At 33.9% G+C, this 288,358-nt stretch overlaps 13 protein-coding genes and 2 long non-coding RNA genes across 15 annotated transcripts; 5 read left to right on the top strand and 10 right to left on the bottom strand.

The window, feature by feature from the left end:
- Window positions 1-61: 61 nt before the first annotated feature.
- LOC139974006 (fibrinogen-like protein A) lies at window positions 62-10,082 on the bottom strand. The gene is made up of 7 exons (XM_071980918.1): window positions 9,969-10,082; window positions 4,776-4,821; window positions 4,163-4,335; window positions 2,922-3,189; window positions 2,446-2,603; window positions 1,712-1,976; window positions 62-422 (listed from the first exon to the last, which is right to left on the bottom strand). The coding sequence occupies exons 1-7, from the start codon at window positions 10,044-10,046 to the stop codon at window positions 187-189; spliced, it is 1,224 nt and encodes a 407-aa protein (XP_071837019.1). The 5' UTR covers window positions 10,047-10,082; the 3' UTR covers window positions 62-186.
- Window positions 10,083-16,573: 6,491 nt separating this feature from the next.
- Window positions 16,574-26,246, bottom strand: LOC139974005 (uncharacterized). Its single transcript, XM_071980917.1, has 8 exons — window positions 26,090-26,246; window positions 21,913-21,961; window positions 20,849-21,021; window positions 20,149-20,413; window positions 19,693-19,904; window positions 18,933-19,241; window positions 18,376-18,640; window positions 16,574-16,935 (listed from the first exon to the last, which is right to left on the bottom strand). Exons 1-8 carry the CDS (start codon window positions 26,168-26,170, stop codon window positions 16,688-16,690), a joined length of 1,602 nt encoding a protein of 533 aa, XP_071837018.1. The 5' UTR covers window positions 26,171-26,246; the 3' UTR covers window positions 16,574-16,687.
- Window positions 26,247-33,470: 7,224 nt separating this feature from the next.
- Window positions 33,471-44,830, bottom strand: LOC139973947 (techylectin-5B-like). Its single transcript, XM_071980839.1, has 7 exons — window positions 44,738-44,830; window positions 38,395-38,440; window positions 37,773-37,945; window positions 36,279-36,546; window positions 35,804-35,961; window positions 35,069-35,333; window positions 33,471-33,715 (listed from the first exon to the last, which is right to left on the bottom strand). Exons 1-7 carry the CDS (start codon window positions 44,813-44,815, stop codon window positions 33,471-33,473), a joined length of 1,233 nt encoding a protein of 410 aa, XP_071836940.1. The 5' UTR covers window positions 44,816-44,830.
- A 7,909-nt stretch (window positions 44,831-52,739) lies between these two features.
- LOC139974004 (uncharacterized) lies at window positions 52,740-274,926 on the bottom strand. The gene is made up of 8 exons (XM_071980916.1): window positions 274,771-274,926; window positions 270,400-270,448; window positions 57,154-57,326; window positions 56,631-56,898; window positions 56,101-56,312; window positions 55,484-55,795; window positions 54,796-55,060; window positions 52,740-53,300 (listed from the first exon to the last, which is right to left on the bottom strand). Exons 1-8 carry the CDS (start codon window positions 274,849-274,851, stop codon window positions 53,038-53,040), a joined length of 1,623 nt encoding a protein of 540 aa, XP_071837017.1. The 5' UTR covers window positions 274,852-274,926; the 3' UTR covers window positions 52,740-53,037.
- LOC139974008 (fibrinogen-like protein A) lies at window positions 67,424-70,122 on the bottom strand. Its single transcript, XM_071980920.1, has 3 exons — window positions 69,913-70,122; window positions 69,208-69,472; window positions 67,424-67,785 (listed from the first exon to the last, which is right to left on the bottom strand). Exons 1-3 carry the CDS (start codon window positions 70,102-70,104, stop codon window positions 67,559-67,561), a joined length of 684 nt encoding a protein of 227 aa, XP_071837021.1. The 5' UTR covers window positions 70,105-70,122; the 3' UTR covers window positions 67,424-67,558.
- LOC139974002 (uncharacterized) lies at window positions 107,291-120,273 on the top strand. Its single transcript, XM_071980914.1, has 8 exons — window positions 107,291-107,421; window positions 114,601-114,631; window positions 115,507-115,679; window positions 116,071-116,335; window positions 116,693-116,901; window positions 117,287-117,586; window positions 117,838-118,099; window positions 119,342-120,273. Exons 1-8 carry the CDS (start codon window positions 107,350-107,352, stop codon window positions 119,797-119,799), a joined length of 1,770 nt encoding a protein of 589 aa, XP_071837015.1. The 5' UTR covers window positions 107,291-107,349; the 3' UTR covers window positions 119,800-120,273.
- Window positions 132,876-136,025, top strand: LOC139973791 (fibrinogen C domain-containing protein 1-like). The gene is made up of 4 exons (XM_071980657.1): window positions 132,876-132,914; window positions 133,268-133,579; window positions 134,196-134,458; window positions 135,394-136,025. Exons 1-3 carry the CDS (start codon window positions 132,876-132,878, stop codon window positions 134,346-134,348), a joined length of 504 nt encoding a protein of 167 aa, XP_071836758.1. The 3' UTR covers window positions 134,349-134,458; window positions 135,394-136,025.
- On the top strand, window positions 159,343-172,020 carry LOC139974000 (uncharacterized). Its single transcript, XM_071980912.1, has 8 exons — window positions 159,343-159,498; window positions 166,186-166,216; window positions 167,101-167,273; window positions 167,671-167,935; window positions 168,303-168,511; window positions 168,896-169,195; window positions 169,448-169,715; window positions 171,046-172,020. Exons 1-8 carry the CDS (start codon window positions 159,427-159,429, stop codon window positions 171,546-171,548), a joined length of 1,821 nt encoding a protein of 606 aa, XP_071837013.1. The 5' UTR covers window positions 159,343-159,426; the 3' UTR covers window positions 171,549-172,020.
- On the top strand, window positions 179,359-194,008 carry LOC139973790 (uncharacterized). Its single transcript, XM_071980656.1, has 8 exons — window positions 179,359-179,492; window positions 188,918-188,948; window positions 189,843-190,015; window positions 190,411-190,675; window positions 191,044-191,252; window positions 191,637-191,936; window positions 192,186-192,453; window positions 193,791-194,008. The coding sequence occupies exons 1-8, from the start codon at window positions 179,421-179,423 to the stop codon at window positions 194,006-194,008; spliced, it is 1,536 nt and encodes a 511-aa protein (XP_071836757.1). The 5' UTR covers window positions 179,359-179,420.
- Window positions 202,054-204,097, bottom strand: LOC139973844 (uncharacterized). Its single transcript, XR_011795338.1, has 3 exons — window positions 203,948-204,097; window positions 203,232-203,353; window positions 202,054-202,409 (listed from the first exon to the last, which is right to left on the bottom strand). It is a non-coding gene; the product is annotated as an uncharacterized lncRNA (long non-coding RNA).
- Window positions 204,144-206,142, bottom strand: LOC139973788 (zonadhesin-like). The gene is made up of 4 exons (XM_071980655.1): window positions 205,976-206,142; window positions 205,278-205,541; window positions 204,822-205,033; window positions 204,144-204,335 (listed from the first exon to the last, which is right to left on the bottom strand). The coding sequence occupies exons 2-4, from the start codon at window positions 205,387-205,389 to the stop codon at window positions 204,144-204,146; spliced, it is 516 nt and encodes a 171-aa protein (XP_071836756.1). The 5' UTR covers window positions 205,390-205,541; window positions 205,976-206,142.
- On the bottom strand, window positions 216,120-226,590 carry LOC139974007 (techylectin-5B-like). The gene is made up of 7 exons (XM_071980919.1): window positions 226,480-226,590; window positions 221,309-221,354; window positions 220,694-220,866; window positions 219,105-219,372; window positions 218,634-218,791; window positions 217,902-218,166; window positions 216,120-216,548 (listed from the first exon to the last, which is right to left on the bottom strand). Exons 1-7 carry the CDS (start codon window positions 226,555-226,557, stop codon window positions 216,316-216,318), a joined length of 1,221 nt encoding a protein of 406 aa, XP_071837020.1. The 5' UTR covers window positions 226,558-226,590; the 3' UTR covers window positions 216,120-216,315.
- Window positions 247,052-258,904, top strand: LOC139974001 (uncharacterized). The gene is made up of 8 exons (XM_071980913.1): window positions 247,052-247,138; window positions 253,147-253,177; window positions 254,070-254,242; window positions 254,638-254,902; window positions 255,270-255,478; window positions 255,863-256,162; window positions 256,412-256,679; window positions 257,983-258,904. Exons 1-8 carry the CDS (start codon window positions 247,067-247,069, stop codon window positions 258,447-258,449), a joined length of 1,785 nt encoding a protein of 594 aa, XP_071837014.1. The 5' UTR covers window positions 247,052-247,066; the 3' UTR covers window positions 258,450-258,904.
- LOC139973719 (uncharacterized) lies at window positions 264,639-267,704 on the bottom strand. The gene is made up of 3 exons (XR_011795302.1): window positions 267,564-267,704; window positions 266,848-266,969; window positions 264,639-266,025 (listed from the first exon to the last, which is right to left on the bottom strand). It is a non-coding gene; the product is annotated as an uncharacterized lncRNA (long non-coding RNA).
- Window positions 274,927-283,019: 8,093 nt separating the features above from the next.
- On the bottom strand, window positions 283,020-287,256 carry LOC139973946 (uncharacterized). Its single transcript, XM_071980838.1, has 6 exons — window positions 287,047-287,256; window positions 286,536-286,803; window positions 286,007-286,218; window positions 285,389-285,700; window positions 284,726-284,990; window positions 283,020-283,282 (listed from the first exon to the last, which is right to left on the bottom strand). Exons 1-6 carry the CDS (start codon window positions 287,254-287,256, stop codon window positions 283,020-283,022), a joined length of 1,530 nt encoding a protein of 509 aa, XP_071836939.1.
- Between the last annotated feature and the right edge of the window lie 1,102 nt (window positions 287,257-288,358).

Raw genomic sequence — 288,358 nt, 5'->3', positions numbered from 1 at the left:
GGTATAGATACGGTAACTTGGAAAGAATGCGAGTAGTGCGATTAAAACATGAAAACATGGATTCAAGTATTCCTTTTTATTTTCAAAAAAGAACATTAATTTGTTCTTAAAATGAATATCTTAGGTATTTGTTGATCAATGATGGTCAACGATGTAACAGTTTTCTTCTTTAATCTGATTCAGTCTCTAGATAGGGCGGATCTTCATCTCTGTAAATTTGATATAATAATAACTACCGGGGAGGTTTCTCCAATAAAAATAATACGCCCCGTAGACACCGTTCAGGTTAGAATCATGACAGTCATCGTACCACCATGCACCATTATAATAATAATAACTTGCACAGTTATAAGAACTATGAGCGTCATTGTCTCGGTCCTTTGTTGTAAACTGCTGGTTCCGGTGACGACTTAGAGCATCGCCTGGAAGAAAGAATCAAATAAAAAAACACACCTTCAATACAAATCATATAAATAACTGTTGTATATCTGATACATCCTAAACCTTCCGTTATACTCAGACTGGTTGATTAACATTCTTTACGTCAATTATACTATTTCAATGTATAAGTTTAGTTGAGGGAAAACGAGGTAATGCGATGCTTTATGTGGTTAATGGCTATCATTGGGTCGTGGTCTTATTGATAATGCATATACGATATTAATTGTTTTTAAATATTTTATTGTAGTCAGATGTACACACATGACCATAATTCTCTCTTTAATTATATATCATCCTAGATCATTATATTCCAGTGTTTATCTCTAAGAGGCATCTCATCATCGAGGATCACCACAAATGCGGCAATCTTCATTTGTTTAGCCCTTCTTAATAACTATGGACATATTCACTATTTGCGTTGTTGCACTATTAAATAAACACAATTGATTTGGTGTCTACATTTCGTTTGTGGTTTGGTATTCATCACCAATGTATTAGAGGTGTAATTATATGTATGAAATAAATTAACGGAATTGTTGCACGTAAGACAAATACTCAGTTGTTAGCGTTCTGGAAAGTGTCACTACTGCATGTGGCATGATTTACTAATAGTGTCGCGCAATGGATTACCTGCTCCAACTACCAGAATACGTCTCAGAGAAATTAACAAATGTAAGGATATGTAGATCAGTCTTAAATGTTCTGAGGATGTCAGTCAGTTATTTACTAATTTTAAAGACAAACGGAGATAACTTGAATACTATGAATTGTAAGTTTAAATTTGTCTATTGTTTAGCTTTCTGCAATTTCATCTTTGGACTGACTTATACTGTTTCCTAATACGTGATACAGACAGCATTCTCTTCCTGCCTTTATTTATCAGTACATCACTGATTCTAAATGATGTTTCAACGATGCTTATCATTAGTTTCCATTAAAGTGCACTTTTGAAGGTATTGGACAATGTTGACAGGAATGTGAAACTGGTAACTATAACAGACAACTGTATGTAGTTTCCTATTTTGATGCAATTTCCATTCTCAGGCTACTAATTACAAATATAATCGATTTTTCATCTGCTTGGCCTCCTTACATTGTTATCTACTTCTTTATTCTTAAGGTGATATCATTATGTACTCAACTTAACTGAAGTTAAAATATATTTCTTGAAAGTGGTATTATCGATGAAACGATAACCTGGTGGTGTCTCATTATCTAGTTATGCTAAAATACCATATTTAGTATTGAAGGAGATGTGTAGGCTACAAACCTGATGTTCCACTGTAGGTCCCAAGACCGGATAACCGATAGTTGTCGCTTAAGTCGTTTGTCCTAAAAAAGTCAAACTTGGCGTAGTATGGAGCTCCGTATCTGTTCACTAAGTCGATTCTGATTTCATATCTCTTTTGGTTGGTCAAGTAATAAAGTTTATCATTTCCGAGCCAAAAATTAATGCTTAAATTTCCAAATCCTTGCTTGTAGCTGTCCCATCCAATGTAGAAGTCTTGACTACCATCGACCCGTCGTTGGAACACCTTAAATATTTGAAAATGATAAAAGTAGTTAATAACACAAACGTGAATAATATTAGTGGCTTCCCAAGTGTGAAATCTGAAATTTTCATCTTATTTTAAAATGAACTACCTTTAAACGTAATTCGAAACGTAAGACCTTCAACATGTCGGTTATGAGTTAAAAGGTAGAATAAACCAAACTTCCTCAATCATGGAGGTAAAGAATACAAATGATGAGGTTCGCAATATGCATAAATGTCAATAGACTGTGGTACAATGTAAAATGTTCTTGTATATAAAAACGAATATCATTAAAAACAATGACAAAGAAAATAACGAAAAATTCCGACATTGTACATAGATCGGTGAAAAGAATAGTTACGATTAAAGTAAGTCTTACATTAGAGAAAAATGTATTCCAGTGCAAGATCTAATGAACTATATAGTTCATAATGTAATCTCCGTGCTTATCGTAGGCTATAACACTTACCGTCCATCCTCCTCCGTCAGTCATGTTACAGTAGACCTCAAATGCTGGCCCGGTCCATCCGGTTGGTTTGATGCTGTATATACCGTTGTTTCTAGAACCATCATCATAAATTTCCTGACAATCTTTTGCTGGTGTCAATGGAGTGAATGTTATGGCATCTGTAAGATAAAATTAATTTGAATTATTATTACATTAATGTTACTAGGAATGTATGTTACCTAATGAAGTGAATGAAGTGTTTGATAAATAAAGTTCAGATATATTCTTTTATCAAAGCGATGGTTGACCATAGATGGATGTACCAAATGGGCCAGAGAGGTTTGTCAGTGAATCTCCCCTGATGACCCTGCATATCTGTCATCTAATGAAATGTTTGACGACGTCACGAAACAAGTAATCTTCACATATATTAAAGCCTTTTAAGAAATATGGGTATAATATTGCGTTTATATCTAATTTTTTCCGTGATAACTCACCAGTATTCTCTCCAGAATAGTTTCCGAGGTTGACCAGCTTGAAGTGACTAAAGGCGTCACTTATACGGAAATGATCGTAAGAAACCCGAATTAAGTAACCGCTTGATGTGGTTATCTCAATCACCAGTTGGTATTTCTTCTGGTTGGTCAAGAAAGACAACTTCTCGTTGCCGAGCCAGAAATCATGAGAGAGAAACCCGAAGCCAGACTTGTAGCTGTCCCAGTCGCGCCTGAAATCGATGGACCCGTCGGTGCGCCTTTGTATTACCTATGGACAGAGTCGTTACCGAAATGATTTGAGAGTTACTGATCTTTCATTCAATGCGTAATATTTGGCATCCAGCACAGCCGTCTCTGTTTTTAGGTAATTAAAAAATAAATGAATAGCACAATGTAACTTAAACATATATAACATTGTTACCGATATTAGTAACCATAGGCGTAGGAGCCTAATTTGATTGGGGGGGGGGGGGGGGTGTAACGACTTGCCCGAAATATATAACCAAAATTTTTGTTCGCTCCGCGCGCGTTCAACATGTTAATGTGCTATCATATAGGCATTCATCGGTTTTACATCACATGCCGATAACCGATGAAAGCCTATTTGACATGCACATTAAGATGTTGAACGCGCGCGGAGAGCGCGAAAAATTTTGGTTATATATTCCGTGTTATTACCCTTCCATATTGGTTAGAATTATTGGGAAAGTCGTTACAATAATAACGATAATAATAATATCAGTTTAACCATTGAAAAACACATTGCAAATTATTCTTTTTTCAGTAGATGCCCGAAAAATTCTCAGCATATTGCCCGAATTTTCACCCCCCAAAAAATGAAAAACACATTGCAAATTATTCTTCTTTCAGTAGGTGCCCGAAAAATTCTCAGCATATTGCCCGAATTTTCACCCCCCAAAAAATGAAAAACACATTGCAAATTATTCTTTTTTCAGTAGGTGCCCGAAAAATTCTCAGCATATAGCCCGAATTTTCACCAAAAATATTGAAAAACACACTGCAATTTTTTCTTCTTTCAGTTGGTGCCCGAAAAATTCTCAGCATATTGCCCGAAGTTTCACAAAAAAAATTGGTTGTGGGGCTGCAGCCACCCCAGCCCCCCCCCCCCCCCGCCTCCAACGCCTATGTTAGTAACATCGTTAATACTCTTCCAGCTGCTGTGAACATGATTGTTTCAGTCTGACAATTGTTAATACTAGAGCAAGAAACCAAAGACATACCGTCCATCCACCGGAACTGTCAGTGTTATCACAGTAAACCTCAAATGGTTCCGGATAACCATCTGGTTTGATCTCGAAGACACCGGAAGAGTTATGGGATGAACATTGCTCCTGAACTTCTCTGCAATCTCTCGGATAAGTCGATTGTTGATAGAAGAAAAATGATGATGAACCTAAAAAGCAAAGAAATAAATAAAAAATTGTCCACATTATTTTTTTTACTTTGCATTTTTGATATTGGTTTACATATATTGCATACAACACGTTCTTAATTTCAACTATCCGAAAGGTCTCACACTTGTAGTTTTGCAGAAAAAAGTTACTCTAACAGCACAACCTAACACTGCCTACTTTACACAATACATACAAATCTAACATGAGTTATATCGACTGTTTTGTTTAACTGTTAAGATAGATTTCTATTTGAATGCTCCAAAACACCTTACCTCCTCTTCCATTCTCGTCCACTAATACTTCAGACGAACCACACCCACCCCAAAAAAAAAAAATCATGCCCTAATGCATGTGTTGTTTACATGATAAATATAATGTAACAAGGGTTTACTATATTTAAATTACATATTTGGAATCAAGAGGGGTAAGCATCACTCACCTAATATCTTTCCATTAGTAGATCCATCACTTGTCTGTTGGGCACTCTAACCGAAGAAAAAAGATATATATATATATGTAAATGAATAACAGGAAAGTGACTTTGTTGTTTTAAACAATGGAATAGAGCAAAGAGCTTTTGGATAGAACATGATTCGAATCAGTGACCTCTGGATATCAAGCTCTGAAAAAAGATTTCAAACTTTTTTGAAAACAGGTTTTCATTATATTACGGAGTAAATGTGAAATGTGTGTCCCATTTACGTTGAGAAGTATTACTGGAAATACTTACTGGGCCTACTTGAATACATCAACTAAAAAAACAAGTAGTGATTGCCGGTTGGATAGATTTGGGGATAGCGAAGATGTCAGTTACTCTATGGGTGCAACAATATTGCTATTGAAATTGAAATTATTGAAATTGGTTCATTTGAAATTAGAAAGAAAAATGTATTCCAATTGAAATGAGAAGACAGAGAGGGGGACCGATGATGAACACAAATCACTCGACTCGCTTTTATCTTTACTCGAGTTGTCCATTTCAAACATTAAGCTAACAAGTTCACACATTCCTCTCTCAAACAACGGGAGTGGGAGGATGAAAACATGTATCGCCAAGGCATGGAGTGTTTGAATCTATTAGAAGTGTTAATACAGATATTTGTAATGTACCGTTAAAAGAGACATGGTATAGGTTAACACTAAACAGAATTCAGATAAACAGCCTAGCTCCACTATAAATAATCAGTACTCATAAATCCTTCGAGGGCTCATTAGACAACGCTCGAATGATAATGAATTAAGATGCAAATTAAATGTGTAGACTAGACTAGCAGATGAAAATGATTGTACTCTGTTGTGTTTACGTTTTTACAACAATAACTCTTCCTTCTACAATTCTAACTTGCATTCCCCAATCTTAAACCTTCCTGGTTGACAAAAAAATAATTGATATAGGCATTGTCGTTCTTTCTAAACAGAGATCAATCTCAATCTTTGCATTTGAAATTTTACACTGAAGAGAAAGAAATTGACGAGACAGTTAAAGCGAAAATGCACTTATTTCGTTTACATGCTGTAAGAGCTTTATATCTACCAGGAAACAATATAATTATAACCTTACTGAATTAAATCCTGATAATTTCCTATACGGTTTTTATGTTGACATTGAAAACTTAATATATTACTATTTTTGAGGTGTTAGGGAGTGGGAAGATTTAAAATGTTCGTACCAGCTGTGTAAAACATAACGAAATCAATGAAGTGACAAATATTGCACAATGCACATGTAATTTCAGGTTATGTTGTAAACACATATCAACACCCCCTTTTTTTTAAAGTGACAACCGAACCAGAAATAGCAAATTCAAGTATAGATTTGTTAGCTAATGATACAGAATAAATAAATTACGACATATATTTTTTAGAAAAACTTATAAGTGGCATTCCCTTTAAATGAATTGTTACTATTGTATTTTTCATTAAAACAAAAACAGACACAGACATTGCTCCGGAATATCAGTTTATTTTGAGAAGGAAATACTTTTATTTTTACAATCGAAAATGGTGTATTAAACTTCAGAGGAAAATATAGATAAAAAGATAGTTAATGAAAAATGCAAAATCTTCTGCTGGCTGACAACAAGTTATGGCATTAAAACTTCCTCCCTTTTTTGTTATCTTACGGTTGTTTTTTTTTTCTTTCTAAGTAACACTTTATTTGTGTTGTTATAAATAATAATTAATGACGTAAAAGTTATGTATCTACGAGTATGGGATTGATGTAACTGTTAGTTGTGATCAAATTTAAGTAAAATGAGGTGCCTTTTTAAAGCTATTATGACATACTCGGTTAAGAAATGTATACCAATAACTAATTGTATCGCTCAGCTAACATAACAATAATACACAGAGGTAGCCCTTAGGTACAAACGTATCGTCAAAATATTAAGTATCAATGTTCAGCAATAAACTGTCAGTGTTAAAATACAAACATACAGTCGCTGTGATCTTAATTATTAAGAGTCTGACATAAAGAAAAAGAAGATCAAATCAACAAATGTTGAATTTTCGAATATTCAAAAAATTATCAGCCTATTTAGTTGGATGTAAGGTCTTTCCAATGTATCCTGTATCCCGGAATCTTTTACTCTAAGTAAGTAGTCGAGAAAAGTTATCGGAACTTATATTGTTCGAAACGGCAATAAATTGAGACTTAACATTTTTTATAAGATATTTGCTGGAATGGGTTACGATCTGTTGAACCAAGAATATATATTGATCGCGAATCATACTACTTTGTAGGAGTTATGAGCAATAAAAGTATTAGACGAATAGCGATTTTCAAATTTCATTGGAATTAAGCAAAATATGTGTTTTCTTTATGTTTACAGTACAAATTAATGTTTTACATTTACTTACTATCTTCTGATTTTAGTTTGTAAATCCACATACTTTTGTAGATAGTCGAACGTAAGAACAAACAGTTACAACTATAAGAAAACATCAACATGGTTGCCAATAACGTTGCAGAATACTTTATCTTACATGTATTTAGTTGAACGTATTTCTCTTAGTAATTAATTTGACAGTACACATTACGTCCGTTTCTTAATTTATTTTTGACCTGAAACGAAGGTCGTAATATGCAGCTTACTTACGATTGACATAGCTTCGCACTGGTGAAGCAAGTCTCACAGGAACTTTACCAGTACTAAAAAAACTCATATTGACGATACTGTTCTATGTTTGAAAAATTATTGTGCCCAAAAATGTTTTAAAAAAAAAATGTTTTAGTCATAACCGAACCTTTAACTTTAAGTGACAAAGAAGGGGTCCTTTTAACAAAACATTGATTTCGATTTTTTCAATTTGTCTTGTTTGAGTTATTATAGAATTGTCTACTTTCTTGAAGCTACACACAAAATATGATTTAATAGATCACATTATGACAATTTACGTATGCTGGTATATTCTTTTATTTGAAATTCAGAACATGCTCTATTTACTTTCTGAATTCTCTCATCCTTGTATAATCTTAAACGAGTTGTATAACGTTTGTAAGACTACAATACATTAAATGAAGAAGCAGTTGACAAGAATGATATGCCAATGGTTCTCAAAGTTTAGAAGGTGAAATCATATTGATTCATTCTTTCGCCAAATCGATGTGCAATATGACTTATTTGCCTTTTTTCTAAATCTTTGACGGATATAAAAATGTATCTATGGGTTAACTACAAAGGCTCTACAGATTCTACAAATATTAAGAAATATTTATTAAGTTGCTTTAAGTTTTATTATAGACTTTGCGAAAAGGTCTTTGTATATTTAAATGATATATATTTCATGTATATTTGCCTTTTCTCATTTAAATTTGGCAAATTGGACAAAACTGTAAGTCCAGACATTTTTACGTCTTGCATTAACTTTAATTTTCTTTATCCTCAGTAAATCATGTAGAATTTTGCGCTAAATTGGTTACTCAATTAAAATTTAACTTTGTTATTTGTCCATTGCTTCATTGAACTTGATAGATTTCTGTTAAATAAAGAAGATCCACATCGGAATACAAAATAGGTGGCATTATAGTAAATCATAAGTTTTAATGTGAATTGAATTAGACGGATGAAAACTGTAATTAATATCAAGTAAAAACATTCTTTTCTCGTTAATTATTATAAAGTTAAGAAACTGAAGCGAGATATTCAAAGTGTGGGTATGTAAATCTTAGCTATAACGTTTCTATTAATATTTAAAACTACCGTATTTGAATTACACTATCGGTAAAACTTGCATTTATGACAGTCTGCATTATGTCTGATTTCATTAATGATAAAATCCTATTGCAAATTTTAGCACGTCTTTTTTAAACACAGGATAGTTCTGAAATTGTACCTATGAGAGATTTACTATTAACAGGTTAATGTTCACTTTTAAAGTGAAAGGTAGGAATACAGGTTTATGAATTACTAACACAACAAGAGCTCAATATTTTATACAACTTTTATATCGTTTTTATTAAAAGAACTTTGAATGTTTAACTAGATGTTTGTGTCTTAAAAGGTTCCAGAACGTTACTAAGTTACTAGTAATATTACAATTATTTATCGAATTTGCACAAAAAAAAATTCATCCTTATTATCCGATCTTTTATCTAACACCTTTACTTTACATACAACAGTCTTCTTTACCACATTGCAGAAATTCTAAAGGTTAACGCTTTTAATGTCTGATATAAATGTAAAACATAAACAAACTTGAAAGCATTAGATTATTATTTCTTGATTTGTTAAAATATAGTCAAAAGGAGACTTTCTGTTCAAGATTTGATTGCTTGTCTTTTGCTTCAATTTCGAGACTCTTTTGTGGTTCGTGGGGAGTTTAAAATAATTTAAGTACTTAATTTAATCTGAAAAAGGTTTAACTGAATCAACTTCAACGTTAACTCCAATTACTGAAATATACTTTGCGTTTATTATTATTTTGTTGAATTATTTGTCACACACTTTTGAAGCGATACAGACCATCATTTTTATTTCGATACAGACAAATACAGGATTCCAAAAGATGAACATTGTATTGAATTTGAGGAATTATTATGTCTCCATTTCCAATATCATATACAATCTTTTGAACTATCAAAACTTTACTTTAAAATATAGTCAAAACGAGAATTGCTATTCAAGATTTGAACGTTTTTACTTTGTTTTAATTTGGGACTCTTTTTGTAGGTGGCTTAAAATTAATTTTAAGTATTTCATTACTCTGAAAAAAGTATATCTTAATCTACTCGAACGTTTACTCTACACACTTCAATATCCTTTGCGTTTATTTTTTGAATTATTTGTTACGGACTTTTGAAGCGTTACAGACAATGATGTTTATTTCAATACAGATCACTACAATATACCAAATATTAACATTGTACTGAATTTGAGGAGTTATCATATCTCCATTTCCAATATCGGATCTCATCTTTTGAACAATCAAAACTTTAGTTTCAAATTCTGTTATCGCGCAAGTACATTAAAATATATATACTACGACAGATGACTGAAGAAGGTTTATAATGAAATGCGTTTAAAATTCTTTTCTGTATTTTCTGTGTGCTACATTAGAAGGCACCAAAAATGAATTGACTTTGACTTTTATGCTGGATTAAATTGAAAAATATAAAAGTACTAGAACTTACCGATTCACGAAAAACGAGGCAGCTAGTTGTCCAAAGGAAAAATAAAAGTTGGAAGATTGAATCAAACTTGCTGATCATTTTGACGAAAGAGTGGAATCTTTTCTGGTGGCTCGCCCTTCTCTGAATTCAAGTTGATAATGTCTATCACCTCTTTCGACGACAGAACCTACCTTACATTGAGTACTTTAGTAGGTACGGTAGAAAATACAGAACATAGTTAACCTCATTTAAAAAAATGCACTTTAGTAAAATGGTAGTTTCTACTAAATGTTGTCTCTTACGCGCATCGGTAGACAGAAGAACAAGGAAGTCAAACCCCTGTGGACAAGGAAATCGAGATTACTGAAATCGTGCAGTACAAACTATGAGTCGGCCATCTTGATATGATTCTTCCCCTCGTGATCTCTTTCGGAAAATACAACTGGGATTTTCGGTCAAGTCCATAACGTTAAGAAAAATAGCCGTGGTTTTAATGAATATTACTTAAATTAAATTTAATTAAATATTTCTGTATTCAAAAGAAAACTAGATTGTAGTAAAAGGGTTGAAAGAAGACTATATATAGGAAGCCAATCTAGGACTTATCGAGGTTCTTATTTTCCGTCAAACCATGCACTTCTCTTTAACGCCCTGACGAAACGATGAAAGAACTAAGATATGCGCTGACAGTAAACTGAAGGCAGTAAATCACCGTAGCTATGTATTACAAGTAGGGCTATACTGATGGAGAAGTATAACGAGCCATTATCAGACATAAATGAATGAGAAAGGGACGCAAACGATTAACAGTAAAATCCACTTGAAAACATCTACATCAAAGTCTGTAGTGTTTCGTGTGGGAATTGTTACTTTATTAATTGTATATAAATACACTGGTCTGAAGACTTACAGAGAATAGGGAAAAATAAGTTCGTATCATTATTCAAAGAATTATTTACCTTTTCATGTTCCAAAGAAATAAGCGGGAATGCAAATTGTATCTAAAGATAGAAAAATTATAGAACTGGATTTTCGGATAAAGATGTGTGGAGATGTAAGAATTTGCCGATGTTTGAGCTATTTGTCAAAGTGAACGGATGTGCGAGGTATATTTGACAAACGTAGTACCTATTCCAAAATGAAGTAGGCTCGAAGTTTAATAACAATAATTCTTATAATTTTTTAATATAATTTTATGTAGTACTCAATACTTCTACAGTGGTCGCGAAACAAACCAATGTAATTCAATGTCCCTCAAAATATTAGCCTAGTCAATTCTTCAAAAGCGACTCACTAATCAAATGGAAACCACCTGACTTTAATGGATTCAAACGACTTATTGATAAACACTTTGCTTATATATTTATTTCTTGGAAGATGATATTGTATTCTTCATCTCATTCTTTGATTCTTTCACGCTAACAAAAGGAATACCCTTTTAGAAAGGGTGACTAAAATGCGTTAACTCTGCAATGATCTTGACAATTTATGTCTAACAGAGGCACGGACTACATGATCAAACCTACTTAAATCAGTATTACAGACATTTAAATCGTTTTAATGGAAAAAATAGATATCTTCAAATTGGATATTGAAGATGATCTTGGAGAATCTGCACTAATTACCTACAGATCTTTTTTACAGTTTTTTAAACGACATGTGATCTCATTTTTTTTTCTAAAAGCACTGTTTGCAGTTGAATTTAATGTTAGTACCACGTTGCTTAACACATTGCCACGTTAGAGTAAAATTTCAAATAATGAACTATTAATTGAAGTATTCCAATATTATGTATGTGATATTAACGTTCGTGAGCGAAGAAACATTTGGATTTGAGACAAATTTATTTTGATAGTTAATCATCACTGATAAGAAATATATAAAATCGTGTGTTTGCCTGAAGCAAATCCTTGAATGAAATCAAGGTCCTATTTGTTTATCTATTTGACTTGCTGTCTTTATATATCCTTTGTCAATAACCCAAACACGAAATATTCCTGAAAATATTAAGACCCTATGATGTTGTGTTAACTGCACCCTCATTTGCATGTTCGTTCATAATTGTCGTTATAATAGTCAAAGTATTTGCACATAGTCTTACCTGTATAATTGATTGTGTTGGTATGTGTTGCTCATTCGAGCGGGGAGGGAAGTTCCACGTCCCCACTCTCTGCTGATAACGTGTCAAAAATGTTCATTTACAAAACAAATATTAGAGTTGTATTCTTGATATTAAGGATTAATTATTATTTCATTGGCTTCAGTTTTATTTCTTTGCATTAAGCCCGTTTGGATTACAATACAAACTCTCGCGAACAGATATACGAGACCAACAAGTGTAGATTAGCCATGGTTAAAGTTGGTCAATCGTTTGTTATTCGCTCACGAATTTTTCGACTGAAATAAACTGAACGTCGTATTACATATTAATAAAGTACCACGCATTGGGAGGCATGTGACGTGCTCACCGATACTACTAACGTATTACTCATCGAAACAGTGGATGGTATTTCAGTGTAATAAGCAAATGTTATCCAATAATACGGCGCAGTTCGCCAAACTGTGTCTAAGTCTGTAATGAGTTAACGTCTTATTCAGAATGCAAAGTATGTCGCCCCCCATTATTCTGCTTATATGCTTATGATATTTCTTTTGCTAGCATTGTTCTGCTTTCCTAGTTCAGGCCAACTACCCAAGGAAGTTGCTGCTTTCCGTGTAAAGGGTTTGGCTCTTGAATGAACTTACTTCCCGCCGCCACGCATTCGTAAGAAAATAGTTTCTGTAAACATAATGTTAATGTTCTCATTCATGCAGGACTCACTCATCGACTGAAGCCGGCCGCGGGCAGGAGACCCGTGAAACGACTAATATTGACGTTAAACGTGAAGACATTAAACCAAATAGACACCATGTACTTCTTCTTGTACCATCGCTAATTTATCTAGAATATCCAGAAACGCTTCCTTTTTTAACTTCTCGTGGTGCCCACCAAACATAGTATTAACGGGTGACCGAATGCACAAAATCAAATTTGATGTTTAAGATGCTAAACAACAGTGTCCTCAACTTGAATTTCTATATCTGCTTTACATTTTGAAAAATATTTCTTTAAGTAACTCAGACCCATGAAGTAAAAGCGTCGGGACTAAAAAGTCTTACACTAGGGCTGCCCAACCTTTTGCAGAGGAGGGCCACATGGAATGATTATGATGAAGGAGGGGGCCGCATGAGCCCTACGCTCGATTTTTCGATGTTTTTGCCCGAAGCTCAAGGCAACAAAATGTGAGCACTGCACGCGGAGCGCACTGATTTATTTTCCTTCCTGATAAAACATATGAATAAAGTCCAGCCGCCCCCCCCCCCCCTTCGCTGAGAGTGTCACACAAGCTGACCTGTATGCAGTTTTTTTGGACCCAGAAGGTTCGAATGATTAATTATATAGCTTCAAATTGTTATCAATAAATCTGCTCACTAAAATTTCGCACCGTAGAGCATCTCTGGCGGGCCGGACGCAACCCTGCGGCGGGCCGGACTGTGGCCCGCGGGCCGTAGGTTGGACAACCCTGTCTTACACAGACCGTTAGTCCATTGTCCCATATGAAACACAAATCCCAAATGGGAAAACACTACATGTATGGGCTAGATAATATTTCTACAATGCATTACAAATTTATCACCGACTAATAGCGTTGCATATTACCCAAGACTGCTCTGTGCTTCATATGAAGTCATAAGACTTTGTTTTACTTGAGTTATAAATATTTACCGACAATGGATTAACATACACATTGGGGAATGTCCTAGAGAGTCGGGGTGATCTTCAAGTTATAATTAAAGGAGCTTCCACGGATTTAACATATTTTAAGGCTGAATATGAGAAAACCAGAATAGCTAAAGAGACAAAATCAACAAGAAGAGCCCATCGGTCCGGCCAGAGTGCCGGTCAGGGATCGCACCCACGACCTTCCAAATACCATGTTTCACTGCTTTAAATGTGCCTTAATTTATGAGCCGGACCAGTGTTAAAGTCTCAATACGTGTTTGCTGATGAATTTCGGAAAAACAAACTCCCGAAGCAGATTCAATGTTTCTTATTCTAAATGCACTCTGACCTGGTGGGTTTAATTGAAAAAAAAACTGTCGCAATCGAAGAAAAAGAAATGCATTTTCTGTTGCCCTTATGGCGCAAACGACTTACCGTAAATCACTGCGACCGCCCATTCCAACATGTTCATTACACAAACGTAACCTATGTTCTCGTACCGTCTACTTTTTTGGCCCAATTCCACGGAGGAAACGTCTAAAAATACCTCTTTATTCATTACAATGGAAAGAAATAACACAATTTTGCAAGCTACATCGGTAAGACCAAAAGATTCATACTGTTTAAGGGAAGAAACCTAACACAGGCTCGCCACGAAATTGAAAGTATTCCTATAGAGGTGTTGCAGTGACGTCATATTTTGGGACATAGCCTGAATCATGCTCAGTGACTGGAGGGAAAGAGAGCCTCTCTATATCGTTACGTTCAATAGGCTAATTTTATTTTATTTTGCTCGTTTTTCTTCATTTGCAAAAAGATTCAAATTATATATATTTTGGGGGTTTGTTTAAGTTTTGTAGAATAACATATGGCAAGGTTTACTCAATATATTCACCAGTCATTTAGAAATCATCGTTTGAATTTAGGGCTACATAGTAAGTCAGTGTGAGAAGAAGCTATTTTTCACTCCAGCAAAATTGATCACGTGGTGTGAAAACCAGTGAATGACGTCATGTACAAGACCTCTATAAGCCTAAGCCGCCAAACGGTCGTGAACAAAACAGAGGGATTTGATTGGCTCATGATCTGCTGGGCGGGGCTTGCACATTTTGATTGAAGTTTGTAGAATCTACGGACTCGTTAATCAATCTGGCGAATTTTATTCAGCTCAAAATATTTAACGACAGATAACCCAATAAAAATAATGAATATTTATATGAAAAGTGCATAGAAAGGTGCTATTTTCACTGAACTTTAAGGCAGTGGGAAAGGTCGAAGTTAAAATTTGGCATACACACATTGAGACTTTAGTGCATGTAAGGACGGAAGCTTAGAAAGCTCCTTTCCTTGGAGAGTAAAACACGGGGTAAAACTGCGGTAAAACGGTATATGCCATTTTGCACAATTTTCAATATCGGTTGGTGAGGTGAGAAACTCTAGTCTTCAAAATGTTTATTCTCGGTATTCTCATTAAAAACGTCAACAATTGAAATAAAACTCTCAATAATAAACTATGTCGGTGCAAACGGTAAAATGTGGGAATTTTTTACTTTTAGTACCACCTCGACATACGCATTCAAATTGGGGAAATCTTGTTTCGCACATGTAATATTTAGTTTTCTTTACAAATTTGCAGAAGAAAAAAGGATGGCGGTTTGAGTTGTTGCCTAGAAATTGTTCAAAATGGAAAGATACTGAAGTTGTAGTATTTCACACTTTATATTTCACGTAATCTTTTGTTGTTGAATATAATATATATGGGGGTTTATTTCGGCTTCTCCGGAGTCGCTTTGAGCTGGTTTAGATCTTAACTGGAAAGTCGATCGCAATTTATCCCAAATGTCACGCAATAGGTATATTACTCATGATCTCTACCATGTGGTACCTCACGGATCAATTCTCGGTCCTGTTCTCTTTCTCTATATACCTCTTCGCCATGAAACACTATTAGTTCTTATGATATTACCTATATGGTGTATGCTGATGACACACAACTTAATGTTGTCTTTGATCTAAACATCTCAAGTTAGCTGTACCTAAGATAGATTCATGCATTCAGGAAGTCAGGCTATAGATGTCCAATAACTATCTTAAGTTAAGAGATGAAAAAAGTAGGTGATGTTTTGGGATCAAACAAGGTTCCTTTAAGAATTGGTGACAATATCGTAAACTCTGTTCCGGTAGTCCGCTATCTCGGTGTATATATGGACACTCACCTTGCTATGGATCAGCAAGTGAACCACACATGTAAGTCGACAATGTTTCATATTAGGCAGGTGGGGCAACTTAGGAAATATTTCGATAGGCCTGCTATTGAAAAACTTATTCATGCTGTCATCTCGAGTAGGCTTGATTATGGCAATTCTCTTTTATTTGGTGCAGCTACATCCCAACTATCGAGATTGCAAAGGATCCAAAACACGGCTGCTCGAATCGTCGATAGGGCGAACAGGTTTACCCCCATCACTCCTTTACTGTAAATCAATTGCGCCCCACCCCTACCCCCACTCCACCCTCATCGTCACCTTCCAAAGAAGTGAAGCAATAAGAACGTTAAATAACTCGGGAAGGACGCCAAAGTAATTTATAAAAAACAAGAATCAACTATTTCTCTATGACTTTTTATACTGATATACGTCAAGTTACATTACATGTAACGCTGATAGTCTTTGCTAAAATGGTGAGAACCACGATGATGATAATCTAAATATCAACGGTCTTGTTAATGTATATCGAAATGAAGCAAACGTGAAATAACCGGAATATATTGATATGAATGTATGAACTTCATGAAAAACATGAAAGCATGACAGTCATGCTCAAGTTGCTGGAATGCAGAACATTCCAAAGATATCTTTGATCGAATAGATTAAGATCCTTTTTTTTCAAACAAAAAAGTTCCATCTTTCAGAGTCGCATAAGGGAATCCTTTTGTCCAGAGTTAAGGGTAATTATGTTGATCGCAATTCATCTTTCTTTAGACTGGACGAATTTTCATCTCTACAAATTGGAGGTAAATATTGCTTCCGGGGAGGTAATACCAATAAAAGTAACTATGCCCGTAGCGACCGTTCAGATTAGAATAATAACAGTCTTTGAACCACCATGCACCAAGATAATAAGTCGCACAGTTACCACTATAAGCATCATTGTCTCGGTCCTTTGTTGAGAACTGTTGGTTCCTGTGATACGTTAGAGAAATACCATCGGGAGTGCTCTGATCATCTGTAAAGAGAAAAAAAAAACACAAAATCTAAAGAAGTGGTACAATTACCTTAACACAATAAGAGAGCAGTAAATTGGCAGCATTATTTAAATTTCGTTTTAAAGATAACGTTAGGAAGGTGAGTACCTCCGATAATTAAAAGTTTCTCGTGTTGTTGCTTTTGATGTTGATGCTTATATTATTATACGTATGTAATTATAAAAAGTAGTTACATGGATTATGTAAAAAAAATGTAGTGACTAGCTTTTATAATTTTCTGATTTTGGGTAGAAGGTGAGTAGGGGTGGTATTTTATGAAAATTCATTTTTTTCTTTATGACAAAGGTGATATACTTTTATTTTATTTTTATTTGATATCCTTCATACTAAACATCATGTCAGTCATTTGCTGAAACGTTGCTCTCCACCATATTTCATTTATTTACACCGAATAGTTACAATTTGTTTACTTATATCTGGCCAGTAACAATATTACTGGCGAGTAATAATATTACTGTTTTCATTTGTTTTCATCTGTTGTTGGTTCATCGAAAGGAATGTTGGTATCATAGAAAAAAATTCACCTATTTTCCTCCCTTGATAACGACTAAGGTGTTTTTATAAGTTGAGTTCGGCACTGTTAAGCCAACATTTAGTGCCTTGTTTCTAACAAGGGTTATTTTAATCACTTATTACCGTCTTAACAGGTTGACACAATCCTGAAGATTAACTTAGTAGAGCACAGCTCCTTGGGTGAACTAATAACTGACATTGAAACTACACGAAAGAGATCAAGAGTTTTAATATAACTTCCAAGGATTTTAGGAACAGGGCAGATAAACATGATTTTGAGCTCTTGAAGAAACTAGAGTGAATAACATAGTCGTTAACAGATTGTATATTTTATGAAATATAACGCAAGGTTTGCTAATTTCATCAATGGGCTCGGAGAATCGCAACATTATGATACCTAAACTTGCCTTAAAATAATCTGAACAATATTCAGTTTATGTAGTTTATATTTGGTGACCACAGTTAGCTACAAGTAGAGATACAAAAGTGCGAGAAGTATTACATAACTTATAGATATTGCTTAATTGTACAGGCCTATACCGATACTAATTCATATAACTTGGGCTTAGGGTAGAGGTAACTACCTCAGTCTGTGTAGGATTCTCCCAGGGTACTATAGATTATTGTGAATGTATTTTCATGTCCCATCCTTATTTTTGATATTTTATAAGCTGTTAATTGCAGTCTGGCTTATTTGAGTTCCTCTCTGTCACCATTTTATGAGTAGCCCCACAGGTCAATTGATATAAAACCCGTGTGGGTCACTGTAAAAGAATTCTTTATTGATAATGTGCGTGTGTAATGTGTTACATTTGTTTGGTTTTTAATAAAATATTGCAACACGAACCAGACTCGAAAATAACGAAATGAAATCGAGGTTGACAAACCTGCGGTTCCACTGTAGGTTCCAACACCGGATAATCGATAGTTGTCGCTTTCGTCATTTATCCTGAAAAAGTCAAATTTTGCGTAGTACGGAGCCCCTTCTTTATTCACAAGATCAATCCTGATTTCATATCTCTTTTGATTGGTCAAGTAATACAGCTTATCATTTCCTAGCCAAAACTCGTGATCAATGTGTCCAAAGCCTTGCTTGTAGCTGTTCCATTCTAGGTAGAAATCCTCAGTTCCATCAACACGGCGTTGGAAGACCTGTAAGAAGATTTCAAAACATTAAGCGCACAACAATTGACCTATGACAGAAGTTCAAATAACTAGAGCTCCATGTGCAATTGTCATGGTACAAGTTAACATTAGTCGCTTTTTCAGTAATTTATATGTATTTTGCGAACTGTAATTAACTAAGGAGGTATCACACGTTACAACAACCGTTACTTTGAATGTACTTTGTAGCTACCGAAGTGACTTGAACAGCGGATAATAACATCATATCATTTACACCACTGGGATATTGTCGCATTCAATAACGATTTATTTCTCTTACCGTCCATCCTCCTCCGTCAGTCATGTTACAGTAGACCTCAAATGCCTCTCCGGTCCAGCCGGTTGGTTCGATTCTGTAAATACCGTCGTCACTGGTTCCATCCTCATAAATTTCCTGACAATCTTTAGGAGGTCTCTCGCATACTTCACCATCACCTCTGTAACCTCCAGTACAATAACATCGTCTTATGTCGTTCCTAACGTCACAAACCGCATTAGGACTACAAGCGTAAGTTTCATCCCAGCTGATTTGTCCGTTGGTACAAACACCCTTTCTTGTACATCTAGGATTCACATTGAACTCGCCTTCCTGAAGACCAAAATATGTACTCAAAGAGTTATCAATGCCTGTCATTAAGCACAAACTATGCAATACCTAGTTTTACCACTGCCCCTCCCTATCATTTATTTATGTGTACGATTTGATTGGAACACATCGTGACATAATTAATATCACCTTAGTGTGTAGGATGTTGCATTTTTCTCACTGATCAATAGACAGATAGATCCTAACATTAGATATTACGAATAAAAACTAATAAAGAGTTAAACATAAAATAACATTCTAACATGCAAACACAACACTGAATTCGAAGAAAGTAGACAACAATTCAATTTTTATATATTTAAAACGCCACGCCACTGATATATGAATGTCACCCAATGAGTAAAACTCGCTGGAATTATTGAAGTGTAACGATATGACCCTGCAAATGTAGAAAAACCATTGGCGTTCGGAATAATACTCTCAGATGACTTACTGGAATGATTGTTTGCCCTTCTGATTCGTAACATCCACATTGTTCACGAGGTACACAGTCTGATCCCAACAAAAAGTATCCATCGCGACAAACACAGGCTTCAACTTCCGTACAGACGTCATCCTGACATATCCCTGGAGCTTCACAAGTTCGTTGACAAGCGGTACTGCAGTTTGTATAGGCCATGTTTGTTGGACACAATGTGACAACATCTGTGTGAATACAGTGAATTGATTGAAAACACTTAGATAAGTTTTATGGAGATGTTGATGAGCAATGGTCGTGCAAGCTTGAACATTAAATACGGAGAATATTTTTCCAAGAACTTGCAAAAGCTGTCTCAGGTACATAGTCTACATACATTCTTAACTGGAATACAATTGTCATTTTAAACATTCTGTCTAACTAGTTACATCTTAAGTTATCTTCAACCTTTAACAGTAACATAATACTCACCGGTCTCCCCAGAATACTGTCCGAGGTTTACTAACTTGAAGTAGCTGAAGGCGTCACTGATTCGAAAATGATCGTAAGAAACACGAATTAGGGAACCATTTGATGTTGTCATGTCAATAACCAGTTGATACTTCTTCTGATTAGTCAAGAAAGAGAGCTTCTCATTACCGAGCCAAAATTCCCGAGATAAAAACCCGAAGCCAGTCTTGTAGCTATCCCAGTCACGACCAAAGTCGATGGACCCGTCAATACGTCGTTGAATAACCTGATGAATAATTAGACGGATTGATTGGAAACTGTTTACAATCACATTGAAAGTAAGCTTTTGATATAATAAAGGTTTACAAGTAACTGTAGATAAGTTTGACCAAACAGGAAACTGTAACATTGAACATTTCTTGACTATTTATTTCTAAGTTTTAAAACATGAAGAACCAAGAGGATGATTTAACATAGGAATTTTCGAAGGACTATTATGAAACAAAACATAATAGGTCTAGTCATGTACGGTTACAATTTCTGTTTATGATTCCAGAGTACTACTCGAGAGTTATTAATTGGCAATACACACCCACACCAATAGATACATATTTATGAAGTATGAGGTCACTGTTTCTCCGGACATTGTACATTAACCATACATGTTGACATATTGAGTGTAACGTGGAACGGAAGCAGTGCTAATCGAAGATACACCTACCGTCCATCCACCAGATATATCTGTACTATCACAGTAAACCTCAAAAGGTTCTAAATAGCCATCTGGTTTGATCATGAAGACACCGGTAGAGTTATGAGATGAACATTGCTCCTGGACTTCTCTGCAATCTCTCGGATAAGTCGATTGTTGATAGAAGAAAAATGATGATTGACCTATGATGTGATGGAATCAAAAATATATTTGTCCTCATTATTTGTTGATTTTGCGTTTTCAATGGTTTACATATGTAATAACAACACGGTCTGAATTTCCGCTATTCGAAAGACTTCACACCCGTAGTATCGCTAAAAATCTCTGAAAAATGCGGATCATTACGTATTTTACACTTCAACAGACATATCTGACATGAGTTATGGCGTCAAACTTGCAATCTCTCGGGTAACTCGATTGTTGATAGAAGAAAAATGCTGAAGAGCCTTGCTTAAGACGGAATAAATACCATATTTTACTGTTATCATACACTTAATAAAAATAATAATACTACCACATATCGAACTAATGTGATCAATGTCTTCAATATTAGTTGACTTACTTCCAAGAGGCAATTAAAACACAAATATGGTGACTTTGAAAAAAAGGTATCTATCTACACTACTGGCATGGGAAACATGAGCTCTGCATGGCTGAAATAATTCCAAATAAGTAGTTTGTGAACCTTTTTTAATAAACAATGGAGTGAGAGAAAAAGGAAGTTTGTGAAACTTTGACGTTCAAAGGCTGTATTTTGTAACTATTTGTCATTCTCTCAAAGACATGTACCAATCACATATGGTTAAAGAACATTAGTGAGAGATAACTCCTAATACAAACATTTCGTTTTCCTAGCTATGTTTTAAATGCTTTAACATTATGCCAAAAATGGTGTCAGTGTAATCCTTTGTTTCATTCGAAAAGGTAATACCTAAGTTTTGCTTCTTGTGGAAATATTACTCATGGTTTCCTCACTAATTCTACAATAAGCATGGGAAATGAATGAATGAAACAAAATGTACATGTTATTATAATCTGATTCAATGGTAAGGAGTTAAGGCATAAACACTCACTTGGCCCATCGTCACTGTTAGCGGCATCACTTGTCCCAGCTTCTGCAGTCTACCAAACAAACAGACAATACAATAATCCAAACAAGCGATATTTCTAACGACATCACTCCTCAGGAATTGGACGCTATGTAACTTTAAGAGCAAAGAAACCCTTGTAATAATGAAAATAGTTCAGTTTTATCAAATTTAAATGAATGATTCTTCAACATAAAACAGATAGGAACTCGGACAAATGGCATGTTATCGCCCCGGTTGTCAAATTGAGTTTACTTTGAATAGGGATAGAATGAAGTGAAATGATTGTTAATTTATAATTTTAAATTAAATATAGCTCAGATTACAATTCCTTAAATACTCAATATTTACTCAAATTAAGACAACTATATATATGCGGCGAATACTGTTATATGCTCATTTCTAGATATATTACAATGGTGTGCTGTGTGTTATTTTCGGTATCATTGTCTAACAATTGATTAACAAGACTACACCAAACATATATCAAACCGTGTATCCACTTTGCATCCGACGATTTAACTTCCCTGTAAAAACAAATATCCTCTACACTGTCATAATAATTTAACGGATCTAAATAAGCACACATGCCAAAACCAGACCCTTCCTGTTTGGCAAAGTTGATGAAGCTGAAGCTGCAATTCTTCATTGTAGTTTCATACAAACTATTTACTATAACACACTCGGTTTCATGAAGCAACCTGTCAAATTATTAGTTCGGCCGTGTTAGTAAAACAAATATTATCAATATCCAAACGTTCATATAATAGCTAAAGTTCTTGGCTATACGTGTGTACTTGTTTTATGTATAAAGACAGTCAACATAAATTGGTACACTTTTTGTTTAAGTTAGATATATGGATATCAAAATGATATCTATGACTCAAGAAAAAAAATGTTACAACGATTAAATGGATCGAGTATGCTAGGTATATTGTTTAAGCAGCTAAATATTTTAATTGTAGTTGAATTCAATCATTTCTAACCGGTGACTTACCGTTTCTTTCAGTTAATTTTTAGAGATTTACAGTTTGACAACATCAGTTCGAAGAGACAGGCATAGACATTGCCGGATACAAAATATCTGCCAAGAAATGTATAGCTCATCGAGATAGAACAATCTAAGTTCTAAACTTGATGCAACATTTTGTTTGAACCATATTCGGAACAATAGATTCAGTAGCAAGATATTTTGCCTAAATTTTGATCTGGACATTATGAAACGAAGGATCTTGGCAATTTACAGTCCCATAAATCATTCTCCTTTTGCTTTCAGTTAATCCTAAAATAAGTCATATATATTTTGGTGCTAGTTAGCACCATCAACAAATTTAGTGAAAAAGTGATTATTCTAATAATTTAACATTAACTGACATAGTTTGCTTTAACTCACCAGAATGTAACTACTATAAATATTGTATATTTTTGATCGTCAACTATCATTATGTAGAATGGTGTTGATTTCGGTTCGATCTACAATGGTACACAGTATATTTAAACACGTTAATCGTTCACTTTATGATTGAAGACTCCTCCGATTCTTTATTTATTACTGAGTTGTCTGGTAACACATTTTAATGAATTTATATAATATTCGCTGCATCCTTCTGTTTCTCCTAAAGGACAGTCTATCTTTTAAATAGTGTTTAAAAAGTTAGTTACAACAATCAGCACAAAATACAAAGGTAAAGTTGTAAAAGAAAGTAACCATTTCACATTTCTCTAGGTGAAATTGCACATTAAGACTTATTAAATTAAAAGTTACTATTAATTGTAAATTTATTCAGCAGCTTATTTGACACAAGAAGACAAAATTATTGTGTTATTTAAAAGAGAATGACAGACTGACCCCAGTACTAACTATTAAATATAGATACAGTTATGTTATTTAGGAAAATATTTGGTATGTAAACACAATCTACGAAACGTTTCACTACAAAAGTGAAGATCTTTTCTTTTGAAAATCAAGCAATATATGTATAGCAATTTTTGGTGATGTATTTTCCATACGTCGTCCCTAATTTTATTTTAAAGTCCCGGTTTACCAATTGTAATGTAATTTTCGTTTATCACTATGATGTACTATAATATTACTATGATGCACAGATGATTTATCAAAAAAACTTTACCTGGACATTTTATGGCCAATCAATGAAACAATCCTTGAGAAGTAAATGGTTTATTTGGATATCAAATTTGCAGGTACTTTTTCCATAAATTCAAGGTTTGAAAATAAAAATTGTTTAGTCGACCGATACCATGCGAAATGACAAAATCATTTATGTAAGGGGAAAAAAGGTTTATTTTAAGGTATTCTAAATTGATGACGCTGTTTATGAAGCAGATGTCACAGCTCTCTACTGACTAACAAGAAATTTACAACAAATATGTTTTAGATAGCGTGTAAGCGGTAAAAGTGGATAGATTGACATGGATCTGGGCAGAACGATGAAAAGCTTTAACAAATAACTATTTCCGAAAAGTTCGATTCAACTTTATTAAATAATACTTTGAAGACAATATGAATATTTGCAATTGATTTTACCCTACCGCGTGTGGAGTAACATTAAACATATTTTTTTTTCCACCGTGCAATTAACTATGGAACAAAACAATGGTTCTTTCAAAACTTTTGTTTGAAAAATTCATATATCTTTAGTCAGTCTCCACATTTATATTATTTGCTCATATGTACCAAAACTTTACCTAACATTTTTTTCTTCAAAAATAAGTTGTTTCAATCTTTTGAAAAAAAAAAATTAAATCACATTGAAACTTCAAAAGCCCGGTTGTAATCTAAGCGATCGTTAAAACTGGGAGTAAACAACTCAATTGTGAATTTTTAATTTCATTCGCATTAAAATAAAATAAAATAATAATTTAAAGTTATGAATAAGTGAAAGTTATGAAAACAAAATCGCTTTCCGTTTACTTTGACAATGGAAATAAATTGAGTTCAGATTAGTTGTGCATTAAATATAGATACTAAACCTGGAGAAGGAATACAACCTCTGGATTTAAAAGTTCCAAATCTGTACATTTCAATGTGTATTGATATGCTTTGTACTAGGGAAATACTGAGTTGTGAGTTTTATGGTTATGAATATGTCAGATATTTGTACACCATATAATAATTTTTTCACTTACGAAGCATCTATTTAAAAAAAAACAGATCTATTTTAATTCAGTGTGAATAATTATTAAAACCCTTTGAGAATATTATACCTAAATAGTTATTTTTTAAACTTCTTCTAAATTTATTGCTATTTTTTTTAATTCAGTGTAAATTATTGTTAAACCCTTTTGATAATATCATACTTGAATAGTTAGTATTTAAACTGTCTCTAAATTTATTGCTAATTTCAGTATTACATTTAATTTGTAATTTCATTCGTATTAAAATAAAATTAAAATTAAATTTTTTGAATAAGTGAAAGTTTTGAAAACGCTCAGTTCAAGTTTTTGTTGTTATTTTTGTAACTCAATTTTGTGATTCAACCGAAAAACAAAATCGCTTTTTGTTTACTTTGACAATGGAAATAAATTGAGTTCAGATTAGTTGTGCATTTAAATATGGAAACTAAATCTGGAGAAGGAATACAACCTCTGGATTTAAAAGTTCACAATCTTTACAAATAAAATTATTTTCTGTGCTCAGTCAAGTTGAACGTTGCACTAAATTAAAAAATTTCATATATATTCCAACTGTTACAGCATACGCCAGTTGTTAGCAATATTTAAATAAACTTAATTAGATTTTATTTAATTTCATTAGCTGTCAATGTGTATTGATATGCTTTGTACTAAGGGAATAATGATTAGTGAGTTTTTGTGGTTATGAAGATGTCAGATATTTGCACACCATATGATAATTTCTTTTCTTACGAAGCATCTATTTAAAAAAAGTTTTATTTTAATTCAGTGTGAATTATTGTTAAACCCATTTGATAATATTATACTTGAATAGTCATTTTTTTTTAACTTTCTCTATATTTATTGCTTATTTCAGTATAATAAGAAGTGACAACTAGCAACTAAAAAGTATTAACAGTCTGTCAGTAGATTAAAATAAACTGCACTCTCTTGATGAGAATAAGTATCTAAAATTTTCAATGAAACATGATGGAAACGTCAAAGAATATATCAAATTTTATACACTTACCGTTCTACTTGAATCGAGAAAGCCGGCTGTCCAAAGGAAAAATGAAACTCGAAGTAACGAATAAAATTGATAACAGTACATCTTGAGGATGGCGTCTCGTCTTCTACAGAGACCTGCTGTTGTCTGAATTACAAGTTGACAATGACTTTCACCTACTAACGGGTAACTACAGATACTGCCTCGGGGAATTTACAATGTACAGTAAAACATTGTTTCCATCTTCGGTACTACTAATCATTCACTAAATTGATTGGTTAATTTCATTACGTGATAAATACTTATATCATACGGAAGACTTCCATTAAAACTGCTACTTAACAGCGTCCGTAGATAACAGAACAAGGAAGTCTCAAAGCGTGGACACGGATTTGGACGTGATACTAACAAATTGAAAGATAAAATCATAAAAAAAATCATATTCACGCTAATGAATTGTCCTTGTATTGAATACTAAGGTGTCTTTATTAAACTATTTAGGAACCAATCATGTTATCGACGAATCTATGTATTCTCTATGAATCGAAATGATCTTTAATTGACGTCAATAGGACAAATTCTAATCTGCTCCGGTTGTGGTGTCCTTTCTATTGGATACAGTCTACCATGTCTTAAATACTTGGGTGCAAAAGAGGGTTGACTCTGTTTACCTTGTCTTGGCTGAAGTTTTTAAATCATGGGATACGTAAGAATAACAGATTTCACTTGAAGCGTAAATTTAATGAGGAACAGCGCCCATATAACTCTGTGGCTATATAATGAGCCAGCAGATAATGAAAGCCAACAGCATTCACTAATCTCCTTTCCAGTATATTATTTTTCACATTTTGAAGTATGCTTCATTATTTCGTATAAGTAATATAACACTACCTGTAAATTATATTGTGCGTTCAGTTTGGTTAGCAATGCCACTCATGCTAGTTTTAAGTGTTCTTGAAATAACTATATATTTCATAGGATTTTTGAAGCATTCTAAATATGGTGCTAAAACTGGGTCCTAAGCTGCTAGTAATGTTGTTGATATAAATAAATATGTTAATCAACATACCTCAAGTTTTAGTTTACTAGTTATGTACATATGTTCACAAAATGCTTAATTTGTGTTAAGTTTACTAACGTCAAGTACAGGGTCGTAGGGGGGGGGGGGGCAGATTTGCCCTTGAGAGTTCCACTTCCTAATTAAAATGTTCTTACAGCAACTTACAGGGCTCGCAATGTACCATTTTCGGCAATCTGGAGAAGGCATTTTTCTTAAAAAACTTTTTTTTTTTTTAAAAACTTGCTGAGCTACGCTCCAACCGATGCTGGCGCTACGTTTCGATAGTGTCATAATGGTCCAGTTCGGGAGGTGGCCCACCCACTAACAATTTCGTAAAAGGCCCTTGTATATATCCACATCAAAAGCAGCAATATGTAACATTTAGACGAGACATAATTGTTCTTGATATCACTCAAGTACCCCTATAGATTCTACCCTGTTTTGGGTCCAAAAGTATCTTTATTTTGTATTTCCGATAAAGTGAATGTGCCTAGATACTCAATGGTGATTTTTTTTTTACTGTGCTTTTGATACCTTATGTGTTCATATTGTAGACATTTGTGAAACAAGATTATTTTATTTGTGTGCAAAATTTGAAAAAGGTTTCCGTTTGGGTTCAGGATTCGATTTTATCAATCATGATACAGGCCCTAAGTTTCACACGGATATTAAATAGATAAGTCTTTCCTAAGATATGTCTAATTACTTGCCAGGTCTGACTTTTAATAAAAATGCAGTAACCAAACAAATTGGAAGACTTCGGCTCCCAGTTTTATCCGTGTACAATCGTTTATGTACCGCCTCAACACTTTTCAATTGGCACTGACGCCCCTGTCTTTATTCGTTACAAAACATTACCACATGCACGGATTGGTTGACTGTAAACCAAAAATGGAAATTACTGCTTCCCATATCATGTTACATGGGATCTCGTAGCGAGAAAAACAAGACTAATCAAAGAAAATAGTCGGTCCTTATTTCAATTATGGTAATTTAGGACGAACGCAAAGGTGAATTCAAGTGTGATATGTTATTTAAGGACGAATTTTAGTGAGAACATGTCGACTTTGGTTGTCTAAATTTCGACAAGAAACTGATTTATATTTGATCGCAGAAATTAATTCAGCTTAAAATTCCTTGCGTTATAAGACAAACAATAAGTTCGCGGTCTTGTATTCAATTTCGCTTTAACCTTTTCAGAATTAAATTGGAGGCTGTGGTCAGCTGATTCACACAGAGATTACATTAACTACTGTAAATCTTAACGTTTTGTACCACAGTAAGTACTGGATTGTGCTGATAATCGGTAATATGTGCTAGTAGATTTACAGTAATAACTGAGGATATGTGTAATCCTAACAAATGCCAACAACTGGATTTGTTTATATTACACATTTCCTCAGTTCTTACTGTAATCATAATAGCACATGCTACCGATTTAAAGCACGATCCAGTTTTTACCTAGTCACAAAACTTTAAGATTTACAGTAGTAACTGTGTTATGTGTGTATCGTCTGCTGTGGTTCAAGAGTTTAGACAAGCAGTTAAGGAAAACTGTAAGTTCAGGACGTAAGTGAGGTGTGACAATCGTGTTAAACCAATAAACCGACATTCTTCCTATACGACTCAAACGTACCTCAAAGGTTCGGAGCTATGATACACACAATTAGTGACCAATAAATTCCTGAGATATTTCATTGTCTTGCTGATTCCCCGTGTGCTATGATATATTGTCTTCTTCTTCTTTATCATTTTAAACGTATGAAACTAAAAAGAAAAGACAGATTACATTGATTTCAAACAACATATGAAGCAGAGAAAAAAGAAAATACTTCTTATATTGAATATTAAAATAAAGCAAAACGCTCTGTGCTGTCAAAATCTTGTTAAGCTAGTACGATTTGCAACCGTGTTTCATAGTAACCCACTGCAAACAGCGCACCTATGATGGCTAAATGATGTTTTATTACGTGTTTATCAATGTTATTCAATAAAAAGTTGTGCCCTCAGTATTGGTTTATGTTAATTTTAAAATTATAATAGCGTTTAATTTATGAAGCGCAATGCTGCCACGAAACAAACATCTTTATGTTATTTCGAGAAAGTGTTTTACGTAATTTCGCAATGTTTTTCATCATTTCAAATATGTTGTGGCAGCAACATGCTTCTCTAATTTACGTTAACTGCCTGCATATGTTTTCATGTGATTTTACTCGTGAGTTATAACAGCGTTTGTTACTGAAGCGCTCCAGCCAATTCAGAACTGGTCAGTTGTAAGAACTAATAGATATGTCTTCAGTAGGAGTTAATAGTATATTACTATCGCTTACATTGACTGCTGTTATTTATGCAATTTTTGCTTTGATGCGGTTCTGCCCTTTAGATTTAAGCGTTATGGAGGTGACCACAAATAAAGAACCAACCCTTGTTATTGTTTATCACGTGTTATATTTTACTTGCTTTAAGAAGTAAAATAATTGTCGCTTGAAGAAAGGAGAAAGAATGTATTCTGGAATGTCATATTGGTGGTCAATATGCGTCTGAAGTTTTCACGTAAAGTAATCATATAAGTAATGAAATATGTAATATCCAATAAGATTCATTAGTATCCAACAAACATACAAATCTTCATAAATACATAAAATAAAATGTAATGAGAAGGAAATGTCATACTTTGTGGCTACTTCTACAACCTTTGCGGTGGTGCTATCCCTTGCTCAGGTTTAACTTGACGATTCTTCATTTCAGTATATTTGATTTTATAATTCGATCCTGGGATATCATAACAATAGATGCTAGAATCACTTTCTAAACTGACGGTGGTGGTTAGAATAGTAACCAATTCGTACCACCTTGAAAACAAAAAGCACAGTTATTATTATAAACATCGTAACACGTGGTATATGGATACATATATGTTATTCGGTGCAATGTACTTACGGTTGTGTGTATACCAGCTGACGAAGGAATTCATAGGGAGAGATACGGGCAGAACTTCGCAGAAGTATGGCTTACTTTCTTACGAGAATAAAACTGAATAATTATTTTGGTTTGTAGAATTTCTACTTTACTTATTCATATTCACCATTTTTGGTTTTGATCTTCAGTTTGGTGATATCTGCATATCCTGAACTGGTATCAGTATCCATACAATAATAATTACTACTAAGAATTGAGCTAACAGGTAATTTACCGTAATTTTACTTGCCTCATTATTTAGTACAATTTCAGAAGCGTGTCGCATATAGTTATGAAATAATTATTGCAGTTGTTTATAGTTTTTGTTATATTTGTCAACAAACTACATTGGTAAGAAATGATCATCTTTTTACATGGTAACAAAACGGCAATTGTTTACTGTCGGATGTATCAAATGCATGCCGGGAAGTTTATTTCTCTTAGCTTTATATAATTTTATAAGTATAAATTCAATTAACCGTTTGATACGATTACAGTTAAATACAATATGGCGTTACTGTGCATTGGGTATATACATGCAATAGCGCAAATCCATACTGTTGAGCATTCATCGGTGGTTTGGATGATTTTTACTACCAATTTATCCGCGGTACAATAGGTCCAGAGAATCACAATGTGTTATCTTTACTAATGTGTCTGTAATTTATTAATGTAAAAGTTGTACGTTCGGATTTTTTTTAAATTCTTGTTTGTCGGTGTTAAGGAAGTAACCTTTTGTTATATTTTCCTGCGAATTATAATGATGCAGTTTCCACTACCCATGTATTTCCTTTCAATGCTATTATGAACCATTGTTTACTGTTAATATATGAAAACAAAGTTCAAAACCAGTTCATTATTTTATTTTATTTTTTATTTAAATCAAATCATTATAGTATCCCAACCTTTCCTTTAGGTATATCAAGTAACAAAGAAGAGATATTGTTTATTAAGTTTCAATCCATGAATTTGGTTAATAACTTTAGAAATAACAGTCCTCTTTCTTGCTTGGATCCACATATGACCGGATTACTGTTATTCACCAAAATAACTGTTAGTCTAGCTTGTTATTATTTTGTCTTTCTATTTTATTTTGCTGACATTTTAAGTTATAAATGCTAAAGAAATAATACTGCTACAAATTTTATATATCAAACAGCTTGCTACATAAATCTCTCGATATCTCGATAAGCTAAGTGTGAGATATGCATATCATATATATTTGCTAGATGTTGAAATCCGATAGTGTAGCCTAGCCTTAAGTTTATTAAGGAAAGAAAATATTTTTGCAACGCAGAAGCAGCTAAATCATTTATATTTATTATAATACCCACCTATTGCTCTACTGTAAGTCCCAGGTCCAGACAGTCGGTAGTTTGGCACTCTCATCATTGCTGAGAATTCTTTTTATTATCATTAACACGTGCCTTTGATTCGTTAAGTTCACTTGTTTCAGTCTCGTGTGTGTGTTTCTCTCCTTTACACTTCAGTTTAATCCTTCTATTTAAACAATGATAAATCTCAATAACCGAAAAAACACACAACCAAACTGGTTCTAATTCGATAAAACTCGGCGTTCGAAAAGAACAAGCCGATGACGTCATCTTAAAGATTCAATTGAATTTGTCACACTTATGGGCAGTCACGCGAGAGAAGTTGTGGTCGGTTGCAGTCGGGTTAAGACATTCACCTACACAATATTTTACAGTAAATTAGAAATCAGTGATGAAACTATTTTGTATCGGGAATCAAGTGAAGGATCGAGAGTAGCATGGCAATTTTAAAGACAATTGATAGATACCCTTAATATTTAATGAAATGGAAAGCAAGAAGGAATTTGTCAAATATTTGAAAGGACACTTTGAATTGTTTTCTTTCAACGTTAGAGACGGTGTCGGCCTATTTGGGGTTGATGTGGGAGGGGGTTTTACTTGGGGATGGGTGAGTGAGGGACGAGCAAACAATTTAGGGAGAGGAAAACATTTTGGAAGTGCAAAAGCGCACGTTTATAAAGTTCGAAGAACCGGAAATAGTTGGAGTTGGAGATATATCTTGTTCTCTCTTAGCGAATTAAAGAACAAACGCACATATCAATAAGATGAATTTTAATTTCTGTGGGAGGTATCTAAGCCCGGAAGCTGCAGTGCTCTTAGACATCTCTCTTGTAGCTGTTTAACGTAAGCACAGAAAAACCTTTTAGACGTTCCAAATGAATTGAGCCTATGGGTATCCAGGGAGCGAAGCCCAGGAATTTATAGCGTTTTGTTAGCCTACTACTACCCAAAAATAATATTTTTTGGACGTCAAAGAGAATGTGTCGATTTCTTTTAGAGGGGCGAGCGGGAGGTGGAGGGGGGGACTGGGGTAACATGTTGATTTGAGGGGAGTCCCTCCTCCCTTGGCGCCACCACTGAAGAGAGAAAACACGTACATAAATAACGGGAAATAGATTCATAAAACGGCGTTCGTAAACCGTCCCTTCTAGAGTTATACGTTTCCTGTTGATTCCCAGAAGCTGTTTGCTGGTGCAAATTATTTAACACCACAGAGTTTATCTGCTTGACCGACCACCATGTAGGTAGCGTGGGGGTTTTCCCGAAGGAAGACAAAATTAAACCTTATAGACGTCAAGTGGTGCATTCCGAGTTATATTTAGACTTTAAATTATACCTATAATTAGGTCTAGTCACTACGACCACTCATTCTGAAAGTTTGTCTGAGTTTGAAAGTGGTGCGGGAGGGGTGTGGTAAATACTAACAACATACTGGGTCCGAGCCTGAAGGGGAGCATTACTACGAAGGTGTGTTCTGTTTCCATTAAGGAAGTCTTGTTTAATATCAGGGTGGATTTCTCATTTTGTATAAATTGTTTTACAATTTAAGAAGAATAGCCTATTCGACAACCAATGGGAGGCGTGCTCCATGATTTCCATTTTTATCCTAACTGTAAAAACAATTAGCTTATCCTGTCAATATAATATAATATAATATAAAGTTCCTTATCTTTTTTGGACTTCCCTGTGTTTTTTTTTTTTAAATATGTGGAGTAGGGGTTGGGTGGGGGGGGGGGGGGACACTTGCCCCTATGGGCACACTACTGTGTAGTAGCATTTTTCGTTTTCATTTAATCTATTTCATTTGCAATATTGCACAAATCGTGTCAAACTCCTTTTTATTTCATTATATTCAATAGTAAGTTTAACGGGAAAATAGATTAGATAAATTAGATAACTTGGAAAAAAATGCGAGTAGTGCTATTACAAATTGGACAAGTAGTCCTTTTTTATTTTCAAATAAAAACATTCAATTCTTCTTAAAATGAATCTCTTGAGTATTTTGTTGTTGATCAGCGACGTAATAGTTTTTTTCTTACATCTGCTTCAATCTCTAGATAGGGCGGATCTTCATCTCTGTAAATTTGACATGATAATTACTTCCGGGGAGGTTATCCCACATGAAATAATATGCGGCATAGATACCATTCAGGTTAGAATGAAGGCAATTATTGTACCACCATGCACCATGATAGTAATTATAATAATAACTAATTGCACAGTTATAATTACTATAAGCATCGTTGTCTCGGTCCTTTGTTGTAAACTGCTGGTTCCGGTGATAACTAAGGCCATCTCCTGGTAGAATGAATCAAATACAAAGACACACCGTCAATATCAATCATCAATATAACTGTTGTACGTCTGATACATGCTAAACCTTGTTTAATTCATTTGTTGTAATTGCATCGCACTAACATATACTCAGATTGGTTGCTTAATTATTTTAACTTCAAATCCAATATGCAGACTTATAAATATAATGTTAGGGTAAACAAGATCTTGCAGTGCTTTTTCTTTCGTTAATAGCTATTATCGGGTCGTAGTGTTATTGACAATATAATAAACCGTATTAGTTGTTGATAACTATTTTATAGTAGTCAGATGTACACACATGACCATAATTCTCTCTTTTATTGCACACCATACTAGATCATTACATTCCAGTGATTATCACTAAGAGACATTATTATGTAGCCGTCAAATATATATCTAGCTGATCACAAATGCGAAAATCGTCATTTTGTTTAAACCTACTAAATAAACTATTTACAGAACGCTCATATATTTTTTCCAGAGTAAGATTTGCTTGTTGTGTTATTGCACTATTAAGTAATCACAATAGTATCGGTGTCTACATTCGTTCGTGGTTTGTTATTGTAAACCAATGTATGAGAGGTGTAATTGCATGTATGCATTGTGATCTTATCTACTTATTTCATTCACTTGGGTTAAAAAAAAAAGTTTCGTGCAATAGAAGTAACCGTTCAAAGCTCCCTCTCCCACTCGCAGAATTCGTCACAGGGAAATTAACAAATGTAAGGATATGTAGATCATTTCATGTCAGTCAGTTATTTACTACTTTTATAGACGAAGGAAGACAACTAATACTCGTCTGTAGATTGATAACTTGAATACTATGAATTTTAATTTTAAATGTGTGTATTGTTCCCTCTTTGGACTGACTTTTTCCTTTTTCTAATAGGTGATACAGACATAATTTTCTTCCTGCCTGTATTTATCAGTTAGTCGTTGATTCTTACTAATGGTTCAACGATGCTTATAATTAGTTCCAGCCGGTGCAATTTTGAAGGGATTTAACAATGTTGACAGGATTGTGGAAATGGTAAACTATAACAGACAACTGTAGGTAGTTTCCTATTTTGATACAATTTCCATTCTCATGCTATTAATTACAAATATAATATATCTTTCATTTGCTTAGCCTACTTACCTTGTTATCTATTTCTTCATCCTTAAGGTTTTGTCAATATGTACTATACTTAACTGAAGTAATATATATTTCTAGAGAGGGGTAGTATCGAACAAAAGATAACTTGTTGGTGTTAACAGTTTGCCATATGTTGTCTCACTATCTAGTAAGGCTAAAATATCATATTTAGTATTAAAGGGTATGTGTAGGCTACAAACCTGCTGTTCCACTGTAGGTCCCAAGACCGGATAACCGATAGTTATCGCTTTCGTCGTTTGTCCTAAAAAAGTCAAACTTGGCGTAGTATGGAGCTCCGTATCTGTTCACTAAGTCGATTCTGATTTCATATCTCTTTTGGTTGGTCAAGTAATAAAGTTGATCATTTCCGAGCCAAAAATTAATATTTAAATTTCCAAATCCTTGCTTGTAGCTGTTCCATCCAAGGTAGAAGTCCTGACTACCATCGACACGTCGCTGGAACACCTTAAAGATTTGAAAATGATAAAAGTAGTTAATAACACAAACGTGAATAATATTTGTGGCCTCCCGGGTGTGAAATTTGAAATGTCATATTCTCAAAATGAACTACCCTCTTAAGGTTATTTGATACGTAAAAACTATTCATCTGGCAAATTAATGAGTTCAAAGGTAGAACAAACCAAACTTCCTCAATCATGGAGGTAAGGAATAAAAAATATGATATTCGCAACAAGCATAAATGTCAATAGACTGTGGTACAATGTAAAATGTTCTTGTATATAAAACGAATATCATTAAGAACAATGACAAAGAAAATGACGAAAATCCAATAAAAGACATAGATCGGTGAAAAGAATGGTTACGATTAAGGTAAGTCTTACATTAGAGAAAAATGTATTCCAGTGCAAGATCTACTAATGAACTATATAGTTCATAATGTAATCTCCGTGCTTATCGTAGGCTATAGCACTTACCGTCCATCCTCCTCCGTCAGTCATGTTACAGTAGACCTCAAATGCTGGCCCGGTCCATCCGGTTGGTTTGATGCTGTATATACCGTTGTTTCTAGAACCATCATCATAAATTTCCTGACAATCTTTTGCTGGTGTCAATGAAGTGAATGTTATGGCATCTGTAAGATAAAATTAATTTGAATTATTATTACATTAATGTTACTCGGAATATATGTTACCTAATGAAGTGAATGAAGTGTTTGATAAATAAAGTTCAGATGTATTCTTTTATCAAAGCGATGGTTGACCATAGATGGAGGTACCAAATGGGCCAGAGAGGCTTGTCAGTGAATCTCCCCTGATGACCCTGCATATCTGTCATCTAATGAAATGTTTGACGACGTCACGAAACAAGTAATCTTCACATATATTAAAGCCTTTTAAGAAATGTGGGTATAATATTGCGTTTATATCTATTTTTTCCGTGATAACTCACCAGTATTCTCTCCAGAATAGTTTCCGAGGTTGACCAGCTTGAAGTGACTAAAGGCGTCACTTATACGGAAATGATCGTAAGAAACCCGAATTAAGTAACCGCTTGATGTGGTTATCTCAATCAACAGTTGGTATTTCTTCTGGTTGGTCAAGAAAGACAACTTCTCGTTGCCGAGCCAGAAATCATGAGAGAGAAACCCGAAGCCAGACTTGTAGCTGTCCCAGTCGCGCCTGAAATCGATGGACCCGTCGAAACGCCTTTGTATTACCTATGGAGAGAGTCGTTACCGAAATGATTTGAGAGTTACTGATCTTTCATTCAATGCGTAATATTTGGCATCCAGCACAGCCGTCTCTGTCTTTAGGTAATTAAAAAATAAATGAATAGCACAATGTAACTTAAACATATATAACATTGTTACCGATATTAGTAACCATAGGCGTAGGAGCCTAATTTGATGGGGGGGGGGGGGGGCTGTAACGACTTGCCCGAAAAATAGAACCTAAATTTTTTGTTCGCTCCGCGCGCGTTCAACATGTTAATGTGCTATCATATAGGCATTCATCGGTTTTACATCACATGCCGATAACCGATGAAAGCCTATTTGACATGCACATTAAGATGTTGAACGCGCGCGGAGAGCGCGAACAATTTTGGTTATATATTCCGTGTTATTACCCTTCCATATTGGTTAGAATTATTGGGGAAGTCGTTTCAATAATAACGATAATAATAATATCAGTTTAACCATTGAAAAACACATTGCAAATTATTCTTTTTTCAGTAGATGCCCGAAAAATTCTCAGCATATTGCCCGAATTTTCACCCCCCAAAAAATGAAAAACACATTGCAAATTATTCTTTTTTCAGTAGATGCCCGAAAAATTCTCAGCATATTGCCCGAATTTTCACCCCCCAAAAAATGAAAAACACATTGCAAATTATTCTTTTTCAGTAGGTGCCCGAAAAATTCTCAGCATATTGCCCGAATTTTCACCCCCCAAAAAATGAAAAACACATTGCAAATTATTCTTTTTCAGTAGGTGCCCGAAAAATTCTCAGCATATTGCCCGAATTTTCACCCCCAAAAAAATGAAAAACACACTGCAATTTTTCTTCTTTCAGTTGGTGCCCGAAAAATTCTCAGCATATTGCCCGAATTTTTTAACCCCCAAAAAATGAAAAACACATTGCAAATTATTCTTTTTTCAGTAGGTGCCCGAAAAATTCTCAGCATATAGCCCGAATTTTCACCAAAAATATTGAAAAACACACTGCAATGTTTTCTTCTTTCAGTTGGTGCCCGAAAAATTCTCAGCATATTGCCCGAAGTTTCACAAAAAAATTGGTTGTGGGGCTGCAGCCACCCCAGCCCCCCCCCCCCCGCCTCCAACGCCTATGTTAGTAACATCGTTAATACTCTTCCAGCTGCTGTGAACATGATTGTTTCAGTCTGACAATTGTTGATAGAAGATCAAGAAACCAAAGACATACCGTCCATCCACCGGAACTGTCAGTGTTATCACAGTAAACCTCAAATGGATCCGGATAACCATCTGGTTTGATCATGAAGACACCGGAAGAGTTATAGGATGAACATTGCTCCTGAACTTCTCTGCAATCTCTCGGATAAGTCGATTGTTGATAGAAGAAAAATGATGATGAACCTAAAAAGCAAAGAAATAAATAAAAAATTGTCTACATTATTTTTTTACTTTGCATTTTTGATATTGGTTTACATATATTGCATACAACACGTTCTTAATTTCAACTATCCGAAAGGTCTCACACTTGTAGTTTTGCAGAAAAAAGTTACTCTAACAGCACAACCTAACACTGCGTACTTTACACAATACATACAAATCTAACATGAGTTATATCGACTGTTTTGTTTAACTGTTAAATTAAGATAGATTTATATTTAAATGCTCCAAAACACCTTACCTCCTCTTCCATTCTCGTCCACTAATACTTCAGGCGAACCACCCCCCCCCCCAAAAAAAGAAAAAAAATCACGCCCTAATGCATGTGTTGTTTACATGATAAATATAATGTAACAAGGGTTTACTATATTTAAATTACATATTTGGAATCAAGAGGGGTAAGCATCACTCACCTAATATCTTTCCATTAGTAGATCCATCACTTGTCTGTTGGGCACTCTAACCGAAGAAAAAAGATATATATATATGTAAATGAATAACAGGAAAGTGACTTTGTTGTTTTAAACAATGGAATAGAGCAAAGAAGCTTTTGGATAGAACATGATTCGAATCAGTGACCTCTGGATATCAAGCTCTGAAAAAAAGATTTCAAACTTTTTTGAAAACAGGTTTTCATTATATTACGGAGTAAATGTGAAATATGTGTCCCATTTACGTTGAGAAGTATTACTGGAAATACTTACTGGGCCTACTTGAATACATCAACTAAAAAAACAAGTAGTGATTGCCGATTGGATAGATTTGGGGATAGCGAAGATGTCAGTTACTCTATGGGTGCAACAATATTGCTATTGAAATTGAAATTATTGAAATTGGTTCATTTAAAATTAGAAAGAAAAATGTATTCCAATTGAAATGAGAGGGCAGAGAGGGGGACCGATGATGAACACAAATTACTCGACTCGCTTTTATCTTTACTTGAGTTGTCCATTTCAAACATTAAGCTAACAAGCTCACACATTCCTCTCTCAAACAACGGGAGTGGGAGGATGAAAACATGTATCGCCAAGGCATGGAGTGTTTGAATCTATTAGAAGTGTTAATACAGATATTTGTAATGTACCGTTAAAAGAGACATGGTATAGGTTAACACTAAACAGAATTCAGATAAACAGCCTAGTTCCACTATAAATAATCAGTACTCATAAATCCTTCGAGGGCTCATTAGACAACGCTCGAATGATAATGAATTAAGATGCAAATTAAATGTGTAGACTAGACTAGCAGATGAAAATGATTGTACTCTGTTGTGTTTACGTTTTTACAACAGTAACTCTTCCTTCTACAATTCTAACTTGCATTCCCCAATCTTAAACCTTCCTGGTTGACAAAAAAATAATTGATATAGGCATTTTCGTTCTTTCTAAACAGAGATCAATCTCAATCTTTGCATTTGAAATTTTACACTGAAGAGAAAGAAATTGATGAGACAGTTAAAGCGAAAATGCACTTATTTCGTTTACATGCTGTAAGAGCTTTATATCTACCAGGAAACAATATAATTATACCTTACTGAATTAAATCCTGAAAATTTCTTATAAGGTTTTTATGTTGCCTTTGAAAACTAAACTATATTATTATTTTTTGGCTGGGGAGGTGTAAGGGAGTGGGACGATTTAACATTTTCGTACCAGCTTTGTTAAACATAACGAAATCACTAAAGTGAGAAAGATTGAACAATGCGCATCTAGTTTCAGGTAATGTTGTAAAGACATATCAACCCTTTTTTTTTAAGTGACAACGGAACCAGAAATAGCAAATTAAAGTATAAATTTGTTAGCTAATGATACAGGATAAATAAATTACGACATATTTTTTAGAAAATCCTATACGTGGCATTCCCTTTAAATGAATTGTTACTATTGTATTTTTCATTAAAAAAAAACAGACATTGCTCCGGAATTTCAGTTTATTTTAAGAAGGAAATTCCTTTTTTTTTACAAACGAAAACGGTGTATTAAAATTCAGAGGAAAATTTTAATGACTAGATAGTTTATGAAAAATGCAAAATCTTCTGCTGGCTGACAACAAGTTGTGGCATTAAAACTTCCTCCATTTTTGTTATCTTACGGTTTTTGTTTTCTTTCTAAGTAACACTTTATTTTGTGTTGTTATAAACAATAAAAAAGACGTAAAATTTATGTATCTACGAGTATGGGATTGGTGTAACTGTTAGTTGTATTCAAATTTAGGTAAAGTCAGGTGCCTTTTTAAAGTTACTATGACATACTCGGTTAAGAAATGTATACCAATAACTAATATTATCGCCAAGCTAACGTAACAATAATACACAGAGGTAGCCTCTAGGTACAAACGTATCGTCAATATATTAAGTATCAATGTTCAGCAATATACTGTCAGTGTTAAATTACAAACATCTCGTCGATGTGATCTTAATTATCAAGAGTCTGACATCAAGAAAAAGAAGATCAAATCAACAAATGTTGAATTTTCGAATATTTAAAAAAATATCAGCCTATTTAGTTCGATGTAAGGTCTTTCCAAATGTATCCTCCAAATGGATCTTTTAATCTAAGTGAGTAGTCGAGAAAAGCTCTCGGAACTAATATTGTTCAAAACCGCAATGAATAAGGTCTTAACATTTGTATAAGACATTTGCTGGAATGGGTTACGATCTGTTGAATCAAGAATAATATTGATCGCGAATCATATTACTTTGTATGATGTATGATCAATACTCATAAAAGTATCAGACAAATAATGATTTTCAAATTTCATTGGAATTAACAGAATTAACAAAATATGTGTTTTCTTTGTTTTTATAGTACAATTCAATGTTTCACATTTACTTAGGATCTCGTGAATTTTGTTTGTAAATAAAAAACATTTTTTTTTATGGTAGGAAATTGTGTGGAATACGCGAACATAACCACAAATCACATACCTTTGTAGATAAATGAAAGTAAGAACAAATATTTATAAGTATAGGCCTACATCAACATTGTTGCATATTACGTTGCGGAATGCTTTATCTTACAAGTATATAGTTGAACGCTTTACTCTTAGTAATTAATTTGACCGTACACTTTTCATCCGTTTCTTAATTTTGTTTTGTCCTGAAACGAAGGTCGCAATTCGCAGCTTACCTACGATTGACATAGCTTTGCACTGGTGAAGCGAGTATCACAGGAACTTAAAAGTTGAAAATATAATGACGTTATAACGTTATGAGGCGATACCGAGCATTACCAAGAATAAGTAGGAATTGATTATTTCCCTAAAAAAAAACTCATATTGACGAGACTGTTTTATGTCTGACAAATTATTGGTGGCCAAAAATGTTTTAATACAAAAAAAAATTAGTCACCGATCCTTTAACTTTAAGTGACAAAGAAAGGGTCCTTTTTACAAAACATTGATTTCGATTTTTACAATTTGTTCTGTTTGAGTTTTTATAGAATATTCTACTTTCTTGAAGCTACACACAAAATATGATTTAATTGATCATATTACGACGAGATACATTTTACGTATGCTGGTCTATTCTTTTATTTTAAATTGAAGAACATGTTTTATTTACTTTTTGCCCTTGTCATCCTTAGCTTTTCTAAGCCTGATTAAGACATTTAATGAAGGAGCAGTTGATAAGAATGAATGTCAATGGCTTTTGAAGTTAAGAAGGTGAAATTTAATCGACGCATTTAAATAGGATCTCGTGAATTTTGTTTGTAAATAAAAAACATTTTTTTTCATGGTGGGAAATTGTGGAACAATACGCGAACATAACCACAAATCACATACTTTTGTAGATAAATGAAAGTAAGAACAAATATGAATAAGTATAGGCCTACATCAACATTGTTGCATATTACTTTGGGGGATACTTTATCTTACAAGTATATAGTTGAACGCTTTACTTTTAGTAATTAATTTGACAGTTCACTTTTCGTCCGTCTCGTTACCAAGACTAAGTTTCGTTTGGTTTCGTCTCATTACCAAGACTAAGAAGGAATTGATTATTTCCTTAAAAAAAACTCTTATTGACGAGACTGTTTTATGATGACATATTATTGGTGGCCAAAAATGTTTTAATAAAAAAAATTTAGTCACCGATCCTTTAACTTTAAGTGACAAAGAAAGGGTCCTTTTTACAAAATATTCATTTCGATTTTTACAATTTGTTTTGTTTGAGTTTTTATAGAAGATTCTACTTTCCTGAAGCTATAACACAAATATGATTTGATATGATATGATTTAATTGATCATATTACGACGAGATACATTTTACGTATGCTGGTCTATTATTTTATTTTAAATTCAGAACATGTTTTATTTACTTTTTGCCTTTGTTATCCTTAGCTTTTCTAAGCCTGATTAAGACATTCAATGAAGGAGCAGTTGATAAGAATGAATGTCAATGGCTTTTGAAGTTAAGAAGGTGAAATTTAACCGACTCATTTAAATAGGATCTCGTGAATTTTGTTTGTAAATAAAAAACTTTTTTTTTTCATGGTGGGAAATTGTGGAACAATACGCGAACATAACCACAAATTACATACTTTTGTAGATAAATGAAAGTAAGAACAAATATGAATAAGTATAGGCCTACATCAACATTGTTGCATATTACGTTGCGGAATACTTTATCTTACAAGTATATAGTTGAACGCTTTACTTTTAGTAATTAATTTGACAGTACACTTTTCGTCCGTCTCGTTACCAAGACTAAGTTTCGTTTGGTTTCGTCTCATTACCAAGACTAAGTAGGAATTGATTATTTCCTCAAAAAAAAAAATCATATTGACGAGACTGTTTTATGTTTGACATATTATTGGTGGCCAAAGATGTTTTAATAAAAAAAAATTAGTCACCGATCCTTTACCTTTAAGTGACAAAGAAAGGGTCCTTTTTACAAAACATTGATTTCGGTTTTTACAATTTGTTTTGTTTGAGTTTTTATAGAATATTCTACTTTCTTGAAGCTATAACACAAAATATGATTTAATTGATCATATTACGACGAGATACATTTTACGTATGCTGGTCTATTCTTTTATTTTAAATTCAGAACATGTTTTATTTCCTTTTTGCCTTTGTCATCCTTAGCTTTTCTAAGCCTGATTAAGACATTCAATGAAGGAGCAGTTGATAAGAATGAATGCCAATGGCTTTTGAAGTTTAGAAGGTCAAATTTAATTGACTCATTCTCTCGCCAAATCGAAGTGCAATATGACTGATTTGCTATTTTTCGCAATTTTTAAAGGATATAAAAATGTATATATGGGTAAACTACATATACTCGACAGAATCTGCAAATCTTAAGAATTATTAATAAAGTTGCTTGAAGTTTTATCATACACTTTGCGAAAAGAACTTTGTATATTCATATGATACATATATCATGTATATTTTCCTTCACTCATTTAAACTTGGCGAATTGGACACAACTGCCAGTCCAAAAATTGTTACGTCTGGCATTAACTTTAATTTTCTTTATCCTCGGTAAATCAGATAAAGTTTACGCTAAATTGGTTACTCAAATAAAATTTAACTTTGTTATATTTTCCATTGCTTAATTGATAGATTACTGTTCACTAAAGAAAATCTTATAATTTAACTTCGGAATACAAAATTGGTAGCATTATAGTAAATAATAAGTTTCAATGTGAATTGTAGTCGACGGATGAAAACTTGAAGTCTTAATATTTTAATTAAAAACATTTTTTTTCTCGTTAATTATAATAAAGTTAAGAAACTGAAGCGAGATATTCAAAATATGGGCATGTAAATCGTAGCTATAACGTTTCTATTAATATAATTAAAAATATCGTAATTTGATATAATATTTTAGGTTAAACTTGCATTTATGACAGTCTGCATTATGTCTGATATCATTTAAAGTTCCGAAGTTGTACCTGTGAGGGAGCGTTACCATTTACAGGTTAAGTTATTTATGAATTAATAAAACAACAAGAGCATCTTATTGTATACAACTTTTATACTTATAATATTAAAAGAACTTTGAATGTTTCACTCCAAGTTTATGTCTTAAATGTTTCTAGAGCGTTAATAAGTTACTATTAATATTAAAATAAATTTTCTTATTTGAAAAACAACCCATCCTTATTATTCGATCTTTCATCTAACACCTTTATTTTACATAAAGAATAGTGGCTTCTTCAATACATTGCAGAACGTCTAAAAGTTTACGCTTTTAATTTCTGGGATAAATGTAAAACATAGGAACTTGAAAGCATGAGATTTAATCTAATTTAAATCTAATTTCAAATATCTTTGCAAACAATATAATAAATAATGATTTTTGAATATCTTTTTTTTTTTGAAATCTTGATTTGTTAAAATATAGTCGAAAAGGAGTGCTGTTAAAGATTTAATAGATTTTCTTTGGGTTCAAGTTCAAAAACCTTTTGTGGGGAGTTAAAAATAACTTGAAAGTACTTAATTTAATTTGAATAAGGTATACCCGATCTGAGTTAACTCTAATCACTGACATATATTTTGCATTTATTATTACTTTGCTGAATTTTTTCCACGCACTTTTGATACAGACCATCATTTTTGTTTCTATACAGAGATGAAAATTGTAATCTGTAATTTGAGGAATTATGATGTCTCCATTTCCAATATCTTATACCATCTTTTGAACAATCATAACTTTACTGAAAATTTCTGTTACCGAGCAAGTACATTGGAATACCTATACTACGGCATATGACCGAAGATTTAAAAATATATAAAAGTACTAGAACTTACCGATTCACGACAAACGAGGCAGCTAGTTGTCCAAAGAAAAAATAAAACTTGAAACATTGAATAAAACTTGCTGATCATTTTGACGAAAGAGTGAAATATTTTCTGGTGACTCGCCCTTCTCTGAATTCAAGTTGATAATGACTTTCACCTCTGTCGATGACATAACGTACCTTGCATCGAGTAATTTAGAATGTACGGTAGAAAATACAGAACATTGTTAACTTATTTGGAAAATGCATTGTAGTAAAATGATAGTTTATAGCTCTTACTTTACGCTAAAGTTTGCCTCTTACCCGCGTCGGTAGACAGAAGAACAAGGAAGTCAAACCTTTTTGGACACGGATATTGAGACTACTTAAATAGTGCAGTACAAACTATGAGTCAGCCATCTTGATATGATTCTTTCCCTCGTGATCTCTTTCGGAAAACACAACTGTGATTTTCGGTTAAGTCCATAACGTAAAGCTATATAGCCGTGGTTGAAATGAATATGATTTAAATTACTTTAATTAAATATTTCTGTATTCAGATTAAACCTTAACTGTAGAGAAAAGGTTGAGGTTTTTGGGAAGCCAATCTAGGACTTCTAGGGGTTCTAATTCCCGTCAAACCCTGCACTTTTTTTTTAATGCCCTGACGAAAAGATGAAAGAACTACGATATGCGCTGACAGTAAAGTAAAGGCAGTAAATCACCTAACTGTATATTGCTAGCAGGGCTATTCTGATGAAAAAGTAAGACTAGCAATCATCATACAAAAATTAATATGAAAGGGACTCAAACGATTAACAATTACATCCAACTATAAACACCTACATCAAAGTCTGCAGTGTTTTGTGGACATCGGTACTTTATGAATTGAATATCAATACATGGGTGTGAAGACTTCAATAGGTCTGACAAGCTTAGTTGGAATTAATGTTAAATAATTCTCTTTGCCAGAGTTATTATTTATATTAAAAAGGTAAGTTTTGGTCCTGGAAAATTAACTTGGTATCGTTATTCAAGAAGCTATACATGTTCATGATTTAAACAAATAAGCAGGAGAACAAAAGATTTTACCTGCATATTGCGCTGTGACCACATACAATCACCTTTCATAGGTTATAGGCAATAGGCTTTCCTGTAGGGAAAATGGCTGGTTAGGCGAAATGACCAGGCTGGTTTGGCGAAATGACCAGGCTGGTTGGGCGAAATGACCATGCTGGTTGGGCGAAATGGCAGTTGGGCGAAATGGTTGTTGGGCGAAGTGACCAGAAAGCCTTAGCACACTAGTGTTTAATTTCAATAAATGAACTTTCATTCGAAGTATTGTAATATTATGTATGTTATATGAACGTTAATGAGTGAATAAATATTGGGAATTGAGAACAAATTATTTTAATAGTTAATCATTAACCTTCAAGTCATATATACGATGGTGTGTTCGCCGGCAGTAAATCCTTGAAATCAAGAGCTCGTTGTCTATATGTTTGTACAGCTGTTTGTTTATATTCTGTGTTACAAATCCAAACTAAAAATATCATCTAAAACAGATAAAAGACAGTCTTACCGATTAAACAAGTTGGTGTTTTTTCTGGTGGTCATTCGAGTGGAAGGTACCTTACACGTCCCAACTCTCTGCTGATAAAGTGTCAACATTTTTCGATTTACGAAACAAACATTTCGTTATACATTTAATATTAAGGATTCATTATTATTTCATTGGATTCAGTTTCCTTTATTTGCATAAAGTTTGCTTGTATTACAATACAAATTCTTGCGTAAACATCTACAAGACCAATACGTGTAGGTAAGCCATGGTTAAAATTGGACAATCGTTTGTTATTCGTCTACGAAATTTCGACTTGAATAAACTGAACCTTGTATAACGTAGTAATGAAGTACCACGCATTGGGAGGCATGTGACGTGCTCACTGATTCTATACTAACGTATTACTAATCGAAGCACTGGATGGCATTTCAGTGTTCTCAACAAATGTTATACAATAAATACGGGGCAGCTGTGTTTAAATATGTAGTGAGTTAACTTCTAATAACGACTGCTAAGTATGTCGCCCCTATTATTCTGCTTCTGCTATATGTTTATGAAATGTCTTGCTAACATTGCTCTGCTTTCCTTGTTCAGGGTAACTACTCATTGAAGTCGCTGCATTCCGCTTACAGGATTTGGCTCTTTGGATGAATTGACTTCCCGTCGCCACGCATCAGTAAGAAGTAAGCATTAGTAATAAAATTGATAAAAACAACAGAATAGCTAAATAAATAAAACCAACACCAAACTAGAACCCACCTTTCTTTTGACGGTCAGGGATCGTACCCAAGGCCTCCCAAATCATATGTTTCATTGCTTTAAATGTCAGTGAATTATAAGCCGGACCAGTGTTAATGCTTTTAAGGGCTGAAGCTTAGAAACGTTTTTTCCTTGGAGAGTAAAACATGGAGTAAAGCTGCGGTGAAACGGTATTATGCACATTATGCAAATATCGGTTGGTGAGAAACTCTAGTCTTGAAAATGTTTATTCTCGGTATTCTCATTCAAAAAGTCAATTATTTAAAATAAAAGCTCTCAAATATAAACTCTGTCGGTGCAAAACGGTAAAATGTGGGAAGCTATTATATTTATTAACATCTCGACATACGCATCAAACTTATGGGAATCTTGTTTTACACATGTCATACATCAGGTTTCTTTACAAATGTGCAGAAGTTGAAAGCTTGGCGGTTTGATTTGTTTCCTAGTTATCGTTCAAAATGTAAAGATACTGAAGTTTTAATATTTCACACACTATATTTCAAGGGATCTATTCTTGTTGAAAATTAAAGAATGCTTACTTTTTGTAAAACTTATATTAGTAATTTTTCCTTCAAATCTTGAAACTTTTGTATATATTTGACCTTCTGTGACGTAATCTTGTGGTATTTATTTTTTTGTCTTAGTTGATTAATGAATATTTTATTTCCTCTTTTCTTGTTTTTTTTTATTTGATTTAGCAGGAGCAGGGTTTTTCAACTTTTATTGTCACTGCCAACGGTGTGTTACATGATAGCTTCCGACAAAGTACAAAGCCCCCCTCCCCCTGCGTCACCTTCCATAAAAGTGAAGCAATAAGAATGTTAACTAATTTATGAAGGACGACACAGTAATTTTGAACAAACAGGAAGCAACATTTATTTATTTTTCTCTGACTTTTCATATTGATTTACGTCAAGTTACATTACGGGCAATGTAGCAAAGTCTTGCTAAAATGGTAAGGATAACTATCATGATAATCTTAATATCAATAGTTTTGTAAATGTATCTTGAAATGAAGCAATCGTGAAATAACCAGAATATATTCAAATAAATGAATTGTATAAACCCCATGAAAAACATGAAAGCATGACAGTTATGCTAAAGTTACAGGAATGAAAAACATTCCAAAGAATTTTTTGATCTAATAGATTAAGTTCCTTTTCTCAAACAAAAAGTTTGGTCTTTCAGAGTCTCATAAGGGAATCAATTTGTCTAGAGTTAAGGGTAAATATGTTGATCGCAATTTATCTTTTATTACTGAACGAATTTCATCTCTACAAATTGAAGGTAACTATCACTCTCGGAAGGTAATACCAATAAAAGCGACCGTTCAGTTTAGAATAATAGCAGCTATTGTACTACCAGGCACCAAGATAATAAAGCGCACAGTCACCACTATAAGCATCATTGTCTCGGTCCGTTGTTAAGAACTGATCGTTCCTATGATACGTTTGAGCATAACCATTGGGAGTGCTCTGTTGCTCTGTAAAGAAAAATATCACAAAAATCTAAAAAGGTAGTACAATTACCTTAACACAACTAAAGAACATTAAATTGGCAGCATTATTTAAAATTCGTGTTAAAGATAGCATTAGCGAGTTTAGTCCATACACATAATTAAACGTTTCTCGTGTTGTTACTTTTTATGTTGCTACCTATATTATTATACTTAAGTAATCATATTATTTTCATATATATTTATTTTCATTATGAGAAAGGTCATTCATTTTTATTTTTTGCTATTTTATCCTTCATACTAAACATTATGGCAGTCACTTGATGAAACGTTTCTCTCCACCATATTGCATGTATTATAATCAAATTGGACAATTTTGCTTGCTATATCCGGCTTAAAATATAAATGTGCACTGATAATATTATTGTTTTCTTTTTTTACCTGTTTTGTTCATCGAAAGAAATGTCGGTATCTTTAAACCTTTTTTTTCACTTTTTTTTATTGAAGTTTTCATATATTAAGATAGTTCATCAATTGAATACGACTGAGGTGTTTTACAGAAGTTCGGTACTGTTAAGTCAACTTTTGGTGTCATGTTTCTTACAAAGGGTAAAACTGATGTTATTACCAATTTTGCAGGTTGACACAATTCTGAAGATCATCTTATTAAATACCAAAGAAAATATTTATTAACCACACACTCTTCCCAACCCAAATGAACAAATATTACTTAGCTCGCTCTTTCACTTTAAGTCGGATGCACCAAAGAAGTGGAACACAGCTCCTTGGGTGAACTAATAACTGACATTGAAACTACATGCATGGGGTAAAATTATTTAATTTAACTTCCAAGAATTCTAGGAACAGGGCAGATAAACATTATTTTGAGCTCTTGAAGGAACCACAGTGAATTGTATAGTCGTTAATACAACACATTGATATACACACTTCTTACATACACCTAATATAAGAGCAGAATGATATATATTCTTACATCTAATATATTTTTGGAACAAGTATACACATGTTGTCTGTTGATATCAATTTTAAGCGTTCATGAATCTGTCTCAGTGAACAATTTGGTTATAAGTTCCAGTTAAATTTTACACATATAATATATTACTTGAATTGAGGAAGCCGACTATCCAAAGCAAACATGAAACTCAAAGTAACGAATACAATTTAAAACAGTACATCTTGATGATGGCGTATTGTCTTCTACAGAGACCGGCTCTTGTATGTATTACAAGTTGACAATGGCTTTCACCTACTAACGGGTAGCTAAAAATTCTGCCTGTAAATTATAACGTACAGTAAAATATTGTTTCCATCTTTGGTACTACAAATTATTCACTAAATGCATTGGTTCATTTCATAACGTGATAAATACTGTATACATAATACGGAAGACTTTTCATGAGAACTGCAACTTAACAACGTCCGTAGATAACAGAACAAGGAAGTTTGAAACCTTGAACACGGATATGGAGGTGAAAAAGGGAAGCCCTTGTCTTTGCTGAGGGTCGTCAATCATGAGGGGAGGGGCGGGGAAGGTGGCACGTACGAATTACGGATGTCCTTTGTAGCGTAATTTAAACAAGGAAACGTGCCAATATAAGGCTCAGGCGTTATGCTAAAACCATCAAATAATGAAAGCCTGCAGAAATCGCTGTTCTCCTTTCTGCAGTGTATAATTTTTACATTTTATAGTATGTTGTAATATCTCGTACAGCAATATAACACGATACGTACAGTATGTTATGTGTTAAGTTTGGTTAGCAATGCCACTCATGAAAGTTTTAAGTGTTTTTGAGATAATTATATATTTAACGGACTTTTGAGGCATACATAAATGGTGCTTAGCATGGGTGCTAAGCTGCTAGCCATGTTGTTATGATAATTAATCACGTTACTCATTATACCTCAAGTTTTAGTTTACTAGTTATGTACATATGTTCACAAAATATTTGATTTATGGTTAAGTTAAATGATGCCAAGTTCATGTTCGTAGCCTGTTGGGCGAGGGGGGGGGGGTGGTCAGCTCTCCTAGTGTCAGCTCATTTCCTAGATGTTTCGTTGTTAGCATCTTTATCCGTTGTCCGATGATTCAATTAAAAAATACTGTGCCCCCACTCAGTTAATTTTCCCCCTCCCAATCTTTGGTTCCTCCTTTGGTACGTGAAACAAATAATGATAATACAAACTACGCAATTAGAGCCTAAGAAGTAAAGTCCTATATTTACTCTACGAAGGGATTTTTATTTAAGTGTCATGGAAAGAACATGAGATCTCAAAAATAATAATGTTTAGATGCAACTTACAAGGCCTGGAAAGTGCCATTTACCGCAAAAAGTGTCTTGCTCCGCTTAGATAGTGTCATGATGATCCCTTTTGGAAGATTGACTATCCTTTAATTATGTCTTTTATAAACCTCGTATATACGCACATCCAAGTCAACACCATCTAACACTTGTAAGAAACATACTGTTTCACTCCAATGCCTCCTACATATTCTACTCTGACTACGGCTCTGAAGTATCTTTAATTAATAGGTTCTATGTTTTCGATAAATTGAATGTGCACAGATACGTTATGGTGCTTTTAGATTTACTAATGATCCATACGTGTGCATGTTGTAGACATCTGTAAAACAAGATGATGCTATCTGTGTGTATAGTTTGAGAATGCTTCCGTTTTTGGTTTAAGATTCGATTTTATCAATCATTGTAAAGGTTCCAAGTTACGCCCGGTTATTAAATTGATGTCTTTTTTAATTTAAGTTTAAACAATTGCCAGGTGTGACTTTTGTTAAAATATATGTGTGACCGAAATATTAATTTAGTTACCAAACAGAAGCAAACTTGAAGATTTCTGATGTGTGTCGGCCCTTGGGCTCCCCTTGCCCCCACCCGATAAAGAATTTGCGCCGAGGCGCTCCCTTCGCACTAATTTCTTCAGTGTTATCCTTGTCCAGTCATTTATGTTGAAATTAGCATCCCTGTCTTTACTCGTTACGAAACATATAAGACATGAACGGATTGCTGATTTGAAAACGAAAAATAAAAGTATTAAAATATTATGTCACCTCTTCAATTATGTTTATGGTTAACTTAAAACAGACGCAACGGCGACTGATAATGATCAATATGTCAATGCGGGGCGAATTTCAGCGATAAATTCACTATAAGTTGTCTAATTTTCGACAAGAACTGATTTACATTGACAGCAAAAAAATAATTCAGTTTAATATTTCTGGCTGCAAAAGACAATCAGTAAGTTCACTGTCTTGTATTAAATTTCTCCTTTAGCTTTCCAGACTTTAACTTGATGATATGCAGGCTGTGGTTGCGAGAGTGTAGGCAAGCAGTTACGGAAAACTGTAAGTTCAGAACGTTAGTGACTTATGACAATCGTGTTTAACAAATAAACCGAAATTCTGCCTATACTACTTCCTTATTTTTAAACGTAGCTGTGACTTTTGTCAGAACTGTGATACACACAATAAATTAGCAACAAATTCCTTGGATATTCCATTGCCCTACTGTTTATATGTGTCATATGATACATTTCCTTTTTCTTTATCTTTTTACAATGTATACAAACAAAAGAAAAGACAAGATTACATTGAATCCATATAACGAATGAAGAAGAGCATAAGGAAAATAGATCTTACATTAAATATAAAGCAGCAGAATAATCTGTGCTATTGTAATCTTGTTTCGGTAAACGGTTTATATTAATCGTGCTTAATAGTAAACCTATGAGGATTCAATTATTCTCTGTTGCATGTTTTTCAATAGTATCTTATATGTGGTTGTGCCTTCAGTAAGGGTTCAGTTTCATTTCTTTTCATTTACAAGCGCTTAATACTAAAGAGTAATGCTGCCAAAAAAAGCCCATCTTTTTGTAATATCGAAAGTCTTTTCGTAATTTGGATTAAATTTCGTGACTTCGAATGTATTTCGTAAATTCCGTCAACTTGTTTTCATCGTTTTTCAAAAATATTGTGGCAATATCCGCTTCCTTAGTTATATACCAGTTTGTTAAAATATTTGCATCTGTTATTATATCGCTTCAACCTCTCCAAAACTGGTCAGTTGTGAGGGCTAATAGATGTGTCTTCTCTAGGAGTTTATAGAATCTTAGTATCGCTTTTATTGACTGTTTTACTTTAACATTCTTTGATGCGGTTCGGCTCTTTATAATATACCGTCATGCATGTGAAAAAAAAACAAAAAAAAACAAAGACTGTTTATAATTTATCACGTTTATTAATTGACATTTACATTTTACTTGTTTGAGGTAATTATCGCATAAGAGAAACGAGAAAAAGAACATTCTAGAATGTCATCTTGATACTTAAAATGTGTTTTGCAACTTAGCACGTAATGTAATCCAATATAATATTTATTTCAAATCGTAAATCGTTAAATGTAACATTTATTTCAAATCGTAAATCGTTAAATGTAACGATCGGAAATTTCAGTTATTCTTCGTTTTATGAGTTGTTACTTGTAAAACCTTAGCAGTAGTGATGTCCTTTATCAGGTTAAGCTGGACGAATCTTCATTTCAGTATATTTGATGTTATAATTCGGTCCTGGGATATAATAACAATAGATGCTAGAATCACTATTTAAACTGGCGTGGTAGTCACCGTTGAGGTTAGAATAATAGCAATCATCGTACCACCATGCGCCGTGATAACTAACCGCACAGTTATTACTATAAGCATCGTTGTCCCTCTCTTTGGTACTGAACTCGTGATTCAGGTGATAACGCAAGAATTTACCATCAGGACTGCTTCTCTCATCTGTGGAATAGAATGAAGCACAGCATGTCATGCTAGCGTATATACATATACATCAGATGTATTAACAATTGAAGAAGGGTTGAACATAATAAGAGAGAAAGAGGGGGGGGGGGAGAGATAAGGCTTATTTCCTCACAAGAATATATCTGATTAAATATTTTGGTTTGTAGACTTTTTAAGTTATTTATTCATATGCACCATTTCTATTTCTGATCTTCAGTTAGGTGACATTAGCCTTGTTAAAATTCATCAAATTGTTATGACTACTAAGGACTAAGGTCTAGACACATTCTATTCATTTATCATTATTGATATTTATTATGTTATTATTTCCATGTGTTTTATAATTGTATCACTATGACATAATTTCTGAAATTTATTATTGTGGAAGCATTGTTGTGAACATACATCATTGGTAATTATTGATCAGAATTATCAATGGTAACAGAAAGCCAGTTGTTCAATTGTTCTAGACATCAAATGCATGTCGAGGAGCTCCTTTAACTGTATAGCCTTATATCAATAGACCGCAATAAACAACATCATGCGATTAATGTGAAATGCAGTACGGCGATACTGTCCAGTAGGGTAAAAATATGCAAAAGCCCATAGCCCTCCCATTGAATATTTATTGGTGTCTGAGATAGATACGTTTTGTCTTCGACTTTTCTTATAATTTTTCCTCGGGACGATTTAATGTCACACATGTTTTATTAAATGTCTGTAATTTTGTAATGTAAAAAGTGGCATGTACGTATTTCTTTAAATTCACGTTTGTCGGCTTAAGACAGTCACCGCTAGAAATATTTCCTTCGAAATATCTTCATTCAGTTTTCAATTACCATGCAATTACTTCCAACGCTGTTTGAACCATTGTTTACTGTTCGTATATGGAAACAGTTCCAATCTGCTTCATTATCTTTCTGCAAATTCTGCAAATCAAATCATTATAGTAACCAAACCTCTTCTCGAAGTACATCATATAAAGAAAAGTAGATATTGTCAGCTGTGTTCACTTTATGATTGTGGTAAATAATTAAATATATATAGTCCCCTTTCTTGCTGCGATTCAGATATGATCGTGTTCCTGTTTATCACGAAAAATATTTTAAGCCTAGCTTATTATTACTATTTTATGAGCAAAATAACCCGTTTCCGGGGTTATTTCTTTGATACTATATGTTTGATTAAAATTGTGTATATGTTGCAAATCTAATGTGTTTTATTTTGCATAAATTGATATATGCTGAAGAAAATAATACCGATTGGTAGTATGAATATATATATATATATATATATATATATATATATATATATATATATATATATATATATGTATGAATCTCTCGATTAGCTCAGTGCATAATTTGAATATAACAGATTTGTTAGGTGTTGAAATCCGATAGTGCAACCAATCCTCAAAAATATTTAAGGAAAGAAGATCTATTTGAAACACATACGCAACTAGAGCATACACATTTAGAATGGTACCCACCTACGGTTCCACTGTAAGTCCCAAGTCCCGACAGTCGGTAGTTGTCACTCTCATCATTGATGCGGAAGAAATCGAACTTGCCGTAGTACGAATTATACTCTCTAGTCACTAAATCAATTCGGATTCTATATCTCTTTTGTGTTGTCAAGTAATACAATTTATCGTTTCCCAGCCAAAATTCAGTTGAAAGATTGCCAAAACCAACTTTGTAGCTGCTCCAGTTGCGGTAAAAGTCAATACTACCATCTTGGCGACGCTGTAACACCTTCAATGAGGAAATAATGAAAAGGGAAACACAAATAATGTCAAACGAGCACTGTGAACAATACGAAATTGTTTTATCAATATCAAGAGCTTTTCATTATAAATTTGATTTAAAATATTTTCGTGAAGTATGAAAATCTCCTCCCAATGAAATAAAAAAAGAAGAAGATATTTATCAGTATGAGTTACTCGATGTTTGATTAGATAGATCTTTACCGGCTATTTTTTATGCTTCTCGACCAGGTCGACAATATCACTTTGAACCCCCATTTAGGAGATATTAGGGCTTCCTTACGTCGTCCTTTGAAAATTATGTTACGATACATACCAGTGAAAGATCAATCTTTTAGACTTATCCGATCGTCAAACTTGACAATTAACATATATTAATTATATTATGAACGCGTGTCAGACTGCTACTTACCGTCCACCCTCCTCCATCAGTCATGTTACAGTAGACCTCAAATGCTGACCTGGTCCATCCGGTTGGTTTGATTCTGTATATACCGCTTTTGCTGGCACTATCATCATCATAAATTTCCTGACAATCTTTAGGTGGTCTAGTGCATATTACACCGTCCCCTCTGTAGCCATTTGCACAATAGCATTGTCTTATGTCATTTCGTACGCCACACTCCGCTTTAGGGCTGCATGCGTAACCTTCATCCCAGATGATCAGTCCGTTAGTACAAACACCCTTTCTTGTACATCCAGAATTCACGAAAAATTCACCTTCCTATAAGAAAAGTCGCATTTTATATTTTCATACTTGGTTGATATCGTCATATGCTGCCCTCTCCTTAGAAAATCATTATTAAACCTACCACATTTCAAGATATATCAAATCGTACTTCTCTTTTAGCCAAGATATGAAATTGGAAACCTTCGTTACCGTATGACTGCAATGCGGCAGTAACGGCTTAATTAAGTTTTTATTATTGCACCTGATCGACCGAAATAGAGGAAAGTAGTAATGATCGGTTCCTACATAAAAGTAAAGGATCGATTTGCTTTTCTGAAATGGATTACTCCTCTACTTACTGGTACGATCGTCTGTCCTTCCGATATGTAACATCCACATTGTTCACGAGGTACACAGTCAGCTTCCTTCATGAAGAATCCATCTGGACAAAAACAGATTTCACCATCAGCACAGACCTCATCCTGACATATCCCTGGAGCTTCACAAGTTCGTTGACACGCGGTACTGCAGTTATCAATGTCCATATTGCTGGGACAGAATGTTATAGCATCTGTAAGATACAATTACTTGGAATTATTGTAACATTAATGTTACTGGGAATGTATTTAACAATATGAAGTGAATTAAGTGTTTGATAAGTAAAGTTCAGATGTATTATTTTATCGAAACGATGGTTGACCATAGATGGATGTACCAAATGGGCCCAGAGAGGTTTGTCAGTGATATTCCCCAGATGACCCTGCATATCTGTCATATTATGTAATGTTTGACGACGTCACGAAACAATACATCTTCACATATATCTAAGCATTGTAAGACATGTGGGTATGATATTGCATTGTTATCTAATTTATTAGTGATAACTCACCAGTATTTTCTCCGGAATAATTGCCGAGGTTGCCCAGCTTGAAGTGACTGAAGGCGTCACTTATACGGAAATGATCGTAAGAAACCCTGATCAGGTAACCGCTTGATGTGGTTATCTTAATCACCAGTTGGTATTTCTTCTGGTTGGTCAAAAAAGACAACTTCTCGTTGCCGAGCCAGAATTCATGAGAGAGAAACCCAAAGCCAGACTTGTAGCTGTCCCAGTCGCGCCTGAAATCGATGGACCCGTCGGTGCGCCTTTGTATTACCTATGGACAGAGTCGTTACCGAAATGGTTTGTTAGTCACTTTCATTCGATGCATTAAATTTTAAGCATCCAGCACATCCGTCTTGATCATTACTCAATAAAAACCGAAGTTTTTTATTACCACCATCTTGTAACTTACAAACATATAACATGTTCACCGAAAACAAAAACATCGTTACTACTCTTCCAGCGGCTGTAAACATTTTTTTTTCAGTCTTGAAATTGTTTATACAAGAGCAAGAAACCAAAGACATACCGTCCATCCACCGGAACTGTCAGTGTTATCACAGTAAACCTCAAATGGTTCCGGGTAACCATCTGGTTTGATCATGAAGACACCGGAAGAGTTATTGGATGAACATTGCTCCTGGACTTCTGTGCAATCTCTCGGATAAGTCGATTGTTGATAGAAGAAAAATGATGATTGACCTATGATGTGATGATATAAAAATATAGTTGTCCTCATTATTTGTTAACTTTGCGTTTTCTTCATTGAGTTACATATATAGCATACAACACGTTCTTAATTTACACTATTCGAAAGAACTCACATCCGTTGCTTCTCCAAAAATATGTGACTTTAAGAAACAATGCGGATCAATACGTACTTAACACTTCAATACACATATCTGACATAATTTCTGGCGACTATTTTGAACTTGAATGCCCGTAAACACCTTAAATTACCTTCTATTCTCGTCTGCTAATACTTCAGACAAAGCTCCGCAAATCACGCCCCAATTCCTGTGTATATACTCCCGGTAAAGTTAACATGATAAATGTAATGTTACAAGGGTTAAAATTTTATTTAAATTACATGTTTGGAATCAAAAGGGGTAAGCATCACTCACCTAATATCTTTCCATTAGAAGATCCATCAATTGTCTGTTGGGCACTCTAACCAAAGAAAAATTCATATATGTAAAGTAATAAGAGGAAAGTGTCTTTGTTGTTTTAAACAACGGAATAGAGCAAAGAAGTTTATGGATAAAAACATGATTCGAGTCAGTGACCTCTGGATATCAAGCCTGAAAAAGATTTCAAACCTTTTTGAGAAAAGTTCTTATTATATTTCCGAGTCAATGTGAAATATGTGTCCCATTTACGTTGAGAAGTATTAATGGAAATACTTGCTGAGCGTACTTGAATACATCGACTAACAAAACAAGTAGTGATTGCTGGTTGGATAGATTTAGGGGTCACAACAATGTCGGTTACTATATGGGTGCTACAATCTTTTTATTGAAAATTGAAATTATTGAAATTGGTTCCTTTTAAAATAGAAAGAAAATGTATTCCAATTGAAATAAGTGGAACGAGAGGGGGGGGGGGGTGATGGACACATACACTCGCCTCGCTTTTATCTATTTTCAAGTTGTCCATTTCAAAATATTTTCGCTAACAAGTTCACACATTCCTCTCTCAAACAATGGGAGGCGGATAGTGAAAACATGTATCGCCAAGGCCTGTAGTGTTTGAATCTATTTAGAGGTGTTAATATAGATATTAGTAAAATACCGTTTTAAGACACAGTTAACACTAAACAGGGTTCAGATAAACAGCCTAACTCTACCATAAATAATCATTACTCATAAAACCTCCGAGGGATCATTATACAACGCTCGAATCATAATGAATCAATATGCAAATTACATGTGTAAACTAGAAGATCAAAATGATTTTACTCAGTTGTGTTTACGTTTTTACAACGATAAATCTTCCTTCTACAATGCTAACTTGCATTCCCCAATATTAAACCTTCCTGCTTGACAATACAATTATTGATCTAGGCATTGTCGTTCTTTCCAAACAGAGATTAATCTCAATATTGTTTTCATTCGAAATTTTATATTAAAGAGAAACAAATTGACTAGGCCTTTAAATCGAAAATGCATTTATTTCGTTTATACACGGTATTAGTTTTATATCTACGATGAAACAAGATCATTATAGTAACTTTAGTTAGATCTTGATATTTTCTTATAAGGTTTTTGGTTAACTTTCGAAAACTTAACTAAACTATTTGTTGGGGAGGGGGTGGAGGTTTTGGGAGAAAGAGGATTTAACATTTTCGTACCAGCTTTGTAAACATGACGAAATCAATACAGTGAGAAAGATCGAACAATGCACATGTAGTTTCAGGTAATGTTGTAAAAACATATCAACACTTTTATTGAAAAAGTGACAAGGGAACCAGAAAGAGCAAATTCAAGTATAGATTTTTTAGCTAATGATTACAGAATAAATAAATTACGACATTTTTAAAAAAAAATTGATGTACGTGGCATTCTCTTTAAATGAATTGTTCTTATTGTATTTTTCAACAACAAAAAACACAAACATTGCTCCGGAATTTCGGTCTATTTTGAGAAGGAAATACTTTTTCACAATAGAAAATGGCGTATGAAAATTCAGAGGAAAATATAGGTAAGATATTTTTATGAAAATTGTAAAATCAACAAGAATTGGCATTAGAATTTCCTCGATTTTTGTTATCTAACGGTTGTTCGATATTTTTTCTAAGCATCACTTTATTTGTGTTGTTATTTAAATAATAATTAATAACGTAAAAGTTATTTATCTACGAGTATGGGATTGGTGTATCTGTTAGTTGTGATCCATTTTAAGTAAAGTCTGGTCCATTTATAAAGTTACTATGACATATTCGCTTAAGAAACGTATACGAATAACTAATAATATCGCCGAGCTAACTTAAAAAGAATAAACAGAGGTATCTATATGTAGAAACGTATCGTCAATATATTAAGTATCAATGTTCAGCTATAGACTTTCAGTGTTAAATGACAAACATCTCGTCGCTGTGATCTAAGTTATTAAAGAGCCTGACATAAAAAAAGAGGATCAAATCAACGAATGTTGAATTTTCGAATATTTAAGAAAGTCTCAGCCTATTTAGTTGGATGTCAGGTCTTTCCAAATGTATTCTGTATCCCGGAATCTTTTACTTTAAGTAAGTAGTCGAGAAGAAACTATCGGAACTTATATTGTTCGAAACCGCAATTAATTAGGACTTAACATTTTTATAAGAGATTTGCTGGAATGGGTTACGATCTGTTGGACCAAGAATATATATTGATCGCGAATCATAATTCTTTGTATGAGCTATAATAAATACTCATACAAGTATTAGACAAATAATGATTTGTAAAATTCATTGAAATTAAGCAAAATATGTGTTTTCTTTATATTTATAGTACAAATCAATCTTTTACATTTACTTAGGATCTCCTGATTTTGTTTGTAAATAAAAAAAATCTTATCAGAGTGGGAAATTATGGAACAATACGCAAAAATAACCACAACTCACATACTTTTGTAGATAAATGAAAGGAAGAACAAATATTAATAAGTATAGGCCTACATCAACATGTTTCCATATGACGTTGGGAATACTTTATCTTACAAGTATATAGTTGAACGTATTACTCTTAGTAATTAATTTGACAGTACACTTTTCGTCCGTTTCTATATTTTTTTTGTCCTGAAACGAAGGTCGCAATTCGCAGCTCACCTACGAATGACATAGCTTTGCTCTGGTGAAGCAAGTCCCACAGGAACTTAATATTTGAAAATATAATGACGTTATACCGATCCTTACCAAGACTAAGTAGGAATTGATGATTTCCTTAAAAAAACTCATATTGACGAGACTGTTTTATGTTTGACAAATTATTGGTGGCCAAAAAAGTTTTAATAAAAACAAAAATAAAATAGTCACCGAACCTTTAACTTTAAGTGACAAAGAAAGGGTCCTTTTTACAAAACATTGATCTCGATTTTTACAATAATTTTTTGTTTGAGTTTTAATAGAATATTCTACTTTCTTGAAGCTGCACACAAAATATGATTTGATAGATGATATTACGACGAGATACATTTTACGTATGCTGGTCTATTCTTTTATTTGAAATTGAAGAAAATGTTTTATTTACGTTCTGACTTCTGTTATCCTTAGCTTTTCTAAGCCTGATTAAGACATTCAATGAAGGGGCAGTTGTGAAGAATGAATGCCAATGGCTTTCGAAGTTTAGAAGGTGAAATTTAATTGACTCATTTACTTAGGATCTCGTGACTTTTGTTTGTAAATAAATACATTTTTTCATGATGGGAAATTGTGGAACAATACGCGAACATAACCACAAATCACATACTGTTTTAGTTAAATGAAAGTAAAATCAAATATGAATAAGTATAGACCTACATTAACATGGTTGCAAATTACGTTGCGGAATACTTTATCTTACAAGTATATGGTTGAACGCTTTACTCCTAGTAATTAATTTGACAGTACACTTTTCCTCTGTTTCGTTACCTAGACTAAGTTTCATTTTGTTTTGTCTCATTTCCAAGACTAATTAGGAATTAATAATTTCCTTAAAAAAACTCATATCGACGAGACTGTTTTATGTTTGACAAATCATTGGTGGCCAAAAATGTTTTATTAAAAAAAAAAGAATTTAGCCACCGAACTTTTAACTTTAAGTGACAAAGAAAGGTCCTTTTTACAAAACATTGATTTTTTACAATTTTTAAAAAAAATATTTATAGAATATTGTTCTTTCTTGAAGCTACACACAAAATATGATTTGATTGGTGATATAACGACGAGATACATTTTACGTATGCTGGTCTATTCTTTTATTTAAAATTGAAGAACATGTTTTGTTAACGTTCTGACTTCTGTCATCCTTAGCTTTTCTAAGCCTGATTAAGATATTCAATGATAAATGAATAAGTGAATAATATTTAACTTTGTTATGTATTCATTGCTTAATTGAAATTAATAGATTACTGTTCACTAAAGAAAATCTTATATTTTATCTTCGGAATACAAAATTGGTAGCATTATAGTAAATAATAAGTTTCAATGTGAATTTAAGTCGACGGATGAAAACTTAAAGAGTAATATTTTAATTAAAAACATTTTTTTCTCGTTAATTATTATAAAGTTAAGAAACTGAAGCGAGTTATTCAAAGTATGGCCATCTAAATCTTAGCTAAAACGTTTCTATTAATATAATTGAAAATATCGTAGTTTGATTTAATACTTTAGGTTAAACTTGCATTTATGACAGTCTGCATTATGTCTGATATCATTTAAAGTTCTGAAGTTGTACCTGTGAGGGAGCTATATCATTTACAGGTTAATTTATTGATGAATTAATAAAACAACATGAGCTTCATATTTTATACAACTTTTATAACTATAATATTTAAAGAACTTTGAATGTTTCACTACAAGTTTATGTCTTAAATGGTTCTAGAGCGTTACTAAGTTACTATTAATATTAAAATAAATTTTCTTATTTGAAAAACAACCCATCCTTATTATTCGATCTTTCATCTAACACTTTTATTTTACATAAAGAATAGTGGCTTCTTCAATAAATTGCAGAACGTGTAAAAGTTTAAGCTTTTAATTTCTAAGATAAATGTAAAACATAACAACTTGAAAGCATGAGATTTAATCTAATTTGAATCTAATTTCTAATATCTTTGCAAACAATATAATATATAATGATTTTTGAATATCTTTCTTTTTAAACAAAAATCTTGATTTGTGAAAATATAGTCAAAAAGGAGAATTGCTGTTGAAGATTTGATAGATTTTCTTTAGTTTCAAGTTCAAAAACCTTTTGTGGGGAGTTAAAAATAACTTGAAAGTACTTAATTTAATTTGAATAATGTATACCTGATCTCCAATCACTGACATATACTTTGCACTTATTATTATTATGTTGAATTATTTTCACGCACTTTTGATACAGACCATCATTTTTATTTCGAAACAGAGATGAAAATTGAAATTTGTAATTTGAAGAATTATGATGTCTCCATTCCCAATATCTTATACCATCTTTTGAACAATCATAACTTCACTAAAAATTGTTGTTACCGAGCAAATTCATTGAAATATCCATACTACGACATATGACCGAAGAATTAAAAAAATATAAAAGTACTAGAACTTACCGATTCACGAAAAACGAGGCAGCTAGTTGTCCAAAGAAAAAATAAAACTTGGAACATTGAATAAAACTTGCTGATCATTTTGACGAAAGAGTGAAATCTTTTCTGGTGACTCGCCCTTCTCTGATTTCAAGTTGATAATGACTTTCACCTCTGTCGATGACATAACGTACCTTGTATCGAGTAATTTAGAATGTACGGTAGAAGATACTGAACATTGTTTAACTCATTTGGAAAATGCATTATAGTAAAATGATAGTTTATTGCTCCTACTTTACGCTAATTTTTGCCTCTTACGCGCGTCGGTAGACAGAAGAACAAGGAAGTCAAACCTCTGTGAACACGGATATTGAGAGTACTGATATCGTACAGTACAAACTATGAGTTGGCCATCTTGATATGATTCTTCTCCTCGTGATCTCTCTCGGGAAACACAACAGTGATTTGCGTTCAAGTCCATACCGTAAAGCTATATAGCCGTGCTTAGAAAGAGATATTATTTAAATAAAATAAAATCAGTTATTTCTTTATTCAAAAGAAGACTTTACGGTAGAGAAACGGATTGAAAAACAGTGTAAAAAGGAAGCCAATGTTGGACTTATTGAGGTTCTAATTTTCCGTCAAACCCTGCACTTCTCTTTAATGCCCTGACGAAACGATGAAAGAACTACGATGTGCGCTGACAGTAAATCACAAGGCAGTAAATCACCGTAGTTATATATTACAAGCAGGGTTTTACTGATGGAAAAGTCAAACTATATAACAATCATCATATATAAATGAATATGAAAGGGGCTTAAATGATTAACAATTTAATCCAACTGTAAATACCTACACCAAAGTCTGTAGTGTTTCGTGTTGACTTTGGTACTTTATGAATTGTTTATTAATACATTGGTCTGACGACTTCAAGAGGTCTGACAAGGATAATTTGGAATAATTGTTGAATTTTAAATATTTCTCCTTGCCAGAGTTTAAATTTTGTGATTATAAAGTGAATTTTGTTCCTGGAAAATTAACTTGGTATCGTTATTTAAGAAACTATTAACTTTTTAATGTTTAATAAAAATAAGAGGGAAAACAAGAGAGTTCACCTGCATATTGTGACAACATACAATCACCCTTCAAAGGTAGTAGGCTTTTCATGTAGAAAGTAGAAAAGATATGGTGGGAATTGGTTCGTTCATAACGCAATGTCTGGCAAGCCATTGATGAGCAGACGTGTAAGCACGCAACATGAAATAACTTTTACAAATCATGAAATTCTTGTTTACCCGCTAAGAAATGTTTACCCACTAAGAATGTTGTAGCATGTTGTATTTAGTGGTAGACATTTTATACAGCCTACCCTTAGCTGGATTTTCAGATAAAGATATGTGAAATATGCCGATGTATGAGCAGCTATTGCTGGTTGTCAAAGGAACGGATGTGCGAGCCTGTTGAATCGGTGCTGTGAATGGGTTAATATGACGAACGTAGCACCTATTAGAAAAATGAGGAAGGTTCGACATTTAATAACATTAATTCGTGAAGTTGCTGCGGGGGGGGTCATTATAAATGTAGTAGTACTACAGTGGTCGGGAGAAAAAAAAAACCCAATATAATTCAATGTCCTACACAATATTAGACAAATGCCTCAAATGCGACTAACTAATAAAAAGGGAACCATTTGCTTTAATAGATTCAAACGAAATACTCATACATTATTTACTTGTCTTTTTCCTTCTTGGAAGATGATATAGTAATTTGCTTTCTTAATACCCTAATTAATTCTTTCACGCTAAAAAAAGGAAAGCCATTTTAGATAGAGTTATTGAAATGGGTAAAATTAGCAATGATCAAAGCAATTCATGTTTAACAGAGGCCAGACTACATTATAAAATCTACTTAACTCAGTATTGCAGACATTTTAAAATAGTATTAATGAAAATCTATTTTCAATATGATATTGAAAATGACCTTAGGGAATCTACACTAATAACCTATATATTTTCGATACCTTTATGAACGACTTGTGACCCCAAAATTCTTTCTGAAAGCAGCGTTTGAAGTTTAATTTTATGTAATCACTATTCGACACAAACATGTCAATAACTGAACACATCTCCACATTAAAGTTTAATTCCTAGTAATGAAGTATTTAAATAATATTAATGTGATGTGAACGTTTATGAGCGCAAAAATACTGCGTATTGAGACATATTCGTTTTAATAGTTTATCAATTACCATCACTAAGAAGAATTATATTTTGAAGAAGTATTATGATAGTTATAAAAGTCGACGTATTTGCAAAATGTTTTAGTTGATAACATGTCGGTGTTTGCATCTGGACTAATTCTGGCGGAGAGAAGGTTTCCGCGATCCCACCATCTGACAGACGAAGTGTCAACATTTTTCATTTACAAACTAATTTTTTTTGGTTACATTTATGAGCGCAAAAATACTGCGTATTGAGACATATTCGTTTTAATAGTTTATCAGTTACCATCACTAAGAAGAATTATATTTTGAAGAAGTATTATGATAGTTATAAAAGTCGATGTATTTGCAAAATGTTTTAGTTGATAACATGTCGGTGTTTGCATCTGGACTAACTCTGGCGGAGAGGCAGCTTCCACGATCCCACCATCTGACAGACAACGTGTCAACATTTTTCAATTAAAAACTAATTTTTTGGGTTACATTTATATAATTAAGGATTTATTGTTATTTCGTTTGCTTTAATTTTATTTTTTTGCATTAAGCCTGTTATGGATTACAATACAAATTCTCGAGCAGACATTTACGAGACCAATTACTATAAGTCATGCCTATTTGGCTATAACGTTTGCCCACGAAAGTTTCAACTTGGATAAATCTAAACCTCACATTACACAGTCAGAAAAGTATCATGAATTGCGGGTAAAGTGACGTGCTCACTAACGTATTAGTACTCGAAACCCCGGATGGTATTTCAGTGCTACAAACAAATGTTACCAAATAATACTGCCTGCATCAAGTAACTATGGGACGTATAAAGGAGAATAACAACATTTTTACAGCTGCACGACAATTGTTTCAGTCGCGGTAGCAGATGATTTTGAAGGCAATTTGCCGACGATATCGTCGGTAGAACTTTCGGTTGTGCTCAAGAAATATAATAGTTACACGTTAACATATACCCCCAATCCAAGTAGTGTAACTACTCCTATAATTTACCAGTTAAGGAAAAAGCAGAAGAATGTCATTGACTCAGTAACATGACTAGTTCAGCGATATATCAAGATAGGGTTATATTGTTATGGTAATCGCGTTGCAAATTACCATGATATCAACATAGTGGTAGAGAAGATGGAAACAACTATAAGATATGAGAGTCAATACGGTGCATGAGAAAGTGTGATCTTGTGTTAAAACAAGATAGCCTATGCATTTAACATAGCAGTTGCGGTTCTTTCAATTTGGTGTCGTTCTACCGCTTAAAATAACATACGTCATGGACCAATATGGCATCTTACTTATGTCCTGTATCCTCTAGAAAATGAAAGATATAGCCTTAGAATTGTTTATTCTGTGGCTTATGTATGTTATATGCTAGTGTAATACGTGTAATTGTATGTATAGGGTTTGTGAAAATGGAAATGGGAAAAAATGAATGCACAGGAGGAAAACAATATCGAGAAAAAAAATCATAAAAGTAACTCATGCGCTCTGTAGAACGGCTTACTTTGATTTACAAGCACGGAGACATCCTTTGAGGGATTATGGCGGATTTCCACCCAATCTTAAGTATTAGAGCTTACTGCTTGTATTGGTATAGAGAATTGTCAAAACACCGCGTAGATTAAACCCCATCTGCTTGACTGAACACCATGTAGGTGTTCGGGGGATCTCACCCAGGAGGGTAAAAAACTCATAGACTTTAAGTGGTGATTCCGAGTTATATTTAGACTATGAAATAAGCACATAATTAGGTCTTATCACTATCATACATTCTGAGAGTTTGTGTGAAGTTGAAAGGGGTCGGAAGGGGATTAGGTAGAACACCAACAACATCTGGATGAGAGCCTGAAAGTTCGGCATTACCGCAAAGGGGTGTCCAGTCTCCTTTAAGACAATTTTGATTTACATTATGGTACATCCGACGTGAAATGCATCTTTGTATAGTACGTTATGTATCACAGTTGTGTTTTATAATACAAAGAAATCGACAACCAATAGGAAGCGATCTCCTTGAATTCGTCACTGTATATTCATTGTAAATATAATTAGCCTCAGCCTAGCCTATGTATTATAACTTGACGTAATTGTATTCGCTTCTTGCTGCTTTCCCTGTTTATTCTTTAAAACAATACTTGAGTGGGGGTGGTGGATGGTGTGTGTGGTAGGGTGATGGAGGTGGTGGAGGTGGGGGTCACTTGCTCCTATGGCTAAGCCATTTCATTTAAAATATTGCACAGATCCTATCAAACTCGTTTTTCCGTTTGATTATATTAAATGGTAAGGTTAAGGGAAGACGATAATATAAATTAGGAGACTTGACTAGAATAGTGCTATTAAAACATGGACAAATATTATATTTTATTTTTAAATAAAAAACATTCAATTGTCCTTAAAATGAATCTCTTAAGCTCTTATTTTGTTGATGGTCAGCGATGTAATAGTTTTCTTCTTACATCTGATTCAGTCTCTAGATAGGGCGGATCTTCATCTCTGCAAATTTGACATAATAAATCTGTCCGGGGAGATGATGCCAAGCAAGATTCTTATCCCCGTAGACACCATTCAAGTTGGAATTATAACAGTTATTGTACCACCATGGACCCTCATAATAAACAGCACAATTATAACCATTACCGTCGTTGTCTCGGTCCTTTGTAGTAAACGGCTGGTTTCGGTGATAATTTAGAGAATCTCCTAGAAGAAAGAATCAGATACAAAAACACACCGTTAATACCAATTGTCAAGATAAATGTACGTCTGATACATGTTAAACCTTGTTTATTTAAAAAAAAATTGTAATTGATCGCACTAACATATACTCAATCTGTTTGCTTAATTATTTTGACTTCAGTTTTAATATGCAAATTTATAAATCTAGTTTTAGTGTTAACAAGAACTTCTTTGGTTGAAAACTATTATTGGGTTGACATAGTGGTAATTGATATTTTATTGTACTAAGTTTTACACATAATGACCATCATTCTCTCTTTTATTGAACACCATACTATATAATTACATTACAGTGTTTATCTCTAAGAGACATCTGATCATCGAGGACCATCATGTAGCCGTCAAATATATATCTAGATGATCACAAATACGAACATTGTCATTTTGGGAAGACCTACTTAATAAACTATGTACAGCATGCTTATATTATTTCCAGAGTAACATTCACTTGTTTTGTTATGGCACTATTAAATAATCACAATATAAGTAGTATATAATTGGTGTGGTTTATTATTGAACACCAATTTATGAGAGGTGTACTTACATGTATGCATAGTGATGAAATATGTTAACATAACTGTTGCATATGAGAAAAATACTCGTTGTTTGCGCTCTGGGAATTGTTAATACTGCATCTTCTATTATCTTCTTACTTATATTATTCACTTGGATCAATGAAATGAAAAAAAAAACAAGTTTCGCTCAATGTATCTAACCGTTGTACCACCCCCAGAATTCGTCGTAAAGAAATTGACAAATGTAAGGTTATGTAGATCAGTTTTATATGTTCTGAGCAGGTCCGTCGGTTATTTACTACTTTTAAAGACAAACGGAGACAATTAACACCCGTTTGTAGATAGATAACTTGAATACAATGAATTGTAAGTTAAAATTTAGGTATTGTTTAGCCTTCTTACCATATCCTATGTGGCCTGACTTTTATCAGTTTTTTAAATGTGATACAGACAGCGTTTTCTTCCTGTATGTATGTAGTTAATCATTGATTCTTACTAATTGTTCTACGATGATTGCAATTAGTGTCCAGCCAGTGTATATATTAGAAAATGTTGGCAGGATCGTGGAACTTGTAAACTATAAAAAACAACTGTAGGAATTTTCCTATTTTCAAGCAATTTTCCATTCCGCCAATCCGGCTATCTTCTACAAGTATAATATATCTTTCATCTGACTGCCATCCTGGCCTTATTCCTTAAGGTGATGTTAATATATAGTATTCTTTAAATGAAGTTATAACATATTTCTAGAGAGACTAAGTATCGATCGAACGATAACCTGTTGGTGTTAACAGTCGTAGTTATTTTGTCTCCCTACTAGTAAGGCTGAAATGCCGTATTTAGTTTTGAAGGAGATATGTAGACTACAAACCTGCTGTTCCACTGTAGGTCCCAAGACCGGATAGCCGATAGTTGTCGCTTTCATCGTTTATTCTAAAAAAGTCAAACTTGGCGTAGTACGGATCTCCTAATTTATTCACTAAGTCGACTCTCATTTCATATCTTTTTTGGTTGGTCAAATAATAAAGTTTATCATTTCCGAGCCAAAAATTAATACTTAAATTTCCAAAGCCTTGCTTGTAGCTGTCCCATCCAAGATAGAAGTCCTCACTCCCATCGACACGTCGTTGGAACACCTTTAAAATTTCAAAATGAAAATAAAAATATCGCTAATAAAACAAACATTGGTGGAATTTCCGATGAAAAGTCTGAAATCTCATATTCTTAAATTACCTTTTAAGGTAATGTGACAGGTGAAAAGTTTCAACCTAGGCAATGAAATAAGTATAATAAAAATTAATTTCAATATCACAGTCATCGAGGTGAAGAATAAACATGATGATAGTCGCATAATGCATAAATGTCGATAGACTGCGGTAAAAATATCTAATCATATGAAAATTTATAAAATATAAAACTGAATACAAAGACAAAGAAAATGATGATCAATCCAAGATCTGACATAGATCGGTAAAAAGAATAGTTAAGATTAAAGTAACTTTTAAACCAGAGTAAAATGTATCAGTCCAAGATCTACTTATAAAGTATTAAGTTCGTATTAGTCTATATCACTTACCGTCCATCCTCCTCCGTCAGTCATGTTACAGTATACCTCAAATGCTGACCCGGTCCATCCGGTTGGTTTGATTCTGTATATACCGTTGATTCTGGTACTATCATCATCATAAATTTCCTGACAATCTTTAGATGGTCTCGTGCAATTTACACCGTCCCCTCTGTAGCCATTAGCACAATAGCATTGTCGCATGTCATTTCGTACGCCACACCCCGCTTTCGGACTGCATGCGTAACCTTCATCCCAGATGATCAGTCCGTTATTACAAACACCCTTTCTTGTACATCCGAAATTCACGAAAAAGTCACCTTCCTGTCAGAAAAATGGTATGTTATGGTTTAACACGTGTTGATATCACAATATGCTGTCATCTCTCACTCCAGTTTGTAGCAATTATTTAAATTGAGATTAAAGTTATATATAACAAAGTAGTAACGTACAATTTCTACATTAAAGTAAAGAGTCGTTTTGTATTTCTGTAATGGATGGCTCCTGTACTTACTGGTACGACCGTCTGTCCTTCTGATACGTAACATCCACATTGTTCAGGAGGTACACAGTGAGATCCCTTCATGAAGAATCCATCGGGACAAAAACAGACTTCACCATCAGTACAGACCTCATCCTGACAGATTCCTGGAGCTTCACAAGTTCGTTGACACGCGGTACTGCAGTTATCAATGTCCATATTGCTGGGACAGAATGTTATAGCATCTGCAAGATAAAATAAATCGGAACTATTATTACATTAATGTTACTAGGAATGTATGTAACCTAATGAAGTAAATTAAGTTTTTGATAAGTAAAGTTCAGATGTATTATTTTCGAAACGATGGTTGACCATAGAGGGATGTACCAAATGGGTCCATAGAGGTTTGTCAGTGATATTTCCCATATGACCCTACATATCTGTCATCTTATGAAATGTTTGACGACGTCACGAAACAATACATCTTCATTTATATATATAAGCCTTTATGATATTGCGTTGTTATCTAATTTGTTCGTGATAACTCACCAGTATTCTCTGCAGCATAATTGTCGAGGTTGCCCAGCTTGAAGTGACTGAAAGCGTCACTTATACGGAAATGATCGTAAGAAACCCGGATTAAGTAACCGCTTGATGTGGTTATCTCAATCACAAGTTGGTATTTCTTCTGATTGGTCAAGAAAGACAACTTCTCGTTGCCGAGCCAGAAATCATGAGAGAGAAACCCAAAGCCAGACTTGTAGCTGTCCCAGTCGCGCTGGAAATCGATAAACCCGTCGGTGCGCCTTTGTATTACCTATGGACAGATTCGTTACCGAAATGGATTGTTAGTCACTGATCTATCATTCCATGCTTTAAATTTTGGCATCCAGCACAGCCGCCTTGATCTTTACTCAATGAAAACAGAACGTATTTTTTACCACCATCTTGTAACTTACAAATATATAACATTGTCACCGAGATAACTAGCATCGTTACTACTCTTCCAGCTGCTGTGAACATTTTTTTTCAGTCTGAAAATTGTTTATACAAGACCAAGAAACCAAAGACATACCGTCCATCCACCGAAACTGTCAGTGTTATCACAGTAAACCTCAAATGGATCCGGATAACCATCTGGTTTGATCATGAAGACACCGGAAGAGTCATTGGATGAACATTGCCCCTGAACTTCTCTGCAATCTCTCGGATAAGTCGATTGTTGATAGAAGAAAAATGATGGTTGACCTATGATGTGATGAAATATAAAAAGTAGTTGTCCTCATTATTTGTTAACTTTGCCTATTTTTATTGGTTGATATATATATAGCATACAAAACGTTCTTAATTTAAACTATTCGAAAGACCTCACACCCGTAGCTTTGCAAAAAATCTGTGACTGTAAGAAAAAATGCGGATCACTACGTACTTTACACTTCAACAGACATATCTGACATGAGTTGTGGCGACTATTTTGAATTTGAATGCCCGAAAATATATTAAATCACATTCCATTCTCTTCTGCTAATACGTTAGACAAAGCTCCGCAATCCAAGCCCTTATTCCTGTGTATTAACTTCCGGTATTGTTTACATGATAAATCTAATGTTACAATGGTTTAATTTTTATTTAAATTACATATTAGGAATCAAAAGGGGTAAGCATCACTCACCTAATATATTTTCATTGGTAGATCCATCGCTTGTCTGTTGGGCACTCTAACCAAAGAAAATTCATATATGAAAATGAATAACAGGAAAGTGACTTTGTTGTTTATTAACAATGGAATAGAGCAAAGAAGTTTATAGATACAACATGATTCAAAACAGTGACCTCTGGATTTCAAGCTCTGAAAACGATTTCAAACTTTTTAAAAACAGGTTCTCATTATATTTCCGAGTCAATGTGAAGTATGAATCCCATTTACGTTGGAAAGTATTAATGGAAATACTTGCTGAGCGTACTTGAATATATCGATTAACGAAACAAGTAGTGATTGCCGGTTGAATAGATTTGGGGTCGCAAAGATGTCGGGTACTATATGGGTGCTAAAATCTTTTCATTGAAATTGGTTCATTTAAAATTAGAAAGAAAAACTATTCCAATTGAAATTAGAGGAACGAGAGGGAGGCGGGCGATGGACACATATCACTCGCCTCGCTTTTATTTATTCTCAAGATGTCCATTTCAAAATGTTTACGCCAACAAGCTCGTTTCTCTCTCACACAACGGGAGTGGGAAGGTTAAAAATGTATCGCCAAGGCATGGAGTGTTTGAATCTATTTAGAGGTGTTAACAGATATATTGGTAATATACCGTTATAAGAAACATGGTATAGGTTAACACTAAACAGAATTCAAATAAACATATAGTAACTTCACTACGAATAATCATTACTCATAGATCCTTCGACGGCTCAATTGACAACGCTCGTATGATAATGAATCAAAATCCAAATTACATGTGTAGAGTAGCAGATGGAAATGATTCTACTCAATTGTGTTTACGTTTTTACAACGATAACTCTTCCTTCTTAAATTCTAACTTACATTCCCCAATCTTAAACCTTCCTGGTTGAAAAAAATAAATGATATAGGCATTGTCGTTCTTTCTAAACAGAGAATAATCTCAATCTTTGCATTCGAAAATTTACACTAAAGAGAAAAAAGTTGACGAGACAGTTAAAGCGAAAATGCACTTATTTCGTTTACATTGTGTAAGAGTTTTATATCTACCAGGAAACAATATATTTATACCTTACTGAATTAATCCTGATAATTTCTTGTAAGGTTTTTATGCTGCCTTTGAAAACTTAATTATATTAGTATATTTTGGCTGGGGAGGTGTTCGGGAGTGTGACGATTTAACATTTTCGAACCAGCTTTGCTAAACATAACGAAATCAATAAAGTGATGAAGATTGAACAATGCGAATGTAGTTACAGGTTATGTTGTAAAAACATATCAACCCTTTTTTTTAAAGTGACAACGGAACCAGAAATAGCAAATTCAAGTATAGATTTGTTAGCTAATGAAACAGAATAAATAAATTACGACATGTTTTTTAGAAAATCCTATACGTGGCATTTCCTTTAAATTAATTGTTACTATTGTATTTTTCATCATAAAACAAACACAGACATTGCTCTGGAATTTCAGTTTATTTTGAGAAGGAAATACTTTTTTTTACAATCGAAAATGGTGAATTAAACTTCAGAGGAAAATATAGAAAACAAGATAGCTAATGAAAAATGCGAAATCTTCTGCTGGCTGACAACAAGTTGTGGCATTAGAACTTCCTCCATATTTTGTTATCTTACGGTTGTTCTTTTTCTTTCTAAGTAACACTTTATTTGTGTTGTTATTTATGATGTAAAGGTTATGTATCTACGAGTATGGGATTGGGGTAACTGTTAGTCTAATTAAAGTAAAGTCCGGTGCCTTTTAAAGGTACTATGACATACTCGGTTAAGAAATGTATACCAATAGCTAATAGTATTGCCAAGCTAACATAACAATAATACACAGAGGTAGCCTATATGTACAAACGTATCGTCACCATATTAAGTATCAATGTTCAGCAATGTAATTTCAGTGTTAAATTAAAAACATCTCGTCGCATTGATCTAAATTATGAAGACACAAACAAATAGAAGATCAAATCAACAAAATATTGAATTTTTGAGATTTTTAAAGGTCTCTGCCTATTTAGTTGGATATAAGGTCTTTCCAAATTTATCCTGTATTCCGGATTCTTTTACTCTAAGTAAAGTGGTCGAGAGAAGCTATCGAAGGTTATATTTTTCGAATACGCAATGACTTTGGACATAATATTCTTATAAGACATTTGGCTGGAATAGGTTACGATCTGTTAAACCAGGAATATATATTGATCGCGCATCATATCACTTTGTATGAGCTATGATTAATGATAATGATTTTCAAATTTCATTGGAATTAAGCAAAGTATGTGTTTTCTTTATTTTTATAGTACATATCAATGTTTCACATTTACTTAGGATCTCCTGATTTTTGTTTGTAAATAAAACAAATCTTATGATGGTGGGGAATTGTGGAACAATACGCGAAAATAACCACAAACCACATACTTTTGTCTATGAAAGTAAAAACAAATATTAATAAGTTTAGGCCTACATCAACAAGGTTGCATATTACGTTGCAGAATAATTTATCTTACCAGTATTTATTTGAACGATTTAGTCTTAGTAATTTATTTGACAGTACACATTTCGTCCGTTTCTTAATTTTTTTTCGTGAACGGTCGTAATATGCAGCTTATATACGGTTGACATAACTTCGCACTGGTGAAGCGAGTCTCATAGGAATGTATTAGTTTAAAATATAATCACGTTATAACGTTATGAGGCGATACTGAACAATACCAATACTAAGTACGGTAGGTATTGATTATTATATTAAAAATTTCATTTCACGAGACTGTTCTATGTTTGAAAAATTATTGGTGCCCAAAAGATTTTGAATAAAAAAATTGTTTTTAGTTATAACCGAACCTTTAACGTTACGTGACAAAGAAAATGTCCTCTTTACACTAATTTCATTTCGATTTTTGCAATTTGCGTTGTTTGAGATATTAAAGAATATTCTACTTTCTTGAAGCTATAACACAAAATATGAGTTAATTGATCATATCACGACAAGATACAGTATACGTATGCTGGTCTATTCTTTTAAAATCAGAACATGTTTTATTTACTGTTGACTTCTCTTATCCGTGTATAATCTTAAAAGAGTTGTATAGCTCTTGGAAGACTGCAATACATTAAGTGAAGAAGCAGTTGAGTTGAGTCGTTTTCTAAATATTTGAAGGATAAAAATGTATATATGGGTTAACTACAAATGCTCGACAAATTTTTCAAATGTTAAGAAATAATTATTTAGTTGCTTGAAGTTTTATCATAGACTTTGCGAAAATGTCCTTGTATATTGAAATGATATAAAGTTCATGTATTTCTGCCTTCTCTCATTTAAACTCCTTAATTTTCTTTCTCCTCAGTGAATCATGTAGAGTTTACGCTAAATTGGTTACTCAATTAAAAGAAAACTTTGTTATGTGTTCATAGCCTAATTAAATTTGATAGAGTACTGTTAACTAAGGAAGATGTAATTTTCTAGCATTGGAATACAAAATTGGTAGCATTATAGTAAATCATAAGTTTCAATGTTAATTGAAGTAGACGTATGAAAACTTTAAGAGAAGTAATATGAATTTAAAACATTTTTTTCGCGTTAATTATTATAAAGTTAAGAAACTGAAGCGAGATATTCAAAGTATGGGCATCTTAATCTTAGCTATTACGTTTCTATTAATATAATTAAAACTACCGTATTCGATTAATACTATCGGTAAAACTTGCATTTATGACAGTCTGCATTTCGCCTGCTATCATTAGTATTTAATCATACTAACAATTTTAGCACGTCTTTAATGTGCACATGAAAGTTCTGAATTGGTGCCGGTGGGGAAGATATACAATTAACAGGTTAAATTGCAGTTGTTAAGTTATAGCTGGGGAATACTGGTTTATTAATTACTAACTTAACAAGAGCTCAATATTTTAAACCTCTTTTATACCTATTATATTTATGGAACTTTTAATTTTCACTACATGTTTGTGTCTTAAATGGTTCCAGAGCGTTACTAAGTTATTATTAATATTACAATAAACTATTTTATTTGAAAGATTAGAAAAATCCCATACCTGATATTCGATCTATCATCTACTACATTTACATACACTAGTGGCTTCTTCAACGCATTGCAGAAAGTCTACATGTTTACGCTTTTAATTTCTGACATGAATATAAAACATGAAAACACTTGAGAGCATTATATTTAATTTAATTAAAATCTAATTTCAATATCTTTGCCAAAAATATAAATATTTAATGATTTTCGAATCTCTTTTTTTGTGTGGAATTTTCTTGATTCGTTACAATATAGTCAAAAGGAGACTTGCTGTTCAAGATTTGATTGCTTGTCTTTTGTTTCAATTTCGAGACTCTTTTGTGGGAAGTTTAAAATAAATATAAAGTACCTAAATTAATCTGAAAAAAAGATATACCTGAATCTACTCAAACTTTAACTCCAATTACTGAAATATCATTTGCGTTTATTATTATTTTGTTGAATTATTTGTCACGCACTCTTGAAGCGATACAGAACATCATTTTTACTTCAATACAGACAACATTGTATCGAGTTTGAGGAATTATGATGTCTCCATTTCCAATATCTTATAGGGAGCTTAAAATTAATTTAAAGTATTTAATTTATCTGCAAAAAAGTATATCTTAATCGACTTGAACGTTTACTCCAAACACTTCAATATCCTTTGCGTTTACTTTTTGATTGATTTGTTATGGACTTTTGAAGCGTTACAGACAATCATGTTTATTTCGATACAGATCACTACAATATACCAAATATTAACATTGTACTGAATTTGAGGAGTTATCATATCTCCATTTCCAATATCTTATATCATCTTTGAACAATAAAAACTTAAGTTTCAAATTCTGTTATCGCTCAAGTATATAAAAGATCTATACTACGACAGATGACTGAAGAAGGTTAAAATGAAATGCGTTTAAAATTGTTTTCTCTTTTTTTCTGTGTGCTACATTAGAAATTCTGTGTGCTACATTAGAAATTGACTTTGACATTTATGCTGGGTTTAACTAAAAAATATAAAAGTCCTAGAACTTACCGATTCACGAACGAGGCAGCTCGTGGTCCACAGGAAAAATAAAAATTGGAACAGTGAATAAAACTTGCTGATCATTTTGACGGAAGAGTGAAATCTTTTCTGGTGACTCGCCCTTCTCTGAATTCAAGTGGATAATGACTTTCATCTCTGTCGATGAAATAACGTACCTTGCATCGAGTAATTTAGAATGTACGGTAGAAAATACTGAACATTGGTAACTCATTTAGAAAAGGAATTAAAGTAAAATGGTATTTTCCACTAAATGTTGTCTCTTATGCGCATCGGTAGACAGAAGAACAAGGAAGTCAAACCTCTGTGAACACGGATATTGAAACTACTGAAATCGTACAGTACAAACTATGAGTCAGCCATCTTGATATGCTTATTCCCCTCGTGATCTCTTTCGGGAAACACAACTGTAATTTTTGGTCATAGCCGTGGTTTAAATGAATATTACTTAAATTAAATAAAATAAAATATTTCTGTATTCAGAAGAAAAGTAAACTGTAGAAAAAGGGTTGGAAGAAGATTGCACATATAGGAAGCCAATCTAGGACTTATCGAGGTTCTAATTTCCCGTCAAACCCTGTCCTTCTTTTTAACTTCCTGACGAAACGATGGAAGAACAATGTTATACGCTGACAGTAAACTGAAGGCGGTAAATCACCGTAGCTAGATATTACAAGTAGGGTTATACTGATGGAGAAGTATAACTAGCCATTATCATATATAAATGAATGAGAAAGGGACGCAAACTATTAACAGTAAAGTTCACCTGAAAACATCTACATTTTGGGGGATTTTTGCTTTATCCATTGTATATTAATACACTGGTCTGAAGACTTATATAGGCCTGACAAGGATAGTTTGGAATAATTGTGGTATTTTGAATATTTCTTTTTGCAAGAGCTAATATTTTGTGGTAAGAAAGTGGAGCTTTTGCTTATAGCAAATTGCATCTTGAAAAATTAACTTCTTATCGTTATTCAAGAAACTATTAACTTGTCCATACAATCACTTTTCATAGGTAAAAGGCTTTTCCTGCAGGAAATAGAACTTTGGGGAAATGTTTCGTTCATCGTCATGTCTGTAAAGCCATTGGATAAAACACGTGTATACAATGCAACATTAAGTAATTATTTACAAATCTTGAAGTTCTTATGTACACCCACCAATTGCTTCGTGGAAATATGATATTTACAGAAGTAATGCCAATGAGCCATTGTTCTTCAATTTAAAGCAGTTTGAAAGTGTACGTGAGAATTTGTATTCTTTGTTAGTGGTTTCTAGGTTGTCGTAGAAGATTTTATATATATATATATATATATATATATATATATATATATATATATATATATATATATATATATATATATATATATATATATATATATATATATATATATATATATATATATATATAGTGTAGCCAAAATGTTACATGGATTGTGTAGACACACTTCTCTTTTAATTGCATCTCGTGTTTTTCTTTTGTTTTGTAAATATAATTGTTGAATTGAAGTTTTAGTCAATATCAAATACGTTCCTATTCAATCTTATATTCTGTTGAGGGGTTAATTTCTTCCATAATTAAGTGTAACGGTGTATTGGGGTGGGGTGGGTTTAAATCGTTGTTTTATATAACAGCATTGTGTCATATAGCTCCTTTAGCATGCAATAACACAGATAATCACTAAGGTCAATAACAAAACGCCTTAGTTTCATGTATTAAAGAATCTGATGACAGTTTATCGATACGTCAATATACATTTCCTTGTGATGTCATCAGATCAAAAGTACAAAGGCAACCATGATACTTCATTTCATTTTGTTTTCCAGCAAAAGTGGTATTGAAAGTTATCCAAGAATTCTACCTCGTTAACATAAAGTTAAAGGAAAATTATTTGGTTCCGAACATTCAGTCCCGTAATACGCGGGACTCGCCATCATCAATTTTACACTTAAGTAAGGAGTATCCGGAGATATAGTACACATTAACATTGAATATCTTAAAAGCCGGGACAGCTATTGAAATATTAATATCACTCAAATTCTTCTCTTTGCGTTGACTATTACGATACACACCATATGGAACGATTGATAAAAAGAATTCAATAGGCGCTATACTGTATCTTGCTAAGTGGAATCTTTAAGTGTTTTATGTCATCAATCAATAGCAAAATATTTATGCCCACACATACCAGCTATCAACTAACAACTGCATTCCAAGTTTGGTTACAGTCTGATTTAAGGTTGTGTCACAAATATATTTGACTCAAAGTGGCTCAAAATATAGTTTCCCCCAAAAAATTGGACCCTCCAAAATGTGGGTCCAAGTGGTCCTACAAGTATTTGGGCCCAAACAATGTGCCTCAACATGCTTTTTACGTGGAAAAAATTTGGGCCACTCGGCCCAAAAACGGGCCCGGATTTGTTTGGGCCAAGATGGCCTAAATGTACGAGCTATTAACCAACAACTGTATTCTAGGTTTGGCTACAATTCTACTTACGGTTGCGGAGTTATTGCAATGTAAAGAAAAAATGAGCCTTAATGGTCCCAAAAATATTGGGCCCACAAACTCGGGCCAAAAGAATGTGTCATAAAATGCATTTTATGTGGAAATGTAAATCTGGGCCTACATGGGCTAGTTATTAACCAACAACAATATCCCAAGTTATCTACAGTCAGAATCACGGTTTTGGAGTTATAGTAATGTAAAGATTTTTACGTTTGATCCAATCACCTCATTAGTATTCATAAGGTCAGTGCCAAGAAAGATGGAGCTCAACTTCTTACTGTAATACATCTACATAGAAAGTATGACAAATATCCATCACTCCGTTGGAGATATCGCGAACCCACGCAAGTGTCACAGAAGCGCGCGCACACACCAGCACACCCGCAAAAACATGGCTGAGTATCCTTTGCTACCAGCAAGTATCCAACCAGAGCAGCAACGCTGAGAAATTTGTTTTTGAATGACAACATTTTTGAGCGGTTTATCCATTTGTTTGTGCAAAAAAGTAAGACAAAGCAGACACATCGGGTTTCATATCCTTCCTCAAATCTCCTGTTTTCCTTGGAAACACTGTCACGAACATATTGTATACAATATGTCGTTATACTAATTACTAGGGATAAACTTTGCCCCATTACAAAAACAAAGAACCAACAGTATATGTACTTCATAGTTTTAATTCATGCAATATTAGAACGCAAACCAAAAAAAAAAGTATTCCTCTGCTAAGTCTGCTAAAATGTTGTGGATATCATGTTTAAAATGCGCTGTCCTAAAATTGCCCCTATAAAATAATAGAACGACCTTCAACTTGTTTACAATCGACGTACCGCAGAGAAAATCGGCTCCAACAATATAGGTCATTTTCACATATTCCACATACAACCGTGAAAAAGTTCAAATTGCAAATCTGCCAAGTAGTCCTTGTACAGAGTATGCCATCGAAGTAGACAAAAAGCCTGCATAGAAACTAAATATTTGACATGATGAAGTCTCCCACGGGTGGAATTATTTCCCAAAATTACGGTAAAATTAAGTTGGAAGGCATTTTGCTACTCACATAAAACGCAAGCTGGTCATAAATAGTAAATAGTTGTGAACAAATTTCATGTTCACTGCATATGATCTGTGGCCAACATTACATACAGAAGGCCCGGTTTTGGGCCCATAGATGACGAAACAAACATTTCTTCCAAGCAACTTTGCTTCACCATTATTCAAACATTATATACACAACATTTCAGCAGATTTGGGCATATAAAGAAGATGAAGTCACTCGAACCTCTGACAAACGATCAGTCAAATCGAATGAAAAATGACGAAATGGCAGTCATTCAAACAAGGTGGAAAAAAGTGACAGAATTTTCGCAGCATGCGCATCGCTATAGCTCATCTGAAATAATTCAGCTGAACTAGAATGTTCTTTTTAGAAAACTTTTACGTTTGGTTTGCTGCCGTGGGAACGAATAAGGTCTCACGTCTAGCCTTCTCCTCGACCACCTGTCTCTCCTCTGCATCCTTGACTTGTTTTAAAGCCCCTTGAGCCTTTCTTGCCACAAATTAAAATAATATTTTAATTAAAAGAGAGGTTTGTAATCTGATATCATTGTACCTTTTTAGATGTCAAAACAAGCTCCTTAGATTCAATATCTTATATAAATGACAAAGATTTTGTTTATTGTTTACAGTCAGTATGGATGTAATTTTTACAGATATTAAAAATTCAGTGAAAGCCTAACAAAACAGCTGACATGTTTATTCAATCAGATGTGAGGATACTCGATTCCGCAAACAGGGTGTGACGTAGGCATCATCAAACAAGGAAGTATTGTTCATATAGCATACCACTGACAAACTTCGAATGTTCCAAACTGTGTTAATTAGATATTTGTACATATACATATTGATAGTGTAGAATAGATCATACCGTACATTTCACGGTATATAATATGTATTGTACTAGTTCATGCATGTTATAAAGTGTTGATTAGTAGTATCACTTCCTGTCCTTTCGATACTGCTTTAATTTTGCCTTCCAACCAAAAGCAAAGTAACTTAGCTAACATAATCACTCATAAAGGGTTCTTATAGGTATGGATGATATCAACCAGAACAAGTAAATCAGCATTCCTACTCTTTTTATCGGTTTGGTAGAATTGACATCACAACTACGCACAATTACAAAACCTTTGATCATAAACCACACTGAACGTAAAAAATTAAAACGTAGCACGATACTCGTTTTAAAAACCAAATACATTAAGAGTTATTAAATTGCAATATCACTGCTGTCCTTGGAACTAGAGACACGATAGTCAATTAGTATACAATAGGTTTTATGCTATATTTATCGGAACAAGGACAATTCAACATAATGCAACTGAAGCTTACTGTATATATAGAGTGAAAGTTCAAGATGCAAATAGCTACAAATAATATTAAGTTAGATTGCGCATGACCACTAGCCTAATTAACACAGAGGCCAATGTACAGCATTTCCTCGTATGAGCTGTACCTATAATCCAAACCATATTTCAAATAAAATGATGGATTTAATGGACATCCATACCACTACTGCGGTCATTTCAGTAGTGAGTTGATCACCCCTAAAGGGAGACTGTGCCATTTGTCATCTTGCACTTCATCGAATATATTTTCGCGTGACATTTCTACAGACCCGAAATTATGGAAACGCTTTTCAAAGTTTGTTTGACTGTTTTGACGATTTGCAACTCGTTTGGAACAGAAAGGGTAAGTCTTTCTATTATTTAATTTTTTTAATATTTTACCACTGTTTCGAAAATAATATAAGTTGTGTTGCTGAGCTAACTCTATTCATATTAAATGATGTGACAAACTGAAGTAAAAACTGTTTCCATTAAATAGGAAAACATCGATAAAAATACCTGATGAAGTTCAGTTTTAAAGGCCTTCAATTTAAACTACTTAGAATTTTTAACCTTGCGAAAGAACAACAGTGTTTCGACATACAACAAAACGTCTTTAATTGAACCACACATACTGGAAAAAAAATTAAATTAGACCAATTGGTTTTTCTATGCCTAAATAAGGTATTCTCTCATATTTGCTCACATGTAAAATACAAAGAAGACAAGCTCATTCATGTATACATCTTAAACGAATTTTGTTACACACCAACAAATAAAAGTCAATCAAGTTGCGTGACATGGCCAGCAAAAAGTAATCTCTTTTCAAACTATGAGTATATCGCTCTCCACATATCCTTTACAGCACATCAATGCACAAGGTTACCCTCCAATAGCCAAGCCCACCTTTCTGAGGTACATATCAACACGTTACAAAACTCCTTCATTTCATCAATTATTGAACTTAATTAACAAGTAGATTAATCAAGTTTATAAATTCATGTTCCATAATTTTGGCTACAAGTACAATAACTAACACTTTGAAATTCAATCATTTCAGCGATAACTACAAGCTAAACTATAAAATCCAGTTATTTCTAGATTTCATAAGTGAAAATGTATCTTCTTGTTAAATATCCAGACATGGGATTCCCTATCGATACAGAGCGACAGTCGCTACTTTTTGCATGGTTATGTGTTTCTAATGTATTTGTTAATAATACAACGGATAACTTGATTCCCATTGTTTAAAGGCAACTTCCTTTGTCGGCTCTGTTATTTTGATATGATTTCCAAACAGGCTCGTTAGTGCTTGTATTCGTCGAAGTTATCAGTATGAATCCATCAAAGCAACATCTGCGTTGACTAATCTAACAACAAAATATTTCTATGTCATAATCCAATCAGAAAGATGCTTAAATTTACTTCAAATACAAATAGTCAACAGTTGGGTAACTACTGTAAACAAAACTATAATGATAAGGTATATCCTTTAAATAAGATATATACTTCAAAGGGTGGTAGGTCCGATTCAATTTCATCAAATTTGAAACAATGCTCAGTTTTAAACTTGAAAATATTTCTGCAAACTATCATCCAAATGCGAAATTTGCAGCTTTAAATTTTCTCAGGGAACACCTAAATGTTTACTTCCGTCACATGCTCATCGATATCACTTTAAAATTTATCATTATTTATGTAGCAATGTTGGAAAAACAGTCTGCAACAAGGCATTAAGATATTTTGAAATGCATTTTGTAAAAAAACGTAAACATAAAGATCACTAATTTGGACATGTACATTTTCAAGGAAACAAGGTTGAATAACATTAATTTAAATTAAAAATAACTAGTAATTGTAATAACGATACTCGGCTTAGTTAACTTGATAACAACAATTGTTTTAACCGCAATTTTTATAGATCATGGATATAAGGGCGGAGGAAATGTAAGACATTTTCATTTATTTTATTTAAAATGATAAAGTTGTAAAGAACGTCTCCTATCGCATGCCTTTCTAAGTGACAGTTCAATACGATTGATATCATAAGTAGAGATCAAAGTTATTTCCTCTATGAAAATGTCAAAACGAGAAGTATAGTAACACTTAACTAGAGGTAACTCCTCTAACTCAGACTTAATGTCCTATAACGATACCAAGATAAGGGGAAACTTGAAAGAAAGTAAATGAGATTTTAGTAGTGAATGGAGTTAGTTGAGATATCTTGATATATCCTTACCTGATAATAAAAAAGTACAAAAAATGTGCACATCCCAAAAAATGCTAATATTTCTATCAAGTAATTAATGCAAGAAACAACAAAATAAATTTATGTTTAACTCACTTTCATGAACATTGCACTTTTTGAAATTTCTGTTTTAATTCTCGTGAGTAAGAATGAAACACCTATCAAGTATTGTTTGTCGAATGTGTGAGACTTGTTTAACTGTTTAAAAATGATACTGTTTCTTTACGAACATGATCTTTGAATTGTATAAGCTAGAAGATTTAAAAGATTGAAAGTCGCTTTCCAATGCCATAGACGTTACTCATACGTATAAGGTGTTTTATAAGATCTTATAAATTGCCATTTTGGTAACATCTGAATTACCTTTTCCAATTCATTCGAATAATGTAAAATAATCATTAGTTTTGTAATTGTGACCGATGTGAAGTCTGAGGGAAAATAATAGTTATTTTCATAAAATAATACTCAAAATAAAATCGTAGTAAGATGTTTCTTTAGTCTTTGAGTCCAGACAAATTGTCACACAAAGAATTTTTCCAAAATAATAAAATGCCTCATCAAATAAATCAATTTCACTGAAGAATTGTATGTTCTCATGCATTAAATCAGTTTGTTACATTGTAGTTTTTTTTTTATATAAGCTATATTCTGGAAGAAAAGCAAAAGGCAAATCCTCTATTTTATCCTATCATTAATAAATAAATAAAAATAAAGGTCATATAACTAGCGGAATAACTTAGTGCAGATGCAGAGAACATTTCTAACACTTTAAAAATAACTTGATGCTCATTCTGGTTGCTTGCCTTTAAATAATTATGCTTTTCAATTTTCATTACAATGGTACGTTGATTAGGAATACCTTAATGCATGTTTTATTGTTTTGTCTTTAGTTTTTTTTTTTTTTTGTCTTTTTTTTTACTTTAAATTCGGATAAATCTGTAGAAGCAAAAAAAACCCCCCAAAAAACACAGAGTATAAATAAAAATATTTTCAACAAAACGTATATTAAATTTTTAGTGAAAATCTTACTTTTGACATGATCCAATTCACCAACATTTTAATGACAATACAATGTGATGATTTTGTCTATATCTGGATTATTACAGGTTAGGTCATTGTGTAAAGAAATTAAATATTTTATGTGTGTATATATATATATATATATATATATATATATATATATATATATATGTATATATATATATATATATATATATACAATTGTGAAAACAAGTATTAGGTGGTGATACGTAAAATCTGAAAATATTTCAAAGAAAGACAGTTTTTCTCTAATTTATTTGTAAATTATCTAATCACAAATACCATAATTTACATTGATTTTCACATAAGATACTCCATAAAGTCGTGACGATCATGTAAAGTTCCTTGTATTTGACAAACTAGGTAACGTTTAATAGTCTCAATTTGAATAATGGAATTAAATATAAAACCTTCGCGAAGATATTCTCATGAATGGCAAGAGTTCCTATAATGGGACCACTGAAAATGTACTCTAACTATAGCATTTATGTGGTGGGAGTAGTCACCGATCCCCACCCACACTCTCCCTATTCACTGTTCTCCATCCCTCCCTCCCTCCCACCGACTTGCACCTTCCTTTCATGATACCATGTGGCTGGTCGATGTAGTACAAAACTTAAAGTTTCGTTTGTCGTTTTAAAGTAACTGATAACATAATTCAGTATAGAAAAGGAAATCTCCCTATATTTAAGAAAACCCATACATGATAAACGTTTACAAATTAAACAATATCAAATCTATTACACTGTATTTAAATGTCTCTTTTCTAACACGTTGCAAAAACTAGAAAGCATTGTCATAACTCTACTCCATGTATGGTTATAATTCGCTTGAAAAACTTTCGGTTTACTGATATGTTTAAAGATATCTAATTAAATTCCTCCATTTGATATTTTGTGGCTATCGTTCGAACGAGTAATGTATACAAGAAAAATACGAAACCCGTCACTCAACTTACTGCAATAAACTACAATGGTTTATACAAATAGAACAGTAACGTCTCATACAGTGTAAGTCATTGCTTCCTTAAAGCATTATCGACGATACAAAACTTTGGCTACGTCCCAAAACAATCGCCTTTGACCTCGTTATTTTCTTTGTAGAAATGATACCATGTTGTGTATTTTACCTTGTTCACAACAGCAAATTACATTGTGTAATTATTTCGATTCTATTGATTTTATTTTCATAATTTAAGGTAAAGGTGGTTTGATATCCTTGTATCAAAGGATCATATTCTTCTGTAAACCGTAGAACGTTTTAAGGCTATATTGACAAGATAACCGGGGTGCGGACAAAAATCAAGAATTTGATAAAGACGAATAAATCAGAGAATTCTTAACATTTCAGGAAATAACTAAAGCGTGTTGTCTTGTTTATACAGAGAGTTGGAAATTCTATACAATATGTTTTTTTCTTGACAATAAAGTTTCTAAGTTAAATTATCTATTTCCCTTTATATCATGTAGCTTTCTAGAATTAACGTTCAACAAGGATATCTTAAATTCTCTATTTCATAACGGACTGGTGTTTGAGTTGGAAATTCTATACAATATGTTTTTTTCTTGACAATAAAGTTTCTAAGTTAAATTATCTATTTCACTTTATATCATGTAGCTTTCTAGAATTAACGTTCAACTAGGATATCTTAAATTCTCTATTTCATAACGGACTGGTGTATTGTATTATAGGTTTACTTTTAATGCTGTGGATTTTTAAAGAAACTGACAAAACCATTAAGACAAAAACTCTCTTCAACTTATTGGTTGCTGTGTTCTCACTACGTCACACCTTATAGCTTAAAATTAAATACTGATCCTTACAATCCCGTCATTAATTAATTACGCTCCATGCTTCTAATTAGTAAGATATAAAAGTCTATGGCTAAAAATTTACCTTACAAGTAAGTGGAACCTTTCACTTAGAGTTCATTTTGTTCATGTTTGCCTTTGTTCTTTCACGTAAGCTTACATATCATGTGGCAGAGTAGCTCTAAAACCGGGACAATTTCAATAACCTAAGTCTTCCCGGAAGAAAGTTGTAATATAAAGTTTAACTCTCTAAGTGTTTATTGATATTTGCAATATCGGCGACCTATCAGTATCGGTAAAAGTTAGCCTTATTGCAGATAACGGCAAACTAACATTTAACTTTTTTCCCCACTAAAAGCCAGTTTCGATTAATAGCAAGAGGCCAATATGCCGAACAGCTGGTCAAACAAGCATGACGCAAGTTCTGAAAAATATTAACCGATCTAAACAGACCAGTCATGGACATTTACCGTTAAAAACTCATTAGTCTTTGTCGCGCATTTAAGAAAATGTCACCAGTCTGGCTGATGTATTATACAATTTTATATTCAGGATAGTAACTTAACTTATGTGAATGTATGTTTATACCTACAATAGTAGCCTATCAGTCCTCCGCTGAGAATAAATGTTTTAACACGTGGAAACCCCTCTTCTAAATCATTCCAAAAATTGTGTACATTGCAGAAGCTGCAAAGAGTACCATGGATGCCGTTTTTGAAAACATCATTGACCGATGAAAAGATTGTATTTTGAGAATCGACTTTGCCTATCACATTTTGTTGCCGATTGGTTTACGAAATATTTCAAACACGAAGCACTTGCTAATTTTGGCTAGACTTAGTTGTTAGTATAGCCGGCTGATGGAAGTAAATAAGTGTCTACAGAAATTAGACAATGTGTAAAAGTAAGCTGGCCTGAGGATTCGATCCTAGTAGGATCTTCTTCAAAGGCTAAATGACAAGTAACAGTATCAGAAGCGACAAAAGCACACACGAAATTAGACAATCAAAGAATATGTTTTCGTTTTCGTTCTGATAAACGCATGAACTTACTTTATAAGTAAAATGACCCCTTTCAAATCTCAGAGTTTCGTTGTGCACGGTAAGTATCAAGACACGGTAATCTGAGAATAGCTAGGACGATTTAAATGATCCCTAGGTGTTATTAGGGACTGATAAACACAAATGCGTTACAACATTTGTCTGTAATCTTCTTACGTCAAAATATAACTTGAACAAAGAACATCTATCTGCATTAAGCAACAAAGCTGTCAAAGGAAGCAGTCAGCTATTGCCTTTGTTCTTAACGTGAACTTACGTATCATGCACCAGGATAGCTGTTACACCGGAAAAATGCCATTAATCTAACGTTTCCTGGAAGAAAGTTGTATCCTGTAAGTGATCATTGACCTGTAAATCAGCTATGGAATGTAGACAAAGATAAAACATCAATACCAGTGGTGACCCGGAGAATTTACCAAAGTTTATATCGACTTAACTTGTTTTAACCTCACATGTTTTGAACCAGTTTGCGAATTGTTCTTTCTTTCCCTCAGACTGTTTTTATTAGAAATTAAAATTAGATTTAATCTGATCCTGCTCAGTGTTGACTACCTCACCTTGTATGTCCGGTAATGCATTCATTAAATGAATTTTATTACACAGGTAATCGACAGTGCCGAAGGAAGATCTTCAGGTAGGTATAGTTGTTATGCTATATGATTTAACTTATGATAAGAAGTAACCTCAGTAAGCTATTTGTAAGCTTATGTATTATAAACGTTAACATCTCAGTTGACCAACTTTAATGGCTGGAAATGTTGGTTCCTAAGTGGTCGCTCTAGATGTGTTGTTTTTCGATCTTGTCGACATTTCCAAACAACTTTTATGAGATTGATTTTCTCTGAGTCGTGTCTTGTCGATCTTTTCACGTCCAATGTGCTCACATCGACAGTTTTTTAAAGTACGTTAAATGGAATTTGAATGTTCTCATTAGTATTTTGATCGGAGATGGATACGATTAATAACTACGAAAACATTTGATATAAATGGTCTTTGAATTTTATGTTAACGTAATGTTTTCAAAACAGTTACATCTGAGAATCCAATCACGATTACCTTATTTAATATTAGTCGCGATATCTTTCTCTCTACGGTAGTTGAGTAATAACTGGCATAAAGAATAATCTATTACCTTAACTCTCATAGAAACAAAGCCATGTTCATAACAATTGGCTCAGAATGTTATTTTTGTTAACTAAATGATTTTGCAATCGCAATAAAATGTGTATTACTTTCCATTCAGGTTTTACATACTTTGTTTTTCAACAACCTGCGTATTCGAGAGATTGCAGAGAAGTATCGAATGACTGTTCCCCTACCCATAATTCATCTGGAGTATACGCTATTAAACCAGATGGCTATCCGGAACCGTTTGAGGCTTACTGTGATAATGGTCTTGATACTGGTGGATGGACGGTATGCCATAGTTGATTACTTGATGTCCCCTGTTCAACTTTAACTAGTTTTAAACAAATTTACTTCAATTTTGCCTACAGCAATACAAAGTGATGTAAAAAAAAAAAATCTTTTTTTTTTCAAATTGAATCTTTTTATCGCAAAAGCAAAATTTGAATCAAGTATTTTTATACATTTTGAAATGAAGTCCAGTGTAGTTCATCTCCCGAGAAAACTGTAAACCTTTTAGCCTACAAATTGAAGTTAAATATATATAAGTTCTAATTTCTGTTAGAAATGTTAGCAACATATCCCATTGCGGTAGGGAACGAATAATTAATATTTAATAACGTCCTAGTTAACGCTTAACTTCTTTGGTATTCGTCGTAGGTATTACAGCGCCGAAGATCAGATTCCGTCAATTTCAATAGAAGTTGGAAAGATTTCAGAAATGGCTTTGGCTTTCTAGGGAGTGAGTTTTGGATTGGAAATGAGAAAATTGCCTTCTTAACAAATCAAAAGCGGTACCAACTGCGAATGGATTTTGAGAACGTTGCTGGAGGTACTTACTATGTAACATACGACGAGTTTCGTATCTCAGATGAATGGGGAGATTATCATATATCTAGTTTAGATACGTTCGAAATATCAGATGGTAAGTGTCTTTTACATTCTTATTAAACATAAAGCCGAACTAACTCGTATTTGTTTATTACATGTCGAAAGTAAACGTGCATCAACTGAAAGGTTCATTCTGAGATCGAATTGATCTTTTGGAAGTAAAATTGACATGGCAAAATTGTTCTTAGCTTAAATAAACTGCTACAATACATATAGTAAGAGTATACATAGAGTATACCAGCGAGTACAACGATGCTAAAATACATATATAAGCGGTTCCAACATGATATGATATATATGATATGCTGAAATATTAATATTGCATTATTATCTATAGTAGATTTCGAAATGGCCTCCATTAGCTGAATTGTGATTACGCACTTACTACATTACTGCTTCGTACTCAACACTAACCTTGGTTCTGAACAAGGAACCGTATCTAACATGTGTACAACAGAATGTTCACACTTTAACAGGTCCGTCTCCCAGTTTGATCAAAACAACCAACGTTGTAATTAATAATCATTGTTGTCAAAAAGTAGTATAGTAAATCCGCGGAAACGCAGAAACAGAAGTAAGCTATGACTATATGGTTTTAGACCAGTTGTGTAACAAATTACGGAGTACTATCTCGTAATGTTGAATAAATATTAACATAAAGTTGAATAAGGAACAGCCAGTACCTGATTTAAATTGTTCTGTATATATTCGAACTGTTTCTGATTGTGTGTTTTTTTCCTTTAACCTGCAGATAAGAATGACATGAGAGGGCAGAATGACAAACCTGTTCTTTCTCACGTCATATTCTTCGTTTCTCTATCAGGTTCATATTATTTACATTTTATTATTTCCTGTACTCTAGGAATAATCCCCGAATGGTGTCCAGCTAATGAGATATTTAGCAATGAGACCTGTGAGAGGAATTGCGATGACCCTGACTCTTGCATCTCGGCTACATCTCACCCAGAAACAGAGCAATGTGTTTGTATCGGTGATTATCTAATACAGCAAGAGCGATGTATCCCTCTGAACCAATGCAACTGCTTCGTTGCTGACTAAGGAGGTGTATTAAGGTTCAGTACGGGGCATTTTAAATGCTTTCCTCTTCATTTATTGTTTGATAGCTACCTTTTTATGGCGAATCCGGAAAGCCTGCGTCATCCGAGTTGGCTTCAACGACCGCATTTAAATTTCTTTAAGGTTCATATCCTTGCCTAGATCAATCGATAGAAAGTTTGTATTGACCACACAGTCGAAACCCTGTACATTTCACTGTGACAACCGCAAATTGATGAAAGATTTATTAGTATTTTCGGGGTCAGTACAGTTCTTTCAGGACATTTAAAATGCTTCGATCTTAATTCATTGTCAAAATAATTTGAAGCAAACCTTTAACTAGTTAAACTTGTCTATTATTGCAATACGTTGACAGATAACCGTGTGGCGTGTGCATCGCGGTGAGGCTGGAACCATGGACCACATTTTATTCGACAGGCCATGCAAAACTGTCAGTTAAGGGATGTATTACATTTAGTCGGGGAGAATAATCTACGGGTGTGCATTCCCTTATAAACCTTAGAAAAATATTAAAGGATACTCCTAACCTAAATAGTGCGTTTCAAAGGTATTGTAACTTGAGTTTTTAGTTGCAATAAACCTTCAAGGAATGCAATATTTGACAGCTACTTTAAATAAAAAAAGTTGTTGCAATCCCTAAGCACCAAATATCAGAGTTGGCTGCAAAGATCGCATTAAACTTTCTTAAAATTTGATACCCTTTGCCAGAAAAAGACATTGGAATTGGCCAGCAATTCTTTTAATGCTGTACATTTCAAGGTGACAACCGCAAATCCATAATTTATTTATTTATTTTTTCCCCGCTGAATATCTTAAATTAGGAAGGCGAGTTTTACATCAATCCAACATGTACACAGAGATCAACTTGTAGGAACAACCAGCGTATATATGAGAGTTACCAGTGTAGTGAACACGCAACATGTGATGAGAGGAACGGTGTCCGTAAATGTTACTGCAATCCAAACTACCAAGAGGACGGAGAGACGTGCACCCACAACTGCTTCGTTGCTGACGTAGGAAGTGCATTTAAGGTCAGTACAGTTCTTTCAGGCCATTTTAAATACTTTGCTCATCACTCTTTGTCCATATTATTTGAAGCAAGCCTTTAAATAGTTAGTTGTCGATTATTGCAATACATTGACAGATAACCGTGTGGCGTGTGCATCGCGGTTAGGCAGGAACCATGGACCCCATTTTATTCGACAGGCCATGCAAAACTGTCAGTCAAGGGATGTATTACATTTAGTCGGGGAGAATAATCTACGGGTGTGCATTCCCTTATGAACCTTAAAAAAAAATTATAGGATACTTCTAACCTAAATAGTGCGTTTCAAAGGTATTGTAACTTAAGTTTTTAGTTGCAATAAACCTTCAAGGAATGCAATATTTGACAGCTACTTTAACTAAAAAAGTTGTTGCAAACCCTAAGCACCAAATATCAGAGTTGGCTGCAAAGATCGCATTAAACTTTCTTAAAATTTGATACCCTTAGCCAAAAAAGACATTGGAATTGGCCAGCAATTCTTTTAATGCTGTACATTTCACTGTGACAACCGCAAATCCATAATTTATTTATTCGTTTTTTCCCCCGCTGAATATCTTAAATTAGGAAGGCGAGTTAAACATCAATCCAACATGTACACAGAGATCAACTTGTAGGAACAACCAGCGTATATATGAGAGTTACAAGTGCAGTGAACACGCAACATGTGATGAGAGGAACGGTGTCCGTAAATGTTACTGTAACGAATGGTTTGAAGGTGATGGTGCTACATGTACTCGCAGTGAACCGAGAGATTGTTCTGATCTTTACACAGCGGGTAGAAGAAATCACGGAAAATATACCATTTACCCAGCTGGAAGCTCCGGGTTTGAAGTTTTTTGTATAATTTCTAGTGGGGGATGGACAGTAAGTTTTAGCCATTGACAAACAAAAGCTTTCCCATGTTAAACTAAATGTTTTCTCATATGATAGGCCTTCGTTCACTAACATTGGAAGTGAATAATAACATTATTTAATTAAATTAATCCATCTTCCTATCAGTTTAAAACAAATCGGGTTATTGACCTTCACCAATTAATTTATCTTACTTATTGTAGTACAATGAGATATTCCATACATTACTTACTTGCCATCTATTAACTAATTGATTCTCTTTGTAGATTTTGCAAAGACGTACAAGTAGTTCCGTCAGCTTTTATCGAAACTGGAATGAGTACAAAAGTGGATTTGGAATTCCAACAGGAGATCATTGGATTGGCAACGATAAAATATACAAATTGACAAACCAAAAATCCTACCAACTTCTAATAGAAAAGACAAACAGGCAAGGATCAACATACCACAGCCGTTATTCATCTTTCAGAATTAGTAACGAAAGAGACAAATACCGACTGACATTGGGTGGCTACAATGGAAATGCTGGTATGTATTGTGTTAAATGTCAATCATACGCAGACTTGTAGTTATTACGTAATATCATTCTAGCATAACTACCTGTAGTCGTAATCACACTCTAGGATTTGTACTAGTACATATACTCAGGTCATGTTATAAATATAGTGTATATACTAATGTCAAACTGTATTAGACGTCGAGCTTAATACCTTGCATTTTAGCACGTGTTGGTAAAATGATATATTGTTGTAAAATCATACATAATATATCATATCAACCACTTTTATATAGTTCGTAGCGTCTGCTTTCTCGCAAATGTCGAGCTTAAAACATTAAGGAATTATAACCAGTCTGGAAACCTAAGAACTGCTGCAGCATTTCAGCTTACTTTGTGATTGAAATATGTTATTAAAGAGTGAATTAAATTAACTTCTTAAAGAACGACTTTATCGTTTCCAAACAAAAGAAAATTAAGTTTCATTTGACCATGCAATATTTGTTCATTACATTGATTGAGAGGCCAATTATATTACAATAATAACAACAAAAGTATCAAATAATTCGGACATATTTTAAGAGATCAGTTGAGACGATGTGTATGTGTTACATTCTTAAAGAGCATTATCTGACGCATTTCTTATCGCTAGAAATGTTTAACCATATGGTAAACTATTAGTTTGTTGATATCAAATTAAAGTAATCCGTTTTATTACCCTCCCTCTTTTTTGAGCACCTATCATATATTGAACAGTCAAAACTATATATTTTACAAAATGCCGAAAGTGAATACTTCAAAAAATGCCCCGATTACATTTCTGCTAACCTGTCAATCACTACTATATTATTAATTAATATTTTTCAAAGGAAACGAATAATAATAATATACATACAATACTGACATTCAGAAAAATATTGTCGTAATTAACTATGTTCTCAATTGAGGTCCCAGACGAATTAACAGAATTGGAATCGCTCCAATAAAAATTCGCAAACTTGACTCCTTTTTTCAATATTGTAACATTCCTTACGATAATTTAGAACTCGTATATGAAACCACAAAAAAATATAACGTAAGCCCAACTTAAACGAACAAAATAACAAACGCAATTATAAACGACAACTCTAGCAAACGAACCTAACATGACTTAGTAATGTTCAGTATATATAAAAGGAAAAAAAAACTTATTTTACAAGAAAATACCTTCATTCAGTATTTGCTAGTTTCATTCCAGGTTATAACGCTATGGGAGCAAATTCAGGATTTCGATTTAGTACGCGAGATCAAGACAATGATGGATCGAGTACCTTCGACTGCGCAGAAAAACACCGAGGTGGCTGGTGGTATCCAAGCGATGGAAGTACGGGCTCAACCAGCCACTGTTCCACATTCACCAACCGCGTAGCTACAGGTGGATACGAGTACTCTGACTGTGGCTGCTATAATTATTGTTATGACTGTCCTTCTAGCCGTTCACATCATAAATGCTATAATTGTGATGGCTGTAGTGGTTATAACAATTGTCATTGTTATTATTATTGCTATTATGATGAAAAGATATGCTGCGCAAACAAAAACCCGGTCTACGAGACAAATTTCTATTCCTGTGGCTACTCCAATCTGAATGGTGACTACTCGTACAACGATAACCGCGGTGTCTTCTGGACGAATCTTCACGGTTCTCATTGCGGTATAACAGCAACAACAATGAAAATACGTCCAAGTCAATGATCAAAGTAGTGGATTTGAAGTCTTCAAGGTTACAAGGACAGGAAACGGTTGGCGATATAATAATATGTATTAAACAAGGAAGTACATATCGAAGCTAGTAGAAGTTTGCGTATTTGATTAATTAGCCTTCCAATGCAATACTAGGTTATGGGGCAAACTATCAAACGACGGTAAAACAATTTAAGAGGGGTACAACAATCACAGGAAACTCGATGGCATTTGATAATTTGTCCAGAGTTTTCATAAATGGTATTGAATTCGATATTTCTTAAATGTTATTAGTAATGATGTCACTGAGAATACTAAGAAGTGATGCAAATAAAATATATTAAAAAAAATACATCAGTTTACTGACCAGTAATATTCCTTTCCAAAAGTTGCGATAATATTGAATAAAAACAAGTGACAATATTATGACATCGCCTAACTATGAACGATATCTTATACGTTTCGATTTACTTTCTTGGATCTTTATGTATCATGTTTGAGAGAACAGTTCTACTGCCAGAGTAAAGCGCACTAGTTTATGCAGAAAAAACAAAACCAACCGAAATCACCAGAATATGTGCACTCTTATTCATGATTAAATATCCTTACATTGACACAATTAGATGGTACATTTGCTTACCAAAATGAAAGAAGCGTTTACATGCACTCGAAGTTAATCATATATAACCAGGGTTCTGGGAGACTCCTTTAATTAGATATTTGCCAAAGGTACGTATTCAACCAGACTCAGTAACTTACCATTAATCTGCATAGCTTTCTTTCTTTCTCACTCATCTCCATGGAAGAATATGATGCAGTGCTTGTTCATTTGGTCATCTGCTTGATTTTCCCCACTATAGAAATGATAGTTCTCCGAATTCCTAGGTAAAAGAGATATACCACCTGATCATCCCCACCAACCCCAGCACATATTTGAAGCGTACTACTGTGGTTGAAATATAACAAATATGAATGATATTCCGACATGAATCCCCTTTGAGACTTACAAAATTCCAAGGAAAATGTCATTTTCAAGAATTTCAGAGAAATGGGAAGGCATAGGTGGGGAACACGGGATGATAGTGACCTTTGTATTCCGTCTCCACTTCCCTGATATTCAACAACAGATGATGGTGTCTTGTTGATTATTCAAAGAACTTTATTTTCAAAGTAACAAAAGTTAACTTTGATTTATGGAAAGTGGTCCTTTGTCGGCCCTTTTTGGAAACATTAGATTTAGTTTACTTTCACAGTACTGGAAATAGATTGTCGCACCATTTGCGGCCTTGCGGATATTTCGTAAAGAGGGCAAAACTACAAGCCAGACGAGATGAGTAATATAAGAACACATGAAAATATCTAAATTACCTTGATATCGAAATGACATAACGCATGGATTAATATAAAACTGACGAAACAAATTATATGCTGAAGTTTTGTAATCGCTTGCAAACCTTGGAGTTTCCCTCTACTTTCATTTTCCTGAATACATTTCAAATAATTTCTAAATAGGAAGCATCGAAGTAAAACTTGAGGCAAAATAAATAAAAAATAAATAAATAAAGAGTAAACAAGTGCGGTCTCTATAAATATAAAGAATACATCAAATAAACAAATTTGAAAGAGTGGAAAGATTATAACAAAGGCTCTAATGTCTATATTTTTTACTGACAGCAACCCACCCGCCCTTTCCAGCATCTATACCAGTGAAAATGTTACTCGAATATTTCTGAAATAGCCCAGCTTTGTGTTCATTTATTGATGCCAATTACTACAACAAAAATTATATTTGAAGTAATCTATGGTTGCTTTTGCCTTAACATGTTCAAGCAATATCCAATAACCTAGAACAACTATTGTAAATGAAGAAAGAGATAAATACAACTGACGTATATGTTCAGTGACAAAGGCAATCAGATCAGTCGTAGTGACTACGCCAAAGGTTACCCGTTGTATGCCTTAGATATGACACCTGACCTACCTAGCGGAGGGCACTTTAATCTCCGAAAAAGGGTAATGTGCGTCTTTAAATGCAATTTGAGCAACGTCGTGACCATAGGTGTGAGTGTGTTTGTATACGCTGAATATGACGTTGTGGTAAACGTGGTTAAACCCGCAACGTTTTCATAGGCATTTAACGCTCTTTTCTGGAAACGTCATGAATACAAAACAATCAAATAAACGGAGAACTGGGAAGTAATTGGGTGGCAATTTTCGTTAGAGTTGGGCAAATATCATTTTATTTTACTCTTTTGGACGTCTTATTTCTTGCATTTCAAGTTGTCAGAATCATTTTAATAAAGAGTCTGCTTGGTCATCAGGATTCAAATATATCGTAAGCTAAGATGACGGTAGCTCTCATGAGACAATTACGTATATTGTCCTTTTCATAGTCGATACATTTTTTCTTTATTGTTAAGGTGATATTTGAAAACGGATTCATTTCTCTCAATATATCCGAAGTTACCAATATACGCCTGAGAGGATTGTGTATTGCTATGGGGGAATACCAGCCAGCTGTTATGGAGCTGTCTGTGATCCTGTCTAAAATCCTTTTGTTGAGGGTCTCCTGTCGGAATTGGAGACAAATTTTGACCCATCTTACAAAGGTGATGATTTTATACCATATCACGACGTCACATGGGAACAATCAACGCATCAATGATTGGTTTTCCAAAAGAAACTCATCATGAAAATGTGATGTTAATAGAAAGATGACCATATGAAATATTTCCATGAGCTATATCACAATTTTTATTTAACTGGCAAAGAAAACGAGTAATATCACACATTACATCGTGTTATTTAAAAGCCCTAGAGACAAAATCCAAGTCTCAAATTTGGCAAAAAAGATGCATCCAGAGCAAGTCAAGCGTATGCAGGAAGCGTTTGCAGATGCTACCAAGGTACCATACAGATATAGATATTCATCAATCTAAAGCCTTATACGCCCACGGATTTTCGTCTTCGTACAAACACTTTCCACATGAGACCCAGTATGCCTACGTACCCAAGTGATCGAAGCAAAACAAAATATGATAAAACTTAGACGCATAGTTTTAAAACTTTCCTTTGCGAACTGAAGCGCCACCGTAGCACCAGCAACACGTCGCTTTAGAACCATGCCCGTGAAATGGTTTGTTTTATGAAAATGTTCCCCCAAAAGGCGAAAGGTTTACCTACTACACGGGGACACCAAATTAATTACCAATGTATGTGAATGCGCCGCCAATGTGGTAAAAAAGACAATTTACCGTTACCTTGCGTCCAGAAAGTCGAAACTGTCATGGTACAAGAAACATCTAATGGATTTTTTCCATGAAACGCCTCTCCAATAAAAAGCGCAAGGATGTATTTATATAGACAGGATGTTTTTTTTATTTTGATATCAAATAGTAAATCCTACTCATCACTCTACAACATTATCAATATATGTACATAGGTGGCGTTAACGAAACTCGAAAATGATAAGATATTTTTTAACTTACATTTGATTGACAATAGACAATTTCACATGAATATTCATTTTATAGCCTAGTTTTCAATAACAATAATGGTTAGGAACCGCATAGGGTACTATGTAACCGAAATAAATACATAAAAGAAATGGGAGAAAAAGATGAAGAATACGAGAGAAAGTTAATAACATTCCGACAGAGAAGTATTATTGAATTAATGGTTGCGTTAATATTGTCGAATTTATATGAAATATTGATAAACATATATTTGAAGCAATGAGAGGGGGCTCTTCAAATTAAACGTACTCATGTAGCCAAACTGTAAAGTGGATTATTAAGACCTATTTTTTTTTTTATTTCATGTCATGATTTTCCCCAGTAAATATAATTGATGAATGGAAACATCTAGTCAATACCTTTTTTTTATTTTTACTCTTAACCCGTCGAAGGTGTTGATTATCTTTAATAATTAACTTAAATGGTGGAGAGAACAAAACGTTGGTGCGGTGTGGTTTAAATTTATATTTTAACAGCCTAGGTTAAATATTACTCGGTCAGCATGCAACAACAGTTACGTCATTACAACACATTCAGGTACATAATGTTACTGTAAGATACAACAGAAAAAATAGAAGAGAAGATATAACACAAGAACATTGCATGTGTCTTGAAAGATGACCTAAGGTAGCTCTTTCGTTGTGATATTTTATAGTAAAGAAACAAACAAAATGAGTGTTGAATATGGTTCAATAACTATTGGGGTTTCTACGATATTCACCTTTAACATTTGATCAATCTTAAGCTACATTTGACGTTAATGCATTGTTTCAACAATCTAATTACTCAACCAACGATTACATTTTTAACACATTGTCAACATGAATTCTAATGTTTTTTTCCCGATTGAGTTTTATGTTGCATCTAGGTATTTGACCCGATGTCGTTGTCCTAGACAATATAGTCCAGTCACTTTAACTGATGGACCTAAACTATGTAAAAGGGTAGTTAAAACTTAAACGAAAAATAGATAAACACCTCGACTGATAATAGTGTTTGTTAACAGGCTAAACCAAATTCAAGTTTGATGTACAATGTTAATGTACCATTGTATCATTGTATCACTATAAGTGATGATAATTATTCAATAATTATACTAATTTTTGCGGTTTTTTTTCTTGAAATAATATCACGTTTAGGCATGAAAACTTGTATGTAGGTAAATGAGTCTTTTTGTCGAAACTTGTCAAATTTCCTTTTTTGATTGTTGTATCGGAGTATAATATTAACAAAATATTTCATAAAATATATTTCATGAAACACAAGTTGGTCCACTATGCACTCATTCTCAGTTTAATTATTAATTGTATTTCAATAATACACAACACTGAGGAATTATTATTTATGTCATACGTAGATAAACGTACCAAGTTGCTTAATTTTTGCGTTTTTTTCATGTATAACGTCAGAGGTTTTTGTACAAAGTCTAACAATTAAGTATATGAATAATATTTTTAATTGTCGTATCAACGGAAGTAGCTATGAAGCTGTAAATTAAATCAATGTGATGAGTTACACAATTATCCTATGATATAATTTATTTAAATGGGCCTATCTGACTTTACTCTTTAACACTAACTCGTAAATTTTATGGACGAAGTATTGAATCGCTTTATTAAGTACTTACTGATTAACCTGCATTGGGTAAAAAACACTGGTGACACTGCAGACCTGTCTGCAGCTTAACGAAACAGCTATGTACTAAACTTACCACGATTAATCGTATTAGCGATTAAAACTACCACTCTCACGAACACGAACGAAGTAAGGTGGTTATCAGGAAACTGATATCAACATATACAACGTTCCAACAATGTAATCTAATTTTATAAATGATTAAATACAAAATAAAGGATATTGCTAACATATAGGTTATAAAAATATGTTTGAATATCGCTTATCAAGTCCACAAATAAGGATTTCATAGAGTATATGATGTAAAGGTTGTCCCCCGACCATATACCCACCGGAATCGAATAGAGGGGGCTCTTCCAATTATATTTTAACAAACTTTAACAAAACCATTTCCAATATCCCATATTCCTAACGTATCCCAATCCCACTCATCACTGTACACCTTTATTATATATACAAAGGTGGCGTATACGACACTGAAATCAAACATCTTTATTCTCATATATGTGATATGGTAATTGACAAATACACATGAATATTGATATTTATATTCTAGAATCGGTGAAATGCGATATGTTCAGTGACAGGAATTCGCAAGCAGTATGGGACGCCTAATATTCTATTACCAAGTTGCTACCAGTAATTCAAAGTGATCTTCGTTGTGTTAGAGGTTGAGACATAACACAAACATAATCAAGTGGATATATTTTAAACGTTTTTGGTATGCTATTCATTTATATTGATCGAAACAGTTTTCAGTAACAATAATATGGTTAGGACTTACATATGCTACTCTGTAAAATAAAATAAAAACATAGAAAGAATGGGAAAAGACCGTGAAGAACACGAGAAATAATTAAAAATATTCCGACTATGAATATTTATTAGCGAAGTTCCTTAAATACTGCTAGAAATGTGTTTGAATAAACGCTCATTATTTACAAGTACGAGTTGAAAGCTCTCCTCCGATATGTGTACACTCGGGAAGCAAACAAAGGGGCTCTTCCAATTAATAATGGTAATTGGTATTAATAATGGAAAGGTACTCATATTGCCAAACTGTAGGGCGGATCATGTGGACCTATTTTTTTTAAATTACATCTCATGATTTTTCTTCTAGTAAGTATAATTGCTGGATGGAGACCTTAATCAATATCACATATTTTCCTTTTTACATGGCTGGAGTACTAAGGTGTGGTTTAAATAAGGTTTTATGTTAACAACCTTGTGTGATATTACTCCGTCAGCTTGCATTCACAGTCATATCATTACAAAAAAAAAAACATGCAGGTACACGTAAAGTAATTGCAAGGTACAAAAAACAAAACATTGCATGTGTTTTAATCGATGGCTTAAGGTAGCTCTTTTGTCTTGATAATTATAGTCCAAGAAAAACAAAATGAGTGCTGAATATGTTTTAATAGCTATTGAGGTTCTCAAGACATTCATCAAAATAACATTTGCTAAATCTCTGGAACGATCCTTGCAAGTAACATTGCTGATGACAGTGGCTCCTCGGGGCAGGCCTTAACGTTCATGCTAATTCATTGTTTTAATAATCTAATAAATCAACCAAGTGAGTTCCCTTTAACTTCATGTATGACGTCAGAGATTTTTGTGCAATTCAGTCTACCAATTAAGTTTATTGAAGATATCTGTAATAGGCTCATCAACGAAACAAGCTATGAAGCTGAGAGTCGAATCAATGTGATTAGTTACATCACCACCAAATTATACTTTTTATATGCATGTGACTCCGCTCTCGCTTTAATATTTACACAAAAAGTATCTGGACGAATTAATGAATCGCTGTATGAAGCAATTACTGATTAGCCTTCCTGGGGTTAAAAACACTGGTGACATACTCTGAGAATCGTCTGCAGCTTAACGAAACAGCTACCTACTATACTAACCACGTTGAATTCGCATTAGCAATTAAATGTACAACTCTCAAGAAAACCTGTGAATAACTCCAGTTTACTTAAAGTAAGGTTTGTGTGTAACTGGTGCTTTAATAACAAAATCTTGAAAAGCTCAGTTTGGTCATGGGAAACACATGGCTAAATTTTTTATCGACGATTTTTTATTTTATTAATAAACTAAGCTGTACTTAACATGTCTGAACTAGTGAGCCAATCTGCAATTTAAAATGCGTCTAACGAATTAAGTTATAAACAATAAAGAGTACTGGATATTTCTAAATAGAGAGTAAATGAGGAAGTTAATTCGACACAATGATTGTTATTGAGACCACCTCCTTCCTTGTTGTAATATTACAATTAGAGACAGTATAGACATATTTTGGTATTATTTTGACCAAATCCCCATGTACTACGTACCCAGCATTAGATATCATTCAGTTTAATTACGGCATCTGTGTGGGTACAACCATTTGGTTGCTCCTTACTACCAGTTAACATTTTAATTCAGTGTCAAACATTTTATCTGACACAGTAACAGTTAATGTGATCTCTTCTAGTAGGCTTGTATAATACTTCACTATGATCCTATGTGACCACATTCCGGATATAATCCTGTAATCACAATTAGGTGATATACGTATACCGTGTTATATGAGCATAAAGACAAGGAAACAGGCAGAGGCGTAGGTGTAGCACTGTACTTTAACGATACGTTTAATTTTACATATGTAAATATTGATTTAATTTGTACAACATTTGAACATCTTTTTCTGCAGTTTAAATTAAGTAACAGAAATACTTTTATCGGTGTTATTTATAACGCCCCCCCCCCCCAGTTCAAACTGTTCATTGTTCATCGAAGAGTTTGACAAAAAAAAACTATTAATTTATTTGCGTGCAACCTTCAAAAAGAAGGATGCCTACATTATGGCGGCTGATTCATTAATAAACATTACTCAGTGGAAGCGTTTGTTTTCTAATGTTAGTATTAGTTCAATTAGTCATTAACTACAGGAATTTGCATGGTTTGATATATTGACCTACACGTTGAGGAGTGTTGCAATGATTTCATCAATGTTGTAACTTTTTTAATACACAGGCATTGTCCTCTTAAAAAAAAAAAACGCACACATGGCCAGGTTTGATATCATCTATAAAACTTATATATGCCTTATACCGAAGATCTTTCAGTAATTTTTCTGATAGACGAAAACAAAAATACACCACATATAGGAACAAGTTGAATAATATGATCACAAAGGTTAGACGAGACTATTTTCGCGAAAAAATAGGTCTAACGTTAATAATGTCAAGAAAATATGGGACGTGATCAATACTTTATTGAAGACAAAAAGTAATAAATCAAATATTTGTCACATTATGACCGATGCGGGGAAAACTAGTGACTCCCAAGTCATTGCTAAAGCTTTTAATATTTATTTCATAAATGTCGATCCATCATTGGCCAGCAAAATAAGAAACAATAACAAGTTTAACTATTCTATTAGTTTAGGGAATTTTTATAATAAAAATACAATCTTCCTCTCTCCCACTGACCCTGATGTGGTTTGAAAGGTAATTCTTTCAATGCCAAGTGGGAAGAGCCTGGGCATTGACCAGATTTCATTCTATGTTTTAAAGCAAGTTCTTATTCTATTGCAGGTATTGAAACCCTTATTTTTAATGTTTCAATAGAAACTGGTGTTTACCTGACAAGCTAAAAAATGCCAAGGTGATTCCAATAGTTCAAGTCGGCGATCCTAGTTTAGTAAATACAGGCCAATATCTGTACTCCCTGTTCTTTATAAAGTATTAGATAGATTAATGTATAACATAATTTCACATTTCCTTAGTAAATACATCATTCGTGATAATAATCACTATGGCTTCCTTAAGAAACATTCTACGTTTATTGGCTCCTACGAATGTTGTTAATAAGGTAACATATACCCTTGATAATAAAATGTATTCTATTGGCATATTTTTGTACGTGTCGAAGGCTTTTGAAACTGTATATCATATTATACTCTTACATAAATTGTACACGTATGGCCGAAGAGGCAGGGTTCACAACTGAATCTGTAGCTATCTAAAAAAATCGCACTCAGTATGTGAACATTAACTCCACAGGTTCTAGTCTACAAACCGTAATTTGTGGTGTCCCTCGGGGATCTATACTTGGTCTTATTCATGATCTATATGAATGATATCATTGTTCTTCTGACAAATTAAATGTTACAATGTTTGCTGATGATACCACTATTCTCTATGATCATAAAGACCTAGCAGTAGGGGCAATAGTATTAACAGGAGAGTGACAAGTACCAAATGTTTAGAAGTTACTATTCATGAGAATCTATATTGGACATTGCATAACAACAATTTATGTAACAAAGTAGCAATGTCTATAGGCATTATTAATAGATTTAAAGATGTACTTGATTATAAAGTTGTTCTATTGTTGTACAATGCACTGATCTTGCCGGTAATTTCTTATGCTAATATGATGTGGGGTTCGGGTCACAGTTATACTATTACAAATGAACATAAACTTAAGAATAGGGCTGTACGCATTATGTACAACGTGGTTTTATTTATCATATACCACCCATGTTTCAAATAACTAGATGTAATGACCATTAATGGTGTATGCATGTTTCGCCTTGTAAATAATCTTCTACTTGATACAATAAGTAACTGCATACAGTATAAATTTGACATTCATAACCATGATACACGCAGTGCTGCTTTTATTCGTAATAATATCTATTTTACTGGTATTAATCTCTTGGATTCATTGCCAAATATTATTAAGGAAATTAGTACAGTAAATATCTTTAGGAAGAGTCTTAAACTCTACCTTACTCAATCATGATTACTCATGTGTGCAATACTTAGTCTACTCGTCTCTTTTAACCTTTATTTGTTGCTTATTCCCTCCCCTACCTAATACGTTTTTTTTATTCTAGCACGGTGGCCAGACTTTGTATAAGGTCTCCGTTTATCTCAGTGTACACTTGTTGTTTATTTTCAATTCTTGATTTGTTCTTATAATTATTTGATTTTCTTATATGTAATATTTTGTATTTTGTTTCATCTGTGATGATAAATAAACGATTGATAAATGCTTTAACATAAGAAGTATGACTCCGATTTCTCGGCACAGATAATAACGTCTAACAATGTGCCTTTGTCTAATTGTAGTAAGAATCCAGCAACGATTCGTCCATTATTAAAGATGTATTTCCTTGTGATGTTGTCATATCGAACACGTGGAACATTGCTACGTGGCTCAATCACGTGTTATCATACGGTTTATATGTCAATCAGATTCCGTTAAGTATCGTATGTTGCCAGCCACGTTGTTTAGCATATAGTAGCTTGTACATGCCAGCAATGACAATAGAAGACATTACCCTGTAAATGATTGTGTAAAGTTAAAGCAGTTAAGGTATCGTGGAATCATAATACGTAACATGGCGTCCGTCAATTTGCGCAATGAATAGGTAGTCCCTGATCATGATCATTTAAAGTGAATTGTATCATTTCAACAGTTTACTGCATGAGTGATATTGAAACAAATAATATAATAATATGTTTAAAAACAGCCGATACTCATAACTAGCACAGTAAGTACTGATGCCACCTGTAACACATGTTACCGTGTTACGAACACAAAGTAATGATTAATGATGCACGGTTGTGGGACTTGAACAGTAGTAACATGTGTTAGACGTGGCACTTGTAGTCACTGTACTAGATATGCGTTTGAAGTAAAGTAGGTACTGTACCGTTTGATCCCAGTTCATAACTCTCTTTAAACTACGCCAATTCGTCATTCCGAGAACGAAGAAATGCAATGTTCCGGTATACCCACAGGCTTACTGATAGCATTAAACGATTAGATACGACTACATTTTCGAATCGCGTGTTAAAGAACTCTCACATAATAGTTGGTACAGCAAATACTGTTATGTCCCACAACCTTGTATCAATAATTATCAGTAATTACTACTCTGTGTTTAAAACATTTGTTACAGGACATGAATAGTAGTTAGTTACTGTACGAGCCATGAATATCGGGTGGAAAAACAATATTATTGTTGTTGTTTAACCAAATTATTGACACTTTTTAACACCCCAGTAAATAAGAACAGAACCACATTGTTAAACAGAAATACTCTATTCCGTGATAGGCCAGCAGAAATTACTTTCCCTGTGATTCGTCTTATATCCGAAAGGTGGTGTTTGATATTGATATATCACGATTCCGAGCGATTTGGTGTTAAAGTATGTTAATACGTTGAGAGCGTCTTTTGTATGCATGATGTCTTATATAAATAAACGACGAACAAACACGGTTCTTAGTGCTTATCATTTGCCTTCTATATTCGACTTAATATTTGTTAATTCGTAAACATATATGGTAAGCTTTAGATAATGAAAATATAGTAATTAAATCCAGTAATGGTCAAAATACTGATAATTTGACATTTATTTTGTGAGATGTAAACAACTATATCCTTATCCTTTCTTATCCTTTTCTTGTGGTTGAATCGCGAGTTCTTAAAATCTAACTAACAATTCGAGATATAGGAGCTTCTATGTAAAAAAAGCACATATTTATCCTGTAATAGTAATGACACTTACATTATATACAGATGTCTATATGTGACACACTAGATTGCATTACATAGTTTATGGATCTTAAATGTGACCGACTGATAAATAACGTGGTGTAATTGGACATCCGTACGTATGAACGTCCCTCCTTGGGTAACGAATTAACGTTCATTACTTATGTCACTCTCTCAGAAGGTCAGCAAGTATCTCCTTTATTTCTGCACCCTTTTCTCTGTTTCATTTTGGATCAATGGCAGAACTTCGAAGCAACTATATTTTGGTTTTTGCGGTGTTATTGCTTTTAAACTCGAGTGGTTTTCGGGTAAGTCTCTAAAATATTAATAAAATAAAATTAATTTCTTCAAAGTAAAATTGAATTGATTTGTTTTACTTGTATATTTTTTTCACTGATTTACAATTTGGAATTCAGTATTTCATTAACTTCAGATTAAAGACTTACTTTTTTTCTACATATAAAATATAACAACGGTCTACCTGCTCTGACTTGTTACCTGGAGTATTAGTAGAAATATTACGATTAATGAGCTATCGGCTGTATTCAAATCTAACTTTTTTGAAACTTTGATATATTTTTTTTAATGTTGTGCGATATCGAGCATTATTCTGCACACAATTATCTCTCTGTATTACTTTATTGCATTTATTATCTTGCCCTTATATTTTCTGCTGATAGCCCCACTGTTCGTACTGTCCATCATGTATCATTAGTTGATACCCAATTATGAATTACATCATTGATTTTTTGAGAATCAAACAAACGCGTAAAAAGAAAATCTATAAAATAATTTTACTAGGCAGAACATCTCTCTTTGACATGTCTTTTTAGAGGCTAAACTATTAAAAAATCAAGACGAATATCTTTAGAGAATAACTTTGAAACATACAAAATGCATATACATATTGAAATGTTTAAATGTTATCACTTATATATATCTCAAATTCACACACATCTGTTTATAATACAACAAGTTTCTCGTCCATATGGAGTGCACAGCCGGTCTTGTAACGAGGGCATAAGGGTTTCAAAACCCTACATATGATTGAATATCCGTTATTCTATGCTAAGGAATTTAACGTTATGATTAACTTGTGAACTAATCATTTGTTTATCAAAGAAAATATCGGATGAAATTTAAAATGCGAAGGTATAAAACAACTAACTATGTCAAGAAAGAACTTGAGAAGTTATTCCTTCACGATGACAATTTCATCCATCAGTTCATAAAATAATTCATATTTTACGAATACAACATTTATCTCTCCGTCAAAATTACTGCCGAACTAGTATGATAAATAAATAAAAATCAGCTTTTGATTTTCTAAGAGAACAAATATGCATACAGAAATGATAATTAAAGTTCTAAATAAGTTTAATTTCTAAATTGCTATTTTTACAACGTTAAACTGATATGATCAATCTGTTGGATTTAGTATTCCGCAAAAAAAAAAAAAAATTCTTATACACAGATTGTTTAATATGTCAAAATTAAAGTATTGATAGGTTTTTCGTGTACATAAAAATAGCAGCCTTACGCAAATTAACTATTTTTTTTTTCAAGCGAGCTAAGAAAACCTCAGTATTGTAACAGTTCATCTAAGAGCAATAAAACACTTAAGAATTGGCTTTTCACGAAATTGTTAATATGTTTAGTCATACAATTTATAACTGACAACAACTTGGATATGTGCCCGCTGGGCAGGTATCTGTACATCATTACACAATTAACGCATTAATGTAACGCACTCTTCAATACAGGCTACTACGTACGAATATATATATTGATCAGTTCATCATAAAACAATACCCAAGAGGAAATAGAATGTAACTTAAAATGATCAACAATTATTTTTTTTCTTCAAACATCTGCAAAACACCTTATATTTGATTTAGGTAATTTGGCAACCAATATTTAAAATCCAAGTATCACCGTTTTATCCTAGCATTATACTGATATATCGTCTCCATTAGTGTACAAAAAGTTTATCTTAATAATTCTGCAGTTCATATTGAAACTTTTTTATTCATGACCAAGCAATGTCAATCTTAATATTCCTTCTTAAAACGTATTAACCTCCTAATTTCAATCGTTCCCCTTACTATTTTGCGGGTTAAGGTAACACTGTATGTTCTCCAATGATTTGTTTTCCCTCTGGCGGTCATAGCATCGTATTACACATGTATCTGTTAAAAATGTATTTGATTCGGTCATGTCCGTTAACCATAGGAATGATTTTTAACGCACGTCAATGTAATAATCATCAACTAAATGTGAATATTCAAATAGTCGACATACATGTAAGAATTTTGCACGAAACTTTCCTTTAAGAATACAAATAGAGTAAGACAATTATAGACTAAATGTTATGCAAAGTGATAGGAAATAAAGTATAAATAAAAAAAATCAATGTGAAAAGTTTTTAATTTTGAAATTGTGACTGTAGCATCAAAAAGTGCGTCTACTAACCGACAGTTAGAAAGAAAGATTCATGCTAAGAAAGTTTTTTTTTTAAGTTTTACCAAAGCAATGTCAAGAAAAAGTAGAACAGTAACACAGACTTGTTCATTAACATTACTCAATCATCCCAGACAAAAACATAAATAAATGTATGTATCTTCTCGCTGTGCGTTTCCGTTGTAAAGTTCCTGATTCTGTATTTTAAAAGAACAAAAACTGTAGAAATGTTGTCATTTATGATTTAGAGCTATTTTCCCACGTTGTCGACAGCACAGGCTTGAAGCCATCATATCTTCGTTTCTTCATGCAAAGTCTTTAATTAAAACTATTGAAAACTTTACCATACAACACGTGATCACCTAGACAAGAACGGCTATTATTCAAAATCGTGTTGTTTTTATTGAGTCTAGACGAGGTTTTATTGCCAAGAATTTTCAAAATGGATATAGCTTTACAAAAACTCTATAAATTGTTTCACAAGAAACCTAAACGGTCTTGTAACGAGAGCATATGGGTTTCAAAACCCTACATATGATTAAGTATCCATTAACCTACGCTAGGAAAAGTGCCTTGATGATTAACTTGTAATTTAACCAATAATTTATTAATCAAAGAAAATATCGCATGAAGCTTAAAATGAAAATGTATAGAACAAGTAACAATATCATAAAACAACTTGTGAAGTTATTCCTTCACGATGACAATTTGTTCTGTCAATTCAAGAAAAATTTCATATTTTCCGAATACAAAGTGTATCTCTCCGTCAAAATGACTGCCCAACTAGTATGAAAAAAAAAGATCAATTTCAGCTTTTGATTTTTTAAAGAATAAATATGCATACAGAAATGATAAATACACTTTTGAATCAGTTTAATATCCAACTTGCTATATTTACAACTTTATACTGATATTATCAATCTGTTGGATTTATTATTCGAAATAAGCATAATTCCTAATAAACAGACGTTTAACATGTGAACATAATGTATTGATGGGTTTTTCGTGTACATAAACATGGCAGCTTTACGCAGTTTAGCTTAAATGTTGTCTATTTTTTACAAAACGAGCTCAGAAAACCTCAGTATTGTAACAGTTTATGTGTGCAATATTTAACAATCAAGTTTACACTACAAAAACAGTACTAGATCAATTCAAAATTATAGAATTCCAAGCACTTTTAAATTCTCGTTCACAAAAGTGTTAATATGTTAAGTATTACAATGTATATATATCTGACAACAACTTTCATTTTGCCCTCTGGGCAGGTATCCGTAAAACATAACAGAATAGACGCATTTATGTAATACACTATTCAAAACAAGCACGTAGGCCTACGAACGAATAAATATTGATCAGTTCATCATGCAAATACACCAGAGGAAACGAATGTTTTTTACAAGGATCAACAATTATTTGCCAAACATCCCCAACACACCTTATATTTGATACAGGTAATAAGGAAACCGATATTTGTAAGCCAAGTAACCCCTTTTGTACTAGCTCAATACTGATACATCGTCTCTAATAGTTTTATGTACAAAATGTTTATCTTAATAATTCTGTATTTTGTATTTTTCATGACCAAGCAATGTCAATCTTAATATTTCTTCTTTTAAATGTATCAACCTGTTAATTTCAATTGTTTCCCTTACGATTTTCCGGGTTAAGGTAACACTGATTGTTCTCCAATGTCTTGTTTCCTTCTGGTGGTCATTGTATTGTATTACACATGCATCTGTTAATAATATTGTCGATTCGGTCATGTGCGATTATCATATGGATGATTTTGACGCTATCAATGTAATAATCATCAACTAAATATAGTTATTCCAATAGCCAACATGTTTGTAACAAGTTTGCACGAAACGCCGCTTTAAAACTAAAAATAAAGTACGAAAATTATAACCTCAATGTTATGAAAAGTGATAAGAAATTGAGAATAAAGTATAATACAAAAAAGTCAATGTGAAACGTTGTTCGTTTTGAAATTCTGCCTATAACATCAGAAAGATCGTCCACAATAATAAACAAATATTGAAGCTAAGAATTTGTATTTAAAAGTTGTACCAGACCAACGTCAAGAAAAAGGAGAATAGTAAAACAGACTTGTTTATTAACAATACTCAATCCTCCTAGACAAAACAATAAATAAATACGTATGCCTTCACGCTGTGCGTTTCCGTTGTAAATTTCCTGATTCTGTTTTTTTAAAAGAACAAAACTGTAGAAAGGTTATAATTGATGATTCAGAGCTTTTTTTGCCACGTTGTCGACAAGACAGGGTTGCATCCATGATTTCCTCGTTTCTTCCTTGCAAAGTCTATAATTTAAAAATATTGAAAACTTACCATACAACACGTGAACACGTAGACAAGACCGGCTATTATTCAAAATCGTGCTGTTTTGAGGGAATCTAGAGGATGTTGGTTGTCAAGAAATTTTAAAATGGATATAGCTTTACAGAAACTCTAAAAATTGTTCTACAATTGTTTTACAGTCATGTTTGAAATTTGATGTGACTGTTGAACAGTTACCTATCATTTTTTTTAAAGTTAACAGATATCGTTTACTTATGCACTTATATAATTGTTCGTAACTACTTTGACAAAAATATTTTTTTGAAGAACAATTTTGCACGACTCGTATATCATTAGCTTCTATCTCCCAACATACTTAATTGACGAGTCATCAGATAATCTCAGCACATGTAAACCATGTAAGAGTTGTCCTGAACCAATGCACAAATAAAATACTGACTAATTCTTATATGTTATATTCAATAGGATAAATGTGATGTTTTACTGACTTCGACGTATCGGGCATTTATGCAATATATCTGATTTATTTCCTCCTTCAAAGTTATATCTAACTTTCTTTCATACAACGCTTTGCGCACAGGCGTCAAATGACACTTCCTTTTATATCAAGAGAAGAAAAGAAAGATATGTGTCGTTATTATAATATGTGTTATCCTTGATTTAGAATACTTCAGAGAATTACGCCAACGAAAGGTAGAAAACAAATATTCATGCACATTTTGTTATGAACAAGGATGTGTTTTCATGGGAGCTGGGTTCACGGGGATGTTGTGTGGCTTCCAAGAATGGTGTTCTGTCTTAAATAGATACAGTAAACATGAAGTTGCCGAAAGAGTATCCATTTTTGCTGATGTGCACAAAGGGTAATCTAAACAGTTTTCGTTATGGAAACGCTAACTTGTCTTTTACTATACATGAGGTTATTTTGATTAAGTGTGAATCGACATACAAGTGTTAGGCTTTGACAAATATTTTCTACTTCGATCATAAAGTTTTTTTTTTCATTTATAAAAATATAAAATATAACTTTACCCATGTTTTCGTAGGTTACAGATAACTCTGCATAATGTAAATACATTGAAAGCCTTAGTTATTGCATACGTTCTGAGTACAAGATTTCTAAAAAGATCGACATATTTTCTATGATAAAGCAAAAGTTGTTGTCGCAAAAAGCTGTTGTAGCAGTTTTAGCTTTCAGACGAACGAATGTTGACAATTAGCTTCAGTAGCTGGGACGTAAAACGTAAACGTGTTTTGTGATGTTGAAGACAAAAAAGATCTATTGTGTTGTTATGCTTGTACAAGTCAATCAAGTGGCTTGCACGTATCAAAACAAACAATACTTTTCTTCCCAACGGATGAATTTTCAATTAATATGCATTTTTATGGCTCTTTGTTGGGTCATATTTTCAAAACTTGGCTATTTTCAAGCTTTTGAGGGTAAATTGCACGTTGTCCCAGTGTTCAAGTACCTCATTAGCATAATATATCCACTTTCCCGCTATAGATAATTGCACTTAGCTTACTATACGAACACCACTAGGAGATCAATGTTTTACGGATCATGAATTTTCTTCATTTCTTTTCAAGGAGGACAGAATAAAGTATTCCATTGTGAAAATAGAATACAATTTGATGAATATTGTAACTAGAGTACGTTTGCACATAGTTCGAATTTCGGCAATAATTTCACTTGTTTTTATTTAAGTTTCCAAACAGAAAATGTTGAATTCTTGAATTCTTGAATTGCATCGTTTCTGCATAATATAGACCTTTAAGTGTTGTTAATAGGTTACGGAAGCGTATGAGAGACACGATCACATTGCAAAACGTCATAAATCTTAAAATAACCGTTTTAAGAGATGCTCTTAGTATGCGAAAAGGTAAAAGGTAAAAATTACAAAATTTTTATTAAATTAGTTAAATTAAATTAAATTAATTGGTCAATACTATGCAACTTGAGAGCATGCCAAACAACTTTAGCGGCCTTTAAAGTTTCTCTATATTGATTAAAGCCTTATTATATCAACTATGTTTTTTGCAAAGGTTTAATTTGTTTTCAATCCATAGATAACGCTGATGTTTGTACTCTTAATTTTCTTTCAATAACATATTGTAGCTTTTTTCCCGCTTTCTCAGATAATATGTCATTCACATTTCGATTAGCATAATGCACAGGGATTGATAAATTTCATCTGTTTATCGTAATTATGATCGTTTAATTAGTTAGTGTATAGTGACCTATTATTGTTTTATGTATATTAACGAGAATAAGAAGAATTAAAAGACATGCAAACGGACCTAGAATCATATTTAACATCAAACAATTAATGTTATTCTATAAAACCTCCTTCTAATCTTAGCTATGCTTATAAGCAGTAAAATCAATCTTAAATAAATATTAAGATTGCGAAACATTCTACTACTGCTTGGAATTTGGAATGTGATATTTTCTTTCCGTTCTTTTACCTTTTATATATAATCAGTTGAAAATAGTTCATTTATTTGAATCAAATGCTCTTAAATTCTGTACTGTATATTTTACCTTAAAATAATAGGACCTGTTAAAGTAAAGGTGTACTAGATCAGCATATCTCCTGTATATTGTGATACATTGACCGTCGTACAACATTCTTAACTCGATATTGTTTCTTTAGAATGTACTTTACTTAATCGTAAATTCCCTTTAATTGTTTGCTACCTCAGATATCGTCAAGCACAAGAGTCAACGATTCAAGTAAGTTTTCGTTCTGTAAGAGTAACGATTTATATAAACTACCGAGAACTAACCAATTAACATAAATTTGTTATCTAAATAATAGTTCGGAAAAAAGTTTAATTTAGAAAAGAACCATCTAGATGTACTTCATATGTGGTACATTCTCCTATTCCAATTTGTAAGATAAATAATGATTTACAATTCTCGATAATTTCCTTGTACTGTGTATTGAAGTATTTTTAGCGCTGATTGGGGTTAATTAAAAAGGAAAGAATACAAGTCATTAGTCAATTTTTATTTCAAGCAATAAAGGTATTTCCGATTATATGAATTCATACTTGTTCGTCATTTGTGCAAAGTAAGTTGGCCTGACGTTTCGATCCTAGCAGGATATTCTTCAGAGGCTAAATGACAAGTAACAATAACAGAAGGGACAAAACACGCATTTTGTTTAGATTTTTCATACTGTAAGCTCGTTCAATAATATGGCACTTTCAAATCTCAGGTCAGTGCTGATGAAGGTTAGATTGTTGTCAGGTGAAAACAGGGCCAAACCATACCCTAATGTCAAGGAAAGCTATCACTTATCATGTTTGCTTCTATGACCTTTTCGCCACATCGTGACGGTAATTCTTTGCGTTAGATTTTCATTTCAAATAAAATATACTTGCTTATATTAGCCTCCATGAATATTAGCCTAAAATGATCGAATACATTTTCTGATGGTTCATAGTAATTACAACGTCATGTTTTTTTTTGTGTTTTTAAACAAAACTATTGCAATGTAGCCATATATTATATTTCTCTTGAAATAATTCTTTACATATGGAAGTGTATCTGCAATAGTTTTACGATTTGTTCTCATCTTGTTCTTTACATTATCTTGGTGCTAGACTTGCAGTATTTTCTATTCCAAACTCCGGAGTATCCAAGGGATTGTCATGAAGTACTTAACCAATGCTCTGCTACCTACGCCAAATCCGGTGTATACCTGATTAAACCTGACCAGTATCAGGAACCATTTCAGACATATTGTGATCATAACACTTCATCTGGAGGTTGGACAGTAAGTAATATATTTCAAGACGTAAACACGTTACTCTTCAAGACACACTTTGTAGGACACATTAGAATTTTCAGTCAATATTAGTTTTACAGTGTGTCGGATGATATACCTTGTAGGATGTATGAATATTTAAAGCCTAATATCGGAAGCAAAACTACCCAGATTAATTACATTGAAATTTAATACGATTATAAAACTTATTTTTTCTCTGCACAACTAGGCTAGTAATCTAGATATGTGTTTCAGGATAAGATGAAACGCAACATCACAGATATGTTCTATGCTATTCGTATTTATTGAGGTGAGCCACAAATGTTGGCTATAAGGTTCAGATCATAAGTTAATGAAATTTATCCGATAGTTATCTACCTATATTGTTTTAATTCTCCAGGTCATACAACGACGTTTTGATGGATCCATCGGTTTTAATCGAACCTGGGACGACTACAAAAACGGAATTGGTTTCTTAGGCAGTGAATTTCGTATAGGTAATGAAAAGTTAGCTCACTTGATAAACCAAAAGAATTACCAGCTGCGCATCGAGCTAGAGAATTATGCAGGCCAGTCATATTCCTTGACATACGACAACTTTCGCATAGCCGATGAATGGGGGAATTATTCTATAACAAGTCTTGGTGTTGTCTATGGAATAACAGGTTAGACTTTTTATAAAAATATTTTCTCTAAATCTTTGATCTCGAAACGGAAATTGAAGAATGCTTAGTAAAAGTTTCAATGGAGGAAATGATTTTCATACACAACTATATTGATTGATCCAATAGTCGAATACTTGAAAATGTAATATTATTTTTGTTTGTGACATAAATGAGTATAGTTGAATGAGCCATAACAATTAAAAATCCGGCTTACATTTAATCCTATGTTAACAATCAGCAAAGGTTCCGAGCGGCCAGAGCATTACGATGGTAACACGATTCGCTAATTACGTAATGTCGTAACAGTGAGCTAACACTTTAAGCCATGATTAACTTGTTGTGATTTTAATTTCCCAGATTTAAACTTCACCTGGTGCTCATCCAACAAGGATAATTTTGACAATACATGTGAAAGAACTTGTGAGAATCCAAATGATTGTGTCATACCGGATCCAGCGGATCCAGAGAGATGTCTTTGTCCAGAAAACCACATGATTCTTGGAGATAGCTGCATACCTATAGAGCAATGTGGCTGTTACGTTCAAGGGGAAGGCGTCGTTTTAGCAGTAAGTTTATTTGATGCCGTTCACAAGTCTTAATATATAACATGAAAAGTACACTATAACTTAAAATCTTGGATTGCAATTGATTGACCTTACTTTTTATTGTATCTGTTATTAAATTCTCATGATGATTGATGATATTGATTTTCACTTTTATTTCGGTTTTACATGTTCTAGCAAAAGTCTTATAATTGAGACCTAGCAAAGTACAAGGCATCCAAAGCAATTACACCCAGAATGATGAACTTCACCTAACATATTTAAAACGCTCATGACCATGAAGTAGTAGACATTTAGTTTTACTCAAAGAGCATTACCAAGCGTTGTACCAAATAAACATTGATTTTACTTTCACTGGAATATGTCGTTTAACGTTTATCTTTTCCAGGAAGGTGAATCATACATCAATTCTGACTGTTCCTTACTGATAACTTGCAACAGTAACGTACTTACAAGTGAGAGTTACAGTTGTAGTGCAGACGCAACCTGCGAGGAGCGGAAGGATGTCCGTAGATGTTACTGTAACGAATGGTTTGAAGGCGATGGTCTTACATGTACCCGCAGTGGACCGAGAGATTGTTCTGATCTTTACGCAGCAAACAGAACAAATAACGGAGCATATACCATTTATCCCGCTGGAAGCTCTAATTTTGAAGTCTATTGTGAAATGTCTAGTGGTGGTTGGACAGTAAGTTTTAACTTTTGAAAAACAGAACTTTACCATGTTAACTTTTTATTTTCTCATATAACATGACTTCTTTCACTAACATTTTAATTAAATAATTCAATTATTTGATTCAATTGATCCATCTTCCTATCGCTTTAATCCAATCGGATATTGACCTTCACCAATCAATTTATCTAAATTATTGTAGTACAAATGAGATATTTCATATATTACTCACATCCAATCGATAAACTCGTTGATTTTCATTCTAGATTTTGCAACGACGTACAAGTAGCTCCGTCAGCTTTTATCGAAACTGGAATGAGTACAAAAACGGGTTTGGGATCCCAACGGGAGATCATTGGATTGGCAACGACAAAATATACAAATTGACAAATCAAAAAGCCTACCAACTCCTAATAGAAAAGACAAACACGGAAGGATCAACATACCACAGCCGTTATTCATCTTTTAGTATCAGTAACGAGGGAGACAAATACCAACTCTCGTTGCGTGGCTACAATGGAAATGCTGGTATGTATTGTGCTAAATGTTCATCATACGCATACTTGTAGTTATTACGTAATATCATTCTAGCATAACTACCTGTAGTCGTAATCACACTCTTGGATTTGTACTCGTATATATACTCAGGTCATGTTATACATCTAGTGTATATACTAATGTCAAACTGTATTAGACGTTTAGCTTACAGTCCCGTGCGCATTGCTCATTATACAATTGCCTTGCATATTAGCACGTGTTGGTAAAATGATATATTGTTGTAACATCATAATATATGATATGAACCACTCTTATATAGTTAGTAGCGTCTGCTTGCTTGCAAATGTCGAGCTTAAAACATAAAGGAATATTAACAAGTCTGACAACCGAAGAACCGCTGCAGCATTTCAGCTTACTTTGTGATTGAAATATGTTATTAAAGAGTGAATTGAATTAATTTCTTAAAGAACGACTTTATCATTTCCAAACAAAAGAAAATTAAGTTACATTTGACCATGCAATATTTTTTCATGACATTGATTGAAAGGCCAATGATATTACAATAATAGCAACAAAAGTATCAAATAATTCGGACACTTTTTTGTGAGATCAGTCGAGACGAATTGTATGTGTTACATTCTTAATGAGAATTATTTGCCGCATTTTTTATCGTTAGAAATGTTTAATCATATGGTAAACTATTAGTTTGTTGATATCAAATTAAAGTAATCCGTCAGTATGAAATATAAGACGTTATCACGAGAGAAGATGATGACATGAATGATACAATCAAACACTTTATTTCTCTCACTCTTATTTGAACACCTAGCATATATTGAACAGTCAAAACTATATATTTTACAAAAAGCCGAGAGTGAATATTTCAACAAGTGCACCTTTTACATTTCTGTTAATCTGACACTCAGTACTATATTATTAATTAATATTTGTTGAAGGAAGAGAAATATTAATATGAATACAATATACACTGCACATAAAGAAATATGTTATAATACTTCACGATGTTCGCAAATGAGGTCCCAGACGAATTGGCAGAATTGAAACCGCTCCAGTAAAATCCGCAAACTTGAATCCAAAACAAAAATATTACGTAAGCCCAAACTTAAACGAACAAACAACAACAAAAAATATACCCGACAACTACAGCAAACGACTTCAAAGTGACATAATAATGTCCATTTATAAAAAAGGAAACGTCTTCATATTTTACAAGAAAACACCTTCATTAATTATTTGCTAATTTCCTTCCAGTTAACAATGCTATGGGAGCAAATTCAGGATATCGATTTAGTACGCACAATGAAGACAATGATGGATCGAGTACCTTCGACTGTGCAGAAAAACACCGAGGTGGCTGGTGGTATCCAGACGATACTAGCACGGGCTCTACCAGCAACTGCTACTCATTCAGCGACCGCGTAGCTACAGGTGGCTACGATTACTCTGGCTGTTATTGTTGTTATTATTATTATTGTTATTATTATTATCATTATAAATGTTATTATTGCGATGGCTGTAGTGGTTATAATCCTTATAGAAGATGCCGAAACAAAAATCCGGTTTATGAGACAAATTTCTATTCCTGCGGCTACTCCAATCTGAATGGGGATTACTCGTCCAACGATTACCGCGGTATCTTCTGGAAGAATCTTCACGGTTCTGATTGCGGAATAACAACAACAACAATGAAAATACAGCCAAGTCAATGATCAAAGTAGTGGATATGAAGTCTTCAAGGTAACAAGGACAGGAAACGGTTGGCGATATAATAGCATATATTAAACATGGAAGTACATATCGAAGCTATAGTGGAAGTTTGCGTATTTGAAAGATCGAAGTGAAGGAAAGAGACACTAATAAGCCTTCTAAGGCAATACTATATTTTTGGGCAAAATACAAAACAACGGTGAACCATTTTACCAGTGGGACAGCCAGCACAAAGAATTCGATGGCGTTGACACTTTTTCAATTGTTTTCGATAATTGCATTGGATTCGAAACTTGTCTTTTAAAATGTTATCAGTAATAATGGCACTGAGAATGCAATGAAATTATGCAATGAAATATATTTAAAAAAATACATCAGTATGCTGACTAGTCATGTTCCATTCCAAATGTTGCGATTATATTGAATAAAAGTAAGTGGCAATGTAATGACATCGCTTAACTAGCAACGACATCGTATATGTTTCGACGTACTTTCTTGGATGTTTATGTAGTACGTTTGAGAGATCAGTTCTACTTCCAGAATAAAGCGCACTGGTTTATGCACAAACAAAACAACCAACCGAAATTACCATAATATGTCCCCTTCTTATTCCTGAATCAATATCCTTACATTGAAACAATTAGATGATACATTTGCTTTCGATAATGAAAGAAGCGTTTACATGCACGCGAAGTTGATCATATATAACCAGGGTTCTGGGAGACTCCTTTAATTAGATATTTGCCAAAGGTACGTATTCAATCAGACTCACTAACTTAACATTAATCTGCATAGCTTTCTTTTTTTTTCTCACTCACCTCTATGTAAAATATGATGTAGTGCTTGTTTATTTGGTCATCTGCTTGATTGTCCCGACTATAAAAATGATCGTTCTCCGAATTCCTGGTTAAGTGAGATATACCACCTGATCATAACACCAACCCCAGCAAATATTTAAAGCGTACTGCTGTGGTTGAAATATAACAAATATGAATGATATTCCGACATGAATCCCCTTTGAGACTTACAAATTCCAAGGAAAGCGTCATTTTCAAGAATTACAGCGAAATGGGAAAGGCATAGGTGGGGAACACGGGGTGACAGTGGCCTTTGTATTCCGACTCCACATCCCTGGTATTCAACAACAGATGATGGAGTCTTGTTGATTATTCAAAGAACTTTTTTTTCAAAGTAACAAAAGGTACACTTTTATTTATGGTGGTCCATTGTCGGCCCTTCTGAAAACATTAGATCCTTAGTTTACTTTCACAATACTGGAAATAGATTGTCGCACTATTTGCGGCATTGTGGAAAGTACGTAAAGAGTGCAAACTACAAGCCAGACGAGATGAGTAAAATAAGAACACATGAAAATATCTAAACTACCTTGATATCGAAATGACATAACAAATGGATGATGCTAAAATGGCAAAACATTCTATTTATTGAAGTTTTGTTATCGCTCGCAAACCTTGGAGTTTCCCTCTACCTTCCGTTATTCCTGAATAAATTTCAAGTAATTTCCTACTAGGAAGCATGGAAGTAAAACTTGAGATAAAAGAAATGAAAACATTCAAAAATAAAAAGGAAGCAGGTGCGGTCCTTATAAATATAAAGGGCAATTGTTAGAAGACATCAAATAAACAAAGTTTAAAGAGTGGCAAGATTATAACAAAGGCTCTAATGTGTATATTTTTTTTCACTGACAGCAACCCACCCGCTCTTTCCAGCATCTATACCAGTGAAAATATGTCTCAGATATTTCTGAAATACCATAGCTTTATGTTCATTATTGGATGCCAATTACTACAACGAAAAGAAATGATATTTGAAATAATCTATGGTTGCTTTACTCTAAATATGTTCAAGCAATGCCCAATAACCTAAAACAACTATTATAAATGAAAAAATAGATACATATAACTAACGTATTATCCTTATCCATACCGTCAGGTAATTGCTGGTTCGTATTGACAGAATAGTTATCATTCACAAATATTTTTAGTGATGTTTTTACATGTATTATGCTTCGGTAGTAATTTTACTTCAAATTGGTTGAAATATAGAGAGAGATTGTGAATGCAACGCCTTCGCACCATTCAACTTCATGGGACCAACTGTCTCTTTTTTAGCGTTATACGTCGACGGTGAACAGCTAACATGGAAACCGTTGCGCCCTTTTACGGATGATCGCTACGTAATGGCCTGCATTCGGGATTAAATAGTATGCTCGGTGACTACGGCAATCATATCAGTGGTAGTGACTACGCCAAAGGGTACCCGTTGTATCTTTGATATGAAACCTGACCTAGCTAGCAGAGGTAACTTTAATCTCCGAAAAGGTATTGTGCGCCTTGAAATGCAATTTTAGCACGCCCTGACCAAAGTGTGGGCGTGTTTGTATACGCTGAATATGACGTCGTGATAGTAGTCGTTAAACTCGTAATGTATTCATAGGCAATTAACCCTCTTTTCTGGAACCGTCATTAATACAAAACAATTAAATAAAAGGAGAACAGAGAAGTAATCGGATGGCAATTATCGTTAGAGTTGAGCAAATATATATATATACTCCTTTGAACGTCTTATTTCTGGCATTTCATATGCCAAAACCATTTTAATAAGAAGTGTGCGTGGTAAACAGGATTCAATTATTCGTAAGCTCTCATGAGACAATTGCGTAAATTGTCCTTTTCATAGTCGATACATTTTTTTTATAATTAAGGTTTTTTCTTTTTTTTTTGAAAACGGATTCATTTCTCTCAATATATCCGAAGTTACCAATATACGCCTTCGAGGGTTGTGCATTGCTATGGGGAATACCAGCCAGCTGTTATGGAGCTGTCTGTGGTCCTCTCTAAATCCTTTTGTTGAGGGTCTCCGGTCGGAATTGGAGACAAATCTTGACCTAACTTACAAAAAGTTGATTATTTTATACCATATCATGATATCAAATGGGAACGATCAACGCATATATGATTGGTTTTCTAAAAAAAAACCATCATAGAGATATGATGTTAATAGAAAGATGAGCATATGAAATATTTCCTTGAGCTTTATCACAATTTTTATTTAACTGGCAAAGAAAACGAGTAATATCACACATTAAATTGTTTTATTTAAAAGCCCTAGAGACAAAATCCAAGTCTCAAATTTGGCAAAACAGATGCATCAAGAGCTAATCAAATGTATGTAGGAAGCGTTGCAGATGCTACCAAGCAATCATACGGATATACCTATTCATCGATCTCAAGCATTATACGCCCACGGACTTTTGTCTTCGTACAAACACTTTCCACATGAGACCCAGTATGCTTACGTACCCAAGTGATCGAAGAAAAACAAAATATGATAAAACTTAGACGCATAGTTTTAAGCTTTCCTTTGTGAACTGAAGCGCCACCGTACCACCAGCAACACGTCGCTTTGAACCATGCCCGTGAAATGGATTTTTTTATCAAAATGTTCCCCCAAAAGGCGAAAGGTTTTTCTACTACACGAGGACACCAAATTAATTACCAGTTGATGTGAATGCGCCGCCAATGTGGTAAAAAAGACAATGTACCGTTACCTCGCGTCCAGAAAGTTGAAACTGTCATGGTACAAGAAACACCTAAGGGATTTCCCCATCAAACGCCTATCCAATAAAAAGCCGCAAGGATGTATTAATAAAGAGGGGATGTTTTTTTTTTTTTTTTTTGATATCAAATAGTAAATCCAGCTCATCACTGTACAACATTATCAATACATGTACATAGGTGGCGTTAGCGACACTCGAAAATGATAAGATCCTTTTTAACTTATATTTGTGAAAATTTATTAAAAGTGAAACGTACTCATGTAGCCAAACTGCATAGTGGATAATGTAGACCTATTTTTTAATTTTTTATTTCGTGTCATGATTCTTTCCAGTAAGTATAATTGTTGAATGGAAACATATAGTCAATCCCACATTTTTATTTTTACTTTATCTGTCGAAAGTGTTGAATTTCTTCAATAATTAACTTAAATGGTGCAAAGAACAAAACGTTGGAATACTAGGGAACGGTGTGATTAAAAGTGTTATGTTAACAGCCTAGGATAATATAACTCGGTCGGCATGCAACAACAGTTACGCCATTACAACACATGCAGGTACATAATGCAATTGTAAGGTACAACAGAAAAAATAGTAGAACATATATAACACAAGAACATTGCATGTGTCTTCAAGGATGACCTGAAGTAGCTCTTTCGTTGTGATATTTTTTGGTAAAAAAACAAAACAAAATGAGTGTTGAATATATTTCAATAGCTATAGAGGTTTTTACGATATTCACCTTAACATTTGATAAATCTTAAACTACATTTGACGTTAATGCATTGTTTTAATAATATAATAACTCAAGCAAGTGTTTTTTAACTTCATGTATGCAACAGAAGACCTCATAACTTTCAACACCAACAGTCAAATGTTTAACACATTGTAAACATAAAATCTTATGTTTTTGCCCGATTGAGTTTCATATTGCATCTGGGGAATTGACTAAATATCGTTGTCCTAGACAATATAGTCCAGTCACTTTAATTGATGGACCTAAACTATGTAAAAGGGTCAGTTAAAACTTAAACGAAGAATAGATATACACCCTGGACTGATAATAGTGTTTGTTAACAGACTGCAACATACCAAATTCAAGTTTGATGTACAATTTGAATATACCATTGTACCATTGTATCACTATAGGTGATAATAATTATGCAATAATCATGTTAAATTGTGCGTTTTCTTTTGACATAATATCATGTTTAGACTTGAAAACTTGTGAATAAGTAAATGAGTCTTTTTGTCGAAAATTGTCCAAATTTCCTCTTTTTAGTGTTGTATCGGTGTATAATTTTAACATAATATTTAATGAAGTGTCGGTTAAATGAAACACAATTTGGTCCACTATGCACTCATTCTTAGTTTAATTATGAATTGTATTTCAATAATACACAACATTCACAAAATGAGGAATTATTATTATATCATACATAGACAAACGTAACAAATTGCTTATATTTTGCGTTGTTTTCATGTATAACGTGAGAGAATGTTGTGCTATTAAGTCTAACAATTAAGTATATGAACAATATTTTTAATAGTCCTATCAAAATCAATTTGATTAGTTACACCAACATCCTATCATATATTTTATTAAAATAGGCCTATGTGACTTTACGCTTTAACAATAACGCGAAAATTATATGGACAAAGTATTAAATCGCTTTATTAAGTACTTACTGATTAACCTGCATTGGGTAAAAAAAACACTGATGACAAAATATGAGACCTGTCTGCAGCTTAACGAAACAGCTATTTACTAAAATTACCACGGTTAATCCGTATTAGCGAATAAAACTACCACTCTCACGAACACAAACAAAGTAAGGTGGTTATATGAAAAAATATAAAAAACATTTACAACGTTCCGACAATGTAATTCAATTTCACAAATGATTAAATAAAAAATAAAGATATTGCTAACATAAAGGTGAAAAAACAATATGCTTGAATAATCGCCTAACAACTCCACAAATCAGTATTTCACAGAGTATATGTTGTAAAGGTTGTCCCCCGATCCATATACCCACCGGAATCGAATCGTCGTCGTCGTCCTATGAGTCATGACTGACCCTTTGTGACCCTATTGATGATGACGTTCCAACCACTTCTATCTTGGGCATATCGGTGAGCTGCGCAGATGTTCATGCCGGTGATCTCTTTTATTCCGTCAGCCCATCGAACTTTTGCCCTACCACGTTTTCGTTGATCCTCAACATGACCTTGGGTAATGATCTTCTCCAAGTTGTCACCTTCTCTCCTAGAAATGTGTCCAAAATACTGCAGCTTGTTCTTATCTATCTTCTGACATAAGGTGACGTTCGCTGCAAATTGGTTCTTGACAAAATCATTTAACTTACGTTCCTTCCATGATATTCTCAGCATCCTCCTCCAACACCACATTTCAAAAGCATGGATTTTCTTTCTGTCTACTGCTCCAAGAGCCCACGTCTCAGACCCATATGTAGCGATTGGAAAGACCAAAGCATTCATCATATGAATCTTGGTGTTCCTTGAGATCCCTCTGTCTTTCCATATGTCAGTGAGGTTTATAGCAGATGATCTAGCCATGGCGAGACGCCGTCGTATTTCTTGTGAGCATCCACCATCATCCACAATCGAATACATTTCCAATTATATTTTGTTTAGAACTTTCCGATTTCCAATATCTCATATTCGTAACATATCCCAATCATTACTGTACAACTTTATTATATATACAAAGGTGGCGTATACGACACTTGAAATCAAAACATCTTTATTCACATATATGTGATTGGTAATACACAAATATACATGGATATTTATTTTTATATCCTAAAATCGGTGAAAGTCGATATGTCCGGTGACAGGAATTCGCCAGCAGAATGGAACGCCGAATATTTTATTACCAAATTGCTACAAATAATTTCAAAGTGATCTATGTAGTGTTAAAGGGTGGGACATAACACAAATAATAATAAAAATAATAATAATTATAATAATAATAATAATAATAATAATAATAATAATAATAATAATAATAATAATTATACTAATAATAATAATAATAGGAATAATAAAAAAGTGGAAATAGTATAAACGTCTTTGGAATGGTATTTCTTTATATTGATCGAAAATAATATTGCTAGGACTTTCATAGGCTACTCTGTAAAGTAAACATAAAAAACACTTAGACGGAATGGGAGAAAATGGTGAAGAACAGGAGAGAGAAATTTAATAATATTCCGACAATGAGTTATTATTGGCGAATTTTCTTAAATATTGCTAGAAATATGTTTGAATAAGTGCTTCTCATTTATAAGTATCAGATGGCTCTCCGATATGTCACAATGATTGTCGTTGAGACCGCCTACTTCCGTGTTGTAATATTACAATTAGAGATACTAAAGACAATTGTTTGTATCATTTTGACCACATAACCATGTACTATACACCCCATCGATACCATTCAGTGTAACTCACGGCATATACGCGAGTAAAACCATTTGGTTGTTTCTTACTCCCAGTAAACATTTTAATCCAGTGTCAACTGCTAACACAGTAAAATGTAATATGATCTTTTTTAGTAGGCTTAAACACTTCACTATTATCTTCTGTCACCACAATCAGAATACAATTCTGTAATCACAACTACGTTATACGAGTAAGGGGGTATGCAAATGATTTTATACTAGAAGAATGAACTCCGATTTCTTGGCACAGATGATAACGTCTAACAATATGTATTTGTCTCATTGTAGTAAGAATGCAGCCACGATTCGTCATAATTGTCATCAAGATGTATTTCCTTGTAATGTCATCATATCGAACACGTGGAACGTTACTACATGGCTTAATCACGTGATATCATACGGTTAATACGTCATTCATATTCCGTTAAGTATCGTAAGTTGTCAGCCAAGTTGTTTAGCATATAGTAGCTTGTACATACCATCAAGGAAAATAGAAGGCATTACCTCGTTAATGATTGTGTAACGTTAGAGCAGTTAAGGCACTTCGAAATCATAATAGATATCATCGTTTTATTTTAACTTGCGTATTGAATGGGTAGTCCCTGTTCATGATCATTTAAAGTGAATTGTACCATTTGAACAGTTTACTGCATGGGTGATATTGTAAGAGGTAAACTAATATGTGGAAAAGCAACCGATGCATATAACTAGTACAGTAAATACTGGTGTCACGTGTAACACATGTTACCGTGTTACGAACACAAAGAAAAAAATAATGATGCACTGTTATGGGACATGGACAGTACTAACATGTGTCACAGGTGGCACTAGTAGTTACTGTACTAGCTATGTGTTTAAAGTTAAGTGGGTTCGGTACCATTTGATTCGAGTTCACAAATCTCTTTAAATTACATCAATTGGTCATGCCGAGAACGAAGAAAGGCCATGTTCCGGTGTACCCATAGACCTAATTCTAGCATAACTACTAGATATGACTTCATTTCAGAATCGCGTATTAAAGAACTCGCATCCAATGGTTGGCACAGGAACTACTGTTATGTCCCACAACCGTGTATCAATTAGTAATTACTACTTTGTGTTCAAAACAAATGTTACAAGACATGAACAGTACTCTACTGTACAAGCCATGATTATCGGGTAGAAAAACAATATTACTCTTGTTGTTTTAACCAAATTATTGTTAATTTTGAACTCCCTAGTAAATAAAAACAAAACCACATCGTAGAATTCGAGAGCTTCTAAATGAAATATAGCACATGTTTATCCTGCAATAATAATGGCACTTACATAATATAACAGATGTCGATATGGGACACACTTGATCGAAAACATAGAATGTGTGACCAGCTGTTAAATTACATGGCTTAAATGGATATCCGTACGTATGAAGGTCTTTCCGCGGGTAACGATTTCACCTTCATTACTTCTGTCACTGTCTTCTCTCAGAAGGTCAGCATGTCTCTCCTTTATTTCGTGCAAATTACTCTTTTTCATTTTGGATCGATGGCAGAACTTCGAAAAAAAAATATTTTCGTCTTTGCTGTGTTGCTGCTTTTAAACTTCAATGGTTTTCGGGTAAGTCTTTAAAACATTAATTAAATCAAATTAATTTCTTCAAAATAAAATTACATTATTTTTTTTTACTTGTATATTTCCTTTCACTGATTGAAAGTGTGTCAGTATTTCATTCACTTCAGCTTAAAAAAAAAACCTGTTCTTGTTGTCTACATATAAAATAAATCAACTGTCTACCTGCGCTGATTTGTTACCACGAGTGTTTGTAGAGAATATTACGATTGGTGAGCTATCGGCTCTATTCAACTGTAAATTTCTTGAAACTTATATATTTTTTACAAATGTTGTGCGTTATCGAGCAATTTCCTTCTTTATTTCTAAATTGCATTTAATATCTTGTCATCATATATTCTTCTAATAGCCCTCTTGCTCGCACGGTCCATTCTGTCCTATTTTGTTGATACTCAATTAGAAATTACATCATTGAGTTTTTGAGAATGTAACAAACACGTATAAAGAAAATCTACTACAGACTTTTTACTTTTTCATCTACCTTTTACATGTCATTTACAGAGGCTAAACTATTTACAATCAACACGAATCTGTTTGGAGGAGAACTTTGAAACACTTGGAAGAATACAAAATACATATACATATTTAAATGTCTAAATATCATAACTTAAATATATCCAAAATTCACACAATTCTGTTTCGCCTCCATCATGAGTGCAAAGCCTAAACGTTTTTGCAACAAGAGCATATGGGTTTCGAAACCCTATATAAGATTAAGTATCTATTAACCCATTCTAAGGAAAATAACCTTATAATTTACTTGTGAACTAGTCATTTGTTTATCATAGAAAATATAGCATGGCGCTTAAAATGCGAAAGTATAAAACAACTTAAAAAAAGAACGAAGTTATTTCTTCACGATGACAATTTGTTCCGTTAAATCATAAAACTGTTCATATAGTCCGAATACAAAATTTATCCCTCCGTAAAAATAAATGCCCAACTAGTATGATACAGAGCAAAAAGTTCGGCTTTTGATTTTTCAAAAGAACAAATATGCATACGAATATAATAATTAAACTTTTGAATAAGTTTAATATCCAAATTGCTATATTTTAAACGTTATACTGATATGATCAATCTGTTGGATGTAATGTTCGAAAGAAGCATAATGCCTAATACACAGACGAATAATTTGTCAACATAAAGTATTGATGTTTTTTTACGGGTACATAAACTTGGTTGGTTTGCGCAGTATAGCTGAAATGTTTTTTGTTTCTTTTCAAGGCGAACTCAGAAGACCTCAGTATTGTAACAAGCTATGTGTGCAATATTTAACAATCAATTTTCAACTACAAAAACAGCAATAGATAAATTCAACATTAGAGCAGTCCAATTACTTTTATGACAATATATTCCTGACAACAAATTTGAAATTTGCTCGCTTGGTAGGTATCTGTAAAACATAACACAATAAACGCATTAATGTAACACACTCTTCAATACAGGCACGTACGTACGAATATCTATTCATCATGCAAATACACAAGAGGAAAAATAATGTACCTTAAAATGATCAACAATTATTTGCCAAACTTCCACAAAACACCTTATATTTGATAGAGGAAATTTGGAAACTGATATTAGAAAGCCATATAACACCATTTCATACTAGCAAAATACTGAAAAATCGTATCACTCATAATACTTATCTATTTTGCGCGATTACACAAACAGCGTCTCTTCTTATTAATTAACTAATTAACAAATAATTATTAATTTCATCTCTGACTTTGAAAATGACAGTTATTCGACTAATAGTTAATTAAAGAACTGTGTAGTATTTTGTTCTTTATTTGGATCTAATTTGCTTCATGATTATAGGCGAACTACAACGCATAATATATTAATCAACGTTTACACCGACTATGGCTGAAACTATAATTTTATATCATTTCATAGAATTACAATTTCATATTTAATTTAGTACTACTTAATCTCCTGTTTGATGTAATAGTCATTAAAAAATCATGATTATATTTAATGAACTTGGCAACTAGCTCAAATCAACGCCTTTCCCGTTTAAAAGAAAATGTAGAAATGATGACAAACATTGCATCACTTCAAGTATTATTCGGTTGCTATTAGAAAAGAAGGGTGTCAAAATATCTCTGCGTTATTTTATCATTTTTTGTAAACCTGTTAACTATATAAGAACGTTATCATTCTGATTACAAAGAAAAACCGTTAAAAGGGTCCATTTCAAATATAAATGGCGTAATTTCTTAATAATCATAATACACCACGAGCAATATTCAAATTTAATAGTTAAATGAACTTTTCCTTGCATTAAAACATATAACTACAACCACATCGATCCAGCAATTAAGTTATTACTTTAATTTACTAAGTTAGAAATATATAAAATTTTAAAATAAATTCCCCATGTAAACAAAAATGTTCATGTTATTATACTTAACGAAGGAGCCAATTTTCGTTACATTCATATAAAGTACTATTGCTTAGTCATTATATTGTAATTTGCACTTTATTAAAAGAAAAAAACTCCAATGAGTTACAACCGAAGGTGTTTTTATTGCCATATGTTATTTCTCTGTTGGTCATATTAGTAATTTTTTGGAAGAACTACAATCTAAAATTAAAGGATATGTTTAGATTAGAATATGACTCAAGCATTGTTTAATTTTTATATGTAGATTTATTCCACAATTGACTCGATCTTTTTGTGGACCTGCATTCATATTTAAATAAATTCATTCCACATTTTAAAGTGTATTTTAAGTCAAGTTTGGAAGATGGTTTCATATTATTTAGCTTCACAAGTCTACTTTTTAGCACATGCATCAGTTTGTAACGACATTTTAAAAGTATAACCCATTTTAAGTTTGCACAGATAAGTCAACTTTTTGAAGAACTAAAGACCCTGCTAGGTTTGAAAAATCTGGTCTCTAATGATTTATGTTAGCAGAAGACACGGAAAAATCAATCAATATCTAAAACACAACTTTTTAATTACTTTCCTATGAAGCCTATTCCCAATGTAACGGCTACACGCTTTATTTACTCAAAATAACCTAAGCGTTTACCATCCCTTTTGTGTATTGTCTGCATTACCGAAGCGTAAAGTAATAAATAGTAATATAATATGTCTATTAATAAAATGAACTTCATTTTGCAATTGTTAAATTTCCTTTAGCAAATTAAACTTTCTTCTCTCTGCAATTATATTTAAGTAAAGTATATTAAGATCTTTTTATGACTACCTACGTTTGCACTCTGTTAAGTAGACAAACGTACAAGGCAAACAAAAAACGACATTCTTTTATTTTAATTAAACCAAGAGTCTATAGTTACAGTTGCTGGAAGGTTAGACATTCACACTTTTAATATCTACGAATCTGTGCCGTGATATACAAGGTCAGCATTCCATCTGAACTAGGAACAAGAATAAGACACAATTGTTGTACAATAATGTTTAGTGGGGTAAAGAATATTTTGGCTTGTTTCTTCCATCGTTATTATAGTGGAACATGTTCCCCATATTAAGAGTGATCGAAATGATATCCTTCAAAACGATTATCAATACATCTGGAGTGTACCTTATTAAACCAGATGGTTATCCCGAACCATTTGAAGTTTTCTGTGATAATGACCTGGATACCGGTGGATGGACGGTACGGTTACACTAAAAACCCCTTTATTTACCGTTAATTATGACAACTGTGAAACCCAAAAAATTAAACTGAAATCTGGACAATATTATTAATTGCTTCAAGAATCATTTCTCTGCATTAATTCTATGTTTAGTAGTGAGTTTCCTTGACGTTATTGTAATTTCATTTATTGTGTCCAGTACGCATTTTTACTCTAATTCTAATTGTGTTTATTATAGATATTACATCGAAGATCGGTGGGTTCTATCAAATTTAATCGCACTTGGACTGACTTTCAAAACGGGTTTGGATTTTTGGGTAGCGAGTTTTGGATTGGAAATGAGAAAATAGCTTTTCTAACAAACCAAAAGCAATACCAACTACGAATCGAGTTTCAGAATGCTGCGGGAGAGGCTTACTACGTAACGTATGACAACTTTCGTATCTCAGACGAATGGGGACAGTTTTCCATAGCAAGTCTAGGTACATACGAAGGAACAGCAGGTAAAGGATTTCAACATACCCAACGTGGTGATAAATCAGTCTTATCTAAATGAATAAAATTGACATAAACTGAATAAGGCCCATTTTGCAATCGTCATTACTTCATCAAGTAATTATGTTTTGAAACCAACTGCTTTTCATGTACCCCCTGTCTCCAAGTACCAAGTCAGAACTGCCAATATTTTTTATCCTCCACTTTAACAATGAGTTGGTATTTTTACTGCTTTTCTAGAATCACAAATTGAGTGGTGTCCAACTAATCAGATATTCTCCAACGAGACATGTGAGAGAAGGTGTGATGACCCTGACACATGCATCTCTTCAACCTCTCGTACAGAACTAGAGAAATGGTTTGTGTATGTGATTACATGATTCAGGGTTAAGATTGCATTCCTCAGAACCAATGCAGCTGTTTTGTTACTGAAAAAGGAGGTGTATTAACGGTCAGTATGCTTGCAATTGTATTTAAGTATGTGTTTATATAGGTACCAATCAGTGTTAAGAAATATTAGAGGGAATCGCATCTTTTTGCGAAAGCTTTGCCATGATTCCTCAATTTATAATTTGAAAACCTATATTTATATCAATATTTTCAAACATGGTATTTGGTGACATAGTTTGATCCATAACAATAAATATAAGTATTTTACCACATAAGGAATATAGTATTGTTAATATTATTTAAATACAATTCTTTTAACAGGATGGTGAGATTTACGTCTCTTCAGACTGTACAAGTAGATCAGTTTGTAGCAATAACCAACTCATCGTAGAAGAGAGTTACCAATGTAGTGATCACGCGACTTGTGATGTCAGAGATGGTGTTCGTAGATGTTACTGTATAGATGGCTACGAAGGAAACGGTGTTAATTGTACCCGCGAGGCAGTCCCAAAGGATTGCCAAGAGCTTTACGTTGATGGTAGTAGTGACGGAGTTTACACCATTTACCCTGATGGTTGGCCAAGCGGCATTCAGGTTTACTGTGAGATGGAAAGTAACGTGGGAGGATGGACGGTGAGTACAATGCAACAACAGAGTTCCAAATTTGCACATATCTGTTCGTAATATAAAATCTCTCTTGAAAATCGTCAAGGACTGCTTGTATGCGTATGAGTATGAGTATGAGTATGAGTATGAGTTGAAAGATGGAATGTTCCATTCAACGAGGCTGCGCCTCGTTGAATGGAACAAATTACATCTTTCAACGAATGAAATATTTGCACTATTGCACGAATGGAAACCATTCATTATTTGTTTTATACAACACCTTCAAATTTGGATATAATTGGATGTAAAATGCACTCATGCAACCGATTGGTTTGAACAGACAGGTTTGTCTGCTCTCTTACCATTGAAAAAAGTGCTATCAAAAAAGTATAACGCATGGTTCTATTATCATAGCCTGCAATAGAGCGGATTTTGCACGCAATCGACGAGCAATTGACCAATCAAATGGCCGGAATATAATTAGGTGTTGTATAATAATCAATAAGTAATGGGGATTTCCATCTTTATCTTAGGACTTACAGTTCCCTACGTTTATCAGTAGTTCCCCTCGTACTCTTGATATCTCTGCAGATTATGATCTTTGATTTAGTTGAATAAGCTATAATTATTTCTCCATTTTCAGGTTTACCAGCGAAGATCGACTGCCACCGTAGACTTTTATCGTGATTGGTCTGAGTACAAGAACGGTTTTGGGAATCCTAGTCAAGACCATTGGCTTGGGAATAAATACATTTACAGCATAAAAAAACCAGAAGACTTACCAGCTACGTATTGATCTAAGGAACTCCAGATCATCATCGTATTACGCCCTCTATTCATCCTTTAGCATCAGTGACGAGTCTGACAAATATCGACTATCTATTGGATCATTCAGTGGAACTGTTGGTTAGTAGATTACTATTCTATACAAACTATGCACGCCGAAACAAAATTGTACCATATGACAAATATTCCATGCGGTATTCAATCTAGGGGATGGTGGATATTGTTTATTTGTGCATGACAGTAGTGCTCTATACCTTACTTAAGAGCCTGCCATAGCTATTGTCACTTGTACACATATACAATTGTGTATATAATACAAAGCAATAGCAAATGTTTCCTTGATATAAACATGGATCGATACTTCGAGAAATGTTGTTTATCAGCGATGGAAGTACGTTTTCTTATTTGATTAACGTAGTTATTTTGATCTATTCAGTTCAATTGAGACCTAGTTACATCCAATATTTGGCATAATAACAAATGATACAAGTTTATCAAATGTAATGAGAAAAATAATGCAAATGGATAATTTTTCTCTCAGTAATTATATAAACCACTCGTGTTAAAATTAAAATAAGAAGAGCCCCCCCCCCCACCCTTTGTAATAAAAGTTTGATTTAGTGTGCACACTGTTGTTACTATGAAATAAAAAGACCCCACATTTCTTTTATTTGCGAATAAAATTCCCAAACACATCGTGTTTCATCTGAATTTTGATGTGGTTGGTAAATTGACTGCCAATGGTTAAACATATCAACATTTTAAAGATGAAACTTTCACAAAGTGGTTCGTGGTAAAATCATTTGTCATCCCTTTAAACACTTAAAAGTTCATCGTTATTATAGTTGAAATAAAATAAACTTAGCTTAGACTTTAATATATAATACACTGTAAAGGAAATCGAAAAGTGCAACTTTGAGAGATAATAACACTACGTGGTAATATGAGTCGCTGACAATATGCGTAATAGGTATCAGCATTTGCAACAAAAAGGGTATTGATTTATTTTTTGGTTCACGTTAAATACCCTTTCTAGCGTTCTCTGCCTTTTCTAGGTCAAAATTCGTTGTCTAATAGCAACAACAAACAGTTCAGTACTAAAGACCAGGACAACGATGAATGGAGCAACTACGACTGTGCTGAGAGACATCGAGGAGCCTGGTGGTTTGGACGAGACTATTTGTGTCGAGATCATTATTCCTCTTCTAACTGTCGTTCTTACTGCCCTGGTTATGATGATTATTGCGAGGCTTTCCCTGATTGCAACGAAAACTGCACTCACTGTGCTAATTCTCACCTCAATGCAGACTACGACGGCTCTACACGAGGAACGAACATCTTCTGGGAAGTTCTTGGTCAATTCGACTGCAATGTGCATTCTGTAGAAATGAAAATACGACCAAATTAGAGGCAAATGGTAGTATATGGAAAGAGAGAAGGCAGAAAGCTGTCAGACCATGGCTCCTTGTCTGCCTTTCACCCATCACTGCATGGTTAATAACAATGATACATTTTTAAATTGTGTATTTTAAACTGGTTATCCAGCATGAACGATTTAACCATCTTCAACGATATATATGGTTCACACTAAGTTATCTTTGTAGTCAATGTGAATATGAGTCAACACTTATATCATTGTGTAGAGTGAAAATGAATCATCAATTTTACTTGTATAATTTTACTAATGAATAAAGCATGTAGACATGAAGTTGAAAAATAAATCATTGAAGTTTTTTGGTCTTTACGTTTAATACTTAACAACTGCCATGATAGATTAACTAACTACTATAACTATCTAATCCCCGAGATAACATGAAAGAAAAATTAATAAAATGAAGTAAACAATTAGACAATCCGCGGAGTTGCAAATCTCATCGCCAGTAGACAACGATTTCATATTATTAACTACGTAATATGGTAATTGGAGGAATGCAATGCTTGACCTATTTGCTATTATACCAAAAATATATTTATCACAAATTTGCAGTTGTCATTTACCTTTTCCCCATACGTTTGTACATGGTTTTCATTTTATTGTAGTAGAGGGCGCTGTTGATATGCTTCATTTCCATTAAGTGTGAATACTAGTGTGAAACTGTCGGTTTTGCCGAGTTATGAATTTTTATTCTATAAGTTTTTATCTCCTCTCAGACAAACAAATTGGGTAGTTACCAGAGGTGGGTCACGAAAATGAAGAAATAGAACGATATTCAATAATTGGCCCAAGGTCTAATTATACCTGTGAAGATTTCTAGTCAATTGAATGTTTCCCTTTGGAGTTCTAAAAAACTAAATTAAAAAATAAAGGCAGAGGAACTAAATATCTCATCCTTCCTATGGGAACGATTATAGATACCAATCAATGGATCGAGATATAGATCTCACCACAAACTTGGTTATATGACTTTTGACCGCACAATCCAGATACACCCAATTAGTGTGAAGTGCGTGATGGGACTGCGTGTACACACGAAATTCGACACATTTTTGTTAACCTTGGGCTTCAATTCACCTAATGAATATTTAAATTTACGTTTATTTTTTCAATCTAAATATTTCATGAGAATTCGGCATTTTATTACAAATAACATAGGTACATGAATAACGGAATACTGAATTGGTAATTTTAGACAAAGTAAAATAACAAGACATTTATGGGTAGATTGGGTTTTCACCAATGATCCGATCGGGGTAACAAACCCGTCACTTTATCAACGGAGCAACCGAGCCCTTGGTTGATAGAGATCCCAATAAAATATAACAATACAGTCAGAAGCCATAACACATTTTTATATAAAATAATTAACAACAAGCCGAATGCCGAATAAGAACAACACACCAGAAAAATTCTACCTCACGACCGGTGTCTTCCCTTTGGGACTCATTAGGCATAGGTAGGAATCGAACCCTGGATCTTGTGTCATCTTGTGTCCGTACGTATCATTCGACCACAGTGATTCTATTGGAGTGTGAATGCGTATAAACTGGCTTCGTATAACTGCCATTAATGGCGTATTAATTACCCAATTTTTCTGGTGTGTTGTTCTTTATTTATTTACTATATATATATATATATATATATATATATATATATATATATATATATATATATATATATATATATATATATATATATATATATATATTTAAACCCAGGAAAGAAGAAAAGGAACAGATCCAGAAAAATAATATCGTACACCCCACCACATAGCAGGAGCGTTTAAAACCAATTAATGTACGTGCGCAGTTCCTGAAACCATTTCCCATTGTGACAATGCAATACACAAGATATTTAAAAAGAACAACATCAAAATATAGCTGTATGAGGAGTATGCGGCAAATTAAAAAAAAGCAATAACATATCCACGTATATACCAGAGAAAAAATACATGTACCGAAGGATATCATACAAAACCAGGCAGAGTAGTAAATAATCGACTGAATATTTGAAGAGAATTTTCAACTCACGTCGCTTACCTTACGAAGCAGTGGCATGAAAGGGTTTTGGTGGTGGCATAGGCCCATGACGCTATTCAAGGAGACCATGCATTGACTCTTCCGGGTGGAGTCCATGCATTGCATTAAGTCGGAATCAAGTCGGGTAAATAACTGGGATGATTTCCGAGTAACATAATGAAGTCATATATATTTGCTTTGGAAGAAATTAAGCCTTCCTTTATTTATTCTGATGTCTTTCTTCTTGGGAACAATGAATTTGATACCACATTCTGAGAATAGTTTTAACTTGCCACTTGTAAATACTGTAGGCCTACATCATCCTCAGATAGAAGCGTATAGGCTACCATTGTGCCTAATATTCACAAATGTCCGTCTTTTTCCTCATTTTGATTTATGAATAGAGTATATGTTTACAGTTTATTTTCCGCCTGATCGTAATAAGGCCTGTTATTAGAAATAATTCATTCTTTTGCCAGCCTAGTACAATACAATTTTTATTTATCTCATTTCCTGACAAAAACGTGCGAACTTGTGTCCAGCACGTAAGAAAATCCAGGGGCTCGTTTCCCATAAGTGTTGTTGGCCTTTACCTCCTCGTACACTCCCTATCCTGCCAAAAAATCACCGGCCACATTATACCCAGCTCCTTCCACACACAGCCGTTGGATGTGAAAACGCTTATATTAGAGGGAAAGTAACAGCTTCATTGGAATGATTAAAGTTGTCAAACTTCTCTACAAGCAAACTTCTCTATAGTAGTGACATCGTAATTCAAATATCGATAACCAGCACAGCGCCTGCTAAATGTGTTTTGCATGACGATGTTCTTGGCTGTATTCTATACATGGAAGCACTACGAACCCTGTCATGGTAATACTAATAGTACCAACGAAAACTTCCAGGAGCAACACTTACATACCACTGAAATATATATGTCACCATAGTAGAGTTAAGATGTGACGCACCATACATACAAAGTGATAATGATGGACTTGTGTGTAATTAAATCGACTTGTAGCAAGTACAAACCCCTCATCTATACCTATAGTCTTTATAAATCCGTGGTACAAACGCAGTTGGTCAGCTAAATTACGTCTCGCTGAAGTCTTAGTTATTACAAGCTAACGCCTATCTGGTGGTATGTAAACACCAACAAAATGAATACTGAAGTAGAATTTCACATACGGAATAATTATCCGTGGTCGAAACTTCCCCTAAACGTGAAACAGGTATGGTATGAAACTAAAAGTCATGTTTGTAGACAAACTACTCCTAAAGTAAATTGAATTATGTTTACGAATGTAATTCATCCTGTGATAATGTTAATATACAGCCTATTTTGTACATGCTTATGTAACTTGTAACTTGTAAGCTAGGCTGCAGCTTAGGCTATACCCTTAATGTGTTCAACGTTCAACGTAGGCTTTCCAGCGAGTAGCCTAGGTAAATGTTTCCTAAGCCTAATCAGTCTAGCTAGTCTACTAATGAACTTTGTAGCCTAGCAGTAGACATAACGTCACAACCGCTGAATACGCGGCAAATATAAGCTTCACTTCCAGTCACTTCAAGAACACAAGATCTTATGACATCCCACTTTAAAACTAACACGAAATGTATCGGGACAAATTCATATATCGCTTTACTAAGTATTAATATTAACTGATTATTTGGTATAAAAGCAATCGCGACAAAAAGGCAAAGAAGTTTCTGCAGCTTAATTAAACAGCTACTTACTATACTTATCACAATGAATCGTTCAAAAATACAAATTTCCAAAATAAATACAAATTAAGATGTGATGAGCCCCTATTCCACCACTCCACCCTCTTTTACTATTTACAAGCTAAATTTGAAAATAGCTCAGTCTGGAACAAATTACTACAATCTTTTTCGCTGGTTTCTTTGTTTATAAGTTACGCCTAAGCAGCAAGTGATCTGTCTGAACTAGTAGGCGAGGCTTACACTATTATTTGCGGTAAACGAATACAAGCAATTTTAATTTTATATGAAGATACGAATAATGAATATTACGAGATCTGCCTTAAAACGGGACAAATAAATTAGTCCATTGATACAACAGTAACACCAGTGTCTGTGCCACCGCCTACGCAAACTTCCGCGTTCCAGCGTTACAATGAGGGACACTACAAACCTATTGGTTTAGTCGGCAACTTATTGATCTTGAAATAATATACGGTCATTATTCCAAGTAAAGTTTTTGGCAAATAGGCCTAAAGAGATCCAGATTTGCGATAATTCAGAGGTTTGCAAAAGCGTTGCGTAAATTTCCTGTAATGTACATATTTTCTTTAAAAGCGCATTATATGTAAAAACATCTCAACGCGTCGCACAACATATCAATTGCAAGCAATGAAATAAAATTATCAAATTCAGTAAAAATTAGAAAAGTTAAACTCTCTGATAAAAGAATAAGAATATTATGTACAAAATTCATTCATAAACAATTCTGATTAAAAATACTCTTCCTATGAGTCCTCAATTTGGATTTAATAAAGATAAAAAAAAATCGTCCACTGAGGTAAATAGATGTGGAAGCTTATTCCATAGGCGTGGTGTACAGGTCGAAAAAGCACGCTCACCATAGAAATTATTACGTGAGCGTGCTTGATTGAGCCAGAATTCCCCGTCGGAGCTACTACGTAAACTACGACTAGGAACACGCTGATTCAGAAGCTCCTCCAGGTAGACCGGTAGCACACCATGAAGAATTGTATGTGTAATACATAACATCTTGAAAGTAACGCGCTGCTGGACAGGAAGCCAATTGTGATCTTTTAAAATGGTTGTTATATGCTCAAATTTCTTTGTTCTTGTAACGAGGCGAGCAGCAAAACTTTGAATGCGCTGTAATTTCTTGATTTCATGTGAAGGTAGGCCAAAAAATGAACTGTTGCCGTAATCAAGACGGGAAATAATGAAAGCATAAATAAGTTTTTCAGTTGCGCTCTGATCTAGCATATTTATGATACTGCCTTTCTTCCACAAAGCAAACGAAGCTGATGTACATGAGACTTAAATGGCGGAAATGTAAGTTATCATTGTGTAAAAAAGCAATGATCATTATTTAGAGTTGATTTGATTGACAGTGTTAATATAAACTTATGGATAACTTTAAGCACACAGTTAATGTTTATCCATGCCGATAAGACTAAAATTCAATGTAGAGAGCGTAACCATTAATAATAACATTAATTGCATGTAGCCTAACCTTCAATTGTAACATTAATTATATGCAGCCTAACCATTTATAATAATTTTCTTTGGCGGTAGCTTAAATCATTAATAATAACAGTCGCTATATGTAGCCTAACCATTAATAGTAACGTTAATTGTATGTATCATTAAAATACAAGAACATGCTCTTCAACTAAACATCAACAATAAACATGTTCTTGTTTTAACTGTTTTATCAGCGAGATATTTTGTGTGGGTTTTGATATCTTTGAAGGCAGTTTCAAGTTGATTTTCTAGTTCAAAGATCTTGGCTTCCTGTCGTTTTTGTTCCTCAGACAGTTTACTCAATTTACGGTTAATAGCTTTTTCAATGCAGATCTGAAGTATGTTTTAAAAATCTCCGTTTTCAGTCAATTCTTTTATAATTTCGCTGACCAGTTCATCAGTTCCAACAGGAGTGGATGTCATTTCCTGTAATTTTGTTCTATTTCCTCGAGCCATATTGATGGGCGAAATTTCCGCAAGGCACAAAAACAATGATCAGGTTACCGTACCTCTTTAAGGTTCGCGGAAAGGGTTCTATATACAAATGAAGTATCATAGGCTGGGCCTAAGCAGGATGTCAGAACGTCATGCTCAACTTTTAAGAACCGATGTCAGAATTCAACTTACTGGAGATATTTTCATATGAGAATATTATCCACAGGTAAAATCCATGATATATGTTTCCCTGACTGGCGAAAGGTAGAGAGATCTACATGTTTTCCAGGTATTTTTCTTCCCTTTATTTGATGCTTTATTTGATGTACGTGTATTTGATATGTATATATAATCTATTGAATATCCATGCCGATAAGACTAAAGTTCAATGTAGAGAGCGTAACCATTAATAATAACATTAATTGCATGTAGCTTAACCTTCAATTGTAACATTAAGTATATGCAGCCTAACCATTTATAATAATTTTCTTTGGCGGTAGCGTAACCATTAATAATAACATTCATTGTAGGTAGACTAACCATCATTTAAAACATCCATTCTACGTAGCTTAAATCATTAATAATAACAGTCGCTATATGTAGCCAAACCATTAATAGTAACGTTAATTGTATGTATCCTTAAAATACAAGAACATGCTATTCAACTAAACATCAACAATGAACATGTTCTTGTCTTAACTGTGGCGTAATGGAAATTATTGTCGAGGTATTTCCAAGATGTATACAAACTTGATAACACTTAAACACTTCCTACATTAAATCAAAACATAATTAGGTTAGCATTGTGAACTTAAATTTTACATTTTTTGTTTCGATTAAGCAGTTCATTGTGGAGTGATTACAGGGTAGAGTAAAACGAAATTTTGTAAAAAGAAGGAGAAAGATACAATGAGTAAATATTCAGTAATAAAAAGAAAACAGCCTGTAACTTGAGTTCAGCCTGTAACAAAATCGACACCTTCAAGCTTAATCATCTTGTTTTGTTACTGATTTTGAAAAGAACATCGGTTTCAACGTATCGCATATAGACATGAATTGTTCTTCACAATATATTGAGAGAGTCCCCTTTGGAACTGTATTGAGTTTCTACAATTTTTTAATATTCATTACGATTCAAAGAACATTTAAAACATATTTTCATATCCTGTTGATTACTGCTTTTGGAAAGCCTCAAAACTAATTAAAATACAATAAATTGTCACTGGGATACCCTTTAAAATCTTTTCATTAAGTTTATTGCGAATTTTAAACCAATGGCCGAGGAAGGAGGAAGGATTATATATTTCAAAATTGAGAGAAAACAGAATATGTGTAAAAATGATTTACTAAAAAAAACAAATTCTATGCTTCTCTTCCATCACCTTTGCCCTTAGTATTTCAGTTCCTTTGATTCGAAGGGAAAAGGTACCTTAAAGGTGATTCTGAGGATTCTCGTAGACTTTAGCGTTGCTTCACGAACTAACATATACGTTATCAATATCTTTCTTCGAGGCTTTCACGATGTAACGTTTGTTTCCAGGACTGCAGTTGAAACTCATTGGTTTCTGTTTGAGATGACACATGAACAACCTTTTTACTGTAACGATTTGTCAAATGTGAGTGAATATTCTTAGATTGTTTGTGATAATTGGTCTATGTAAGACATACCATTATTATTTTTACAATACAGTATTAGCTGCAGAGTATTACTATACAATAAGTTAAGGGTAGTATTATTAAATAACGTTCAATAACGGGAATTTTCCTCTTACCTTCCGTCACATTACAATTATATGATCCATTTGGTTAGCTAGAGGGCCACTTGATACTTAAACTGGGTAGTCCTGCTGGAAATATTGATTTTCTTTCAACTTTCTACCATTTTTATTGATGACGTCCATAGAGACATTTAACATGACTAGCGATATTTGTTTCCACGAGCTTTGACGAATTATTTAGCCATATCTCTAGATCGAGATGGCTGAAGTCCTCTACAGAGAGAGGTCGAGAGGTTATCAAGCCTTATGTGATATTTCCCTAAACCATGAACATTTCCATTTAAGACCTTAAACTATTAAGCTAGTTTCAGTAGATTCGTGACCATGTCTCAGTCTCGAGACCTCATATTAAGTAAAATGCTGGGTGTAATAGAAATGAGTAACCCATATTGTCATTAAAAAGAAGATGACACCTGTTAAGTAGGACTATAGTTGTTAATGTAATTATTAAAGGTTACATTAGCTGTTATGAAAATGTAGTTAAATATGTAAAAAAATGTTAGAAAACTAAACTGCCTATTAGGAGAAACTGATCTGTACAACAATCCAAGTACCAACAACAAACGCGGTAGTCGTGAAGTGAGACAACTCACTTGGTGAATTAAGGCAACTCTCGGCAATATGGATACACAATACCTAATGCCAACATTTCAATGCTTTCTCAACAAAAAGCATTATAGATTAAAATAACCTCTGACATTATTCAAGAGGTGTGTGTTTCCTAAATGGCACTGAAGTTAGTCATGCCAAGTTTTAAAAGCAACCCATGGCAGAATTGCTGAATCGCGCTTTTCAAAAACTACCTGAAGTTTACAACGTACCTTTTCCGATTAAATTAATGTTGTAGGGAATTGAGTGGTGGGGTGATGTTTATAGAACGTTTTGATTATCTTTAAGAGGCTTTTTTTGCGGGCATGACTGTATTTCATGTGGAGGGGGCAGCCGAACGGGGCCATCTATGTCCCAAAAAATGGATGTAACAATATTTTCTCCAGTATCAACACGATAACGAAAGAGATATGTTTACTGTGGTGCTTAAATCCATTCCAACAAGTACAAGGTGGAGTGAGGTGATTTAATTGTGAGAAGTAGGCCCAATGTGGTAGAGCAGAAAAGTCTTAAAACAACAATTTTCTTAAACTTTATTATTATTATAAAATCGGAAAGGTGTAAGTTACATGTTTTTTTATTCTTTTGAACTCAAAAGGAACGTCTTTCAAAGTAAGTGCAAAACAATGGCTTATCATGCAGGATGCTTTCAAACTTTCACAAGATGGAGGGGGGGGTGTGGAGGGGGACTTTCTTACCCTACAAAATTACCCGCGTTTTGGGCGAGGTAAAACAATTATAAAATGAACATACTTCCAAGGTTACTCTGGTATACAAATGATTCGTTGCAGTTCTTTTGCATTTCATTTAGGACCAGCATTTTGTTGAATAGCATCTAAGCACCACAGAGCACAGGCTTTGATAAGTGCTCGTTAATGAACTTTTATGCATTATATAGATAAAAAAGAGAGGAGGAAACTTCAAGGTGGTCAGGTTTCGACATCGTTAATTTGACGCTCAGTGGGGAGTCCCCCGTTGCTGTATTCCAATGTGTATGTGTATATTTGTCTGTGTGAGTCGGTGTGTTAGGATAAATATGTCGGTGATTTGGAGCATTCAGGTGACCGTGATTTGGAGCATTCAAGTGAGAATTATAATAACGAATATATATATATATATATATATATATATATATATATATATATATATATATATATATATATATATATATATATATATAAATATATTAATGCAAAATAAATAAAAGACCCTGTGAAACAACTATGCTGTATTTAGAGAACGGCTGGATCTCGAGTGAGATACAAAACTTAAATTAAGTAAGTGATTGGAAGTAAAACAGCCAATGTTTGGTTTTGCAGATCTTCCAAGCAAAACTAGCTCTTTTTAAGTGCATGATCACCGAAAGTGACAAGAAGTAGCAGAAATTTTTGATATGGTCTTTATATGTTGAGTGGTTCTCATTCTTAGTGTGTATTGTGTGTGTTAATTGCAAATTTTGCAGTAGATGAGGTAAATGACATTTTTAGATAGCCTTTTATTTTATGCCGGAATCGGAACGTCCATGTACCTTAATTGCTCTGAAAGGTCCTAGTAGAATCGATAAGTAAGCACTTCTTGCAATTTTGTGTACAGGGCGATGATCCTGCATTTTCTGCTTTGTTGACCTGATTTCAGACGTTCGGTGCTTTGGAGTTATATGAACATTCTTCTGAATTATATTTGCCAGTGGGGGAAGAAGAGGGTGGAATTCCGTAACCAGAACTGGTTTGAAGGGGGTTTTGTACGTCAATGTTTTAGTGCGGGGTTTGCTTTTGGCCTTTTGATAGAACCCCGAAACTACTGTCTGTTGAGAAGGTGTTGTGACAGTTCTTTGGTGCGAAAATCAAAATCGACTTCAGAAGAGCAAATGCGTCGAAAGCGCAACGATTGACTACCATTTATTCTGAGTGAGATACAAACATTAAATTGAGTAAATGATATGAAGTAAAACAGCCAATGATTGGTTTTGCAGAGCTATTGAACAAAACTAGCTCTGAGAATGACTAAACATAGATCTGCGATCAAAACAGTTAAGTTCAACCAACCTGTTGTAAATGACTCCCAATCTCCCAAATCATTCGATTGAAAAATAAGGTGTTTTGCCATCGACCAAAACGATTCTTGGACAGACAAATCTAGAAAAGGGAAAGAACATTTCCGAGAACTAAATCTAAATATCACGGCACCAATCGGTTTAAATACCAGAAACGATCTACCGTCCCAGGTAAGTCAAAACAATTTCATTTGAAGTTACGGAATCGGAAACGAACTAAAATAACCCGACACGGAATAAAATTAATCCAATTTTCCAAACCTTCTGCTAATCCATCAAATATCAGTAAGTCGCATTTGCTTCATAGCCATGCCGACAATCTTCTATATAAAAAGTTTTAATTTATGATACTCGTGTTACTCCACTGAAAAAAATTGGAAGCCTCCCAGCGGAAAGCATGCAGAATCGCCTATCACCTACTTTCAGAAACAGACAGCAACACAACCACTGACATCGCGCCTACATCCAATCAGTAGAGTAAAGGATTCAACAACTAAGGGAAAAGTTCTTCGACAATTGTACATCACCAACGCATCATCTTCACCAGCTCACAACGAATCAACTTAGGAGTTCGGTCTTCTTCTTGAAATTATCCCCCTCACCAAAAACAAAAACAAGCAGAGGAACTCCATTTGTATTCACATCTCCATCCATGCCCAGATTGCACCATCCGAATCTAGCAGCATAACAACCTACATCTCTTCTGTAACGTCCGTTCATCGAAACCACACCGACAGTGAAGCCACTCCTCCGTGACGTCCGTCTAGCTTCCGAGTCACCGCTCACATCCCCAGTCCAGTCTTTAAAGCCAGCCACCACTCATCGGTTCCCTTAAAACATTCTACCTTCAACCCTGCCATCCTCCAGCCACGTTCAGCACGTCCCTCGGCCCACAAAGTCCATATTTACACACTCTCAAATCTTCAGTTCTCAAACCATGGTGTCTTATTTTTACCGGCCAGGTGTTTATAATTGAGGACCCAATACATATATACAGTTTTTCCGTTATTCCTATATATATATATATATATATATATATATATATATATATATATATATATATATATATATATATATATATATATATATATATATATATATATATATATATATATATATATATATATATATATATATATCTGATGTTAACTGAAAACGTTGCCTAGGAAATGAATTCAAACTTCAACTGGAAGCTTAAATTGTATTCCTGTTTCATCAGTCCAAAATAATCATTCACATGGAATAGCCATATTTTTTTCTGTTTTTATTAAGTTTGTTATCTATCACCGACGAGAGTATCAGTGAAAATAAAATCCGTTGCCATAACAACCTCCAAAAAAAGTCAATAACCAATTTTGAGTAATGTTTTATTTTTTATCAGTATGGAATATTTACGACAGTTTGTGGCGATCATTAACACACACTGAGTTGCCTTTTTTTACTAGAAATTAATTTAGAGCTTTAATTTAATAGTATAGTTTTCTATAAATTTGACCTTCAACTGTTTAAAGCTACACTCAAACACAATAGAGGTAAATCAATACATAAATGTCATTGCCACCGCTTTCTATTTTTTTTTCCACACGAAGGCCTTCAAGTGATTCTGAAAAGTACGGTGGTTCTGAGAGGACAAATGAGGACAATTTGATATGTAATGTCAAGATGTCATATTAACTGTAACTTGACGAGTCATAAATTAGCTTGTTTATTGACGTATTTAAATCTAACGTCAAATCTCGAAAATTTACGAATTGACAATTTTCTTTAAGATGTTATGTTATCGTAACGTGTAAACTCGACAAATATCATTTTTTTTGTAAATGTAAACAAATAAACATGCAAATCACCAACTCGTTAATTTGACAATATTCGTCAAATTTAAGCGCTAAACAGTACAACTCGGTTGTCTCTTCTGGGCCACCGTAAGAAGATTATAAACAAAACACTATTTGGAAATATGCAAAGAACTTATCAAAATATATCTGTTCCTTGCGAAATAGATGTCTCTAAACTTGAAAAGAAGAAAACCATATATCGCCACCAATAGTTTATTAGTCCTTTTGTTAAACTGACACACTCCCTAAAAAGCAAATGTTTGTGTTGATTTTATATTCATTTTCGTTATTGTTCAATAACAAGCGAAAATCGCAACGGTTTAGATAGCTGATTGATAGTTATAGTCGGTACACCGTTTTGGATAACATGATCACCAGTAGGCGACCAAACACGAAAATCTACATATTTTAAAACCAGCAATTGTCCAACATTCCAGCCAACGACAGATCATTTCTCATGTGGACTGAGCCGTCGTCCACCGGACTTCCCCTCTATCCATCCCCCCACCACCCCTCCTCGATGATATTGATTGGTATGGTATATTGAACATGCTTATCGAGATATGGATTTAGTTATTTATATAATCTATAATTTTTGAAGTTAACATGTTTAAATAATACTGGAACAAGATAACTCAATAATTGTTTAAAGACCAGGGGGTAAAGACAACCCCTACCAATTTCAAAAATAAGAGAATATAACTTTAAATAAGGCCGCCTGTGTTTATATGACACCATACAGACTGTAACCTTTGTTACGAATTGAAATTTAAGGGGGGTTGGCGGGCCCGAAAGGTGGGCCGAAGTCCGTTTGTTGGGACCTATCTAAAGAGAGGTGTGACCAATAACTCCGCTTTCAATAAATGTGTTTAGTAAAGGGGATATAGATGCAAAACAATGATATTATTTCTAAAATGTAAACTCACGTTTGCCCGTGTACACGACTCGTTGTGCTTATGTAATTTTTTGATCTCTCCACTTCTTACGCTGATCTTGATAATATCTCCTTCAATGACGTTAAATTGAACATTACGATAATATGAATATTCAAATATATTTGTCGATTCGATCCTATTACAGTGGTTACAAACATATTGTGTACAGTCAATTTGTCTCATTGTCAGGTCAGCACAGCCGTTTATTCATCTCCCCAGTTAATATTTTATAATACCATTGTGACGTAGACGTTCAAAGAAGACTTTCATCTCAAACTAGCTTTCGCTTTGGTTAATATGCCCTTGAATAAACACGAAAAAGAAGTGTTCCCTTCATAATGGAGTTGGTCTCAGGTTTTGGAGGTTATGATACCTCTCGGCTAGAACCAAGTGCAGCACTGTTCCCTTTTTTATGCCCCCTACCTAAATCAGTCGGAAGAATTTTAGAACCCCCTCCCCTCCCCTCACCCTCTCCCTCCGGATTGCACATTTGAAGTCCTGTGCACACGCTGCTACATATACCTGTAAGCTAATTGGTTAAGATCATGTGATCACCGGTAAACATTTTACAGTACAGATGGTACACCCACCTTTAACCTGATCATGTGTAGTCTATTCCCTCTCCAAGGGATTCGTGATAGTAACTTTGACGAAGGTGCATGTAGCAAGTCCCTGCTTTGACGTATGGTCGTTATATATGATCACACAGTCACAGTCTCCTTAGACCTAATGTACTGCCTACAAGTATCTACTTTATAAATGCATAACGTCACATTTATCTTTTCTTCTTCTGGGTCCGGACCTCCAGACCCCCTACATGTGAGTTCCCTTCAGCGAGCCCAGGGTCATACCCTTATTATTCTTATAAGAGCAAAGGTGAACTATATATGCTATACTTCCAGCCCAACTGGACTGTAGGAATATAAGCCAGCGCTGCCACTTAAGCGCCCCAAATAATGACAAATTTCGCGATTTTTAAATTTTATTAGCAGTAGGAAAATGAAAAGTCCGGCCAAGCAGGGTTTTTTTTCGGGGGGGGGGGGGGGGCGAGGGTGTTGTCTGGACACCGGAGACAATTTTTTAGGGGCTTACCAAATGAAGAGAAATATAGTTGAAGTATTCATAACAAACATTTCGTGTTATTCGATCAGTCCAACTCAATATAGCTTTGCCTAGGCTTTGGCAAAACCATTACAATTCTTAACCGTACGTTCCACTCCATAGAGTTCATCCAAGAGGTCTCCAACTCTGCAACAAATTGCGAACAGACCCAGTGGCGTAGGAAGGTACTTTTGAGTGGGAGGCTGAAGACTGATGGCCGGCCTGGCGGAGGGGTCTAAGGGGAGGGATTACCCCTTGGAATTTTTTGGCATTTCCAGGTGGCCTCAGATGCAATTTGTTGCAATGTAGCACACTACGACACCGACTCCATTTTGTAAATAATTTTGCATTTTCACCTGGCCTTAGATGCAATTTGGTGCTCCAAATGAGATTTTTTTTTCTCATTTGGAAATGAAAAAGGGGTTTTCTGACTTGCGAAGCGGGGGGGGGGGTGGCGGAATGATACTTCCGCCCATCCATAATTTTCACTGGGGGGATGGCGCCCCCAGCCCCCCGGTTCCTACGCTCTTGAACATACCTGACTTTACCTAACAGATAAACTGTCGTCCCTGGTATAGGAACTATTCTTTGCGTTACACATCATATAAGGCTAGACTTATAAGCAGCAAAGATTCTGGAAAAACAGTTCCTGTTTACGTCATGACTTTTCATCATCCTCCGAGGCATAAGAGCCAAAATACAATGATGGAGGGTATCACATGGGTCTTTGAAGTCGACTACTTCAGAGTCTGTGGTTATTCACCCCCCCCCCCCCCCCCCCCACGTCCTCCATAAACACATGAGCCTTATAAGCGTCAAACAGTTACTGTTTATGAACATTTTAAGTTAGGCTAAATGCTTCCTTTGTAAAGATTGTTTTGTAAATGTGGCTCTTACATCTATTTGGTAATTTTGATGTCTGAGATTCATAAGACATACCACTTGAACGTTACTAATTGCCCTTTGATTCAAATTGATTAACTTTATGTTTTCTTGATTTATAATAAATTTGCATGATTATTTATTTTCATTTCCGTTTCGGTTTTACATATTCTTGCACACAATAATTATAGTTTGAAAACGAGTATAAATACAAGGCAAGATGATGAAACCCTCATTAACGTGTAGTAGTAGCAACTCAGTGAAGCATCAAATGCGTTACAAATGTGTCATATAACAATTCCGTTTACTTCATTGGAATATGTCGTTTTACATTTATCTTACCAGGAGAGTGAAACATACCTTAATTCTGACTATTCCTTACGGATAACTTGCAACAGTAACGTACTTACAAGTGAGAAGTACAGTTGTAGTGCAGACGCAACCTGCGAGAAGCGAAATAATGTTCATCGATGTTACTGTAACGAATGGTTTGAAGGCAATGGTGTTACATGTACCCGTAGTAGACCGAGAGATTGTTCTGATCTTTACGCAGCAGATAGAAGAAATAACGGAAAATATACCATTTATCCCGCTCGAAGCTCTGGGTTTGAAGTTTATTAAGAAATGTCTAATGGGGGATGGACAGTAAGTTTAGGCTATTGACAAACAAAAGCTTTGTCATATTAAAATTGTTATTTTGCATATGACAGGGCTTCCCTTACTAATATTTAAATAAAATAATCCAGGCACTAGATTAAATTGATTCATCCTCTTATCAGTTTAACTCAATCCTATTATTGAACTACACCAGTTACTTTCTGAAAATTATTTTAGCACAATGAGACAATTTATACATTACACATGCTTTTGATACACTCGTATATTCTCTTTATAGATTTTGCAACGACGTACAAGTAGCTCCGTCAACTTTTATCGAAAGTGGAATGAGTACAAGAACGGTTTTGGAATTCTAACAGGAGACCACTGGATTGGCAACGATAAAATATACAAATTGACAAACCAAAAGTCATACCAACTTCTAGTAGAAAAGACAAACAAGGAAGGATCGACATACCACAGCCGTTATGGATCTTTTAGAATCAGTAATGAGAGAGACAAATACCGACTGTCATTGGGTGGCTACAATGGAAATGCTGGTATGTATTGTGATAACTGTCAATCATACGCAGACTTGTAGTTATTGCGTAATCTGATCCTAACATAACTACCTGTAGTCGTTATCACACTGTAGGATTTTTACTCGTACATATACTCAGGTCATGTTGTTAATCTAGTGCAGAGACTAATGTAGACCTATATACTAGACATCGTGCTTAGAGTATCGTACCAATTGCTTATTGTACAATTGCTTTCGACTTTAGTATGTGTATGTATATTTATATATTGTTACATCGTGATATACCATATCAATGATATTCAATATATTTTTCCATTTACTTTCTCGCATTTTCACTCATGTAGTAGACACGATAAAGAGTAACAACTAGAATGGAAGCGATGCAACAGTTTACTTTGTTATTGAAATATATTATTAAAGAGTTATATCATTGAATTTCAGTAAATATGCGTTATCGTTTCCGAACGAGAAGAAAATTAAGATTCAGTTGACAATTCAATATTACTTCATGGAATTTATTTAAAAGCCATTAATACTACAATAAAAACCAAAAAAATTATCAAACAGTGCGACATTTTGTTGAGTGATCAGTCCACAAAAAAATGCATGTTTTACCTTCCCAAAGAGCAGTACCTGACTTGGATCATATCGTTATGAGCTGTATCATCTGTATCGTCTTTATCGCTGTATCATCAGATAAAAGTTAATCAGTATTTCATCGGTCTTAAATAAAAGTAAAAACGTCAGATGAAATATAGGACGTTTCACTGGAGTCGATGATTACAAAGATAAAAAAATCAAACACTAAACAACTTTTCCTCTTATATGCAAACCTACTATGCTGCAAAGTTAAAACTTTACTTTTCAATAAGCAGAAAATGTGTACTTCAAATCGTTAGATGTTTACATTTCTACTCATCTCCCACGAACCTTCAAAATTGCTTTATTATAAAATATTCGTTGCAATAGTTGAAATAATGGTATGAATTATACTATTGATGTAATTAACGGTGTTATTAACTAAAGTTCATAGACGAACGGTCATAATTGGAACAAAATAACAATAGAATGCATTCCCTAATTATTTGTTATTTTCCAGGTAACAATGCTATGGGGGCAAATTCAGGGCATCGATTCAGTACACACACTGAAGATAATGATGGATCGAGTACCTTCGACTGCGCAGAAAAACACCGAGGTGGCTGGTGGTATCCAGATGATAGTAGTACGGGCTCTTCCAACCACAGCTACACATTCAGCAAACGCGAAGCTACAAGTCGATACAAGTACTCTGGTTGTAAATGTCATAATGACTGTGGCAGTTCTCATTATTGTCCTTCTAGTCATCCACATTTCAAATGTTATGATTGTGATGGCTGTTGTTATTATTTTTGTTACACATATAATAACTACAAAAAAAGATGTTGTGCAAACATAAACCCGATCTATGAAACAACCTTCTATTCATGCGGCAACTCCAATCTCAACGGTGACTACTCGTTCAGCGATAACCGCGGTATCTTCTGGAAGAATCTTCACGGGTCCGACTGCGGTATAAAAACAACAACAATGAAAATACAGCCAAGTCAATGATGAAAGTAGTATATCAGAAATATTTAAGGTAACACGGATCGGAAAAATTACAACATATGTTAAATAACGTTTTGTCGAAGATTAATAGAATTAGAAAACCAAAGTGAAAAAAAAGACAGCAATAAGTCAAACAGTCTTGTATAGTCATTACATATCATGTACATTATCCTTAACATGTGACAGGTTTATGCAAAGGGGAGCATCTGTAGACTTCCAATGTTATATTATGTTATTGGGGAAAATATCAATGTAGTATATTAGAAATATTTAAGGTAACACGGATCGAAAAAATTACAACATATGTTAAATAACGTTTTGTCGAAGATTAATAGAATAAGAAAACCAAAGTGAAAAAAAAGACAGCAATTAGTCGAACAGCCTTGTATAGTCATTACATATCATGTACATTATCCTTAACATGAGACAGGTCTATGCAAAGGTGATCATCTGTAGACTTCCAATGTTATAATATGTTATGGGGAAAAATATAATTGACGGTGCATCAACTTACCAGGGGAATAGTTAGCACTGCATGGAGCTCGATGCCGTCTGATACTCTCATACTTTGTCACTTTTTCGATTAATGCATTTATTCAAAATGTTTTTATTTAAATATTATCTTAAATCACTGAGAATAATGTACAATGACGCAAAATAAAATAAATTTAAGCTTGGCATCAGTATGTTGACTTGTAATATTGTTTTCATATATTGCAATTTTATGACATCGCCTTGGAACGTCTTATACATTTAGATGTGTTCTGTTCTGTTGAATTATTATGTTTGAAGAATCGGTTTTACTGTCTATACACCAGATTAAAACGTTCTGTTATATTCAGAAAGAAAACAACCTACCGAAACCACCTAACAGTGAAATAATAAGGTCATGCTTTAGCTTTTCATATGCTAAAGAAGCGTTTACAATCACACGATCATATACAACCAACGTTCTGGCCGACATTATTTGACAAAACTTACTACTCCACCAGAGTCACTGACGTTGTCATTAATCTGTATTGGCTTCTTTCTCACTAACTCTATCGAACACGTAAGAATATAATGTAGCATTTGTTGACCTTGCCATCTGCTTTTCAGAAATACATTAACGACCGTTCAACAAATTCCTACTCAAGTGCGATAAACACTAGAACATCCCCACCAACCTTTGTCGGTCCAGACTCATGATAAGCACAGTTTTGTTGATGATGCGCTTCGTTAAAATGTAGCAAATATGGGAAATTTTCTCGCCATGTCTCACCTTGCGAAGATTGAGAACATCAAATAAAAGCATTACAAAAATGACAACTCTAAGAAAACAGTTAACTAAACAAAGGCTCAAAGCGTATTAAAGTTAGAAAAAAAAAATTTAGTACTTGTGGTCGGGGGGTGGGGGAGTTTATTCAAGCCAAACGTAGATTTTACTGTTATCAAGAAAGAAATCCATCAGTGCGGTAAATACGTTATTATTGATATCTTGATTCACAACATTTTTCTCACGTTAATTGCTATATATGCATCATGCATGGACACCCAATATTTCTTTACAGAGATCGCCGAAAAAGCAAATTCTTTTTAGGGCGATTCCATTTTTTTTGGGGGGGAGATTCTAATTCAAATTCCAACTAGACAAAATCAGTGGTCAGCAAAATAATAACTGTAAGGTACGTTATGATTGTATTGCATTGATGTGTATCTAGATCACATTGACGTGTGGAGAGAAAGAAATCCGTTGTGGAAAAGTTTACATGGAGTTGTAACGTAACTTCTGGCATTCATTGTAGGTTAGATTTCTTTCTTCTTTTAAGGAACTTCTAGTATTGTAAACATGGCATTACCTTATCTCCCGGTATCCAGTCCGACGATTCTATGGTTAATCCAAGCTTATTTATTCTGAAACAGAGGCCACGGCTACTAGAATTTCAAAAATGATCTTCTAAATGATCATAATTTTGTTACCCTCATTTATGACCATATTAGTGAAAACTTCTCCAACATTGTATTTCCGAACCCATCTTTACGATGGGAGTACTTTAAATAGTGTATTAAAAGAAATAGTACGGTTTTCGCTAAAACCAAGGCCAAAATGCGCAGTCAGAAGAAAGTTATGCTTTTTTCAAAGATTTCTACTAAAGAACAGCAGCTGTTTATTTCCGACACCACTGTTATCCGCTCACAACTTGAGCCTCTACTTCAAGAGCTTCTAGGATTTTATAATTAGAAGCTATAAGGCACAATAGTTAGATTTAGGTCTAGATGGGTTAACAAGGAGGAGGAGAAAAATACCAAGTACTTTTTTGGCTTAAAACCAATAGTTCCATTCGGAAACTTCAGAAGAATAACGGCTGTGTTTTGACTGCAAAAACACGAGATATTGAAATAAATGAAAAGGTGTTATTCCTCTCTTTATAAAAGTGCGATCACTAGCATTGCAAGAGCTTCCTTGGAAATCTTCCATACAAATCTCTTATTGTAGAAGATTCTGAATTATCTGAACATGCTCTTCCCCTGAATGAATGTAAACAATACCTTTTCTCGTTGGTAAATGACAAAGCCCCAGTCTGTGGTGGTCTGTCTGTTAACTTTTATAACAAATTTTGGCCAGTGATGGGTCAAACTTTATTAGACGATTTTAACCATAGTTACCTCAATGGAACTTTGTCGAAATATCAGTCAAGAGGTACTGTTACTCTTATTTTAAAAGCTGGAAAGGATTCTAAATGCCTTAAAAATTACCGTCCTATCACATTTCTGAATACCATAGACGTAGGAGCCCAATTTGATTTCGAGGAGGGGGGCCCGAAAAATTATCAGAATATTGCCCGAATTTTCACAAAAATATTTGGTCGGGGGGGGGGGAGCAGCCCGCAACCCCCGCCTCCTACGCCTGTGCTGAATACCGATATACTGAATACTATTAAAAGTCATTATACATAATGTTATCGGTCCTCAGTGAAGCGGTTTCATTATATTCTAATATTAATTCTACTTCAAAAACGTTGAGGATTTTCTGACAGATTCACATTTACACTGGTCGTATTTCCATATCAATTAATGAGCTGATGAACCTTTATGGGAATATTTTTAACACTTTACCATAGCCATTTTCAATACCTCTTATCCCTCACGCATCATCGCACGAAAGAAAATTTATAACAACGTAAACAACGTTCCGACAATGTTAACTAATTGATTGAAAATGATTGAAATATATATGACAGATATTGCCAAAATATAGGTGGAAAAATGTCTTTGGATAATCGTTTATCAATTCCACAAATAAATATTTCATAGAGTATATGATGTGAAGGTTCTTCTCCGATCCATATACCCTCAGGAATCGATTACAGGGGGCTCTTCAAATTGTGTTTTGTTTTTTAACTTTAACAGAACCATTTCAAATATCCCATATTCCTAATGTATCCCAATCCAACACATCACTGTACAATTTTATTATATAAACAAAGGTGGCGTATACAACACTTGAAATCAAAACATCTTTATTCACATATATGTGATTGGTAATTGTCAAATATCCATGAATATTTATTTGTATATCCTATTTTCGGTGAAAATCGATATGTCCGATTACAGGAATAGCTAGCAGTATGGGACGCCGTATAATGTGTTACCAAATTGCTACCAGTAATTCAAAGTGATTTTTGTTGTGTTAGAGGGTGCGTCATAACACAAACATAAGCAGGTAGAAATATTCTAAACGTCTTTGGAATGGTATTTATTTATATAGATCGAGAAGTTTTTCAGCAACAATAATGGTAAGGACTTTCATTGGCTACTTTGTACAAAAACCTAGACGGAATGGGAGAAAATCATAAAGATCACGAGAGAAATTTAATAATATTCCGACAATGAGTTATAATTGGCGAATTAACTTAAATAATGATAGAAATGTGTTTGAATGAACGCTTATCATTAATAATAAGTATGAGGTGATAGCTCTACTCCAACATGTCGTTAACAGCGCCTTCTTACTTGTTGTAGTATTACAATTAGAGATAATAAAGACATATGTTTGTACAATTTTGACCAAATCATCATGTACTATACACCCATCGATACCATGCAGTGTAACTCACGGCATATATGCGAGTACAACCATTTGGTTGTATCTTACTACCAGTAAACATTTTAACTGAGTGTCAAACATTTTGTCTGACACAGTAAAATGTAATGTGATCTCTTTTATTAGGCTTATATAATACTTCACTCTCATCCTCTCTCACCACGTTCCGAATACAATCCTGTAATTACAACTAGGTGATATACCTACACAAGGTTATGTGAGGAAGGGGGTATGCAAGTGAATTAACACAAGAAGTATAGACTCCGATTTCTTGGCACAGATAATAACGTCTGACAATTTGTCTGTGTATCATTGTAGTAAAGAATCCACCCACGATACGTCATAATTCAAGATGTATTTCCTTGTGATGTCATCATATCGAACACGTGGAACAGTGCTACGTGGCTCAATCACGTGATATCATACGATTTATACGTCCATCGGATTCCGTTATGTATCGTAAGTTGCCAGCCACGTTGTTTATCATATAGTAGCTTGTACATACCAGCAAGGAAAATAGAAGGCATTACCTTGTAAATGATTGTGTAACGTTAAAGCAGTTAAGGTACTTTGAAATCATGCGTATGAAATGGGTAGTTCCTGGCTATGATCATTTAAAGTGAATTGCATCATTCCAACAGTTTACTGCATGAGTGATATTGTAACAAATAATATAATAATATGTGAAAAACCAGCCGATACTCATAATTAGCACATTAAGTACTGGTGCCACCTGTAACACATGTTTACCGTGTTACGAACACAAAGTAACGATTAATGATGCACGGTTGTGGGACTTGAACAGTAGTAACATGTGTTACACGTGGCATTAGTAGTTACTCTACTATATATGTGTTTGAAGTAAAGTAGGTACTGTACCGTTTGATTAGAGTCCACAACTCTCTTTAAACTACGCCAATTCGTCATTCCGAGAACGAAGAAATGCAATGTTCCGGTATACCCATAGGCTTACTGATAGCATAAAACGACTAGATACGACTTCATTTTCTAACCGCGTGTTAAAGAACTCGCACCCAATGGTTGGCACAGCAACTACAGTTATGTCCCACAACCGTTTATAAATAATTATCAGTAATAACTACTTTGTGTTAAAAACATTTGTTACAAGACATGAATAGTAGTTAATGTACGAGCCATGAATATCGGGTGGAAAAACAATATTATCGTTGTTGTTTTAACCAAATTATTGATAATTTTTAACACCCCAGTAAATAAGAACAAAACCACATCGTTAAATAGAAATACTCTATTCCGTGATAGGCCAGCAGAAATAACTATTCCTGTGATTCGTCTAATATCCGAAAGGTGCTGTTTGATATCGATATCTCACTATTCCAAGCGATTTGGTGTTAAAGTATGTTAATACGTTGAGAACGTCTTTTGCATGCATGATGTCCCATATCAGTAAACGACGGACAAACACGGTTCTTAGTGCTTATCATTTGCCTTCCACATTCGACTTAATATTTGTTAATTCGTAAAGATATGTGGCAAGCTTAAAACAATGACAATCTAGTCATTTAATTCAGTAACGGTCAATATACAGATAATTTGACATTTATTGTGTGGGATGTAAACAACCATTCTTATCCTTTCCTTGTGGTAAAATCGCGAGTTTTAAATTCTAACTAACGATTCGAGATAAAAGAGCTTCTAAGTGGACAAAGCACATATTTATCCTGTAATAATAATGACACTTACATTAAATACAGATGTCGATATGGGACATACTAGATTGCATAACATAAATTATGGATCTTAAATATGACCGACTGATATATAACGTGGTGCAATTGGACATCCGTACGTATGAAGGTGCCTCCTTGTGTAACGATTTCACGTTCATTACTTCTGTCACTGTCTCAGAAGGTCAGCAAGTATCTCCTTTATTTTGTGCACCTTTTTTTTCTCTATTTCGTTTTGGATCAATGGCAGAACTTCGAAGCAAATGTTTTTTCGTCTTTGCGGTGTTGCTGCTTTTAAACTCAAATGGTTTTCGGGTAAGTCTCTAAAATATTAATAAAATGAAATTAATTTCTTCAAAGTAAAATTGAATAGATTTGTTTTACTTGTATAATTTTTTTCACTGATTTACAATTTGGTACTCAGTATTTCATCAACTTCAAATTAACAAATTCCTGCACTTCTTTCTACATATAAAATATAACAACGGTCTATCTGCGCTGACTTGTTACCTCGAGTATTTGTAGAGAATATTACGATTGGTGAGCTATCGGCTCTATTCAACTGTAACTTTTTTGAAATTGAGATATGTTTTTTTTTGTAAATGTTGTGCGTTATCGAGCATTATTCTGCACACAATTATCTCTATTTATTACTTTATTGCATTTATTATATTGCCCTTATATTTTCTGCTGATAGCCCCACTATTCGTACTGTCAATCCTGTATCATTAGTTGATACCTAATAATTATGAATTACATCATTGATTTTTTGAGAATCAAACAAACGCGTAAAAAGAAAATCTACAACAGAATTTTACTAGGCAGAACATCTCTCTTTGACATGTCTTTTTAGAGGCTTAACTATTAAAAATCAAGACGAATATCTTTGGAGAAGAACTTTGAAACATATATACAAAAAAATGTCTAAATGTTATCACTTATATATATCTCAAATTCGCTTAATTCTGTTTATAATACAACAAGTTTCTCGTCCATATTGAGTGCACAGCCGGTCTTGTAACGAGGGCATCAGGGTTTCAAAACCCTACATATGATTGAATGTCCATTATCCTTTGCTAAGAAATATAACGTTATGATTAACTTGTGAACTAATCATTTGTTTATCAAAGAAAATATCGGATGAAATTTAAAATGCGAAGGTATAAAACAAGTAACAATGTCAAGAAAGGACTTGAGAAGTTATTCCTTCACGATGACAATTTGTTCCATCAATTCATAAAATAATTCATATTTTACGAATACAACATTTATCTCTCCGTCAAACTTACTGCCGAACTAGTATGATAAAATAAATAAAGTTCAGCTTTTGATTTTCTAAAAGAACAAATATGCATGCGGAAATGATAATTAAAGTTCTAAATAAGTTTAATTACTAAATTGCTATTTTTACAACGTTATACTGATATGATCAATATGTTGGATTTAGTATTCCGCAAAAAATAATTTCTTATACACAGAAGTTTAATATGTCAAAACTAAAGTATTGATAGGTTTTCGTGTACATAAAAATATCAGCTTTACGCAAATTAATTATTGTTTTTTTAAACGAGCTAAGAAAACCTCAGTATTGTAACAGTTCATCGAAGAGCATTCAAAACACTTTAAAATTGGCTTATCACGAAATTGTTAATATGTTTAGTAATACAATTTATAACTGACAACAACTTGGATATTTGCTCGCTGGGCAGGTATCTGTAAATCATGACACAATTAACGCATTAATGTAACATACTCTTCAATACAGGCAAGTACGTACGAATATATATTGATCAGTTCATCATAAAAAATACCCAAGAGGAAATAGAATGTATCTTAAAATGATCAACAACTATTTTATTTGTCAAACATCTCCAGAACACCTTATATTTGATTTAGGTAATTTGGCAATCAATATTTAAAAGCCAAGTATCACCGTTTTATACTAGCATTATACTGAAACATCGTCTCTATTAGTGTACAAAAGTTTATCTTAATAATTATGTAGCTCATAGTGAAACTTTTTTTTTCATAACCAAGCAATGTAAATATATGTATAATATAAATCATAATATTCCTTCTTAAAACGTATTAACCTCCTAATTTCAATCGTTCCCCTTACTATTTTGCGGGTTAAAGTAACACTGTATGTTCTCCAATGATTTGTTTTCCCTCTGGCGGTCATAGCATCGTATTACACATGTATCTGTTAAAAATGTATTTGATTCGGTCATGTGCGTTAACCATGGGAATGATTTTTAACGCATGTCAATGTAATAATCATCAACTAAATGTGAATATTTAAATAGTCGACATACATGTAAGAATTTTGCACGAAACTTTCCGTTAAGAATACAAATAGAGTACGACAATTATAGACTAAATGTTATGAAAAGTGATAGGAAATAAAGTATAAATAAAAATAATCAATGTGAAAAGTTTTTAGTTTTGAAATTGTGACGGTAGCATCAGAAAGTGCGTCTACTAACCGACAATAAGAAAGAAAGATTCATGCTAAGAAAGTTTTTTTTTTTAAGTTTTACCAAAACAATGTCACGAAAAAGTAGAACAGCAACACAGACTTGTTCATTAACTTTTCTCAATCATCCCAGACAAAAACATAAATAAATGTATATATCTCCTCGCTGTGTGTTTCCGTTGTAAAGTTCCTGATTCTGTTTTTTAAAAGAACAAAACTGTAGAAATGTTGTCATTTATGATTCAGAACTATTTTCCCACGTTGTCGACAACACAGGCTTGAAGCCATCATATCCTCGTTTCTTCATGCAAAGTCTTTCATTAAAACTATTGAACACTTTACCATACAACACGTGATCACGTAGACAAGAACGGCTATTTTTCAAAATCGTGTTGTTGTTATTGAGTCTAGACGAGGTTTTACTGCCAAGAATTTTCAAAATGGATATAAATTTACACAAACTCTATAAATTGTTTCACAAGAAACCTAAACGGTCTTGTAACGAGAGCATATGGGTTTCAAAACGCTACATATGATTAAGTATCCATTAACCTACGCTAGGAAAAATGACTTTATGGTTAACTTGTTAACCAATAATTTGTTAATCAAAGAAAATATCGCATGAAGCTTAAAATAAAAATGTATAGAACAAGTAACAATATCATTAAACAACTTGTGAAGTTATTCCTTCACGATGACAATTTGTTCTGTCGATTTATAAAAATTTTCATATTTTCCGGATACAAAATATATCTCTCCGTCAAAATGACTGCCCAACTAGTATGAAAAAATAGATCAATTTTAGCTTTTGATTTTTTAAAGAATAAATATGCATACAGAAATGATAAATAAACTTTTGAATCAGTTTAATATCCAACTTGCTATATTTACAACTTTATACTGATATTATCAATCTGTTGGATTTAATATTTGAAAGAAGCATAATTCCTAATAAACAGACGTTTAATATGTGAACATAATGTAATGATGGGTTTTTCGTGTACATAAAAATGGCAGCTTTACGCAGTGTAGCTTAAATGTTTTCTTTTTTTTACAAAACGAGCTAAGAAAACCTCAGTATTGTAACAGTTTATGTTTGCAATATTTAACAACCAAGTTTACACTACAAAAACAGTACTAGATCAATTCAAAATTAGAGAATTCCAAGCACTTTCAAATTCTCGTTCTCAAAAGTGTTAATATGTTAAGTATTACAATATATGTATATCTGACAACAACTTTCAAATTTGTCCTCTGTGCAGGTATCTGTAAAACATAACAGAATAGACGCATTTATGTAATACACTATTCAAAACAGGCACGTAGGCCTACGAACGAATAAATATTGATCAGTTCATCATGCAAATACACAAGAGGAAACGAATGTATCTTACAAGGATCAACAATTATTTGCCAAACATCCCCAACACACCTTATATTTGATACAGGTAATTAGGCAACCAATATTTGTAAGCAAAGTAACCCATTTTTTGTACTAGCTCAATACTGAAACATCGTTTATAATAGTTTGATGTACAAAATGTTTATCTTAATAATTCTGTATTTTGTCTTGAAACTTTTTTTTTCATGACCAAGCAATGTCAATCTTAATACTCCTTCTTAAAATGTATCAACCTCTTAATTTTAATTGTTTCCCTTACGATTTTCCGGGTTAAGGTAACACTGATTGTTCTCCAATGTCTTATTTCCTTCTGGCGGTCATTGTATTGTATTACACATGCATCTGTTAATAATATTTTCGATTCGGTCATGTGCGTTTATCATATGGATGATTTTGACGCTACCAATGTAATAATCATCAACTAAATATAGTTATTCCAATAGCCAACATGTTTGTAACAAGTTTGCACGAAACACCGCTTTAAAACTAAAAATAAAGTACGAAAATGTTAACCTAAATGTTATGAAAAGTGATAAGAAATTGAGAATAAAGTATAATACAAAAAAGTCACTGTGAAACGTTGTTAGTTTTGAAATTTTGCCTATAACATCAGAAAGATCGTCGACTAACCCACAATAATAAAAAAAGATTCTTTCCAAGATTTTTTTTTTTTAATTGTACCAAACCAATGTCAAGATAAAGGAAAATAGTAAACAGACTTGTTTATTAACATTACTCAATCATCCCAGACAAAACAATGAATAAATTCGTATGCCTTCACGCTTTGCGTTTCCGTTTTAAATTTCCTGATTCTGTTTTTTAAAAGAACAACACTGTAGAAAGGTTATAATTTATGATTCAGAGCTTTTTTTGCCACGTTGTCGACAAGACAGGCTTGTATCAATCATTTCCTTGTTTCTTCCTTGCAAAGTCTATAATTTAAAAAAATATGGAAAATGTTACCATACAACACGTGATCACGTAGACAAGAACGGCTATTATTCAAAATCCTGTTGTTTTGAGGGAATCCAGATGATGTTGATTGCCAAGAATTTTCAAAATGGATATAACTTGACAGAAAATCTATAGATTGTTTTACAAGAAGTTATATTTGAAATTTGATGTGGTTGTTGAACAGTTACCTATCATTTCCTTTAAAGTTAACAGATATCGTTTACTCTAACACTTAGATTTTATAATAAATACTTTGACAAAAATATCGTTTTAGAGAAGAATTTTTGCACGACTGGTATATCATTAGCTTCTTTCTCCCAACATACTTAATTAACGAGTTATCGGATGATCTCAGCACGTGTAAACCAGGTAAGAGTTGTCGTGAACCAATGAACAAATAAAATACTAACTAATTCTAATGTGTTATATTCAATAGGATAAATGTGATGTTTTACTGAATTAGACGGATCAGGCATTTTATGCAATATATCTGAATTATTTCCTCCTTCAATGTAGTATCTTACTTTCTTTCATACAAAGCTTTGCGTACAGGCGTCAAATGACACTTCCTTTTATATCAAGGGAAGAAAAGAAAAATATGTGTCGTTATGATATTATGTGTTATCCTTGATTTAGGATACCTCAGAGAATTACGCCAACGAAAGGTAAAAAACAAATATTCATGCACGTTTTGTTATAAACAAGGATGTGTTTTCATGGGAGCTGGGTTCACGGGGATGTTGTGGGGCTTTCAAGAATGGTGTTCTGTCTTAAATAGATACAGTACACGTAAAGTTGCCAAAAGAGTATCCGCTTTTGCTGATGTAGACAAAGGGTAATCAAAACAGTTTTCGTTATGGATACGCTAACTTGTCTTTTTTATTATACATGAGGTTATTTTGATTGAGCGTGAATCGTCATACATGTGTTACACTTTGCCCAAATATTTTCTACTCCGATCTTAAACTTGTTTTTTTTATTTATAAAATTATAAAATATTACTTTTTCAATGTTTTTGTAGGTTACAGATAACTCTGCTTAATGTGTGTACATTGAAAGCCTTAGTTATTGCATACGTTCTGAGTACAATATTTCTAAAAATATCGACATATTTTCTATGAGCAAAACGTTGTTGTCGCAAAAAGTTGTTGCAACAGTTGTAGCTTTCAGGCGAACGAATGTTGACAATTAGCTTCAGTAGCTGGGGCGTAAAACGTATACGTGTTTTGTGATGTTGAAGACAAAAAGATATATTGTGTTGTTGATGCTTGTCCAAGTCAATCAAGTGGCTTGTACGTATTGAAACAAACAATACTCTTCTTCACAACGGATGAATTTTCAATTGTGGTTGCTCTATTTTTGGGCATATTTTCAAAACTTGGCTATTTTCAAGCTTTTGAGGGTAAATTGCACGTTGTCCCAGTGTATAAGTACTTCATTAGCATAATATATCAAGTTTCCCGCTATAGATAATTGCACTTAACTTACTATACGAACACCACTAGGATAATGCTGATGTTTGTACTTTTAATTTTCTTTCAATTATATATTGTAGGTTTTTTTTCGTTTTCTCATATAATATGTCATTTACATTTCAATTAGCATAATGCACAGGAAATTATTACTTTCATCTGCTTATCGTAGTTATGATCGTTTAATTAAGTTAGTGTATGGTGACTTATGATTGTTTTATGTATAGTAATGATAAATAAGAAGTATTAGAAGACATGCAAACAGACATATAATCATATTTTGAAACAATTAAAGCTATTCAATAAAACCTACTTTTATATAAGCTATGCTTATAAGCAGTAAAATCAATGTTAAAGAAATATTAAGATTGCGAAACATTCTATTACTGCTTAGATTTTGGAATGTGAAATTTTCTTTCCGTTCTTATCATCTTTTTCAATAATAATTGTCAAGTTGGAAATAGTTCATTTATTTGAATCAAAAGCGAAATCAGATTGTATTTTAAGAGGCTATTCAATTCTATTTTGTATATTTAAACTTAAAATGATAGTATATGTTAAAATGAAGGTGTAATAGATAGGCGTATGGCCTGTTTTTTGTGATACATTGACCTTCGTACAACCTTCTTCACTCGATATTGTTTCTTCAGAATGTACTTTGCTTAATCGTACATTTCCTTAATTTTTTGTTACCTCAGATATCGTCAAGCACAAGAGTCAACGATTCAAGTAAGTTTTCGTTCTGTAAGGGTAACGGTTAATATAAACTTCCGAAAGCTAACCAATTAACATAAATTTGTTATCTAAATCATAATTTGGAAAAAGTTTAATATAGAAAAGAACCATCTAGATGTACTTCATATGTGGTACTTTCTCCTATTTCAATTTGTAAGATAAATAATAATTTACAATTCTCAATAATTTCCTTGCACTGTGTATTGAAGTAGTTTTAGCGCTGATTGGGGTAAATTATAGATACTCAGCGATAATAAAACTGAAAGAAATACAAGTCATTAGTCAATATTTATTTCAAGCAATAAAAATAGTTCAGATTATATTTATTCATATTTGTTAGTAATTTGTGCAAAGTAAGTTGGCCTGACGTTTCGATCCTAGAAGGATCTTCTTCAGAGGCTAAATGGCAAGTAACAGTAACAGAAGGGACAAAACACGCACTTTGTTTAGACTTTGTATACTGTAGGCTTGTTCAATAATTTGGCACTTTCAAATCCCAGTTCAGTGTTGATAAACCTTAGATTGTTGTAAGCTGAAAATAGGTCCAAATCATACCCTCTTGTCGAGGAAAGCTATTACTAATCATGTTTGCTTCTGTGACCATGTCGTCACAGATTCACGGTAGTTCTTTGCGTCAGATTTTCTTTTCAAATAAAATATACTTGCTTATATTAGCCTCTATGAATATTAGCCGAAAATGTTTGAATACCTTTTTTATGGTTCATGGTAGTTACCACGTCATGTTTACTGTGTAGTTAAAACAAATCTATTGCAATGTAGCCATATATTATATTTCTCTTGAAATAATTCTTAACATATGGAACTGTACCTGCAACAGTTTTACGATCTTCTTCTTCTTTACAATATTTTGGTGCTAGACTTGCAGTATTTTCTATTCCAAACTCCGGAGTATCCAAGGGATTGTCATGAAGTACTTAACCAATGCTCTTCTACCAACGCCAAATCCGGTGTATACCTGATTAAACCTGACCAGTATCCGGAACCATTTCAGACATATTGTGATCAAAACACTACATCTGGAGGTTGGACAGTAAGTAAACTATTTCAAGACGCGAACACTTACAATCACATACATTACCCTCCGAGACACACTTTATAGGACACATTGGCATTTTCAGTCCATTTTAGTTTTACATTGTGTTTGGTGATATACCTTGTACGAGGTATGTTTATTTGAAGCCGAATATCAAAACAAAACTACTCAGTGTAATTACATTGACTTTTCGTACGATTAGAGAACTTGTTTTCTGTGCACACCTATAGTAGTGTTCTAAATATGTATAAACATAATATACAACACAATATCACAAATGTGTTCTATCCTATTCGTACTTGATGTGAGCCGCACGTATTGGCTATACGGTTTAGTTCATAAGATAATGCAACGTATATCCGTTAGTTGTCTACCTATCTTTTGAATTCTTCAGGTCATACAACGACGTCTTGATGGATCCATCGGTTTTAATCGAACCTGGGACGAATACAAAAACGGAATTGGTTTCTTAGGCAGTGAATTTCTGATTGGTAATGAAAAGTTAGCTCACTTGATAAACCAAAAGAGGTACCAGCTGCTCATCGAGCTAGAGAATTATGCAGGCCAGTCATATTCCTTGACATACGACAACTTTCGCATTGCCGATGAATGGGGGAATTATTCTATAACAAGTCTTGGTGTTGTCGAAGGAATAACAGGTTAGACTTTTTTTTAAATGATTTTCTCCATACTTTTGTAGTCAAAACGAAAATTAAAGAATGCAGAAAGAAAAGTTCCAATGGAGGAAATGATTATGATACACAACAATATTTATAGATTCCCATAGTCGAATACTTGAAATTGTCATATTATTTTGCATGTGTGACATAAATAAGAATAAGTTGAATGAGCCTTAATTTAATTATAAAAAATCCCGCTTATATTTAATCCTATGTTAACAATCAGCAAATCTTCTGAGCGGCCAGAGCATTACGTTGGTAACACGATGATCTAATAACGTAATGTCACAACAGCGAGTTAACACTTCAAGCTAGGATTAACTGGTTGTGGAATTAATTTCCGCAGATTTACCCATTACCTGGTGCTCATCCAACAAGGATAATTATGACAATACATGTGAAAGAACTTGTGAGAATCCGAATGATTGTGTCATACCGAATCCAGCGGATCCAGAGAGATGTCTTTGTCCAGAAAACCACATGGTGCTTGGAGACAACTGCATACCTCAAGAGCAATGTGGCTGTTACGTCGAAAAAGAAGGCGTCGTATTAGCAGTAAGTTTATTTGATGCCGTTCACAAGTCTTAATATATAACATGAAAAGTACACTTAAACATAAAATCTTGGATTTCAATTGATTGACCTTACTTTTTATTTTATATGTTATTAATTCTCATGATTATTGATGATATAGATTTTCACTTCTATTTCGGTTTTACCTGTTCTTGCAAAAGTCTTCTAATTGAGACCTAGCAAAATACAAGGCATCCAAAACAATTACACCCAGAATGATGAACTTTACCTAACATATATAAAACGCTCACGACCATTTAATAGTAGAAATTCAGTTTTACTCCAAGAGCGTTATCAAGCGTTGTACCAAATAAATATTGATTTTACTTTCACTGAAATATGTCGTTTAACATTTATCATTCCCAGGAAGGTGAATCATACATTAATTCTGACTGTTCCTTACGGATAACTTGCAACAGTAACAACTTGACAAGTGAGAGTTACAGTTGTAGCGCAGACGCAACCTGCGAGGAGCGGAATGATGTCCGTAGATGTTACTGTAACGAATGGTTAGAAGGCGATGGTCTCACATGTACCCGTAGTGGACCGATAGATTGTTCTGATCTGTACGCAGCAAACAGAACAAATAACGGAGCATATACCATTTATCCCGCTGGAAGTTCTGGTTTTGAAGTTTATTGTGAAATGTCTAGTGGTGGTTGGACAGTAAGTTTTAACTATTGAAAAAAAAAAACTTTACCATGTTAACTGTTTATTTTCGCATATAACAGGACTTCGTTCACTAACATTTTAATTAAATAAATAAATTATTTGATTAAATTGATCCATCTTCCTATCGCTTAACTCCAATCGGATGTTAACCTTCACCAGTTAATTTACTTAAATTAATGTAGTACAAATGAGATCTTTCATATATTACTCACCTCCAACCGATAAACTCTTTGATTCTCATTCTAGATTTTGCAACGACGTACAAGTAGCTCCGTCAACTTTTATCAAAACTGGAATGAGTACAAAAACGGTTTTGGAATTCTCACAGGAGACCATTGGATTGGCAACGACAAAATATACAGTTTGACAAAACAAACAAACACAAACTACGAACTTCTAATAGAAAAGACAAACACGGAAGGATCAACATACCACAGCCGATATTCATCTTTCAGTATCAGTAACGAGGGAGACAAATACCAATTATCATTGGGTGACTACGATGGAAATGCTGGTATGTATTGTGCTTAATGTCAATTATACGCAGACTTGTAGTTATTACGTAATATCATTCTAGTACCTGTAGTCATAATCACACTCTAGGATTTGTAATCTTACATATTCTCAGGTCAGGTTATAAATCTAGTGTTGATACCAATGTAGAACTGTATTAGACGTCGAGTTTAGAGTCCCGTGCGTATTGCTCATTGTATAATTTTCTTTGCACTTTAGCACGTGTTGGTAAAATGATATATTGTTGTAACATCATGATATATCATATCAACAACTATTATATAGTTAGTAGCGTCTGCTTTCTCGCAATTTCACCCAGACCTTGTCGGGCTTAAAACGTAAAGAAATTATAACCATTCTGGAAACCTAAGAACTGCTGCAGCATTTTAGCTTACTTTGTGATTGAAATATGTTATTAAACAGTGAATTAAATTAGTTTCTTTAAAAAACGACTTTATCATTTTCAAACAAAAGAAAATTAAGTTTCATTTGACCATGCAATATTTTTTCATTACATTGATTGAAAGGCCAATGATATTACAATAATAACAACAAAAGTATCAAATAATTCGGACATTTTTTAAGAGATCAGTCGAGACGAATTTTACGTGTTACATTCTTAAAGAGCATTTCTTGCCGTATTTCTTATCGTTAGAAATGTTTAATCATATGGTAAACTATTAGTTTGTTGATATCATATTAAATTAATCCGTCAGTATGAAATATAAGACGTTATCACGAGAGAAGATAATGACATGAATGATACAATCAAACACTTTAATTCTTTCACTCTTATTTGAACACCTAGCATATATTGAACAGTCAAAACTATACATTTTACAAAATGCCGAATGTGAACACTTCAACAAATGCACCGTTTACATTTCTGTTAATCTGTCACTCACAACTATATTATCTGTCACTCACAACTATATTATTATATTATATTATTTAATATTTGTCGAAGGGAAATAAATAATAATATAAATACAATATTGACATTAAGAAATATATTTTCATAATTAACGATGTTTTCAAATGAGGTCCCAGACGAATTGACAGAATTGGAACCGCTCCAGTTAAATTCGCAAACTTGACTCCTTTGTTCAATATTGTAAACTTACGATAATTTAGAACTCGTATATGAAACCACAAAAAAATATAACGTAAGCCCAACTTAAACGAACAAAATAACAAACGCAATTATAACCGGCAACTATAGCAAACGAACCTAAAGTGACTTAATAATGTCCAGTATATATAAAAAGGAAAAAAAACTTCGTATTTTACAAGAAAATACCTTCATTCAGTATTTGCTAATTTCCTTCCAGGTAACAATGCTATGGGAGCAAATTCAGGGCATCGGTTTAGTACGCACGATCAAGACAACGATGGATCGAGTACCTTCGACTGCGCAGAAAAACACCGAGGTGGCTGGTGGTATGCAGACGATAGTAGCACGGGCTCTACCAGCAACTGCTACTCATTCAGCAACCGCGTGGCTACTGGTGGATACGAGTACTCTGACTGTTATTGTTGTTATTATTATTATTATTGTTGTTATCATTATTATTATTATTACTGTTATAATTATTATTATAATTATTATTATCATTATAAATGTTATAATTGTGATGGCTGTAGTGGTAATTACCGTTATAGAAAATGCCGAAACAAAAACCCGGTCTATGCGACAACTTTCTATTCCTGTGGCTACTCCAGTCTGAATGGTGACTACTCATACAACGATAACCGCGGTATCTTCTGGACGAATCTTCACGGTTCTGATTGCGGTATAACAGCAACAACAATGAAAATACGGCCAAGTCAATGATCAAAGTAGTGGATTTGAAGTCTTCAAGGTAACAAGGACAGGAAACGGTTGGCGATATAATAGCATATATTAAACAAGGAAGTACATATCGAAGCTAGTGGAAGTTTGCATATTTAAAAGATGGAGGTGAAGGAAAGAGACACTACTTAGCCTTCCAATGCAATCCAAGGCAAACTATCAAACGACGGAAAAACAATTTAAGAGGGGTACAACAATCACAGGAAACTCGATGGCATTCGATAATTTGTTCAAAGTTTTCCAAAATGGTATTGAATTCGATTTTTCTTAAATGTTATTAGTAATGATGTCACTGAGAATACTAAGAAGTGATGCAAATAAAATATATTAAAAAAATACATCAGTTTACTGACCAGTAATATTCCTTTCCAAAAGTTGCGATTATATTGAATAAACACAAGTGACAATGTTATGACATCGCCTAACTATGAACGATATCTTATACGTTTCGATTTACTTTCTGGGTTGTTTATGTAATATGTTTGAGAGAACAGTTCTACTGCCAGAGTAAAGCGCAATAGTTTATGCAGAAAGAACACAACCAACCGAAATCACCAGAATAATTGCCCTCTTATTCATGAATCAATATCTTAACATTGACACAATTAGATGATACATTTGCTTACTAAAATGAAAGAAGCGTTTACATGCACACGAAGTTGATCATATATAACCAGGGTTCTGGGAGACTCCTTTAATTAGATGTTTGCCAAAGGTACGTATTCAACCAGACTCACTAACTTACCATTAATCTGCATAACTTTCATTCTTTCTAACTCATCTCCATGTAAGAATATGATGTAGTGATTGTTCATTTTGTCATCTGCTTGATTGTCCCGACTCTAGAAATTATCGTTCTCCGAATTCCTAGTTAAGTGCGATAACCACCTGATCATCCCCACGAACCCCAGCACATATTTAAAGCGTACTACTGTATTTGAAATATAACACATATGAGTGATATTCCGACATGAATCCCCTTGAGACTTACAAATTCAAAGGAGAGTGTCATCTTCAAGAATTTCACAGAAATTGGAGGGCATAGGTGGGGAGGTGGGGGGGGGGCACGGGATGACAGTGGCCTATGTATTCCGTCTTCACATCCCTGGTATTCAACATTAGATAATGGAGTCTTGTTGTTTATTCAAAGAACTTGCGGGGTTCATCTTTAAGATTACAACAATGTCAAACACGTTATTTTCAAAGTGACAAAAGGTACACTTTGATCTATGGAAAGTGGTCCTTTGTCGGCCCTTTTGTAAACATTGGATCCTTAGTTTTTCTTTCACAGTACTGGAAAGAGAGTGTCGCACCATTTTCGACCCTGTGGATAATTCGTAAAGAGGGCAAAACTACAAGCCAGACGAGATGACTAATATAAGAACACAAGGAAATATCTAAATTACCTTGATTTCGAAATAACATAACAAATGGATAATGTAAAACTGGCAAAACATTTTATTAAATGAAGTTTTGTTTTCGCGCTGAAAACCGTGGAGTTTCCCTCTACTTTCATTTTCCTGAATACATTTCAAGTAATTTCTAAATAGGAAGGATTAAAGTAAAACTTGAGATAAAATCAACAAAAACATTCAAAAATAAAAAGGAAACAAGTGCGGTCTTTATAAATATAAAAAAACAATTGTTAGAAAACATCAAATAAACAAGTTTAGAGTGTAGAAAGATTATAAGAAAGGCTCTTCTGTCTATATTTGTCACCGACAGCAACCCACCCGCTCTTTCCAGCACCTATACCAGTGAAATATGACTCGGATCTCTCTGAAATACCATAGCGTTGTGTTCATTTATGGATGCCAATTACTACAACGAAAAGAAAATACTAGTTTAAATAATCTATGGTTGCTTTTCCCTTAATATTTTCAAGCAATATCCAATAACCTAGAACAACTATTATAAATGAAGAAAGAGATACATAAAACTGACGTATTATCCTTACCGTCATATAATTGCTGGTTCGTATGGACAGAATTGTTATCAATCAAATATTGTTGGTGATGTACATACATGTTTAAAGATTCCGTAGTAATTCTACTTCAAATCGGCTGAAAGAGAGAGAGAGAGGGACTGTGGATGCAACGCCGTCGCACCATTTAACGTCATGGGCCCAACATTCTTATTTTAACGTTATACGTAGACGGTGAACAGCTACCATGAAAACCGTTACGCCCTAATTATACGGTTGATCGCTACGTAATGGCCTGCTTTCGGGATTAAATGGTATAATCAGAGACAAAGGCAATCAGATCAGTCGTAGTGACTACGCCAAAGGTTACCCGTTTTATGCCTTTGAAATGACACCTGACCTAGCTAGCGGAGGCCTCTTTAATTTCGGTAAAAGGATAATGTGCGTCTTGAAATGCAATTTGAGTACGCCCTGAGCAGAAGTGTGAGCGTGTTTGTATACGCTGAATATGACGTTGTGATAGTAGTGGTTAAACTCGTAACGTATTCATAGACAATTAACCCTCTTTTCTAGAACCGTCATTAATACAAAACAATCAAATAAAAGGAACCCGGGAAGTAATTGGGTGGCAATTTTCGTTAGAGTTGAGCAATTTTTTTTTTACTCCTTTGGACGTCTTATTTCTGGCATTTCATATTGCCAGAATCATTTTAATAAGAAGTGTGCGTGGTTGTCAGGATTAAATTATTCGTAAGCTAAAATGACGGTAGCTCCCATGAGAAAATTGCGTATATTGTCCTTTTCATAGTCGATACATTTTTTCTTTATAATTAAGGTGATATTTGAAAACGGATTCATATCTCTCAATATATCCGGAAGTACCAATATACGCCTGAGAGGGTTGTGCATTGCTATGGGGAATACCAGCCAGCTGTTATGGAGATGTCTGTGGTCCTCTCTAAAATCATTTTGTTGAGGGTCTCCCGGTCGGAATTGGAGGCAAATCTTGACCTATTTTACAAAAAGTTGATTATTTTATACCATATCATGATATCAAATGGGAACGATCAACGCATAAATGATTGGTTTTCTAAAAAGAAATCATCATAGAGATATGATGTTAATAGAAAGTTGATCACATGAAATATTTCTATGAGCTTTATCACAATGTTATTTAACTGTCAAAGGAAACGAGTAATATCACACATTACATCGTGTAATTTAAAAGCCCTAGAGACAAAACCCAAGTCTCAAATTTGGCAAAACAGATGCATCCAGAGCAAGTCAAACGTGTATGCAGGAAGCGTTTGCAGATTCTACCAAGGAACCATACGGATACCTTGTCATCAATTTACAGCCTTATACGCCCACGGATGTTCGTTTTCGTACAAACACTTTACACATGAGACCCAATATGTTTGCGTACCCAAGTGATACAAGCCAACAAAATCTGATAAAACATAGAAACATAGTTCTAAAACTTTTCTTTGTGAACTGAAGCGCCACCATAGCACCAGCAACACGTCTGTTTAGAATCTTGCCCGTGAAATGGATTGTTTTCATCAAGATGTTCCCCTAAAAAGCGAAAGGTTTTCCTACTACACGTGGAGACCAAATTAATTACCAGTTGATGTGAATGCGCCGCCAACGTGGTAAAAAAGGCAATGTACCGTTACCTCGCGTCCAAAAAGTCGAAATTGTCATGGTACAAGAAACATCTAAGGGATCTTTACATCAAACGCCTATCCAATAAAAAGCGCAAGGATGTATTAATAAAGATGGGATGTTTTTATTTTTGTTATTTTGATATTAAATATTAAATCCCACTCATCACTGTACAACATTATCAATATATGTACATAGGTGGCGTAAACGACACTCGAAAATGATAAGATCTTTTTTTTAACTTATATTTGATTGACAATATACTTTTTCACATGAATATTCATATTTTTATCCTAGTTTTCAGTAACATCAATGCATTGTTTTAACAATCTAATAACTCAACCAAGTGTTTTTTTTTTAACTTCATATATGCAACAGAAGAACTCATGACATTCAACACTAAAGGTCAAATTGTTAACACATTGTCAAAATAAAATTGGATGTTTTTGTTTTATATTGCATCTGGGGAATCGACCCAATGTCTTTGTCCTAGACAATATAGCGCAGTCACTTTAATTGATGGACCTCAACTATGTAAAAGGGTTAGTTAACACTTCAACGAAGAATCGATATACACCCTGGACTGATAATAGTGTTTGTTAACACGCTACAGCATACCAAATTCAGTTGATGTACCATTGTACCAATGTACCATTGTATAACTATAAGTGATGATATTTATTCAATAATCATGTTAAATTGTGCGTTTTCTTTCTTGACATAATATCACGTTTAGACTTGAACATTTTTATATAGGTAAATGAGTCTTTTTGTCGAAAATTGTCCAAATTTCCTCTGTTTATTGTTGCATCAGAGTATAATATTAACATCATATTTAATGAAGTATAGGCTAAGTGAAACACACTATGCACTAATTCTTAGTTTAATTATAAATTGCATTTCAATAATACACAACATTGAGGAATTATTATGTATGTCACACATAGACAAACGTACCAAGTTGCTTATTTTGTTTGCGCTTTTTCATGTATAACGTCAGAGTTTTTGTGTTATTAAGTCTAACAATTAAGTATATGAACAACATTTTTAATTGCCCTATCAAAGGAATGTTCTATGAAGCTGTAAATTGAATCAATGTAATTAGTTACACCAACATCCTATGATATATTTTATTAAAATAGGCCTTTGTAACTTTACGCTTTAACAGTGACTCGAAAATTCGATGGACGAAGTATTGTATCGCTTTAATAATTACTTACTGATTAACCTGCATTGGGTAAAATCAACACTGGTGACAGAATACGGGATCTGTCTGCAGCTTAGAAAAAGCTATTAACTAAACTTACCACGATTAATCGTATTAGCGATTAAAACTGCCACTCTTACGAACACGAACGAAGTAAGGTGGTTATCAGGAAAATGATATCAACATATACAACGTTCCAACAATGTAATCTAATTTTATAAATGATTAAATAAAAAATAAGGATATTGCTAACATATAGGTGAAAAAAAAATGTTTGAATAATCGTTTATCAATTCCACAAATAAGTATTTCATAAGGTATATGTTGTAAAGGTTGTCCCCGATCCATATACCCACCGGAATCAAATAGAGGGGGCTCTTCCAATTATATTTTGTTTAGAACTTTAACAGAACCATTTCCAACATCCCATATTCCTGACGTATCGCAATCCCACTCATCACTGTACAACTATATTATATATACAGAGGTTGCGTATACGACACTTGAAATCAAAACATCTTTATTCACATATATTTTAGTATGGTAATTGACAAATACGCATGAATATTTATTTTTATATCCTAGAATCGGTGAAATGCGATATGTTCGGTGACAGGAAATCGCAAGCAGTATGGGACGCCGAATATGTTATCACAAAATTGCTACCAGTAATCCAAAGTGATCTTAGTTGTGTTAGACGGTGAGACATAACACAAACATAATCAGGTGGAAATATTCTTAATGTCTTTGGAATGGTATTTCTTTATATTGATCGAAAAAGTTTTCAGTAACAATAATATGGTAAGGACTTTCATACTCTATCCCGTGCAGTAAAAATAAAAACACTAGACGGAATGGGAGAAAATGATGCAGAACACGAGAGAATTTTAAAAATATTCCGACAATGAGTTATTATTTTCGAATTTACTTAAATATTGCTAGATATGTGTTTGAATAAGCGCCTATCATTTATAAGTATTAGGCGATGGCTCCCCTCCGAAATGTCACAGTGATTATCGTTGAGACCGCCTACTTCCTTGTTGTATATAATATTACAATTAGATACACCAAATACATATGTTTGTATCATTTTGACCAAATCCTCATGTACTATACACCCATCGATATCATTCAGTGTAACTCACGGCATATATGCGAGTACAACCATTTCGTTGTTTCTTACTGCTAGTAAACACTTTATTTCAGTGTCAAACATTTTGTCTAACACAGTAAACATTAATGTGATTTCTTTTATTTGGCTTATATAATACTTCGCCCTGATCCTCTTTCACCACATTCCGAAGACAATCCTGTAATTACAACTAGGTCAAATTCCTCTACTAGGTTATATGAGGAAGGGGGTAAATGCTTTAACACAAGAAGTGCGAACTCCAATTTCTTGGCACAGATAATACCGTCTGACAATTTGCCTGTGTATCATTGTAGTAAAGAACCCACCCACGATTCGTCATAATTTAAGATGTGCTTCCTTGTGATGTCATCAGTTCGAGCACGTGGAACAGTGTTACGTGGCTCAAGCACGTGATATCATACGGTTTATACGTCCACCAGATTCCGTTGAGTATCGTAAGTTGCCAGCCACGTTGTTTAACATATAATATCTTGTACATACCAGCAAGGAAAATAGAAGGCATTACCTTGGAAATGATTGTGTAACGTTAAAGCCTTTAAGGTACTTTGAAATCATTATGCGTATGAAATGGGTAGTTCCTGGTTATGATCATTTAAAGTGAATTGCATCATTTCAACAGTTTACTGCATGAGTGATATTGTAACAAATAATATAATAATATGTGAAAAACCAGCCGATACTCATAATTAGCACAGTAAGTACTGGTGCCACCTGTAACACATGTTACCATGTTACGAACACAAAGTAAAGATTAATGATGAACGGTTGTGAGACATGGACAGTAGTAACATGTACGGTACTAGATATGTGTTTGAAGTAAAGTAGGTACTGTACCGTTTGATTCCAGTTCACAACTCTCTTTATACTACGCCAATTCGTCATTCCGAGAACGAAGAAATGCAATGTTCCGGTATACCCATACGCTTACTGATAGCATAAAACGACTAGATACGACTTCATTTTCTAACCGCGTGTTAAAGAACTCGCACCCAATGGTTGGCACAGCAACTACAGTTATGTCCTACAACCGTTTATCAATAATTATCAGTAATTACTACTTTGTGTTCAAAACATTTGTTACAAGACATGAATAGTAGTTAATGTACGAGCCATGAATATCGGGTGGAAAAACAATATTATTGTTGTTGTTTTAACCAAATTATTGATAATGTTTAACACCCCAGTAAATAAGAACAAAACCACATCGTTAAATAGAAATACTCTATTCCGCGATAGGCCAGCAGAAATAACTATTCCTGTGATTCGGCTAATATCCGAAAGGTGCTGTTTGATATCGATATCTCACTATTCCGAGTGATTTGGTGTTAAAGTATGTTAATACGTTGAGAGCGTCTTTTGCATGCATGATGTCCCATATCAGTAAACGACGGACAAACACGGTTCTTAGTGCTTATCATTTGCCTTCCACATTCGACCTTATATTTGTTAATTCGTAAAGATATGTGGCAAGCTTAAGACAATTAAAATATAGTCATTTAATTCAGTAATGGTCAATATACAGATAATTTGACATTTATTGTGTGGGATGTAAACAACCATTCTTATCCTTTTCTTTGTGGTAAAATCGCGAGTTTTAAATTCTAACTAACGATTCGAGATAAAAGAGCTTCTGAGTGGACAAAGCACATATTTATCCTGTAATAATAATGACACTTACATTAAATGCAGATGTCGATATGGGACAAACTAGATTGCATAACATAAATTATGGATCTTAAATATGACCGACTGATATATAACGTGGTGCAATTGGACATCCGTACGTATGAAGGTGCCTCCTTGTGTAAAGATTTCACGTTCATTACTTCTGTCACTGTCTCAGAAGGTCAGCAAGTATCTCCTTTATTTCGTGCACCCTTTTTTTCTCTCTTTCGTGTTGGATCAATGGCAGAACTTCAAAGCAAATGTTTTTTGGTCTTTGCGGTGTTGCTGCTTTTAAACTCAAATGGTTTTCGGGTAAGTCTCTAAAATATTAATAAAATGAAATTAATTTCTTCAAAGTTTGATTTGTTTTACTTGTATAATTTTTTTCCACTGATTTACAATTTGGTACTCAGTATTTCATTAACTTCAGATTAACAAATTCCTGTACGTCTTTCTACATATAAAATAAAACAACGTCTATCTGCGCTGACTTGTTACGTCGAGTATTTGTAGAGAATATTACGATTGGTGAGCTATCGGCTCTGTTCAACTGTAACTTTTTTGAAATAGAGATATGTTTTTTTTTTTTTTTGTGTAAATGTTGTGCGTTATCGAGCATTATTCTGCACACAATTATCTCTCTTTATTACTTTATTGCATTTATTATCTTGCCCTTATATTTTCTGCTGATAGCCCCACTATTCGTACTGTCAATCCTGTATCATTAGTTGATACCCAACTATGAATTACATCATTGATTTTTTGAGAATCCAACAAACGCGTAAAAAGAAAATCTACAACAGAATTTTACTAGGCAGAACATCTATCTTTGACATGTCTTTTTAGAGGCTAAACTATTAAAAATCAAGACAAATATCTTTGGAGAAGAACTTTGAAACATACAAAATACATATACATATGGAAATGTCTAAATGTTATCACTTATATATATCTCAAATTCACACAATTCTGTTTATAATACAACAAGTTTCTCGTCCATATTGAGTGCACAGCCGGTCTTGTAACGAGGGCATAAGGGTTTCAAAACCCTACATATGATAGAATATCCATTATCCTATGCTAAGAAATATAACGTTATGATTAACTTGTGAACTAATCATTTGTTTATCAAAGAAAATATCGGATGAAATTTAAAATGCGAAGGTATAAAACAAGTAACAATGTCAAGAAAGAACTTGAGAAGATATTCCTTCACGATGACAATTTGTTCCATCAATTCATAAAATAATTCATATATTACGAATACAACATTTATCTCTCCGTCAAAATTACTGCCGAACTAGTATGATAAAATAAATACAGTTCAGCTTTTGATTTTCTAAAAGAACAAATATGCATGCGGAAATGATAATTAAAGTTCTAAATAAGTTTAATTACTAAATTGCTATTTTTACAACGTTATACTGATATGATCAATATGTTGGATTTAGTATTCCGCAAAAAAATAATTTCTTAGACACAGAAGTTTAATATGTCAAAATTAAATATCTGTTAAAAATGTATTTGATTCAGTCATGTGCGTTAACCATAGGATTGATTTTTTAACGCATGTCAATGTAATAATCATCAACTAAATGTGAATATTTAAATAGTCGACATACATGAAAGAATTTTGCACGAAACTTTCCGTTAAGAATACAAATAGAGTACGACAATTATAGAATAAATGTTATGAAAAGTGATAGGAAATAAGGTACAAATAAAAAAAAATCAATGTGAAAAGTTTTTAGTTTTGAAATTGTGACGGTAGCATCAGAAAGTGCGTCTACTAACCGACAATAAGAAAGAAAGATTCATTCTAAGAAAGTTTTTTTTTTTTTTAAAGTTTTACCAAAACAATGTCACGAAAAGGTAGAACAGTAACACAGACTTGTTCATTAACATTACTCAATCATCCCAGACAAAAACATAAATAGATGTATATATCTTCTCGCTGTGCGTTTCCGTTGTAAAGTTCCTGATTCTGTTTTTTAAAAGAACAAAAACTGTAGAAATGTTGTCATTTATGATTCAGAGCTATTTCCCCACGTTGTCGACAACACAGGCTTGAAGCTATCATATCCTCGTTTCTTCATGCAAAGTCTTTAATTAAAACTATTGAACACTTTACCATACAACACGTGATCACGTAGACAAGAACGGCTATTTTTCAAAATCGTGTTGTTGTTATTGAGTCTAGACGAGGTATTACTGCCAAGAATTTTCAAAATGGATATAATTTTACACACACTCTATAAATTGTATCACAAGAAACCTAAACGGCCTTGTAACGAGAGCACATGGGTTTCAAAACCCTACATATGATTAAGTATCCATAAACCTACGCTAGGAAAAATGACTTTATGATTAAGTTGTTAACCAATAATTTGTTAATCAAAGAAAATATCGCATGAAGCTTAAAATGAAAATGTATAGAACAAGTAACAATATCATAAAACAACTTGTGAAGTCATTCCTTCACGGTGACAATTTGTTCTGTCGATTCATAAAAATTTTCATATTTTCCGAATACAAAATGTATCTCTCCGTCAAAATGACTGCCCAACTAGTATGATAAAATAGATCAATTTCAGCTTTTGATTTTTTAAAGAATAAATATGCATACAGAAATGATAAATAAACTTTTAATTAGTGTAATATCCAACTTGCTATATTTACATCTTTATACTGATATTATCAATCTGTTGGATTTAATATATGAAAGAAGCATAATTCCTAATAAACAGACGTTTAATATGTGAACATAATGTATTGATGGGTTTTTCGTGTACATAAAAATGGCAGCTTTACACAGTGTAGCTTAAATGTTTTCTTTTTTTTACAAAACGAGCTAAGAAAACCTCAGTATTGTAACAGTTTATGTGTGCAATATTTAACAACCAAGTTTACACTACAAAAACAGTACTAGATCAATTCAAAATTAGAGAATTCCAAGCACTTTCAAATTCTCGTTCACAAAAGTGTTAATATGTTAAGTATTACAATATATGTATATCTGACAACAACTTTCAAATTTGTCCTCTGTGCAGGTATCTGTAAAACATAACAGAATAGACGCATTTATGTAATACACTTTTAATACACCAAATACACATTTTAAACAGGCACGTAGGCCTACGAACGAATAAATATTGATCAGTTCACCATGCAAATACACAAGAGGAAACGAATGTATCTTACAAGGATCAACAATTATTTGCCAAACATCCCCAACACACCTTATATTTGATACAGGTAATTAAGCAACCGATATTTGTAAGCCAAGTAACCCCTTTTTGTACTAGCTCAATACTGATACATCGTCTCTAATAGTTTTATGTACAAACTGTTTATCTTAATAATTCTGTATTTTGTCTTGAAACTTTTTTTTCATGACCAAGCAATGTCAATCTTAATATTCCTTCTTAAAATGCATCAACCTCTTAATTTCAATTGTTTCCCTGACGATTTCCGGGTTAAGGTAACACTGATTGTTCTCCAATGTCTTGTTTCCTTCTGGCGGTCATTGTATTGTATTACACATGCATCTGTTAATAATATTTTCGATTCGGTCACGTGCGTTTATCATATGGATGATTTTGACGTTATCAATGTAATAACCATCAACTAAATATAATTATTCTAATAGCCAACATTTTTGTAACAAGTTTGCACGAAACACCGCTTTAAAACTAAAAATAAAGTACGAACATGTTAACCTAAATGTTATGGAAAGTGATAAGAAATTGAGAATAAAGTATAATACAAAAAAGTCACTGTGAAACGTTGTTAGTTTTGAAATTTTGCCTATAACATCAGAAAGATCGTCGACTAACCCACAATAATAAAAAAGATTCATTCCAAGATTTTGTTTTTTAAATTGTACCAAACCAATGTCAAGATAAAGGAAAAGAGTAAACAGACTTGTTTATTAACATAACTCAACCCTCCCAGACAAAACAATAAATAAATTCGTATGCTTTCTCGCTTTGCGTTTCCGTTGTAAATTTCCTGATTCTGTTTTTTTTTTAAAGAACAAAACTGTAGAAAGGTTATAATTTATGATTCAGAGCTTTTTTTGCCACGTTGTCGACAAGACAGGCTTGTATCATCATTTCCTCGTTTCTTCCTTGCAAAGTCTATAATTTAAAAAATATGGAAAATGTTACCATACAACACGTGATCACGTAGACAAGAACGGCTATTATTCAAAATCATGTTGTTTTGAGGGAATCTAGATGATGTTGATTGCCAAGAATTTTCAAATGGATATAACTTGACAGAAACTCTATAAATTGTTTTCGTCGTCGTCGTTGTCCTATGAGTCATGACTGACCCTTTGTGACCCTATTGATGATGACGTTCCAACCACTTCTATCCTGGGCAAATCGGTGAGCTGCGCAGATGTTCATGCCGGTGATCTCTTTTATCCCGTCAGCCCATCGAACTTTTGGCCTACCACGTTTTCGTTGACCCTCAACATGACCTTGGGTAATGATCTTCTCCAAGTTGTCACCTTCTCTCCTAGAAATGTGTCCAAAATACTGCAGCTTGTTCTTATCTATCTTCTGACATAAGGTAACCTTCGCTCCAATTTGGTTCTTGACAAAATCATTTGACTTACGTTCCTTCCATGATATCCTCAGCATCCTCCTCCAACACCACATTTCAAAAGCATGGATTTTCTTTCTGTCTACTGCTCCCAAAGCCCACGTCTCAGACCCATATGTAGCGATTGGAAAGACCAAAGCATTCATTATATGGATCTTGGTGTTCCTTGAGATCCCTCTGTCTTTCCAGATGTCAGTGAGGTTTATAGCAGATGATCTAGCCATGGCGAGACGCCGTCGTATTTCTTGTGAGCATCCACCACCATCCACAATCAGAGAGCCCAGGAAGTTGAAAGTGTTGACTACTTCAACATCCTCTCCATCAGCTTGAATATGATGGTCATTCTTTCCTCCACATATCATAACCTTTGTCTTCTTAACATTGAGGTACAGTCCGTATTCCTCACTGGATTGCTTGACTCTTTCAATAAGGTCTTGAAGCTCTGCTGCTGTTCTTGCAAGTAGGGTAGTGTCGTCAGCATATCTAAGATTATTTATCTGGCGTCCTCCAATGGATACCTGTCCCACAAAGTCATCTAGAGCTAATCGCATGATGTATTCTGCGTAGATGTTAAAGAGATACGGTGACAAGATACATCCCTGGCGCACTCCTTGACCTATTGTAAACCAGTCGCTGTCACCACATTCTGTTCTAACTGTGGCCTCTTGACCTTCATACAAAGATTTTATCAGGATGATCACATGTGTAGAGAAGCCCATTTCTTTCATGATTCTCCACAACTTATGATGTTGAACACAGTCGAAGGCTTTGCTGTAGTCAATGAAGCAGAGGAAAAGGGGTTGCTGGAACTCCGCGTTTTCCTCCATCATATTCCTCAAGTTTCCTATCTGATTTCTTGTCCCTCTTCCTTTTCTAAATCCAGCTTGCTCAGGTGGTAACTCACTTTCAATTTTGTTTCTTATTCTTTCCGCAATTATGTAGAGCAAAACCTTGCTTGCATGAGAGATGAGTGAGATGGTGCGGTTGTTAGCACACTCCCTTGTATCACCTTTTTTGGGTAATGGAAGAAACACTGCCCTTTTCCAGTCCTCTGGCCAATCTTTAGTTTTCCATATCTTGTTGCACAATCTATGAATTACTGCAACTCCCTCATTGCTGCTTTCCTTAAGTAATTCTGCCTGGATATTGTCCACTCCTGGGGCTTTACCCCTCCTTAGCTTCTTCATTGCATGCTCCACCTCGCAGAGAAGAATGTCTGGGTCATCCTCAAATTCTTGATCTTCTTCACCCTCCTGTGTGTCATCATCTTTGGATGCATACAACTTTTCACAGTATTCCTTCCATCTCGTCTTAATTTCATTTTCTTCTGTCAGGATGTTGCCATCTTCATCTTTCAGGACATTGAGTTTGGTGGTGGGTTTTGAAGTCAATAGCTTGATGTTTTTAAACATATCCTTGGTGTTATTTGTAGAGCTATCACGTTCCACTTCAGCACATTTTTGCTTGATGTAGTCTGATTTGTCACTCCTGATCTGCTTCTGAACTTTCCTAGATAAATCCTGATACTCTCTTCTCGTATCTGTGTTTTCCAGTCCCTTTTCTTTGACCTTCCGTCTTTGATCTGCCAAGTCGAACACCTTTTCTGTGAGCCAGGGCTTCCTTTTGTTCTTACGTTTGGGGATTGTTTTCTGTGCTGTGTCTAATACAACCTGCTTGACATCTTGCCAAAACTCATTCGGGGTGGATTCCTCTGAGTCCATCTCCATCAACCTCTGGAATTTGTTTTTCACTTCCACTCGATACATGTCATCGATCTTGCTGACATCAAATCTCACTGGTTTTCTTGGCTTCTTGACCCTTCTCAATTTCATCCTCATTGTTGAAACCAGAAACTGATGATCTGTTCCACAGTCTGCGCCTGGATAGGTTTTTGCACAGATGAAGCTGGATCTCCATCGCTTTTGGACCAGTATGTAGTCAATCTGGTTTCTGTAGCGTTGATCTGGTGATGACCAGGTATATAGCCTACGTGGGTGTTGCTTGAAGAGGGTATTAAGGATCATCAGGCCATTTTCTTGACAGAAGTCGATTAGCAGTTCTCCTCTCTCATTTTGCTCTCCTAGTCCATGGTTACCCATCACATTTTTATTGGTACACTGTCTTCCAACCTTTGCGTTGAAATCCCCAATAATCACTGTGATGTCTCTCTTATTGACTGAGTCTATGGTCAGTTGTAGCTGCTCATAAAAGGCATTTATTTCATCTTCAGTCGATGTAGAGGTGGGTGCATAGGCTTGTATAACTGTAAAATTCATAGGTGTCCCTTGGATGCAAATGGTGATAATTCTTTCACTAACAGGGTTGTATCCGAGAACACATCTAGCCACGTCTAGGCATGCAACAATTGCAACTCCATGCTCTCTTCTACTCTCAGTTCCAGAATAGTAAACCACATGTTTGCTTGATGTTGTCAGATGTCCTTTCCCTGTCCATCTCATCTCTGATATACCACATAAGCTAACATCACATCGTTCAATTTCTCTTGTTAGAATGTCTATTTTCCCACTGTTCATTGTCCTGACATTCCAGGTACCAATTTTCAAAGTTGTTTTCCAGAGGTTACATCTGTTATCATTATCCTTGGGGTTATCGGCTACTACACTTCCATCAGGCATTATTCCATCAGGCTTTGATGCAGCAGCGTCATCGATGCAAGGTATGATGCCATCTGGCCTCTCTTCCCCAGTAGCATTTGAGACACCTTCACGCCTGGGGGTCTCACTATCCAGTGTCATAGCTTTACACTCAATAGTTGTACTCATCATCATGGTATACATGGCAAAAGAAAGACGGTGGTGGTTTGCCATTGCCTTCCACCTCTGCTGGATGGCCGGTGGCTCTCCAATGAGCTCATACGCCCTTAGAGGTAGATCTTGCTTTTTACTTCTACCTGGGTATCCAGCTACCCTCCTCATCAGACCCCTCCTGAGCTCTGATGGGGGTGTCGGTTTAGCCGCCGACGGCCCGGCCCTGGAACAGGTAGTACTGGTTTACAGGGTACCAGTAGCAGATCAACCGAACTGACCGCTGACGGTCAGTTCAAAACCTGACCTGACACAGGTCAGGTTTTGAACTTGTTTTACAAGAAGTCATATTTGAAATTTAATGTGTTTGTTGAACAGTTACCTATCATTTTCTTTAAAGTTAACAGATATCCTTTACTTTGACACTTAGATTTTATAATAACTACTTTGACAAAAATATCGTTTTAGAGAAGAATTTTTGCACGACTGGTATATCATTAGCTTCTTTCTCCCAACATACTTAATTAACGAGTTATCGGATAATCTCAGCACATGTAAACCAGGTAAGAGTTGTCCTGAACCAATACATAAATGAAATACTAACTAATTCTAAAATGTTATATTCAATAGGATAAATGTGATGTCTTACTGAATTAGACGGATCGTGCATTTCATGCAATATATCTGAATTATTTCCTCCTTCCACGTAGTATCTTACTTTCTTTCATACAAAGCTTTGCGTACAGGCGTCAAATGACACTTCCTTTTATATCAAGGGAAGAAAAGAAAAATATGTGTCGTTATGATATTATGTGTTATCCTTGATTTAGAATACTTCAGAGAATTACGCCAACGAAAGGTAAAAAACAAATATTCATGCACGTTTTGTTATAAACAAGGATGTGTTTTCATGGGAGCTGGGTTCACGGGGATGTTGTGGGGCTTTCAAGAATGGTGTTCTGTCTTAAATAGATACAGTACACGTAAAGTTGCCAAAAGAGTATCCGCTTTTGCTGATGTAGACAATGGGTAATCAAAACAGTTTTCGTTATGGATAAGCTAACTTGTCTTTTTTATTATACATAAGGTTATTTTGATTGAGCGTGAATCGTTGTACATGTGTTCGACTTTGCCCAAATATTTTCTACTCTTAAACTTGTTTTTTTTTTTATTTATAAAAATATAAAATATTACTTTAACAATGTTTTTGTAGGTTACAGATAACTCTGCATAATGTGTGTACATTGAAAGCCTTAGTTATTGCATACGTTCTGAGTACAATATTTCTAAAAATATCGACATATTTTCTATGAGCAAAACGTTGTTGTCGCAAAAAGTTGTTGCAACAGTTGTAGCTTTCAGGCGAACGAATGTTGACAATTAGCTTCAGTAGCTGGGGCGTAAAACGTATACGTGTTTTGTGATGTTGAAGACAAAAAGATATATTGTGTTGTTGATGCTTGTCCAAGTCAATCAAGTGGCTTGTACGTATTGAAACAAACAATACTCTTCTTCACAACGGATGAATTTTCAATTGTGGTTGCTCTATTTTGGGGCATATTTTCAAAACTTGGCTATTTTCAAGCTTTTGAGGATAAATTGCACGTTGTCCCAGTGTATAAGTACCTCATTAGCATAATATATCAAGTTTCCCGCTATAGATAATTGCACTTAACTTACTATACGAACACCACTAGGATAATGCTGATGTTTGTACTTTTAATTTTCTTTCAATTATATATTGTAGGTTTTTTTCGTTTTCTCATATAATATGTCATTTACATTTCAATTAGCATAATGCACAGGGAATTATTACTTTCATCTGCTTATCGTAGTTATGATCGTTTAATTAAGTTAGTGTATGGTGACTTATGATTGTTTTATGTATAGTAATGATAAATAAGAAGTATTAGAAGACATGCAAACAGACATATAATCATACTTTGAAACAATTAAAGCTATTCAATAAAACCTACTTTTATATAAGCTATGCTTATAAGCAGTAAAATCAATGTTAAAGAAATATTAAGATTGCGAAACATTCTATTACTGCTTAGATTTTGGAATGTGAAATTTTCTTTCCGTTCTTATCATCTTTTTCGATAATAATTGTCAAGTTGGAAATAGTTCATTTATTTGAATCAAAAGCGAAATCAGATTGTATTTTAAGAGGCTATTCAATTCTATTTTGTATATTTAAACTTAAAATGATAGTATATGTTAAAATGAAGGTGTAATAGATAGGCGTATGGCCTGTTTTTTGTGATACATTGACCTTCGTACAACCTTCTTCACTCGATATTGTTTCTTCAGAATGTACTTTGCTTAATCGTACATTTCCTTAATTTTTTGTTACCTCAGATATCGTCAAGCACAAGAGTCAACGATTCAAGTAAGTTTTCGTTCTGTAAGGGTAACGGTTTATATAAACTTCCGAAAGCTAACCAATTAACATAAATTTGTTATCTAAATCATAATTTGGAAAAAGTTTAATATAGAAAGGAACCATCTAAATGTACTTCATATGTGGTACTTTCTCCTATTTCAATTTGTAAGATAAATAATACTTTACAATTCTCAATAATTTCCTTGCACTGTGTATTGAAGTAATTTTAGCGCTGATTGGGGTAAATTATAGATACTCAGCGATAATAAAACTGAAAGAAATACAAGTCTTTAGTCAATATTTATTTCAAGCAATAAAAATAGTTCAGATTATATTTATTCATATTTCTTAGTAATTTGTGCAAAGTAAGTTGGCCTGACGTTTCGATCCTAGAAGGATCTTCTTCAGAGGCTAAATGATAAGTAACAGTAACAGAAGGGACAAAACACGCACTTTGTTTAGACTTTGTATACTGTAGGCTTGTTCAATAATTTGGCACTTTCAAATCCCAGGTCAGTGTTGATAAACCTTAGATTGTTGTAAGCTGAAAATAGGTCCAAATCATACCCTCTTGTCGAGGAAAGCTATTACTAATCATGTTTGCTTCTGTGACCATGTCGTCACAGATTCACGGTAGTTCTTTGCGTCAGATTTTCTTTTCAAATAAAATATACTTGCTTATATTAGCCTCTATGAATATTAGCCGAAAATGTTTGAATACCTTTTTTTTTATGGTTCATGGTAGTTACCACGTCATGTTTACTGTGTAGTTAAAACAAATCTATTGCAATGTAGCCATATATTATATTTCTCTTGAAATAATTCTTTACATATGGAACTGTACCTGCAACAGTTTTACGATTTTTTCTCATCTTCTTCTTTACAATATTTTGGTGCTAGACTTGCAGTATTTTCTATTCCAAACTCCGGAGTATCCAAGGGATTGTCATGAAGTACTTAACCAATGCTCTTCTACCAACGCCAAATCCGGTGTATACCTGATTAAACCTGACCAGTATCCGGAACCATTTCAGACATATTGTGATCAAAACACTACATCTGGAGGTTGGACAGTAAGTAAACTATTTCAAGACGCGAACACTTACAATCACATACATTACCCTCCGAGACACACTTTATAGGACACATTGGCATTTTCAGTCCATTTTAGTTTTACATTGTGTTTGGTGATTTACCTTGTACGAGGTATGTTTATTTGAAGCCTAATATCAAAACAAAACTACTCAGTGTAATTACATTGACTTTTCGTACGATTAGAGAACTTGTTTTCTGTGCACACCTATAGTAGTGTTCTAAATATGTATAAACATAATATACAACACAATATCACAAATGTGTTCTATCCTTTTCGTACTTGATGTGAGCCGCACGTATTGGCTAAACGGTTTAGTTCATAAGATGATGCAATGTATCCGTTAGTTGTCTATCTATCTTTTGAATTCTTCAGGTCATACAACGACGTCTTGATGGATCCATCGGTTTTAATCGAACCTGGGACGAATACAAAAACGGAATTGGTTTCTTAGGCAGTGAATTTCTGATTGGTAATGAAAAGTTAGCTCACTTGATAAACCAAAAGAGGTACCAGCTGCTCATCGAGCTAGAGAATTATGCAGGCCAGTCATATTCCTTGACATACGACAACTTTCGCATTGCCGATGAATGGGGGAATTATTCTATAACAAGTCTTGGTGTTGTCGCAGGAATAACAGGTTAGACTTTCTTTTTAAATGATTTTCTCCATACTTTTGTAGTCAAAACGAAAATTAAAGAATGCAGAAAGAAAAGTTCCAATGGAGGAAATGATTATGATACACAACAATATTTATAGATTCCCATAGTCGAATACTTGAAATTGTCATATTATTTTGTATGTGTGACATAAATAAGAATAAGTTGAATGAGCCTTAATTTAATAATAAAATATCCCGCTTATATTTAATCCTATGTTAACAATCAGCAAATCTTCTGAGCGGCCAGAGCATTACGTTGGTAACACAATGATCTAATAACGTAATGTCACAACAGCGAGTTAACACTTCAAGCTAGGATTAACTGGTTGTGGAATTAATTTCCGCAGATTTACCCATTACCTGGTGCTCATCCAACAAGGATAATTATGACAATACATGTGAAAGAACTTGTGAGAATCCGAATGATTGTGTCATACCGAATCCAGCGGATCCAGAGAGATGTCTTTGTCCAGAAAACCACATGGTGCTTGGAGACAACTGCATACCTCAAGAGCAATGTGGCTGTTACGTCGAAAAAAAAGGCGTCGTATTAGCAGTAAGTTTATTTGATGCCGTTCACAAGTCTTAATATATAACATGAAAAGTACACTTTAACATAAAATCTTGGATTTCAATTGATTGACCTTACTTTTTATTTTATATGTTATTAATTCTCATGATTATTGATGATATAGATTTTCACTTCTATTTCGGTTTTACCTGTTCTTGCAAAAGTCTTCTAATTGAGACCTAGCAAAATACAAGGCATCCAAAACAATTACACCCAGAATGATGAACTTTACCTAACATATATAAAACGCTCACGACCATTTAATAGTAGAAATTCAGTTTTACTCAAAGAGCGTTATCAAGCGTTGTACCAAATAAACATTGATTTTACTTTCACTGAAATATGTCGTTTAACATTTATCATTCCCAGGAAGGTGAATCATACATTAATTCTGACTGTTCTTTACGGATAACTTGCAACAGTAACAACTTGACAAGTGAGAGTTACAGTTGTAGCGCAGACGCAACCTGCGAGGAGCGGAATGATGTCCGTAGATGTTACTGTAACGAATGGTTTGAAGGCGATGGTCTTACATGTACCCGCAGTGGACCGATAGATTGTTCTGATCTGTATGCAGCAAACAGAACAAATAACGGAGCATATACCATTTATCCCGCTGGAAGTTCTGGTTTTGAAGTTTATTGTGAAATGTCTAGTGGTGGTTGGACAGTAAGTTTTAACTATTGAAAAAAAAATTAACTATGTTAACTGTTTATTTTCGCATATAACAGGACTTCGTTCACTAACATTTTAATTAAATAAATAAATTATTTGATTAAATTGATCCATCTTCCTATCGCTTAACTCCAATCGGATGTTAACCTTCACCAGTTAATTTACTTAAATTATTGTAGTACAAATGAGATCTTTCATATATTACTCACCTCCAACCGATAAACTCTTTGATTCTCGTTCTAGATTTTGCAACGACGTACAAGTAGCTCCGTCAACTTTTATCAAAACTGGAATGAGTACAAAAACGGTTTTGGAATTCTCACAGGAGACCACTGGATTGGCAACGACAAAATATACAGTTTGACAAAACAAACAAACACAAACTACGAACTTCTAATAGAAAAGACAAACACGGAAGGATCAACATACCACAGCCGATATTCATCTTTCAGTATCAGTAACGAGGGAGACAAATACCAATTATCATTGGGTGACTACGATGGAAATGCTGGTATGTATTGTGCTTAATGTCAATTATACGCAGACTTGTAGTTATTACGTAATATCATTCTAGCATAACTACCTGTAGCCGTAATCACACTCTAGGATTTGTACTCTTACATATTCTCAGGTCAGGTTATAAATCTAGTGTTGATACCAATGTAGAACTGTATTAGACGTCGAGTTTAGAGTCCCGTGCGTATTGCCCATTGTGTAATTTTCTTTGCACTTTAGCACGTGTTGGTAAAATGATATATTGTTGTAACATCATGATATATCATATCAACAACTATTATATAGTTAGTAGCGTCTGCTTTCTCGCAATTTCACCCAGACCTTGTCGAGCTTAAAACGTAAAGAAATTATAACCATTCTGGAAACCTAAGAACTGCTGCAGCATTTTAGCTTACTTTGTGATTGAAATATGTTATTAAACAGTGAATTAAATTAGTTTCTTTAAAAAACGACTTTATCATTTTCAAACAAAAGAAAATTAAGTTTCATTTGACCATGCAATATTTTTTCATTACATTGATTGAAAGGCCAATGATATTACAATAATAACAACTAAAGTATCAAATAATTCGGACATTTTTTAAGAGATCAGTCGAGACGAATTGTACGTGTTACATTCTTAAAGAGCATTTCTTGCCGTATTTCTTATCGTTAGAAATGTTTAATCATATGGTAAACTATTAGTTTGTTGATATCATGTTAAATTAATCCGTCAGTATGAAATATAAGACGTTATCACGAGAGAAGATAATGACATGAATGATACAATCAAACACTTTAATTCTTTCACTCTTATTTGAACACCTAGCATATATTGAACAGTCAAAACTATACATTTTACAAAATGCCGAATGTGAACACTTCAACAAATGCACCGTTTACATTTCTGTTAATCTGTCACTCACAACTATATTATCTGTCACTCACAACTATATTATTATATTATATTATTTAATATTTGTCGAAGAGAAATAAATAATAATATAAATACAATATTGACATTAAGAAATATATTTTCATAATCAACGATGTTTTCAAATGAGGTCCCAGACGAATTGACAGAATTGGAACCGCTCCAGTTAAATTCGCAAACTTGACTCCTTTGTTCAATATTGTAAACTCCCTTACGATAATTTAGAACTCGTATATGAAACCACAACAAATATAACGTAAGCCCAACTTAAACGAACAAAATAACAAACGCAATTATAACCGACAACTATAGCAAACGAACCTAAAGTGACTTAATAATGTCCAGTACATATAAAAGGAAAACAAAATCGTATTTTACAAGAAAATACCTTCATTCAGTATTTGCTAATTTCCTTCCAGGTAACAATGCTATGGGAGCAAATTCAGGGCATCGGTTTAGTACGCACGATCAAGACAACGATGGATCGAGTACCTTCGACTGCGCAGAAAAACACCGAGGTGGCTGGTGGTATGCAGACGATAGTAGCACGGGCTCTACCAGCAACTGCTACTCATTCAGCGACCGCGTGGCTACTGGTGGATACGAGTACTCTGACTGTTGTTGTTATCATCATTAATATTACTGTTATAATTATTATTATGATTATTATTATCATTATAAATGTTATAATTGTGATGGCTGTAGTGGTAATTACCCTTATAGAAGTTGCCGAAACAAAAACCCGGTCTATGCGACAATTTTCTATTCCTGTGGCTACTCCAATCTGAATGGTGACTACTCATACAACGATAACCGCGGTATCTTCTGGACGAATCTTCACGGTTCTGATTGCGGTATAACAGCAACAACAATGAAAATACGGCCAAGTCAATGATCAAAGTAGTGGATTTGAAGTCTTCAAGGTAACAAGGACAGGAAACGGTTGGCGATATAATACCATATATTAAACAAGGAAGTACATATCGAAGCTAGTGGAAGTTTGCATATTTAAAAGATGGAGGTGAAGGAAAGAGACACTAGTTAGCCTTCCAATGCAATCCAAGGCAAACTATCAAACGACGGAAAAACAATTTAAGAGGGGTACAACAATCACAGGAAAGTCGATGGCATTCGATAATTTGTCCAGAGTTTTCCAAAATGGTATTGAATTCGATTTTTCTTAAATGTTTTTAGTAATGATGTCACTGAGAATACTAAGAAGTGATGCAAATAAAATATATTAAAAAAATACATCAGTTTACTGACCAGTAATATTCCTTTCCAAAAGTTGCGATTATATTGAATAAACACAAGTGACAATGTTATGACATCGCCTAACTATGAACGATATCTTATACGTTTCGATTTACTTTCTGGGTTGTTTATGTAATATGTTTGAGAGAACAGTTCTACTGCCAGAGTAAAGCGCAATAGTTTATGCAGAAAGAACACAACCAACCGAAATCACCAGAATAATTGCCCTCTTATTCATGAATCAATATCTTAACATTGACACAATTAGATGATACATTTGCTTACTAAAATGAAAGAAGCGTTTACATGCACACGAAGTTGATCGTATATAACCAGGATTCTGGCAGACTCCTTTAATTAGATATTTGCCAAAGGTACGTATTCAACCAGACTCACTAACTTACCATTAATCTGCATAACTTTCATTCTTTCTAACTCATCTCCATGTAAGAATATGATGTAGTGATTGTTCATTTTGTCATCTGCTTGATTGTCCCGACTCTAGAAATTATCGTTCTCCGAATTCCTAGTTAAGTGCGATAACCACCTGATCATCCCCACGAACCCCAGCACATATTTAAAGCGTACTACTGTATTTGAAATATAACACATATGAGTGATATTCCGACATGAATCCCCTTGAGACTTACAAATTCAAAGGAGAGTGTCATCTTCAAGAATTTCACAGAAATTGGAGGGCATAGGTGGGGAGGTGGGGGGGGGGGCACGGGATGACAGAGGCCTATGTATTCCGTCTTCACATCCTTGGTATTCAACATCAGATAATGGAGTCTTGTTGATTATTCAAAGAACTTGCGGGGTTCATTTTTAAGATTACAACAATGTCAAACACGTTATTTTCAAAGTGACAAAAGGTACACTTTGATTTATGGAAAGTGGTCCTTTGTCGGCCCTTTTGTAAACATTGGATCCTTAGTTTTTCTTTCACAGTACTGGAAAGAGAGTGTCGCACCATTTTCGACCCTGTGGATAATTCGTAAAGAGGGCAAAACTACAAGCCAGACGAGATGACTAATATAAGAACACATGGAAATATCTAAATTACCTTGATTTCGAAATAACATAACAAATGGATAATGTAAAACTGGCAAAGCATTTTATTAAATGAAGTTTTGTTATCGCGCTGAAAACCCTGGAGTTTCCCTCTACTTTCATTTTCCTGAATACATTTCAAGTAATTTCTAAATAGGAAGGATTGAAGTAAAACTTGAGATAAAATCAACAAAAGCATTCAAAAATAAAAAGGAAACAAGTGCGGTCTTTATAAATATAAAGAACAATTGTTAGAAAACATCAAATAAACAAGTTTAGAGTGTAGAAAGATTATAAGAAAGGCTCTTCTGTCTATATTTGTCACCGACAGCAACCCACCCGCTCTTTCCAGCACCTATACCAGTGAAATATGACTCGGATCTCTCTGAAATACCATACCGTTGTGTTCATTTATGGATGCCAATTACTACAACGAAAATAATATACTATTTTAAATAATCTATGGTTGCTTTTCCCTTAATATTTTCAAGCAATATCCAATAACCTAGAACAACTATTATAAATGAAGAAAGAGATACATAAAACTGACATATTATCCTTACCGTCATATAATTGCTGGTTCGTATGGACAGAATTGTTATCAATCAAATATTGTTGGTGATGTACATACATGTTTAAAGATTCCGTAGTAATTCTACTTCAAATCGGCTGAAAGAGAGAGAGAGAGGGACTGTGGATGCAACGCCGTCGCACCATTTAACTTCATGGGCCCAACATTCTTATTTTAACGTTATACGTAGACGGTGAACAGCTACCATGGAAACCGTTACACCCTAATTATACGGTTGATCGCTACGTAATGGCCTGGTTTCGGGATTAAATAGTATAATCAGTGACAAAGGCAATCAGATCAGTCGTAGTGACTACGCCAAAGGTTACCCGTTTTATGCCTTTGAAATGACACCTGACCTAGCTAGCGGAGGCCTCTTTAATTTCGGTAAAAGGATAATGTGCGTCTTGAAATGCAATTTGAGTACGCCCTGAGCAGAAGTGTGAGCGTGTTTGTATACGCTGAATATGACGTTGTGATAGTAGTGGTTAAACTCGTAACATATTAATAGACAATTTACCTTCTTTTCTAGAACCGTCATTAATACAAAACAATTAAATAAAAGGAGAACCGGGAAGTAACTGGGTGGCAATTCTCGTTAGAGTTGAGCAATTTTTTTTTGTTTTACTCCTTTGGACGTCTTATTTCTGGCATTTCATATTGCCAGAATCATTTTAATCAGAAGAGTGCGTGGTAATCAGGATTCAATTATTCGTAAGCTAAAATGACGGTAGCTCCCATGAGACAATTGCGTGTATTGTCCTTTTCATAGTCGATACATTTGTTCTTTATAATTAAGGTGATATTTTAAAACGGATTCATTTCTCTCAATATATCCGAAGTTACCAATATACGCCTGAGAGGGTTGTGCATTGCTATGGGGAATACCAGCCATCTGTTATGGAGCTGTCTGTGGCCCTCTCTAAAATCCTTTTGTTGAAGGTCACCTGTTGGAATTGGAGACAAACCTTGACCCATCTTACAAAAAGTTGATGTTTTTAGACGATATCATGACGTCACATGGGAACGATCAACGCACAAATGATTGGTTTTCCAAAAGAAACTCATCATGAAAATATGATGCTAATAGAAAGATGATCATATGAAATATTTTCATGAGCTATATCACAATTTTTATTTAACTGGCAAAGGAAACGAGTAATATCACACATTACATCGTGTTATTTAAAAGCCCTAGAGACAAAATCCAAGTCTCAAATTTGGCAAAAAAAGATGCATCCAGAGCCAGTCAAACGTATGCAGGAAGCGTTTGCAGATGCTACCAAGGAACCATACGGATATAGATATTCATCAATCTAAAGCCTTATACGCCCACGGATTTTCGTCTTCGTACAAACACTTTCCACATGAGACCCAGTATGCTTACGTACCCAAGTGATCGAAGCAAAACAAAATGTGATAAAACTTAGACGCATAGTTTTAAAGCTTTCCTTTGTGAACTGAAGCGCCACCGTAGCACCAGCAACCCGTTGCTTTAGAACCATGCCCGTGAAATGGTTTGTTTTATCGAAATTTTCCCCCAAAAGGCGAAAGGTTTTCCTACTACACGAAGACACCAAATTAATTACCAATGTATGTGAATGCGCCGCCAATGTGGTAAAAAGCATTGTACCGTTACCTCGTTTCCAGAAAGTCTTAACTGTCATGGTACAAGACACATCTAAGGTGGCATACTCCTATTAGAGTCTATATCCATCCGCTCGATTGTTCTCCTTCAGGAAAAGTGCAAAAAAGCAGCAGGAGAACATCTTTTGTGACCTGTCATCATCAACCATGATCTAGTTTTTTTGTGGATTGCATGTTGAAGAGCATGAATGGAAGTACATGTGGTGAGAAAATTAGACCCCTTTAGGCCTCCCAGGAGCAGCGTAGGAAATTTGTTTACCACTGAGTGAAGAGGTTTGTTTACAAGTGACGAAAACGTCCTTCTCGGATAGCAAAAAATCTACATGGTCATGATACGGACAATTGATGATGCCATGAAAGGCCAATTTGTCAGCTATCCGGTGATGGGTAGCGTTTAGCTAGTGAAAACTTCTACCTAGACTTAGAGACCACATTACTTTTGTGATTTAGTGTGTAAGTCAATGGGGCTTTTAATGGGCGTATGCTACCTTAAGGGATCTTTCCATCAAACGTCTATCCAATAAACGCACACTGATGTATAAATAAAGAGGGGATGGTTTTTATTTTGATATTAAATAGTAAATCCTACTGATCACTGTACCGCATTATCAATATATGTACGAAGGTGGAGTAAACGACATTTCCAAATAATAAGATCTTTTTAACTTATATTTGATTGACAATAGACAATTTCACATGAATATTCATTTTCATATCCTAGTTTTCTGTAAACCAAAACAAAATACATAGACGAAGTGGGAGAAAATGATAAAGAATACGAGAGAAAGTTAATAACATTCCTACAACGAAGTATTATTGAATAAATGATTGCGTTAATATCGGCGAATTTATATGAAATATTGATAAACATATATTTGAAGCAATTAGAGGGGGCTCTTCCAATTAAACGTACTCATTTATCCAAACTGTAAAGTGGATTATTAAGACTTTTTTTTCTTTATTTCATGTCATGATTTTCCCCAGTAAATATAATTGATGAATGGAAACATCTAGTCAATACCATTTTTTTATATTTTTACTCTTAACCCTTCGTTGGTGTTGATTTTCTTCAATAATTAACTGAAATGGTGGAGAGAACAAAACGTTGGTGCGGTGTGGTTTAAATTTATATGTTAACAGCCTAGGTTCAATATAACTCGGTCAGCATGCAACAACAGTTACATCATTACAACACATTCAGGTACATGATGTAATTGTAAGGTACAACAGAAAAAATATAATAGTATATATAACACAAGAACATTGCATGTGTCTTGAAAGATGACCTAAGGTAGCTTTTTCGTTGTGATATTTTATAGTAAAGAAACAAAACAACAATGAATGTTGAATATGTTTCAATAGCTATTGGGGTTTTTACGATATTCACCTTTAACATTTGATAAATCTTAAGCTACATTTGACGTTAATGCATTGTTTTAACAATCTAATAACTCAAAATATACATATTTTCTTTTTAGCAAACTGCTTATCCACTAGAGAGCCTTTGTAATAGAATGTGTAAAAGTAAGTTGGCCTGACGTTTCGATCCTAGCAGGATCTTCTTCAGAGGCTAAATGACAAGTAACAGTAACAGAATGGACACAAACACGCACAGAATACAGGTTAATGAGCACGGTGAACACAATGAGATACATGTAAGGGATAAGTAGACAAGGGATGGAGAGAAGAAGGCAACAGGGGAAGAGGAGAGGTAGGAGATAAACAGTGGAGGGACAAAGAGAGGATTAAAGGAACGGGGTAGAGAATCAACTGGAGAAGGACAAAGACAGAAGGGTGTGGAGTAAAAAGGGGGTGGAAGAGAGCTGTGAGAAGAGGAGTGATGGGGGGGGGGGGTGGAACAAAGGGAGAAGGAGGTGGGACAGAAGAAATGTTAGTCATGTCCTTCCTAATCTGATAACTCAACCAAGTGTTTTTTACTTCATACATGCAACAGAAGACCTCATGACTTTCAACACCAACCGTCAAATTTTTAACACATTGTAAACATAAAATCTTATGTTTTTGCCCGATTGAGTTTTATGTTGTATCTGAGGAATTGACCCGAAGTCGTTGTCTTATACAATATACTCTCTTAAATTTATAGACTGAAATTTCAGTCTAATAGACTGAAATTTCAGTCTAAGAGCGGACGAACTGAGGGACCAGTTCCTTCAGACTGAAATTCAGTTTAAGGAAGGAAGGACTGAAAATTTTCAGTCTGTAAAACGACTGATTTTTAGTCTAGCTAGACTTAATGATTTCAGTGTAACAGGACTGGAATTTACCTTTTCTTAGACTGAAATTAAGCCAAATTAGAATAGAATCCAGCCTTTAAGGTTTAAATTATTTTATTCAATTAGACTTTAAAAAAAGTGGCTAGACAGAATATCGTCATTTTATACTTTTAATTCAGGGATTAATAGTCCAAAACACTGCCCAAAGGCACTAAATTGGGACGATTACAGTCGCCCTCCCGGCAGGTTAAAGGAAATTTCCCCGTAAAATTGTAAAAATTCCTAAATGGAGTATAATTTTAGACACAAACTGGTTAAAAAAGCAGGTTGATAGTTACATATTTTTAACTTAGATTTTGCTTTACCATATACAATAAAACAATAATTCATGGGAACATTCCATTAACTATGGAAATAAGAAAACAAAAACCCTGTTAAAAGTTTAAAAACTGTATTAAAACTGTCTTTATTTATTTTCTTGGATACATTAAGAAATATAAACAAAAAATAGTACAAAAGCTAAATTTGTTTGCTTGGGTTTTATTTATGATATCTTAGGTCTAAATAATGGTTATTTACCTAAACTACAAAAATAAATTAAATGTAAAGTTTTAGTAATGAAATATTCCAAAAATAAAAGTTGCAATTCCGGTGCCGACGATTTGACATGCAAACTCTATAAATGTGGTCAAGTTCACCAGAAATTTCTAATTTGACCATAACTAATTTATTTTGTGTCCTAAAAATTTAAGTCTTGAAACATTTATTTTTATAGTTTTATTTAGTTTTAATTTAGTTTTAATTTAGTTTTAATTTAGATTCATACCTTTAAGTGAAACCCATGTGCAGCAGTTGCTGCAAATATAATAATAACCAGAACCAATTATGACAGGGCAAGTTCGTTTATCATACAGATATTGGTATAAAGAATATTAAAAAATAAAACTAAAATTGTACTTCAAGAAAAAATAATGGCAAAGGCCACTTGGAAAGTGACCAACAATGAACGGATGCTGGCATAGCCCACTTGGAAAGTGACCGACAATGGACGGATACTGGCAAAGGTCATTTTGAAAGTGACCGACAATGGACGGATACTGGCATAGGCCAATTGGAAAGTGACCGACACTGGACGAATACTGGAAAAGGCCACTTGGAAAGTGACCGACAATGAACGGATTACAATTGACGGATAACAGATTACACTCAACTTATGTACAGAGAAGGCAAGTTCCTAAATAAAAAATAATGTATATTAACAACTGGAATATTTTTATGTAGTGTCCTAAAAAGCTAAGGCTTGAAGCACTAATTGTTATGTTTTAATTTAAATTCATACTTTTAAGTGAAACCCATGTGCAGCAGTTGTAGCAAATATGATAATAACCCGAACCAATTATGACAGGGCAAGTTCTCTATTACACAGATATTGGTATAACGAAATTTAAAATATTAAACTAAATTGTACTTAAAGAAAAAATAATGGCAAAGGCCACTTGGAAAGTGACCAACAATGAACGGATGCTGGCATAGGCCACATGGAAAGTGACCGACAATAGATGAATACTGGCAAACGCCACTTGGAAAGTGACCGACAATGGGCAAATACTGGAAAAGGCCATTTGGCCAAGCCCTTCTTCCAAGCTCCAGCCTCTTGCCACCCCAACATTTTTTATACTCCCAACCTCTCCACCGACCCTTCAGGGTTTTCATTTCTGCTGCTTATTCCCAACCCCATCTCTTACCAACCCACATCATTCTGACACTCGTTTCTCATAATTGAACCATTTTTGGAAACTGACCGACCCGACAATGGATGGATTACAATTCAGAATTGTACCAAATTAAGCTATAACACCAATAGCACTGGTGTTTAAATAAACAAAACAATTGTTTACATGACACAACATCAAAATGAAAATACAGCATACAAATAAGCACTTGCAACACCACTCTAAAAAGCTACTTAGGAGAAATTAATTTAATGTTAGATGCCAAGCTACGCAATGGTGCCTTTACTGACGTAGCAGGAATCACTCCATATAAAAAGGCAGCTAAGAATTCACAGAATTGATGAAGTGCCAAAGCATAATGCACATTAAATGTGTAATGTGCTTTAAATAATCTATCCACTTGTTACTTGTTCCTGCAGGAATTGGAATTCTATCCGCCACAATAAAGAACTGTGACGGATTTTGGGCAGGTCCGAGTGAAAGTATGTACAGTTGTACATATTTTTCATCAATTCCGGCAGCGGTAGCATCAATGCTGGTGTCAAGCTAGAAAGAAATGACAAAAAAATATGTTTATTTTACTCCATACTATTAAATTAACATCTGAACATTAAGCAAACTGCCAATCTAAATATTCCATGAGACTTCCAGTTTATTCATACGAGAATAAAATTTTACATAAACTAAACTTCTTACATGATCTCCCTAGAATGTCACTAAAAATTCACAAACCTTTGACAGACAACTTTACAAAATTTGGTTATTACAATTCCTGGACAGACTGGCAGAGTGTACCTTCAGTATCAATAATTGTACATCTCAGACACCTGAAGGGTTCATAAGTCAACCGTTTTTCCATCTCTATCTTTGTTATTCCTTACTAAAAATGGCATATATAATATTTGTTGGCTTTACATTTAAAAATATTATGTCACTTTACTACAATTGTGACCACAATGGGCATTCTCCCCCAAACACCCTATTAAATTCCCTTTTTGCAGGTTTTCCGCCTTGCTCCACATTCTTGTCAGTATCGCTGCCAATCAGACAGTGCTAAGGAAATTATTCCTGCTTTACATTTCCATAATAAGTGTTTTTTCCTACTCTATACAAGTTACTTCCATCGAGCCATGATGACTATAGAGCCAGTGCCTATACCATTCAGTAGCGCCAATGGAAGAGAGCCATAAGACAGAGTGGATATGATGCTAACCTTAATATACACCAGACAAACTTTTTTCAACATAACAAGACAATTTTTGTTTAGCCAAGCAAATTTTGTAAAACCAAAACTTTTCCACTAAACGCAGGGGTGTTTATATAGCATTGAGCAAGGGAATAAACAGTATATTGTCATAGAATACTCACAGGTTTGTTCTGAAGGAAGTACAACAGTGCTCCTGCTCTGCTAGTGGACTGCTGCTTCTGCTTTAACATAGTCACTGACCTGTGCAGTATATATATAAATGTATATAAAGCACACATATCCTCTGAAAAGAAAATTGAGTTTGAAGTTTTAAACATAACCTCCAAGGCATAGTATGTGGCTAATTAAATGCAATAAATCATAAAACAAGTATATGTGAAGAAATGGCACATTCCATAAATAACCTTTTTGAATATAATCCAGATAAGTTATACATCCAAATAAATATACAATTTTGTATTTTCACAAACTATAAAGTAATTGATATATTGATTTTTTAGAGTAATGGTTCATTGAATTTTGGATGACAATCTGTTCAAATTAAATTGTGTCATATTTCTAATCGTAAACAGGAAAAAATGTTTATAGTACTTTAAGTGCTTGATTTCAAAGAATATTCACAGAAAATTTAACTATGATGTTTATTATTGCCTATATGGTAATAAGAAAAAATAAGAACAATTAAGTTTTCGGTCTTAATTTTAAACCTTTATCTATCAAGCGACCACAATTTGCCCAAATTGAGAAAAAGAATAAAATTTAGAACTTTCCAGCCTCTTACCAAGGGGTAATGCCCAAAACATTATTGATTGGTTAGCTAGAAAAAAGGCATACAAAGAAAACTTTGAAATATGATAGCTATACTAATTTAACTTACTACTATCAGTTTCCTCAAAAGCATCAAATTTCATATTTGCGATAGCTGGTGAGGTTTTCTTTCTCACTTCTATGATGCGTTCTCTATATCCATCCCACTGTGTGATGAAGTTATGCCTGGATTCGGCAAACATTAATCGAAACTCCTCATATATCTCAAAGAAATGTAAACATTTTATTATTTATTATTTATTTTATCAGAATGCTAGGAGATTTTCTAATATCACAATTATGAAACTTACTACAGCAAATCTGAGATTTGCTTCTTCAGTTATCTTTTGATTGAAAACCGCATTAGGACTACAAGCGTAAGTTTCATTCCAGCTGATTTGTCCGTTGGTACAAACACCCTTTCTGGTACATCTAGGATTCACATTGAACTCGCCTTCCTGAAGACCAAAATATGTACACAAAGATTTATCAATGCCTGTCATTAAGCACAAACTATGCAATACCTAGTATTTACCACTTCCCCTCCCTATCATGTATTTATGTGTACGCTTTGATTGGAACACACCGTGACATAATTAAAATCACCTTAGTGTGTAGGATGTTGCATTTTTTCTCACTGATCAATAGACAGATAGATCCTAATATTGGATAGTTTGAATAAAAACTGAAAACTCAAAAATATAAACTGAACCAAAAGAGTTAACATAAAATAACATTCTGAAAAGTAAACAAAGTAAACACAAAATTGAATTCGGGACAAAATAGACAACAACTCAATTGTTGTATATATAAAACGCCACGCCACTGATATATGGATGTCACCCAATGAGTAAAACTCGCTGGAATTATTGAAGTATGCTGATATGACTCTGCAACTGTATAAAAACCTTTGGGGTTCGGGATAATACCCTCGGACGACTTACTGGTATGATTGTTTGCCCTTCTGATTCGCAACATCCACATTGTTCACGAGGTACACAGTGTGATCCCAACAAAAAGTATCCATCGCGACAAACACAGGCTTCAACTTTCGTACAGACGTCATCCTGACATATCCCTGGAGCTTCACAAGTTCGTTGACAAGCGGTACTGCAGTTTTTATACGCCATGTTTGTTGGACACAATGTGACAACATCTGTGTGAATACAGGGAAGTGATTGAAAACACGGAAATAAGATTTATGGAGGTATTGATGAGCAATGGTCGTGCAAGCTTGAACATTAAATTACGGAAAATATTTTTCCAAGAGCTTGCAAAAGCGGTCTCAGGTACATACACTAATCTACTTACATTCTTAATTGGAATACACTGGTTATTTTTAAACATTATGTCTAACTCTTTACATATTAAGTTATTTTCAAGCGTTAACAGTAACTCACCGGTCTCTCCAGAATACTGTCCGAGGTTTACTAACTTGAAGTAGCTGAAAGCGTCACTGATTCGAAAATGATCGTATGAAACACGAATTAGGGAACCATTTGATGTTGTCATGTCAATTACCAGTTGATACTTCTTCTGATTGGTCAAGAAAGATAGCTTCTCGTTACCGAGCCAAATTCCCAAGACAAAAACCCTAAGCCAGTCTTGTAGCTATCCCAGTCACGACCAAAGTCGATGGACCCGTCAATACGTCGTTGAATAACCTGATGAATAATTAGACGGATTGATTGGATACTGTTTACAATCGCATTGAAAGTAAGCTTTTGATATTATAAAGGTTTACCAGTAACTGTAGATAAGTTTGACCAAACGGGAATCTGTAACATTGAACATTTCTTGACTATTTTTGTTCGTAACAAAAAATGAAGGACCAATGAATATGCAAAAAGATAATTATGAAACAAAATAAAATAGCTTTACATAGAAATAGGCTAAAGAAGTATTATGAAACAAAACAAAATAGGATTATTCTGTAAGGTTATAATCTCTGCTTATGGTTACAGAGTAGCTGAGTCATTAATTGACTATACACACCCGCACCAATAGATACATATTTATAAAGTATGGGGTCACTGTTTCTCCAGACATATTGAGTGTTACATGGAAAGGAAGCAGTGCTAATCAAAGATACACCTACCGTCCATCCACCAGATGTATCTGTTCCATCACAGTAAACCTCAAAAGGTTCTAAATAGCCATCTGGTTTGATCATGAAGACACCGGTAGAGTTATGAGATGAACATTGCTCCTGGACTTCCTTGCAATCTCTCGGGTAACTCGATTGTTGATAGAAGAAAAATGTTGAAGAGCCTTGTTGATGAGGGAATAAATAAATGTTACAGTAATGATGCACGTAATAAAGAATAACAATAATACTACATATCGAGCTAATGAAATCAATGTCTTCAATATTAGTTGACTTACTTCCAAGAAGCAATTAAAACACAAATATGATGACTTTGATAAAAAAAAAACGTTACTACTTACACTACTGGCATGAGAAACATGAGCCCTGTATGGCTGAAACAATTCCAAATAAGTAGTTTATGAAGGTTAATTATATACAATGGAGTGAGACACAAAAAAAGGATGTTTGTGAAACTCTGACGTTCAAGGGGCAGAAATTTAGAATTATTTGTCATTCTCTCAAAGACATGTATCGATCACATATGGTTAAAGAATCTAAGTAGGAGATAACTCCTAATACAAACATTTCGTTTTCCTAGCTATGTTTAAAATGCTTTAACATTATGCCAAAAATTGGTGTCAGTGTAATCCTTTGTTTCATTCGAAAAGATTATACACAAGTTTTGCTTGTTGTGGAAATATTACTCACGGTTTCCTCACTAATTTCTACAATAAGCATGGGAAATAAATGAATGAAACAAAGTCTACATGTTATAATAAGCTTAAATGGTAAGGAGTTTAGGAATAAATCACTCACTTTGCCCATCTTCACTGTTAGAGGCATCACTTGTTCCAGCTTCCGCAGTCTACCAATCAAAAATACAATACAATAATTCAAACAAGCGATATTTCTAACGGCATCACCCCTCAGGAATTGGACGCCATGTAATTTTAAGAGCAAATAACTCTTGTAATAATGGAAATAGATCAGTTTTATCAAATTGAAAGGAATGATTCTTCAACATAAAGCAGATAGGCAATCAGACAAATGGCATGTTATCGCCCGGTTTGTCAAAATGAGTTTACTTTGAATAAGGATAGAATGAAGAGAAATGATTGTTAACTTTAAAGTAAATATAGCTCAGAACACAACTTCCTTTAATACTCAAATTTACTCAAATTAAGCCAACTATATATATGCGGCGAATACTGCTCATTTCTAGATATGTTGCAATGCTGTGCTGTGTGTTTTTTCGGTGTCATTGTCTTACAATTGATTAGCAGGACTACACCAAACATATGTCGACCCGTGTATCCACTTTGTATCTGACGATTCAACATCCCTGTAAAAACAAATATCCTCTACACTGTTATAATAAGTTAACGGATCTAAATAAGCACACTTGCCAAAAACCTGACCCTTTCTGTTTGGCAAAGTTGATGAAGCTGCAATTCTTCATTGTAGTTTCATACGAACTGTTTACTATGACACTCGGTTTCATGAAGCAACCTGTCTAATTATTAGTTCGGTCGTGTTGATAAACAAATATTATCAATATCCAAACGTTCATATAATAGTTCTTGGCTATACGTGTGTACTTGTTTTATGTATAAAGCATTTAGTAAACTAGACAGTCAAAATAAATTGGTACACTTGTTGGTTTGAGTTAGTTAAATGAATTTCAAAATTATATCTATGACTTAATGTACCCCCCCCCCCCCCCCCCCGCCTAAAAAATGTACAGTGATTTGCTGGTAATTATACTAGGTATATTGTGTAAGCAGCTGAATATTATAATTCAGTCCTTTCAGTTTATATTTAGAAATTTAGAATTAGACAACATCAATTCGGAGAGACAGGCATAGACATTGCCGGATACAAAATATCTGCCAAGATATTTATAGCTCATCGAGAAAGAACAATATAAGTTCTAAACGTGATTAAACATTTCGTTTGAACCATATACGGAAACATATATTCAGTAGCAAGATATGTTGCCTAAATTATGATCTGGACATATGAAACGAATGATCTTGGCAATTTACAGTTCCATATGTCAATTCTAGTTTTTGCTTCCACTTAATCCTAAAATTTTAGTCATATATCTTTTGGAGCTAGTTATCGCGATCAACAAATTTAGTGATAAAGTGATAACTCTCATAATTTAACATTAACTGATATAGTTTGCTTTTACTCCACAGAATGTAACTACTATAAATATTGAATATTGTTTACCGTTAAATATCATTATGGAGACAGGGTGAGATTTCGGTTCAATCTACGATTGTACACAGTATCTTTAAACACGTTAATCGTTCACGCTATAATTGAAAACTCTTCAGAAACTTTATTACTGAGTTTTTGGTAACACTTTTTAAAGAATTTATATAATAAACGCTGCCTCTTTCTTTTTCTCCCAAAGGACAGTCTATCTTTTCAGTAGTGTTTAAAAAGTTAGATAGAACGATCTTTGAAGACAATATGAATATTTGCAATTGATTTTAGCCTAGTGATACTACAGCGTATGGAGTAACATTCAATATATATATTGTTTTCACCGAGCAATTGACTGTGGACCAAAATAATGTTTATTTCAAAACTTTTGTTTAAAACATTAATATATATCCTTAGTCAGTACAGGATCGTCTACTGAACGTAATTCTGATTACAGAAATAAAACGGGCTTAATGCAGTGCACTTGTTTTACAAGGGATCACTTTGTTTTCCAACGACGAATACTACTTGAAAAGTACGATCATATCCTAGTGTTAACTTATTATATACAATCTGCTTTAATGAAATCTTACTGTTTATTCAATTTGACAAAAAAAAAACTCCAAATAACACCTTAGTGCATATAATCACTTTTCTCGATCTTCGAGGTTCTTATTTTGAGAAAATGAAAAGTTCAATATAATTGTCGGGTTTCGAATAATATATGATTGCCGATGACAATAGTTTATAAGAATGTTTTTTTGCTGCCCCAATACCTTAAGATGTTCAATGTTAGAAACATATGTTCTTAGGCAATATAGGTAATAGCTGATGTAAATATATCATATATTTTGCATAAAAAAAAATGAGCACTGATTTCGAAGTTTTAAGGTTATTATATAAAATATAAGATCCTATCCGATGTGAATATATCTGATATATGATTTGAAAGTTTTAAGGTTATTCGTTCAACTAAATCAACTGCTTTTAATTTGAGCTTTTCCGACAAATCTCATTTGATGCGCTGATATCTTTCTTTGAGAAGAGTTACAAGTGTATTAGACTATTGAGATATTGTTTTGATTAATTAAATAATGAAACAGTGAATCTGGACAGAGTGCGGTTCTGTATATTAATATATTAAAGCTTTAATAAATACAAAACTATCCAATTTATATTATTTGCTCATATGTACCTAAACGTTACCAAACTTTTTTTTCCTTCAAAAATAAGTTGCTTCAAACTTTTGAAAAAACTAAAAAATATTGAAACTTCAAAAGCCCGTTACTAATCTTAGCAATCGTTAAAACTGTGATTAAACAACTCAATTGTGAATTTTTAATTCCATCCGTATTAAAATAAAATAAAATCCTAATATAAAGTTATGAATAAGTGAAAGTTTTGAAAACGCTCAGTTCAAGTTTTTGTTGTGATTTTTTTAATCTCAATTTTGTGATTCAATCGAGAAAAAAATAAATGCTTTTTGTTAACTATGACAATGGAAATAAATTGCATTCAGATTAGTTGTGCATTTGAATATGGAAACTAAATCTGGAGAATGAATACAACCTCTGGATTACAAAGTTTCAAATCTTTTCAAATTAAATTATTTTCTGTGCTCAGTCAAGTTGAACGCTGCACTAAATTGTTAGATATTTCATATACATTCCAATTGTTACAGAACACGCCAGTTGTTGTTAGCAATATTTAAATGAACTTAATTAGATTTGATTTAATTGCATTAGCTGTCAATGTGTATTGATAAGATTTGTACTAAGGGAATAATGATTAGTGAGTTTTTATGGTGATGAAGATGTCAGATATATGCACACCATATGATAATTTCTTTTCTTACGAAGCATCTATTTAATAAAAAAGTTTTATTTAATTCAGTGTAAATTATTGTTAAACCCTTTTGAGAATGTTTTACTTGAATAGATATTATTTTAAACTTTCTCTAAATTGATTGCTAATTTCAGTATTACAAGAAGCGACAACTAGCAACTAAAAAGTATTAACAGTCTGTCAGTAGAATAAAATAAACTGCGCTGTCTTGTTGAGAATTAGTATCTAACATTTTTAATGAAACATGATGGAAACGTTAAAGAATATATCAAATTTTTATACACTTACTGTTCTACTTGAATCGAGGAAGCCGGCTGTCCAAAGAAAAAATGAAACTCGAAGTAACAAATCAAGTTTATAACAGTACATCTTGATAATGGCGTCTCGTCTTCTACAGAGACCTGCTGTTGTCTGAATTACAAGTTGACAATGACTTTCACCTACTAACGGGTAGCTACAGATAGTACCTCGGGGAATTAACAATGTACAGTAAAACATTGTTTCCATCTTTGGTACTAATAATTATTCACTTAATGTATGGTTAATTTCACCACGTCATAAATACCTACATCATATGGGAGACTTCTATTAAAACTGCACTCAATAGCGTCCGTAGATAACAGAACAAGGAAGTCTCAAGCGTGGACACGGATTTGGACGTCATAAAAAAAATAATAAAGATAAAATAAAAAAATCACATTAACGCTAATGAATCGCCCTTGTATTGAATACTACGGTATCTTTATTAAACTATTTAGGAACCAATCATGTTATCGACGAATCTATGTATCTCTATGAATCGAAATGATCCCTAATTGACGTCAATAGGACAAATTCTATCTGCTCCGGTTGTGGTGTCTTTTCTATTGGATACAGTCTACCATGTCTTAAATACTTGGGTGCAAAAGAGGGTTGACTCTGTTTCCCTTGTCTTGGCTGAAGGTTTTCAATCATGGGAGGGGGGGGCAGGGGGATACGTAAGAATAACGGATTTCATTTGAAGCGTAAATTAAATGATGAACAGCGCCTATATAACTCTGAGGCTATATAATGAGCCAGCAGATAATGAAATCCAACAGCATTCGCTAATCTTCTTTACAGTTTATCATTGTTCACATTTTAAAGTATGCTTCATTATCACGTACAAGTAATATAACACTTCCTGTAAATGATATCGTGCGTTCAGTTTGGTTAGCAATGCCACTCATGATAGTTTTAAGTGTTCTAAGTGAAATAACTATATATTTCAAAGGAGTTTTGAAGCATTTATATATGGTGCTAAACCTGGGTCCTTAGCTGCTATACATGTTGTTGTTATAATTAACCATGTTATTCAATAGACCTTAAGTCTTAGTTTACTAGTTATGTACAAATGTTCACAAAATGCTTGATTTGTGGTTAAGTTTACTAACGCCAAGTACAGGGCCGTAACCTGTAGGGTGGGGGAAGGGGGCAGCTGCGCCCCCTGAGAGTTCCACTTTCTAGATTGAAGTAGGCCTATGATTATGTGAACGCCTGGACTATGTACTTATTACGTTCTTGTGTTTCATATAGACCTATCAGTTATATTGTTAGCCCCTGTATCAGTGCCCCGTTGATTTAACTAAACATATTAATTAAGGTTCAGTCAGTTACACAGCCGATCCACTTAGCTCACTCTCCCCCCTCCCCCCCCCCCCTCCAGTAAGTCTCTCTTTGGTATGTAAAACAGCTAATGATAACTCGAACCTAACAAGCTTATGAAGTAACGTAAAGACCTATTTCTCCCTTACGAAGTTATTTTCTCCCGCAAAGAATTAATCTCATTTACATTTTTTGTTTGGAGGGTAAATTTCTAGAACATGAGATCTCACAATTAAGAATGTTCATATGCAACTTACAAGGCTCGCAATGCACCATCTCTTGCAATTTGGTGAGGGCATTTTTCGCAAAAATGTTCTTGCTGAGCTACGCTCCAACCGATGCTGGCGCTACGTTTCGACAGTGTCATAATGGTCCAGTGTGGGAGGTGGCCCACCCACTAACAATTTCGTAAAAGGCCCAAGTATATACCGACATCAAAAGCAGCACTATGGAACATTTGGACGACACATAATGTTTCTCGATATCACTCGACTACCCCTAGAGATTCTACCCTTAGGAAGTGAAGTATCTTTATTTTAAGTTTCTGACATAGTGAATGTGCCCAGATACTCAATGGCGATTTTTTATTGTACCTATATGATACCTTATATGCACATGTTGTAAACTTCTGTATAAATAGATGATTTTTATTTGTGTTCAAAATTTAAGAATGTTTCCATTTGGGTTCAGAATTTGATGATACCAATCATTATAAATTCCCACCAGATATTCAACATATAAGTCTTTCTTTATTTATGTATAATCACTTGCCAGGAGATAAAAGCGTTATGCAGGTGACCAAACATAAAGAACCAACCCTTGTTATCGTTTATTACTTTTATTATTTGAGTTTTATATTTGACTAACTTTACGAAGTAAGAAAATTGTCGCTTGAAGAAAGAAGAAAAGATACATTCTTGAGTGTCATCTTGGTGTTTGAAATGATTTTGAAGTAAACAATCATATAATAAGTAGAAGATTTAATACCCAATGAGATTCATTAGTATTAAACAAACACAAGTTCTTCAAAAATACAGAAAGTCAAATGTAATGATCGGAAATTTTATACTTTGTGACTACTTCTACAAACTTTTCGGTAATGCTATCCCTTACTCAGGTTTAACGTGACGATTCTTCATTTCAGTATATTTGATTTTATAATTCGATTCTGGGATATAATAACAATAGATGCTAGAATAACTTTCTTAACTGACGTGGTAGAAGTTAGAATAGTAACAGTTATCGTACCACCATGAAAACTTAACCCCCTAAATAAACATCTAGTTGCTTTTTTTTCTGTGGAATGTAGCGAAACATAGCACGTGATATAGGAATACATATACGTTTGTCGGTGCAACGTACTTACGGTTGTGTGTATACCAGCTGACGAAGGAGTTCAAAGGGAGAGAGGGGCAAGAGTATGGCTTACTTTCTTACACGAATAAAGCTGAATAATTATTTTGGTTTGTAGAATTTCTACTTTACTATTCATATTCACCATTTCTGGTATTGATCTTCAGTTTGGTAGTATTGGCATTCCTGAACTGGTATCTATATCCATAGAATAATAATTACTACTAAGAATTGAGCTTAAAAACATTCCCATTATTTTTACCGTACTTTTACTTGCCTCGTTATTTAATACAGTTTCAGAAGCATGTAGCATATAGCTATGTTTTTGTTATATTTGTCAACAAACGACATTGGTAAGAAATGATCAGCTTTTTAAACGGTAACATAATGCCAATTGTTAAACTGTTTTTTTAACCGCTTGATACGATAAAAGTTCAATATAATATGGCGTTACTGTACATTGGGAATATACATGCAATAGCGTAAATACCTACTGTTGAGCATTTATTGGGGGTTTGGATGATTTTTACTACCAATTTATCCACGAGACAATAGGTCCAGAGAGTCACAAATGTGTTATCTGTACTAATGTGTCTGTAATTTGTTAATACAACAAGTTGAATGTTCGGACTTTTCTTTTAAATTCTTGTTTGTCGGTGTTAAGGAAGTAACCTTTTGTTATATTTTCCTGCGAATTATAATGATGCAGTTTCCACTACCCATGTATTTCCTTTCAATGCTATTATGAACCATTGTTTACTGTTAATATATGAAAAAAAAGTTCAAAACCAGTTCATTATTTTATTTTATTTTTTATTTAAATCAAATCATTATAGTATCCCAACCTTTCCTTTAGGTATATCAAGTAACAAAGAAGAGATATTGTTTATTTAGTTTCAATCCCTGAATTTGGTTAATAACTTTAGAAATAACAGTCCTCTTTCTTGCTGGGATCCACATATGACCGGGTTAATGTTATTCACCAAAATAACTGTTAGTCTAGCTTGTTATTATTCTGTCTTTCTATTTTTCCTGACATTTTAAGTTATAAATGCTAAAGAAATAATACTGCCACAAATTTTATATATCAAACAGCTTGCTACATAAATCTCTCGATATCTCGATAAGCTAAGTGTGAGATATGCATATCATATATATTTGCTAGATGTTGAAATCCGATAGTGTAACCTAGCCTTAAGTTTATTAAGGAAAGAAAAGATTTTTGCAACGCAGAAGCAGCTAAATCATTTATATTTATTATAATACCCACCTACTGCTCTACTGTAAGTCCCAGGTCCAGACAGTCGGTAGTTTGGCACTCTCATCATTGCTGAGATTTTTTTATTATCATTAACACGTGCCTTTGATTCGTTAAGTTCACTTGTTTCAATCTCGTGTGTGTGTTTCTCTCCTTTATACTTCAGTTTAATAGTTCTATTTAAATAATGATAAATCACTATAACCGATAAATAACACACCCAACTGGTTCTAATTCGATAAAACTCGGCGTTCTTAAAGAACAAGCCGATGACCTCATCTTAAAGATTTAATTGAATATGTCACACTTAGGCAGTCACGCGAGACGAGTTTTGGTCGGTTGCAGTCGGTTTAAGACATTCACCTACACAATAAATTTTACAGTAACTTAGAAATCAGTGATGACACTATTTTGTATCGGGAATCAAGTGAAGGATCGAGAGTACCATGGCAATTTTAAAGACAATTGATATATACCCTTAATATTTATTGAAATGGAAAGCAAGAAGGAACTTGTCAAATATTTGAAAGGACACTTTGATTTTTTTCTTTCAACATGAGAGAAAGATTCGGCCTTTTTGATGGTAGAAAAGGGGTGTTACTGGAGGAGGGGTGAGTGAGGGGACGAGTAAACAATTTAGGGAGAAACAATTTTGGAAATGCAAAATAGCACGTTTACAAAATTTGAAAAAGCGGAAATAGTTGGAGTTTGAGATATCTCTTGTTCTCTCTTAGCGACTTAAAGAACAAACGCACATATCAGAAAGATGAATTTTAACTTCTATGGGAGGTATCTGAGCCTAGAAGCTGCAGTGATCTTAGACAACTCTCTTGTAGCTATATAACGTAAGCACAGAAAAACATTTTAGAGGTTCCAATGTGTTTGAGCCTATGGGTATCCAGGTAGCGACGCCCAGGAAGTTACAGCGTGTTGTTAGCCTACTACTATCCAAAAATAATAATTTTTGGCCGTCAAAGAGAATGTTTCGGTTTCTTTTAGAGGGACGAGCGGGAGGTGGGGGGACTGGGGTAACATGTTGATTTCAGGGGAGCCCCCATCCTCCCTTGGCGCCACCACTGATGAGAGAAAACACGTATACAGAAATAACGGGAAATAGATTCATAAAACGGAGTTCGTAAACCGTCTCTTCTAGAGTTATACGTTTCCTGTAGATTCCCAGAAGCTGTTTTCTGGCGCAAATTATATAACACCACATAGATTATACCTATCTGCTGTAACAACCACCATGTAGGAGGCGTGGGAATTTCCCGAAGGAAGACAAAATTAAACCTCATAGACGTCAAGTGGTGCATTCCGAGTTATATTTAGACTTTAAATTATACCTATAATTAGGTCTAGTCACTACCACTCATTCTGAAAGTTTGTCTGAATTTGAAAGTGGTGCGGGAGGGGTTTGGTAAATACCAACAACATACTGGGTCAGAGCCTGAAGGGGGGCTTACTACAAAGGGGTGTTCTGTTTCCATTAAGGGAATCTTGTTTAATATCAGGGTGGATTTCTCATTTTGTTTAAACTGTTTTATAATTTAAGAAAAATAGCCTATTCGACAACCAATAGGAGGCGTGCTCCATGAATTCCATTTGTATCCTAACTGTAAAAACAATTAGCTTATCCTGTCAATATAATATAATATAAAGTTTCTTATCTTTTGTTGGACTTCCCTGTGTTTTGTTCTAAATAAAATATGTGAAGTAGGGGTTAGGGGGGGGGGGGGCACTTGCCCCTATGGGTTCGCTACTGTTTAATAGCATTTTCCTTCTCATTTAATCTATTTCATTTGCAATATTGCACATATCGTATCAAACTCCTTTTTATTTCATTATATTCATTATATTCAATCGTACGTTTAAGGGGAAAATAGATTAGATAAATTAGATAACTTGGATAGAATGAGAGTAGTGCTATTACAAATTGGACAAGTAGTTCTTTTTATTTTCAAATAAAAAACATTCAATTCCTCTTAAAGTGAATCTCTTAAGTATTTTGTTGTAGATCAGCGATGCAACAGTTCTATTCTTTCCTCTGCTTCAATCTCTAGATAGGGCGAATCTTCATCTCTGTAAATTTGACATAATTATAGCTTCCGGGAAGGTTATACCAATAAAGATAATAATCCCCGTAGATACTGTTCAGACTAGAGTAAACACAAGCATTGTACCACCATGCACCTTTATAATAATAACTTGCACAGTTATAAGAACCATGAGCGTCGTTGTCTCGGTCCTTTGTTGTAAACTGCTGGTTCAGGTGATAACTTAGAGCATCTCCTGGAAGAAAGAATCAAATACAAAGACACACCGTCAATACCAACCATCAAGATAACTGTTGTACGTCTGACACATGCTAAACCCTATTTAATTCATTTGTTGTAATTGCATCGCACTAACATATACTCAGATTGGTTGCTTAATTATTTTAACTTCAACTCCAATATGCAAACTTTTAAATAAAATGTTAGGGTAAACAAGATCTTGCAGTGCTTTTTCTTTGGTTAATAGCTATTATCGGTTCGTAGTGTTACTGACAATCCAAATACCGTATTAGTTGTTGATAAATATTTTATAGTAGTAAGATTTACACCTATGACTATAATTCTCTCTTTTATTGCACACCATACTAGATCATTACATTCCAGTGATTATCACTAAGAGGCATCTCATCATCGAGGATCATCATGTAGCCGTTAAATATATATCTAGCTGATTACAAAAGCGGAAATCGTCATTTTGTATAGACCTACTAAATAAACTATGCACATAAAGCTCATATTTTTTTCCAGAGTAAAATTCGCTTGTTGTGTTATTGCACTATTAAGTAATCACAGTAGTATTGGTGTCTACATTCGTTCATGGTTTGTTATTGTAAACCAATGTATGAGAGGTGTAATTGCATGTATGCATTGTGATGAAATAAATTAACATCATTGTTGCATGTGTATTGTTAGCGATATTGGAATTGTCAATACTGCATGTTTCATTATCTACTTATATCATTCACTTAAGTTAAAAAAAGGTTTCGCGCAATAGATGTAACCTTTCAAAGCTCCCTCTCCCACTCGCAGAATTCGTCTCAGAGAGATTAACAAATGTAAGGATATGTAGATCATTTCATGTCAGTCAGTTATTTACTACTTTAAAAGACGAACGAAGACTGACTTTTACCTTTTTCTAATAGGTGATACAGACATAATTTCCTTCCTGCCGTATTTATCAGTTAGTCGTTTATTCTAACTAATGGTTTAACGATGCTTATCATTAGTTTCCAGCCGGTGCAATTTTGAAGGGATTTAACAATGTTGACAGGATTGTGGAAATGGTAAACTATAACAGACAACTGTAGGTAGTTTCCTATTTTGATACAATTTCCATTCTCATGCTATTAATTACAAATATAATCTATCTTTCATTTGCTTAGACTACATACCTTGTTATCTATTTCTTCATCCTTAAGGTGATGTCAATATGTATTATACTTAACTGAAGTAATATATATTTCTAGAGAGGGGTAGTATCGAACAAAAGATAACTTGTTGGTGTTAACAGTTTGCCATATGTTGTCTCACTATCTAGTAAGGCTAAAATATCATATTTAGTATTAAAGGGTATGTGTAGGCTACAAACCTGCTGTTCCACTGTAGGTCCCAAGACCGGATAACCGATAGTTGTCGCTTTCGTCGTTTGTCCTAAAAAAGTCAAACTTGGCGTAGTATGGAGCTCCGTATTGGTTTACTAAGTCAATTCTGATTTCATATCTCTTTTGGTTGGTCAAGTAATAAAGTTTATCATTTCCGAGCCAAAAATTAATACTTAAATTTCCAAATCCTTGCTTGTAGCTGTTCCATCCAAGGTAGAAGTCCTGGCTACCATCGACACGTCGCTGGAACACCTTAAAGATTTGAAAATGATAAAAGTAGTTAATAACACAAACGTGAATAATATTTGTGGCCTCCCGGGTGTGAAATTTGAAATCTCATATTCTCAAAATGAACTACCCTCTTAAGGTTATTTGATACGTAAAAACTTTTCATCTGGCAAATTAATGAGTTCAAAGGTAAAACAAACCAAACTTCCTCAATCATGGAGGTAAAGAATAAAAAATATGATATTCGCAACAAGCATAAATGTCAATAGACTGTGGTACAATGTAAAATGTTCTTGTATATAAAACGAATATCATTAAGAACAATGACAAAGAAAATGACGAAAAATCCAATAAAAGACATAGATCGGTGAAAAGAATGGTTACGATTAAGGTCTTACATTACAGAAAAATGTATTCCAGTGCAAGATCTACTAATGAACTATATAGTTCATAATGTAATCTCCGTGCTTATCGTAGGCTATAACACTTACCGTCCATCCTCCTCCGTCAGTCATGTTACAGTAGACCTCAAATGCTGATCCGTTCCATCCGGTTGGTTTGATGCTGTATATACCGTTGTTTCTAGAACCATCATCATAAATTTCCTGACAATCTTTTGCTGGTGTCAATGAAGTGAATGTTATGGCATCTGTAAGATAAAATTAATTTGAATTATTATTACATTAATGTTACTAGGAATGTATGTTACCTAATGAAGTGAATGAAGTGTTTGATAAATAAAGTTCAGATGTATTCTTTTATCAAAGCGATGGTTGACCATAGACCTATGTACCAAATGGGCCAGAGAGGTTTGTCAGTGAATCTCCCCTGATGACCCTGCATATCTGTCATCTAATGAAATGTTTGACGACGTCACGAAACAAGTAATCTTCACATATAGCCTTTTAAGAAATGTGGGTATAATATTGCGTTTATATCTAATTTTTTCCGTGATAACTCACCAGTATTCTCTCCAGAATAGTTTCCGAGGTTGACCAGCTTGAAGTGACTAAAGGCGTCACTTATACGGAAATGATCGTAAGAAACCCGAATTAAGTAACCGCTTGATGTGGTTATCTCAATCACCAGTTGGTATTTCTTCTGGTTGGTCAAGAAAGACAACTTCTCGTTGCCTAGCCAGAAATCATGAGAGAGAAACCCGAAGCCAGACTTGTAGCTGTCCCAGTCGCGCCTGAAATCGATAGACCCGTCGGTGCGCCTTTGTATTACCTATGGACAGAGTCGTTACCGAAATGATTTGAGAGTTACTGATCTTTCATTCAATGCGTAATATTTGGCATCCAGCACAGCCGTCTCTGTCTTTAGGTAATTAAAAAATAAATGAATAGCACAATGTAACTTAAACATATATAACATTGTTACCGATATTAGTAACCATAGGCGTAGGAGCCTAATTTGATTGGGGGGGGGGGGGGGGCTGTAACGACTTGCCCGAAAAATATAACCACAATTTTTGTTCGCTCCGCGCGCGTTCAACATGTTAATGTGCTATCATATAGGCATTCATCGGTTTTACATCACATGCCGATAACCGATGAAAGCCTATTTGACATGCACACTAACATGTTGAACGCGCGCGGAGAGCGCGAAAAATTTTGGTTATATATTCCGTGTTATTACCCTTCCATATTGGTTAGAATTATTGGGGAAGTCGTTACAATAATAACGATAATAATAATATCAGTTTAACCATTGAAAAACACATTGCAAATTATTCTTTTTTCAGTAGGTGCCCGAAAAATTCTCAGCATATTGCCCAAGTTTTCACCCCCCAAAAAATGAAAAACACATTGCAAATTATTCTTCTTTCAGTAGGTGCCCGAAAAATTCTCAGCATATTGCCCGAATTTTCGCCCCCCAAAAAATGAAAAACACAATGCAAATTATTCTTTTTTTCAGTAGGTGCCCGAAAAATTCTCAGCATATTGCCCGAATTTTCGCCCCCCAAAAAATGAAAAACACAATGCAAATTATTCTTTTTTTCAGTAGGTGCCCGAAAAAAAATTCTCAGCATATTGCCTGAATTTTCACCCCCCAAGAAATGAAAAACACATTGCAAATTATTCATTTTCAGTAGGTGCCCGAAAAATTCTCAGCATATTGCCCGAATTTTCACCAAAAAAAAAATGAAAAACACACTGCAAATTTTTCTTCTTTCAGTTGGTGCCCGAAAAATTCTCAGCATATTGCCCGAATTTTTTAACCCCAAAAAAATGAAAAACACATTGCAAATTATTCTTTTTTCAGTAGGTGCCCGAAAACTTGTCAGCATATAGCCCGAATTTTCACCAAAAATATTGAAAAACACACTGCAATTTTTTCTTCTTTCAGTTGGTGCCCGAAATATTCTCAGTATATTGCCCGAAGTTTCACAAAAAAAATTGGTTGTGGGGCTGCAGCCACCCCAGCCCCCCCCCCCCCGCCTCCAACGCCTATGTTAGTAACATCGTTAATACTCTTCCAGCTGCTGTGAACATGATTGTTTCAGTCTGACAATTGTTGATAGAAGATTAAGAAACCAGAGACATACCGTCCATCCACCGGAACTGTCAGTGTTATCACAGTAAACCTCAAATGGATCCGGATAACCATCTGGTTTGATCTCGAAGACACCGGAAGAGTTATGGGAGGAACATTGCTCCTGAACTTCTCTGCAATCTCTCGGATAAGTCGATTGTTGATAGAAGAAAAATGATGATGAACCTAAAAAGCAAAGAAATAAATAAAAAATTGTCTACATTATTTTTTTACTTTGCATTTTTGATATTGGTTTACATATATTGCATACAACACGTTCTTAATTTCAACTATCCGAAAGGTCTCACACTTGTAGTTTTGCAGAAAAAAAGTTACTCTAACAGCACAACCTAACACTGCGTACTTTACACTATACATACAAATCTAACATGAGTTATATCGACTGTTTTGTTTAACTGTTAAATTAAGATAGATATTTGAATGCTCCAAAACACCTTACCTCCTCTTCCATTCTCGTCCACTAATACTTCAGGCGAACCACCCCCCCCAAAAAAAAAAAAAAATCACGCCCTAATGCATGTGTTGTTTACATGATAAATATAATGTAACAAGGGTTTACTATATTTAAATTACATATTTGGAATCAAGAGGGGTAAGCATCACTCACCTAATATCTTTCCATTAGTAGATCCATCACTTGTCTGTTGGGCACTCTAACCGAAGAAAAACGATATATATATGTAAATGAATAACAGGAAAGTAACTTTGTTGTTTTAAACAATGGAATAGAGCAAAGAAGCTTTTGGATAGAACATGATTCGAATCAGTGACCTCTGGATATCAAGCTCTGAAAAAAAAATTTCAAACTTTTTTGAAAACAGGTTTTCATTATATTACGGAGTAAATGTGAAATATGTGTCCCATTTACGTTGAGAAGTATTACTGGAAATACTTACTGGGCCTACTTGAATACATCAACTAAAAAAACAAGTAGTGATTGCCGGTTGGATAGATTTGGGGATAGCGAAGATGTCAGTTACTCTATGGGTGCAACAATATTGCTATTGAAATTGAAATTATTGAAATTGGTTCATTTAAAATTAGAAAGAAAAATTTATTCCAATTGAAATGAGAGGGCAGAGAGGGGGACCGATGATGAACACAAATCACTCGACTCGCTTTTATCTTTACTCGAGTTGTCCATTTCAAACATTAAGCTAACGAGCTCACACATTCCTCTCTCAAACAACGGGAGTGGGAGGATGAAAACATGTATCGCCAAGGCATGGAGTGTTTGAATCTATTAGAAGTGTTAATACAGATATTTGTAATGTACCGTTAAAAGAGACATGGTATAGGTTAACACTAAACAGAATTCAGATAAACAGCCTAGCTCCACTATAAATAATCAGTACTCATAAATCCTTCGAGGGCTCATTAGACAACGCTCGAATGATAATGAATTAAGATGCAAATTAAATGTGTAGACTAGACTAGCTGATGAAAATGATTGTACTCTGTTGTGTTTACGTTTTTACAACGATAACTCTTCCTACTGCAGGTCTTACTTGCATTCATCAATCTTAAACCTTCCTGGTTGACAAAACAATAAATGATATAGGCATTGTTGTTCTTTCTAAACAGAGAATAATCTCAATCTTTGCATTCGAAATTTTACACTAAAGAGAAAAAAATTGACAAGACAGTTAAAGCGAAAATGCACTTATTTCATTTACATGCTCTAAGATTTTTATATCTACAAGGAAACAATAAAATTATACCTTACTGAATTAAATCCTGAAAATTTCTTATAAGGTTTTTATGTTGCCTTTGAAAACTTAACTATATGATTATTTTTTTGGCCGGGGAGGTGTAAGGGAGTTAGAAGATTTAACATTTTCGTACCAGCTTTATTAAACATAACAAAATCAATAAAGTGAGAAAGATTGAACAATGCACATCTAGTTTCAGGTTATGTTGTAAAAACATATCAACCTTTTTTTTAAAGTGACAACGGAACCAGAAATAGCAAATTAAAGTATAGATTTGTTAGCTAATGATACAGGATAAATAAATTGTGACATATTTTATAGAAAATCCTATACGTGACATTCCCTTTAAATGAATTTTTACTATTGTATTTTTCATTAAAAAAAAACAGACATTGCTCCGGAATTTCAGTTTATTTTTAGAAGGAAATCCTGTTTTTTTTTACAAACGAAAACGGTGTATTAAACTTCAGAGGAAAATTTTAATGACAAGATAGTTTATGAAAAATGCAAAATCTTCTGCTGGCTGACAACAAGTTGTGGCATTAAACTTCCTCCATTTTTGTTATCTTACGGTTGTTCTTTTCTTTCTAAGTAACACTTAATTTTGTGTTGTTTTAAATAATAGTAAAAGACGTAAAATTTATGTATCTACGAGTATGGGATTGGTGTAACTGTTAGTTGTTATCAAATTTAGGCAAAGTCAGGTGCCTTTTTAAAGTTGCTATGACATACTCGGTTAAGCAATGTATACCAATAACTAATCATAGTATCGCCGAGCTAACATACACATAGGTAGCCTCTAGGTACAAACGTATCGTCAATATATTAAGTATCAATGTACAGCAATATACTGTCAGTGTTAAATTAAAAACATCTCGTCGCTGTTATCTGAATTATGAAGACACAAACAAATAGAAGATCAAATCAAGAAAATATTGAATTTTTGAGATTTTTAAAAGTCTCAGCCTATTTAGTTTGATGTAAGATCTTCCAAATGTATCCTGTATCCCGGATTGTTTTACTCTAAGTAAAGTAGTCAAGAAAAGCTATCGGAGGTTATATTGCGAAACCGCAATGACTTTGGACTTAATATTCTGATAAGACATTTGTTGGAATAGGTTACGATCTGTTGAACCAAGAATATATATTGATCGGGAATCATATTACTTTGTATGAGCTATGATTAACGATAATGATTTTCAAATTTCATTGGAATTAAGCAAAGTATGTGTTTTCTTTATTTTTATAGTACATATCAATGTTTCACATTTACTTAGGATCTCCTGATTTTTGTTTGTAAATAAAACAAATCTTATCATGGTGGGAAATTGTGAAACAATACGCGAAAATAACCACAAACCACATACTTTTGTCTATGAAAGTAAAAACAAATATTAATAAGTTTAGGCCTACATCAACAAGGTTGCATATTACGTTGCAGAATAATTTATCTAACCAGTATTTAGTTGAACGTTTTACTCTTAGTAATCAATTTGACAGTGCACATTTCGTCCGTTTCCTATTTTTTTCCGTTAACGAAGGTCGTAATATGCAGCTTACATACGGTTGACATAACTTCGCCATGGTGAAGCGAGTCTCATAGGAATGTACTAGTTTAAAATATAATCACGTTATAACGTTATGAGTCGATACTGAACAATACTAATACTAAGTACGGTAGGCATTGATTCTTATATTAATAATTTCATTTGAAGAGACTGTTCTATGTTTGAAAAATTATTGGTGCCCAAAACATTTTTAATAAAAAAAATTGTTTTTAGTCATAACCGAACCTTTAACGTTACGTGGCAAAGAAAAGGTCCTCTTTTACACTAATTTCATTTCGACTTTTGCAATTTGTGTTGTTTAAGATATTAAAGAATATTCTACTTTCTTGAAGCTATAACACAAAATATGAATTAATTGATCATATTACGACGAGATACAATATACGTATACTGGTCTATCCTTTTATTTTAAATTCAGAACATGTTTTATTTACTTTCTGACTTCTCTTATCCTTGTATTATCTTAAAAGAGTTGTATAGCCCTTGGAAGACTGCAATACATTAAGTTAAGAAGCAGTTGAGTTTAGCTTTCTTCTAAATCTTTGAAGGATATAAAAATGTATATATGGGTTAACTACAAATGCTCGACAAATTTTGCAAATCTTAAGAAATATTTAATTAGTTGCTTGAAGTTTTATCATAGACTTTGCGAAAATGTCTTTGTATATTGAAATTATATAAAGATCACGTATTTTTGCCTTCTCTCATTTAAACTCCTTAACTTTCTTTCTCCTCAGTAAATCATGTAGAGTTTACGCTAAATTGGTTACTCAATTAAAATATAACTTTGTTATGTGTTCATTGCCTAATTAAAATTGATAGATTACTGTTAACTAAGGAAGATCTAATATTCTAGCATTGAAATACAAAATTAATAGCATTATAGTAAATCATAAGTTTCAATGTGAATTGAAGTAGACGGATGAAAACTTTAAACGAAGTAATATGAATTAAAAACATTCTTTTCTCGTAATTTTTATAAAGTTAAGAAACTGAAGCGAGATATTCGAAGTATGGGCATCTTAATCTTAGCTATAACGTTTCTTTAATATAATTGAAACTACCGTAATCGATTTATACTATCGGTAAAACTTGCATTTATGACAGTCTGCATTTTGTCTGCTATTATTAGTATTTAATCATATTAACAATTTGAGCACGTCTTTAATGAACACATGAAAGTTCTGAATTTGTGCCGGTGGGGAAGATATACAATTAACAGGTTAAATTGCTGTTGTTAAGTTATAGCTGGGGAATACTGGTTTATAAATTACTAACTTAACAAGAGCTAAATATTTTATACCTCTTTTATACCTATTATATTTACGGAACTTTTAATTTTCACTTCATATTTGTGTCTTAAATGGTTCCAGAGCGTTACTAAGTTATTATTAATATTACCATAAACTAATTTATTTGAAAGATTAGAAAAATCCCATACCTGATATCCAATCTATCATCTACTACATTTACATACAACTAGTGGCTTCTTCAACGCATTGCAGAAAGTCTACATGTTTACGCTTTTAATTTCTGAGATGAATATAAAACATGAAAACACTTGAGAGCATTATATTTAATTTAATTAAAATCTAATTACAATATCTTTGCCAAAAATATAAATATTTAATGATTTTCAAATCTCTTTTTTTTTTTGTGGAATTTTCTTGATTCGTTACAATATAGTCAAAAGGAGACTTGCTGTTCAAAATTTGATTGCTTGTCTTTTGTTTCAATTTCGAGACTCTTTTGTGTAAAATAAATATAAAGTACTTAAATTAATCTGAAAAAAGATGTACCTGAATCTACTCAAACTTTAACCCCAATTACTGAAATATCCGTTGCGTTTATTATTACTTTGTTGAATTATTTGTCACGCACTTTTGAAGCGATACAGAACATCATTTTTTACTTCAATACAGACAAAAACAGGATTCCAAAAGATGAACATTGTATCGAGTATGAGGAATTATGATGCCTCCATTTCCAATATCTTATACCATCATTTAAACAATCAAAATACTACTTTAAAATAAAGTCAACAGGAAAATATGCTATTCAAGATTTGAACATTTTTACTTTGTTATAATTTGGGTCTCTTTAATAGGGAGCTTAAAATTAATTTAAAGTATTTAATTTATCTGAAAAAAGTATATCTTAATCGACTTGAACGTTTACTCCAAACACTTCAATATCCTTTGCGCTTACTTTTTGAATGATTTGTTTTGGACTTTTGAAGCGTTACAGACAATCATGTTTATTTCGATACAGATCACTACAATATACCAAATATGAAAATTTCATGGATTTGAGGAATTATCAATTCTCCATTTCCAATATCTTATATCATCTTTGAACAATAAAAACTTAAGTGTCAAATTCTGTTATCGCTCAAGTACATTAAAAGATCTATACTACGACCGATGTCTGAAGAATAAATTAGACTTTGACATTTATGTTGGGTTTAACTAAAAAAATATAAAAGTCCTAGAACTTACCGATTCACGAAAAACGAGGCAGCTCGTGGTCCACAGGAAAAATAAAAATTGGAACAGTGAATAAAACTTGTTGATCATTTTGACGAAAGAGTGAAAACTTTTCTGGTGACTCGCCCTTCTCTGAATTCAAGTTGATTATGACTTTCATCTCTGTCGATGACATAACGTACCTTGCATCGAGTAATTTAGAATGTACGGTAGAAAATACTGAACATTGGTAACTCATTTAGAAAAGGAATTAAAGTAAAATGGTATTTTCCTCTAAATGTTGTCTCTTATGCGCATCGGTAGACAGAAGAACAAGGAAGCCAAACCTCTGTGAACACGGATATTGAGACTACTGAAATCGTACAGTACAAACTATGAGTCAGCCATCTTGATATGATTATTCCCCTCGTGATCTCTTTCGGGAAACACAACTGTGATTTTTGGTCAATAGCCGTGGTTTAAACGAATATTACTTAAATTAAATTAAATAAAATATTTCTGTATTCAGAAGAAAAATAAACTGTAGAAAAAGGGTTGGAAGAAGACCGCACATATAGGAAGCCAATCTAGGACTTATCGAGGTTCTAATTTCCCGTCAAACCCTGTCCTTCTTTTTAACTTCCTGACGAAACGATGGAAGAACAATGTTATACGCTGACAGTAAACTGAAGGCGGTAAATCACCATAGCTAGATATTACAAGTAGGGCTATACTGATGGAGAAGTATAACTAGCCATTATCTTATATAAATGAATGAGAAAGGGACGCAAACGATTAACAGTAAAGTTCACCTGAAAACATCTACATTTTTGGGGATTTTTGCTTTATCAATTGTATTTTAATACACTGGTCTGAAGACTTATATAGGCCTGAAAAGGATAGTTTGGAATAATTGTGGTATTTTGAATATTTCTTTTTGCAAGAGCTTATATTTTGTGGTAAGAAAGTGAAGCTTTTGCTTATATCAAATTGCATCTTGAAAAGTTAACTTCTTATCGTTATTCAAGAAACTATTAACTTGTCCATACAATCACTTTTCATAGGTAATAGGCTTTTCCTGCAGGAAATGGAACTTTGGGGAAATGTTTCGTTCATCGTCATGTCTGTAAAGCCATTGGAAAAAACACGTGTATACAACGCAACATTAAGTAAATATTTACAAATCTTGAAGTTCTTATGTATACCCACCAATTGCTTCGTGGAAATATGATATTTACAGAAGTAATGCCAATGAGCCATTGTTCTTCAATTTAAAGCAGTTTGAAAGTGTACGTGAGAATTTGTATTCTTTGTTAGTGGTTTCTAGGTTGTCGCAGAAGATTATATATATATATATATATATATATATATATATATATATATATATATATATATATATATATATATATATATATATATATATATATATATGTATATGTATATATATGTATATATGTATATATATATATATATATATATATATATATATATATATATATATATATATATATATATGTATATATATATATATATATATATATAGTGTAGCCAAAATGTTACATGGATTGTGTAGACACACTTCTCTTTTAATTGCATCTCGTGTTTTTCTTTTGTTTTGTAAATATAATTGTTGAATTGAAGTTTTAGTCAATATCAAATACGTTCCTATTCAATCTTATATTCTGTTGAAGGGGTTAATTTCTTCCATAATTAAGTGTAATGGTGTATTGGGGTGGGGTGTGTTTAAATCGTTGTTTTATATAACAGCATTGTGTCATATAGCTCCTTTAGCATGCAATAACACAGATAATCACTAAGGTCAATAACAAAACGCCTTAGTTTCATGTATTAAAGAATCTGATGACAGTTTATCGATACGTCAATATACATTTCCTTGTGATGTCATCAGATCAAAAGTACAAAGGCAACCATGATACTTCATTTCATTTTGTTTTCCAGCAAAAGTGGTATTGAAAGTTATCCAAGAATTCTACCTCGTTAACATAAAGTTAAAGGAAAATTATTTGGTTCCGAACATTCAGTCCCGTAATACGCGGGATTCGCCATCATCAATTTTACACCTAAGTAAGGTGTATCCAAAGATATAGTACACATTAACATTGAATATCTTGAAAGCCGGGACAGCTATTGAAATATTAATATCACTCAAATTCTTCTCTTTGCCTTGACTATTACGATACACACCATATGGAACGATTGATAAAAAGAATTCAATAGGCGCTACTGTATCTTGCTAAGTAGAATCTTTAAGTGTTTTATGTCATCAATCAATAGCAAAATATTTATGCCCACACATACCAGCTATCAACTAACAACTGCATTCCAAGTTTGGTTACAGTCTGATTTAAGGTTGTGTCACAAATATATTTGACTCAAAGTGGCTCAAAATATAGTTTTCCCCCAAAAATTGGACCCTCCAAAATGTGGGTCCAAGTGGTCCTACAAGTATTTGGGCCCAAACAATGTGCCTCAACATGCTTTTTACGTGGAAAAAATTTGGGCCACTAGGCCCAAAAACGGGCCCAAAGAATGTGTCATAAAATGCATGTTATGTGGAAATGTAAATCTGGGCCTACATGGGCTAGTTAATAACCAACAACAATATCCCAAGTTATCTACAGTCAGAATCACGGTTTTGGAGTTATAGTAATGTAAAGATTTTTACGTTTGATCCAATCACCTCATTAGTATTCATAAGGTCAGTGCCAAGAAAGATGGAGCACAACTTCTTACTGTAATACATCTACATAGAAAGTATGACAAATATCCATCACTCCGTTGGAGATATCGCGAACCTACGCAAGTGTCACAGAAGCGCGCGCACACACCAGCACACCCGCAAAAACATGGCTGAGTATCCTTTGCTACCAGCAAGTATCCAACCAGAGAAGCAACGCTGAGAAATTTGTTTTTGAATGACAACATTTTGGAGCGGTTTATCCATTTGTTTGTGCAAAACAGTAAGACAAAGCAGACACATCGGGTTTCATATCCTTCCTCAAATCTCCTGTTTTCCTTAGAAACACTGTCACGAACATATTGTATACAATATGTCGTTATACTAATTACTAGGGATAAACTGTGCCCCATTGCAAAAACAAAGATCCAACAGTATATGTACTTCGTAGTTTTAATTCATGCAATATTAGAACGCAAAAAAAAAAAAAAGTATTCCTCTGCTAAGTCTGCTAAAATGTTGTGGATATCACGTTTAAATTGCGCTGTCCTAAAATTGCCCCTATAAAATAATAGAACGACCTTCAACTTGTTTACAATCGACGTACCGCAGAGAAAATCGGCTCCAACAATATAGGTCATTTTCACATATTCCACATACAACCGTGAAAAAGTTCAAATTGCAAATCTGCCAAGTAGTCCTTGTACAGAGTATGCCATCGAAGTAGACAGAAAGCCTGCATAGAAACTAAATATTTGACATGATGAAGTCTCCCACGGGTGGAATTATTTCCCAAAATTACGGTAAAATTAAGTTGGAAGACATTTTGCTACTCACACAAAACGCAAGCTGGTCATGAATAGTAAATAGTTGTGAAACAAATTTCATTATTCACTGTATATGATCTGTGGCCAACATTACATACAGAAGGCCCGGTTTTGGGCCCATAGATGACGAAACAAACATTTCTTCCAAGCAACTTTGCTTCACCATTATTCAAACATTATATACACAACATTTCAGCAGATTTGGGCATATAAAGAAGATGAAGTCACTCGAACCTCTGACAAACGATCAGTCAAATCGAATGAAAAATGACGAAATGGCAGTCATTCAAACAAGGTGGAAAACAGTGACAGAATTTTCGCAGCATGCGCATCGCTATAGCTCATCTGAAATAATTCAGCTGAACTAGAATGTTTTTTTTATAAAACTTTTACGTTTGGTTTGCTCCCGTGGGAACGAATAAGGTCTCACGTCTAGCCTTCTCCTCGACCACTTGTCTCTCCTCTGCATCCTTGACTTGTTTTAAAGCCCCCTGAGCCTTTCTTGCCACAAATTAAAATAATATTTTAATTAAAAGAGAAGTTTGTAATCTGATATCAGTATACCTTTTTAAATGTCAAAACAAGCTCCTTAGATTCAATATCTTATATAAATGACAAAGATTTTTTTTATTGTTTACAGTCAGTTTGGATGTAATTTTTACAGATAATAAAAATTCAGTGAAAGCCTAACAAAACAGCTGACATGTTTATTCAATCAGATGTGAGGATACTCGATTCCGCAAACAGGGTGTGACGTAGGCATCATAAAACAAGGAAGTATTGTTCATATAGCATACCACTGACAAACTTCGAATGTTCCAAACTGTGTTAATTAGATATTTGTACATATACATATTGATAGTGTAGAATAGATCATACCGTACATTTCACGGTATATAATATGTATTGTACTAGATCATGCATGTTATAAAGTGTTGATTAGTAGTATCACTTCCTGTCCTTTCGATACTGCTTTAATTTTGCCTTCCAACCAAAAGCAAAGTAACTTAGCTAACATAACCACTCATAAAGGGTTCTTATAGATATGGATGATATCAACCAGAACAAGTAAATCAGCATTCCTACTCTTTTTATCGGTTTGGTAGAATTGACATCACAACTACGCACAATTACAAAACCTTTGATCATAAACCACACTGAACGTAAAAACTTAAAACGTAGCACGATACTCGTTTTAAAAACCAAATTCATTAAGAGTTATTAAATTGCAATATCACTGCTGTCCTTGGAACTAGAGACACGATAGTCAATTAGTATACAATAGGTTTTATGCTATATTTATCGGAACAAGGACAATTCAACATTATGCAACTGAAGCTTACTGTATATATAGAGTGAAAGTTCAAGATGCAAATAGCTACAAATAATATTAAGTTAGATTGCGCATGACCACTAGCCTAATTAACACAGAGGCCAATGTACAACATTTCCTCGTATGAGCTGTACCTATAATCCAAACCATATTTTAAATAAAATGATGGATTTAATGGACATCCATACCACTACTGCGGTCATTTCAGTAGGGAGTTGATCACCCCTAAAGAGAGACTGTGCCATTTGTCATCTTGCACTTCATCGAATATATTTTCGCGTGACATTTCTACAGACCCGAAATTATGGAAACGCTTTTCAAAGTTTGTTTGACTGTTTTGACAATTTGCAACTCGTTTGGAACAGAAAGGGTAAGTCTTTCTATTATTTAATTTTTTAAATATTTTACCACTGTTTCGAAAATAATATAAGTTGTGTTGCTGAGCTAACTCTATTCATATTAAATGATGTGACAAACTGAAGTAAAAACTTTTTCCATTAAATAGGAAATCATCGATAAAAATACCTGATGAAGTTCAGTTTTAAAGGCCTTCAATTTAAACTACTTAGAATTTTTAACCTTGCGAAAGAACAACAGTGTTTCGACATACAACAAAACGTCTTTAATTGAACCACACATACTGGAAAAAAAAACTAAATTAGACCAATTGGTTTTTCTATGCCTAAATAAGGTATTCTCTCATATTTGCTCACATGTAGAATACAAAGAAGAAAAGCTCATTCATATATTCATCTTAAACGAATTTTGTTACACACCAACAAATAAAAGTCAATCAAGTTGCGTGACATGGCCAGCAAAAAGTAATCTCTTTTCAAACTATGAGTATATCGCTCTCCACATATCCTTTACAGCACATCAATGCACACGGTTACCCTCTAATAGCCAAGCCCACCTTTCTGAGGTACATATCAACACGTTACAAAACTCCTGCATTTCATCAATTATTGAACTTAATTAACAAGTAGATTAATCAAGTTTATAAATTCATGTTCCATAATTTTGGCTACAAGTACAATAACTAACACTTTGAAATTCAATCATTTCAGCGATAACTACAAGCTAAACTATAAAATCCAGTTATTTCTAGATTTCATAAGTGAAAATGTATCTTCTTGTTAAATATCCAGACATGGGATTCCCTATCGATAAAGAGCGACAGTCGCTACTTTTTGCATGGTTATGTGTTTCTAATGTTTTTTGTTAATAATACAACGAATAACTTGATTCCCATTTGTTTAAAGGCAACTTCCTTTGTCGGCTCTGTTATTTTGATATGATTTCCAAACAGGCTCGTTAGTGCTTGTATTCGTCGAAGTTATCATTATGAATCCATCAAAGCAACATCTGCGTTGACTAATCTAACAGCAAAATATTTCTATGTCATAATCCAATCAGAAAGATGCTTAAATTTACTTCAAATACAAATAGTCAACAGTTGGGTAACTACTGTAAACAAAACTATAATGATAAGGTATATCCTTTAAATAAGATATATACTTCAAAGGGTGGTAGGTCCGATTCAATTTCATCAAATTTGAAACAATGCTCAGTTTTAAACTTGATAGTATTTCTGCAAACTATCATCCAAATGCGAAATTTGCAGCTTTAAATTTTCTCAGGGAACACCTAAATGTTTACTTCCGTCACATGCTCATCGATATCACTTTAAAATTTATCATTATTTATGTAGCAATGTTGGAAAAACAGTCTGCAACAAGGCATTAAGATATTTTGAAATGCATTTTGTAAAAAAACGTAAACATAAAGATCACTAATTTGGACATGTACATTTTCAAGGAAACAAGGTTGAATAACATCAATTTAAATTAAAAATAACTAGTAATTATAATAACGATACTCGGCTTAGTTAACTTGATAACAACAATTGTTTTAACCGCAATTTTTATAGATCATGGATATAAGAGCGGAGGAAATGTAAGACATTTTCATTTATTTTATTTAAAATGATAAAGTTGTAAAGAACGTCTCCTATCGCATGCCTTTCTAAGTGACAGTTCAATACGATTGATATCATAAGTAGAGATCAAAGTTATTTCCTCTATGAAAATGTCAAAACGAGAAGTATAGTAACACTTAACTAGAGGTAACTCCTCTAACTCATACTTAATGTCCTATAACGATACCAAGATAAGGGGAAACTTGAAAGAAAGTAAATGAGATTTTAGTAGTGAATGGGGTTAGTTTAGATATCTTGATATATCCTTACCTGATAATAAGAAAGTACAAAAAATGTGCACATCCCAAAAAATGCTAATATTTCTATCAAGTAATTAATGCAAGAAACAACAAAATAAATTTATGTTTAACTCACTTTCATGAACATTGCACTTTTTGAAATTTCTGTTTTAATTCTCGTGAGTAAGAATGAAACACCTATAAAGTATTGTTTGTCGAATGTGTGAGACTTGTTTAACTGTTTAAAAATGATACTGTTTCTTTACGAACATGATCTTTGAATTGTATAAACTAGAAGATTTAAAAGATTGAAAGTCGCTTTCCAATGCCATAGACGTTACTCATACGTATAAGGTGTTTTTTAAGATCTTATAAATTGCCATTTTGGTAACATCTGAATTACCTTTTCCAATTCAATCGAATAATGTAAAATAATCATTAGTTTTGTAATTGTGACCGATGTGAAGTCTGAGGGAAAATAATAGTTATTTTCATAAAATAATACTCAAAGTAAACTCGTAGTAAGATGTTTCTTTAGTCTTTGAGTCCAGACAACTAGTCACACAAAGAATTTTTCCAAAATACTAAAATGCCTCATCAAATAAATCAATTTCACTGAAGAATTGTATGTTCTCATGCATTAAATCAGTTTGTTACATTGTAGTTTTTTTCTTATATAAGCTATATTCTGGAAGAAAAGCAAAAGGCAAATCCTCTATTTTATCCTATCATTAATAAATAAATAAAAATAAATGTCATATAACTAGCGGAATAACTTAGTGCAGATGCAGAGAACATTTCTAACACTTTAAAAATAACTTGATGCTCATTCTGGTTGCTTGCTTTTAAATAATTATGCTTTTCAATTTGCATTACAATGGTACGTTGATTAGGAATACATTAATGCATGTCTTTATTGTTTTGTCTTTATAGTTTTTTTTTGTCTTTTTTTTTTTACTTTAAATTCGGATAAATCTGTGGAAGCAAAAAAAAACCCCCAAAAAACACAGAGTATAAATAAAAATATTTTCAACAAAACGTATATTAAATTTTTATTGAAAATCTTACTTTTGACATGATCCAATTCACCAACATTTTAATGACAATCCAATGTGATGATTTTGTCTATATCTGGATTATTACAGGTTAGGTCATTGTGTAAAGACATTAAATATTTTATGTGTGTATATATATATATATATATATATATATATATATATATATATATATATATATATATATATATATATATATATATATATATATATATATATATATATATATATAAAGCTTAAATTGTATTCCTGTTTCATCAGTCCAAAATAATCATTCACATGGAATAGCCATACTTTTTCTGTTTTTATTAAGTTTGTTATCTATCACCGACGAGAGTATCAGTGAAAATAAAATCCGTTGACATAACAATCTCCAAAAAAAGTCAATAACCAATTTTGAGTAATGTTTTATTTTTTATCAGTATGGAATATTTACGACAGTTTGTGGCGATCATTTACACACACTGAGTTGCCTTCTTTTACTAGAAATTAATTTAGAGCTTTAATTTAATAGTATAGTTTTCTATAAATTTGACCTTCAACTGTTTAAAGCTACACTCAAACACAATAGAGGTAAATCAATACATAAATGTCATTGCCACCGCTTTCTATTTTTTTCCACACGAAGGCCTTCAAGTGATTCTGAAAAGTACGGTGGTTCTGAGAGGACAAATGAGGACAATTTGATATGTAATGTCAAGATGTCATATTAACTGTAACTTGACGAGTCATCAATTAGCTTGTTTATTGACGTATTTAAATCTAACGTCAAATCTCGAAAATTTACGAATTGACAATTTTCTTTAAGATGTTATGTTATCGTAACGTGTAAACTCGACAAATATCATTTTTTTTGTAAATGTAAACAAATAAACATGCAAATCACCAACTCGTTAATTTGACAATATTCGTCAAATTTAAGCGGTAAACAGTACAACTCGGTTGTCTCTTCTGGGCCACCGTAAGAAGATTATAAACAAAACACTATTTGGAAATATGCAAAGAACTTATCAAAATATATCTGTTCCTTGCGAAATAGATGTCTCTAAACTTTAAAAGAAGAAAACCATATATCGCCACCAATAGTTTATTAGTCCTTTTGTTAAACTGACACACTCCCTAAAAAGCAAATGTTTGTGTTGATTTTATATTCATTTTCGTTATTGTTCAATAACAAGCAAAAATCGCAACGGTTTAGATAGCTGATTGATAGTTATAGTCGGTACACCGTTTTGGATAACATGATCACCAGTAGGCGACCAAACACGAAAATCTACATATTTTAAAACCAGCAATTGTCCAACATTCCAGCCAACGACAGATCATTTCTCATGTGGACTGAGCCGTCGTCCACCGGACTTCCCCTCTATCCATCCCCCCACCACCCCTCCTCGATGATATTGATTGGTATGGTATATTGAACATGCTTATCGAGATATGGATTTAGTTATTTATATAATCTATAATTTTTGAAGTTAACATGTTTAAATAATATTGGAACGAGATAATTCAATAATTGTTTAAAGACCAGGGGGTAAAGACAACCCCTCCCAATTTCAAAAATAAGAGAATATAACTTTAATTAAGGCCGCCTGTGTTTATATGACACCATACGGACTGTAACCTTTGTTACGAACTGAAATTTAAGGAGGGTTGGCGGGCCCGAAAGGTGGGCCGAAGTCCGTTTGTTGGGACCTATCTAAAGAGAGGTGTGACCAATAACTCCGCTTTCAATAAATGTGTTTAGTAAAGGGGATATAGATGCAAAACAATGATATAATTTCTAAAATGTAAACTCACGTTTGCCCGTGTACACGACTCGTTGTGCTTATGTAATTTTTTGATCTTTCCACTTCTTACGCTGATCTTGATAATATCTCCTTCAATGACGTTAAATTGAACATTACGATAATATGAATATTCAAATATATTTGTCGATTCGATCCTATTACAGTTGTTACAAACATATTGTGTACAGTCAATTTGTCTCATTTTCAGGTCAGCAGAGCCGTTTATTCATCTCCCCAGTTAATATTTTATAATACCATTGTGACGTAGACGTTCAAAGAAGACTTTCATCTCAAACTAGCTTTCGCTTTGGTTAATATGCCCTTGAATAAACACGAAAAAGAAGTGTTCCCTTCATAATGGAGTTGGTCTCAGGTTTTGGAGGTTATGATACCTTTCGGCTAGAACCAAGTGCAGCACTGTTCCCTTTTTTATGCCCCCTACCTAAATCAGTCGGAAGAATTTTAGAACCCCCTCCCCTCCCCTTACCCTCTCCCTCCGGATTGAACATTTGAAGTCCTGTGCACACGCTGCTACATATACCTGTAAGCTAATTGGTTAAGATCATGTGATCACCAGTAAACATTTTACAGTACAGATGGTTCACCCACCTTTAACCTGATCATGTGTAGTCTATTCCCTCTCCAAGGGATTCGTGATAGTAACTTTGACGAAGGTGCCTGTAGCAAGTCCCTGCTTTGACGTATGGTAGTTATATATGATCACACAGTCACAGTCTCCTTAGACCTAATTTACTGCCTACAAGTATCTACTTTATAAATGCATAACGTCACATTTATCTTTTCTTCTTCTGGGTCCGGACCTCCAGACCCCCTACATGAGAGTTCCCTTCAACGAGCCCAGGGTCATACCCTTAATATTCTTATAAGAGCAAAGGTGAACTATATATGCTATACTTCCAGCCCAACTGGACTGTGGGAATATAAGCCAGCGCTGCCAGTTAAGCGCCCAAAATAATGACAAATTTCGCGATTTTTAAATTTTATTAGCAGTAGGAAAATGAAAAGTCCGGCCAAGCAGGGTTTTTTTTCGGGGGGGGAGGGTGTTGTCGGGACACCGGAGACAATTTTTTAGGGGCTTACCAAATGAAGAGAAATATAGTTGAAGTATTCATATCAAACATTTCGTGTTATTCGATCAGTCCAACTCAATATAGCTTTGCCTAGGCTTTGACAAAACCATTACAATTCTTAACCGTACGTTCCACTCCATAGAGTTCATCCAAGCGGTCTCCAACTCTGCAACAAATTGCGAACAGACCCAGTGGCGTAGGAAGGTACTTTTGAGTTGGGGGCTGAGACTGATGGCCGGCCTGGCGGAGGGGTCTAAGGGGAGGGATTACCCCTTGGAATTTTTTGGCATTTCCAGGTGGCCTCAGATGCAATTTGTTGCAATGTAGCACACTACGACACCGACTCCATTTTGTAAATAATTTTGCATTTTCACCTGGCCTTAGATGCAATTTGGTGCTCCAAATGAGATTTTTTTTTCTCATTTGGAAATGAAAAAGGGGTTTTCTGACTTGCGAAGCGGGGGGGGCGGAATGATACTTCCGCCCATCCATAATTTTCACTGGGGGGATGGCGCCCCCAGCCCCCCGGTTCCTACGCTCTTGAACAGACCTGACTTTACCTAACAGATAAACTGTCGTCCCTGGTATAGGAACTATTCTTTGCGTTACACATCATATAAGGCTAGACTTATAAGCAGCAAAGATTCTGGAAAAACAGTTCCTGTTTACTTCATGACTTTTCATCATCCTCCGAGGCATAAGAGCCAAAATACAATGATGGAGGGGTATCACATGGGTCTTTGAAGTCGACTACTTCAGAGTCTGTTGTTATTCACCCCCCCCCCCCCCCCCCACGTCCTCCATAAACACATGAGCCTTATAAGCGTCAAACAGTTACTGTTTATGAACATTTTAAGTTAGGCTAAATGCTTCCTTTGTAAAGATTGTTTTGTAAATGTGGCTCTTACATCTATTTGGTAATTTTGATGTCTGAGATTCATAAGACATACCACTTGAACGTTACTAATTGCCATTTGATTCAAATTGATTAACTTTATGTTTTCTTGATTTATAATAAATTTGCATGATTATTTATTTTCATTTCCGTTTCGGTTTTACATATTCTTGCACACAATAATTATAGTTTGAAAACTAGTATAAATACAAGGCAAGATGATGAAACCCTCATTAACGTGTAGTAGTAGCAATTCAGTGAAGCATCAAATGCGTTACAAATGTGTCATATAACAATTCCGTTTACTTCATTGGAATATGTCGTTTTACATTTATCTTACCAGGAGAGTGAAACATACCTTAATTCTGACTATTCCTTACGGATAACTTGCAACAGTAACGTACTTACAAGTGAGAAGTACAGTTGTAGTGCAGACGCAACCTGCGAGAAGCGAAATAATGTTCATCGATGTTACTGTAACGAATGGTTTGAAGGCAATGGTGTTACATGTACCCGTAGTAGACCGAGAGATTGTTCTGATCTTTACGCAGCAGATAGAAGAAATAACGGAAATTATACCATTTATCCCGCTCGAAGCTCTGGGTTTGTCTAATGGGAGATGGACAGTAAGTTTAGGCTATTGACAAACAAAAGCTTTATCATATTAAAATTGTTATTTTTCATATGACAGGGCTTCCCTTACTAATATTTAAATAAAATAATCCAGGCACTAGATTAAATTGATTCATCCTCTTATCAGTTTAACTCAATCCTATTATTGAACTACACCAGTTACTTTCTGAAAATTATTTTAGCACAATGAGACAATTTATACATTACACATGCTTTTGATACACTCGTATATTCTCTTTATAGATTTTGCAACGACGTACAAGTAGCTCCGTCAACTTTTATCGAAAGTGGAATGAGTACAAGAACGGTTTTGGAATTCTAACAGGAGACCACTGGATTGGCAACGATAAAATATACAAATTGACAAACCAAAAGTCATACCAACTTCTAGTAGAAAAGACAAACAAGGAAGGATCGACATACCACAGCCGTTATGGATCTTTTAGAATCAGTAATGAGAGAGACAAATACCGACTGTCATTGGGTGGCTACAATGGAAATGCTGGTATGTATTGTGATAACTGTCAATCATACGCAGACTTGTAGTTATTGCGTAATCTGATCCTAACATAACTACCTGTAGTCGTTATCACACTGTAGGATTTTTACTCGTACATATACTCAGGTCATGTTGTTAATCTAGTGCAGAGACTAATGTAGACCTATATACTAGACATCGTGCTTAGAGTATCGTACCAATTGCTTATTGTACAATTGCTTTCGACTTTAGTATGTGTATGTATATTTATATATTGTTACATCGTGATATACCATATCAATGATATTCAATATATTTTTCCATTTACTTTCTCGCATTTTCACTCATGTAGTAGACACGATAAAGAGTAACAACTAGAATGGAAGCGATGCAACAGTTTACTTTGTTATTGAAATATATTATTAAAGAGTTATATCATTGAATTTCAGTAAATATGCGTTATCGTTTCCGAACGAGAAGAAAATTAAGATTCAGTTGACAATTCAATATTACTTCATGGAATTTATTTAAAAGCCAATAATACTACAATAAAAACCAAAAAAATTATCAAACAGTGCGACATTTTGTTGAGTGATCAGTCCACAAAAAATTGCATGTTTTACCTTCCCAAAGAGCAGTACCTGACTTGGATCATATCGTTATGAGCTGTATCATCTGTATCGTCTTTATCGCTGTATCATCAGATAAAAGTTAATCAGTATTTCATCGGTCTTAAATAAAAGTAAAAACGTCAGATGAAATATAGGACGTTTCACTGGAGTCGATGATTACAAAGATAAAAAAATCAAACACTAAACAACTTTTCCTCTTATATGCAAACCTACTATGCTGCAAAGTTAAAACTTTACTTTTCAATAAGCAGAAAATGTGTACTTCAAATCGTTAGATGTTTACATTTCTACTCATCTCTCACGAACCTTCAAAATTGCTTTATTATAAAATATTCGTTGCAATAGTTGAAATAATGGTATGAATTATACTATTGATGTAATTAACGGTGTTATTAACTAAAGTTCATAGACGAACGGTCATAATTGGAACAAAATAACAATAGAATGCATTCCCTAATTATTTGTTATTTTCCAGGTAACAATGCTATGGGGGCAAATTCAGGGCATCGATTGAGTACACACACTGAAGATAATGATGGATCGAGTACCTTCGACTGCGCAGAAAAACACCGAGGTGGCTGGTGGTATCCAGATGATAGTAGTACGGGCTCTTCCAACCACAGCTACACATTCAGCAAACGCGAAGCTACAAGTCGATACAAGTACTCTGGTTGTAAATGTCATAATGACTGTGGCAGTTCTCATTATTGTCCTTCTAGTCATCCACATTTCAAATGTTATGATTGTGATGGCTGTGGTTATTATTTTTGTTACACATATAATAACTACAAAAAAAGATGTTGTGCAAACATAAACCCGATCTATGAAACAACCTTCTATTCATGCGGCAACTCCAATCTCAACGGTGACTACTCGTTCAGCGATAACCGCGGTATCTTCTGGAAGAATCTTCACGGGTCCGACTGCGGTATAAAAACAACAACAATGAAAATACAGCCAAGTCAATGATGAAAGTAGTATATCAGAAATATTTAAGGTAACACGGATCGGAAAAATTACAACATATGTTAAATAACGTTTCGTCGAAGATTAATAGAATTAGAAAACCAAAGTGAAAAAAAAAGACAGCAATAAGTCAAACAGTCTTGTATAGTCATTACATATCATGTACATTATCCTTAACATGTGACAGGTCTATGCAAAGGGGAGCATCTGTAGACTTCCAATGTTATATTATGTTATTGGGGAAAATATCAATGTAGTATATTAGAAATATTTAAGGTAACACGGATCGAAAAAATTACAACATATGTTAAATAACGTTTTGTCGAAGATTAATAGAATAAGAAAACCAAAGTGAAAAAAAAAGACAGCAATTAGTCGAACAGCCTTGTATAGTCATTACATATCATGTACATTATCCTTAACATGAGACAGGTCTATGCAAAGGTGATCATCTGTAGACTTCCAATGTTATAATATGTTATGGGGAAAAATATAATTGACGGTGCATCAACTTACCAGGGGAATAGTTAGCACTGCATGGAGCTCGATGCCGTCTGATACTCTCATACTTTGTCACTTTTTCGATTAATGCATTTATTCAAAATGTTTTTATTTAAATATTATCTTAAATCACTGAGAATAATGTACAATGACGCAAAATAAAATAAATTTAAGCTTGGCATCAGTATGTTGACTTGTAATATTGTTTTCATATATTGCAATTTTATGACATCGCCTTGGAACGTCTTATACATTTAGATGTGTTCTGTTTTGTTGAATTATTATGTCTGAAGAATCGGTTTTACTGTCTTTACACCAGATTAAAACGTTCTGTTATATTCAGAAAGAAAACAACCTACCGAAACCACCTAACAGTGAAATAATAAGGTCATGCATTAGCTTTTCATATGCTAAAGAAGCGTTTACAATCACACGATCATATACAACCAACGTTCTGGGCGACATTATTTGACAAAACTAACTACTCCACCAGAGTCACTAACGTTGTCATTAATCTGTATTGGCCTCTTTCTCACTAACTCTATCGAACACGTATGAATATAATGTAGCATTCGTTGAACTTGCCATCTGCTTTTCAGAAATACATTAACGACCGTTCAACAAATTCCTACTCAAGTGCGATAAACACTAGAACATCCCCGCCAACCTTTGTCGGTCCAGACTCATGATAAGCACAGTTTTGTTGATGATGCGCTTTGTTAAAATGTAGCAAATATGGGAAATTTTCTCGCCATGTCCCCCCTTCAGAATATTGAGAACATAAAACAAAAACATTACAAAATGACAACTGTAAGGAAACAGTAAACTAAACAAAGGCTCAAAGCGTATTAAGATTATAACAAAGGTTTTCTTGTAGTCGGGTGGAGGTTGTTTTTTTTTATTCAAACCGAACTTAGATTTTACTGTTATCAAGAAAGACATCCATAAGTGCGGTAGATACATTATTATTGATATCGTGATTCACAACATTGTTCTTACTTTAATTGCTATATATGCCTCATGCATCGACACCCAATAGTTCTTTACAGAGATCACCAACACAGCAAATTCTTTTTACTGCGATTCCATTATTTTTTTGGGGGAAATTCTAATTCAATTTCCAACTAGACAAAATCAGTGGTCAGCAAAATAATAACGGTAAGGCACGTTATGAATGTATTGCATTGATGGGTATCTTCATCTCATCCGTTGAAATCCGTTGTGCAAAGTTTACATGGAGTTCTAACGTAACTCCTGGCATTTCATTGTAGGTTAGATTTCTTTCTTCTTTTAAGGAACCTCTAGTATTGTAAACAAGGCATTACCTTATCTCCCGGTATCCAGTCCGACGATTCTACGGTTAATCCAAGTCTAACTATTTATTCTGAAAACAGAGGCCACGGCTACTGGAAATTCAATTATGATCTTCAAAATGATCATAATTTTGTTATCCTCATTTGTGACCTTATTAGTGAAAACTTGTCCAACATTGCATTTCCGAACCCATCTTAACGATGGGAGTACTTTAAAATAGTGTATTAAAAGAAATAGTACGGTTTTCGCTAAAACCAAGGTCAAAATGCGCAGTCAGAAGAAAGGTGAGCTACTTTCAAAGATTTCTTTTAAAGAACAGCAGCTGTATATTTCCGACACCGCTTTTATTCGCCCACAACTTGAGTTTCTAATTCAAGAGCTTCTAGGATTTTATAATTAGAAGCTATAAGTCACAATCGTTAGATCTAGGGCTAGATGGGTTCAGAAGGGGGACAAAAATACCAAGTATTTTTTGGGCTCAAAACTTATTGTTTAATTCGGAAATTTCAGAAGAAAAACGGCTAGTTTTTTGACTGAAAAACACGAGATATTGAAATAAATGAAAATGTTTTATTCCCCTCTTTATAAAAGTGCGAGCACTAGCTTGGCAAGAGCTTCCTCGGAAATCTTCCAAACAAATCTCTTAGTGTAGAAATATTCTGAATTATGTGGAGATGCTCTTTCCCTAAATGAATGTAAACAATATCTTTTCTCGTTGGTAAATGACAAAGCCCCAGGCTCTGATGGTCTGTAGGTTAACTTTTATAAGAAATTTTGGCCAGTGATGGGTCAAACTTTATTAGACGATTTTAACCATAGTTACCTCAATGGAACTTTGTGGAATTAGCAGTCAACAGGTACTGTTAATCTTATTTTAAAAGCCGGAAAGGATTCCAAAAGCCTTAAAAATAACCGACCTATCACATTTCTGAATACCATAGGCGTAAGAGCCCAAATTGATTTGGGGGAGGGGGCCCCGAAAAAACTCTCAGCATATTGCCCGAATTTTCAAAAAAACATTTGGTCGGGGGGGGGAGCAGCCGGCAACCCCAGCCTCCTACGCCTATGCTGAATACCGATATACTGAATACTATTAAAAGTCGTTATACATAAAGTAATCGGTCCTTAGAAAAGCGGTTTCATTATATTCTAATATTAATTATACTTCAAAAACGTTGAGGATTTTTCTGACAGATTCACATTTACACCGGTCGTATTTCCATATCAATTAATGAGCTGATGAACCTGTATGGGAATATTTTTAGCACTTTACCAGAGCCATTTTCAATACCTCTTATCCCTCACGCATCATCGCACGAGATGAAGTTTATAACAACGTATACAAAATTCCGACAATGTTAACTAATTGATTGAAAATGATTGAATATATATGACGGATATTGCTAAAATAAAGGTGGAAAAATGTCTTTGGATAATCGTTTATCAATTCCACAACAAAATATTTCATAGAGTATATGATGTGAAGGTTCTTCCCCGATCCATTTACCCTCAGGAATCGATCAGAGGGGGCTCTTCCAATTGTGTTTTGTTTTAGAACTTTAACAGAACCATTTCCAATATCCCATATTCCTAATGTATCCCAATCTCACTCATCACTGTACAATTTTATTATATAAACAAAGGTGTCATAAATGACACTTGAAATCAAAACATCTTTATTCACATATATGTGATTGGTAATTGACAAATATCCATGAATATTTATTTGTTTATCCTATTTTCGGTGAAAATCGATATGTCCGATTACAGGAATTGCAAGCAGTATGTGACGCCGTATATTGTATTACCAAATTGCTACCAGTACTTCAAAGTGATCTTTGTTGTGTTAGAGGGTGCGACATAACACAAACATAAGCAGTTAGAAATTTTCTAAACGTCTTTGGAATGGTATTTATTTATTTATATTAATCCAGAAGTTTTTCAGCAACAATAATGGTAAATACTTTCATGGGCTACTCTGTACAAAAAAAAAAAAAAAAAAACCTAGACGGAATGGGACAAAATCATGAAGAACACGAGAGAAATTTAATAATATTCCGACAATGAGTTATAATTGGCAAATTAACTTAAATAATGCTATAAATGTGTTTGAATGAACGCTTATCAATTATAATAAGTATGATGTGATGGCTCTACTCCGACATGTCGTTGAGACCGCCAACTTCCTTGTTGTATTACAATTAGAGATAATCAAGATATATGTTTGTACAATTTTGACTAAATCATCATGTTCTATACACCCATCAATATCATTCAGTGTTACTCACGGCATATGCGAGTAAAACCATTTGGTTGTTTCTAACTACCAGTAAACATTTTAGCCCAGTGTCAAACATTTTGTCAGAAACAGTAAAATATAATGTGATCTCTTTTATTTGGCTTATATTATACTTAACTCTCATCCTCTGTCACCACAACCTGAATACAATCATGTAATCACAACATAGGTGATATACCTATACTAGGTTATATGGTGAAGGGTATGCAAATGAGTGAACACAGGAAGTATGGACTCCGATTTCTTGGCACAGATAATAACGTCTGACAAATTGCCTTTGTATCATTGCAGTAAAGAGTCCACCCAAGATTCGTCATCATTCAAGATGTATTTCCTTAAGATGTCATCATATCGAACACGTGGGACAGTGCTACGTGGCTCAGTCACGTGATATCATACGATTGCCAGCCACGTTGTATATCATATAGCAGCTTGTACATACCAGCAAGAAAAATTAAAGGCATTACCTGTAAATGATTGTGTAACGTTAAAGCAGTCAAGGTATTTCGAATCATAATAAATATTATGGTGTCTATCAATTTGCGTATGAAATGGGTAGTTCCTGGTTATGATCATTTAAAGTGAATTACATCATTTCAACAGTTTACTGCATGAGTGAGATTGTAACAAAAAATATAATAATATGTATAAAAACCCACCGATGCTCATAAGTAGCACAGTAAGTACTGGTGCCACCTGTAACACATGTTACCGTGTTACGAACACAAAGTAAATATTAATGATGCACGGTTGTGGGACATGAAAGGTAGTAACATGTGTTACACGTGGCACTAGTGGTTACTGCATTAGATATGTGTTTGAAGTAAAGTAGGTACTGTACCGTTTGATTCCAGTTCACAACTCTATATAAACTACGCCAATTCGTCATTCCGAGAACGAAGAAATGCAATGTTCCGGTATACCCATAGGCTTGCTGATAGCATAAAAAGACTAGATACGACTTCATTTTCGAATCGTGTGTTAAAGAACTCGCACCTAATGGTTGGCACAGCAACTACTGTTATGTCCCACAACCGTGCATCAATAACTATCAGTTAAAACATTTGTTACAAGACATAAATAGTAGTTAATGTACGAGCCATGAATATCGGGTGGAAAAACAACATTATTTTTGTTGTTTTAACCAAATTTTTGATAATTTTTAATACCCCAGTAAATAAGAACAAAACCACATCGTTTAATAGAAATACTCTATTCCCTGAAGGCCAGCAGAAATAACAATTCCTGTGACTCGTCTAATATCCGAAAGGTGCTGTTTGATATCGATATCTCACTATTCCGAGCGATTTGGTGTTAAAGTATGTTAATACGTTGAGAGCGTCTTTTGCATGCATGATGTCCCATATCAGTAAACGACGGACAAACACGGTTCTTAGTGCTTATCATTTGCCTTCCACATTCGACTTAATATTTGTTAATTCGTAAAGATATGTGGCAAGCTTAAGACAATGACAATCTAGTCATTTAATTCAGTAATGGTCAATATACAGATAATTTGACATTTATTATGTGGGATTTAAACAACCATTCTTTTCATTCCTTGTGGTAAAATCGCGAGTTTTAAATTCTAACTAACGATTCGAGATAAAGGAGCTTCTAAGTGAACAAAGCACATATTTATCCTGTAATAATAATGACACTTACATTAAATACAGATGTCGATATGGGACACACTAGATTGCATAACATAAATTATGGCTCTTAAATGTGACCGACTGATATATAACGTGGTGCAATTGGACATCCGTACGTATGAAGGTCCCTCCTTGTGTAACGATTTCACGTTCATTACTTCTGTCACTGTCTCAGAAGGTCAGCAAGTATCTCCTTTATTTCGTGCACCATTTTTTCTCTCTTTCGTGTTGGATCAATGGCAGAACTTCGAAGCAAATGTTTTTTCGTCTTTGCGGTGTTGCTGCTTTTAAACTCAAATGGTTTTCGGGTAAGTCTCTAAAATATTAATAAAATGAAATTAATTTCTTCAAAGTAAAATTGAATTGATTTGTTTTACTTGTTTAATTTTTTTCACTGATTTACAATTTGGTACTCAGTATTTCATTAACTTCAGATTAACAAATTCCTGTACGTCTTTCTACATATAAAATAAAACAACGGTCTATCTGCGCTGACTTGTTACGTCGAGTATTTGTAGAGAATATTACGATTGGTGAGCTATCGGCTCTATTCAACTGTAACTTTTTTGAAATTGAGATATGTTTTTGTGTGTAAATGTTGTGCGTTATCGAGCATTATTCTGCACACAATTATCTCTCTTTATTACTTTATTGCATTTATTATCTTACCCTTATATTTTCTGCTGATAGCCCCACTATTCGTACTGTCAATCCTGTATCATTAGTTGATACCCAATTATGAATTACATCATTGATTTTTTGAGAATCCAACAAACGCGTAAAAAGAAAATCTACAACTGAATTTTACTAGGCAGAACATCTATTTTTGACATGTCTTTTTAGAGGCTAAACTATTAAAAATCAAGACGAATATCTTTGGAGAAGAACTTTGAAACCTACAAAATACGTATACATATATGGAAATGTCTAAATGTTATCACTAATATATATCTCAAATTCACACAATTCTGTTTATAATACAACAAGTTTCTCGTCCATATTGAGTGCACAGCCGGTCTTGTAACGAGGGCATAAGGGTTTCAAAACCCTACATATGATTGAATATCCATTATCCTATGCTAAGAAATATAACGTTATGATTAACTTGTGAACTAATCATTTGTTTATCAAAGAAAATATCGGATGAAATTTAAAATGCGAAGGTATAAAACAAGTAACAATGTCAAGAAAGAACTTGAGAAGATATTCCTTCACGATGACAATTTGTTCCATCAATTCATAAAATAATTCATATTTTACGAATACAACATTTATCTCTCCGTCAAAATTACTGCCGAACTAGTATGATAAAATAAATAAAGTTCTGCTTTTAATTTTCTAAAAGAACAAATATGCATGCGGAAATGATAATTAAAGTTCTAAATTAGTTTAATTACTAAATTGCTATTTTTACAACGTTATACTGATATGATCAATATGTTGGATTTAGTATTCCACAAAAAATTATTTCTTAGACACAGAAGTTTAATATGTCAAAATTAAATATCTGTTAAAAATGTATTTGATTCAGTCATGTGCGTTAACCATAGGGATGATTTTTTAACGCATGTCAATGTAATAATCATCAACTAAATGTGAATATTTAAATAGTCGACATACATGAAAGAATTTTGCACGAAACTTTCCGTTAAGAATACAAATAGAGTACGATAATTATAGACTAAATGTTATGAAAGTGATAGGAAATAAGGTAGAAATAAAAATAAAAATCAATGTGAAAAGTTTTTAGTTTTGATATTTGTGACGGTAGCATCAGAAAGTGCGTCTACTAACCGATAATAAGAAAGAAAGATTCATTCTAAGAAAGTTTTTTTTTTTTTTAAGTTTTACCAAAACAATGTCACGAAAAGGTAGAACAGTAACACAGACTTGTTCATTAACATTACTCAATCATCCCAGAAAAAAACATAAATATATGTATATATCTTCTCGCTGTGCGTTTCCGTTGTAAAGTTCCTGATTCTGTTTTTTAAAAGAACAAAAACTGTAGAAATGTTGTCATTTATGATTCAGAGCTATTTCCCCACGTTGTCGACAACACAGGATTGAAGCTATCATATTCTCGTTTCTTCATGCAAAGTCTTTTATTAAAACTATTGAACACTTTACCATACAACACGTGATCACGTAGACAAGAACGGCTATTTTTCAAAATCGTGTTGTTGTTATTGAGTCTAGACGAGGTATTATTGCCAAGAATTTTCAAAATGGATATAATTTTACACAAACTCTATAAATTGTTTCACAAGAAACCTAAACGGCCTTGTAATGAGAGCACATGGGTTTCAAAACCCTACATATGATTAAGTAACCATAAACCTACGCTAGGAAAATGACTTTATGATTGACTTGTTAACCAATAATTTGTTAATCAAAGAAAATATCGCATGAAGCTTAAAATGAAAATGTATAGAACAAGTAACAATATCATAAAACAACTTGTGAAGTTATTCCTTCACGGTGACAATTTGTTCTGTCGATTCATAAAAATTTCTACATTTTCCGAATACAAAATGTATCTCTCCGTCAAAATGACTGCCCAACTAGTATGATAAAATAGATCAATTTCAGCTTTGATTTTTTAAAGAATAAATATGCATACAGAAATGTAAATAAACTTTTGAAGCAGTTTAATATCCAACTTGCTATATTTACAACTTTATACTGATATTATCAATCTGTTGGATTTAATATTTGAAAGAAGCATAATTCCTAATAAACAGACGTTTAATATGTGAACATAATGTATTGATGGGTTTTTCGTGTACATAAAAATGGCAGCTTTACGCAGTGTAGCTTAAATGTTTTCTTTCTTTTTTTGACAAAACGAGCTCAGAAAACCTCAGTATTGTAACAGTTTATGTGTGCAATATTTAACAACCAAGTTTACACTACAAAAACAGTACTAGATCAATTCAAAATTAGAGAATTCCAAGCACTTTCAAATTCTCGTTCACAAAAGTGTTAATATGTTAAGTATTACAATATATGTATATCTGACAACAACTTTCAAATTTGTCCTCTGTGCAGGTATCTGTAAAATATAACAGAATAGACGCATTTATGTAATACACTATTCAAAACAGGCACGTAGGCATACGAACGAATAAATATTGATCAGTTCACCATGCAAATACACAAGAGGAAACGAATGTATCTTACAAGGATCAACAATTATTTGCCAAACATCCCCAACACACCTTATATTTGATACAGGTAATTAGGCAACCGATATTTGTAAGCCAAGTAACCCCTTTTTGTACTAGCTCAATACTGATACATCGTCTCTAATAGTTTTATGTACAAACTGTTTATCTTAATAATTCTGTATTTTGTCTTGAAACTTTTTTTTTTCATGACCAAGCAATGTCAATCTTAATATTCCTTCTTAAAATGTATCAACCTCTTAATTTCAATTGTTTTCCTGACGATTTCCGGGTTAAGGTAACACTGATTGTTCTCCAATGTCTTGTTTCCTTCTGGCGGTCATTGTATTGTATTACACATGCATCTGTTAATAATATTTTCGATTCGGTCACGTGCGTTTATCATATGGATGATTTTGACGTTATCAATGCAATAACCATCAACTAAATATAGTTATTCTAATAGCCAACATTTTTGTAACAAGTTTGCACGAAACACCGCTTTAAAACTAAAAATAAAGTACGAAAATGTTAACCTAAATGTTATGGAAAGTGATAAGAAATTGAGAATAAAGTATAATACAAAAAAGTCACTGTGAAACGTTGTTAGTTTTGAAATTTTGCCTATAACAACAGAAAGATCGTCGACTAACCCACAATAATAAAAAAAGATTCATTCCAAAATTTTTTTTTTTTAAATTGTACCAAACCAATGTCAAGATAAAGGAAAATAGTAAACAGACTTGTTTATTAACACTACTCAATTATCCCAGACAAAACAATGAATAAATTCGTATGCCTTCACGCTGTGCGTTTCCGTTTTAAATTTCCTGATTCTGTTTTTTAAAAGAACAAAACTGTAGAAAGGTTATAATTTATGATTCAGAGCTTTTTTTGCCACGTTGTCGACAAGACAGGCTTGTATCCATCATTTCCTCGTTTCTTCCTTGCAAAGTCTATAATTTAAAAAAATATGGAAAATGTTACCATACAACACGTGATCACGTAGACAAGAACGGCTATTATTCAAAATCCTGTTGTTTTGAGGGAATCCAGATGATGTTGATTGCCAAGAATTTTCAAAATGGATATAACTTGACAGAAAATCTATAGATTGTTTTACAAGAAGTCATATTTGAAATTTGATGTGGTTGTTGAACAGTTACCTATCATTTCCTTTAAAGTTAACAGATATCGTTTACTCTAACACTTAGATTTTATAATAATTACTTTGACAAAAATATCGTTTTAGAGAAGAATTTTTGCACGACTGGTATATCATTAGCTTCTTTCTCCCAACATACTTAATTAACGAGTTATCGGATGATCTCATCACGTGTAAACCAGGTAAGAGTTGTCGTGAACCAATGAACAAATAAAATACTAACTAATTCTAATGTGTTATATTCAATAGGATAAATGTGATGTTTTACTGAATTAGACGGATCAGGCATTTTATGCAATATATCTGAATTATTTCCTTCTTCAATGTAGTATCTTACTTTCTTTCATACAAAGCTTTGCGTACAGGCGTCAAATGACACTTCCTTTTATATCAAGGGAAGAAAAGAAAAATATGTGTCGTTATGATATTATGTGTTATCCTTGACTTAGGATACTTCAGAGAATTACGCCAAAAAAAGGTAAAAAACAAATATTCATGCACGTTTTGTTATAAACAAGGATGTGTTTTCATGGGAGCTGGGTTCACGGGGATGTTGTTGGGCTTTCAAGAATGGTGTTCTGTCTTAAATAGATACAGTACACGTAAAGTTGCCAAAAGAGTATCCGCTTTTGCTGATGTAGACAAAGGGTAATCAAAACAGTTTTCGTTATGGATACGCTAACTTGTCTTTTTTATTATACATGAGGTTATTTTGATTGAGCGTGAATCGTCATACATGTGTTACACTTTGCCCAAATATTTTCTACTCCGATCTTAAACTTGTTTTTTTTTATTTATAAAAATATAAAATATTACTTTTTCAATGTTTTTGTAGGTTACAGATAACTCTGCATAATGTGTGTACATTGAAAGCCTTAGTTATTGCATACGTTCTGAGTACAATATTTCTAAAAATATCGACATATTTTCTATGAGCAAAACGTTGTTGTCGCAAAAAGTTGTTGCAACAGTTGTAGCTTTCAGGCGAACGAATGTTGACAATTAGCTTCAGTAGCTGGGGCGTAAAACGTATACGTGTTTTGTGATGTTGAAGACAAAAAGATATATTGTGTTGTTGATGCTTGTCCAAGTCAATCAAGTGGCTTGTACGTATTGAAACAAACAATACTCTTCTTCACAACGGATGAATTTTCAATTGTGGTTGCTCTATTTTTGGGCATATTTTCAAAACTTGGCTATTTTCAAGCTTTTGAGGGTAAATTGCACGTTGTCCCAGTGTATAAGTACCTCATTAGCATAATATATCAAGTTTCCCGCTATAGATAATTGCACTTAACTTACTATACGAACACCACTAGGATAATGCTGATGTTTGTACTTTTAATTTTCTTTCAACTATATATTGTAGGTTTTTTTTCGTTTTCTCATATAATATGTCATTTACATTTCAATTAGCATAATGCACAGGGAATTATTACTTTCATCTGCTTATCGTAGTTATGATCGTTTAATTAAGTTAGTGTATGGTGACTTATGATTGTTTTATGTATAGTAATGATAAATAAGAAGTATTAGAAGACATGCAAACAGACATATAATCATATTTTGAAACAATTAAAGCTATTCAATAAAACCTACTTTTATATAAGCTATGCTTATAAGCAGTAAAATCAAAGTTAAAGAAATATTAAGATTGCGAAACATTCTATTACTGCTTAGATTTTAGAATGTGAAATTTTCTTTCCGTTCTTATCATCTTTTTCGATAATAATTGTCAAGTTGGAAATAGTTCATTTATTTGAATCAAAAGCGAAATCAGATTGTATTTTAAGAGGCTATTCAATTCTATTTTGTATATTTAAACTTAAAATGATAGTATATGTTAAAATGAATGTGTAATAGATAGGCGTATGGCCTGTTTTTTGTGATACATTGACCTTCGTACAACCTTCTTCACTCGATATTGTTTCTTCAGAATGTACTTTGCTTAATCGTACATTTCCTTAATTTTTTGTTACCTCAGATATCGTCAAGCACAAGAGTCAACGATTCAAGTAAGTTTTCGTTCTGTAAGGGTAACGGTTAATATAAACTTCCGAAAGCTAACCAATTAACATAAATTTGTTATCTAAATCATAATTTGGAAAAAGTTTAATATAGAAAGGAACCATCTGGATGTACTTCATATGTGGTACTTTCTCCTATTTCAATTTGTAAGATAAATAATAATTTACAATTCTCAATAATTTCCTTGCATTGTGTATTGAAGTAGTTTTAGCGCTGATTGGGGTAAATTATAGATACTCAGCGATAATAAAACTGAAAGAAATACAAGTCATTAGTCAATATTTATTTCAAGCAATAAAAATAGTTCAGATTATATTTATTCATATTTGTTAGTAATTTGTGCAAAGTAAGTTGGCCTGACGTTTCGATCCTAGAAGGATCTTCTTCAGAGGCTAAATGGCAAGTAACAGTAACAGAAGGGACAAAACACGCACTTTGTTTTGACTTTGTATACTGTAGGCTTGTTCAATAATTTGGCACTTTCAAATCCCAAGTCAGTGTTGATAAACCTTAGATTGTTGTAAGCTGAAAATAGGTCCAAATCATACCCTCTTGTCGAGGAAAGCTATTACTAATCATGTTTGCTTCTGTGACCATGTCGTCACAGATTCACGGTAGTTCTTTGCGTCAGATTTTCTTTTCAAATAAAATATACTTGCTCATATTAGCCTCTATGAATATTAGCCGAAAATGTTTGAATACCTTTTTTTATGGTTCATGGTAGTTACCACGTCATGTTTACTGTGTAGTTAAAACAAATCTATTGCAATGTAGCCATATATTATATTTCTCTTGAAATAATTCTTTACATATGGAACTGTACCTGAAACAGTTTTACGATTTTTTCTCATCTTCTTCTTTACAATATTTTGGTGCTAGACTTGCAGTATTTTCTATTCCAAACTCCGGAGTATCCAAGGGATTGTCATGAAGTACTTAACCAATGCTCTTCTACCAACGCCAAATCCGGTGTATACCTGATTAAACCTGACCAGTATCCGGAACCATTTCAGACATATTGTGATCAAAACACTACATCTGGAGGTTGGACAGTAAGTAAACTATTTCAAGACGCGAACACTTACAATCACATACATTACCCTCCGAGACACACTTTATAGGACACATTGGCATTTTCAGTCCATTTTAGTTTTACATTGTGTTTGGTGATATACCTTGTACGAGGTATGTTTATTTGAAGCCTAATATCAAAACAAAACTACTCAGTGTAATTACATTGACTTTTCGTACGATTAGAGAACTTGTTTTCTGTGCACACCTATAGTAGTGTTCTAAATATGTATAAACATAATATATAACACAATATCACAAATGTGTTCTATCCTATTCGTACTTGATGTGAGCCGCACGTATTGGCTATACGGTTTAGTTCATAAGATAATGCAATGTATCCGTTAGTTGTCTACCTATCTTTTGCATTCTTCAGGTCATACAACGACGTCTTGATGGATCCATCGGTTTTAATCGAACCTGGGACGAATACAAAAACGGAATTGGTTTCTTAGGCAGTGAATTTCTGATTGGTAATGAAAAGTTAGCTCACTTGATAAACCAAAAGAGGTACCAGCTGCTCATCGAGCTAGAGAATTATGCAGGCCAGTCATATTCCTTGACATACGACAACTTCCGCATTGCCGATGAATGGGGGAATTATTCTATAACAAGTCTTGGTGTTGTCGAGGGAATAACAGGTTAGACTTTTTTTTTAATGATTTTCTCCATACTTTTGTAGTCAAAACGAAAATTAAAGAATGCAGAAAGGAAAGTTCCAATGGAGGAAATGATTATGATACACAACAATATTTATAGATTCCCATAGTCGAATACTTGAAATTGTCATATTATTTTGTATGTGTGACTTAAATAAGTATAAGTTGAATGAGCCTTAATTTAATAATAAAAAATCCCGCTTATATTTAATCCTATGTTAACAATCAGCAAATCTTCTGAGCGGCCAGAGCATTACGTTGGTAACACGATGATCTAATAACGTAATGTCACAACAGCGAGTTAACACTTCAAGCTAGGATTAACTGGTTGTGGAATTAATTTCTGCAGATTTACCCATTACCTGGTGCTCATCCAACAAGGATAATTATGACAATACATGTGAAAGAACTTGTGAGAATCCGAATGATTGTGTCATACCGAATCCAGCGGATCCAGAGAGATGTCTTTGTCCAGCAAACCACATGGTGCTTGGAGACAACTGCATACCTCAAGAGCAATGTGGCTGTTACGTCGAAAAAGAAGGCTTCGTATTAGCAGTAAGTTTATTTGATGCCGTTCACAAGTCTTAATATATAAAATGAAAAGTACACTTTAACATAAAATCTTGGATTTCAATTGATTGACCTTACTTTTTATTTTATATGTTATTAATTCTCATAATTATTGATGATATAGATTTTCACTTCTATTTCGGTTTTACCTGTTCTTGCAAAAGTCTTCTAATTGAGACCTAGCAAAATACAAGGCATCCAAAACAATTACACCCAGAATGATGAACTTTACCTAACATATATAAAACGCTCACGATCATTTAATAGTAGAAATTCAGTTTTACTCAAAGAGCGTTATCAAGCGTTGTACCAAATAAACATTGATTTTACTTTCACTGAAATATGTCGTTTAACATTTATCATTCCCAGGAAGGTGAATCATACATTAATTCTGACTGTTCTTTACGGATAACTTGCAACAGTAACAACTTGACAAGTGAGAGTTACAGTTGTAGCGCAGACGCAACCTGCGAGGAGCGGAATGATGTCCGTAGATGTTACTGTAACGAATGGTTTGAAGGCGATGGTCTTACATGTACCCGTAGTGGACCGATAGATTGTTCTGATCTGTATGCAGCAAACAGAACAAATAACGGAGCATATACCATTTATCCCGCTGGAAGTTCTGGTTTTGAAGTTTATTGTGAAATGTCTAGTGGTGGTTGGACAGTAAGTTTTAACTATTGAAAAAAAAAAAAAAAATGTTAACTGTTTATTTTCGCATATAACAGGACTTCGTTCACTAGCATTTTAATTAAATGAATAAATTATTTGATTAAATTGATCTATCTTCCTATCGCTTAACTCCAATCGGATGTTAACCTTCACCAGTTAATTTACTTAAATTATTGTAGTACAAATGAGATCTTTCATATATTACTCACCTCCAACCGATAAACTCTTTGATTCTCATTCTAGATTTTGCAACGACGTACAAGTAGCTCCGTCAACTTTTATCAAAACTGGAATGAGTACAAAAACGGTTTTGGAATTCTCACAGGAGACCACTGGATTGGCAACGACAAAATATACAGTTTGACAAAACAAACAAACACAAACTACGAACTTCTAATAGAAAAGACAAACACGGAAGGATCAACATACCACAGCCGATATTCATCTTTCAGTATCAGTAACGAGGGAGACAAATACCAATTATCATTGGGTGACTACCATGGAAATGCTGGTATGTATTGTGCTTAATGTCAATTATACGCAGACTTGTAGTCATTACGTAATATCATTCTAGCATAACTACCTGTAGTCATACTCACACTCTAGAATTTGTACTCTTACATATTCTCAGGTCATAAATCTAGTGTTGATACCAATGTAGAACTGTATTAGACGTCGAGTTTAGAGTCCCGTGCGTATTGCTCATTGTATAATTTTCTTTGCACTTTAGCACGTGCTGGTAAAATGATATATTGTTGTAACATCATGATATATCATATCAACAACTATTATTTAGTTAGTAGCGTCTGCTTTCTCGCAATTTCACCCAGACCTTGTCGAGCTTAAAACGTAAAGAAATTATAACCATTCTGGAAACCTAAGAACTGCTGCAGCATTTTAGCTTACTTTGTGATTGAAATATGTTATTAAACAGTGAATTAAATTAGTTTCTTTAAAAAACGACTTTATCATTTTCAAACAAAAGAAAATTAAGTTTCATTTGACCATGCAATATTTTTTCATTACATTGATTGAAAGGCCAATGATATTACAATAATAACAACAAAAGTATCAAATAATTCGGACATTTTTTAAGAGATCAGTCGAGACGAATTTTACGTGTTACATTCTTAAAGAGCATTTTTTGCCGTATTTCTTATCGTTAGAAATGTTTAATCATATGGTAAACTATTAGTTTGTTGATATCATATTAAATTAATCGGTCAGTATGAAATATAAGACGTTATCACGAGAGAAGATAATGACATGAATGATACAATCAAACACTTTAATTCTTTCACTCTTATTTGAACACCTAGCATATATTGAACAGTCAAAACTATACATTTTACAAAATGCCGAATGTGAACACTTCAACAAATGCACCGTTTACATTTCTGTTAATCTGTCACTCACAACTATAATATTAATTAATATTTGTCGAAGGAAAATAAATAATAATATAAATACAATATTGACATTAAGAAATATATTTTCATAATTAACGATGTTTTCAAATGAGGTCCCAGACGAATTGACAGAATTGGAACCGCTCCAGTTAAATTCGCAAACTTGACTCCTTTGTTCAATATTGTAAACTCCCTTACGATAATTTAGAACTCGTATATGAAACCACAAAAAATATAACGTAAGCCCAACTTAAACGAACAAAATAACAAACGCAATTATAACCGACAACTATAGCAAACGAACCTAAAGTGACTTAATAATGTCCAGTATATATAAAAGGAAAAAAAAAACTTCGTATTTTACAAGAAAATACCTTCATTCAGTATTTGCTAATTTCCTTCCAGGTAACAATGCTATGGGAGCAAATTCAGGGTATCGGTTTAGTACGCACGATCAAGACAACGATGGATCGAGCACCTTCGACTGTGCAGAAAAACACCGAGGTGGCTGGTGGTATCCAGACGATAGTAATACGGGCTCTACCAACAACTGCTACTCATTCAGCGACCGCGTAGCTACAGGTGGCTACGATTACTCTGACTGTTATTATTATTATTGTTATTATTATTGTCCTTCTAGTCGTCCACATCTTAAGAGTTATTATTATAATTATTGTTATAATTATTATTATTATTACTATTGCTGCGCAAATAAAAATCCGGCCTATGAGACAACTTTCTATTCCTGCGGCTATTCCAATCTTAACGGCGACTACTCGTCCAATGATTACCGCGGCATCTTCTGGACGAATCTTCACGGTTCTGATTGCGGTATAACAACAACAACAATGAAAATACAGCCAAGTCAATGATCAAAGTAGTGGATTTGAAGTCTTCAAGGTAACAAGGACAGGAAACGGTTGGCGATATAATAACATATATTACACAAGGAAGTACATATCGAAGCTAGTGGAAGTTTGCATATTTAAAAGATGGAGGTGAAGGAAAGAGACACTAGTTAGCCTTCCAATGCAATCCAAGGCAAACTATCAAACGACGGAAAAACAATTTAAGAGGGATACAACAATCACAGGAAACTCGATGGCATTCGATAATTTGTCCAGAGTTTTCCAAAATGGTATTGAATTCGATTTTTCTTAAATGTTATTAGTAATGATGTCACTGAGAATACTAAGAAGTGATGCAAATAAAATATATTAAAAAAATACATCAGTATACTGACCAGTAATATTCCTTTCCAAAAGTTGCGATTATATTGAATAAACACAAGTGACAATGTTATGACATCGCCTAACTATGAACGATATCTTATACGTTTCGATTTACTTTCTGGGTTGTTTATGTAATATGTTTGAGAGAACAGTTCTACTGCCAGAGTAAAGCGCAATAGTTTATGCAGAAAGAACACAACCAACCGAAATCACCAGAATAATTGCCCTCTTATTCATGAATCAATATCTTAACATTGACACAATTAGATGATACATTTGCTTACTAAAATGAAAGAAGCATTTACATGCACACGAAGTTGATCATATATAACCAGGGTTCTGGGAGACTCCTTTAATTAAATATTTGCCAAAGGTACGTATTCAACCAGACTCACTAACTTACCATTAATCTGCATAACTTTCATTCTTTCTAACTCATCTCCATGTAAGAATATGATGTAGTGATTGTTCATTTTGTCATCTGCTTGATTGTCCCGACTCTAGAAATTATCGTTCTCCGAATTCCTAGTTAAGTGCGATAACCCACCTGATCACCCCCACGAACCCCGGCACATATTTAAAGCGTACTACTGTATTTGAAATATAACACATATGAGTGATATTCCGACATGAATCCCCTTGAGACTTACAAATTCAAAGGAGAGTGTCATCTTCAAGAATTTCACAGAAATTGGAGGGCATAGGTGGGGAGGTGGGGGGGGGGGGGGGGGGCACGGGATGACAGTGGCCTATGTATTCCGTCTTCACATGCCTGGTATTCAACATCAGATAATGGAGTCTTGTTGATTATTCAAAGAACTTGCGGGGTTCATCTTTAAGATTACAACAATGTCAAACACGTTATTTTCAAAGTGACAAAAGGTACACTTTGATTTATGGAAAGTGGTCCTTTGTCGGCCCTTTTGTAATCATTGGACTCTTAGTTTTTCTTTCACAGTACTGGAAAGAGAGTGTCGCACCATTTTCGACCCTTTGGATAATTTGTAAAGAGGGCAAAACTACAAGCCAGACGAGATGACTAATATAAGAACACATGGAAATATCTAAATTACCTTGATTTCGAAATAACATAACAAATGGATAATGTAAAACTAGCAAAACATTTTATTAAATGAAGTTTTGTTATCGCGCTGAAAACCGTGGAGTTTCCCTCTACTTTCATTTTCCTGAATACATTTCAACTAATTTTTAAATAGGAAGGATTGAAGTAAAACTTGAGATAAAATCAACAAAAACATTCAAAAATAAAAAGGAAACAAGTGCGGTCTTTATAAATATAAAGAACAATTGTTAGAAAACATCAAATAAACAAGTTTAGAGTGTAGAAAGATTATAAGAAAGGCTCTTCTGTCTATATTTGTCACCGACAGCAACCCACCCGCTCTTTCCAGCACCTATACCAGTGAAATATGACTCGGATCTCTCTGAAATACCATAGCGTTGTGTTCATTTATGGATGCCAATTACTACAACGAAAAAAAATATTATTTTAAATAATCTATGGTTGCTTTTCCCTTAATATTTTCAAGCAATATCCAATAACCTAGAACAACTATTATAAATGAAGAAAGAGATACATAAAACTGACGTATTATCCTTACCGTCATATAATTGCTGGTTCGTATGGACAGAATTGTTATCAATCAAATATTGTTGGTGATGTACATACATGTTTAAAGATTCCGTAGTAATTCTACTTCAAATCGGCTGAAAGAGAGAGAGAGAGGGACTGTGGATGCAACGCCGTCGCACCATTTAACTTCATGGGCCCAACATTCTTATTTTAACGTTATACGTAGACGGTGAACAGCTACCATGGAAACCGTTACGCCCTAATTATACGGTTGATCGCTACGTAATGGCCTGCTTTCGGGATTAAATAGTATAATCAGTGACAAAGACAATCAGATCAGTCGTAGTGACTACGCCAAAGGTTACACGTTTTATGCCTTTGAAATGACACCTGACCTAGCTAGCGGAGGCCTTTTTAATTTCGGTAAAAGGATAATGTGCGTCTTGAAATGCAATTTGAGTACGCCCTGAGCAGAAGTGTGAGCGTGTTTGTACACGCTGAATATGACGTTGTGATAGTAGTGGTTAAACTCGTAACATATTAATAGACAATTTACCCTCTTTTCTAGAACCGTCATTAATACAAAACAATTAAATAAAAGGAGAACCGGGAAGTAACTGGGTGGCAATTCTCGTTAGAGTTGAGCAAATTGTTTTGTTTTACTCCTTTGGACGTCTTATTTCTGGCATTTCATATTGCCAGAATCATTTTAATAAGAAGAGTGCGTGGTAATCAGGATTCAATTATTCGTAAGCTAAAATGACGGTAGCTCCCATGAGACAATTGCGTATATTGTCCTTTTCATAGTCGATACATTTGTTCTTTATAATTAAGGTGATATTTTAAAACGGATTCATTTCTCTCAATATATCCGAAGTTACCAATATACGCCTGAGAGGGTTGTGCATTGCTATGGGGAATACCAGCCATCTGTTATGGAGCTGTCTGTGGCCCTCTCTAAAATCCTTTTGTTGAAGGTCTCCTGTCGGAATTGGAGACAAACCTTGACCCATCTTACAAAAAGTTGATGATTTTAGACGATATCATGACGTCACATGGGAACGATCAACGCACAAATGATTGGTTTTCCAAAGGAAACTCATCATGAAAATATGATGCTAATAGAAAGATGATCATATGAAATATTTCCATGAGCTATATCACAATTTTTATTTAACTGGCAAAGGAAACGAGTAATATCACACATTACATCGTGTTATTTAAAAGCCCTAGAGACAAAATCCAAGTCTCACATTTGGCAAAAAAAGATGCATCCAGAGCAAGTCAAACGTATGCAGGAAGCGTTTGCAGATGCTACCAAGGAACCATACGGATATAGATATTCATCAATCTAAAGCCTTATACGCCCACGGATTTTCGTCTTCGTACAAACACTTTCCACATGAGACCCAGTATGCTTACGTACCCAAGTGATCGAAGCAAAACAAAATATGATAAAACTTAGACGCATAGTTCTATAACTTTCCTTTGTGAACTGAAGCGCCACCGTAGCACCAGCAACCCGTCGCTTTAGAACCATGCCCGTGAAATGGTTTGTTTTATCAAAATTTTTCCCCCAAAAGGCGAAAGGTTTTCCTACTACACGAAGACACCAAATTAATTACCAATGTATGTGAATGCGCCGCCAATGTGGTAAAAAGCAATGTACCGTTACCTCGTTTCCAGAAAGTCTTAACTGTCATGGTGCAAGACACATCTAAGGTGGCATACTCCTATTAGAGTCTATATCCATCCGCTCGATTGTTCTCCTTCAGGAAAAGTGCCAAAAAGCAGCAGGAGAACATCTTTTGTGACCTGTTATCATCAATCATGATCTAGTTTTTTTGTGGATTGCATGTTGAAGAGCATGAATGGAAGTACATGTGGTGAGAAAATTAGACCCCTTTAGGCCTCCCAGGAGCAGCGTAGGAAATTTGTTTACCACTGAGTGAAGATGTTTGTTTACAAGTGACGAAAACGTCCTTCTCGGATAGCAAAAAATCTACATGGTCATAATACGGACAATTGATGGTGCCATGAAAGGCCAATTTGTCAGCTATCCGGTGATGGGTAGCGTTTAGCTAGTGAAAACTTCTACCTAGACTTAGAGACCACATTACTTTTGTGATTTAGTGTGTAAGTCAATGGGGCTTTTAATGGGCGTATGCTACCTTAAGGGATCTTTCCATCAAACGTCTATCCAATAAACGCACACGGATGTATAAATAAAGAGGGGATGGTTTTTATTTTGATATTAAATAGTAAATCCTACTGATCACTGTACCGCATTATCAATATATGTACGAAGGTGGAGTAAACGACACTTCCAAATAATAAGATCTTTTTAACTTATATTTGATTGACAATAGACAATTTCACATGAATATTCATTTTCATATCCTAGTTTTCTATAACAATAAATGCTAGGAACTGCATAAGCTACTCTGTAAACCAAAACAAAATACATAGACGAAGTGGGAGAAAATGATAAAGAATACGAGAGAAAGTTAATAACATTCCTACAACGAAGTATTATTGAATAAATGATTGCGTTAATATCGGCGAATTTATATGATATATTGATAAACATATATTTGAAGCAATTAGAGGGGGCTCTTCCAATTAAACGTACTCATGTAGCCAAACTGTAAAGTGGATTATTAAGACCTTTTTTTTCTTTATTTCATGTCATGATTTTCCCCAGTAAATATAATTGATGAATGGAAACATCTAGTCAATACCATTTTTTTTTATTTTTACTCTTAACCCTTCGTTGGTGTTGATTTTCTTCAATAATTAACTGAAATGGTGGAGAGAACAAAACGTTGGTGCGGTGTGGTTTAAATTTATATGTTAACAGCCTAGGTAAAATATAACTCGGTCGGCATGCAACAATAGTTAAGTCATTACATCACATTCAGGTACATAATGTAATTGTAAGGTAGAACAGAAAAAATAGAAACGTATATATAACACAATAACAATGCATGTGTCTTGAAAGATGACCTAAGGTAGCTTTTTCGTTGTGATATTTTATAGTAAAGAAAAAAAACAACAATTAATGTTGAATATGTTTCAATAGCTATTCGGGTTTTTACGATATTCACTTTTAACATTTCATAAATCTTAAGCTACATTTGACGTTAATGCATTGTTTTAACAATCTAATAACTCAAAATATACATATTTTTTTTTAGCAAACTGCTTATCCACTAGAGAGCCTTTGTAATAGAATGTGTAAAAGTAAGTTGGCCTAACGTTTCGATCCTAGCAGGATCTTCTTCAGAGGCTAAATGACAAGTAACAGTAACAGAATGGACAAAAACACGCACAGAATACAGGTTAATGAGCACGGTGAACACAATGAGATACATGTAAGGGGATTAGTAGACAAGGGATGGAGAGAAGAAGGCAACAGGGGAAGAGGAGAGGTAGGAGATAAACAGTGGAGGGACAAAGAGAGGATTAAAGGAACGCGGTAGAGAATCAACTGGAGAAGGACAAAGACAGAAGGGTGTGGAGTAAAAAGGGGGTGGAAGAGAGCTGTGAGAAGAGGAGTGATGGGGGGGGGGGGTGGAACAAAGGGAGAAGGAGGTGGGACAGAAGAAATGTTAGTCATGTCCTTCCTAATCTGATAACTCAACCAAGTGTTTTTTAACTTCATATATGCAACAGAAGACCTCATGACTTTCAACACCAACCGTCAAATTTTTAACACATTGTAAACATAAAATCTTATGTTTTTGCCCGATTGAGTTTTATGTTGTATCTGACCCGAAGTCGTTGTCTTATACAATATACTCTCTTAAATTTATAGACTGAAATTTCAGTCTAAGAGCGGATGAACTGAGGGACCAGTTCCTTCAGACTGAAATTCAGTTTGATTTTTAGTCTAGCTAGACTTAATGATTTCAGTGTAACAGGACTGGAATTTACCTTTTCTTAGACTGAAATTAAGCCAAATTAGATTAGAATCCAGCCTTTAAGGTTTAAATTATTTTATTCAATTAGACTTTAAAAAAAGTGGCTAGACAGAATATCGTCATTTTATACTTTTAATTCAGGGATTAATAGTCCATTATGCCAGTCAAAACACTGCCCAAAGGCACTAAATTGGGACGATTACAGTCGCCCTCCCGGCAGGTTAAAGGAAATTTCCCCGTAAAATTGTAAAAATTCCTAAATGGAGTATAATTTTAGACACAAACTGGTTAAAAAAGCAGGTTGATAGTTACATATTTTTAACTTAGATTTTGCTTTACCATATACAATAAAACAATAATTCATGGGAACATTCCATTAACTATGGAAATAAGAAAACAAAAACCCTGTTAAAAGTTTAAAAACTGTATTAAAACTGTCTTTATTTATTTTCTTGGATACATTAAGAAATATAAACAAAAAATACTACAAAAGCTAAATTTGTTTGCTTGGGTTTTATTTATGATATCTTAGGTCTAAATAATGGTTATTTACCTAAACTACAAAAATAAATTAAATGTAAAGTTTTAGTAATGAAATATTCCAAAAATTAAAGTTGCAATTCCGGTGCCGACGATTTGACATGCAAACTCTATAAATGTGGTCAAGTTTACCAGAAATTTCTAATTTGACCATAACTAATTTATTTTGTGTCCTAAAAATTTAAGTCTTGAAACATTTATTTTTATAGTTTTATTTAGTTTTAATTTAGTTTTAATTCAGTTTAAATTTAGATTCATACCTTTAAGTGAAACCCATGTGCAGCAGTTGCTGCAAATATAATAATAACCAGAACCAATTATGACAGGGCAAGTTCGTTTATCATACAGATATTGGTATAAAGAATATTAAAATATAAAACTAAATTGTACTTAAAGAAAAAATAATGGCATAGGCCACTTGGAAAGTGACCGACAATAGATGAATACTGGCAAACGCCACTTGGAAAGTGACCGACAATGGGCAAATACTGGAAAAGGCCATTTGGCCAAGCCCTTCTTCCAAGCTCCAGCCTCTTGCCACCCCAACATTTTTTATACTCCCAACCTCTCCACCGACCCTTCAGGGTTTTCATTTCTGCTGCTTATTCCCAACCCCATCTCTTACCAACCCACACCATTCTGACACTCGTTTCTCATAATTGAACCATTTTTGGAAACTGACCGACCCGACAATGGATGGATTACAATTCAGAATTGTACCAAATTAAGCTATAACACCAATAGTACTGGTGTTTAAATAAACAAAACAATTGTTTACATGACACAACATCAAAATGAAAATACAGCATACAAATAAACACTTGCAACACCACTCTAAAAAGCTACTTAGGAGAAATTAATTTAATGTTAGATGCCAAGCTACGCAATGGTGCCTTTACTGACGTAGCAGGAATCACTCCATATAAAAAGGCAGCTAAGAATTCACAGAATTGATGAAGTGCCAAAGCATAATGCACATTAAATGTGTAATGTGCTTTAAATAATCTATCCACTTGTTACTTGTTCCTGCAGGAATTGGAATTCTATCCGCCACAATAAAGAACTGTGACGGATTTTGGGCAGGTCCGAGTAAAAGTATGTACAGTTGTACATATTTTTCATCAATTCCGGCAGCGGTAGCATCAATGCTGGTGTCAAGCTAGAAAGAAATGACAAAAAAATATGCTTATTTTACTCCATACTATTAAATTAACATCTGAACATTAAGCAAACTGCCAATCTAAATATTCCATGAGACTTCCAGTTTATTCATACGAGAATAAAATTTTACATAAACTAAACTTCTTACATGATCTCCCTAGAATGTCACTAAAAATTCACAAACCTTTGACAGACAACTTTACAAAATTTGGTTATTACAATTCCTGGACAGACTGGCAGAGTGTACCTTCAGTATCAATAATTGTACATCTCAGACACCTGAAGGGTTCATAAGTCAACCGTTTTTCCATCTCTATCTTTGTTATTCCTAACTAAAAATGGCATATATAATATTTGTTGGCTTTACATTTAAAAATATTATGTCACTTTACTACAATTGTGACCACAATGGGCATTCTCCCCCAAACACCCTATTAAATTCCCTTTTTGCAGGTTTTCCGCCTTGCTCCACATTCTTGTCAGTATCGCTGCCAATCAGACAGTACTGAATAAATTATTCCTGCTTTACATTGCCATAATAAGTGTTTTTTCCTACTCTATACATGTTACTTCCATCGAGCCATGATGACTATAGAGCCAGTGCCTATACCATTCAGTAGCGCCAATGGAAGAGAGCCATAAGACAGAGTGGATATGATGCTAACCTTAATATACACCAGACAAACTTTTTTCAACATAACAAGACAATTTTTGTTTAGCCAAGCAAATTTTGTAAAACCAAAACTTTTCCACTAAACGCAGGGGTGTTTATATAGCATTGAGCAAGGGAATAAACAGTATATTGTCATAAAATACTCACAGGTTTGTTCTGAAGGAAGTACAACAGTGCCCCTGCTCTGCTAGTGGACTGCTGCTTCTGCTTTAACATAGTCACTGACCTGTGCAGTATATATATAAATGTATATAAAGCACACATATCCTCTGAAAAGAAAATTGAGTTTGAAGTTTTAAACATAACCTCCAAGGCATAGTATGTGGCTAATTAAATGCAATAAATCATAAAACAAGTATATGTGAACAAATGGCACATTCCATAAATAACCTTTTTGAATATAATCCAGATAAGTTATACATCCAAATAAATATACAATTTTGTATTTTCACAAACTATAAAGTAATTGATATATTGATTTTTTAAATTTATGGTTCATTGAATTTTGGATGACAATCTGTTCAAATTAAATTGTGTCATATTTCTAATCGTAAACAGGAAAAAATGTTTATAGTACTTTAAGTGCTTGATTTCAAAGAATATTCACAGAAAATTTAACTATGATGTTTATTATTGCCTATATGGTAATAAGAAAAAATAAGAACAATTAAGTTTTCGGTCTTAATTTTAAACCTTTATCTATCAAGCGACCACAATTTGCCCAAATTGAGAAAAAGAATAAAATTTAGAACTTTCCAGCCTCTTACCCAGGGGTAATACCCAAAACATTATTGATTGGTTAGCTAGAAAAAAGGCATACAAAGAAAACTTTGAAATATGATAGCTATACTAATTTAACTTACTACTATCAGTTTCCTCAAAAGCATCAAATTATATTTGCGATAGCTGGTGAGGTTTTCTTTCTCACTTCTATGATGCGTTCTCTATATCCACCCCACTGTGTGATGAAGTTATGCCTGGATTCGGCAAACATTAATCGAAACTCCTCATATATCTCAAAGAAATGTAAACATTTTATTATTTATTATTTATTTTATCAGAATGCTAGGAGATTTTCTAATATCACAATTATGAAACTTACTACAGCAAATCTGAGATTTGCTTCTTCAGTTATCTTTTGATTGAAAACCGCATTAGGACTACAAGCGTAAGTTTCATTCCAGCTGATTTGTCCGTTGGTACAAACACCCTTTCTGGTACATCTAGGATTCGCCTTCCTGAAGACCAAAATATGTACACAAAGAGTTATCAATGCCTGTCATTAAGCACAAACTATGCAATACCTAGTATTTACCACTTCCCCTCCCTATCATGCATTTATGTGTACGCTTTGATTGGAACACACCGTGACATAATTAAAATCACCTTAGTGTGTAGGATGTTGCATTTTTTCTCACTGATCAATAGACAGATAGATCCTAATATTGGATAGTTTGAATAAAAACTGAAAACTCAAAAATATAAACTGAACCAAAAGAGTTAACATAAAATAACATTCTGAAAAGTAAACAAAGTAAACACAAAATTGAATTCGGGACAAAATAGACAACAACTCAATTGTTATATATATAAAACGCCACGCCACTGATATATGGATGTCACCCAATGAGTAAAACTCGCTGGAATTATTGAAGTATGCTGATATGACTCTGCAAATGTATAAAAACCTTTGGGGTTCGGGATAATACCCTCGGACGACTTACTGGTATGATTGTTTGCCCTTCTGATTCGCAACATCCACATTGTTCACGAGGTACACAGTGTGATCCCAACAAAAAGTATCCATTGCGACAAACACAGGCTTCAACTTCCGTACAGACGTCATCCTGACATGTCCCTGGAGCTTCACAAGTTCGTTGACAAGCGGTACTGCAGTTTTTATACGCCATGTGTGTTGGACACAATGTGACAACATCTGTGTGAATACAGGGAAGTGATTGAAAACACGGAAATAAGATTTATGGAGGTATTGATGAGCAATGGTCGTGCAAGCTTGAACATTAAATTACGGAAAATATTTTTCCAAGAGCTTGCAAAAGCGGTCTCAGGTACATACACTAATCTACTTACATTCTTAATTGGAATACACTGGTTATTTTTAAACATTATGTCTAACTCTTTACATATTAAGTTATTTTCAAGCGTTCACAGTAACTCACCGGTCTCTCCAGAATACTGTCCGAGGTTTACTAACTTGAAGTAGCTGAAAGCGTCACTGATTCGAAAATGATCGTATGAAACACGAATTAGGGAACCATTTGATGTTGTCATGTCAATTACCAGTTGATACTTCTTCTGATTGGTCAAGATAGATAGCTTCTCGTTACCGAGCCAAAATTCCCAAGACAAAAAACCTAAGCCAGTCTTGTAGCTATCCCAGTCACGACCAAAGTCGATGGACCCGTCAATACGTCGTTGAATAACCTGATGAATAATTAGACGGATTGATTGGATACTGTTTACAATCGCATTGAAAGTAAGCTTTTGATATTATAAAGGTTTACCAGTAACTGTAGATAAGTTTGACCAAACGGGAATCTGTAACATTGAACATTTCTTGACTATTTTTGTTCCTAAAAAAAATGAAGGACCAATGAATATGCAAAAAGATAATTATGAAACAAAATTAAATAGCTTTACATAGAAATAGGCTAAAGAAGTAGTATGAAACAAAACAAAATAGGTTTATTCTGTAAGGTTATAATCTCTGCTTATGGTTACAGAGTAGCTGAGTCATTAATTGACTATACACACCCGCACCAATAGATACATATTTATAAAGTATGGGGTCACTGTTTCTCCAGACATATTGAGTGTTACATGGAATGGAAGCAGTGCTAATCAAAGATACACCTACCGTCCATCCACCAGATGTATCTGTTCCACCACAGTAAACCTCAAAAGGTTCTAAATAGCCATCTGGTTTGATCATGAAGACACCGGTAGAGTTATGAGATGAACATTGCTCCTGGACTTCCTTGCAATCTCTCGGGTAACTCGATTGTTGATAGAAGAAAAATGTTGAAGAGCCTTGTTGATGAGGGAATAAATAAATGTTACAGTAATGATGCACGATGCACATGATGCAATAAAAAATAATAATAATACTACATATCGAGCTAATGAAATCAATGTCTTCAATATTAGTTGACTTACTTCCAAGAAGCAATTAAAACACAAATATGATGACTTTGATAAAAAAAAAACGTTACTACTTACACTACTGGCATGAGAAACATGAGCCCTGTATGGCTGAAATAATTCCAAATAAGTAGTTTATGAAGGTTTTTTTTTTTAATAAACAATGGAGTGAGAGAAAAAAAAAGTTTGTAAAACTCTGACGTTCAAAGGCTCTATTTTGTCACTATTTGGCATTCCTCAAAAACATGTACCAATCACATATGGTTAAAGAATCTTAGTAAGAAATAACTCCTAATACAAACATCTCGTTTTCCTAGCTATGATTTAATGCTTTAACATTATGCCAAAAAATTGGTGTCAGTGTAATCCTTTGTTTCATTCGAAAAGGTTATACACAAGTTTTGCTTGTTGTGGAAATATTACTCATGGTTTCCTCACTAATTCTACAATAAGCATGGGAAATTAATGAATGAAACAAAATGTACATGTTATTATAATAAGCTTCAGTGGTAAGGAGTTTAGGCATAAATCACTCACTTGGCCCATCTTCACTGTTAGCGGCATCACTTGTCCCAGCTTCCGCAGTCTACCGAACAAAAAGACAATACTATAATCCAAACAAGCGAAATTTCTAACGGCATCACCCCACAGGAATTGGACGCCATGTAACTTTAAGAGCAAAGAAACCCTTGTAATAATGAAAATAGATCAGTTTTATCAAATTGAAATGAATGATTCTTCAACATAAAACAGATAGGAACTCGGACAAATGGCATGTTATCGCCCCGGTTTGTCAAATTGAGTTTACTTTGAATAGGGATAGAATGAAGTGAAATGATTGTTAATTTATAATTTTAAATTAAATATAGCTCAGATTACAACTTCCTTCAATACTCAATATTTACTCAAATTAAGCCAACTATATATATGAGGCGAATACTGTTATATGCTCATTTCTATATATATATATATATTACAATGGTGTGTTGTGTGTTATTTTCGGTATCATTGTCTAAATTTGATTAACAAGACTACACCAAACATATGTCAAACCGTGTATCCACTTTGCATCCGACGATTCAACTTCCCAGTAAAAACAAATATCCTTAACACTGTAATAATAATTTAACGGATCTAAATAAGCACACATGCCAAAACGTGACCCTTCCTGTTTAGCAAAGTTGAAGAAGCTGACACTGCAATTTTTCATTGTAGTTTCATGCGAACTGTTTGCTATAACACACTCGGTTTCATGAAGCAGCCTGTCAAAATATTAGTTCGGCCGTGTTGGTGAAACAAATATTATCAATATCCAAAAGACCCTATAATAGTTAAAGTTCTTGGCTGTACGTGTGTACTTGTTTTATATATAAATCATTCAGTAAACTAGACGGTCAATAAAATTGGTACACTTTTTGGTTTGATTTAGATAAATGGATATCAAAATGATATCTATGGCTTAATCTACCTCCCCGCTTCCTCAAAAACAAAATAATAATAATGTACAACGATTTGCTGGTAATTACACTAGGTATATTGTGTAAGCAGCTGAATATTATAATTAAATCCTTTCTAATCGGTGACTTACCGTATCTTTCAGTTTATATTTAGAAATTTAGAATTTGACAACATCAATTCGGAGAGACAGGCATTGACATTGCCGGATACAAAATATCTGCCAAGATATTTATAGCTCATCGAGAAAGAACAATATAAGTTCTAAACGTGATTAAACATTTCGTTTGAACCATATACCGAACAACATATTCAGTAGCGAGATATTTTGCCTAAATTATGATCTGGACATATGAAACGAAGGATCTTGGCAATTTACAGTTCCATATGTCAATTCTACTTTTAGCTTCTACTTAATCCTAAAATTAATCATATATCTTTTGGAGCCAGTTAGCACCATCAACAAATTTAGTGAAAAAGTGATTATTCTAATAATTTAACATTAACTGAGATAGTTTGCTTTAACTCACCAGAATGTAACTGATATAAATATTGTATATTGTTTACCGTTAAATATCGTTTTGGAAAATGGGTGGATTTCGGTTCGAACTACGACTGTACACTATATCTTTAAACACGTTAGTCGTTCACACTATAATTGAAAACTCTTCAGAATCTGTATTTATTACTTTGTTGTCTGGTAACACATTTTAATGAATTTATGTAATATCTTCTGAAGGACAGCCTATCTTTTAATTAGTGTTTAAAAAGTCAGTTAGAATGATCAGCACTAAATACAAACGTTAAGTTATAAGAAAAAGTTATCATTTCACACTTGTCTAGGTGAAGTTGCACATTTAGACTCATTATATTAAAATTTACTATAAACTGTAAATTTATTCAGCAACTTACTCGACGCTAGAAGAAAAACTTATTGTGTTATTAAAAGGAGAATCGCAGACTGACCCCAGTAATAATTATTAAATATAGATACAATGATGTTATTAGGAAAATATTTGGTATGTAAACACAATCTACGAAACGTTTCACTTCAAAAGTGAAGATTTTTTCTTTTGAAAATCAAGCAAAATATGTATAGCAATTTTTGGTGATGTATTTTCCATACGTTGTCCTAATTTTATGTTAACGTTCTGGTTACTCAATTTTAATGTGATTTTCGTTAATCACTAGGATGTACTATAATATAGCTATGATGCACAGATGATTTATAAAATATTTTACCTGGACATTTTACGGCCACTAAATGAAACAATCCTTGAGAAGTAAATGGTTCATTTGGATATAAAATTTGCAGGTATTTTTTTTCCATAAATTCAAGGTTTGACACTAAAAATTGTTAAGTGGACCGATTCTGTGCGAAATGACGACATCTTTAATGTAAGGGGAAGAATAATTCTTTTAAATTGATGACGTTGTTTATGAAGCAGATGTCACAGCTCTCTACTGACTAACATAAAAGTGACAACAAATATATGTTTTGGATGCGTGTAACCGGTAAAAGTGGATAGATTGACATATATCTGGGCAGAACAATAAAAAGTTTAACAAATAACTATTTCTGAAAAGATCGATTCAACTTTACTCAATAATACTTTGAAGACTTTATGAATATTTGCAATTGATTTTACCCTAGTGAAACTACAGCGTGTGGAGTAACATTAAACATATTTTGTTTTCTACCGAGCAATTAACTCTGGAAAAGAAACATGGTTCTTTCAAAACTTTTGTTTAAAACATTAATATATCCTTAGTAAGTACAGTGTCGTCTACTGAACGTTATTCTGATTACAAAAATTAATGAGCTTAATAAAGTGCACTTGTTTTACAAAGGATCACTTTGTTCTCCAACGACGAATACTTCTTGAAGTACGATCATATCCTAGTGTTAACTTATTATATACAATCTGCTATAATGAAATCTAACTGTTCATTCAATATGACAAAAACAGCTCCAAATAACACCTTAGTGCATATAATATTATCTTGTGTCACTACCAATGGTCACTTTTCTCGATCTTTTAGGTTCTTATTTTGAGAAAAAAAATGAAAAGTTCAATATAATTGTTGGGTTTTGAATCACATATGATTGCATATGACAACAGTTTATAAGAATCTTTATTTGCTGCCCCAATTTTAATAGTATACATTGATATGCTCAATGTTAGAAACATATGTTCTTAGGCAATAAAAGTAATATCTGATGTAAATTTATCATATATCTTGCATCAAACATAGAATGGGCCCTGATTTCAAAGTTTTAAGGTTATTCGATAAGATATAAGATCCTATCCGATGTGAATATATCTGATATCTGATTTGAAAGTTTTAAGGTTCTTCGTTCAACTAGATCATTTGCTTTTAATTTGAGCTTTTCGGACAAATCTCATTTGATGCGCTGATATCTTTCTTTGAGAAGAGTTACAAGTGTATTAAACTATTAAGATATTGTTTTTGATTAATTAAATAATGAAACAGGGATCCTGGACATAGTTCGGTTCTGTTTCTTAATATATGATAGCTATAATAAAGAAAAAACTCTCCACATTTGCTCATGTGTACCTAAACCCTACCTTAGCTTTTTTTTTTTACAAAAATATATAAAATAAAACATATTGAAACTTCAATAGCCCGGTACTAATCTTAGCAATCGTTAAAACTGGAAGGAAACAACTCAATTGTGACTTTTTAATTTCATTCAATCATTTAAAGTTAAGAATAAGTGAAAGTTATGAAAACGCTCACATCAAGTTTGTTTGTTTTTTTTTATTTTGTTTTATCTCTATTTTGTGATTCTATCAAAAACCCAAATAGCTTTTTGTTAACTTAGACAATGGAAATAAATTCTATTCAGATTAGTTGTGCATTTAAATATGGAAACTAAATTTGGTAAAGGAATACAACCTCTGGATTTAAAAGTTCCAAATCTTTACAAATACAATGATTTTCTGTGCTCATTCAAGTTGAACGCTGCACTTAATTGTTAGATATTTCATATACATTCCAACTGTTACAGGACACGCCAGTTGTTGTTAGCAATATTTAAATAAACTTAATTAAATTTATTTAATTTCATTAGCTGTCAATGTGTATTGATATGCTTTGTACTAAGGGAATACTGATTAATGAGTTTTTATGGTTATGAAGATGTCAGATATTTTCACACCCTATGATAATTTCTTCTCTTACCAAGCATTAATTTAAAAAAAAGTTACATATATTTTAATTCAGTGTGAATTATTGTTAAACCCTTTTGAGAATACTATACTTCAATATTTATTATTTAAACGTTCTCTAAATTTAGCAACTAAAAAGTATTAACAGTCTGTCAGTAGAATAAAATAAAATGTGCTGTATTGATGAAAATTAGTATCTAACATTTTCAATGAAACATGATTGAAACGTCAAGGAATATATCAAATTGTATACACTTACCGTTCTACTTGAATCGAGGAAGCCGGCTGTCCAAAGGAAAAATGAAACTCGAAGTAACGAATAAAATTGATAACAGTACATCTTGATGATGGTGTATCGTCTTCTACAGAGACCTGCTGTTGTCTGAATTACAAGTTGAGAATGACTTTTACCTACTAATGGGTTGCTACAGATACTGCCTCGGGGAACTTACAATGTACAGTAAAACATTGTTTCCATCTTCGGTACTACTAATTATTCACTAAATTGATTGGTTAATTTCATCACGTGATAAATACCTACATCATATGGGAGACTTCCATTAAAACTGCACTTAACAGCGTCTGTAGATAACAGAACAAGGAAGTCCCAAAGCGTGGACACGGATTTGGACGTGATACAAACAAAATGAAGATAAAATTATAAAAAAATCACATTAACGCTAATGAATTTCCCTTGTACTGAATACTACGGTATCTTTTTAAACTATTTAGGAACCAATCATGTTATTGACAAATCTATGTATTCTCTATGAATCGAAATGATCTTGAATTGACGTCAATAGAGCAAATTCTAATCTGCTTCGGTTGTGGTGTCCTTTCTATTAGTCAGGTGGCTTAGCAAATTTAACGTTACCAGCCGGACAAAAGTACCAAATTTGGCATGGAGTTTCTTTTCGACCTATCTATCGATTTTATCCGTGGAACCCACTTAATCGGTTCCGATTTTTCAAGATGGCGGCCAAAATCCAAGATGGCCGCCAGAAAAAAAGGAATCGTCATATATCTGGCTATAAAAATCAGAAATGAACAAATGAGGGGTCAATTCAGGTGTTTCCGGGGTCACTGAAACAGATGATGGTCATGGCATGTTGCTTGAGCAACCCATTTCCAAGATGGCGGCCAGAATCCAAGATGGCCGCCAGAAAAAAAGGAAATGTCATATATCTGGCTGTTGAAATCAGAAATGAACAAATGAGGAGTCAATTCAGGTGTTTCAGGGGTCACTGAAACAGATGATGGTCATGACACATTGCTTGGGTCACTTATTACCAAGATAGCGGCCAATATAACAGAAAATACACTTGTTGTCACTGTTAAATGTCAGTGGAAGTATAGACTTGACTTTAAAGATTCCGATTCCTTCTGATTAGTATTGAAAATCCAACCACCAGACTGACTTTTAGTCAATGCAGTGTGAAAATTAGACAGATTTACTATTACGTAATGTTTTTTTGACGTCAAGGGGGGAAGCAAAGGATAATGCATAATTTACAATTTCAAAACTCTGCCACTTAAGAATGGCGAATCTGATTTGAATGAAACGTTACAGAATTTTGAAGAATATATAGATGCAGGCATTCATTGACTTTGAAGAAAACATTAACTTGAACTTTTCACCTATAGGGGAACGAAAAATCAGCAAGTACTGTGTAAACTCAATAGCGTCATTCATTTTGTTTCCTTCTTGACGTCAACGGACCCGAATATTTAGCACAGCCCACATTTTGACAAATCCCATCACCTAATCGCCACCTGACTAGGTGAAAATGGTTAGTGATGAGGACCCCATGTACAATCCTCCATGCCAAGTCCCAGAGACGGCTATCTAGTGACTTACAACACACAGACCGCCACACATCTGGAGAAATGGCGGTTTGGCAACCCGACGGGCACACAGGCGATCAGAACGATCCTTTTGACAAGGTTTGGTTTGCGCTTTCCCCAAATGTAATAAAAAATGATCCTCTCCAATCGCACCAAGGCATGATCCGGTGCAGCGATCACCGTACCAGGATACCAAAGGAGAGGAACAATAAAACGATTAACAACTGTAACCTTTCCAGGGAGGGAGAGCCACCTCCGACTAAAAGTGTCGAGCTGTGCCCCACCTGGTCAGCCTTCTAGGCCCAAGTGGTGGCCTCGGGGCACCATAACCTAGCCAGATGCCATTTACCCTGATCATTACATCTGACCAAGTAGCATCGAACGGGAGGGATTGGCCGTGCCAACCTCCTAAACGCAGCCCTTTGGTCTTGGACTTGCTAAGACTGGCACCAGTATAGCCTCTTGGAAGGTGGCCAAAACCTTCGATGAAGGCTTGAAGGAGGCGAGGTCCGACAAAATACAAGTGACGTCATCGGCATATTGCACGCTTGTAACTCTAGCCCCACCCGGTACATTGAAGGGTCGAAAACTTAAGCATCTGTCCAGCGAGGTACTAAGCGTTTTGCTGAAGAGAACATACAACAACGGGGAGAGGGGACAACCCTGATGGACTCCCGATTCGGGAAGGGACCAGAATTAATCCGTTAACAGTGACTATGCTCGTGACGTCCTTATTTAGTAACAAGACCCAACGAATAAACACTGAGTTCAATCCGAAGGACTCTAAGGTTCTGAACAGAAAGTCGTGATCTACCATGTCAAAGGCCTTCTCCTGGTCCAAGGAGACCAGTGCACATGGCAAATCACAAACTTTAACAAACTCAATCAAGTCTCTCATCAACCAGAGGTTATGCTGAATACACTTGCCTCGCACAGCACAAGTGCGGAGAGGACCTACATTATCTGGCATCACATCCGCTAAGCAATTTCCTAATGCTTTGGCCAGGATTTTGTAGTCCACATTTAACAGCGTTATTGGACGCCTATTAGGGTCCAAAGGGTCTCCCGACTTTGGGAGGAGAACAATATTTCCAACCCGCTGTGTTTGGCTCATGTAATTCAACTGGAAAGAGGTAGCGAACACGTCTCTCAAGTCCCCACCGAGAACCTCCCACTGCAGAAGGTCCTATAGAACTCAGCAGGTAGGCCATCGGTACCGGGGGACTTTCCCTTCTTCATCGCTGCTACCGCTGTCCAGAGCTCACCAAGGGAGAGATTCGAACCCAAGCTATCGTTTTTACGCTGAGGGGGGGGTGGGGGCAGGGGTGGGGGCAGGGGGGTGGGGGAGGGGGGCCTTGTCTATACCAGACAACAAGTCTAACTGGAGATCCTCGCTAACAGCAGCCCTGGAGTACAAGTTCGAAAAGAACGACCCAAATACTTCAGATGACTAGTGACCAGACTTAGCGTGTGTTGTTAGCAGAATTGACATTGTGTTTATGAAGGTTGCACAATCGTACAAATCTCCCAATGAGTCGGTATTCACATCTGGTCGGTTTTCCCTCAAGTTACCCTATTATATAGATTGACTCAATGTAATCAGTCTTACATGACACTCGTAACTTGTAACCATATAATAACGGGCTTTGCAACAGTGTCCATCCACGGTCGGTCACACCTCAAAGTTCCCCAGTAAGTCTTAAGTCCTAAGTGGCTTCCTAAGCCAAAGTGACACAATTAGAATACCAGCCATAACATATAGTCAGGGTGCTAGCCTGGTTTCATTTACACGTTTGAGGACGGACGGTTTGATGGTCCCGATCAGTAAAGGGCACAGGGGTCTGGGGAATGAATATATATGAAATTTTCTTTTTTCCAGGTGGCCATCTTGGATTCTGGCCGCCATCTTGGAAGTGGGTTACCCAAGCAACATGCCATGGCCATCAACTGTTTCAGTGACCCCGGAAACACCTCAATTGACCCCTCATTTGTTCATCTCCGGTTTTTACAGCCAGATATATTACATTTTCTTTTTTCTGGCGGCCATCTTGGATTTTGGCCGCCATCTTGGAAGTGGGTTACTCGAGCAACATACCATGGCCATCATCTGTTTCAGTGACCCTGGAAACACCTGAATTGACCCCTCATTTGTTCGTCTCCGATTTTTACAGCCAGATATATGACATTTCCTTTTTTTCTGGCGGCCATCTTGGATTTTGGCCGCCATCTTGGAAAATCGGAGCCGATCAAGTGGGTTCCACGGATTAAATCAATAGATAGGTCGAAAAGAAACACCATGCCAAATTTGGTACTTTTGTCCAGCCGGTAACGTTAAGCCTAAAAATTGTTGTTAAGCCACCTGACTATATTGGATATAATCTACCATGTCTTAAATACTTGGGTGCAATAGAGGGTTGACTCTGTTTCCTTTGTCTTGGCTGCAGATCATCAATCATGGGAGGGGGCAGGGTATACGTAAGAATAACGGATTTCATTTGTAGCCTAAATTAAATGAGGAACAGCGCCCATATAACTCTGAGCGCTATATAATGAGCCAGCAGAAAATGAAAGCCCACAGCATTCGCTAATCACATTTCTCAGTATTTTATTTTTCACATTTGTATAGAATGCTTCATTATCACGCACAAATAATATATAATAAATAATATATTGGATAGCAATGCCACTCATGATAGTTTTAAGTGTTCTTTGAAATAATTTTATATTTCATAGGAGTTTTGACGCCCTCACATATGGTGCTAACCCTGGGTCCTAAGCTGTTAGTCATGTTGTTGTTATAATTAACCATTTTAATCAATATACCTCAAGTTTTAGTTTACTAGTTTTGTACATATGATCTCAAAATGCTTATTTTGTAGTTAAGTTTACCTACGCCAAGTAAAGGGCCGTAACCTGCAGGGGGTTGCAGCTCTCCACCCAAGAGTTCCACTTCCTAGAATAAGTAGCCAATGATTATGTGAACGCCTGGACAATATTTGCTATTTCAGTTAGTTTTAGCGAAATGATCATATCATATCTTCTGATTTCAGAAGATTCTAGGCATGTATTGTAGAAATGGTGTTCAAAACGAACAAAAGGTATATTTTAGCCGCTCCAAACTTATATGAACGATCTCGGATGCAATTACTTAGCGTTTGCTTTGGTTTTCACGGGTTTGGTTAAATTAACATAATTTTTGAGAGATCCTAAAATTTAATCTGCATGCGTGAACACTGTAGCAGTCTAATGTGGAGCTGCGGCTTATAAATATTTTTATTACGGCTATGAGTTTCATAAAGGATGATCAGTTTTATTGTTAGCCCCTTTATCAGTTGATATCCGTTGATTTAACTAAACATTTTGAGGCTCAGTCAGTTCAATCCAGCTCACTTGCCCCTCCAACCAAACTCTAGTAGGTCCCTCTCTGGTATGTAAAACAAATAATGATAACTGAAACCTAACAATTAGAGCTTATGAAGTAAAGCAAAGACCTATTTCTCCCTAACGAAGAGATTTTCTCCCGCATAGAATTCTTCTCATTAACATTCTTTCTTTTTTGTGGAGGGTACATTTCTACAACATGAGATCTCACAATTTAGAATGTTCATATGCAACTTTACAAGGCTTGGAATGTACCATTTCCGGCTTTCTGGGGAAAAGCATTTTGCGCAAAACTTTTCTAGTTGAACTACGCCCCCAATCGATGCTGACGCTCCGCTTAGAAAGCGTCATGATGGTCCCTTTTGGGAAACTGACCACCCACTAAAAATAACCTAACCAGGGCCCTGGTATAAACGCACATCAAAATCAGCACTATGTAACATTTAGACAACATCTAATGTTTTATCAATTTCACCGTGATATTCTGCCTTGGCTACGGCCCTGAGTATTTTTTTTTATAGGTTTTATGTTTCCAATAAAGTGAATGTGCCCAGATACGTAAAGGTGACTTTTATTGTATCTATAATACCATATATGTGCATGTTGTAGACATCTGTATAACAAGATGGTTTATTCTGTGCAAAATTTGAAAATGTTTACGTTGTGGTTTAATATGCCATGATATCAACGATGATAAAGTTACATCGTTAAGTCTTTCTTAATTTATGTCTAATAACTTGACTTTTGTTAAAACATGCTGTCAAGGGACCTAGGGCGGACCGCGAATATTTTTTCCCAAACTGACCTGACACTGAAATTATTTCATCGATTCTGATTGGCTGTCAGCGAGCCAATACGTATCCGTATAGGTGTCCGTACGTATAGGTTAAAGACACAGACATATCGTCAAATGTCTTTCTTGTGTACACTCACTGGCTGGCACACACTCTCTCGCCCTCTTCATGGCAACTGCATGTTCGACTAGGCCTATCATGATTCATTTACTAAAAGTATTTTGAATTTATGATGATAAAACTTAAAGTATCGCAACTCCGAATGTACACAAACAACTCGTACATATGCACATCGGCTACATGTATACATTACTAATGCTCTGTGTTTTATTGTGTTTTATACTATACACAGTACGATAGGCTACATTACATGTGTTGTGTAGAGCGAAGTCAAGCGAGTAAACAAACGATCGAGGACTGCCTATAATGCCTGCAGTAGATGGAAATAGTTGCTTCATTGTGTCAAGAACACAATATACTTTCGTTCATTTATACCTACCAAAAGTTTTGGAAAGTTGCTAATGTGAATATCTTGAATTTGTTCGTGTTGATGATACTGATACTGACAGTGTATGGAGGGATCCATGTTGAATACTAAAGTATATCACGTGCTCGCTGAGAGCCAATCAGAATCGAGGAAATAATTTTAGCGTCAGTTCAGTTTGGGAAAAAAATATACGCGGGCGGGACCCTTTAACCCATCCGAAAAAGGTCTTGCACCAAGGCGCTCGCTACGCGCAAACTCCTTCGGTGTTATCAGTGTTCAGTCATTTATGTACCGCGCCCTCAATTTTCAATTGGAATTGACGCCCCTGTCATCACCCATTACAGCATGAACGGATTGTTGATTTAAAATAAAAATTGAAATGATGGCTTCCCATATTATGTGAATTTGAAACTCGTAGCGGAAATAAATATGACTTATAAGAGAAAATAGTCTGTCATTGCTTCAATTATTTTAATTTGAAACGAACGCAACGATGATATATGTAAATGAAATGACGAATTTAAGTGAGAATAATTCGACTATGGTTGTCTAATTTTCGACAAGAAACTGATTTATATTTGACCGCCAAAAATCAATTCAGCTTAAAATTTCCACGATGCAAAAAGACAGGCGATAAATTGGTGGTCTTTAGGTTTGAACTAGAGGAAATGAAGGATGTGGTGCAAATGTGTAGACAAGCAGTTAAGGAAAGCTGTCAGTTCATAGCGTAAGCGAGGTATGCAAATCGTGTTTAACCAATCAACCGAAATTCTCTCTTCTTTTGTAACGTAGCTGTAAATTTCTTCAAAGATGTGATACACAAGTAGAAAATAATAAATTCCTGGGAAATTCCATTGTCTTAATGGGACCCTGTACCCTATGACGCCTTTCTTCTTTCTTTATCAATGACAGTGTATGAAACTAAAAGAAAATACAAGATAACATTGAATTCAAACAACTTATGAAATGACTATTTAAATTGAATATTACAATACAACAGAATGCTCTGTGCTATCGTAATCTTGTTAAGGTAGTACGGTGTTAAGTCATCGTGTTTCTATTGTAAACCACTGCAGCCTGTTTAAACCGCGCACTTTTAAGGGTTAAATGATGTTCTATTTCATGCATATCAATCATATCAAATAGCCAAAGTTGTGCCTTCAGTAGTTCTTTATATTCTTTATTTTTAAATATTAATAGTGCTTAATACGGGAGCGTAGTGCTGCCACGAAAAAGAAACAAATTATCTCGAAAGTCTATTTTTAGTTCGGATTTTCTATTTCGTAAGTTCGAATATACTTTCGTAAATTTGAAAAGTTGTTTTCATCGTTTCCAAAATGTTGTGGCAGAAATACTTTTCCGTAGCTTATATTATCAGCTTGTAAAATTGTGTTGTTGTGATTTTATTCGAAAGAATATTTGCATTTGTTATTGAACCGCTTCAACCTCTCCAAAACTGTCCAAAAATTGTAAGTGCTAATAGATGTGTCTTCTCCAGGAGTTTATAAAATCTTGGTATCGCTGTCATTGACTGTTTTACTTTTACTATTCTTCTGATGATATTCTGTCCTTTATAATACAGCGTCAGGTAGGTGACCAAAAAATAAAAACGGACACTTGTTGTCATTTATCACGTTTATTCATTGACTTTTACATTTGTCTTTCTTTGTAGTAAAGAAATTATCGCATGAAGAGACACGAGAAAAGATTACTAGAATATCATCTCTTGATTTAAAATGTTTGCGAATTGACACATAAAGTAATAATATATAATAATTACTTCTATTTGTTATAGATTTTAGAGATTACTTGGTGGAAATATAAGTGGAAGATGTAATAACATATGAGATCGTGCAAGCACTAGTTCTTTCCAGATACCTAAATAAGCTGTTCTAAAACACAATACAGAGTGTGAATTGTAGCGATCGAAAATTTCAGTTGTTCTTCGTTTTACGAGTTTTTACTTGTAAAACCTTGGCGGTAGTGCTGTCCATTATCAGGTTAAGCTGGACGAATCTTCATTTCAGTATATTTGATGTTATAATCCGGTCCTGGGATATAATAACAATATATGCTAGAATAACTATTTAGACTGGCGTGGTAGTCACCGTTGAGGTTAGAGTCATAGCAATCATCGTACCACCATGCGCCGTGATAACTAACCGCACAGTTATTACTATAAGCATCGTTGTCCCTCTCTTTGGTACTGAACTCGTGATTCAGGTGATAACGCAAGAATTTACCATCAGGACTGCTTCTCTCATCTGTGGAATAGAATGAGGCACAGCATGTTATGCTAGCATATATACATATAAATCAGATGTATTAAGAATTGAAGGAGGATTAAACGTAGTAAGAGAGAAGGGGGGGGGGGATAAAGCTTATTTTCTCACAAGAATAAATCTGATTAAATATTTTGGTTTGTACACTTTTTAAGTTATTTATTCATATGCACCATTTCTATTACTGATCTTCAGTTAGGTGACATTAGCCTTGTTAATATTCATCAAATTTTAAATGACTCCTAAGAAATGATCCTACACACATTCTATTTATTTATCATTATTGATATTTATAGAGTTAATATTTCCATGTGTTTTATAATTATGAAATAATTACTGAAATTTATTATGGTGGAAGCGATGCTGTGAACATGCGTCATTGGTAATTTATGATCCGATTTATAAAAGGTAGCAGAACGCCAGTTGTTTAATTGTTCTATTGATCAAATGCATGTCGAGGAGCTCTTTTAACTTTTTAGCTTTATGTCAATAGAAATTCAATAAACCGCATCATGCGATGAACATGAAATGCAGCACGGCGATACTAATCAGTAGGGTAAAATCATGCAATAACCCATAGCCCCACCGTTGAGTATTTATTGGTGTCTGAGATAGATACGTAATGTCATCGACTTTTGTTCTAAGTTTTTCGCGGGACAGTTTATGGGAAAGGTCACACATATGATTCATTAAATGTCTGTGATTCTGTAATGTAAAAAGTGGCATGAAGGCATTTCTTAAACTTCACGTTTGTCGGCTTAAGAAAGTCACCGCTAGGAATATTTCCTGAGAATTATCTTTATTCAGTTTATAAAAACCATGCAATTACTTTCCATGCTGTTTGAACCATAGTTTACTGTTCATAGATGGAAACAGTTTCGCTTCATTATCTTTCTGCAAATTCTGCAAATCAAATCATCATAGTAACCTCTCCTCTCCTTGAGGTATATCATATAAGAAAAAGTAGATACTGTCAACTGTGTTCACTTATGATTGTGGTAAATAATTAAAAATATATAGTCCCCTTTCTTCAGATATGATCGTGTTCCTGTTATTCACGAAAGTTACTTAAAGCCTAGCTTATTATTATTATTTTATGTGCAAAATTACCTGTTTCCGGGGTCAGCTTGAATATCTTTCTATAATAATATATGTATGATTATAATTGTGTATATGTTGCAAATCCATTGTGTTTTATTTTGCATAAATTGATATATGCTGAAGAAAATAATTCCGATTGGTAGTGTGAATATCTATGAATCTCTCGATTAGCTCAGTGCATAATTTGAATATATCAGATTTGCTAGGTGTTGAAATCCGATAGTGCAACCTTAATTTTTTTAATTCCTTAAAAGCAATTTAAGGAAAAAAGATCTAAATGCAACCAGAAGCACATAAATCATACATATTTAGAATGGTACCCACCTACGGTTCCACTGTAAGTCCCAAGTCCCGACAGTCGGTAGTTGTCACTCTCATCATTGATGCGGAAGAAATCGAACTTGCCGTAGTACGAATTATACTCTCTAGTCACTAAATCAATTCGGATTCTATATCTCTTTTGTGTTGTCAAGTAATACAATTTATCGTTTTCCAGCCAAAATTCAGTTGAAAGGTTGCCAAAACCAACTTTGTAGCTGTTCCAGTTGCGGTAGAAGTCAATACTACCATCTTGTCGACGCTGGAACACCTTTTATGAGTATGTGATGAAAAGGGAAACAAAAATAATGAGACTTTTCTTATCAATCTATAGAGCTTTTCATTATAAATTTGATATTAACTATTTTCCTACGCAATGAAAAGCTCCTTCCAATGAAACTTATGAAACGAATATCTATCAGTATGAGTCACTCGATGATTGATTAGATAGATCTTTACCGACTATGTTTTTGATGTTTCTCGACCTGATAGACAATATCACTTTGAACCCCCATTTAGGATATATGAGAGCTTCCTTACGTCGTCCTTTGGAAATTATGTTACGATACATACCAGTGAAAGATCAATCTTTTAGACTTATCCGATCGTCAAACTTGACAATTAACATATATTAATTATATTATGAACGCGAGTCAGACTGCTACTAACCGTCCACCCTCCTCCATCAGTCATGTTACAGTATACCTCAAATGCTGACCCGGTCCATCCGGTTGGTTTGATTCTGTATATACCGCTGTTTCTGGCACTATCATCATCATAAATTTCCTGACAATCTTTAGGTGGTCTAGTGCATGTTACACCGTCACCTCTGTAGCCATTAGCACAATAACATTGTCTTATGTCATTTCGTACGCCACACTCCGCTTTAGGGCTACATGCGTAACCTTCATCCCAGATGATCAGTCCGTTAGTACAAACACCCTTTCTTGTACATCCAGAATTCACGAAAAATTCACCTTCCTATAAGAAAAAAACACATTTTATATTCTCATTATTGTTTAATATCGTTATATGCTGCCCTCTCCATACAACATCATTATTAAACCTACCACATTTCAAGATATATGAAATCGTACTTCTCTTTTAGCCAAGATATGAAGTTGGACACCTTCGTTACCGTATGACTGCAGCTCGGCAGTAACGGCTTAATGAAGTTTTTATTATTGCACATGATCGACCGAGATAGAAGAAAGTAGAAATGATCGGTTTCTACATTAAAATAAAGGGTCGATTTGCTTTTCTGAAATAACTGACTCCTATACTGACTGGTACGATCGTCTTTCCTTCCGATACGTAACATCCACATTGTTCACGAGGTACACAGTCAGATCCCTTCATGAAGAATCCATCGGGACAAAAACAGACTTCACCATCAGTACAGACCTCATCCTGACAGATTCCTGGAGCTTCACAAGTTCGTTGACACGCGGTACTGCAGTTGTCAATGTCCATATTGCTGGGACAGAATGTTATAGCATCTGTAAGATACAATCACTTGGAATTATTGTAACAGTAATGTTACTGGGAATGTATTTAACAATATGAAGTGAATTAAGTGTTTTATAAGTAAAGTTCAGATGTATTCTTTTGTCGAAAAGATGGTTGACCATAGAAGGATGTACCAAATGGGCCAGAGAGGTTTGTCGGTGATATTCCCCAGATGACCCTGCATAAATGTAATATTATGTCATGTTTGACGACGTCACAAAACAATACATCTTCACATATATCTAAGCATTGTAAGACATATGATTATGATATTGCATTGTTATCTAATTTATTCGTGATAACTCACCAGTATTCTCTCCAGAATAATTGCTGAGGTTGCCCAGCTTGAAGTGACTGAAGGCGTCACTTATACGGAAATGATCGTAAGAAACCCGGATTAAGTAACCGCTTGATGTGGTTATCTCAATCACCAGTTGGTATTTCTTCTGGTTGGTCAAGAAAGACAACTTCTCGTTGCCGAGCCAGAATTCATGAGAGAGAAACCCGGAGCCAGACTTGTAGCTGTCCCAGTCGCGCCGGAAATCGATGGACCCGTCGGCGCGCCTTTGTATTACCTATGAACAGAGTAGTTACCAAAATGACTGGTAAGTCACTGATCTTTCATTCGATGCTTTACATGTTGGCATCCATAACAGTCGTTTCTTTCTTTACTCAATAAAATCAGAACGTAATTTTGTTTACCACATGTAACTTGGTTACTTGTATTTCTAACATTGTTACTACTCTCCCAGCTGCGGTGAACATTATTGTTTCAGTATGAAAATTGTCGAGAGAAGAGCTAGAAATCAGAGACATACCGTCCATCCACCGGAACTGTCGGTGTTATCGCAGTAAACCTCAAATGGTTCCGGATAACCATCTGGTTTGATCATGAAGACACCGGAAGAGTTATGGGATGAACATTGCTCCTGGACTTCTCTGCAATCTCTCGGATAAGTCGATTGTTGATAGAAGAAAAATGATGATTGACCTATGATGTGATGGAATAAAAATATAGTTGTCCTCATTATTTGTTAACTTTGCGTTTTCAATGGTTTACGCCTATAACACACATCACGTTCTTAATTCCCCTATTCGAAAGACTTCACACCCGTAGCTTCTCCAAAAATATGTGAATTTAAGAAAAAATGCGGATCACTACGTACTTAACACTTCAATACACATATCTGAAATGATTTCTGGCGACTATATTGAATTTGAATGACCGAAAACACCTTAAATCACCGTCTATTCTCGTCTACTAATACTTCAGACAAAGCTCCGCAAACCACGCCCAATTCCTGTGTATATACTCCCGGTACTACATGATAAATATAATGTTACATGGGTTTAATTTTTATTTAAATTACATGTTTAGAATCGAGAGGGGTAAGCATCACTCACCTGATATCTTTCCATTAGTAAATCCATCACTTGTCTGTTGGGCACTCTAACAAAAGAAAAATTCATATATGTAAATGAATAACAGGAAGGTGACTTTGTTGTTTTAAACAATGGAATAGAGCAAAGTAGTTTATGGATAAAAGCATGATTCGAATCAGTGACCTCTGGATATCAAACCCTGAAAAAGATTTCAAACTTTTAGAAAACAGGTTCTTATTATCTTTCCGAGTCAATGTGAAATATGTGTCCCATTTACGTTGAGAAGTATTAATGGAAATATTGGGCGTACATGAATACATCGATGAATAAAACAAGTAGTGATTGCCGGTTGGATAGATTTGGGGGTCGCAACGATGTCGGTTACTATATGGGTGCTACAATCTTTTTATTGAAATTATTGAAATTGGTTCATTTAAAATTAGAAGGAAGATGTATTCCAATTGAAATAAGAGGAACGAGAGAGAGACGGGAGATGGACACATATCACTCGCCTTGCTTTTATCTATTCTCAAGTTGTCCATTTCAAAATATTTTCGCTGACAAGCTCACACATTCCTCTCTCAAACAACGGGAGGGGGATTGTGAAAACATGGAGTCTTTCAATCTATTTAGAGGTGTTAATACAGATATTGGTAAAATACCGTTGTAAGACACATGTTATCGGTTAACACTAAATAGAGATCAGATAAACAGCCTAACTATACCATAAATAATCCTTAGTCATAA

The sequence above is a fragment of the Apostichopus japonicus genome, chromosome 9 (genome assembly GCF_037975245.1).
Source record: "Apostichopus japonicus isolate 1M-3 chromosome 9, ASM3797524v1, whole genome shotgun sequence".
In the NCBI taxonomy this organism is placed as follows: domain Eukaryota; kingdom Metazoa; phylum Echinodermata; class Holothuroidea; order Aspidochirotida; family Stichopodidae; genus Apostichopus; species Apostichopus japonicus.
The sequence above is the reverse complement of the archived record's forward strand: the minus strand, read 5'-3'. Positions and strand labels throughout refer to the sequence as shown.

Excerpts from the sequence above, each read along its gene's own strand:
- LOC139973790 (XM_071980656.1), top strand. The coding sequence starts at position 179,421 with ATGGCAGAACTTCAAAGCAAATGTTTTTTGGTCTTTGCGGTGTTGCTG. Across the intron at positions 188,949-189,842 it reads CACAAGAGTCAACGATTCAA|ACTTGCAGTATTTTCTATTC; the intron begins GTAAGTTTTCGT and ends TTTTGGTGCTAG. Across the intron at positions 190,676-191,043 it reads TGTTGTCGCAGGAATAACAG|ATTTACCCATTACCTGGTGC; the intron begins GTTAGACTTTCT and ends TAATTTCCGCAG.
- LOC139974004 (XM_071980916.1), bottom strand. The coding sequence starts at position 274,851 with ATGTACTGTTATCAATTTTATTCGTTACTTCGAGTTTCATTTTTCCTT. Across the intron at positions 270,449-274,770 it reads TCCTCGATTCAAGTAGAACG|ACTGCGGAAGCTGGGACAAG; the intron begins GTAAGTGTATAC and ends TTTGTTCGGTAG. Across the intron at positions 56,899-57,153 it reads ACAGTTCCGGTGGATGGACG|GTAATACAAAGGCGCACCGA; the intron begins GTATGTCTTTGG and ends CTCTGTCCATAG.
- LOC139973788 (XM_071980655.1), bottom strand. The coding sequence starts at position 205,389 with ATGACAACATCAAATGGTTCCCTAATTCGTGTTTCATACGATCATTTT. Across the intron at positions 205,034-205,277 it reads ACAGTATTCTGGAGAGACCG|ATGTTGTCACATTGTGTCCA; the intron begins GTGAGTTACTGT and ends GTATTCACACAG. Across the intron at positions 204,336-204,821 it reads AAGGGCAAACAATCATACCA|GAAGGCGAGTTCAATGTGAA; the intron begins GTAAGTCGTCCG and ends TTTGGTCTTCAG.
- LOC139974001 (XM_071980913.1), top strand. The coding sequence starts at position 247,067 with ATGGCAGAACTTCGAAGCAAATGTTTTTTCGTCTTTGCGGTGTTGCTG. Across the intron at positions 253,178-254,069 it reads CACAAGAGTCAACGATTCAA|ACTTGCAGTATTTTCTATTC; the intron begins GTAAGTTTTCGT and ends TTTTGGTGCTAG. Across the intron at positions 254,903-255,269 it reads TGTTGTCGAGGGAATAACAG|ATTTACCCATTACCTGGTGC; the intron begins GTTAGACTTTTT and ends TAATTTCTGCAG.
- LOC139973791 (XM_071980657.1), top strand. The coding sequence starts at position 132,876 with ATGCATCTCTTCAACCTCTCGTACAGAACTAGAGAAATG. Across the intron at positions 132,915-133,267 it reads CGTACAGAACTAGAGAAATG|GATGGTGAGATTTACGTCTC; the intron begins GTTTGTGTATGT and ends TTCTTTTAACAG. Across the intron at positions 133,580-134,195 it reads GTAACGTGGGAGGATGGACG|GTTTACCAGCGAAGATCGAC; the intron begins GTGAGTACAATG and ends CTCCATTTTCAG.
- LOC139973946 (XM_071980838.1), bottom strand. The coding sequence starts at position 287,256 with ATGAGGACAACTATATTTTTATTCCATCACATCATAGGTCAATCATCA. Across the intron at positions 285,701-286,006 it reads AAGGAAAGACGATCGTACCA|GAAGGTGAATTTTTCGTGAA; the intron begins GTCAGTATAGGA and ends TTTTTCTTATAG. Across the intron at positions 283,283-284,725 it reads GACTTACAGTGGAACCGTAG|ATGAGAGAAGCAGTCCTGAT; the intron begins GTGGGTACCATT and ends TCTATTCCACAG.
- LOC139974005 (XM_071980917.1), bottom strand. The coding sequence starts at position 26,170 with ATGTACTGTTATCAATTTTATTCGTTACTTCGAGTTTCATTTTTCCTT. Across the intron at positions 20,414-20,848 it reads ATATATCTGGTGGATGGACG|GTTATTCAACGACGTATTGA; the intron begins GTAGGTGTATCT and ends ATTATTCATCAG. Across the intron at positions 16,936-18,375 it reads AACCTACAGTGGAACCGCAG|ATGATCAGAGCACTCCCGAT; the intron begins GTTTGTCAACCT and ends TTCTCTTTACAG.
- LOC139974002 (XM_071980914.1), top strand. The coding sequence starts at position 107,350 with ATGGCAGAACTTCGAAGCAACTATATTTTGGTTTTTGCGGTGTTATTG. Across the intron at positions 116,336-116,692 it reads TGTTGTCTATGGAATAACAG|ATTTAAACTTCACCTGGTGC; the intron begins GTTAGACTTTTT and ends TTAATTTCCCAG. Across the intron at positions 116,902-117,286 it reads GGGAAGGCGTCGTTTTAGCA|GAAGGTGAATCATACATCAA; the intron begins GTAAGTTTATTT and ends TATCTTTTCCAG.
- LOC139974007 (XM_071980919.1), bottom strand. The coding sequence starts at position 226,557 with ATGATCAACAAGTTTTATTCACTGTTCCAATTTTTATTTTTCCTGTGG. Across the intron at positions 221,355-226,479 it reads GCCTCGTTTTTCGTGAATCG|AGTGCCCAACAGACAAGTGA; the intron begins GTAAGTTCTAGG and ends TTCTTCGGTTAG. Across the intron at positions 219,373-220,693 it reads ACAGTTCCGGTGGATGGACG|GTAATACAAAGGCGCACCGA; the intron begins GTATGTCTCTGG and ends CTCTGTCCATAG.
- LOC139974006 (XM_071980918.1), bottom strand. The coding sequence starts at position 10,046 with ATGATCAGCAAGTTTGATTCAATCTTCCAACTTTTATTTTTCCTTTGG. Across the intron at positions 4,822-9,968 it reads GCCTCGTTTTTCGTGAATCG|AGTGCCCAACAGACAAGTGA; the intron begins GTAAGTTCTAGT and ends TTCTTCGGTTAG. Across the intron at positions 1,977-2,445 it reads CTGACGGAGGAGGATGGACG|GTGTTCCAACGACGGGTCGA; the intron begins GTAAGTGTTATA and ends CAAATATTTAAG.
- LOC139973947 (XM_071980839.1), bottom strand. The coding sequence starts at position 44,815 with ATGATCAGCAAGTTTTATTCAATGTTTCAAGTTTTATTTTTTCTTTGG. Across the intron at positions 37,946-38,394 it reads TACTAATGGAAAGATATTAG|GTTCATCATCATTTTTCTTC; the intron begins GTGAGTGATGCT and ends TTTGCTTTTTAG. Across the intron at positions 33,716-35,068 it reads GACCTACAGTGGAACAGCAG|GAGATGGCCTTAGTTATCAC; the intron begins GTTTGTAGCCTA and ends TCATTCTACCAG.
- LOC139974008 (XM_071980920.1), bottom strand. The coding sequence starts at position 70,104 with ATGCGACAATGCTATTGTGCTAATGGCTACAGAGGGGACGGTGTAAAT. Across the intron at positions 69,473-69,912 it reads CTGACGGAGGAGGATGGACG|GTGTTCCAACGACGTGTCGA; the intron begins GTAAGTGATATA and ends GAAATTTTAAAG. Across the intron at positions 67,786-69,207 it reads GACCTACAGTGGAACAGCAG|GAGATTCTCTAAATTATCAC; the intron begins GTTTGTAGTCTA and ends TCTTTCTTCTAG.
- LOC139974000 (XM_071980912.1), top strand. The coding sequence starts at position 159,427 with ATGGCAGAACTTCGAAGCAAATGTTTTTTCGTCTTTGCGGTGTTGCTG. Across the intron at positions 167,274-167,670 it reads CTACATCTGGAGGTTGGACA|GTCATACAACGACGTCTTGA; the intron begins GTAAGTAAACTA and ends TGAATTCTTCAG. Across the intron at positions 168,512-168,895 it reads AAGAAGGCGTCGTATTAGCA|GAAGGTGAATCATACATTAA; the intron begins GTAAGTTTATTT and ends TATCATTCCCAG.